This window comes from Mytilus trossulus, chromosome 2 (assembly GCF_036588685.1).
Source record: "Mytilus trossulus isolate FHL-02 chromosome 2, PNRI_Mtr1.1.1.hap1, whole genome shotgun sequence".
NCBI lineage: Eukaryota > Metazoa > Mollusca > Bivalvia > Mytilida > Mytilidae > Mytilus > Mytilus trossulus.
Window position 1 is genome coordinate 65,242,618 of NC_086374.1, and position 255,087 is coordinate 65,497,704.

Consider the following 255,087-nt stretch of genomic DNA (forward strand, 5'->3'; position numbering starts at 1 on the left):
ATGTTATAAATCTGAACATCGGACAGACGCTAAAGTAGTTTTTAGTCAAACAAATGTGTTAATGCTACGTCCATTTCTATTATTACTGAATAACTGAATGCAAACCAACAGAAAAATATATCGAAAACTTCTTCAAATCTTGTATCTTGTATGTAGTATTAACAAATATCAGTATTTCTTCAATCATTCTAAACCACCCACGGAAAAAGATATGTTTAGTGAAGATTTTTTGTGTGGTTTGTGTTGCTAAGTCTTTATGTGCTTTTATGCTGATGTTTGTGTTTGTGATTTGGTTTTTTTCTTTTTTATCCCTGATGTTGTCACTTTATTTTCGACTTCTCAGTTTGTAAGTCCCTTTTATATCGATCGCCTCTCTTAGCTCAACTTCTTGGAGGTTTTAAATAACTGCATCTCCTGTATGTTCCCTTCAAATCGACTGATGGTTGTGACTTCTTGATTTGCGTACTTCATTTCTATTTCATAGGTTAAATGGTTTTTTTTAAAATAGCCAGTTGTTATCAGCAACTAATAGCATGTCCTCTTCGGTCAGGAAAATGATGAATATGGCACATATACTTATAAAGACCCATGATGATATCATATTAGCTATATATTTTCTCCATGAAAACTGTATATTAATGTTTGGCAAATAAAATTAAAAAGCATGACTGTAGGTTTATTTTTAATTTTTCCACATTGTTCTTATATTTGTTCGTGTGTTGTTGTGAACAAAAGTGTATTATCAAAAGATAGTAACGACCGTGTAGATTCCATTCACTACAAAACTTTAAAAATATCTACCGGTACCTTCATGATATTTTTTGCTTTGAATAATTAAGACTTGATTCTCTCAATGCTAATATGAAGAGATAAATTCTGTCGGCTTATGTCTTTCGTGATTTGATATTTCACCTTATAATAAAATTGCCAACTATTATCAAAATCATGAGATAACGTCTTTTGAGTAACAAACAAGTTTCAGCTAATCAACTGTGTCAAGTCTTTAATAGTTTCAGTACATCCAAACAAACAAAATACTCAGAATCACGGCTGATACAAGCTGGTTCCCAGACTCCAGAACAATACCAACTGCCTATACCTCTTACCATATCATAACCATAAACAAAACATATACAGACTGTATATGGGAATCACAGACAATAAAAAAAACCTGTAGATGTATCTTACAACCACCGAAATACAAAGACTGTTTTAGAACCACAGACTATTTACATTCAGATTACTTTTAAGAACCACAGACAATACATTCAGACTGTGAAGGAGAACCACAGACAAAACACACTAACTTACCTAACAATTAGACAATTCATTAAGAACACATGCAATACATATAGTTTTAAGTGGATTAACGACCCACCTTTTATGTAAGTTTGTTTACACATTGTTGTCAATATAATGGAATTTCATACACCTGAGAGGTTAAGCTAGCTATAAAACCAGGTTAAAGCCACCAGTTTCTACATCAGAAAATGTCTGTACCCTTTCAGTAAAAAGACAGGTGGTATACCAAATATGTCTGTGTTTTTTTTCAAACATCGTTATACATAAATGGAATTTGATGTGACAGTCATACAAGCGCTATAAAGCCAGGTTAAATCCACCATTTTTTGCATTTAAGAATGCAGGTACAAAGTCAGGAATATAACAGTTGCTGTTTATTCATTTGAACCATTTTATCATTTGATCAGGAACTTTCAGTTTCTGCTTTTCCTAGGAGCTCTGTAATTTTGTTATTTTACTTCATACAAATGAAGCATATTCTTTTTGCTGTGCATGTTCTTATTTTGTGTCATGGAAGAATACCCATATCATGTGTTATTCTAATACATGAAGAAAATCTAGAAGTAATCTTTCAACTTAACATTGTTTCACACATGCTTAAAAATTATACACTTGAAATGTGGTATGATTATCAAGAAGATAACTATCCGATGGAGACTTTCAAAAATGGCAAAACACATACCATATTGTATAATTTAGTTCAAAGGAGAAAACCAGCCATATCATTAGTGTAGAAAACTTGGGGTCAACACATTCAGAAAGTGAGTAGGTTAAATTCAATCCAGTTTAGTCTGGTGTAAAATCATTCTGTAATTGCCAAAAGTGCATTTGATATAAAACATGTGTAAGGCAATTTCCTATATAATTTACATTTCCAAGGGACATTACTCATGGAGAAATAGTGGATTAACTAACCCCAATTATTGCTAAGATAAACCTTCAATATGAATTTTGTAGCAATCCTATGAATGATGTAAATTTGAAAAAGCTTTCCATGCAATTTTTCATATGATTTATATATCCAAGGGGAATAACTCCATCAATAATAATTTTTTGGCACTGATTATGACTCCCCTATAAAATGAATTCTAAACACTAACTTAACTAGGAGCTACATTCAGTTTAAAGGTAATCAAGTATAAAGGCACATTAAAACTGCTTCTGAAATTTCTAGTTGTTACAGATACACATGTTAGAAAAAAGGTTAAAAAAAGATATGCATTTTTCACTTTACTAGGAGTATCCCATGTTGGCAAAGAACCCCAAGCATGAGAAGGAAAAATGACATAAAGTATCTAAGAACATAATATAACATGATTTATTGTACGTAGCTCTTTAATACTAATTGAATATAACTAAAACACAAATCTAAGTGCAGTAAAAATAGTCTCCTCTGTTCTGTAGACATTCTTGTCTCTCATGCTTTCTTAACTGTGTGGTAGGCACTAAATCTTGTTTAACCTAAAAAAATAACAATATGGTTCAGTTGACCAAATGATTATTCCAAAACAATACAAAATTTAAAAGCTTCAAACAGTTGTTATTTACTTTATATCTAAGGACAACTAGGATGTTTCACCATTGCAATGGCAGAATCCCAAGATAGTATCAAAATGTAAAACTTATAATGCAGAAATTCAATTCACGTGTGAGACCAATCATTTAAATGAAAAGTTCAAATCATTTTTTTCTTGGGTAATTACTTTCCTTTGATTTACAACTGTGATGATTAAAAGAAAAAGTGTTGTGATAGACAAACATAGTGTGGTGATAGATAAACATAGAGTGGTGAGAGACAATAGTGTGGTGATAGACAAACATAGTGTGGTGATAGATATACAGACTGTGAGGACAGATTTATACAGTGTGGTTATTGATTATGTGTGGCAGTAGATATATTATATGTGGTCATAATTATATATTATGTGTGGCAGTAGATACATAATATGTGGTGGTATATACATATGTGTGTGCCAGCAGATGTATAAGGTCGACCATGTACAATAACACCGAAACAATATATTTATTAGGTTTACTCATCATGAATGTTAGAATCATTGACAGACAGTTAGTATACCATATTTGCTGCTTTCATTGAAAAGACACTTAACATGATATTTACATAAAATATTGCATAATATGTTGAAGCAGTTATTCTTTAAAAACATTTCTTTTAAATTATTTCATTTCAACCAGGATTGTTTCATGCTAATCCACTTTCAAATTGGTATAAATAGGGCTTTGAGAGATATACCCAGTGGTGTGATAGACATAATATATAAATTGAGGTGAAAATCTAAAGAGTAAGGTGATAGATATTTTGAGTGAGGTGAAACATATAAAATGAGGTGATTGATTTACAAGGTGAGGTGATTGGTAATTTTAGTAAGGTGATAGGGTATATTGTGTGGAGATGTACATAGAGAATTTTGGGGTAGATATAGGGTTAATTGGCGTAGATATAGAGAGTGTGTGGTCATTGATAATTCATGTGAGGTGAAAGTATGTACAGTAAGGTGATATGTGTTTATAATGTGGACATAAATAAAGGTACTGTGTTGATAGATATGGATAGCATGGGCATAGATATAGAATGTGTGTGGTGATTGATATATAAAGTGAGGTGATTGATAAAAAAAAGTATGGTGATATGTGTTTATGATGTGGTCATAAACATGGAGACTGTGGGGAGAGATGTTGAGAGTATGGGGATAGATATAGAGAGTGTGTGGTGATTGATATATAAAGTGAGGTGATTGATAAATAAAGTAAGGTGATATGTGTTTATTATGTGCAGATATACATAGAGAAGTTTGAGGTAGATATCGAGAGTATGGGGATATATATAGAGAGGGTGTGGTGATTGATATATAAAGTATGGTGATTGAATAAAGTAAGGTGATAGGTGTTTAATATGTGGAGATATACAAAGAGACTTTTGTGGTAGATATAGAGAGTGTGTGGTCATTGATAATTTATGGTAGGTGAAAGTATGTAAAGTAAGGTGATAGGTCTTTATAATGTGGTCATAAACATAAGAAATGTTTGGATAGAAATGGAGAGTATAAGGATAGATATAGATATTGTGTGGTGATTGATATATAAAGTGAGGTGATGGATAAATAAGGTAAGGTGATAGGTGTTTGTAAAGTGGTCATACACATAGAGACTGTGGGGAAAAGATATCTAGAGTATAGGCATAGATAAAGAGTGTGTGGTGAGTGACATAGAGAATGTGGTGATAGACACAGAGATGATGGGGATAATTATAGAGAGTGTGGTGATTGAGATAGAAAGTGAGGTGATTGATAAATTAAGTAAGGTGATAGGTGTTTATTTTGAGAAAATATACAAAGAGACTTTTAGGGCAGATATAGAGAGTGTGTGTGTGGTGATTGATTTATAAAATGAGGTGATTGATAAATAAAGTAAGGTGATAGGTTTTGATTAAGTGGAGATATACAAAAAGACATTCGGGGTGGATATAGAGAGTATGGGGATAATTATAAAGAGTGTGGTGATTGATATATAAAGTGAGGTGATTGATATATAAAGTGAGGTGATTGATAAATAAGGTGAGGTGATAGGTGGTTAATATGTGGAGATATACAGACAGACTTAAGGGGTAGATATAGAGATTATGGGGATAGATTACAGAGTGTGGTGATTGATATATAAAGTGAGGTGATTGAAAAATAAAGTAAGGTGACAGGTGTTTATTTTGTGGAAATATACAGACTTTTGGGGCAGATATAGAGAGTGTGTGAGGTGATTGATTTATAAAATGAGGTGATTGATAAATAAAGTAAGGTGATAGGTGTTTATTAAGTGGAGATATACAGAAAGACATTTGGGGTGTATATAGAGAGTATGAGGATAGATATAGAGAGTGTAATGATTGATATATAAAGTGAGGTGATTGATAAATAAAGTAAATAAAGTATAATGCGGAGATATACATGGAAACTGTTATGATATACATAATGACTGTTGGCATAGTTATGAAGATTGTAGTGATAGATAATCATAGTATGGGGATAGCTATTGAGACTGTTGAGATAGATATGGAGAGTGTGGTGATGAATACAGCGACTGCAGCAATGGAGTAAATTATCAACCACCACACTATTTATCTGTTATTGAGTATCATTTTTTATAAAAAAAAATACTTTACCATCATCACTATTGCTGAGTGCTGCTTGGTTGTAAATCATTTAACTATTTTTGTTATTGCATTTATCTTTTCTTCAATTTTCACCAATGACCTGTAAATCTCTGGAAAATCTTGTTTGGTATTTCTTTCAGAAGAACACAAATATAAATAATCAATTTTATAATTGCTACATGATAAGTGTACAATCTTATACAAACATATCTCAGTGGACATTGCATATCTGCATATAATCTTCCACTGTAAATTATACAATGACCAGTTCATTTCTCTCACTTATGAAGATACAACAATAGCATATCGTCTACTGTGTGGTGACATATATCAATGGTGTTGTGATTGATTTAAACAGTGTAGTGAGTTAATAGATACATATGTGCAGGGGATACATATATAAAAAAAAATATATAAAATGTGATGAAAAAAAATCAACAGTGAGGTCAATAAGATATTTTCAGGGAGGTCATACATATATAAAATGAGGAGATAGATATATAAATTAAGGTGAGAGATATAAAAATTGTGGTGACAGATACACAGTGTGGTGATATATGTATAAAGTTAGGTGATAGAGATATAAAATGTAGTAATATATGTACAGTGTGGTGATAGATATATTAAATAAGGTGATAGATATATGAAATGAGGTCTATCTTACATAAAATGAGGAGATAGATATACAAATTGAGGTGATATATATATAGAGTGAGGTGATAGATACATAAAGTGCAGCAATACATGTTTAAAGTGAGGTGATACATGTTTAAAGTGAGGTGATAGATGAATAAAGTGATGTGATTGATATGTATGTACATATATATAGTGAGGTCATAGCTTATAGTGAAGTGATAAATATATAAAGGGAGATGATAAATGTAAGAAGAAAGGTAATAGATATATAGTAAGATTAGAGAAATAAATAGTTTGGTGATAGATAAATAGTGAGGTAATAGATATAAATAGTTTGGTTATATATAAGTGTCTGGTGGAAAGAACATTAACAATGATGTCATCAAGATATTTTCAGAGAGGTGACAGATTCATATGAGGAGGGACTACATATATAAAGTGAGAAAGACAAAAAATATTGACAGTCAGGCCAATAATATATTAGCAATGAGGTGATACATCAATAAAATGAGGACATTGATATATAAAGTGAGGTAATATATATATAAAAAGGTTGGTTTTAAATTAAAGTTGTGTCTTAGATTTAAAAAGTGAGGTGATACATATGTATAGAGAAGTAAAATATACATAAAGTAAGGTGATCAATGCATAAATTGAAGAGATAAACAAAGCATGGTACCAGATGTTCGGTGTGGTGACAGATATATTAAGTGTGGTGACCTATCATCAGTTAGGTGATAGATGCATAAAGTGAGGTGAAAGATATATGAGGTGTGGTGACATATGACCAGATAGGTGATAGATGTATAGTGAGGTGAAAGATATATAAAGTGTATTGATAGATATATAAAGTGTGATGATAGATATATAAAGTAAGGGGGTAGCTTCTGTATAATGCGGAGATATACATGGAAACTGTTATGATATACATAGTGTTGTGACATATGATCAGATACGTGTTAGATATATAAAGTGTGGTGATAGATACATAAAGTGAGGTGATAGAAACATAAAGTGTGGTGACATATGACCAGTTAGGTAATAGATGTATATAATGAGTTGATAGATATATAAAGTGTGGTGATAGATATATAAAGTGTGGTAATAGATGTATAAAGTGTGGTAATAGATACACAAAGTGTGGTGACATATGATAAATTAGGTGACAGAAGTATAAAGTGTGGTAATAGATATATAAAGTGTGGTAACATATGATTAGTTAGGTGATAGAAGTATAAAGTGAGGTGATAGATATATAAAGTGTGGTGTTAGATATATAAAGTGTTGTAACATATGATGAGTTAGGTGATAGATGTATATAGTGAGGTGATAGATATATAAAGTGTGCTGATAGATGTATAAAGTGTGGTAATAGATATATAAAGTGTGGTTATAGATATATAAAGTGTTGTAAAATATGATGAGTTAGGTGATAGATGTATATAGTGAGGTGACAGATATATAAAGTGTGCTGATAGATGTATAAAGTGTGGTGACATATTATTAGTAGGGTGATAGAAGTATAAAGTGTAGTTATAGATACATAAAGTGTGGTGACACATGATCAGTTAGGTGAAAGATGTATAAAGTGTGGTGATAGATATATAAAGTGTAGTGATATATGATCAGTTAAATGAAAGATGTATAAAGTGTGGTGATAGATATATAAAGTGTGGTTATAGATACATAAAGTGTGGTGACACATGATCAATTAGGTGATATATGTATAGTGATGTGATAGATACATAAAGTGTGGTGATATATGATCAGTTAAATGAAAGATGTATAAAGTGTGGTGATATATGATCAGTTAAATGAAAGATGTATAAAGTGTGGTGATAGATGTATAAAGTCTGGTGATAGATACATAAAGTGTGGTGATAGATATATAAAGTGTGGTGATAGATGTATATAGTGTTGTGCCATATGATCAGATAAGTGATAAATATATAAAGTGTGATATAGATACATAAAGTGTGGTGCACATGACTAGTTAGGTGATAGATGTATATAGTGAGGGGATAGATATATAAAGTCTGGTGATAGATATATAAAGTGTGGTGATAGATGTATATAGTGTTGTGCCATATGATCAGATAAGTGATAAATATATAAAGTGTGATATAGATACATAAAGTGTGGTGCACATGATTAGTTAGGTGATAGATGTATATAGTGAGGGGATAGATATATAAAGTGTGGTGATAGATACATAAAGTGTGCTGATAGATATATAAAGTGTGGTGATAGATACATAAAGTTTTGTGACATATGATTAGTAAGGTAATAGATGTATATAATGAGTTGATAGATATATAAAGTGTGGTGATAGATACATAAAGTGTGGTGATAGATATATAAAGTGTAGTGACATATGATTAGTTAGGTGATATATGTTTATAGTGAGGTGATAGATATATAAAGTGTGGTGAAAAATACATAAAGTGTGGTGATAGATATATAAAGTGTGGTGATAGATGCATAAAGTTTTGTGACATATGATTAGTTAGGTAATAGATGTATATAGTGAGGTGATAGATATATAAAGTGTGGTGACATATGATTAGTAAGGTGATAGATGTGTATAGTAAGGTGATAGATACATAAAGTGTGCTGATAGATATATAAAGTGTGGTGATAGATAAATAAAGTTTTGTGACATATGATTAGTTAGGTAATAGATGTATGTAATGAGTTGATAGATATATAAAGTGTGGTGATAGATACATTAAGTGTGGTGATAGATATATAAAGTGTAGTGACATATGATTAGTTAGGTGATAGATGTATATAGTGAGGTGATAGATATATAAAGTGTGGTGACATATGATTAGTAAGGTGATAGATGTATATAGTAAGGTGATAGATACATAAAGTGTGCTGATAGATATATAAAGTGTGGTGATAAATACATAAAGTGTTGTGACATATGAATAGTAGGGTAATAGATGTATATAGTGAGGTGATAGATGTATAAAGTGTGGTGATAGATATATAAAGTGTGGTGATAGATATGTAAAGTGTGGTGACATATGATTAGTAAGTTGATAAAAGTATAGTGTAGTGATAGATATATTAAGTGTTGTATCATATGTTCAGATAGGTGATAGATATATAAAGTGTGGTAATAGATACATAAAGTGTGGTGACATATGATTAGTTAGGTTATAGATGTATATAGTGAGGTGATAGATATATAAAGTGAGGTGATGGATACATAAAGTGTTGTGACATATGAATAGTAGGGTAATAGATGTATATAGTAAGGTGATAGATGTATAAAGTGTGGTGATAGATATATAAAGTGTGGTGATAGATATATAAAGTAAGGGAGTAGATACAAAAAGTGTTGTGACATATGAATAGTAGGGTTAAGATGTATAAAGTGTGGTGATAGATATATAAAGTGAGGTGTTAGAAACATAAAGTGTGGTGACATATGATTAGTTAGGTAATAGATGTATAAAGTGTGGTAATAGATACATAAAGTGTGGTGACATATGATCAGTTAGGAGATAGAAGTATAAAGTGGGGTGATAGATATACAAAGTGTGGTTATAGATACATAAAGTGTTGTGACATATGATGAGTTAGGTGATAGATACATAAAGTGTGGTAACATATGATTAGTTAGGTGATAGAAGTATATAGTGAGGTGACAGATATACAAAGTGTGGTTATAGATACATAAAGTGTTGTGACATATGAATAGTAGGGTAATAGATGAATAAAGTGTGGTTATAGATACATAAAGTGTGGTGATATATGATCAGTTTTGTGAAAGATGTATAAAGTAAGGTGATAGAAATATAAAAGTGTGGTGATAGATATATAAATTGTGGTGATAGATAAATAAAGTGTGGTGATATATACATAAAGTGTGGTAACATATGATCAGTTAGATGATAAATGTATATATTGAGGTGATAGATATATAAAGTGTGGTGATAGATATATAAAGTGTGGTGATAGATACATAAAGTGTTGTGACATATGATCAGATAGGTGATAGATATATAAAGTGTGGTAATAGATACATAAAGTGTGGTGACATATGATCAGATAGGTGATAGATATATAAAGTGAGGTGATGGATACATAAAGTGTTGTGACATATGAATAGTAGGGTAATAGATGTATATAGTTAGGTGATAGATATATAAAGTGTGGTGATAGATACATAAAGTGTGGTGACATATGATCAGTTAGATGATAAATGTATATATTGAGATGATAGATATATAAAGTGTGGTGATAGATATATAAAGTGTGGTGATAGATACATAAAGTGTGGTGACATATGATCAGATAGGTGATAGATATATAAAGTGTGGTAATAGATACATAAAGTGTGGTGACATATGATCAGATAGGTGATAGATATATAAAGTGAGGTAATAGATACATAAAGTTTGGTGACATATGATGAGTTAGGTGAGAGATATATAAAGTGTGGTGATAGATAAATTAAGTGTGGTGATAGATATATAAAGTGTGGTAATAGATACATAAAGTGTAGTGACATATGATTAGTAAGGTGATAGAAGTATATAGTGAGGTGATAGATATACAAAGTGTGGTGATAGGTACATAAAGTGTGGTGACACATGATCAGTTAGGTGATAGATGTATAGTGAGGTGATAGATACATAAAGTGTGGTGATATATGATCAGTTAAATGAAAGATGTATAAAGTTAGGTGATAGATATATAAAGATAGGTGATAGATATATAAAGTGTGGTGATAGATAAATTAAGTGTTGTGATAGATATATAAAGTGTGGTAATAGATACATAAAGTGTGGTGACATATGATTAGTAAGGTGATAGAAGTATATAGTGAGGTGATAGATATACAAAGTGTTGTGATAGATACATAAAGTGTTGTGAATTATGATTATTTGGGTGATAGATGTATAAAGTGTGGTTATAGATACATAAAGTGTGGTGACACATGCTCAGTTAGGTGATAGATGTATAGTGAGGTGATAGATACATAAAGTGTGGTGATATATGATCAGTTAAATGAAAGATATATAAAGTTAGGTGATAGATATATAAAGATAGGTGATAGATATATAAATTGTGGTTATAGATAAATAAAGTGTGGTGATAGATTTATAAAAGGTGATGATAGATGTATACAGTATAGTGATAGATACATAACATGAAGTGATAGATACATAAATTGTGGTGACATATGATCAGTTAGATGATAGATGTATATAGCTATAGTGAGGTGATAGATATATAAAGTGGGATGATAGATATATAAGGTGTGGTGATACATCTGTAAAGTGTGGTGATAGATATATAAAGTGTTTTGATAGAAATACAAAGTGTGTTGACAGATATACAGTGTGGTGACAGATGTATAAAGTGATAAATGCATAAAGTTAGGCGATAAATACATAAAGTTATTGGATAGATATATAAAATGAGGTGAGATATATATACATATATATATATATAGAGAGAGAGTTAGGACATTAATATATATAGCTATAGTGAAGTGCTAAATATATAAAGTGAGTACTAAATGTATCAAGCAAGGTGATAAATGTATCAAGTAAGGTTATAAATGTATCAAGTTAGGTTACAGATATATAAAGAAATGTGTTAGATGTATTATTTGTTGAGTTACATATATAGTCACGTCAAAGATATATCAATAGAGGTTTACATATAAACAGTGAGATTATAAATATATTGTGTGAGGTGATTGATACATAAGGCAAGATGATTGGTATTTAAAGTAAATAATAGGTGTATATAATGTGGTGGTATATATAGATACTGTGGGGATATATATAGAGAGTATGGTGATTATTATAGAGTGTGGTGATTGATATATAATGTGAGGTTAAAGGTATCTTAAGTAAGTTGATAGGTGAGGCAATAAGGAGATATACATAGAGACTTTTGGGATAGATATAGAGAGTATAGGTATAGATAAGTATATATATAGAGAGTGTGATGATTGATCCATTAATTGAGGTGATAGGTATTTAAACTTAGGTGATAGGTGTATATTATGTGGTGATATACAAAGAGACTGTTGGGATAGCTATAGAGAGTATAGGTATAGATATAGGGAGTGGTGGTTGATATGTGAGGTGATAGGTATATATAATGTAGTGATACACATAGAGACTGTAGGGGTAGATAAAGACAGTATGATGATAATTATAGAGTGTGGTTATTGATATATACCATGAGCTGATAGTAAGGTGATAGGTGTTTATAATGTGGTAATATACAAATACATTCATCATAGATACCAGGACTAAATTTTGTATATATGCCAGACACATGTTTCATCTACAAAAGACTCATCAGTGACGCTCGAATCCAAAAAAGTTTAAAAGGCCGAATAAAGTAACAGACTGAAGCGATAGATATTGAGAGTATGGTGTTAGATATAGAGACTGTAGCAATAGATTTGCAGTGTGTGGTATGATAAAAATGAAATTTCATGTGTTAAAATAATCACTATATAAATTTGTTACTAAATGATATATACATGTATTCAATAAGGATGTTTGACCAACATTTATTATACTATATTCCTATTTTTATTTACATAATACATGTGCATGATTACAAGAATGTAGAAAAGTCATTGATATAAATATTGTGTGATATGCTGTAGCAGTTTTCCTAATAATTATTTTCTAACAAACCCTTCACCATCACTATAAAAAGAATTGCTGTGTGCTTCTTTGTTATAAATCATTAAATTATACTTGTTATTTTATTTGAAATTAAATATACCTTTTTCTTTTCTTCCATTTTCACCCATTACATCTTTGTCCTTTTAAAATCCTGTTTTGTATCTCTGTAAGAAAAATCAAAATATAAATAATAATTCCTACATGAAGTCATTATAGGTTTACAAGCTTATACAAACATATATCAATGGAAAAGCAAAATTTGTTGGAATTTCTCTACCGTTTTAAAATTTAAAATATTAAGAAGCTATATAACCTAAGTTAAATTTTAGTATTGTACAAGTTTTACAACTTAGTTATACGGTATTAACTGTTTTATTGTATAAATTTCAAAATTGTTATAATCTAATCAAAGAAGATTGATGTGATTCATTTTACATCATGATCATACTGATGAAGGTTAACCAAAATATTTATAAATAATTACTTCATTACTGTTTTGTTTACTTTTAAGGGTTTAATTATATATAACAAGATGAGGTGGTGAAAGATATATAGTGTGGTAATTTATAAATATAAATATGATAAAGTGGTGATACATAGATATAGAGTGGTGATAAGTGAGGACATATGTATAGCAAATTTACAGATATAACATTGTGGGGTTGATGTTTAGACGAGTTATATATATATATATATATATATATATATATTGTAATTTTTGAATATAGTGCGGTGAAGAATATACAGAATAGCGATTATATATAACTTATGATATATAAGCAAAGTGGAGGTATACATATATACTGTGTGGTGACAAATATAAACAGTGTGGTGATTGGTTTAACCAGTGTAGTGGTAGACATATTAACAAAGTGGTGATGGATATATACAGAGGGGTGACAAGTATCAATTATGTGTTGAATGATATACATGTTAAGTGTAGTTATATGTACTATTAGTGTTGTTATATATATACAGTGTGGTTGTTGATATATATAGTGTGGGGATATCCAATATAATCAGGATAGTTGGTAGCTAATAAAAAAAACCTGAATCAATCCATTTCTTTCCTCTAGATACACCAACTGTATTTGAAGCAGTTTTTTCATGACATAGCTTCTTCTTCTTCCAAATATGATGAATATTCTGGCAAGTTGTGCATGATTAAAATGAATAATCAAAATGAGAAGCAGTTTTCTTCTTGATTTGTACCTTTGTATTACTTCCTTTCCATCAGAATTTATCAAGGTCCACTGTAGAAGAGCAATCTGGAAAAATTCATATAAAAAATAACATAACAAATTCAGTAAATCAAAAGACATTCTACCATATCAACAAACTGTTATATAAAGCCCATTCTTACTTGTTAACATATATTAAAGCTGTTTTTTTACTTTTTAACATATGGATATATGAATCTTTAATATATAAAAAAAAATATGTAATAAATCTATATAGTAAAAATAGATATACAGTATGTGGTGATAGAAATACATATAGTAATGATAGCTATTGGGAGTGTGGTGATGGATAAAGAAAGTGTGGTGATAGAAACGTAACATGTGGTGATAGATTTGAACAATGTAGATGTATTCAATTTGGTGATAGAATAAAAAGTGTAATGATAGATAAATAGTGTGGTGATAGATAAATTTAGTACAGAGATGATATATAGTAAGGTGATATAGATTTCTATTGAGGTGATTTAAAATTTATCAATATGGTGATATATATTTAGAGAGTTGATAGTCTATATATACAGTGAGGTCATAGATATAAATATACAGTTGTAATAAATAAAAATGTAAACATCTTCTATGGTAAATATGTATAACATTGTATAAAGTCGTGATTTTATACAGAATGGTGATAAATATAAAAAAATGTATTGATAGAAGTATAAAGAAGTAATAGATTATTAGTGTGGCAATATATATATATATTCATGTACTGTACTACGCCGCTAGATTAAAACTGACGTGGAAAGGTAACACACGGCCACCGAAAGGTTCATTTTTGTGAAGCCCAGGTGGTTGTGTGGTCTAGCGGGACGGCTGCAGTACAGGCCATTTGGTGTCACGATATCTCAGTAGCATGGGTTCGAATCCCAGCAAGGGAAGAACAAAAAATTTGCGAAAGCAAATTTACAGATCTAACATTGTTGGGTTGATGTTTAGCAGGTTGTATATATATATAGATAAAGAGAGGTGATAGATATATTCAATATGTTGATATAAATACAAAAAGAGATGATAGGTAAAAGTGTGATGTGATAGATAAATAAGGCGAGGTGGTAGATATATGAGGTGTGGTGACATAAGACCAGTTAGGTGATAAATGTATATAGTGAGGTGAAAGATATAAAAAGTGTGGTGATAGAAATATAAAGTGTGATGATAGATATATCAAGTGTTGTGACATATGATCAGATAGGTGTTAGATACATAAAGTGCGGTGATGGATACATAAAGTGTGGTGATAGATACATAAAGTGTGGTGATAGAAACATAATGTGTTGTGTCATATGATCAGTTAGATAATAGATGTATATAGTGTGGTGATAGATACATAAAGTGTGGTGATAGATACATAAAGTTTTGTGACATATGATGAGTTGGGTGATAGATATATAAAGTGTGGTGATAGATACATAAAGTGTGGTGACATATGATCAGTTAGGTGATAGATGTATATAGTGAGGTGATAGATATATAAAGTGTGGTGATAGATATGTAAAGTGTTGTAACATATGATTAGTAGGTTGATAGATGTATAAAGTGTGGTTATAGATACATAAAGTGTGGTTATAGATACATAAAGTGTGGTGACACATGATCAGTTAGATGATAGATGTATAGTGTAGTGATAGATACATAAAGTGTGGTGATATATGATCAGTTAAGTGAAAGATGCATAAAGTTAGGTGATAGATATTATATAAAGTTTGGTGATAGATGTATATAGTGTTGTGATAGATGTATATAGTGTGGTGATAATGTGGTGATAGATGTATATAGTGTGGTGATAGATATAACATGTGGTGATAGATACATAAAGTGTGGTGATATAGATTTCTATTGAGGTGATTTATATTTATTAATATGGTGATATATAATTAGAGAGTTGATAGTCTATATATACAGTGAGGTCATAGATATATACATAGAGTGGTAATAAATAAAAATATAAACATCTTTTATGGTAAATATGTATAACATTGTATAAAGTCATGATTTTATACAGAATGGTGATAAATATAAAAAATGTATTGATAGAAGTATAGAGAAGTAATTGGCAATATATATATATATATAAAGAGAGGTGATAGATATATTCAATATGTTAATATAAATATAAAGAGAGATGACAGGTAAAACAGTGATGCGATAGATAAATAAGATGAGGTGGTAGATATAAAGTGTGGTGACAGCTTTATAAAGAGTGGTGATGTATATATATATAGTGTGGTGAAAGAGAAAAATGTGAGGTGATTCACTGATTGGTGTATAATGTTAGGTGATGGATATATGAAGTGTGGGGATAGAAATGTGAAGCTACCTAAAAGAAATCTAGTGAGGCGATAAATATAAACAGTGAGGCCATAGACATATAAAGGGAGGCAGTTAATGACTATAGAATGGTGTAAAAGGTATTCAGAGAGATACAAATATAAACATCTTTTGGTGATAATATATACAGTATTGTACAAATTGGTATTTATACAGAACAGTGATAGTTATATATAATGCTTTTAGTTATATACAGTGTGTTGATTGAATTATAAAGCAGTAATAGATTTAAAAAGTGGTAATACATGTATATATATTCAGTGTGGTGATATTAATATAAAGTGGTGATGGATAAATATGTTGATGATACAAAAGTGTAGTGATAGATTAAGTGAGGTGATAGATGTATAGTAAAGACATAGATATATAGTTAGTGGATATCTATATCTGAAGTGGTATATATATAAAGTATGGTGATAGAGAGATAAAGTGATAAAGTGACAGATATTGTAGATTGTGATAGATATATATTGTGATAAATAATGGAAAATATATATAGAAAGATCTGAATTAAACACCTTTGGTGTTAGATATACATACAGTATTGTACAAAGTGGTGATAAATACAGAATGGTGATAAATATATACAGTGGTTTTAGATATATACAGTGTGTTAATAGATTTATAGAGTGGTGATAAACATATAGTGTGGTGATAGATATATACGGGAGTGTTGTACAAAATGGCGATTGATACAGAATGGTGATAAATAGATAGGGTGGTGATAGATATATAGTGTTGTATAAAGTGGTGATTAATGCAGAATGGTGATAAATATATACAATGGATTGATAGATTTATAGAGTGGTGATAAATATATAGTGTGGTGATAGATATATTTAGTGTGGAGATTTTAATATATTGGTGATATATAAAGTAGTGATAAATAAAGTGAGGTGATAGATATATAGATTGGTGAGAGATACAAAAACAGTAGGATGATAGATATATACAGTGGTGATAGATGTTTGCAATGGTGATAGGTATATACAATGGTAATATATATCATGTATGTTTACCTTGGTGATAAAAAATAAATATTTTTTTATCATAAATATTGTTTTTATTATAAATATTTTTTAACTCGACATATCGCATTCCCGACCTGTTGATTATTTTCATTTAATCTAGGTGTGGTTAGTTTGATCTTACATTGTAGTTGTTCATTGGTCAATATTTGATTATGACGTAACATTTTCATGCTTTCATCTGAAATTCCCATTGTGACGACATAAAAAGACAGAGAAATATATTTCACCTCCAAATCTTGTGCAATACTATATTTATCCACTCCTGACTGTGTCAAAAACAATTGATTTTAACACGGCCTAAAGGAATGTGTACTTTTTTATCGTCAAGGATAAAAAATTACTGTTATAAATGTCATAATAAAAATATTGTCTATTGTCTATATTGTCTATTGTCATTTGGCAATTTTTTTTAACGGTTATTAGTGAAGACAGGGGTACCAAGATTCCCAGGGGATTACAATTATCACCCTCATACATGTTCATGACCGGGGGTAGGAGGGGTCATGATCCCAAAATCCTGGGCTTAAAAACATGAAATCCCGAGATCCCTTATTTAAATAAATTTAAATCCCTACATCCAGAAATTCTAAAATAGAATTCCTGGATACCTAAATAGCCAATCCCAAAATCCTGAAGCTAAAAACACCCAATCCTGGTGTCCCGATAAAGGTCCTATCCCCCTCATACATGCACGATCCATAACAATCTTTTTAGACTTTCTGGACTCCCCAAGAAATCATTTCGGCCACCTCCTATGAACACTGACCTGACACATACACATAAAAAGTATTAATTGTCCGGCTCTTTTGAACCAGATCACATTTTGTAGTTGGAAAAGGAAAAAAAGGGGGGGGTGTGAAGCCTCCTTTCCTTTAAAATGTTATTTTGCATTTAAAGATGATGTTTGTTTTCATTGTTACAATGCATTATTTTTCATACCTTTCACATGTTTTTTTTACGTTTTAGAAGTTATGTGTGCTCTTAAGGACGAGAAAGAGAGCCACTTCAGCAACTGAGCAAGTGTATTTTCTTTCGCAGATAAAATGTAAATAGATGCGTACAAATCTATCTCCAAATAGAAGATTTTTCAAAAATGAAAGTAGGAAATTCAGTGGGCGTTTCTTGCGCATGCGCACAGACCACGGTGATAGTTACGGTGACTGTATCAGGAACCTTGCATATTATATACTTCATATGAAATTCGTTTGTTCTGTAATTAATATTTTACCTATTTATTGACAAATTACCATATGTTGTTTTTTTCATTTTAGATAATTATTCATTTTCTATTTGATTATAACTACTTTTATATAATTGCAGTTCTTATCGTGGTTTCTATGATTCTATCTATTTTCGAAATTTTAAATTTGGTTATTTTGTTTTGTCCTCTGATCTTAAAACATAAAATCGAACCGTACTTGTTATTTAAAAACAATGAAATATCGTTCACATATCATATGATAATACGAACTGCTTTCAAATCCGATGGCCTAGGCGGATGATTGGCCTAATGAGGTCATATAAAGTGATAAAAAGCATGGTAATTGAAAGATACGCTCGTGGCGAGATTTGTTAGACTCCGATGCTAATCGGCAGTTATTGCAACTATTTTAACTTAAGGTACCCGCCTGATGTCCGGCTTCTCCTACCTTTGATGACAGGTCAATAAAATACAACAAATGTCGCTTATACATGATGTGGTGTTTAACACCAAAACAAAGAACAAACTTTTAGAAATAATTTGTAAATACATATATGTATAGCGTCCCGAATCGAAAACGTTCAAAACGTCAGAAAATTGCTCAGTGGACAAACTTGCAAGACATTTGATTTGTTAAAAAACGAAGTCATTTTGACTTAACAGCTTATCAAAAAGTATGTGATCGTATTGTGGGGTGAAAGCACAATTACGAAAAAGCACTGTTTGATATGCTACAAATTGAATATTTGATAAAAATGACGTTGAAACTGACAGTGTTTTTGTAAAAAGTGGCGAAATTCGACATTGGACAATCTTGCAAGACATTTTCCCGAGGCCAATGCGTTTTTATTTGTGGTGCGAGTGCTGTAAAATTCCGGATTTGAAATGGTCTATCTAAGCACATTTGTAAGAATAATTTATAAAAACAAAATTTTATATCATCTGATATTTTAAAAAGCGATAAATTTTGATAATTTACCATTTTCAGAAACCTGACCATGGCGAGGATTAATCATTTTTGAAAAAATAATTTTTTACCGTTCGATCAACACAAAAAACAGCAATGGCGTCATAAATTATATTAGACTTTTATCATTCATGCGAATTTTCGCGGATTTTAAACTTTTTATTAAACCACAAAAATTCCCGCAAAAGTTATTTTGCGAATAATTTGTTACGTCTGACACGCATATTTTTGACGTTTTGGTAATATTTGTATCATTATTTGAAATTATTATGAAAAGTTAAAGAATATTTTTAATATTTTTGGAAACAGTAATACCTGCCTAATCTACGGATATAAATTTCATAAAGCTGAACTAGTTAGTTTTCATAGAAGAGCTATTTATCAAATTGCTCTGTCGCATTTCACGGCATTGACGCAATAACGTGCTTAACGTCACAGTAATACGCACAGTAAAACTCAGTTAAGAAGAAGCCCCGATGTCATAAAAATAACTAAGCTAAGACGGTTGATTTTTTTTTAAATACCATATTTCATGTAACATTGTAATACTTTATTGTAGTAAATATTTATTAAAAAATGTATTTAAAAGTACTGACTCTCATTGTAAAAATTATATCCGGGAATGATAGTGAAATTTTAATTTCTTGCTTGAGTGTTATATGTCAGTTAATTTGAACATTATATAGTTATATTATTTATGCCAGAGTAAAGCATAAAACGAAGCTGTCTGAGACTAGGCCAAAAAAAACCAAACAAGTCTGATATGATACCACTTTTATTTTTATTTTCCGGCTTAAAGCGAAGATATTACTAAACCTATCTTTTCATATTAAATTAAAAAAATCTCATAGATTTCTTTTTATTCACAAAAATACTGAGCAAAAATATCATGCTTTTTTCACGAACAATCGGCTATGCAAATTTGGGCAATTTTGCGCCACTTGAAGCTTTGAACTTGTGACCCATACTTTTTATAATATTTTTGAAAGAAAATATAATGAAATCTTTATTTTGGTAAAGTCCAAAAAATATTATCTGAAGAAATAAATATACCGATAATACACCTTATATAAATATACTTAATAAACTTGTATGAATGCTTGATTAACGTTTTGTAGATTTCGTTTCGCTTACTATTCCGCAAATTAAAATACTTCGTGTTCAACCGGAACAAAAGAAAGGACGTAAATGTGTGTTGTTTACAAGTCGATTTTGCCCGAAAATGCGACTTTTCATGTTCATTTTAACACATGACAGGTGAGAGATTATTTATACTGGCTCCCTTAACAAACTAATAACAATGTATCACATTCTTGCGCATGTTATCAAGGCACATGTCTACACGCACCTGTCGTGTTATATACCGGAAAGTAAGTTTTTGTAACCAGGTAAACGACGCCGTTACCTTGGTTATTATTGTACTAACCAACTAATTGATTGTGGAAGACAATTCCCCTATTCAGTAGCAGTTTCAATTGTTTTCAATTTTGCACGTATCATGCAGTACACTTGTACTTTATTAATAGTTTCGGTTCTGTTTTAACTTTTGGTTTTAAATTATCATCCCATTTTTTTAAGAATGCATTCTCATTGTTGTTATACATAATAATAATAACTAAATTTAACAATGTTTCTAAACTATAACCTTAAATATTTGAAAGCATCAGATTTTCATGTCAGAGACATTTATCATAAATTCTGACTTGTAAATCTTTAAATCATTCAATAACCATTCAAGCCTATGCTTGTTTAGAAATCACATGTAAACATGTACATTAATGTACATATATATATGTTGCATGAAATTTACATCATAATATATATATTAATGATTTTCTTCATAATTAGTCAAATAGTTAGAAGATATAAAATGTTTAGCAATTTTATGATAAAACATGAAAGCTACATGCTTTGGACCTGTACATATGAATTAAATATTCATATTGTACTATACAGGTATATACATACATGTTATGTACATGTGGAAGGTATTTGTCTTAGCTTTAAATTATTGTTTTCATTTAAACAATAGCATTAATAATATTTGCCAATTTTTAAACCTATTACCCTCAATCTTACATTAAAAGTTTTATTCAAGCTTTAAATTGTTATACTAAGAGTTTTCTCCTAGATGATTTATGTTTTAAAAAATACCTTTATTATAAAATGTATATATATAGTACAGTACATGGAATTATATGGAAATTAATGCAGATTCTGCAAATATATCAATAAACACATCTTAGATCAAGATTAACGGTGATTTAAAAAAAAAAAAATGGATTATTACAATATTTAATAACTAATGTAAGTAAATTTATATTACAATGTAGTGGGTCTAAGTGTGACGCAGGATTGCCAATTTTTTGTAAGCATGACATGTGAAAGTCAAATTATTGTGTCGCGAAAACGTGAAATGAGGTCTTGCGGGACTCGGGAAATGACAAAAAAATGAGAATTGCTTACTTAGATAGTGAAAGCAGGATACGAGAATCTGACAAAACAGTAAGCGGGATCCAGGATCAGAACCCCCCTTAATGAGACCCCCAATGTAATGAAAATGTTTCTCTGAATTTGAATAAGATTTTACTATTTTTCATATTTAATCAAAAGTATGTGCAGTGATCTAGAATTTAAGGAAAGAGGGCCACATTTACATGTGCTTTGTGTGAAAAGGAACAATTTGAAGATATTAACGCATAGTTAGGAACCTATTGTTTAGTGGCTGTTTTTTGTTGATGTTGTTCAGAAGTTGTTCTTGTTTTTTGTTTTTTACATACATGTAGATTAGACCATTGATTTCCTGTTTCAATGGTTTTACATTGATAATTTTTGGGGCCCTTTATAGTATGCTGTTGGTTGTGAGCCATTTAGGCTACATGTAGAAGACCCAATATGGTTTGCTTTTTACTTGAGACTAGGGTGGAGAGTTCGCTGATTGGCACTCAAACCACATCTGATATATCAGAATGTATCTCTCTTAAAACTGGTTTCACTATACATATTCACTCTCATGGATCTAAATTCTGTCAACTCCTGTCGGTTGGCATTGCACAAAGTCATGTTTTTCTCTGACTGTTTATAATACCATTTTTTCTTCTTTTTTTTCTGTCTGTCCCAAGTCAGGAGCCTGTGATTCAGTGGTTGTCCTTTGTTGTTGAGGCAATTTTTACATTGTCAGATTTGTTTTCTTTCATTTTTTTGTGTACCGCTATTAAATTATCAATTAGTTTTTATACAACTGCAAAAATTTAAAAAAATTTGGTGGTATATTGGTATCACATTGTCGTTGTCTGAAGACAGATGGTTTCCGGATAATAACTTTAGTATAAGTAAATAGAAATCAATAACATTTTAATACAATGTTTATAACCACAAAAAGAAGGTTGCCAATTGGAATGGGATTGATTTTGGGGGTTATATATGGTCCCAAAAGTTAAGGAAATAAGGGCCCAAAACGAGCATTTATCTAGTTTCAGGACAATAAGTTGTGTATAAGTATCTCAATTGCTCTTAAAAATGCACTAAAATGTTTGATAGGGAAAGTAAAAGGTTGGGATTTATTTTGATGGTTATAGGGCAAACAGTCTAGGAATTATGGGTCTAAAAGCTGCCAAAACAAGCATTTTTCTAGTTTCTGGACAATAAATTGTGTGTAACTGTGTGGATCTCTCTGACATTATACCACAAGGTTCCATATAATAAAGGGAAGGCTGGGATTGAGTTTGGGGTTCATATCCCTAAGCATGTAGTTATAAGGGGCCAAATAGAAGCATTTTTCTAGTTTACAGACAATAACTTGTTTTTTAAGTGTATGGATCTCTCTTAATTTATACTACAAGGTTTCTTACTACAAATGAAAGGCTGGAATTGAGTTTTGGGGTTCTTGCTCAAAGGGGATTTCAATAAGTTGGGGACCAAAAAGCGCCCAAATAAGCATTTTTGTATTTCAAGTCAATAATTTGTGTTTTAGTGTAGAAATCTCTCTGAAATTATACCACAAGTTTCCATACTACAAATGGTTGGTAATGGGGGTTATGGCTCAATTCAGTTAGAAAATAGGGGCAAAAAAGTTTTTTTCTGGTTAAAGGACAATTTAGACAATTTAAAAGCAGTGTAAGGGAGGTAATTCAATTCCATTTAAAGAATACTGATATATATATATATGTTTGATTACCTCCCTTACATTGCTTGAAAACTATAAATTAATATTAATTATTACCATGACATTTTATATTTTATGATGTTTTGAAATGAGTAGTTGTTGCAAAATCCATTAGAAATTTGAATTGAGATTATTTTTAGAAATAAAGGAAAGGGGGAGAAGTGAACAAAAATTGGGGGGGGGGGGGGATAAGAATTTGTGGTGAGAGTTCACTTTTCTCATTTCAGATTTCAGAAAATAAAAATAAAATTAGAATTTCTTCAAATATTTTTTTTTGAGGGGATTAGTATTCAACAGCATAGTGAATTTCTTAAAAGCATTTTTTTTTAAGTTTACTAGACCACATTCATTCAGTGTCAGAAACCTTTGCTGTGTCAACTATATATTCCCAATCCAAATTCAGAGTTGTATCCAGTTTGAATATTATGTACATACTTGTCCCAACTGTTCAGGGTTCGACCTCTGGGATTAATAAAGCTAAGCCCTATGGAGCATCTGGTTTTGTTTGAATTGTTTTACATTTGTGATTTCATGGTCTTTAATAGATGACTATGCAGTATGGGCTTAACTCCTTATTGAAGGTCGTACTGTGACCTATTAATGTTTTAAAATTACGTTATCATTCGGTCTCATGTGTAGATTTGTCTCCATTAGCAATCATACATGTACCACATCTTCTTTTTTGCAGATTTTAGTTACTCAATGTCTTAAACAACATTGTGCTATGACACAATTTGGTTGACTTATTTGAATCAAAATATTTTTTTTCCCCTTTTAAAAAATTAGATACAAACCAATATTACTTGGTAAGATTATCATAACTTTTTTTTTCAATTACAGTCCGGAGCCAAGCAAATTTACTATTTTATTACTTCTCCTTGACTCAATGAGAAAAAATATTGACACAAAAACAGAAATTTTATGGTTGTTAAGTAGTTCTTGTTTGAAATCAATGAATACAAATCTCAAGTTTTTATTTCTCAGCTTTCTCAAACATGTCTTATATCATCAATAACTTTAATTATGTTAAAGGTAATTTAAATTCTATTAAACAAAGAATTAATGACCAATGTTTGCAAGTTCAAAATGCAAATATATTTGAATCCAAAAAGTTAGACTTTTTCAAAAGTGTCTACATAATGGGCAGAAGACCAACCTATGTTGATATATTAAAAAACAGAAGTGACAGAGCTGCAATATGTAAGATCCCTATAAGCGCTCATACACTGATGATTGAAAGAGGGAGACATCTAAATATTCCCAGAAATGAGAGATACTGCTCTGTATGTAATTCTGGTCAAATTGAAAATGAAAAACATTTTCTTTTACATTGTGAAAAATACTCACCTAAAAGGGACATATTTTACCATAAAGTTTCAAATATAATCATTGATCCTACAAAATTTCAAAAACATGAAAATAATATAATCTTTTTATTAAATAATAATTCATACTCAATCCTAAAATTAACTTCCTCTTTCATCTCAGACAGTTTGAACCTGCGTAAAGCAGAACAAACTCTATAAAATTGTCAATAATCATTGTTCATAATATTACATATTAATATTGTCATTATTTTCAATACTTATTATGTTTGACCAACTATGTAATTGATATAAATTTTTTTTAACCATTTATTGTTGATGATTTTGATATCGTTCGATGATATTGTTCGAAATATGCCTATTGATATTCTATGCATTATTACTATTTGTATGCCAGTTGTATGGGCCATTGCCAATTATTGTAATTGTGTTTGTGCCAATAAAATATTTGTATTTGTATTTGTATTTGTATGGTTAAAAACAATTCAACAAATTTTCCTTAGTACATGTAAAGAAAAAACTATGAAATAAGGACAAACAATGAAGGAGATGTGGTATAATTGCCAATGAGACAACCGAGTTTAAATTGATTAAACACCTGTATTTAACCATACAGTACATATGTAGGGCATTCATCAAAGAGAACAACCAATATTATAAAGTCAGCTATAAATGGTCCTGGAATGACATATGGAATCAGTTACTATTTTAGTCATTTTGTCATAAAAAAAATTGCTATACATGTTTCAGATTTATCTAGCTTTCAACATTATAGCCAATAATTAAAAGTACCGTCAAGCAGGGGGTTGGACACAGAGAGGACAATTGCATCCTCTTTCAACAAATAATGTATAATTTAACTGACAATTATGGAGGGTACTGCTGGGATTACTAACTATAACTCTAGACTGCTATGATTAAATCTTTTTTATTTTGGTGTGTGACTTTTTGAATTTTCATCCCTACACATGTATCTTCCTGGCACACACTTTCCTGTTTTCAGCTTTTCAGCCATAATTTTTATTACGTCTTCTATGATAATTATACATATCTCATGTCTTTACTCAAAGAGTCAGTTACTATATACATGTACACTTTTAAATGTTATTTACCTTCTTTTTCAAACTTACCAGAAAAATGCTTTTATGAATAACAACCTTGTTCTAAAATATTGCCTACTTTAATTCACAATTAAAGAAATGAAAATTTATTTATTTGCATAAATATTTGCATTGTGGCAAAAAGCTTAAATATTCTGTTCCATTAAATTTAACATTGAGGTAAAGTCATATCTATACCTTATTTAAATCTATCAATCAATAAATACAATAAAATTATAAACATCCATTTAATAAATTTTGCAATGGGGACAAAGACAGTAAATTTAGATTGCTTTAAATGTCGTCATATCTACACCTTAACTAAATGGTGTGCTTTGTAAAGAAAGAAATACCTAGTATACAAAGTTCGGTGGATGAAATATCGGAGGTATGACTATAGGAAGTTGTCACCCTGCCAACTTATCATGTCTGGTATATTTAATGATTAATAGGAGTGGAGAGAGGGTATAAAATGTAAATGACCATCCACATATCTGTAGGACACTTTTGAAAGACTTTGGTTAGGGCTGAAGTGATTATTTTATGGTTAAAACCATAATTCTGATACATCCCCAAAACGTGAAATAGGTTAATGATTATTCCTGTATAATTTTTTTCCCTCGTACAGTTTATGTATATAATATTATAATGGTGAACATCAAACGATCTATCCCCAAAAGTAGGATATAAGTACATGTATTATGTACTTCTGATGTTTTTTGTTTCTATTACTTTATCAATTCCATCAAAAAGGTATAATGTAAGGTACATTTGCTACCGACATAAAACTTCTGTATGAATAAATATATTCATGTACTTCTGCCTTTATATATGAATCTATGTGAACTACCAAAATGTGTCTTCACCAGATACATTTGTTGTTTATATCAAAAGGATAGTTTTAAGTTTTATTTCAATTACAATGTATTTGTTCAATGTACATTTCATGGTTTAGAGATTACAGTAAACTTTTGGTTAAATGTATAAGTTTTATAGTTGCACAATATCAAGTATCTTTATTGTCAACATGATTTTCCTGCACACTGGTTACCAGCTATGCAAATTATATCTGTCAAAAAAAGGGTTTTACCTACATTTGCATGATTTAGCAATCACAGTTTTAGCTGGTACATTATTAAGTTCTATGTACATGTGTATATAAAGGATGTGCTGTCAGAATAAGTATTATAACTGTAGAGTTTCTTTTATCAAAGCCATTTGGTCTCTTCATATGTTCATTGGCAATTCTGCCATATTTTTTATGCCCCACCTCCAATAGTAGGTGGGCATTATGTTTTCTGGTCTGTGTGTCCGTCCGTCTGTTCGTCTGTCCGTCTGTCCTGCTTTAGGTTAAAGTTTTTGGTCAAGGTAGTTTTTGATGAAGTTGAAGTCAAATCGACTTCAAACATGGTACACATGTTCCCTATGATATAATCTTTCTAATTTTTATGCCAAATTAGAGTTTTTACCCCAATGTCACGGTCCACTGAACATGGAAAATGATAGTGCCAGTGGGGCATTCGTGTACTGTGAACACATTCTTGTTAATTTTTATATTGACTATTGAAGCTGAATTTGTTACTTTTACATTTCAATTCCAGTCTGTAGATTTAAAGGAATATATCACATTATTTTGACAATAATTAAATCATTCATATTTAATGACATTATTGTGGTAACTATACAATTGAATAATATGACTGTAAAGACTAATGTAAAAGTAATTAGTTTCTTTGGTAGAAGTTTAAGAAATATCAATGAAATGAAATGAACTATTTTATGACGACAGCATTTTAAAATTTTCTAACAACTTTTACAATCTGGATGATTTAGAGCTTCATATATTATTTGGACACCTATGTATCAGTTGCTGAGAACTTTAAGTCTTTTACTAATTTTTGTGGTTTGGTTGCTGTCTACTAAGTTGATGTTTATATACACACATCTTTTATTCATGTTTATATTAAGCTCTAATTAAATACCATTTGTCTTCCAAAGCAGGAGGAATTATTGAATTATTCAGGTAAGACAAAGTCTTTGGTCTATATTTCAAATATTTTTCATTTTGACTGGTGTTGATTTGTATTCATGTAATAGATTGGATACTGGTATAAATACAAAGGTAGGTCTAAGATTGTTGTTCAGGATATTGTTCTGGTACAAAAATGTATCAACACAATATCAGTCCTATCCATAGGAATGCAATGTTTAGGTGCTTTTGCTGTACTTAGTGTCTTTAAGTAACTAAACTGTCTCTTTGCTTTTATCTATTATTTTTCAATCATTGTCCCGTCATGGAAGTAATATATAGTAAATAAATATTACTTCCAAGGTCCCATAAATTTTTAACTATAAATATTTACCAAATGAAGCCCAAGCATTAAAAAACAACAACATTTACAAAGACCAGACGGACATGCATGTAGATTTCTATTTAAAAAATCTGATCAAAACGATTATTCGTAGATCATTATAATGATCTTAATCCACTGGATTTAACAGATATTTATCTACCACAATAGTCAATACAGTATGTAGTTAGATTGGTTTAGATTGAGTAACATAAGTAAACATTTGTTTACCAAACAGTGTGTATGCTTATGTTTGATAAACAAAATGGTAGTAGGAGTATAAGTGTACATACATGTAAAATATCTTAAATATTCAAGGTGAGCTTATTTACTAACTAGTTGAATTATTTACTGTAAATATAGAAATTATTGCGTGCATTTATTATTGCAATTTTGTCTTTTTTGAGCATTTTAGACTTTAATTTTTGCGATATTGAGAAAAATCCTATTTAATTGATATAAAAAATTTCAAATGCAAGTTTAAATTTTTTCCATTTATCCCCGACACATTTTTCGCAATAATAAAAAAATCTCAATAATTTCTGAAATTACCAAATTAAGTGAAATCTAATATTAGATAGCACTCTGCACTTGCTCCTCAATTTGGTATGTTTGTCTTCCTTGGTCTCATTTGCTTGGACAATTATTGATTAGATTGAAATCAGTGATGTCATTAAATCTATGGATTTTTAATTACAGTTACAATGGTTTAGGAAAACAATGTGCTGGCTGCCTAAAGGAAATATTTATAGTGCAGTTGCAACATGTTCTTATATACAGTGTAAGCATGTTAAGAGAAAGGTCTAAATTTTCTACTGCAAATTACACTAGAAGTAATGACAAGGAATTTGAAGACTGATTGATTTTTATGTGATGGACATATACAATGTATATATTAAATGTGATTGGAACTTCAAACAAAATAAAAATTATTGGATTTTGTTCTTTCAGAAAACTAGAAAAGATCATGGATTAAAGCAGATAACATTTTACATCAGTTCTTAAAATGGCACTGTTAGAATACAGTGAAGATTTTGAGTTGGATGATGATGGAATTTTAAGAGATTCTAACTCACGTAAGTTGATAACAATCTAAATACCAGTAATGTTCTAAATTATTATTATCGGAACCAGTACAGTTTTGTCTTGTGCTCAGTCTTGTTTAGTGGAAATTGAAGCTTTCACCATAAGACAAAAGATTTGATTTTTTAAAACTGGACTTGCATGTTTTTCAGATTTGTTTAGTGTGAGATAATGTGTTACATATAGATTCTTACACTGCAACAAGTGTATTACGATATTTCTCCACTCGAGACAGTTAAATTTTATTATTTAAAGCGTGAGGCTTGCCGAGCCCTTTAAATAATAAAATTTAACTGTCGAGAGTGGAGAAATATCGTAATACACGAGTTATAGTGTCGGAATCTGTTTCTCTAATGCCTTTTATCGTTCTTTTTCAAAGATTTTCAGAAAATTGTGCTCTTTACATGCGACGTCCTCAGGCAAGGTCGCCTTTTTCCATGACGTCACAATCGGAAAATTGAGAAGAAAACAAAACATTTTGACGTCATAATCAAATTTCGACTAATAATTTGCCGAGAACAGATTTTTCACTAGTGAGGAGAAATATTTTTCTCACACCGGTCAGGAAATGTGAAAATAGCACAAAAATTAGAGAAATGTACTTCTGATGCTGACACATACACATAGTAAAGAGTTATAAAGAGCCGAAAATTATTCAGACCAAAAATGTCTAAAACTGTCTCTCCGGTCAGTACTACTTGTGCAGCATTTGTTATCAACTTTGGTTGAATTCAGAACACTCGTCTCAAACAAAAACTGCGCTTAAATCTATTATGAGAATTTAGTCTTTCTCTTAAATTTAGTGTATCAAAAACATTCAATAACTAACTTTGTATTTTAAGATTTATTGCCCTTATACCTTTAATTTATAAAGTAAATACTAGTACAAGTATAAAATGTACTAGATATTTGACAATATGACAATAGAAAACCAGATTTCATAAAATTATGTAGTTTTTACCACAGCTCATTGATAATAGAATTGAGAATGGAAATGGGGAATGGTGTCAAAGAGACAACAACCTGAGCAGAAAACAATGTTTAGTTTATTTGCCTTGTTCTAGGCCCATTGGTGGCTTTGTGCTGTTTTCTGCTTTTGTTGTCAGGTAATCGCTTTGACACATTTGCCATTTCCATTCTCAATTTTGTTAATACATGTACATGTACTTGTAATAAAACAAGATAATATACATATATATATATATTAAAAAAACAGATCAATAAAGCAAAGTGAAACATTCCAGTTCTTGTTTATATACATGTATAGCGATACTTATTTGTACATCTTAAATGATCCATATTGTTTAAACAAATAGAGATTCTGACTGTATCAGATTATAACTGTAAAGAAATTATTATCAGACTTTTAACTTTGACTAAAGTAATTAAAATCATTGTTTGTATAGCATTATACCTTAATAACCAATTGATTGTGACGAATGGATGTAATTGCCTTTTGTAAGGTTTTTTAATATCGTAACATTATAGTTTAATTATACCCCAAATATGTACAGTCAGGGTTTTGAAAATGCATGAGAAAGTTGCAATGAAAAATTAGTTTAAATTTAATTTGTGAAAAGAAAGTCAATATAATAGGACACGGCTCTCAGTCAGGGTAAGGTACATAGTTAAAGCTAAGATTCCACGAAAAAATTTCATGGGATTCTGAGAGATTTTTTCAAACTGCTAGCTAGCTAAGTAATTACATCAAGGTCATTATTACATGATATTTTGTCTAAATTTTTAACATATTAGAAATCAATATTTATTGGTTTAAATTATTTTCGCCATAAAGATCCAGTCTGCGTACTCTACAAAAATGTAAACTACACTCCAGTATAACTCCAGTATATTGTTAGTATGACCTTCATTTAAGTTATTAGAACTTTGTTTCTTTGACTTGGACACACAAATTATAGATCTAGCCTTGGTAATTATGATAAGAGATTTTCGTCAGTAACCAATCAAGTTGCAGTGTGACTATTTCCAAAGTAAGCCCTCATCAAATTAAAATAGCCAAGCCTTGTTTAGCATTTAAATATTTTCTTTAGAGAATAAATGAAGAATAAAAAATCAAAATATTTGATAGTACTTCAACAGGTTCTTAGGACACATCCTTTAGATAAAGTATTTCTAATCCCTGTTGTGGATATATTTTTCCTAAGTGACTTCAGGTGAGTCTAAACAAATTTGCTACTGGAAATCGAATTATTTACCAAAAAACTTTCAGTTTGATTTGATTTTAATAGCTTTTCTGTATTTATACCAAATATCTAATATCTTATATTGGATGAATTCAATAACACTAGTCTAAGAATATATGCTCTCAAAATTGCTGTACAATTGGGCAAGGCACTGTAATGTTCCAAAGAGTTTTTAAATTTCTCTGGCAGTACATAAACCGCATGGGCATGCACAAAAGTATATAAAACCAGATTCCTAACGATATCCTAATTTTGAAATTTTCTTAAAAATTGGCATTGTCGATGGAAAAAGATTGTTTCAGACAAAACACTGCATTTATACATCATATCACAAATATTCATGACTTTGTATGGTTTCAGTGGAGTAGTGGCTCCATGAAATCAGTCTTTTCGTTTAGTAGTATTGATTGTAACCTAACAATTTAGAGGATGCACCTAAAATGTTGAATTACAATGTTTGAACACATTATAATGAAGAGATTAGTGTTACATGTATTGTATGACCTTTGTTTGGTATTTTTCTAGATCTATGTTTACTTTGCACACTTTAGAATTCACTTAACTGATCATAAATATATCTTATAAGCAGTTTTATATTACATTATACAAAAGAAGCACATACAAAGAAGTTAAATCAAATATTTATCACCATTCATCCCTGGATGTATTAGGTATATGTAAGAATTTTTCACCTAACATGGTGAGATTGATTTGAACTTATATGATTTTGGATTGACACAATTATCTGGTGTGTTGTGTTAATGGAACATGAATACATTTAAAGATAATATCCGAAAACTGTTATTGAAATAATTAAAGATTTCTATGTTTAATATTCTCGGTAGTGTATTTGTAAATATTTTCATGTGTGGACAAGTATATAGATCAGGATTTTAATTTAATAGGATATTAAATTTACATTCCTTAAGGTAAATAAGCAAATTGTATGCTTAGATTCTAGAACCACTATATATACAAACTATAATCTACTTGATTTTTCATCTGCTAATTGGTATTTTTAAAGCAGGCTTAGGTTGTCTTCTTAATGTCATCCCTAATGTACCGGGTACATCCCTTTTCTCATAGATAGGGTCCAGATTTTCACAATTACTATGTATACCTTCAAATATAGAAAAGAGTGAAAATGGGCTGAAAAAAATACTTGCTTCATTGGAAAGACAGTTATTTCAAATAAGTTGGGAAACAAGACTCTTATTTCTAATTATCAAAAATATGAAATGAATCAGGTTTCTTTTGGAACATTGTGTTAACCTTGCTCCTTTTTGTCTGTCCCGCATAAGGTACATGTTTTTTTCCACATCATGTACATGGTTTGTTCTGCTTCTCTCTCCTTCAGTTTTCAGGTTAGATCTTTTATTATGATGTATGCATTGTGTACATATTCTAATTTTGTGTTTTTAATTAGGATTTGGATTTTTATCAGACTTTGATTTTTAGATTAAACTTCAGATACTGTGCATGTGGATTCATTATTATTCTTTGGATATCATTTTTTTCGTGGGTTACTTAAGTACAGGTGTACCATAAATTCAAAAGTTCTTTGAATAACATATTTTCAATAGGCTTTGTATACAGAGATTGACAAAAACACGAAATCAAACATCAACAAATATGCAAGTTTTCAGATATCCATGAAAATTGATACCCACAAAAATAAATGAATCCACAGTAAATATAATTTTACAACTGTCAGATGAGATGAATGGGATTCAGAAATCATAACATCGCAGAAGTATTATTTGAGAGTGTGTGTGCTACAAGTTGAAACATTTTAAAAGTGTTTATTTCAGATTGCTTTCATACCTCTTTGTTTCTCTCCATTAAATGAATGTTCTACAGTTAAGCAAATAAGACTTTTGGAAATTTTACTAAAAACCCCTGATTTCTTATGTATAAAAGGTAGCTATGCTACCTAAACTTAAAATGCTGATATGCTTACTTCCCAAGGCTCACAGTTATTGACATAAAACTTGGTCAAGGCATATTTATTGCTGTGATTTAAATATCTATTGACTTTAGATGCCTCCTATATAATATTACAAAATATAATACCAACTTTCTATATAAATTGTTAGATTTAAAAAGTGTGGATTATCCGTAGGATTTATTGAATTTTCTTTTGTATGATCTAAAATTTCTGGTATGTACATCTTGTTATGTTTTATTTAGTGAGTTATGGGTTGAAAGTATGGGATACTTCAGAGTTATTTAATGTCATATTGATGGAAAGTTTTTTTATCAAAGTAAAATGATGAAATATATGAAAAAACAACAAAAAAAATAAGATCATTGTATAGGGGGAAATACTGCAGAATATAAATTTCTAATGGATGTTATTTTGTATTACACTTCTTATTAACCCGTACTTTTTTCATGGTTTCATTTTGTACAAATATGGCAAACTCCTGTGTTTTCTTTGAAGAAATACCTTAAAAAAAAATGATAAAAATAGGAATATGTGACCCTAATTGCTGTTCTAAAGCACTAGTTTTTTTAAGATTCACCAAAATCTACATCTAGATCCAGTCAGTGGTGTTAGAGGAGTTGCAGCAAATACATGTTTTGACAGTTATGTCTAATAGTCCAATTTCTAACATTTTTGCATTTTGGTGCATCTCAATTCAAAAAGGATATTTGCCAGGAATCTGGGGGTTTAAAATAATAATATATGCTTATGTATTTTACAAGGCACAATCTAAACAAATCAATATTTATAAAAAGTGCTTAATTGTTGGGAGACATATTTTAGATCAATAACTTTTGGTAAATAAAAAAATCTTTTAAAGGCATAAATATTTTCAATTTAATATACTGTAGTTTTGAATGAGTATATATGTGCTTAAAAGACATTTAAACTCCTTTGAATGCCTGTTTTGAGGTATTAAGTTTATATAATGAAGAATTTTCAAAGTCAGGTCAACACCATTCATGTGGGAAATCCCCTAATAAATGAGGAAAGTTGGCAGGTCTGCTTGTTATTTCACAAAATTTTGTTTATTTGCAAGGATATGTATTTTAATAGTTTTTGCCTGAACTGACCTCTGTGTGGAAAAGTTACATTTGTATATCTGTATCTCCTTCTACATGTGTCCTAAAGCTATTAGCATAATTCTATGAGACTTTTTTATAATCTTTAACAAGCAATGTTTATTGTTCTCATCATATTTTGTTTCTAAAATTATCAGATTAATGTACCAGTTTTTATCTTACCAAAACATTGACAGCGACAATGGTTTATTAAGGGATAATCATTTTGTATCCTCAACCCCTCTTTTAATCAGAATAATTCTCAGTTTCCTTCAGTAGATCATGAGATCCCTAATCATAACTTTATGAACATTCTGTTTTGTTTTTGATTTCAATTATTTTTGGCCTTTACCTTACCTAAAGGGTTGGGACAGTGATATTTTTGGCTTGCATTAAATCTAGCTTCTTACTACAATAATCTTTTTTACAGGATTGTTACCATGTAAATGATGATTTTTTTTTTAGATATTGGTTATAGCCTTTAACAAATTGTATTGAAAACTTCATTTAAGTCTGGTAACAGGTGTTTATATAAATATGCAAGAGATATGAGGATCATCTTAAAACATCCTTTAATATACACATCCAAATTATGGCATGAATACAAAAATTGAATGCACAGAGACCTCACACACTTTCAGGGGTAAAAATCAATATAATAAACTGGAAGCGACCATCAATTAATTACTTTACATCTCAATATATAGTGCTGTATACTCTGAAATATTTTTAAGTGACTACAGGTCAATAATCTGTTGACATTGACCAGCGTACTTGGATTTCATCATCTATTATTATTTACCATTTTTGTAAGTCCTTTACATTCTTAATATTTGCATACATTTCAAAGATGAGCAGTTGTAATTTCAATATATGTGCATTTGAACATGAACTATTTTTGACACCTATAAGAAAATCTGACATGACAGATAGCTATCACAATTTGTCCCCATTTATAATTTATACAGTTACTTCATCTGAAATGTGATTCTTATTGATATTTTATTGTGGCCTCAAGTTTTTCATTGGTATTTCCGAATTTGTATATAATCTAGTTAGCATGCTTAATCAAGTTTTGTAGCTGTTTGAGTGTTATTCAATGAGAGATTGTGTATAAAATATTGAGTAGGATGAAAATCTTGTTGACAAAAATTGTAAATAAAACTGTTGATAGAGGTTTTGATATTATCAGAAACTCAAGTTTTATTGTATTTTTCTGATACATGAATAAGGACAGTGTTGCATTTTTAAAGATGGTCTTTGTCAAATTTCAGTTGATTGATTGATTGTTGGTTGCTTAATGTTCAAGACTTGAGATGAATTTGGAGTTCATAGTCAGTTGAAAAAAAATAAAGCAATGTTGGGTCCTGTATCTTTTAATCAGCAAAGTTATTTTCAATGTTGTTGTTCTCTTTGAGGCCAACAGTATGTTTATGAGAGAAAAAAATATGCACTTGTTCTAGTTCCAAGTTTTTTCTTCTTATAAACATTATATAAGATACATATATACAACTTAGTTAATAAATAATGACCCAAAATCCATTCTAAATTTTATTCAAAGTCATGTAGACAATTATCAGCTTATTACTGCAGAAATGTTTGCGTTTTTTTAAAGAATGGACAAAAGTCTGCATATATGTATATATAATGTATGGAATTTGGAATGGTAGTTTATATAATTGCAATACATGTACTTATGTACACAATCCCATTATTTGCATTGGTAAAACTTGGCAATTATTTCTGAATTTACAATAATCATATTATTACATATCCAATAACCTATAAAAATGAAGTAAAAGTACAATTGTGTTTTGACATTTTATTTTATTTTTCAGCTGGTAATTACTTGATAGATGATGATGGCATTTTAAGAGACGATTACGATATTCACGATTCAGGAAAATACGCTTCAACTCATTGGACAGACTCTGGATTCGGAGGTAGTAAACAATCTGCTGGAAGTTCTTCCACGTTAAGACAATTTGATTTACAATCCTATCCTAGTTATGATAGTGTTTCTCATCCTTTAGACGATGACCATGAAAATATCAGTGACCTTGAGGCATCAAAAGACGATTTAAGTTTTGATGGTCAGGATGGTTACTCTGGTTACGATGAGAATGGACACGAGAGAGCGCGGACACCGATAATTGATAAATATAACGATAAGTCTGTGAGGAGTAGCCATAGCAGCTACAATAATTCTTTAACCTATGATGACACAGAAAATCTAAGACGATCAACTGACTCTGGAAAAGAACTATTTGATGAGGAATATTACAAACAGTTAAGGGAGTTAGGTGTATTAGTAGATGGTGCAGATTTAGTTGATGACAAGGACTCACTTCAAGAATTTGAACATTTGGAATCACATGTTTCGAAGGATGATATAAATTTTGAAGAAAAAGATGATGGACCTGCATTTGACGATTATTTAAGGGCCACTCCGACGCCACAAGAAGAAGAGGACCATAGTGATTCTGTTGTCCCTGATATAAGTAGGAGTCATATTCATGGCCACGACTACCAAACATCAAATACACGTCCTACAACAGCTACATCTTTGAGAACATTAAGTCGAGGATCATTTCCTGAAATAAGTCCAGAAGAAGCTTTGGAATTATATAAGGAAAATTTAGAATCTCGTGATTTTGGAGATGCAACAAGCATAGATTTTGAAAACAGTTCTCAGAGAACAAATGATGATGATGAAATATTTTTGATAACAAGTAAAATATCTGATACCCCCAAACCAGCGAAATTAAGAGCATTTCAAAATGAAAGAGATGTGCCTTCAATGAGCCCAAGTTATGGAAAAGGAGTAAATCAAAGGAACAGGTCATTTGATCAGTCTTTTGAAAGAACCGAAAGGGAGATAAGAAATCGCGGACCACCAAAACAAGATGGTAGACATATCGAGGATGACTCATTTGATGTATCAGATTATGGTAGTAGGGGTAATACACCCTTTAGTAGAGAAGGATCAGTAACCCCAGATAAAAGGGACTGGAGAAGATCAGGTTCTATAACCCCAACACGACCTGACTCTGTAACAAGTCAAAGATCATCTGCTTCTGACAGAGGACCTAAAACACCTGTCCGTCAACCATCACTGGGAAATTTATCAAAACAAAACACAAAACAGACTCACTCAGGGAAAAGCGGTGAGAAGGAACAAAATTCTGAGAAAATGCCCCCAAAACGACTTTTACCTAAACCTACAGCCCAAGATGAAAGTAATAAAAATTTCAGGGTCAAAAGTAAAAGCACGACAAATATTGCTGCAAAGTTTGGCCCTGTTAAGCCAACGCATATGTCCCTTGTTGATTTATCACATATTAATATTGATCATGGCGATACAGAACATGATGATCTTAGTGGCTCATTGGACAAAGCTAAGGTTGAACTCTCATCAAAACTCAAACAGGAATTTCACAAACGTAAGCAGGCGACAGAACTTGTGCAGCAACTGCAGATGGACTATGATAAGCTTCTTTCTAAATATGCCTTGGCTGAACTTACAATTGACCAGCTTCGACTTGGAGCTAAAATAACTCTTCATTCTGATTCGCCTACTCCTAGTCAAGCTATGTCAGGAACGTTACCAGGGGCTCAACAACAACAGATGTTACAGCTTGGACTTAATCGGGCCGTTAAATCACCTTCGCCATTCCAGGGGTCAATTGCTAGTCCTTTATCTCAAGGTTAGTTATTTATTGTCGTAAAAATAATGTTTTCGCTAACAAATATTTGTATCTAAGATGTAAGACACACTAACTGATCCGAATTCTTATGTAATATTAAGATATGTTACATTTGATATTTATATTGAATAAGATACTCATTTATGAGATCATATGTTATTTTGAATTTCAGCAGGAACATATTTGTTACAGGGGCGGATCCAGCCATTTTAAAAAGGAGGGGTTCCCAACCTAGGATGAAGGGGGGTTGTAACTATATGTCCCCATTCAAATGCATTGATCGGCCAAAAAAAGGGGGGTTCCAACCCCCGGAACCCTGGAACACCCCCCCCCCTTTGGATTCGCCACTGTGTTATACATTATATATTATAAAGATGTTTTTTTTATTATTTAACACAATGTCCTATTTCTGTAGAGATGTTGTATAAATCTTGCTATTTCATACCTTTCAAGTATTATGCTGATTTATTTATAAGCAAATATATATAACTATATAGATATTGAAAAAATAAAAATAAGCAATTAGTCTTAGTTTCACGATGTTGATATTGAACTCAATATAATAAGTATTTTTTTAGATGAGTTTGTAGGATACGTACTCTATTTTTCAAAATTTTTCTTACTAAATAGCATATTCAAGATAACAATTATGTTTACTCCTCTTTCAAAATTGAATTATTTGTTAATATATGTTTGCAGTTGTGTTCTTTAATTAAGGTACACTCTTTTAAAGTGTGGTATATCGTAAACTTTTTAAACAACAAATGTTTAAACCTCTTTTCACAGTTCGAGGGACGTTTTTAATTGAATAAAACATGCAGTCACATGTTACCTGTGCTTCACCTGTTTCGGTAATTAGGTCACCTGCAGTTGTCACGCTGAAATTTAATGAAAGTTTTTAATTATAAATATGTACTATTCAGATGTTTATACAATTTTTGTAAATATAGAATTTTATTCAAAGGTGTGAACTTAATATAGGAAATAGCCGATCCAAGATATATTTATTGACGTACAAATTTAATGTACATTTAAAAATTAATACTGGAATGAAAAGCTTTGAAAGCTTGCCAGATTATACAATTTTATACATTGTCAATAGATCAGTTTAAAATCAATGTAAACTTATTAACGGAACACATTCCAGTAATTTTAGAAGGCAAAGTAGAAAATTCTAAAATCACATCATGAATGTAGATAAATAATTTGTTCATTTAATATTTGGCAAAAACGTGAAATGGAATTTTATAAGAATGTCTAAATATCTTTAAGTGCACACAGTGATTGATTTATAGAAATTTAAATTACATGGACTTTAACATTTGCATAATGCATACTTTGGCTTTTCTTATCTCCAAAAAAATTATAATGTAGATGTTTTTATGTATAGATGAAATTTGAAAACCTTATAAATATACCACCATTGATAGACACAGGAGATTTTTATTTTTGGGCAAAATTAACATTAATAAGGAAAATCAGAGCAGCACTTGATTTTATTTTTTTAATTTTATTATTGAGGAATAATATAATATAGCAAACATCTTTATATATTTTATTACATATAACCATATTAAAATGAACTAAATTGTATATGATAGGTATCAAAAAATTTCATCTTTCTCCTCTCCTAAAGCAATCATGAATGTATGGTGAGAGAATTGGTATGATTGAAACAGGCTGCTGGTTAGCATAATCTGTTGTTGAATTTAATAGACCACTTTCGAGTTCATCCGTCACTGAAAAAAACTCGTCAATTATACGCGCCTTTATCACCGTCATTTGTGCGTTTAGGGGCGTGGTCACTTCCTTCCAATGTTGAGCGAGTGTTTGGAAAACTTTAACTCTATATTGTACGAATTATTCGGCATATTGAATTCTCAAAATTGACAATCAACACTGCTGTCATTAGGGAATTGTCAGTAAGTACCTACAGAGCAACCATTATTTCTAGTTTATCCTGCACAAAGACGATCACTAAGACGCTTGATGAATGTAAATAGTGCAGGGATACAGGCGAGCCCCTCTATCTGGTAAATGACGTCATAAAGGCGTGCATAATTGACGAGTTTTTGCCGGTGATGGATGAACTCGAAAGTGGTCTATTGCAAGACAATTTTTTTAAAAGACCATATTTCGAATTTCCAAAATGCTAACCTTTTCTTTGAAAAGGAATTTACATTGGTTTTATTTTTCACTTGTTGAATTTAATAATGATAAGCTTATTGTTTGCAATGCTTCTAATTTCAGGTACCTTCACCCCTCCCCCTCCCATTTTTTTTTTCATTCTTTAAACACCAATTTCTTTCAATATAATTTTTTTGAAGGAATATAAATGATCAAACTTTGGAATTGTCATCAGCATATATAGGTAATTAATAAATTGTCTATCCATAATATGATTATCCAATTACATTGTATAGTTTCTATTGAATCAAATTGGTCTATTGTAAATTATAATTTCCATTTAAAAAGCAATAAAGAAAGATTGGCTTATTCACATCAAGATATTGTATTGTAACTAGATAAACTTTTAATTAAGACTAAGTTAAACCCCTTCAAAAATTATTGATGAATTAATGAGCTATTAAAAATTCTATAGCCAACTAGATTGTGTAATGCAGCTCTACTACATTATTAAATTAAATAGACTAAAATCTATTAATAAAATTCAAGATATATATGAAAGACCTCAAGTGATGCTATTACGAACTTGCGAAAAATGTGAGAAATGGACATTAGTTCAAATGAAAGTTTAGAAGAGTGTTTGTTCAGTTGCATGCTAAATGTCATAATACTCAATTAAATCATACTAAATAGTGCAAGCAATATAAGTTTTAATTCAATGTGAATATTTTAAGAGATATATAGCAACATTAATGCTGAAAGATCCATTTGTATTAAGTACCAAGTATGTACATTACTACTAAATGCAGGAAATATAAGAAATGATCAAGTCACAATAACATGGCTTAAATGTACTGAGTACCTGTGCCTATTGCTATGAATAAAGAACAAGATAAAAAAAAAATGTAATTTTTAGCAGTAAGAAATTATTGAAGCTGGTTCTAATTTTAATGGAAATATAAATATAACTGTGAGTCGAAAGGCTGAGGATTAAAACACTTTATTGTATATCATCATATTTAACAATTTGGATTTATGACAAAGTTACACCTGAATTTCCAAAACTGCAAAAATTCAAAAACAAATCGAGACATGAGAGGATTTATATAAAGTGAGAATTTTATACTTTAACTTTATGTTCAGAAAATTTAAAATGATAGTATATTTACGTGTAGGAAAAAACAAACTATCCCAGATTTAAGAAGCTTATAGTAACATTATACTATGAGAACTTTGACATAGAATAGTGTATTGAGGCAAGGAATTAAATAATAATACAAAGGTTCTTAGCTTATCCCTAATTATTTATTGTTAGAAAGTATTCTGAATTACGATTTTTTAAAATACGATGACTTTTGATGAGCAGGACTTCCTAAATTTATCCCAACCAGTACATGGTAATTTTCAGAAGTTTCACCCATTGGCTTACAGTGATTCTTGGATATTACATGTACGTCCATTATCTGTTATTTCAGAAGTTTCCAGAGAGGAGGGTAGGTTTGACCATTTTGTTTATTTTGTTGTAGCACTTTGATTTTGCATAAGCAAGTCTGTTTACATTGTAAGCATTAGAGTGGCTTCTTTAGCTTTATCTGTATTTATTTTTAAATGATAAACATTCAAAATATGAAAGAATGCAACAAATTAATGCATGTTCCTGTAATGTTTACAAGCACAAGTTTGATTCTTAAATGGATTAGTTTTACTACAGTTGGGAAAATGTCAGGGGATGAAGGTCCTTGTTATAATTAGTACCGGTACATGTAGCTTAAGTTTTTGTTTGAATAATTGCTTACAAGACAATATAAGATTGATATTGGTGGCATGTTTGAGTGTATGCTTCAGAGAGCAGAATTTAAAAAAGAAAATGTTAAAGGCATTCCTTTTGCTTACTCCCAGCTGACAAAATTAATTTTTCTCTCTCTTAGAAAATATTAGTTTGCATGTTGTTTTGTTTGGCACTTATTTGGAATGCATGGGGGAACAAAGATCTTGGTAAAGGTGAAAGACAAAGAACATTAATTGACACTACAGCTAATTGATAAAATGAGTGATTTGTGCATTGAAAGGAAAAATGACATTTATCTTCATTAAACAATTTTTCAACTAAATAAGTAAAAAGAGATGCTGAGTTTACATCAATTATACAGCATCCCAGCAACACAAAATAACCAAAAGGCATCCTTTGGTAAACATACAGACGTTTACATTATAGTCGGGTGTCTATTCAATATGTTAATACCTGATTGGCCAGAGCCAAAGTGTTAATATTTGATATTCATCAGTATAAACTGCTACATACACATGCACTTGGAATAAACATTTGTGCATGTAATTTATTAATAGAATAATGTATACCAATATAGCATTTTTTTCTTCTTTAATTCACTGATTGACAAGAACAGCTTATAGTATCATCCCTATAACAATAGGAAGAGGCGGTGTGATTGCCAATAAGACAACTCTCCACAAGAGATCAAATGACACAAAAATTAACAACTATAGGTCATGGTAACAGCCTTCAACAATGAGTTAAACCCATACAGCATAGTCAGCTATAAAATGTATTAAAGAAAACTTGTCTGAGTCTAGAAAAGCAACCTCATTATAAACAGATTTTCAAATACACTGTACTAGTGTTTGTAATGGTAATTCTTATAAATTGACTTTATCTTACAGATAGCCTTGCAGCTGAATTACACAATGAACGAATACAGGAACAGAGATATAAAGCACGTAGCCAATCAGATTCTGGCTTACTTAATGGTCATTTGGGTCTGTCAGAAAGTAGAACACAGGAGAGTGGTGCTGAGGGTGTTAAAATGGGATTGTTGTTCCAAGCACGGAGTTTGGATGATAGGGTAATTAATATATTATACAACTATATGGTGTTCTCTGGATGTTAGTTCACAGAAATGAAATTACTCATAGTCCTTTAGATTCTGAAATAATGAATTCCACAATAATATATATAATTATACTTGATCTTAATGTGGATTCATTTTTTTTCGTGGAAATATGATTTCATGGTTTTGGCGATCTCTGCATGCAAAACCTAAAGAAAATGTGTAGTGTTGAACATTGGAATTCGTTGTCCCACTGTACCCACAAAACCAACGAAATTGGTATCCAACAAATAATGATGAATCCACAGTATTTTAACTTTAAAAAAAATACTTGAAAGTTTAAAAAGTTTTTTTAATAGCCGATAGTATTTTATGGTTTCATGTCACTATTTGATCGAATTTTTATTTCAAAATTTAGCTGATAATCATTTTTTTCGCCAACAAAATACCTTAGCAAAAGCAGGGGGAAAAAAATCTTTTATTTATTTGGTTAAATCACAGCTACATTGATCTCTTGTATTAAACATCATATTAGATCCCTTATGTACCTTTATCTCTTGTTCATTCTTGTACAACTTATAAACAAACCCATTTGGAAAATATTCAACAATTTTACTCATTGAAAATCCTTTTACACACAATTGATCAATTCTTATCCCGACAATGTGATAAATGAATTTAATGGTCTGACTTTTAAATATTCATACGTAATTGTAAGGGATTGATTTCAAATATTTTGGAATTTAAAGACCATCAATTTATTTACATAAACTTTTTTGAATAAGGTGTGCTGAAATTCTTTTTGAAATTTGTGAAACAAAACTTTTTGTTATTGTGATTTAACAAAATAAATAAAAGTATCTTTTTTTCAGATTTTGCATGAATATGGTAATAGAAATGCTGACACTCTTAAATTTTATTAAATGATTTTTATGTTTTTGCTCTACATTTATTATATAAAACACAACTGATTATATCTCTGTAGAATATATATAATTTTCCTAATTGGAATGAAAGAAACATAAAAAAAAAAAATGAAGCAAGCATCCACTCCAAATCTACAATCTGTGGTTCAAAAGAAAAAGCCTCATCAACTATATTTATACCCCCGCTTTCAAAAAGGGGGGTATACTGTTTTACCTCTGTCTGTCCTTCCGTCAGTCTATCAGTCAGTCCGTCCGTCCCATGAATATTTTTCGTCGCATTTTTCTCAGGAACTACATTACAAGGATTTCTGAAATTTGGTTTCAGGGTTTATCTAAGTCAGCTATACCATGTGATGCGTTTTCAGATTGATCACTTGACAACTTCCTGTTTACCGAACACTTGTATGATTTTACACATGATAGCCAAGTTGAAAATTTTCGTCACATTTTTCTCAGGAACTACAATACAAGGATTTCTGAAATTTGGTTTTAGGATTTATATAAGTCAGCTATACCGTGTGATGCGTTTTCAGATTCATCACTCGACAACTTCCTGTTTACCGAACACTTGCATATATTTACACTATTAATATTATCCACTTGCAGCGGGGGTATCATCAGTGAGCAGTAGCTCGCAGTTTCACTTGTTTCTCTTTTTTCTAAATCTAATGATATCATATATGCTGGAAAACCTTGGTTTAAAATGGCATTGATCTGGAGGTATTAAACACTCATTTTAAAAGCATACAGTTGTTTTTAAAATATAAGGTTAATAAACTTTGAATAACCTGGAACTACACTAATCAAATACAGAAAAGGCATTGTTCTTGAAAAGTATAAATGTAAATATTTAAGGTGGTATAGAAGACTACAGGGAGATAACTCTGTAAAAATCAGCTGAACCTAAATAATGTTTAATTGTTCAGGAAATATTAAGCTTTCAATGACCAATTTGGTGTTAGTCAAACTGCTATTTGTCCAACAATTTTTTTTCCGATAAAGTGTGTGGTTTAAGTTTTTTGATTTTTTTTTTATATTTTTGTTATAGGGTCGAAATTTTATGAAAATTAAATGTTTGGTCTTATATATATGTTTCAATGTTAAAATATTTCTTTCTTTTCAGATGGAATCATTCAAAACTTTGCTGGAAGAAAAACAATTGACTCATGAAGAGAAGGCTAAAGTTTTTGATCAGGTCAGAACAAACCATGAAAGACTGAGACATGACTATTTACAGTCAAAAGAAGATTATAACGTTCTGAAACGGTCACAGCCTAATTTAACTGATATTAATTTTGATGGAGACAAAGAGCTAGAGGGAGAATTATTCAGACTTGGTATGAAATTTGATGAAATCCATGAAGAAATTGAACAAAGTGAAAAAGAAAAAGCCTCGGAACGACAGCCTTTTCAGAAAAAAATGGTTGATGCAAACACTTCAGACATGTCAGATGTTAATTCTAGCGACCATGAAGGTAGATCTGTTGACCAAATGAAAAAGAAAATAAAAGGAACCATAGCTGGTGATGATTTGATTAAACCAAGAGAGAACTCTGAATTTGAACAGAAAGTGAAACAATTACATGAGGAATATAGTGCTTTAATGGATAGGTATCGTAGATTGAAACAAATGGCTCAGACACCAGAGAGGGAAGAGGAAATAGATAATCTTGTCCGTGTAAGTGTCATTGACTTAATTTATAAAGTAGCTTCTGGTTTTTTTGGGGAGGGGGGATAAGAACTTTCTTATTAACTGTGTATATAGTAAAAAAACAGTACATCAAACACATTGCTTCCTTTTTACCACAAAACTTATGGTGCAAATAATGAACTGTTTTTACTGAACATTTGAGTATACACAAATCTGTAGTACTCTGAACATTTGAGTATACACAAATCTGTAGTACTCTGAACATTTGAGTATACACAAATCTGTAGTACTCTGAACATTTGATCATGAGTATACACAAATCTGTAGTACTCTGAACATTTGATCATGAGTATACACAAATCTGTAGTACTCTGAACATTTGATCATGAGTATACACAAATCTGTAATACTCTAAACATTTGAGTATACACAAATCTGTAGTACTCTGAACATTTGATCATGAGTATACACAAATCTGTAGTACTCTGAACATTTGAGAATACACAAATCTGTAGTACTCTGAATATTTGAGTATACACAAATCTGTAGTACTCTAAACATTTGAGTATACACAAATCTGTAGTACTCTGAACATTTGATCATGAGTATACACAAATCTGTAGTACTCTGAACATTTGAGTATACACAAATCTGTAGTACTCTGAACATTTGAGTATACATAAATCTGTAGTACTCTGAACAATTGAGAATACACAAATCTGTAGTACTCTGAACATTTGAGTATACACAAATTTGTAGTACTCTGAACATTTGAGTATACACAAATCTGTAGTACTGACACATAAATTGTATACAAAGTGAAGATATATTCAAAAGAACAAATATGATAAAATCTTATATGTCAATAGTTATAAATAAGAAATTTGATATTTTCTGCACTTTAATTAAATCATTACAAACAGAATGTCCTGTTATGTCATTTGGTTTTTCTTTTCATATAACTTTGAGAGCTCACTATTTCCATTTTTTCGGAGTAAGAATGGGAAAAGTTGACCGATTTTCTGCCAACAAAGACATAATTGTATAGTTAACTAAATATTTTTATTTCTGAATAGCTTCATGTGTAAATTATATTTTATAGAAACTAAGAAATATTTGTGATGACGAACCAGATATCTTTAGAATGCCAAGGGAATTACAAGAAAGGTAAGATCACTTATTCATCAATTACTTAAGGTTAAAGGTATAGCCAGACATTTGAAATACAAATTTTTGTCTTTGTTTCAGCAGATAGCCAGAAATTTCTTGCATGCTATTTTATATGCTTTTTAATGCTTAACGCTAACAATAACAATATTAAAATTTAACAGATTAAAAACTAACATACATCATAATAATAATTTCTCTGTTTACTATATACATACTTTCCTTTTGATGTAATACACAATAAAAATTAAGCATCAGTTATAAGCAATGTATTACCCTACTCTACAAGGGGTAAACATGTTTCACTGTAGTTTGAGAACAATTTATCCAAATTTCATGAAAATTAAAATAGTTGTTTCTTATGATGGTCAAATGATCTATATACTTTTAGGTGAAAATAAGATTAAAATGTTTTAAGTTTTGGGACTTTGTAACTTAAAAACAGGGATGTGTGGGGGTGGGGGGTGGGGGGTGGGGTGTGTGGGGTGTGAGGGTTTCACATATTGTGCTGTATCTCAAAAATGATTTATGATTATTGCTTAAAACTTCACACACTTGTTAGCTATATAAATTTGAAGATCTGTATACTTTTTAGTGATGACTCTTCATTTTGTTTTTGAGTTATTCAATACCTATTGAGCTTTTGGTAAAAAAACATATAAAACATATTGTTATCAAATTTTTTTCTGTCTCTTACATGTGTATATAAAGTTCCTATTGAGCAGGGATAAGGAATTAATCAGAATATACTTAGCATGACTACCTGTACAACCCCTGTGTTATTCCAAAAACATTTAATTTTGTTAATTTCACAAAACGTAGGGTGAATCATGCGCTCGTGGCGCAGCTGTTTATTGATATTTCAGATACTTACTTCCTGATTGCATATATACTTTAGATATTTCAATAGGGATGTTAAGTTCTCATCACACCTTTCTCCATAATACAACAAAATAACTATATATGGTCAGCGGCCCAAAAGTAATGTTGTAACAAAGTATTATATACATGTTCTTTTCAGATCTATCACACACCCACTTCCGGTTTTCCTTTAATTTGAAATACAAGTGAGAAATAGCCCAATAACACATGCATTCTTGTTAACATCATGCTTTGACTATATTAACTTAAGCTCTCTGATGTTTTAGTTATATTGCTGGTCTACTTTGAATCTGCAGGATTTAATTTATAACACTGCATGTACATTAACACACGGAAAAAAACCTAAAAAATTGTAATTTTCTATTATTCAGAGCATGTACACTTCAAAAATAATGTACTGTGCATTCATTAATTTTTGTTGGATACCAATTTTCGTTGATTTCGTGGTTACTGTTAAACCACGAAATTAAATATTCAACGATTGACAAATTTTCTAAAGGCTTGTATGTCGATTTCATCTAAACTACAAAATTAAATATCCACGAACATGCAAGTTTTCCCTAATCCACGAAAATTGGTAGCCACGAAAATAAATGAATCCACAGTAACTAGTTCTAACAAAATTGCTTTTAACAATGTCATATTCAAAACTTGATTGTATCTAATGTCCTAACTGACATATTGTTCCATTTTATTAACTTTTTTCTTAATTTTGATCTTGCTTTGCTTGGCTTTCTAACACAGCCATCGTCTAACTCCTTCTAACAGTAGTGCAGCAGCTTCTAGCCGCAGCAGTAGTACTAATTGGTTCAATGAAGAAATTGAAAGGTAATTTGCATAATGGGTATAATTATGTATTTTGATGTATTGTAAGTAGTTATCTGTAAGACTCTGAGGTAAACAAAATGTGGCTATGTTACATACATGACATAATGAATATGAAATGCTGGTAGAATATAATAAAGAAACTTATGAAACTGGAACCAAGTTACTGTAACAGGAAATATCACCTGCAATGAATTGCAAATATTAACCCATACTGCTTTGGATGATTTAGAAAACTTTTTTTATAAATGCAATGGACTAGTACTGTTCAAAACTTAATTAAAGAAAGATTTGAATAAATGAATGAAATAAAAAATAACCAAAAAAAATGCAAGTGTGATAGTAAATAAATCCCAATATTGAAAACTTTATCAGCGGATACATTTTTTACAGTTCCTCACCAGAGGAAATAGAAACTGATGATGGGTAAGTTGGTGAAATATGGAATTCTGGGTAAAAACTTTCAACTGTAAAAGGTAATTGTGGTAACTACCAGTAATACAAAAAATGATTAAAATTGGAGTTAGGATATTACAGTGAAAGTATTGGCTTTCATAAACATTATGGTTTTCATGATTGTTTTGAGGCCGTAAGTCTTGAATTGGATACCCAGAACTCCATATATTGCAGATGAAAAGATATGTTTGTGGATTTGGCTAAAATGGCAGATTTGACACTGTATTTAATTTTATAATGTAATGCATATATTTGTTATGAATGTTTTTTATCATGTATTTACTAGTCACATTATCATCACATAACATTTGCTGTAACATGAAATTCTGCTCATTTATTGATACATGCTTTTTTTTTATGTTTATTTATTTATTGCAATTTAGATTTGAAACTAGTTTTTTGTCGAGCCTGCAACTTTTGTTGCAGAAAGCTCGACATAGGGATAGTGATCCGGCGGCGGCGACAGCGGCTACGGCGGCAGCGGCGGTGTTAGCTCACTTCTTAAAAGCTTTATATTTCAGTAGGTAGAAGACCTGGATGCTTCATACTGTGTATATAGATGCCTCATGTTACGAACTTTCCGTCAGTCACATGTCCAATGTCCTTGACCTCATTTTCATGGTTCAGTGACTACTTGAAAAAAAAGTTAAGATTTTTTGTAATGTTAAATTCTCTCTTATTATATGTAATTGGATAACTATATTTGGTATGTGCGTACCTTGCAAGGTCCTTATGCCTGTCAGACAGTTTTCACTTGACCTCGACCTCATTTCATGGATCAGTGAACAAGGTTAAGTTTTCGTGGTCAAGTCCATATTTCAGATACTATAAGCAATAGGTCTAGTATATTCGGTGTATGGAAGGACTGTTAGGTGTACATGTCCAACTGGCAGGTGTCATCTGACCTTGACCTCATTTTCATGGTTCAGTGGTTATAGTTAAGTTTTTGTGTTTTGGTATGTTTTTCTTATACTATATGCAATAGGTCTACTATAATTTGTGTATGGAATGATTGTAAGGTGTACATGTCTAGCTGACAGGTGTCATCTGACCTTGACCTCATTTTCATGGTTCAGTGGTCAAAGTTAAGTTTTTTAGTTTTGGTCTATTTTTCTAATACTTTATGCATAAGGTCAACTATATTTGGTGTATGGAAATATTTTATGATCTTTATGTAGGTTACGCAGGTTTTATTTGACCATGACCTCATTTTCACGGTCCATAGCTAAGTTTTAAGTGTTTGTGTTTTGGTCTGTTTTTCTTTATTTATAAGCAATAAGTCAACTATATTTGTTGTATTGAAGAATTGTTAGCTGTACATGTCTGCCTGGCATGGTTCTTCTGACCTTGACCTCATTTTCATGGTTCATTGATCAATGTTTCATTTTCTTGGTTAATGTTGAGTTTATGTGGCTATATATTTAGGTCTATAAAGATAGTATCAAGAGTAAAGAAGGCGAGACATTTCAGTGTGTGCACTCTTGTGTGAATTTAATATAGTACTGAGAGATCAATAATCAGGAGAGTGACTTTTGCTTTGAGTACCATTGCAAAAAATATTAGAGGGGTCTTTTAATAGGTGGCCTGTTGCAAGGCAAAATTTCTGTCCCCTTTCCAATTTCAAGTTATTTTTTAAAAAGTCATAATTATCCACCTTTCATCTTGGCTCTTGAAAGTCTAAGTTATACAAACCATATTCATATCTTAGACACTACACAGCTACTTTTGCATAGGTACTATTTCTGTACTAAAAATATGAAGTACTAGAAATTTACTTTTGATATTTAGTACTATTTTTTTACTTTAAAATTGTTGTATACAAAGAATGATAATGTAACACAATGTGTGGAAGCATCTTCGGATGGAAAGTCAACTAAAAGTAGGTCACTGTGACCTTCAATTATGCTTCATTGATTAAGGTTAAAAGTTTTTATCCAAGTTTGTATGTCAGCACTTTGCATAAAAGTACTCTACAAAACAGAAACTTGGGTTTAAAGAGTTCATAGATGTAAATGAAAAATACAGAATTATATTGACATAAAGAAATACAATAAAATTCAGTGATAGTTTTAAATACTTTAATTGTTGCACCAGCTGCATAACTCTAGATGTATATCTTTAAAGCAAATGATAATATAGAATTTGTATTATTTTAAACATTACTGTCGTATTTTATCTCTGGTCATTATTATATGTATAATTTAGCATGACAACTTTTATTAAACATAAACTGCATTGTATATTGTTTAATAATTTCATACAAAATAGTGAATACAATTGTTACAACTGGACAGGATGTATTGCAATAGTCATCACAAAAATAATGACACTTTTTGTTATTTTTTTAATCACCTATATATTTAAATTGTTACATACTCACATGGTGTATAATTCACTTTTGGCATCATAATTTCATGCAGTTGAATCTATTTCCACTTAATTTTTTTTAATTTTTAAATTTGATCGATTATTTCCAAAATATTGCTAACATAAGCATTCATCAATAGTCATAGTGGATATTATTTTTCAAAATGTGAAATTTAAATTTAATGAACATGATTTTAATTAAAGAATTTTACATTCAATCACTATCTTGCAGCATTCAAAATTTAGAAAATTGCGATTAGAACAGAGTGTAGAAAGCTATTTGGTCGCAGACATGACAACTTTGTATACTAATGGAAATAGCTGAAAAATATTAAAAGAAGAAAATTTTATTCTTCACAAGAGAAGTCTAGCTGACAAAAATAATTCAGTCTATTTATATAACTTTGTAGGTGGGTCTCTTGTATGAATTAACAATTAAAGCAACTATGTTTATTTTTTTTAATATTTTATTACTGATTATTTAGAGTTTGACTAATAAGTTAGCCTATTACAGGTGGGAACAAATACATGATGGAGACGAAGAAGCTAGACTCCTGGGGCGGCGACGCCCATCAGAGGCAGTATCAGAAAATGGACCTATGCAAAATGGAGTCAGAAGAAAAGAACCTTATGCAAGTGTAGAAAATCAAAGTTTTACAAGGGTTTGTAGTTGTGAACAATTTTTTTTGAACTTTTGACAATGCAGAAGCTTATTAGATAAAATACTGTGTAATTGTCAAGATAACAGAATTTGCATTGCATGATAAAATTATGACCAAAAAAGGCAAATTGAAGTATTTGTTTAAATTTTTCCTTCTCAGATATTTGTGGTGAACAAATGAATAAGATAAGATATATAATTTTTTTACCAAACAATTTCTTTGAAAAGGTTTGAAATATAATTAAAAAAATAAATTTAGAATTTCACTTTACTTTTGGTTGAAATGTTGTAGTAATTTGTCACATGTTTTTACAGGGAAGAGAAAATAATCCAAATGCATCTATGGAAAATGCTCATGACAGGTCAAGGTCACACCAGGATATGAATGGAGGTTAGTATTTGTCTTATTCAGTAGATATGGATGCTAGTTGAGCAAAGAGGTAATTTTCATGTCAGTGTTGTAATAAAAAAAATAAAAGTCAATATGAAATACTAGCTTACTTATCAAACCAATTCAGTTTAAAGAATGCTGCAATAGAAAATGACGAGTAAGCTGACCTATAATGAATTTGATATGACAACTGAGATTTTATTTATCAACTTGCACTTCTATTGCAATTCTGTTATAAGCAAAAATTTCCAAGGGCTGTTGGCTGATGAAGAGCAAGTGGATCAATCAATTTTAACATTCTGTGGTTTGGTGGTTTTAATGAAGTTCCTCTTAGTGTGTTTCTTAATAATTAGAATAAAAGATAAGTTGATTCAAGCAGCTTTTGTACTGGTATTCAGGATTGTGGAAGAAAATGTTAAATGGCATTGTAAAGGAAGTGCGAAAGATTCCAAATGGACATTCAAACTTATTGGTCAAAAATAAACTGACAATCTTAGGCCAAAAAACTAAAAATTATTGAAAGACAAACAACAGTATGTAAACACAACATAGAAAACTACCGACTGAGAAAAAAACAAACCACCAAAAACTGAGTAAAAGTTTTCTTATTTTAAGTACTTAAAAAAGAAAATAACAATCTGTCAGTTATAAGATCATAGATATAAGAAGATGTGGTATAAGTGTAAATGAGACAACTCTCCATTCAAGTCACAATTTGTTAAAGTAAACCAGTATGGTTTAAAATACTGTCTTCAACTTGAAGCCTTGGCTCACATCGAACAGCAAGCTATAAAAGGGCCCCAAAAATAGGAAAAAAAACCATTCTAATTTATGTAAAAGAGCAAGAAATAAGAAACACTTCTGAACTACATCAACTAATGACAATCACTGAACATCAGTTCCTAACTTAGGACAGGTGCAAACAAATGCAGCTAGTTTAAAACATTTTATTAGGTACCAACCTTCATCTTAACCTGTATTGAAGTGTACTATGACATGAATAAATATGTCAGCCATATTTATTCCTTATTTTGAAAAAGCATTTCGGGCAGCAAATCATTTAAGATGAAAATTTTACTTACATTATAGATCTGACAAGAGAAAGTGGTTTACCGGGATCCTACAACTTTTCTGGGAGCCAAGGTAGCTTATCATCCAGAGACAGTAGAGGGAGATCACCCAGGGAGTTTGATCGTTCATTTGATAGAGATTCACCTCATTTACCTCGCCCAAGAAGACATGATCTTAGAGACCCTAGACGCATGGATAGAAAAAAGGTTTGTGAGGATTTGGGGTAATGCAAAAATGTTCTCATTGGTGAAGGCTGTACAGCATGTACAGTGACTTGCAATATTGCTTTTATCTTCATCATAAGAACTCTAGTGTTATAGTTATCTCATTATCAAGCATGCCACATCTCCTTATTGTTATATGTAAATATATAAATGTTTAGAATTGAATAACAACAAAAGCTGCTATAATAAGAATTATTCAAACATTTAAAACATTGGGATTTTGTGACTTACCAAAAATAAGCATAATTTAATTTCGTGGAAGCAATAAGTTATGTAATCATTATTAAGAAATACAAGTTGTTGAAGATGGACTTAGATATGATAACAGTGATACTTTGTAGAAAAACATTCAAAATATTCTTCTATCCTTTCAAAGGTTACTTGCAAAAGAAAAGTTATTTTGATGACATAATCTGGTCATTTTAGTTCAAAAACTAACAGTTTTCAATACACTGTGTGAAAACAAAATCATTTATATAGTAATTATATAGTGCAGTATCATACTTCCATGAACAATGATATAATCCCACGATTATGGCTTATAGGATCTATACTTATAAGATATATATATATACTCTATTGTAGCATAGTATGTCTGGCAGTATGCAGAGTTTACAGGATAGTGGAATATCAGACCAAGAGAATGGGGCCTCAGGAGGGGGACCACTGTCAAATATTCCAGGTCCAGGCAAATTTAAAGAGATGACCAAACAAAGGAATGCTCCTGATGCAGACAGTGGTTTCATTGGTTCAATTGTTGGGTCAGAGGTCAGTCAACTCTCAGCAAGGCAACAGCAACAGCAGCAGCAGCCATCGTTGAGACTTAGAGGTCCACCTGCTTCACCAAGGTAATATTATGATAATAGTAGTTCACAGATTAACTGTTAGAGACAAGGTGTTTAGTCAGTATTTGGATAATATCAGTGAGTAAACTCAACTTTAGGAGAGTGTCAGTTGAAGGCAAATTTTTGAAAATAAAAAAACCTATATAAATAGCTGTGATGCATAGAAAATTGAAGACAACAAAAATGAATAAAATGTGGAAAAAAAAGAAAAAAGATAGGGTGTATTGATCTTTACAAAAAAAATATACATCCGCTTAACAAAAATTCAAAGCACCTTTTTTTAAAAATTAATCTCAAAATCACAGTGAGTTCTTCAAAACCAGGCTGATTTCTGCTGTTTGGTCGAGTTGTTGCCTCTTTGACACATCCCCTCATTCTATTTTCAATTTTATTTAACAGGCAATGCAATATTAAATGTGATATTATAAATTGTCTGACACTCTCTGACATTTGTAGACCCAATTCAAGACAAAGAGATTCTGACAGTTCAATGGCAAGTGCTCGTGTAAGAAATAAGGATCGTCCACCTTCAAGGGATTCTAATCGTTCAAGGAATAGGAAAGATCAATCATCACAGTCGAGGGATTATACAGATGATAGCTACACTCTAACCACAGAAAGTGAGATGAGTTTTGAGATTCCGTCTGAAAGACGTAGCAATAGAGGTGGTAGAAAGAGGGGAGGTAGTTTGGAGAATACAATAGAAGAGGAAGAGGAAGGTATTGTCATAGCAACAATATATTTTTGATTTTTATAGTTTTCGGGTTAGATGTGTACATGGATTTTTTATTTTCATTTTTATTAGACAAAATAATAGAGTTTTTGTTTTGTATTACACTTTTTATTTTCACATGCTTCAAGCTGAATATGAGCACTAATTTCTAGTTTGTTGTTTAAGTTTTGTAACTCATGCTGCTGTATTGGTACTGAAAGTTGCATATTATTATTTTTCTGTCAATTTCAGGATTTCAATATTGCTATTGATCTATTTTTTTTAGTCTTCTTCATATATAATTTTGTAAACAATGATAAATTTCCAGGATCATCTATAAGTTTTACTACGCTGGATGAAAGCAGAGAGTCCCATCAGCCGTTTTTGAATTTAGGTCTCCATTCAGCAAATCGGAAGGGTTAGGATGTTTGTGTGTTAGAACAATCACTGTCTATTTCCATTAGTTTTATCACCGTGCTTTTGTCCGTGTGATATTTCACATTCCTATCATACCATATCACATTTGAAATACATATTAATCATATCAAAGAAGATATTGGTCTTATTCAAATATATCTGCAGAAAAAGTGCATTAAGCATGATCAAGTTCCATGAAAGATAAAATTTTATTAAAAATGATCATGAAGGATTTCTCTTTCAGATTATCTAGATTTATGTTGTTCTTAATTCAACACAAATCATACATATTTACATTTTTCATTGAACTTGGAATAAATGGTACACCATATATTCATACAAACATAGCCATTACATATGTCGTACATGTTTGTTTGTTTTGCTTTGTTATGTTTCATGATTGTTTTGCTAAATTGAAAATCTTAAATTTATTTGAAATAAGCAGCTTTTTAAAAGAAATGAGAGAATTAGTTATGTTTTTAATGAGAAAAAAAGTCTTTTCTTTTCTGATTAAGTGTGATTTGTTTAAAAAAAAAAAAGGGAGATTACTCATCATCTATTTATTTCTTTAGTTTTTACACATTACATGATTGATCCTTCCTAACAATGTAATGCACACACATTTATTTGTGTTTGGGCACCATACATTAATCTACACAACATCAAGTTTTTGGGGCTCTGAAGGAGAGCTGTAGGTTTAAAAAATTCTCTGTTGAATAATCATTATAGAAATTGTCAATTGTTTTAATTCTTTTGAGACATATTCTTGATTCCTTGTTCAAAGCATGTGTCAATCTTGGCTCTAAATAATAATTTGAAATGACAAATAATACTTGTGATTTTTTTTTTTTTATATTAATTTAATACATAATTTCATTCCCTTAATGTGTCATCTGTATTTAACTAAGTATTGCAGGCATGTTTATTATCATGGCTGACTTGGGCACAAAAGTGACAGCATTGAGGATTTAATTATAATCATAATTCATCCTTTTTTCATGACTTGGGAAGAACAGTTCTGATACAATATTTACTGTATAAAGCAACATTTATTAGCATCTGAAGATAGCCTTTTGATGTTTAAGCTAGATTGATACAGCAATGCTACCACAACATAGAATTTAGTTTAAACATATTTCATTGTCCAAAAACATTAACAATAGGATCAGACAACAAATTTTGAACTTAGAAAGTTTTCTCCATTACATACAAATAATAGATAATTGAACAAATTAAAATATATGTAAATAACATCATATCAAATATTAATATCGAAAGATGAAATGAACAAAAATTGAAAGGACATGGCTCATAAATTTCAATATGTTTTCATAGAAATGTAAATGTTAAGGACTAGAGAAGATTCCCTTATATGTAATACATTTCTTTAACAAAATCAAGTAAAACTAAACTTGCTGTATGGTTAGAAAGTTCATTTTATTTTATTAAATTTCAGAGAGACCAAGGTCAAAGCTTAGTCAACATTCTAGAGCCAGTGTTAGATCACAGGACAAAAGATCTCCACAAAAATCAAAACAGAAACCTGCAAAAGCAACTAAGATGTCAGATGATGATTTGACTCCTAGAGCTACACCAAATCAAAGTTTCTCAAATAGTTTTAATCGAACCAGTGAACTTTATTCATCAGAGGAGGAAACTCCTCGACCCTCATCTTTAAACAGATCTGCACAAAAAATGAAACCCATGAAAGCCTTTCCCATAGACCCTAGACCAGATTCAAGGTCAAAGGTTGAAAGACCATCAACTCCAAGATCAAAAGGAGAGAGAACTCCAACTCCTAGATCTGGGAGAGCAGAAACTCCAGTGAAGAAACAAGATGTTCCCAAAACTGAAATTGTACGACAGACTATGAAACCTGAGGTGAAAGACATGGCTGCCGGTTCAGATAGTGAAGACACAGTTGAAGAGTCTATAGCAGAGACAACTGCTACTCGAGGGTCAACAGGAAGGTAAATATCTCATAAATAGAAGAAGATGTGGTATGAGTGACAATGAGACAACTCTCCATCCAAGTCACAATTCGTAAATAAAAACCATTAAAGGTCAAAGTACGGTTATTGACACAGAGCCTTGGTTCACACAGAACAGACATAAAAAAGGGCCACAAAAATTACTAGTATCAAACCATTTAAAATGAGAAACAAGAAACACTTATGACCATACCTGCCAACCTCTGAAACCTTCAAAGAGGGAGATCTCCCTCTCAGCTATAACAGCTGAGGGAGAGATTTTGCACCCAAGTTCTGACCCACATCAACAAACAACAACTACTGAACATGATGCACTGTTTTGTAGCTTGAAAACATATTTTTCCATGAGCAAGGGTGTATGTATCAAACTTTGCAGAACTGTGAATTAATTTATGTGAAATAAACTTATTTCTATTAATGTAAAACTTCTAATCCTATAGCATTACAAAAGCTTTAACTGTCACAAAAATGTGTTGAATGCCACAGATTCCTAAATAGTAATATTTGGTCTAAAGATAATATTTGATGAAGGACACATTATTCTAGTTCAATAAACAGATTCTAATTAAGTATTTGATTTACAAAACTGCACAAACTTTCTCTTAAATTTTATCTACCACAAGACTGAATATTTATGTGTTGAAATTGATGCTTTCATTTTCAAATAAAAATCTCAAAATTCAAACAATTAATTGTTCTTTGAATGACTGTTTAGAATGAATTAAATCTAAATCAGAGATTTAGTGTAATGTGATCTCTGACTAAAACAAAAGCTGCATATACCTTGATGTTTTTTTGTAGTGACAGACTGAAAATATTACAGGATGAAATAGGAAGATTGAGGGAGGAGTTTCAAAAAGCCACAAATCAGCAGCGACAGGCTTTACAACAGCAACTGCAACAACCTCAACCTCTCCCTCAACAAACCATTCAAAATCAAGATCAGTATTTTGACCCTACTGAAGACCCCTATGCCTTCATGAGAGGACCAAGAAGAAGAGCTAACTCATTTTCAGGTGGTCCATCCAGAGATTGGGATGAGTGGTTTCGCTATCCTCTACAACATAATGCAGATGGAGATATTCCACTTGGTTATGCTGCAGCTGATTCATATGCTCAGCGTCCTCCTCCGCCCGAAGTATTACCTGAACCACCAAGATCTCGACAGAGAACTCGTAATAGAAGAAGACATCGACATGGAGGGGTGACGATAGAAACTCAAACCATGAATGGTTACGACTCTGACCAATCACCAACAAGAGCAACTGCATCTACTGTAACTGACGACCACTTATTAGAATATTATGTGCCTAGATATTACACAACAGGGACCCAGCAAACTCAACCGAGGGCCCCTAATATGCAGAGATATTCGTCTCAGCCAAATCTTGCATTTACAACGACCCCTCCCCCACCACCAGCTCCACCTATGTCAACTCATATGCCGACAAGCTCTTATGCCACACCTATATCTGCTGGGTACAGAACAAGGAGACAAGCACAACAAGTTCATACATCACCTCAGCAAAGACTATATTCTTTTGATGACCTTGATGCAAGGGATCAAGGTCAAGCTCAGCCTGCAGGATATGTGATTGTTGAACCTCAGACTGGACAGATACCAAGACCTGCTCCACCCCAGTATTCTATGAGGACTGAGACATGTCCTATGTGTGGGGGATCATCATCCCACACCCATGGTGATTATATATATGAAGTTCCAGTAGAGAGACCACCAATGGCATATATGGTACAAGGTTCTCCAAGGTAAGAAACATAAAAATTAGGACTTAATCTAAAAGAAACATTTCTCCTACATAAGACAACATTTCCAAATCTTCTGTTTGTTGATAGTTTAAATAAAGGGATGTATGGACTTGGATTGAAGAATAGAATAATTAGATTTTCATTTAGTCTGCGACTATGTTGCAGGCTTGACAAAAATCTAAATTTTCCATTCTAAACTAGAGGTAAAGACTAAGGAATGCAGTTAACAGCATAATACATGTTGTTTTAGACTTTTTGTGAATTGTAATGTTTTTAGACAGTAGATAGATTATAAGTTAACAGAAAGTCTGAAGTATACATGATAGACTTATCAGGAGGAGGGCAGGGCCTTTTTTTTGGGATGTTGTGATCGGGTATTTTTAAGCTCAGGATTTTGGGATTGATCCTTTTGGGATTGGGGAATTCTTTTTTCAAATTCCGGGATGTCTGGATTTAAATTTCTTTGAATTCGGGATCTCAAGATTTTATGTTTTTAAGCCCGGATTTCTGGATTAGGACCCCTCCAACCCCCCTCACTCATTTCAAGAAGACTATAACTTTTTTAATATAGAATTTTGTTTATTAGTATTGGCCTAGTACAAACAGTTTATTCATATCCAATCACGATATTACTGTTCCTCATTTGAATGAAATATTTGCAGCAATTACATGTATTGAAAAACATTTGTAACCATGTTTTTTTAGAGGGAAACCACCTCGACCAAGAAGAAGATCTAAATCAGCCTCATCAAGAGTCAGACATTATTCTCCAGATGGCAGAAACAGAGCAAAATATATTGTTAAAGAATACTACACAGAAAGTTCAAGTGCTGAATCTGAAGATGAAGTTCATGTCAGAAGGTATTGGTCTTGTGAGAAAAAATGTAGTTTGTTCTTGTAAAATTGGGAATTTAAAAAAAGAAAGTAATAAAAATAACAAAATAATCCATGCAAACCCTGACCCCTCCCCTAGAATTAGGTGAATTGAAAGGAAAACTATTTTGTCTTCTAATTCCTATTTCTCAAAAGGACTTTGACATTGAGGTATGTATTTAGTTTGTAATGTGGTCTTAATTGTCTTGTAAAGGCTTATTGTTGAACAAAAAAAAAAGGTTAGAAACAAGCACAAACTTGTATTAACATTTTTTCTTGCAACTTGTAACTTGCCAGATCAACCTGAATTTTATAAATGGCCTTCTAAACATTTAAAGATATCACATAAGTAATTTCACTTGTCCAGCTTGAAATTGATTTAACTTATACAACAAAATGTAGATGCTCTTTGTTTTCTGCAGGGGGAGAAACAGAGGAAGAAAAGGTAGAGGAAGAAAATACAGAAAGGTAAAGCTAAGGTCTCGTGCTGGGGGTCAAGGTCAAAGTAATGAACCAAACAGTGTTAGTCATGGCAACACTGTGAATATGTCACCTAATATCGTTGGCACACTTAGTACTATTTCTCATCTGTCGTCTGCCAATCAAAGCACTTGTAGTCACAATACTGCTGCACTTCCATCTGCTAATCAAAGTACTGGTCAACTAGATGTCCATTTTATACCACGTGTCAGCACTCCTGTTACTATAGTGACAGATGTCATTACTAACTATGCTTCAGACTCTGAAGGGGTATGTTGTGCATGTGCATCTGTTGGCTATATAGATGATGTTTACTTTCGTAGATAGCTATGGTCTTTTTCACTGTTTTTGCCTGTACATACCAATAATGAAATTTGAAGTCATGCATGATGTTTGAAGTAAAGTAGAAAGTATAGAATATATTAAGTTATGAATGAATGAATGCTCATAGTATGTAAAAATGTTTGGTTGTGTATTTTACATGGCATGAATTTCTTTGAGTTATTTTTTATGGTACCATAGGTTTATATTGGTTGAACATTATAAGAACTAAACTAGCAAATACTGCCTTTAATTTAATTCAAAATCAAAGCAGTAATATAACTTGGTAATATACTGAATTTATTGACCTGCATATATACATATACATTTCAAAAATTTTAAGCCACCAACTTTTCATCTTTTCTGCATTATTCTGACTGTTCGAGCTAGTTAGTTGCTCTATTTTTGTCCTATGCAATGAAAGTGTCAAAGAAGTGGCATAGAGAACTTAGATTGTTGGGTGTTAACAGTGGCATCAACATTCAGATTCAGTCTGTTGTTAAAGTTTTTTTATGACAACACTAACTTTCTCAAACTTTCAGGGATACTTGAACCTATTAAGCTTCTTCTTGATAAATCTGAAGCAAAATTTTGTAAATATTTTTGTTCAACATTCTGTATTTTTGTGGAGTTTGCATCATTTTATGTCCAAAAGTCTAACAAAGTGATCCATTGTTCTGTAGTGTCCTGCAGCGGAGTCAGCATTGAGTTTCAGTTTGTGATTTCAAACACCAACAACTGTCTAATCTTTACATAATTTAAAACAAAATGTACACAGCACTTTTCTCCTTATCAAGAGATATCTTTCAGACCAAAATTTAGATTATTTTATGCCCTGCCTAAGATTATTCCTTTGTACAATATCCAGCTAGAGGTTTTGTTGAATTAGTTTCCATGATGTTGTGGTTGCAGCAACTTGAAACTTAATTATCATTATAATGTAAACTTTTTGAAATATGTGCCTTTTATGGTTTTGACCCAGATTCCATGGTTCACTGAACATGGAAATGTAATAGTTTGGACACTTCTACACTATAAAAGAACCAATAAGATTTTTCCATTTCCACAGTAATGTTGAGTACTTTTATTGCTAGGCACACTCAGTTTCTGGCTTGCATGTTAGGGTAATGTATAGTGAACTGGACGCCATTCTGATTTAACACACAGGCATGTGAAGTCATCAATTCACAGCTGTTAATATTTAACAATCATAAATTGTAATTCATCATAGGCTGATGTCTTTATAATCATTTAACATGAAGTCTTTTAAAACATAAGACTTGAAATAGTCAAAGTTGATGTTTTGATGTAATTTAATAATCTGATAATTGAGTTTTGTGTCTTTAAAAATAAAAATTGTTGTACATGTACCTAGCTGTTTGATTAAAGGAGTAGATCCGGTAAGGACCGATTTTGGCCTCAAATTTAAGTTTCATCTGACGAAAGATTTTGACCACTTTTTAAACACTTAAGGGGGCTCGGCTCGCGGGTCTAAATCAATTTTTTTATTTAATATAGGATTTCTCTATATTTTTCTATATATTAACTTTATCTTTTACCTAATGGAAAAATGAAATAAAAAAATGGGGTCACCGTGCATTTACGCTCACAATCTGCCTTCGAAAAAAGCATACATTTTTGTAAATGTCCTTTTTTTCTGTTGAACTAACAGGAGAAATATTGGTAATATCGAAATAAAAAAAGAATTAAATAACTGAAATTGGTTAAATTTTACAATTATTCAGTTTATGTACAGTCTATTTGAAAACAACAATAAAAAATATAGGTCACCGATGAGTTAAAAAAGATATTTCATTTTTAGAGCCAAAAAATAGCATTTTTGCATCAAAGGGAGATAATTTGGAGCTTTTTCAATGATATCTAAATTCTAAAAGTCACCTGGGGCCAACATTTTTTTGATTTTTTTGAAAAATTCTTGAACCATAAGATTAAGTAAAAGCTACTTAAGGTAATTAATAAAATTTGTAAAGAAAAATGATTGTTTCATTTTTTTCTGAAAATCTTATACCCGCGAGCCTCCTCAAGTGTCTATTTCATATGATTCAATTAATTTATGTGCAAGATTTTAACTTATTTAGTCAATAAAAATGATCCGATTCAAGCTCAAATACGAAATTTCTACCAAATATTCGAAAAAATGGCACTTTTCAGATGGTTTTTGTCAAAAACGAAAGTGGCTGCATCGTGTTCATCCTCAATCTTTACATATGTTATGTATTATCATCAAATACAACTTCCATTTCAATATTTTGGATGAACACGAATGCAGCCACTTTCATTTTACCCGGAAACTGTCTAAAATGTAACTAAAATACTGGAATTGTGAAGATTTCAGTAATTTAGCACGACTTCATGGTGCTAGTACCCAATATATGTGCATTGTATTGTCAAAAACAGCCCATATTTATGTAGCAGAACCATTCTACTATCCAATAACTAAGAAAAAGTTTAAATTTTAACAATTTTGTAAAACTGCCATATTTTGGGGCCAAAAAGAGGTCTAACTGAACCTACTCCTTTTCAACAGGGTTTTCCAAAGGAAAATATGGTTATCAATTTGGTACGGTTTATGGTCTAGCAGCTGTCAACAGTTTTTTTGCAATTACCTTTGATTCATTCTACCAATGTTTTTACAAATTTGATATGTTGTTACTGAAGACAAAATGGAGGTCAAGTTAAATACAGATTTTCCCTTTTACCATCCAGAGGTTGTTGTTTTTAACAATTGGCTTTTTGTGTATTTTCCAACATAGATGATTCAGTTTTTGCCATTCAAGAGTTGTATTGGTTGATTTTTTGGAAATAATGCATAGAATGTGGCAGGTCAAAAAGCCTGAAATTGTCAATTTGACAGCTCATAATTCCTTGTTCAAATCTCAGTATTAAAGATTGAGAAAAGGAGTAAAGAAAGTTTTGACTACAGAAAAAGTCACTTTTTCAACACAGTGTTGATTTTCAATTATCTTAGATTCAAATAAATATGATCAACTGTGTGATAGTTTAAATCAATGAAATTAATAATGCTGTTTTGTAAAAAGCTAATAAACACATTTAATTTTTTTTGTTATACTAACTTTAATGCCATGTAGAATTATAACCAGTAAACTCTTTTGTGGTAGTGTAACTTTTGATAAAATTAAAATTAATTACCGTATTTGGCCGTGTATAGTACGCATTTATGTATAGTCCGCACCCCCTTTACATTCCCTTAAAATCGAGAAAAAAAGTTTTGTAAAAAAAAAAAAAAAAAAAAAATTATTGTAAAAGTCTAGTTCACTGTAAAAATCCATTGAAAGAGAGCTATTCTCCATGTATTTTATAAAAAAAAATAATTATGTTTTATTTATTTCATAAAAAAATGAAATGGTAGAACTTTTCATCAGGTAGTTAATATCTAATAATTTTATATAAGTAGTTATTAATCAAGAGATTCATTTTAAAATCAACATTTGTCTAAGTATGTCCAAGCTGATATATAATATAACAGAAATAATTTGAATATTATGGAACAAAAGAAAAAAGAGATCAAACATTTATCTAAATTAATTATCAGTAATCAAAATTTTAAAAGTATTTAATCTTATATAATCTTTTCATTGATCATGTTGTTTTATTGCCTGGGATTATAATATTTAACACCTGTCAAAACTTCACATCATTATTTAATTGCTACACACCCATACTTAATCCTTAATTACCTCTCTTGATTACCTATACAGGATGTCACACCTTTACTTTTAATAATCAATTTTGAAAAGGAAAGTTAAAAAGAATAAAAGAATAAGAATTAAATGAAGTAAATACAATAAACGTCTCCAATATACATTGCTGATGCAGAAAAAACGTAATTAAAAAAAAATAAAAAAAAAAAAAATTTTTTTTTTTAATAAATTTCGAAAACCGTCTATAGTTGTGTATATTCCGCACCTCTTGTACAAACTACATATTTAAGGAAAAAAAGTGCGGACTATACATGCCCAAATACGGTATAGAGGGTGCCTTGAAGCCAGGGCATAGTATTACAACTACAATTAACAGGCTATTATTTGAACTTGGAATTATTTTTAAATATGGAATTTGCTTGATTTCTTGTTATTGAATTTTTTTTAAAATTCCATGTTTATTCTGTACTGAAATGTTCTGTGCTGCGCACAAAACTTTCTATTACAAAGAAAATAGTATATTTTCATTGGAATGTACTGTGCTGTGCACAACACTATCTAACCAACATACATTGTATGGAAAGTGTTATTAACCGCTCAAAAGATCATAATACCAAATAAACATGGAATTTATTAAAAAAAATTAACACAAGAAATTATGCAAATTCCATAATTAAAAATAATTCCATGTTCAAATAATAGCCTGTTAATAGTACATTTGTACATACGAAATATTGGTATTAATTTGGTTGAAAACTTGTTCCATAACTTGAACCCTGTTACTTTTCAAATGGCAGTTTCTCATGTTTTTAACTGTCAAGGTTCTTTGTATCAAAGTATGGCTCTCCATACTTTGAATTTATCGTTTCTCATTTAGTATTAGGGAATAAGATCCAGGCTGGAAATACAATCTTGACATACGCTTTAAGACAACTTGATAATTTGACACATTTGAAGACTTTAAAATTGTGTTTTTTGTGAAGTGTATTTTAATGTGTGATTTGACCATACTGTTTTGCTCTTTATGTTTCATTTGTATTGCTAGATAATTTTGTTCACTGTAGATTTATTCTTTACAATATGTTAAAAATGTATTTTTCTACCATGTCAAATGATATTTATTCAATCATTGATAATAGTAACTATAGATTATTAAATAATGGTAGGAAATTAATGACATATTTCAGAAAATATATTTTCCTTTCCTTTTTATTGGTAACCATTGTATATTTTTTTAACATAGAAAAAAACATTTTGGTTTAAACAGTATATGTTTCTTTTCAATTTGGAAATTGTCTTGACTGCCATTTAAATAATATTAATTCCTTTTTTATTTTTTATAGGCTAGATCAGACTATGAGGATGACCTGAACCGATCACTTAATTTGACGGAAGAAATTGATGGTTTGACACGAAGAATGATGGACACTGTAGATGGAGAACTAAGACGTGCAGGAAGGAAAAAAGAATTTCGCTCATCTATTTGGTAGCACAGGAAAATCTCTTGGAATTATAAAAAAAAAATTGAAGCTGTGATATTCTGATAAGGTTCAGAACAAGATAATATAGTTAAGAAATAATTAACCAAGATAATGTAGCTCAACAATTAGACATGAGAAACTTTAGTTGATGCCTTAAATACATTAAATGATTGCCCATGACAGTATAATTAAAAAAAAAGTGCTGGTGCTTTGTATGTATACAAAAAAACTATATCCTTTAGCACCTTAGAATATCATTTGTTTCTACAATACAATATAAAACTTCATTAGAATTGTATTATGATGAAAGAAGTTGCATTTATAGATGTTTTTTAAATGTTTGACCAATCAACTATATACATTGTCTGTGATATTTTTAATTTATTATAACTTATTTATATTGTTTTTTTATGTTTTAAAAAGGATGCTTGTTATTATCTTTTGAATGAAAATTTAATGATATTTCTGAATATTGAAGTTGCAATACTTTGAGGCAATTAAAAAAGAAAAAATCTCTATTCAGCAAAATGTTGCAATTTCTTTTTTGTATTTAAAAGTAGCAGAATAAATCAGAATATCATTTTCATTTTTGATCTAAATAACAGACTTCTAAACTAATCTGTATTTTGATTTTTGTATGTGTCTTTTATATGATAAACATTATATGCATAATTTTTAATTCCATCCAGTTATTATTTATCCTAGTACATGTATATGTTATAAAGTTTTACATTTTTTCTTTATTTTTTTTATGATGAATATTTTCCATTCCAGATAAACGTTTCAGTTTTTTTTTGTATAATGTTTTACTTTCTTGATTTTTTTTATCTGATTCCATCCATTTTTTAATGTCTGTGATTTATGTTTTAATCTGTGTTTTATTTTAAACAGTATATATGTTTGCCTTTACACAATATTTTGTATCTTTTGTTTTCTTTCCGTCCCACACATATCAGTATTTTATTGTTATTAAGCTGATACACATCCATGAGGATTTTATATCAGTATTTTATTGTTATTAAGCTGATACACATCCATGAGGATTTTATGTTAAAACAATCTCAAGATAGAAATGGACATATCATTATCATTGTATCAAATACCATATCGTATTGTCATTTGTTCTAATGATTTTTTTGCTAAAATTTGTCAAAAAAGTATGAGGATAATTATGATATAGATTTTAAAAGTGGACACCCAACATTAATGGTCTCCCAACCAAATAGGGAGTTTTTCCTTTGAAATAAAATACCTAGAGTTGATATAATCAAATGAAATTCCTTTGGTAATGTTTTCCATTACATTTGATCTGTCGTGTAAAAATGTTTCTATATGTAAAAAAAAAAATCTGTGTTAAAAACCTGTTTAATTACATCAATTCTCTTGAAACTTGAAATGAAAATTCTATATTTAAGTTAAACAACAACAAATGGAAGTTTTTAACGACCTTTGCACGTCGGTTAAGACAAACGAGAAAATTAATATTTTTTATTAATAAATCTCTTTAACTAAAATTGATCTAAATACAAGTAAACACTTAAAGTCTTATTTGTGTGCCCAAGTAGTTTATGTATAAAAAGAACCTATTCTGATTTTTAATGCACACCATTTGTTGATTTAGGTAGATGGATTTTGGGGGTTTGGATCACTCATGTCTTTTCTTTTTTTTTGTTACTTTTTGTCTTGACTACATGTATTATTTCTTTTAAGTTTATTTCCCTTGATAATACTATGTCATTTCGCCTGTTATAAAGGGATGTCTCATTGGCACTTGTACCACATCTCTGCATATTTTTAAAATAGTTCCATAAATGAAACAAATTCTGATCATAAACATACGTAGTGCCTAAATAATTATTACAAAAGTATTTAAAATTCACCTTACATTTTGTAATTGCATTTTCATTTCTGATACAAAGCATAGTTGGAAATGTAGTATGAAGTTATTGTAGGAAAATCAAAACTTTATTAAAAATACAATGAAACATATTCATGTAAATAAATCCATATTTTATTTTACATTTTCTGATTATAGTCATTTTATTTTTACAATCATGAACCATGAAAGATGTTATTTTCTTCTTCATGATAAAATAACAAAAATTTGATACATTTTTGTTCTTGTCAAATGACAAAAATGAGGTATTAACAGTAACTATCTTATTTAAGATTTAAGGATGAAATGGTCAGTTTTCATTATTCTTATATACCTCTGTATTTTATGTGCCTCAACGAATTCTGAAGAAGTAATTTTACTTCTTTTTATGAAATAAGCAGAATGTAGTTTTTAAATGTATTTGAAAAGGTGAGAGGGAGAGCTCTGTGATCACATAAGCAAATTATTCAAATAACATTTATTTTGATTTCCATCCTTATTTATCAAAAAATTCAAACAAAAACTGACATTAAAATGTATTGCTTATTAAAACAGTTCTTAAAAATGTAAAAAATAATCTTATGTTTCTTACTCAAAAGAATTTGTATTTTTTTTTATTGTTTGAGTGTCTCATTGTTAATCCAAAAAGAATACATCTTATTTAATGTACCAGTACACATATAATAGTTGCATCATCATTTAAACTTTGACCCAATTACATATGCATTAATCATGATCAGTATTTATTTGACGTTTTTAATTGATGACCATTATATATAAGGAAAAGTATATGTTAGAAGTTGTCATCAACAGAGAGATGTGATAAGGACATTTTCTGGTCCATGGAATCTTAATTTCACTATGTAATAAATATATATCAATTATCATCTTTTACATGTCAGAGCTTATCAGATGTTTGGAATACATTGAATATATTATTCTTATATATTACATTTTGACCCCAAACATCAAATGGTCTAATGTATGAAAAAAGCTGCAAAAAGTTCTTAAATTTCACATTTTGTAATTGAAATTTAGATATAAACATCTTCACCAAATAAGATATATTCTTTAAGATGTCTTTTCCAAAGATAAAAAAAAGCATTGCAAATATTTTTCTTAGGGTCACGTATTAAATATTGCCAAAAAATATGCCAATTTTTAATTATTTATCATATCAATTTTATATCATCATTGAATTAGTGCACTGAAATTAGCATATTTAATTCCATTTAAATTATCTGTAATCAGAGATTCCATATCTTTCATGTTGGTAATGTTAAAAAAAAAAGACTTTATCACATCTCATCTTATTGGAGTTACACAAACAAGATTTATTAATGTATTTTTTAGAGAAAGAAATACAAATAAATTATATTTATCTACAATTGTCTCTTCCTTATTTAATTCCATTATAATACAACAATTGCACATACTTACTATTCAATGACACTGACAAATATTTAAGACTTGCTTGTGACAAAGGTTGCAAAACCTGCTGCTAATAAGCTTTATATTTCAGAAGATAAAAGACCTGGATGCTTCATACCATGATTAAATATGCTTTGTTTTACAAAGAATTCATCAACCTTGACCTCATTTTCGCTGTTCAGCAAGTGTTTATAAAAATATTAATTTATTTTTTTCATTTGAATTTTCACTTATTGCATTGTAAAAGGATAACAATACTTGGGATATAAGTTCCTTTTTTCAATGTTGAACTTGACCTTGAACAAAAAATGATGTAAATATTTATGTCGTTAGTATTACCAATGTTAATTCAACTGATCGGGCGGAGTTTACGTTTTAATTTGCATAAGGACAGTCTATTTCAAGATGTGTGTGATAAGGATGATTACCGTTATAATTATAACTTATTTCTAATCACCTATCAGTGTCATCAAAGGAATTTACAAAACAATGACTAGACACTTCATTGGTGAGTTTATCCTAAAACACCTATATATTGATGGACTGGTTTATTGTGAGCAAATCGGTTAAACTCCGCCCAGTCAAGTGAAATAAATCGAGTAATACTACATTAAAATCTGGAGGCCACAAAATATAATTCTAAGCAAGACACCAGTTAATATAAAAAAAACATCTTTATCACACGAATTGTCATTCACAAATTACAAATATGATAATCTTTATATTTAAAGGTACTGTGGTGCACATATCAGCCTTGAAATAAAGAGTCTGTGTTAATCACCTGTTTCTGTTTTTGAAATCATGTAAAATATGATTAAAATCATAATGAAAGGTATTTGACACCATAATAATGATTAAGACCAAGTCATCCCATTGTAGTCTTAAAATAGTAACTGAAGACCCCTTATCTTTATTTAAATTAGTTTTCAATTTCTGACCAATTGAAATTGTTTTGTGTACATTTTTTCCATAGACTTCTATAGGGAATCCCTATGTTCTATGTTTAGCCATGGTGGCCATGTTTGATAGATGGCATGTTCATCAGATACATTTCTCAACCAAGATATCCCTTTGGAAATTGTGACTAGATTTAATTCTATTTGGGCCAGTAGATTAAGTGGGAAATAATTTTTTAAAAGATTACAAAAAATTAGCCATATTCTTTAAAATTAACTATTTAGGGCAATAACTCCTCAAGTGGTCAATTGAGTAGTTTTGTCATATTGTCCTGACTTTTGACAGACGTAAAAAATGTGACTGGTTAAACCTGTTTTAAGGGGCCAACCCTCCTTTAACCTGGGACAGAAGTGTAACAATCCAACATAACAACAAACTAAAAATAAGGTGAAAATGGCTTTACTCGTCAGTGATACAAAGAAGAAAAAACATCTTACAAAACATATCAGACGTGGTAGGGTATTAATACTTCACAACACAAAAGACACAGAGTACAGATTTGAAAGTACTCACAGTTACTGAAAACTGGTTCAAGTTCTTAAAAAAAAAGAAGTAAACTAACAAAAATACCTTCAAATCGGAAAGTCCCTTATCAAAAAGTCATATCAAAAGCTCAAACACACAAAATGAAACTGAGAATTTTTTTATCAACTGTCATCTTCTAGAATTGGAATATCCTGATGTCAAAAAGGGTAAATACCACTACATGATCACATATTAAAATCAACAGATAAAGCAAAAAAACAACAAGGGTTACCAATATGTTAGATCACAAGGAAATTGTAATGATCCAGATATAAGAAATTAACTCTAAATGCCTATTTTCAATCTCTTGAATTAGTAACTTGTTCATAAATAGTTGTGGGCCATGGGGTTTCCATTTTTCTTTTCTTTATATGGTGATAGTTTTGTCTTAAAAATAAAAAATAAATAAATCAACGAGCATTCCTTGAGACCATAGGTGAATTTGGTGCCTATCTAAACATCAAAGCAGGATTCAGAGTGTGGAACAAAAATACACATAGTCATGTAAGTGTTTGGTATCACTATAATTTTTGACTTCTGTTCTCATACTATGAACAACAAATTTATGTATTTTGTTCAAAATATTTTCGTTCTCCATAAATGTTTACATAACATCAAAATTATTTTTATTTACCTTTGTATATTATTATACGATGCGGTCGTATGTTGGTATTGTGCCGTCGTCTTCGTCAGCACCACAAAATGAAGAGGGGGATAGGAGGAGCCCAATTTCGAAATCCCGAGCTTAAAAACACACGATTCCGGAGTCCCGATAAAGGTCCTATCCCCCCTCAAGGAAGATTGGGAGTTATTTTGGGGGTTATGATTCCAACAGTTTAGGAATAAGGGACCAGCAAGGAAACATTTTTTTACTAGTTTCCAGACAATGAATTGTGGAGCAGTATATGGATCTCTCTGAAATGATGCCACAAGTTTCCATACCACTAAGGGATGGTTAGTATAAGCCAGGGGATATAGCTCAAACCGTTTAGGAATTAGAGTAAAAAAGGGGGAAAACAAGGGTTTAATGTATAAAAATGGACAATCATTTAAGTACAATACATAATTTAAAAGAAGTCTAATGAAGGTTATTCAAACATAATTTATGACCAAATCTTGAACACAAAAGCGCAAATACAATTCTAAATTTTTTGACTACAGTTATTCTTTGTCAAAAACCTATTATGTGTCAAATAGTTAATTACAATCTAAATTAAGTCCTATATCAAGCGTGAATATTGTGTCCATTTTTTCCCCAATTGATCAGAGTTGGACTTCTGCGGTCGTATCCTGCTGCGCTTGGTGAAGCAATTTATTTTGTTCGGCGGCATTTTGTCCAAGGTTATTGATGTCTTTCTGATATTGTTTAAAGTATCACCCAATATCTTATTGATTTTGCATTTAAATTGTTTCATAGATCAAATTTATTAGTGCAGTGTATGTTTACTTGTTTTTGTGTTCTGATTGAGTTAAGCCATTTCCATTGGTATTTTATAGTGTGTCTTTCAATGTTTTGATGTTACACTATTTTATTAGGTAAGGGTGAAGGTTGGTACCTATTAAACCAGCTGCGTTTGTTTGCGCATGTCCTAAGTCAGAAACCTGATGTTCAGTGGTTGTCGTTTGTTGATGTGGTTCATAAGTGGTTTTTTTATATAGATTAGACCGTTGGTTTTTTCCGTTTGAATGGTTTTACACTAGTCTTGTGTTCCGGTATGAGCCAATGCTCCGTGTTGTAGATTGTACTTGACATTACTTGATGGTTTACATTTACAAATTGTGACTTGGATGGAGAGTTGTCTCAATTGCACACATACCACGTCTTCTATAGAGAGCAATATCGGAAATTATGTTATTTATTTTCAGAACCTGTTGCAAACCTTTAAACTAAATCTTGAATAAATGATACTTTAATATAAGTTTTTTGGTGCTTATTTGAAATCAGCTGTCACAACGGAACACAGGTTACCATCAATCATTTCCATGCTTACCAGACAAAACAAAAATCCCTTTGCAGAAACATTTTGACCTAATCACGAACATAATTGATACTATAAAGTGGGTAGACAACGCCATATTGCATATTGAATATTCTTTCCTTTGATGCCAACATTATTTAAGGAAAAGTACCTGATAGTCTTGATATAATTTAAAATTCACAAATAACCCAAATTCCCTTATACAAATGCAACAATGCCGTCTTTCCACACTGATCTATGTCCACACTTGTAATTTATAAAACACATATATGTGTTATGTTATGATAATCCCAATATTTTATTTGATAATATTTATAAGTGATGTTGGTATATGTATGCTAAAACTTTGAAAACACAAATTGTTGAAAATTTACTTATTCAGAATTATATATTTTATAATAAGTCTAAAACAAGTGGACTTATAAGTTAAAATAGTATATATATCGTTTATGTAATTGCATTATTGCTAATCAAACTTTTCAATATTAAAAAAAAACCAACATATGTTCAAAACTAACAAATATATAAATATATTATCAACAAAAAATATATTCGAAACTTGAAAAAATATCTGCAAAATTTTCTTTTGACCCTGGAACGCAGCAAAAATTGTTTAAAAGAAAAGTGCCAATCCAAAGTGTAAAATTTCATGTCTGCCTCATTTGTTGGTTAAAATTTAGAAAATATACCTCTTATTCTGATGTTTGTTTCTAAAAATTTGAATATGACCTCTAAAATGGCCAACCTGTACAATATTAAGCAATTTTTTTGGCATACCAAAGCATTGATTTAGAATCTTGCTTATGAAAAATCCATTTCTAACATCAAAGACAACTTTAGACCTAATTTCGTTAAGAAAAGCCATTCCTTAAAAAAAAAAAAAAATAACAAAAAAAAAACCAACGTCAACAGTTAATAATTGTCTCTGATCTGATCTGTTATGATTATGATTATTGTCCAATGTACAGTCCGGGAATGTTACAAAACTTCTTTGTAGGCTTAACATCTATCCAGATTCATGTGTGTATATATGTCTCTGATCTATCTAAAATGATAAAAGAAAAGAAAAAAGTTATATTTAATTTATGAAATAGAGCAGTCAACATACGTGTGAATACAATTCACAAATGTCGTTGTTCGTAAAAAAAAAATCATTTGTCCAAAATATAAAATAAACTATTTCTGTAAAATGCATTTTTAAATTCTGTTTCTTAATCTCAAACATATTTAGTTTTTCCTAATTAATAATGCACGCAAGTTATTCAACAGTTCAGGAACGGGCTTTCTTGATTCAGATGTGTTCCTTCAAATAAACATTGATATTTGATGGTAAAGGCCATTCTCCATGTGGTCATGTTCTAGTTTTTAGTGCAACCAGAGATGTATATAGTACTATTCTCTGGTGCAACATATTACTCTCCTATTTTCCTTGTTCACTGGACACTTATAATGGAATATTGTTTGTATCACATAGTTAGTTGTCACAAGCAACCCATCGGGTATTACATATCAGGAACATATATGTTGATATTATACTGTTCCCAGTTCAATTGGTGTAGGAACTGCTATTCACTTATCCGCAGCACCTGGGTATTATCGGTAACGTTCATGTTTAATTTTTCATCTTGTAAAAATGTATGCTTCACTATGTGTATCTTCATTGCTTTCTTTTATTTGAATTCATTGTTGACTATCTTTGTGAGACATGCTCTGGGCCATTTATAGCCCAACAAATCAAATGGATATTGTCCTGTTTAGTGTTGAATATAAAAAAAAACTGGGTGTCTTTTAGGTTTTTGTGTTTATGAGTTGCCGTCTACATCTTTTTCTCACTATAAGGTATAGTATTTGCTTTTGAGTGAGAACATATTAGGGTCATATTATACTTGTGAAAGCAACAACATTTTAAAATAACTTTGATTGTTACTTTATTAACCCAATCTCGGAGTTAAAAAGCACTTTAAACCAACCATTATGAAAAGCAGTATAAAATCTTGCAGTGGCATTGACCGTGTGGTTGTAAAAATCCAAGACTTCCTGTATATAACACTAACCAAATCAGTTAAGAGTTCAAAGCAAATACGAAGTTTAAAAGATGTGAAAGACAAACATTCCGAAATGCAGTGCCAAAATTTGCTAAGGTGACTTGTATTTATGGATAAAAAAATCTTATTTTGACAGGTTTTAACGACTTTTTTACTGGCGTAGCATCGCTTTATTTCTCACCAGTTGATCGAATCAAAGGTCTTGTCAGTTACTTCGATTTATACTGTCAAAGTTTAACTCGTAAGAAAAGCTACGATATTCAAAGTATGATGCTAGTAAATACTCAAAAGGAAACAAATAAAATATCAGGAAACGTTTATCTTCAATTACCTTCCTTGCACTCCACTAATATTTCGATTAAGAAGACGGTTACTGGTCGATTCTTCTATCCCAAATTTTTCCTCTGTAAGTAGAGGAAGTCGTAATTGACAGTTTCTCGGATCACAAGGATCAGTTGAACTAAACTTGTACACCATAGTCAACTGACAATTGTTGGTTTCTGTATATCTTGTTCCACTGGCTACTTCTTGAGACGGATATCTTGTTCCACTAGGAACTACTTGAGACGGATATCCAGCAGACTGTTCCTGGACTATAACACAATCATATAAAACATGTTTGAAATTGATAGTGATTCTTTACTGATTACAGCAGATTTCAATGAGTGTGTAGCCAAAGGTAATATCTTTGGTTAGCTTGCTTTTTAGCTGAACCGTGAAGTAATTGTTAGGTTAGGTAAACTACCCTCCTTTCGAAGTAGCATAGTCCAACAGACAGATTGTTTTTTTTTCTGTAGGACTAGTCTATTCTTAAAGTATACACTCCGCTGTAACATCAATTGAAATGATGTACTTCTAATAAACTGTTTGACCAATCGTTTTGTAGTATAAACGGTCAATAGCAGTCTAAATATCAATACGAAACTTTTTGGGTTCACAAAGTCAAACAGATGGTTCACTTCCATCAAGCTTGGTGCTGCTGCGGAGTATAAGTCCAGTGATGAAAATTTAATACCAACTTTTCTATTTTCTACAACTCGATTTCATTATTTCTTTTTAAACACTTTTTTCTATTGTAATCATAATCAAGGTGATTTTAAATTGCATGATAATATTTTCCTTTCTCTCAGAATTGTTTTGGCTTGGTTTACGGTTTAAACGGTTTACGCCTTTACCTTAATTATGGTTATGTTTACCGGCAAATTTTCACTATTATAGAATTAGAGAAAATATATATAAAGGAAATATGACTTGTAAAAGGAAAAACTAAAATGAGAGTTGGAATGATAATATACATTTTTGAATAAATCAAAAGTTATTATTACTTTACTACATATTTAATATTAAATATTCCTACCATTCATTTCAGCTATCAACTTGAATCGTAGACTATCCATATATACTATAGTATACAATCAAATGTATACTCAAAACAAAAATAAAGCTGTACAAAAGTAGCGTTTTCTTTCAATACATGTATTTCAACATCCACCTTGGTAAGAACCTGTTGTGCTATTTATATTGTAATTCAATTATTTATTAGAAAAAGCCGAACATCTTATTTTTGGCGACCGTCAGTAAATAAGACAGTCTTAAATGTATATGTGGCATTCTTTATTTCATGTCCGAAGGACGATTAACACAAACGCTAAAATTTGTAATTATTTAGTGAGAGAACATTATCTGCATTGCGAAGTTAAAAGATGTAAAACTAATTGTTTTACTAGACTGAAATGCTCTTTTGAAGTTGTGCTATAAAAGAAACAATAAATCGTACGATTTCAAAACTTATAAATCATTCTTTGCAGCAAAGTTCAGAAGAAACACTTTTCATTGTTTCGATTCCTGTTAATTAATTTTATTATAACAGATGGTTGAATAATGAGTTAGTGTCCATGTGCAAGCATTTTGTTGATCAGTATATAGGATTCACTAGAGTACATTTAACGTAGATAGATTTCACGTATTTAGGGCAGAGACAAATAAGAGCGCCACTACACTGGGTTCATTTATTTTTTATTATATATTTATAGTTATACGTCACACAACTTTAAATTCATACTATAATCTATTTTTGTACATTAAATAAGGAAGATATATAAGACGAACAATATCGTGGACATATTTTCATGTTTTATGCAGCATGCAAAATTGTAGCTTTATAACTGAAATTAGTGTGTTTAGTAAATATTTCATATTTCACACCAATATTTATTTTAGCATACTTAAGCATATAGTAGATAATAGATAATGCATAACAGGTTGATTATAGATGAAAGAATTGTCTAACGTATATTCCATTGTACTACATTATGCTGTAAAAATATAAATAATGTACTGACAATCACTTATTTATGTTCAAAATTGAATGTATTAATAGTAGTCGTGAATACTAGAGATGACAATCTTTTTGCAGATCAGCGTTTTGAAGGTACAGGAGTACAATGTAACTGGAATATTAATTTGTGTTTATGTGATTATAATGAGAATGGAAATGGGGAATGTGTCAAAGAGACAACAACCCCATCATAGAGCAGACAACAGCAGAAGGTCACCAACAGGTCTTCAATTCTGCGAGAAATTCCAGCACCCGGAGGCGTCATTCAGCTGGCCCCTAAACAAATATATATACTAGTTCAGTTATAATGAACGCCATACTAGACTTCAAATTGTACAAAAGAAACTAAAAATAGCTAGAGGCTCTTAAGAGCTGTGTCTATGTGGATATTAAACAAAGGACACAGATGGAATCATGACAAAATTGTGTTTTGGTGATGTTTTTGAAGTTCTTACTTTACTGAACGTCCTTGCTACTTACAATTATCTCTATCTAAAATGAACTTTGCTCATTAGTAACAGAGGAAATTATTTAGTTAAAAATTACAAAAAAAATAACAAGTTTATGAAAAGTGTTAAAAAATGACTGTTAATGGCAATAACTCCTTAAGGGGTAAAAACTGAACATTTTGATCATGTGGACTTATTTGTACATCTTACTTTGCTCAACATAATTGCTGTTTACAGTTTATATCTATCTATAATAGTTTTCAAGATAATAACCAAAAACAGCAAAATTTCTTCAAAAATTGCCATTTGGGGGACAGCAACCAAACAACCGGTTGTCCAATTCATCTGAAAATTTTGGGACAGATAGACATAAACTTTGGGCCAGGTGAGTTAAAAATAATTCAAGACTAAAAAGGCTAGATGCTCGTGACTTGGAAAAGGCGCAAACATGCGGCGGGGTTAAACATGTTTACGAGATCTCGACCCTCCTTTATACCTCTAGCCAATGCAGAAAAGTAAACCCATAACAATACGCACATTAACATTCAGTTCAAGAGAAGTTCGAGTTGATTTCAGAAGATGTAACCAAAGAAAATAAACAAAATGACAATAGTACATAAATAACAAAAGACTACTAGCAGTTAACTGACATGCCAGCTCCAGACTTCAATTAAGCTGATTGAAAGATTATGTCTTCATCATATGAATATCCGGCACAATCCTTCCCTCGAGGGATTTCGTATCATATATACCATCATAACATATATAAGAAGAACCTAAGCCGTGTCATACTAACAACTGGGTTTTAAATAAATGTGTTTAGTTCCGATGCAAAGACCTTATATAAGTGAATCAATATTAACGCCAACATAAGCAATCTTTAATGATCTACTCATTTTTGAATGAATTACAATGACTTATTGTTTAATGCAGTATAGGCCCTGCTCATTGTTGTAGGCAGAAACGTGACTTAATGTTATTTATGCGGCATGGGCTCTGCTCATTGTTGAAGGCAGTAAAATGACTTGTTGCCTTTAAAATGGCCCACAATACTTATACCATAGACTCGTACGAGTTTGTCAGTAGAGGGTTAAAAGGAGGATATGGTATCCCAGTTTACAACGAATTCGAACTGAACTATTGCGGCTGGCCAAACTGAGAAATTCTCTACATCGACCATTAAACCAGAGGTAGAGGTTGGTTATGCCTCTAAAAAAGCACATATCACTTATGCCCTTGACCCGTAAGAGTTAGTCAGGAAAGGATAAGGAGGGGGGTACTCTGGTATATCACAAATTCGAAAATGAACTATTACCGGCTGGCCAAACGAAGAGATTCCCCACGTGGGAAATGATACCAGAGGAAGAGGTACTTATTGCCTTTAAAATGGCCCATAATACTTATACCCTAGACCCGTACGAGTTTGTCAGTAGAGGGTTAAAAGAGGGAAATGGTATCCTGGTTTACAACGAATTCGAAATGAACGATTGCCAGCTGGCCAAACTAAGAAATTCTCCACATCGACCATTATACCAGAGTTTTTAGACAGTAGATAGATTATTAGATAATAGAAAGTCTGATACATGATAGCTGATCAAGAGGAGGGCAGGTCTTTTTGGGGGATGTTGGGATCGGGTATTTTTAAGCTCAGGATTTCGGAATTGGTCCTTTTAGGATCAGGGAATTCTTTTATCAAATTCCGGGATGTCAGGATTTAAATTTCTTTGAATTCAGACCTCAAGATTTTATGTTTTAAAGCCCGGGATTTCAAGATAAGGACCCCTCCACCCCCCACCCCCCTCTCAACTCATTTCAAGAAGACTATGACTTTGTTAAAATATAATTTTGTTTATTAGTATTGGCCTAGTAAAAACAGTTTATTCATATCCAATCAAGATATTACTGTTCTTAATTCTAATGAAATATTTGCCATTGAATGGCATGCAGCAATTACATGTATTAAAAAACATGTAACCATGTTTTTTTTAGAGGGAAACCACCTCGACCAAGAAGAAGATCTAAATCAGCCTCATCAAGAGTCAGACATTATTCTCCAGATGTTAGAAACAGAGCAAAATATATTGTTAAAGAATACTACACAGAAAGTTCAAGTGCTGAATCTGAAGATGAAATTCATGTCAGAAGGTACTGGTCTTATGAGAAAAAAATGTAGTTTGTTCTTGTAAAATTTGGGAATTTAAAAAAAGAAAGTAATAAAAACAACAAAATAATCCCCTGACCCCTTCCTCTAGAATTAGGTGAATTAAAAGGAAAAGGATAAAAAACAACTCTTTTGTCTTCTAATTAAAAAGGACTTTGACATTGAGGTATGTATTTAGTTTGTAATGTGGTCTTAATTGTCTTGTCAAGGCTCATTGTTGAACAAAAAAAGTTAAAAACAAGCACAAACTTGTATTAACATTTTTTCTTGCAACTTGTAAAAGTAAAAACACAAAAATACTAAACTCCGAGGAAAATTCAAAAAGGAAAATCAAAAATCAAAAGGCAGAATCAAATGTCCAAACACATAAAACGAATGGATAACAACTGTCATATTCCTGACTTGGTACAGGCATTTTCTAATATAGAAAATGGTGGATTGAAAATGGTTTTATAGCTAGCTAAAGAATGTCAGATCAACCTGAATTTTATAAATGGCCTTCTAAACATTTAAAGATATCACATATCACATAAGTAATTTCAGTTGTCCAGCATGAAATTGATTTAACTTGTTCAACAAAATGTATATGCTCTATTTTTTTCTGCAGGGGGAGAAACAGAGGAAGAAAAGGTAGAGGAAGAAAATACAGAAAGGTAAAGCTAAGGTTTCGTGCTGGGGGTCAAGGTCAAAGTAATGAGCCAAACAGTGGTAGTCATGGCAACACTGTGAACATGTCACCTAATATCTCTGGCACACTTAGTACTATTTCTCGTCTGTCGTCTGCCAATCAAAGCACTTGTAGTCCTAATACTGCTGCACTTCCATCTGCTAATCAAAGTACTGGTCAACTAGATGTCCATTTCATACCACGTGTCAGCACTCCTGTTACTATAGTGACAGATGTCAAAACTAACTTTGCTTCAGACTCTGAAGGGGTATGTTGTGCATGTGCATCTGTTGGCTATATAGATGATGTTTCCTTTCGTAGATTGCAATGGTCTGTTTCACTGTTTTTGCTTGTCGATATCATTAGTGAAATTTGAAATTGTGCATGAAGAGTAAAGTAATGTAAAAACTATAGAATACATTAAGTTATGAATGAATGAATGCTCAAAGTATGTAAAAAAAATTGGTTGTGTATTTTACATGGCATGAATTTCTTTGAGTTATTTTTTTATGGTCCCATAGGTTGAAAATTATAAGAACTAAACTAGCAAAACTGCCTTTAATTTAATTCAAAATCAAAGCAGTAATATTACTTGCTAATATACTCAATTTATTGACCTGCATATATACATATACATATACATTCCAGCAATTTTAAGCCACCGACTTTTCATCTTTTCTGCTTTATCCTGACTGTTAGAGCTAGTTAGTTTCTCTTTTTTTGTCCTATGCAATGAATGTGTCAAAGAAGTGGCATAGAGAACTGAGATTCAACGTGACATCAACATTCAGACTTAGTCTGTTGTAAAGTTTTTCATGACAACACTAACTTTCTCAAACTTTCGGGGATACTTGAACCTAAGCTACTTCTTGGTAAATCTGAAGCAAAATTTTGTAAGTATTTTTGTTTAACATTCTGTATTTTTGTGTAGTCTGCATCATTTAATGTCCAAAAGCCTAACAAAGTGATCCATTGTTCTGTATTTTCCTGCAGCGGAGTCAGCATTAAGTTTCAGTTTGTGATTTCAAACACCAACAACTGTCAAATATTTACATAATTTTAGACAAAATTTAGACAGCACTTTTCTCCTTTATCAAGAGATATCTTTCTGACCAAAATTTAGATTATTTTATGCCCTGTCTTAGATTATTCCTATGTACCTTATCCATCTAGAGGTTTTGTTGAATTAGTTTCCATGATGTTGTGGTTGCATCAACTTGAAAATTAATTATCATTATAATGTAAACTTTTTGAAATATGTGCCTTATTATGGTTTTGACCCAGATTCCATGGTTCACTGAACATGGAAATGTAATAGTTTGGACACTTAAACACTATAAAAGAACCAATAAGATTTTCAACAATAATAGTACTTTTATTGCTAGGCACCCTCAGTTTCTGGCTTGCATGTAAGGGTAATGTATAGTGAACTGGACGCCATTCTGATTTAACACACAGGCATGTGAAGATATCAATTCACAGCTGTTAGTATATAACAATCATAAATTGTAATTCATCATGGGTTGATGTCTTAATAATCATTTAACATGAAGTCTTTTAAAACATAATACTTGAAATAGTCAAAGTTGATGTTTTTATGTAATTTAATAATCTGATAATTGAGTTTTGTGTCTTTAAAAATAAAAATTGTTGTACATGTACCTGTTTGATTAAATATTCAACAGAAAAATCTGGCTATCAATTTGGTAGGGTTTGTGGTCTAGCAGCTGTTTACAGTTTTTTTTGCAATTATCAATAATTCATTCAAGCAATGCTTTTACAAATTTAATATGTGGTTACTGAACACAAAATGAAAGTCAACTTGAATACTGATTTTCCCTTTTATCATCTAGAGGTTATGGTTTTTAATAGACTGACAACGGCTCTTTGTGTTTTTTGCAACATAGATGATTTAGTTTTTGCCATTCAGGAGTTATAATATTTGATATGTTGGAAATAATGCATAGAATGTGGCAGGTAAAAAAGCCTGAAATTGTCAATTTGACAGCTCATAATTCCTTTTTCAAATCTCAGTATTAAAGATTGAGAAAGGAGTAAAGAAAGTTTTGACTACAAAAAAAGTCACTTTTTCAACACAGTGTTGATTTTCAATTATCTTAGATTCAAATAAATATGATCAACTGTGTGTGATAGTTTAAATCAATGAAATTAATAATGCTGTTTTGTAAAAAGCTAATAAATACATTTAAGATTTTTTTATACTAACTTTAATGCCATGTAGAATTATAACCAGTAAACTCTTTTGTGGTAGTGTAACTTTTGATAAAGTTGAAATTAATTATAATTGGTGCGTCAATGTCAGAGCATAGTATGTTTATTACAACTTCAATAGTACATTTGTACAAACGAAATATTGGTATTAATTTGGTTGAAAACTTGTTTCATAACTTGCACCCTGTTACTTTTCAAATGGCAGTTTCTCATTTTTTTAACTGTCAAGGTTCTTTGTATCAAAGTATGGCTCTCCATACTTTATCATTTCTCATTTAGTATTTGGCGAACAAGATCCAGGCTGGAATTACAATCTTGACATATGCTTTAAGACAACTGGATAATTTGACACATTTGAAGATTTTAAAATTGTGTTTTTTGTGAAGTGTATTTTAATGTGTGATTTGACCATACTAATTTGCTCTTTATGTTTCATTTGTATTGCTAGATAATTTTGTTCATTGTAGATAGTGAATATTTTGTATTCCTTTTATTCTTTTCAATATTTTAAAAATGTATTTTTCTACCATGTCAAATGATATTTATTCAATCATTGATAATAGTAACTATAGATTATTAAATAATGGTAGGAAATTAATGACATATTTCAGAAAATATATTTTTCTTTCCTTTTTATCGTGTAACTAATGTTTATTTATTTAACATAGAAAAAAACATTTTGATTTAAACAGTATATGTTTCTTTTCAATTTGGAAATTGTCTTGACTGCCATTTAAACAAAATTAATTCCTTTATCATTTTTATAGGCTAGATCAGACTATGAGGATGAACTGAACCGATCACTTAATTTGACGGAAGAAATCGATGGTTTGACACGAAAAATGATGGACACCGTAGATGGAGAATTAAGACGTGCAGGAAGGAAAAAAGAATTTCGCTCATCTATTTGGTAGCACAGGAAAATCTCTTGCTTGGAATTATAAAAAAAAAAAATGGAAGCTGTGATATTCTGATAAGGTTCAGAACAAGATGATATAGTTAAGAAATAATTAACCAAGATAATGTAGCTCAACAATTAGACATGAGAAACTTTAGTTGATGCCTTAAATACATTAAATGATTGCCCATGACAGTATAATTAAAAAAGTGCTGGTGCTTTGTATACTAAAAAAATATATATCCTTTAGCACCGTAGAATATCATTTGTTTCTACAATACAATATAAAACTTCATTAGAATTGTATTATGATGAAAGACGTTGCATTTATAGATGTTTTTTAAATGTTTGACCAATCAACTATATACATTGTCTGTGATATTTTTAATTTATTATAACTTATTTATATTGTTTTTTATGTTTATACCAATATGTCTTAACAAGGATGCTTGTTATTAACTTTTGAATGAAAATTTAATGATATTTCTGAATATTGAAGTTGCAATACTTTGAGGCAATTAAAAAAGAAAAAATCTCTATTCAGCAAAATGTTGCAATTTCTTTTTTGTATTAAAAAGTAACAGAATAAATCAGAATATCTTTTCATTTTCCATCTAAACAGACTTCTAAACTAATCTGAATTTTGATTTTTGTATGTCTTTATAATGTTTTATAGATGATAAACAATATGTGTAATTTTTAATTCCATCCAGTTATTATTTATTCTAGTATATGTTTTAAAGTTTTACATTTTTTCATGAAGGATATTTTCCATTCCAGATATTTGTTTCAAGTTTTTTTTTGTATAATGTTTTATTATGTTTCATTTTTATATCTGATTCCATCCAATTTTATTATGTGGGTGATTTATGTTTTAATTTGTGTTTTATTTTAAACAGTATATATGTTTGTCTTTAGTACTCTTTACACAAAATTTACTATCTTAAGTTTTCTTTCCGTCCCACACATATCAGTATTTTATTGTTATTAAGCTGATACACATCCATGAGGATTTTATGTTAAAACAATCTCAAGATAGAAATGAACATATCATTATCATTGTATCAAATACCATATCGTATTGTCATTTGCTCTATGGATTTTTTTGCTAAAATTTGTCAAAAAAGTATGAGGATAATTATGATATAGATTTTAACAATGGATACACAATCTTAATGGTCTCCCAACCAAATAAGGAGTTTATCCTTTAAAATAAAATACCTAGAGTTGAAATAATCAAATGAAATTTCTTTGGAAATGTTGTTCATTACATTTAATCTGTCGTGTAAAAATGTTTCTATATGTAAAAAAAAAATCTGTTTTAAAAACCTGTTTAATTACATCAATTCTCTTGAAACTTGAAATGAAAATTCTATATTTAAGTTAAACAACAACAAATGGAAGTTTTTAACGACCTTTGCACGTCGGTTAAGACAAACAAGAAAATTAATATTTTTTATTAATAAATCTCTTTAACTAAAATTGATCTAAATACAAGTAAACACTTAAAGTCTTATTTGTGTGCCCAAGTAGTTTATGTATAAAAAGAACCTATTCTGATTTTTAATGCACACCATTTGTTGATTTAGGTAGATGGATTTTGGGGGTTTGGATCACTCATGTCTATATTTTTTTTTGTTACTTTTTGTCTTGACTACATGTATTATTTCTTTTAAGTTTATTTCCCTTGATAATACTATGTCATTTCGCCTGTTATAAAGAGTTGTCTCATTGGCACTTGTACCACATCTCTGCATATTTTTAAAATAGTTCCATAAATGAAACATACGTAGTGCCTAAATAATTATTACAAAAGTATTTAAAATTCACCTTACATTTTGTATTTGCATTTTCATTTCTGATACAAAGCATAGTTGGAAATGTAGTATGAAGTTATTGTAGGAAAATCAAAACTTTATTAAAAATACAATGAAACATATTCATGTAAATAAATCCATATTTTATTTTACATTTTCTGATTATAGTCATTTTATTTTTACTATCATGAACCACGAAAGATGTTATTTTCTTCTTCATGATAAAATAACAAAAATTTGATACATTTTTGTTCTTGTCAAATGACAAAAATGAGGTATTAATAGTAACTATCTTATTTAAGATTTAAGGATGAAATGGTCAGTTTTCATTATTCTTATATACCTCTGTATTTTATGTGCCTCAACGAATTCTGAAGAAGTAATTTTACTTCTTTTTATGAAATAAGCAGAATGTAGTTTTTAAATGTATTTGAAAAGGTGAGAGGGAGAGCTCTGTGATCACATAAGCAAATTATTCAAATAACATTTATTTTGATTTCCATCCTTATTTATCAAAAAATTCAAACAAAAGCTGACATTAAAATGTATTGCTTATTAAAACAGTTCTTAAAAATGTAAAAAATAATCTTATGTTTCTCACTCAAAAGAATTTGTATTTTTTTTTATTGTTTGAGTGTCTCATTGTTAATCCAAATAGAATACATCTTATTTAATGTATCAGTACACATATAATAGTTGCATCATCATTTAAACTTTGACCCAATTACATATGCATTAATCATGATCAGTATTTATTTGACGTTTTTAATTGATGACCATTATATATAAGGAAAAGTATATGTTAGAAGTTGTCATGAACAGAGAGATGTGATAAGGACATTTTCTGGTCCATGGAATCTTAATTTCACTATGTAATAAATATATATCAATTATCATCTTTTACATGTCAGAGCTTATCAGATGTTTGGAATACATTAAATATATTATTCTTATATATTACATTTTGACCCCAAACATCAAATGGTCTAATGTATGAAAAAAGCTGCAAAAAGTTCTTAAATTTCACATTTTGTAATTGAAATTTAGATATAAACATCTTCACCAAACAAGATATATGCTTTAAGATGTCTTTTACAAAGATAAAAAAAAAAGCATTGCAAATATTTTTCTTGGGGTTACTTATGAAATATTGGAAAAAAATATATGGCAATTCTGAATTATTTATGATATCAATGTTATATTATCATTTAATTAGTGTACTGAAATTGACATATTTAATTTCATTAAAATTATCTATATTCAGACATTCCATATCTTTCATGTTGGTAATTTTAGGGTCTAAAAAGACTTTATCACATCTCATTCTGTTGGAGTTACACAAACAAGATTTATCAATGTATTTTTAGAGAATAAAATACAAATAAATTATATTTATCTACAATTGACTCTTCTTATTTATTTCCATTAGAATACACCAATTGCACACATTATTCAATGATACTGACAATTATTTTAGGCTTACTTGTAACAAAGATTGCAAAATGTGAGATATAATTACAATGCAACAGTAAAAACTATTTTATAATAAAATTAGAAGATGTGGTATGAGAGCCTTAATGAGATAACTCAAACTAAGTCATAGTATGTCCCAAAAAAAAATTTAAAAATGAATAAAACATTATTGGTCAAAGTATGGCCTTGGCTGCTACCAAACAGTTAGTTATATAGAGCTCAAAATGACTAGTGTAAAACAATTCAAACAATAAACCCAACTGTATACAAAACAAGAAACACTGATGAACCACACCTACAAACAACAACCACTAAACACCAGGTTCCTGGCTTTAGACAGTTGCAAACAAATGAAGTGTGTTTGAATGTTTTAACCTGTTGACTTGCTAGACAACCTCAAAAGCAATGTTCACTTCTTTTCAAATGACACTTTCGTGTATCTAACATTATCATCACTGACTGCCAGACCCTCTTATCAGACTCACTTATATTGGAACAATTGGGGCACGAATGGTTGATGCCATTTAACTCAGACAAATGTGAAAGCCTCAAAATAAAAATATAGCAACACACCATAAAGTTTAATAACAAAAATACCGAACTCCAAGGAAATTTCAAATGAGAATGTTCCTTATCAAAAGGCAAAATCAAAAGCTCAAACACACCAACGAACGGGAAAGTTTTAACAACTGCCATCTTCTGGACTTGGAATTTCCTAATGTGGAAAATGTTAATACACAATATATGATCACATATCAAAATCAGCAGGTAAAGCAAAAATATAAGGGTTACCAGTATAATAGATCTAACATGGAACTCAAAAATAAATAACATCACAAATAAGGCAAATGCATCACCAAGACTTGTTAGAAGATATGTTTTAAAAACAAACAGATTAAAAACAAAAGAATGTCCTACAAAAATATGTCAGACCAAAATTGAATATTGAAGTGTTGTCTATGGCAACAAAAAAAAAACAAGAACATAAAATGGAAATGATTCAAATTAAGGAAACTAACTCTAAATGTTTATTTTCAACCTCTTGTATTAGTACATCGTTCATATATAGCTGTGTGCTATGGCGTTTTTTTTTCTGTATTGTTATAGTAATGGGTTTGTCTTTAAACATAAATAAAATTAACGAGCCTTCGTTTAGACCATATGTTAATTTGGTGCCTATCTAAACCCCAAAAGCATGATTCAAAGACTGGAACAGAACAAAACTGCTGTTCAAAACTCATAAATCTATGGACAAAAAACAAAATCGGGGTAACAAACTAAAACTGAGGGAAACGCATTAAATATAATAGGAGAACAACGACAAAACATTAAAATGTAACACACAGAAACGGACTAAGCATTAGACAAAATCATATGAGAATAACAAATATAACATCAAAACCAAATACCTGAATTTGGGATAGATAAGTACCGTGACACGTTTTATAGAAATGTGAATTTACACTGAAAAATAAGAGAAAAAACGACACAACGGAAACACAACGTTAAAATGTAACACACACAGAAACGAACTATAATATAACAATGGCCATATTCCTGACTTGGTACAGGACATTTCTATAGGAAAAAATGGTGGGTTGAACCTGGTTTTGTAGCATGCCAAACCTCCCTCTTTTAAATATGAGTTTTTGGTGCTACTTTGAAAACCAAGATGGCTGTCACAACGGAACACAGTTTAATTACCACCAATCCCTTCCATGCTTACCAGACAAAATAAAAACATTTTGACCTCATTACGAACACAATTGATACTATGGTTGGTGTAGAACGCCATATTGAATATTCTTTCCTTTGAAGCCAACATTAAAATTTAAGAAAAAGTACCTGATAGTCTTGATAAAAAGGCACATATTTACGTCCATTATTTTACTTTTCACACATGGCAAATATAATTTGAAATTCCCAAATAACCCAAAACTCCTTATAAAAATCCAACAATGTCTTTCCACACTGATATATGTCCACATTTGTAATATTATAAAACACATTAATGTGTTATGTAATGATAATCTGAATATTTTATTTGATAATATTAATGAGTGATGTTGGTATATGTATGCTAAAACTTTGAAAAAACAAATTGTTGAAAATTTACTTATTCAGAATTATATATTTTATAATAAGTCTAAAACAAGTGGACATACAAGTTAAAGAAGTATATATATAATCGTTTATGTAGTTGCATTATTGCAAATCAAACGTTTCAAAAAAAAAAATGTTAAAAACTAACATTTATATAAATATATTATTAACAAAAAATATGATCGAAACTAAAAAATAAATATATGCAACATTTTCTTTTGACCCTGGAATGCAAAGTGCCAATCAAAAGAGTAAAATTTCATTTCTGCCTCACTTTTTGGTTAAAATTTAGAAAAATACACCTCTTATTCTGATGGTTTTTTTTTCTTAAAATTTGAATATGACCTCTGAAGTGGCAAAACTGTACACTATCAAGCAATTTGTTTTGCATACCAAAGCGTTGATTTAGTACCTTGCTTATACAAAATTAATATTTCTAACACCAAAGACAACTTTAGACCTAATTTCGTTTAGAAAAAGCCATTACTTGACACAAAAAGAAATTAACACAATAAAGAAAACAACGTCAATAGTTAATGATTGTCTCTGATCTGTTATGATTATGATTACTGTCCAATGTCCTGTCCGGGAATGTTACAAAACTTTTTTGTAGGCTATACATCTATCCAGAGACAGGAGTGTATATATGTCTCTGATCTATCTGAAATGATAATAGGAAAAAAGTTATATTACATTTTTGAAATAGAGCAGTCAACACACTTGTGAATACAAATGTCGTTGTTAATAAAACATCATTTGTCTAAAATATAAAATAAAATATCTCTGTAAAATGCATTATTAAAATTCTTCTTCTTAATCTCAAACATATTTAGTTTTATCTAATTAATAACGCACGCAAGTTTTTGAACAGTTCAGGAAAATATTTTCTTTATTCAGACATGTTCTTTCAAATAAACATGGATATTTGATTATAAAGTCACTATTTAATAATAATAATAATAATAATAATAATAATAATAATAATAATAATAATAATAATAATAATAATAATAATTCTTTATTTAAAGAGGGTTGCACAGTTAGCTATAAAGCTAATCTTCCCTGAGGCCCTCATGAAATACAATGAAACATAACAAACAATTACAAAATATCAAACAGACACACATACATGAATAATGAAATAACAAATTGTCATGAAGTATACAATTTTCATAATAAACTCATCATAGATACCAGGACTAAATTTAGTAAATACGCCAGACGCGCGTTTCGTCTACATAAGACTCATCAGTGACGCTCGAATCCAAAACAAAAAAGTTAAAAAGCCAAAGAAATTACGAATTGAAGAGCATTGAGGACCAAAATTCCTAAAAGTTTTGCCAATTACAGCTAAGGACATCATTTTATAGTTTTTGGTGCAACCAGAGACACATAATAGTGTTATATACTAGTCAACAAAAGAAACGATACACGACTTTTTTTTTAAATTAAAGATACAGTTTTCCGTTTATAGGACCAATATTGAAGGTAGTTATACTTAATGACCATGGAAATATAAATCCGTTTACAAAAAAAATGTTTTTGCTTTCATGACGTCATTTTGCGAAATTGATTTGCCATAGACAGTATGTCATGTAAAGTGAATTTAAAATAGCGGTAACAATCTGAAAACTTATCCGAACGGTTCCAAATTTACAGTGTGTTGTTTCCATATCTAAATCATCTATTTTCTTTATTTTTTTGCTTTTTTTGAGATTTCAGAAATCACTTTTTTTTACCAAAAATAAAAAAAAAAACAATATTTCAACCAATTAGTTACAAAATGATCTTAACTTGATTAGCATATTGAATAATTTTAAACAAATTGGAAACTCATTTAGTACTTAAAAAATTGTGTATCGATTTTCTATCTAACTTTCCGCCAAAATAATTTGCACCCTATGATTGTTTTCACAGAATTTAGTTACTTTTCGACATGTTTTGATTTTTATTATCATATGTGCATACTTTTCAAATGAAAGCTTTTTAAAATAGTGTATCTCATTTGTTTATATTTAATATTTTTTGATAAATTTTAGTTCAAAGTCGTGTATCGTTTCTTTTGTTGACTAGTATATGTCTCTGGTGCAACATACACTACTCTGCTGTTTTTCTTGTTCACTAGACACTTATTATAATGGAATATTGTTTGTATCACATAGTACTAAATTGTCATAAGCAACGCATTTGGTATAACAAATCAGGAACATATATTTTGACATTATACTGTTCCCAGTATAAATGGTGAAGGAACTGCTATTTATCTGCAGCACCTGGGTGAAACTGTTATCGGTAACGTTCATGTTCAATTTCCGGCCCAACAAGGTGAATAGACACTGGTCTGTCTAGTTTTTAAGATATATTTTTTCCTTGGATGTCTTTTGGGTTTTTGTCTCATTAACGTTTACCTAATAGTCCCGTCTACATAGTACCGTCTTCATCTTTTCATCACTATAAGGTATAGTATTTGGTTTTCAGCAAGAACATTGGGATATAATACTTTTGATGGTGCTCAGCAGCATTTTAAATTACGAAATTATTTTGATTGTTACTTGATTAACCTAATCTCGAACACTTTTAACCAACGTTATGAAAAGCAGTGTCAAATCTTTATTTATACTGAAATCAGAAGATGTGGTATGCTTGCCAATGAGAACTTTCCACTCGACACCAAATGATGTCGATGTAATTCACTGTATTACGGTTTTCAATAATGAACCAACCACATATTGTATAATATATAGTAAATTATGAAAAGCAAAATATATTCTAAACAGTGAGGAAAAACAACGGTCTTTTTTATGTACATATTAATAAACAGAAACGCAGAATAGAGTGAAGTTTCACACGATTGAGAATACTAGACAATGGTTTAGCAACACTATAAACAAGAACAAACTTTGAGAAACCGGTTGAATAAGGATTGACTTGTCAGGTTGACACACACACATACGTGCACAAACCCACACACACTAAAAGGCTAAGGATATAAAGTATTAATCTAAGAGCTGGCATAGTTATGAAAGCTAGTTAAAAATCAATCACAACTAAAAAAAAATCATGATTTCTAGACTATAATATCAATCAGTATACAACCACTGGATTAAGTGTACAATACGTCATACAGAGCCTGAAGAAAACTTAACTTGTCCATTCATACTTTGGATAAATGACCAGTAAACTACATAGTAATAAGTTCATGCCAGGCCTATCATGCTGACTACTGGGCTTATTATACCAGCAGGGAAATTTACCCAGTTGTTGTTACATATAATTAAAGATACATTGCTTTTAATTTGATATATACATAACACGCAGTTGTTAGAATCAAGACAATTGGCATGTCAACTCAATTACGAAGTTTATTAGTACTAAAAAGTTGAAATAATCACCAATTATTTCGAAATATATTGCCAAATCTCTGTATGGCCAGTTATTCATATAGGGGTAAACTAGAGTGTTCCGAACGATTTCAACACTTTGTCAACAGGTAACCTACAGAATAGTCTGCATCAATAATATTTCATATCTTCACAGGAGGCTAAGCTCTAGCATTGCAATACCTTCGGGTACAAAAAAATCCACTGGCAGTGATATTGACCGTGTGGTTGTTAATAGTTATCAAAGGTACCAGGATTATATCTTAGTACGCCAAACGCGTGTTTCGTCTACATAAGACTCATCAGTGACGTTTCGTCTGCATAAGAATCATCACCAAAGACATCAAAATTTTAATGTAATATATGATCACGTATGCCCTCTATATATAAATCTAATCAAATCAATTGAGAGGTTAAAGGAAATAGGGGTTTAAGAGTTATGAAAACCAAACATTCATATATTCTGACATCAGACTCGGACTTCTCTTGAACTGAGTTTTAATGTGCGTATTGTTATGCGTTTACTTTTCTACATTGGTTAGAGGTATAGGGGGAGGGTTGAGATCTCACAAACATGTTTAACCCCGCCGCATTTTTGCGCCTGTCCCAAGTCAGGAGCCTCTGGCCTTTGTTAGTCTTGTATTATTTTAATTTTAGTTTCTTGTGTACAATTTGGAAATTAGTATGGCGTTCATTATCACTGGACTAGTATATATTTGTTTAGGGGCCAGCTGAAGGACGCCTCCGGGTGCGAGAATTTCTCGCTACATTGAAGACCTGTTGGTGCCCTTCTGCTGTTGTTTTTTATTTGGTCGGGTTGTTGTCTCTTTGACACATTCCCCATTTCCATTCTCAATTTTATATAAGTAGTGCCTAATTTTGATATTTGTGGATAAAACAACCATGTTTGCGGTTTTAACTAGCGGGATATCCCTTTTTTACTCACCAGTCAATGTTGATCGAATTAAAGGTCTCGTTAAATATTTTGATGTATACGGTCAAAGTCAAAATCGTAAAGAAAAACTACGATATCTAAACGATGATTCTAGTAAATACTCAAAATAAAAAAATAAAATATCAGGAAACTTTTTTCTTCTATTACCTTTCTTGCATTCCACTAATATTTCGAGTAATATGACGGTTGCTGGTCGATTCCTCTACACCAAAGTTTGCTTCTGTAAGTAGAGGAAGTCGTATCTGACAGTTTCTCGGATCACATGGATCAGTAGACCTAAACTCATACACCATAGTCAACTGACAAGTGTTGGTTTCTGGATATCTTGTTCCACTAGGAACTAATTGAGACGGATATCCAACAGACTCTTCCTGGACTACAACATAATCATATGTAACATGTATGAAATTGATAGTGATTCTTTTTTTTTTAATAAAATGTAAAGATGACATACTTCTAATAAACCGTTTGTCCCACCGTTTTGACGCACTTTTCAACATCTGTTTTGTACCACTCGATTTTTCGCGATGATTAACATAATAAAAGTGTTTTTAAATTGCATGATAATGGGTGTTTTTCTTTTCTTTCTGGACTCTTCTGGTTTGGTCTGATGTAGAATCATTCGGAGAATAGGGAATAGTAACCTTTAATTATTGTAATGTTTACCGGTAAAATTTCACATAACTCTAGAATGCAGAGAAAATATATGAAGCAAAAAATAACCTGCAAAAAGAAAGAATGAAATAAACATACTAGTAATGATAATATGAAATATCAAAATAAATTAAAAGTTATTATAACTTAACTACATATCATATTTTGAACGTTCTTACCATTCATTTCAACTATCAACTTCAATTATCGACGATATCCATGTGAACCAGAATATACTAAAAACATAACAAAAAATATCTCGCTCTTTGTATTGTAAATCAAGTATCAGTAGTTATTAGAAGAAAATCATTAATTTATTCATCGAACTTCTAATGAAACATTTATATCGTATGATTTAAAAACTTAGAAAAATTGCGCCCCAGTAAAAAGTGGATAACAACGATCTTGTTTCATTTCCTTTGTTATGATTAATAGTAGCACAATTAAATATATGATTTAATGAGTACCCGTAATGCATGTTATACTATTAAACCGTTGAAATGTGAACTTGTTTGATAAGATTTGATCTTTTTCGATTACTATCATTTTATAGATCATTTGGTGCGTATTATAAGAATACATTTGTACTATTAACTACTTTAAGTACGTTAGATAAGGAAGAAGATTTATAATATGAAAAAGATGAAAAAAGTGGCTACTAGAAAAGGACGAAAGGTCTTAAAAAACCCACAAACTGGAATTTATCTTTGTTTGAGACGGCTCCATTAATTCGGAATAACTTTAGTTCTTATCGAAAAAAACTGCCACATTTATGAGAAAATGCAGTACGATTGCCAAATATCAAAATTTAAGTCATAATGTAACATAAAATATTGTCTCCCAACGAATATTGTACGCGGACATTAAAGAATTATAAAAGAAATAATAAAAACCCAATTTGTTCAGAGAATCATTGAAGGTCTTTCCACATCATTTTTTTTAAATTACTGATGAGAAGCTAACTTCGAATTACTCAAAGAAATTATTGGCGTCCAAGCATATCATGTGTCTTCATTCTAATTCTTCTAATGGTCTTCACCTTCACTAAACAAGATATATATGTTTTAAGATGTCTTTTACAAAGATAAAAAAAAAGCATTGCATTGCCAAATACCTTTCTTGGGGCCCAATGATTAATTATTGGAAAAACTATATGGCAATTATGAATTATTTATGATATCAATGTTATATTATCATTGAATAAGTGTACTGAAATTAGCATATTTAATTTAATTTAAATTATCTGTATTCAGAGATTCCATATCTTTCATGTTGGTAATTTTTGGGTCCAAAAAAAGACTTTATCACATCTCATCCTATTGGAGTTACACAAATAAGATTTATCAATGTATTTTTAGAGAAAGAAATACAAATGAATTATATTTATCCTCAATTGACTCTTCCTTATTTAATTTATCTGCAATTGTCTCTCCTTTATTTGATTTAATTATAACACAAGACATTTTTACGGACGTCATCACAAGTTGGTTGACTGTTATCGAATAATCGTTTCACCGATGATATGGCATATGTTTCTTATGTCGTAACTACAATACCCTTCCCTTTTCATGAATATGACCTACAGAATCAGACTATTTTCCGGGTTTGTGATAACATAAGCAACATGACGGGTGCCATATGTAGAGCAGGATCTTTTTACCGTTCTGGAGCACGTGAGATCCCCAGTTTTTGGTGGGTTTCGTGTTGCTCAGTCTTTAGTTTTCTATGTTGTTTCATATATGTAACATAATATGTCTATATGTCGTTTTTATTTTTAGCCAAGGGTTTGTCAGTCGATTTATGCGTTTGACTGTTCCCCTGGTATATTTCGCACCCTTTTAATTGCACATAATTACTCTTCAATGATACTGACAATTATTTCAGCGTTGCTTGCGACATAAATTGCAAAATGTGAGATATAATTACAATGCATCAGCAGAAACTATTTCATAAGAAATTTAAAAAAAATGTGATATGAGAACCTTGATGAGACAACTCTCCATCTAAGACACAATGTATAAAAAAATAAACCATTATAGGTCAAAATACGGCCTTAATCACAGAGCCTTGGCTTCTACTAAACAGTAAACGTTGTCAGTTTATTTTCGATTTATGAGTTTGATTGTCCATTTGGTATCTTTCGTACCTCTTTTACAGTAAGTTATTAAGGCCTAAAAATTACTAGTTTAAAACAATTCAAATAAGAATGCCATCAGTCTAATATGTATACAAAACAAGAAACATATATGAACCATATCAACAAACGAAAACCCCTAAACGTCAGGTTTCTAGCTTTAGACAGTTGCCAAACATTTTTGTTTTGGCATTTGAATTCTCACTTATTACAAGTAAGAGGTAAGTAAGTGGTAATTACCACCCGTGACTACATTTATATATAATCGCGACTACAGTGGGTTTTTTAATATATATTTATAATAGTTATGCGTCACACAACTTTAAATTCTTACTATAATCTATTTTTAAAAGAACATTGATTCAGGAAGATATATAAAATGATAAATTAAAAATAGAGGAATCATAGTCATCATATATACCTGAGACCACTCAACCTTAACACATGTGTTATAAATAGTTTGGTCAGTATATGCTGATCAACTTAATGCTTGCACACGTAAACTGAAACTAACTTATATTTCATTATACAACCATTTATTATAATAAATTAATTTACAGGAATCGAAACAATAGAAAGTGTTTCTTTTGATCTTTGAGTCAACTTTGCTTCAAAGAATGATTTATAAGTTTTGAAATCGTATGACTTGTTTCTTTTCATTGAATAGCACAACTCCAAGAGAGCGTTTTAGAATAAAAAACAATTATTTTTACCTCTGTTAACTTCTCAACGAAGATATTTTTCTCTCATTGAATAATTACAATTTTTACGGTTTTTATTCATCGTCCTTCGAATATGAAATAAAAAATGCCACATATACATTTAAGACTGTCTTATTTACTGACGGTCCTCAAAAATAAGATGTTTGGCTTTTTCTGATAAATAATTGAATTACAGTACAAAAAACAGGTTCCAAGCAAAGTGGATATTGAAATATATGTGTTGAAAGAAAACTTTGAACTTTTGTACAGCTTTGTTTTTGTTTTGAGTATACATTTGATTGTATATATGGATAGTCTACGAATCAAGTTGATAGCTGAAATGAATGGTATGAAATCTTAATATAAAATATGTAGTTAAGTAATAATAACTTTTAATTTATTTTAATAATGATATATATAATCATTACTATGCTTACTTAAGTCTTTCTTTTAACAATGCCTCTGCTGGTGGACTATTAGTCCCCGAGGGTATCACCAGCCCAGTAGCCAGAACATCGACACTGGCATGAAAATACGGATTTTTTGTGTTATTAAAATTTGCTGTTACAAAATGATAGAAATTATTATAAATTAAGGAATATATCTTTCTCGTGCAAAACTCTGATTCTTTTCACGGATTTGGCTATACTTTTTGGACCTTTTGGATTATAGCTCTTCAACTTTGATATAAGCTTTGTATATTAAATATTTTGGCAACGAGCATCACTGAAGAGACATGTATTGTCGAAATGCGCATCTGGTGCAAGAAAATTGGTACCGTTAGTTTTATTAATTAAATAGCTGAAATGAATGGTATGAAACCTTAATATAAAATATGTAGTTAAGTAATAATAGCTTTTAATTTATTTAAATAATGATATATATAATCATTACTATGCTTACTTAAGTCTTTCTTTTTAACAAGTCATATTTACTTTATATTTATTTTCACTGCATTCTAGAATAGTGAAAAATTGCCCGTAAACATAACCATAATTAAGGTAATGGCGTTAACCTATTTTTCCTTCAACTATTCCCAGAATCAGCAAAAAAGCTTCATATTTACCTTATTAATATCAATTTGATTTTTTTTAAACATTTATCATGTATTATGTTTCTTGTCACTTGTGTATACTATGTTTGCATTTTAACCCGTCAGGGTTTCACTTTTTTCAATAAAGTTTATGATATATATATTTAGACTGCTATCGACCGTTTATGCTACAAAACGGTGGGCCAAACAGTTTATTAGAAGTACATCATTTCAATTCTTTTAATCAGAAAAGAATCCCTATCAATTAGACATGATTATATAATTATGTTGTAGTCCAAGAGGAGTCTGTTGGAAATCTGTCTCAAGTAGTTCCTAGTGGAACAAGATATACGTCGCAAGTAGTACTAATTAGTGGAACGAGATATACAGAAACCAACAATTGTCAGTAGACTATGGTGTACGAGTTTGGGGCAACTGATCCTTGTGATCCAAGAAACAGAAAGTTCCATACCACAAAGAAATGGTTAGGATAAGCTTTGGGGTGGGGGCTTTGGCTCAAACCTTTTAGGAATTAGGGGAGAAACAAGGGTTTAACGGTTTAAGGAAAAAAACTTAAGTACAATACATAATTTAAAAGCAGTCTGATGGAGCGTTCAAACATATTTATGACAATATCTTGAGCACTAAAACAAAAATAAAAATTCATATCATATAAACAATTCTAATTTTTTTTACTACAGCTATTCTATGTCAAAAACCTATTATGTGTCAAATAGTTAATTACAATCCAAATTCAGATCTTTATCAATCGTGGATATTGTTTCCACCCCCCCTCCCCCAAATTGAACAGGGTTGGACCTCTACTTACGTATCCAATTACGCTCGACGAAGCAATTTATTTCATTAAGGTTATGGATGTCTCTCTGGTATTGTTTAAAGTCTCACCCAATATATTTTTGATTTTGTATTTACATTTTGTCTTAGATCAAATTTATTCGTTCAAAGTATAATCACTTGTTTTTGTGTTTGTTAATATGTCTTTTGGTTGAGTTAAGCCATTTCCATTGATATTTTATAGTTTAACTTTCAATGTTCTGATGTTACACTATTGTATTAGGTGACGATGAAGGTTGGTACCTATCAAAACGTTTAAACCCGCTGTATTTATTTGCACTTGTGACCTGTCCTAAGTCAGGAACCTGATGTTAAGTGGTTGTTGTTTGTTGATGTGGTTCATAAGTGTTTTTTTCTAAATATTATATTTGATCGTTGGTTTTCCTGTTTTAATGGTTTTACTCAAGTCATTTTTTGGGACCCTTTATAGCTTTCTGTTCGAAGTGAACCACGGCTCTGTGTTGAAGATCGTACTTTGACCTTACTTGATGGTTTACTTTTACAAATCGTGACTTGGACGGAGAGTTGTCTCATTTGCACACTTACCACCTTACTCTATATAGGACATTATTGGAAATCCATACCTGATTTTTTTATTTATCTTACAGAACCAGTTGCAAGCCTTTAAACTAAATGTGTCATAATAATACTTTGTTGATTCTAAATTTAAGATTTTAGTGCTTATTTGGTATCCAAGATGGCCGTCACGACGGAACACAGGTTACAATCAACCTTTCCATGCCTACCAGAGAAAAAAAACTTTTGCATAAACATATTGACCTTATCACGAACATAATTTATACTATGATGGTTGGAGAACGCCATATTGAATATTTATGTTCTTTCTTTTGAAGACAACATTTAAATTTCAGGAAAAGTACCTGACAGTCTTAATAAAACGGAACATAGACACTTTCATTATTTTACTTTTCATACATGGCAAATATAATTTGAAATTCCCAAATAACCCAAAACTCCTTATACAAATCCAACAATGTCTATCCACACTGATATATGTCCACATTTGTAGAATTATAAAACCCATATATGTGTTATGTTATGATAATCTGAATATTTTATTTCATAACATTATTTTGTTATATTGGTATATGTATGCTAAAAATTTGAAAACATTTGTTATCAGTGAACACAAATTGTTGAAAATTCACTAACTCAGAATTATATTTTATAATAAGTAAAACAAGTTATAAGTTAAAGTAGTTTATATATATATATCTTTTATGTAGTTGCATTATTACAAATCAAACGTTTCAATATGAAAAAAAAATATATGTTCAAAACTAACATTTATATATATATTATTAACAAAAAATATGTCCGAAACTTAAAAAAAATATATGCAACATTTTCTTTTGACCCTAGAACGCAACAAAAATTGATCAAAAGAAAAGTGGCAATCCAAAGTGTAAAATTTCATTTCTGCCTCATTTTTTGTTTAAAATTTAGAAAATATACCTCTTATTCTGATGTTTGTTTCTTAAAATTTGAAAATGACCTCTAAAATGGCAAACCCGTACAATATTAAGCAATTTGTTTTGCATACCAAAGTGTTGATTTAGAATCTTGCTTATGAAAAATCAATTTCTAAAATCAAAGACAACTTTAGACCTGATTTCGTTTAGAAAAAAAGCCACAACTTAAACAATAAAGAAAACAACGTCAACAGTTAATGATTGTCTCTGATATGATTTAAATTCATAATGTTATGATTATGATTACTGTCCAATGTCCAGTTCGGGAATGTTACAAAACTTCTTTGTAGGCTATACATCTATCAAAAGACATGTGTGTATATATGTGTCTCTGATCTATCTGTAATGATAAAAGAAAAGATTTTTTTTTCATATTTAATTCATGGATAAGAGCAGTCAACATACTTGTGATTACAAATGTTACATATATATATATAATTCAGACATGTTCCTTCAAATAAACATGGATATTTGATGGTAAAGTCACTACTCAATGACATCATGTTCTAGTTTTGGGTACAACCAGAGAAATACTATAGTATTATATATATATATATATGTCTATGGTGGAACATAAACTACTCTCCTGTTTTCCTTGTTCACTAGACACTTAAAATGGAATATTGCGTGCATCACATTGTCCTAAGGACTGCATCGGGTATTACAAATCAGGAACATATAGATTGATTTTCTGTCCCAAGTACAAATGGTGTAGGAACTGCTATCCACTTATCCGCAGCACTTTGGTGTTATCGGTTACTTTCATGTCCAGTCTTTCATCTTTTATGCTTCACTATGTGTATCTTCGTTGCTTTCTTTTATTTGAATTCATTGATGACAATCTTTGTGTTACTTAATCGTGGCCATTTATAGCAAAACAAATTAAATACACATTGTCCTGTTAAGTGATAAATATAAACAAAAATCCCTGGATGTCTTTTAGGTTTTTGTGTAATAGAGTTGACGTCTCATTAACGTAAACTCCACAGTTATGTTTGTTCAGCTTTTCCTCATTGTGTGTATAAGATATATTATTTTCTTTTGAGTGAGAACATATCATACTAGTGAAAGTAGCAACATTTTAAAATAACTTTGATTGTTACTTTATTAACCCAATCTGGAAGTTAAAAAGCACTATAAACCAACCAAATCAGTTTTTCAAAAGACATACGATGTTGAAGAGTTGTGAAAACCAAATATTCCGAAAAGCAGTGCCACATTTTCTTAACAGTTAGGATTCTACTTCGTCAAAATTATCTCCCCATTACGCCAGTTAGTTTTCACAACCGTAAAAATGAAAGCCATTTTTGGGATGACGCGCTGCCTATTTTGCTCTTGAAAACCGATAAATTTATCTGCATAGCACCATTACGATCCTCATATGTCAGTTGTATTTTAAAAGACAAATGTATCTACTAGCTAATTAGCAACAGTTAAAAAACTTAAATTTATTGTCTAATCGGTTGTCAGGTGGAATTTTGAAAATTCATAAAAAAAATCTAATTGAATATTTTTTAGGAAGGGCAGACTAGATTTGTTTAGTGGTTGAAGACTATTAACCTTTAGTTATCACAAACAAAAAACAATATTTTATTCGAAGATATGCTTTTCCATCATCCGACTTGAAAGACTGTCGTCAAGTACTTTTAATAAAAAATATCTATTAGAACACACCTACTCTATTTTTATGATTCATTAGTTAGGTATTTCACTTGACCCATATATTTCATCTTTTAGTACTGTGATTTTTTTATGTTATAAAGTCAACCTGTAGGTTTGATATATAAAATGATTGAATCTGAAGCGAGATGATGTATCAAATATTCTTGATTTTCAAGTAAAAATATTCAACTCAAACATGCCCAACATAAAAAGGTGCACTCGATTTTCTCTTTTGAATACAATTGTTACCCATTTTTTAGATTTTTTTCTTGAGTCACATAAGGCAAGGGCAGACACGAAAATTACCGAACTAATAGATTGATATGTTTTCCGTCCGTGGTAATTTTTTTTTAAATCAGAGGTTATGCATTTTCTACATCCAACTTGATAGATTGCCATGTCGTCGACTTGATATCTAATTGTTCTGCTTAACGATGTAATAGATAAATTGAAACCTTATGCAAATGGTGTTTTTATAATAGAACACTTCGTAATTGAGAAGAAAATTGTAATTTGATTTGTTTCTATTAACTTTAAATTTTTTGTTACTATAGTAAACATTACAGTAAGCATTTATTGCCTTCTCTAATAAAGAGTTTCGATTCTTTTGTTCTATTTCAACCAGGTTTCCGCCTGTTACGGAAACCTTTAGATTCTATCTATGGATATAAAAACCTAGTTTCGACAGATTTTAACGGGTTTTACTGGTGTGGTATCTTCTTTATTACTTATCATTTAGTGTTTGTTGAATCAAAAGTCTTGGCCAAAGTTAAAATCGTAAAGAAAAACTATGATATTGATAAATATTTAACTAGTAAATACTAGTACTCAAAATAAAAAAAAATCAGGAAATCTTTATCTTCAATTACCTCTCTTGCATTCCACTGATATTTCAATTTAGATGACGGTTACTGGACGATTCCTCTATCCCAAAGTTTTCTTCTGTAAGAAGGGGAAGTCGTATTTGACAGTTTCTCGGATCACTAGGGTCAGTTGACCTAAACTCATACACCATAGTCCATTGACAATTGTTGGTATCTGGATATCTTGTTCCACTAGGAACTACTTGAGACGGATATCCACCAGACTCTTCCTGAACTATAATACAATCATATAAAACATGTATGAAATTGATAGTGATTCTTTTCTGATTAAAAGCAATTGAAGTGATGTACTTCTAATAAACTGTTTGTCCCACCGTTTTGTAGCATAAACGGTCGATAGCAGTCTAAATATAAATATGAAGCATTTTATGTTGACAAAGCCAAACGGATGGATCATTCCCACCAAGCTTTTTTGTACTGCGGAGTATAAGTCCAGTGATAAAAACTCAATACCATCTTTTCTGTATTCTATTCTGTTTTCTACCACTCGATTTCATTTAAACGTCAATTTTTTTTTATAGTAATCATAATCAAAGTGATTTTAAATTGCATGATAATGTTTTTTCTTTCTTTTGGGATTGTTCTGGCTTGATCTGATTTTGGTAATAGTTGAAGGGAAAATTGGTTTACGCCTTTACCTTAATTATGGTTATGTTTACCGGCAATTTTTCACTATTCTAGAATGCAGAGAATATATATAAAAAGTAAATATGACTTGTAAAAAGAAAGACTTAAATAAGCATAGTAATGATAATATCATTATTAAAATAAAGAATTATTATTACTTAACTACATATTTTATATTAAGATTTCCTACCATTCATTTCAGCTATCAATTTGAATCATTGACTTTCCATACAATCACATGTATACTCAAAACAAAAACAAAGCTGTGCAAAAGTTGCATTTTCTTTTTATACATGTATTTCAACATCCACTTTGCTTGTAACCTGCTATTTGTAACTGCAATTCAATTATTTATTAGAAGAAGCCGAACATCTTATTTTTGACGACCGTCAGTAAAAAAATGTGTCTTAAAGTTTTTAAATGTGTCTGTGGCATTTTTTATTTCATGTTCGAATGACGATGAACACCAACCGTAAAAATTGAAGTTATTTAGTGAGAGAACACCATCTTCGTTGAGAAGTTAAAAGATGTAAATATAATTGTTTTATATTCTAAAACGCTCTCTTGGAGTTGTGCTTTTCAATGAAAAGAAACAAGTCATACGATTTCAAAACTTATTAATCATTCTTTGCAGCAAAGTTGACTCAAAGATCAAAAGAAACACTTTCTATTGATTCGATTCCTGTAAATTAATTCATTATAATAAATGGTTGTATAATGAAATATGAGTTAATGTGCAAGCATTTTGTTGATCAGTATATATGAGTATTACACCCGAATAATCGAATATATCCCACGTGACTTAACTATAAGTGAGGTCGGAAAAGTCGCGTAACTATATAAAGTAGTATTTACATAGTAAATCCCTTCGGCCCCGACTTCAGTAAGCCGACAGAACATTACTCGCACCGGCTACTTTTTATTAACCCGAATACTGTCAGTCGTTATATTCCGCTGATCTCCGTCTAATCTCCGATTGCTACATAGGCTATAGGCCGCTAGAGGGCGCAGAATTATTGGAGTTACGTTTATATATATTTATATATATATACAACTCGTCTAAACATCAACCCAACAATGTTAGATATGTAAAATTTGCTTTCGCAAATTTTTGGTTCTTCCCTCACCGGGATTCGAACCCATGCCAGGGCCGTAACTACATTGAGGCAAATGAGGCAAATGCCTCATGTTTGAAATTTCAAAAAAAAAAATAAAACAAAAGATTGTCTCCATATCAAATTGTTTTCACGGAAAGTGTCTTGCAAGAAGCAAGTTCTCTTCACTCTCTGATGTCGCCCCTGCATGTTTTTAGTGATCCATGTTCATTTTACTTTTAGTTTTCAAAGTTGATGGTCTATTGTTTGCACTTCAGTGTCCCCGGGTTTGTCTTTTATTCATTTATTGTCATACTTTATTACTCTAGTCTGAGTGTTGATTTTCATTTGTAAACATGTGATTTTGCAATATTGCATGTCCACCGATGTCCAGACATTGTGCGAGAAAATATAAAAAAATATACGATGCTACTGGACATAGAAAAAAAATTGTCGTTTCTGCATGGAGAATTGAACACGATATCAAAGAATGCAAAACTGGTTCTTTTTATTGTAGATAAAACTAGATATCTGACATGGTTTAAATTTAAAAGTTAGACCACAAATTTTCCAGTATCAAATCATCTATTAAAACATCAATGGTTTGCCATATGACCTTTTGCATTGAAGCATTACATTTGCATCAAGTCGTGTTGAGACCCTCAACAGACAATAAAGGAATATGGAATAAACGTGCACGGTACCTAATTTCACACAAAGTCAATGCATATAGAAAAAATATAAATGACCAATGCATGGTTAAAGTTTTTATTCCTGTTCTTCGTCTTGATAGCTGCTGGAGGGTCAACAATAAAGAAATTATTAATACCGTATAACAAGATCAAGATGATCCTTAATGTCGACTTAAGTAGTACTAGTACTTAAAGAATAATACTGCACTGTCACTATATTTTTAAAATCTAGTCATAAAAAATCACCAAAGTCTAAGCACAATACACAGGCACTTGTTTCTATCCATTGGAAGAACCACTATCAACGTATATTTACTGTGGCACATTACAAGACAAAAACAGACATACAGATCTGACCGTTTTATTGATTATGAGAATTACTATTTTTTCCTTTGTCCTACACATCGGTCTACTTTTAATGTTGTCCCCGTAAAACCTAAAAGTCTTAAATTACAATGCATGCTCCAATCGATGTTTTTGCTTTGAGACAAGAAAATTGTCGAAAACAAAATCTAAAAATTAATTGCGTTTCAATAAAAGAGAGTCCGGGAAATGCTCAGAATGCACGATTTTGCTTTATTTTTCTCAGAGCTTCGCAGACCCATCTCCAAATATTTTGCCTCACAATTAAAACAGGCTAGTTACGGCCCTGCATGCTACTTAGGAGATAACTGTATTGTATTTTAAGCTCCGACGGCATCAATTGGGGATTTGATGGTCGCACATTAAGTTTACTGGCGACGCGTTAGCGGAGACAGTAAACGGGTATTTGCGACCATCAAATCCCCAATTGATGCCGTCGGAGCTTAAAATACAATATTGTTATCTCCATTCTAATGAAACTGACAGAAAACAACGTTAAAACATGTATTTTTAAAAAATCTGTCATATGCCGTCTGCGCTTGCGCGTAGGTCCCATAGCATCAATTGACTGCCATGTAAGAAAGTGACGTTATCCAATCAAAATGAACGTTACAAACGTTGTTGCATTAGAATGTGATATCGTGACACCAAATCGCCTGCATATATATATATATATTTATAGTATACGTCACTTTAAATTCTTACTATATTCTATTTTTAAATTTAGTACATTAAATAAGGAAGATAATAAAATGAAAAGGACAAACAATATCGTAGCTTCAAGAAAAGGTCAAGGACTACCAAAGACTCAGTCGCACACAGAAAAATAAACTGGATTTTTACTTTGCTAGAAACAGCTCTATTATCAAACCGGAATAACTCAGTCAGCCTCAATTGAAATAATAAAAAAAAAAACACGCGACACATAAATAAATAGTATGAGAAAATTTAGTACGATTCCACGTATCCATCTTAGGTAATTGTGTTACATAAAATATTGTCCCATATGAAATATTTTCCGTCCGACAAAATTTCATAAACAAAATTGTCTGCGGACACTTGTATATCTCATAATAGAAATGAAATATTAATGTCCTCACCCGCCTCCCTCTAGACAGTATTACATTATGCAGTTCTGACTGTCTATGATAATATTTCACTGTGAAATACTGTCCATGGAAATACTTCTTATCAAATTATTACAAAATAGTATACAAGCATACATGCAGCATGGAAATATACAGACAAAATTTCACACAATGAAAATTGGTCCTTCTCTGGACATTTTTTCATATCATGATACGTACCAAGGAAAAATGTTTTGGGGGATAATATTTCATATGACAACATTTTGCTTTAAAATAGTGTTTTATATGCGACTTTTAGTGCTTCTGAGTAAGCACTCACTTTTACTTTCACGTTTGTCGTTCTCACTCAATATTAGCCAAAAGTGCATACACAGATATTTGAAGAACGTTACGTTATTGTGGCTGCATTTCTTTCTAACCAAAAATTTTGTAAACGTCGTTGTTGTTTTCTAAACTCTACGAAAGTAGAAACAAATACAACGTTTAATAAGCTTATTCTTAGAAACTGGCAGACATGAACGAATTACCAATGTATGTGGTAAATATGAAATATTACCTCGACATGAGAGGATATGTTTATATTGTAATACAAATTGTAATGCAAATGAAATGCACTTTCTTCTGGAATGCCCTCATGATTTACAATAACCTCAGAATAGAAGAGATATCACTGATTATATCACTGATTATATATAAAAAAAATACCACGGTTTAGATAGTTTAAATAGAAATGATCTTTTTTCATGGATCATGATTAATGAAGATAGCAGATTTTTATATATTTTATGTGCATACCTCGATAAAGGCCTGCAACTAAGAAAATCAGAAAATTAGTTAAATACTCTAAAATATATCAAAATTATCTCTCCTTGACCACTGATCCTTTCTTCATGCATTTGAATTATTATTTCATGTTTCACTCTGTAATGTTTATGTCATATTGTAATTAATGTTATGCTCTTAATGGGCCCTTTAATTTGGAAAATAAAAATATTGTATTGTATTGTATTGTATTGTATAAGTCTTTACTGACTCTGTTTGAACTTTCAATTATCCATGCACATGTTGTTGGTAAACAGGTTTTTGACAAACGTAGAAAAAAAATATATCGTTTAATCAAGTTCAAGTAAAAAACAAATGGAGCGTTTGTACTTACAAACGATGAGCGACAAACTGTAGATGCATCTTTAGTTATTGCATAGTTTGTAAACGTATGTTAGAAACAAATGATCAAAACATGTGGGCGCTTTATAGTCGTTTGCATCGTTTGTGTTAGAAAGAAATGCACCCTGTATGTAAATTATAATGATATACAGTTGGTCTTCATTGTATGACTAGGGGGGGTCCCATAACTTAACGACGGCAGTGGTGGATCCAGAGGGGGCATAGAGGGCGTACGCCCCCCATGTGCTTGGACTTTTTTTTTGTAAAAAATATTAATTAGACTGAGACTTCGTGAAATTTGCCATTTCCCGTGTATTTTGTTTTTAAGCGACATTTCTTACTTATTTTTATGAATTAATAATTGTTTCCTTGATGTATATTATTATATGGTATATACGAACTCTGACTATTAATTTCATAATTTTTGGTCAATAATTAAAAAAGTTTCCCATTAGGTCTCTATGTTAATTTTATTTTTTGAAGTGTTGATTACCTGATGGAGTAAGTATAAGTAGTGTAACGGCCTTCTAAACAAAACAAAAACAACATACTTTGCAAACGTGTAAGACAGGGTGAAAATATGTCTCTTTTTTTATTTTCATTGTATTTGAACGACCTTTAACAGTTTATTGAAGAAAAAATGTATGTGGTTTAAATTGTATTACTGATGAAATAGAGAATGAGTTTGATATCTGCTTCAAACTATGTGTGTTATTATACGCAGATGATACAGTGTTATTTTCGGATAATGCATCCGATCTACAGTTGCAATTAGATATATTCTTTGAGTATTGCAGTACCTGGAAATTAAAAGTTAACACAAGTAAAACTACGATTATAATTTTTTCTGGTGGTAGATTACCCAAAAATATGAACTTTATATATGACGGAAATGCATTGGAGAATGAATTGACATATCTTGGGTTGATTTTTTCAAGAAAAGGTAGCTTTATGAGTGCTAAGAAGATTTTAGTTAGAAAAGCAAACAAAGCAATGTATGAAGTATTGAAAAAGGGGAGGTTGCACAACTTGTCAGTGAAATCACGATATGATCTTTTTGATAAAATTGTGAAGCCAATTCTCCTGTATGGATGTGAGATCTGGGGTTTCAGTAATACTGATATTATAGAAAAAGCGCACTTAAAATTTTGTAAACTATTATTAAACCTTAAGAAGTCGACACCCAATTTTAGGATTTATGGTGAACTTGGTATTTATCCCATGTCTTTATATATACATCTGCGTATGGTAAAATTTTTGGTCAAAAATGGTAAATGGGGATGATAACAGGATAGCTAAAATACTATACAAATACATGTTCTTGAAAAATTATGACAACCAATTTATATGGCAAGCCGTTTTACTATTTATTCGAATTTCAAGGTATCTCCTATAATATATCTTATATAATATATAAGATATCTCCTTTAATATATAAGATATCTTATATAATTTCATTTTTATAAGATATCTCGTATATTATATAAGATATCTCCTAAAGTTTATAAGATATTTCCTAATGTTTATAAGATATCTCCTAAAGTTTATAAGATATCTTATATAGTTTATAAGCTATCTTATAAAGTATATGAGATATCTTATAAACAACTTTTATATAAGATATCTTATATAATTTATAAGATATCTTATGTAGTTTATAGGACATCTCATATAGTTTATAAGATATCTTATATAGTTTATGAGATATCTTATAAAGACAATTATATAAGATATCTGATAAACTATATAAGATATCTTATAAACTATATAAGATATCTTATAAACTAAATAAGATATCTCCTATAATGTATAAGATATCTCCTATAATGTATAAGATATCTCCTATAATGTATAAGATATCTTATATAATTTCATTTTTATGAGATATCTTATATATTATATAAGATATATTATATACTTTATAAGATATCTTCTAAAGTTTATAAAATATCTTATAAAGTATATGAGATATCTTATAATTTTTTTTTATATAAGATATCTTATATAATTTATAAGATATCTTATATAGTTTATAAGATATCTCATATAGTTTATAAGATATCTCATATAGTTTATAAGATATCTTATATAGTTTATGAGATATCTTATAAAGACAATTATATAAGATATCTGATAAATTATATGAGATATCTCATAAACTATATAAGATATCTTATTAACTATATGCGATATCTTATAAACTATATAAGATATCTTATAAACTATATAAGATATCTTATAAAGTTTATGAGATATGTTGAAGTAAGAATAAATAGCAAAACGGCTTGCCATAAATTTAGGTCAGATTGGTTGAAATACATTAAAGATATATTAGATAAATGTGGATACAGCAATATATGGTTGTCACAAGGAAATTTTAATTCTAAGTGGTTGAGTATTAGTTTAAAACAAAAGTTATTTGATGACAGTTTCAACAGAAATGGAGAGCTGATATTGACTGTCCGTCAAAAGGTTTGGCCTACAAATTGTATAAACAAAATTTTGAATTTGAGGAATATCTGAATATTTTAAATGATAAAGATACAATAACATATTGTAGATTTCGTACAGGTAACCATAAGTTACCCATCGAAACTGGTAGATGGAATAAGATTGAGCGAAACCTTAGATATTGTAACTTATGTTATTGTAACGAGATTGGTGATGAATTTCATTACACTTTGCAGTGTAGTTCTTTGGTAAATTTTTGAGCACAATATTTGAATACTTTTTTCTTGCACAGATGTAACATACTAAAATTTGAAAAACTATTTCAGTTCAAAATAAAAAATAAGTTGAAAAAGTTATCAGGGTTATAACTTTTCAAGTGAGTCTTCCTGGTTAATCACCACTCTTCTTTACTATACTGTTTATTTTATTTTATTTGATATTTTCATCTCATCTTGTCATGTGTGTTTGTGTTATGTTATATGACTTTTGATGAACTTCTTTGTACCATTGTATCTGTATGGTGTTTAAAAAAATAAAGAATCTTGAATCTTGAATGGACAATATGTCAACGTCATTCAGTCATTTTGAATTTCAGATACAGTAACACTGGCTTGCTTATGATGAAAGTGACAAGCATGACACCGGCTTCAAATCAACAAAAGATTGAGCAAGAACGTACTGACCTCTATTTAATAATTCCACCAAACAGAAAGTAATACTCTATTACACTCTCGTGAAAGTTCCATAGCACTGAATATTATGTATCTACGAAAACATGTTTAATCCCAAACGCCCCAGCTTATAAATAACACAGTTGAATAATGATCCCCAGTCAGTAAGCTATATATAGATTTTATGTCTTTTAAAGGTATGGACTATTTGATTTGAGAAGTTTGAGAGCAAATATCTTACCCTGATTTTGGTCTTAATAAAAAATTCTGGTCGTATATATCTGGATTGAAAATAAATTTTCTCCACCTATTATTTGCTATTAGAAACAAAAATTTCAGACATAATTATTTAGCATAAAATGAACATAATGAATAATAAACGGGGGTTATTTTTTGTTGCCGGGGTTTGCATGTAAATCCCATATCTGACCGGAATATTTGTTTCGCCGAACTGATATATTGAATACTTTTTTCAAGGCCCGACTGCAACCTTCCTGCTTGGTGTGGCCATTATATCTACAAATTAGTCTACTGGCCAAATTTTGCAGTCGACTTCTTAGTGCATAGTTATTGAAGTTATGCTCTTAAATATCAAATTTACATATATTTTTTTTAGCGTTTTTGCCTATAATCTAACTATGAAAGATAAATAGAAGCTGTAAAAAACAAGTATGAGCAGCAAGTCAAGATCTGCAATCTTGGCAAATTCTGCCTAATAAAGCTACTATGTAAATTGCCCTTGAAAGACGAATGATTCTTTTTGTGTTTCTATTTACATAACATGGAGTCTAAAATGTTGAAGATGCACATGTATACGATCTAGGTGAGCGACACAGTCTCTTTATAGTCCATAGTTTCTTTGTTTTTATTCATATGACAATATACCATGCGTTAATCAAGTGATTGCATGCAGTATATCTATATTGTAGTATGGTCGGGAAGTTCAAATATTTGATTTGGCAAAAAAAAAATGAATCTATAGTTACTTGCATGCATGCATGATTATTATCTTTTTGTTTCAGTTTCAAACTTCTGGCAAGTGGGTAATTTTATTATTTGAACTACATCTTTGCTCATGCATTTTTCATCTATAAAAATCCCTCAGGACCAACCCAGTAGAAGATTCTACAAAGCTGAATATCTTCTTTAATAATTGATAAGTCCAAATGCATCATTGCTAGTTTGATTATTTGTCTAATTACATGGCAACGATTGTATTATGGTTATTATGTTTATCGAAAAAGGTACACTCGGTACATTTAAGATTTAAAAGAATGCAACTTGGGCAATTAATAACCGGTTTTCCAGTGAGAAGGGCACGTAACAAGACAATGGAAACAATAAAGACCATAAGTGAACGTTCGGACAAGAGAGGAACTAAACGAAGCACTATAGATAAGATGTTCAGAGAACAGAATAACAACAAAAAGCCGTCAAGAATCAAGATTATGGAAGTTTATGATTTTCCTAAGCAATTCTTATTAAGGAGTGAAGTTCTTTCGGACCCAGAAGACTATGTGACTATTGACAGTGAAGATAGGACTCAAAGATCAAAATCTAGATTAAAATCAGGAAGATTGAGACCAAAACTACCAGATAAACATTCAGACTATTTAGATTTAGATTTTATGATGCCTACACAAGTTAGGGAAATTTTAATGGAGGAGGGACTTTCTAAAGAAGTTATTGATTCAACTTTGGGAGTTGACGAAAAGCAACATCGGAAAATTATGCAGTTGACTTTATTGGCTGAGAAGTGAGTAGATAATTATAGTCTTTTTTGGTTGATATACATTTATAATATCAATAGAACGATTTATCGAGCCTCTTGACCAGGGGTGATGCTATTATTTTCGTGAATTATTGAAGCCAGTTAAAGACTTCTATTATCGACTCAAATTGCTGTAGAGGAATTAGCCAAGTTGTCCTGTTATCACCAAAGAACCATGTTTGATCGACAAATTATTCTAAATTTTGATTTCTTGATTGGTAAATAAAAATATTGCTGTAATACCATTCTCAAGTATCTGGTAAAATTTATTGTCATATATATATATATATATATATATATATATATATCGTAGTTCATTTTGACTGGACCATGCATGAACAGTATACAGATATATATATACATCTGGATGGCTATGATAAAATTTGAAAAAAGGCAGGACAGCCGGGGGTTTTGAGTTAAGAAAAAAGGGGGGGGGGCAGGATGACAATATATGTAAAGGAAGGTCAGGATAAAGTAATAAAGAAGGGCAGGTCCGAATAAAGTTAAAAAATAAATAAATGATTGCTCCCTATACGCAATTACTGTTCATTATTTTTTGTTGTTTTATCTGTGGGGACAACACCATATTTGTCCTAGAGGTAGGACGAATGTTTTTTAAACATTTGAGTCTTTAAAGATTGATGTAGGATGGGTATAAATAGACCCATTATTTTTTTTTATTTGCATCAACAACCTCACAGCCTTACTCCATTCGGAAAGAGTATCTATACGTCTTCTTTCTCGCATTTAACCCATTGCCTGGCATAATCATCGACTGAATCAATCATTATTTTGAAGTTATGTTCCAATTGATGAATCTAGGGCCACGACATTTCGGGCCTCTGGATAACACATATCGCAGAGAAATGTTATTGACAATGCTGAATGGTTTTACACTAGTAATTTTTGGGCCCTTTATAGCTTGTTGTTCGGTGTGAGCCAAGGCTCCGTGTTGAAGGCCGTACTTTAACCTATAATGGTTTAATTTTTAAATTGTTATTTGGATGGAGAGTTGTCTCATTGGCACTCACACCACATCTTCCTATATCTATTAGGTCACCAGTAATAACGTGGCCAATTCGATATTGACGATTTTCATTATTGTCGTTCATAAGTTAGTATCCCTTATCGATTGAAAAATAAGTCATTTCCGCGCTATACGCTAAGGTCTGTTCTATCAGTGCTTTTTCAATATGAATACTAGTATCTATCTTGTTTTTTATGACAAAATTCAGGCAAAATTCCTTGTAGAATAAATGTCACGATTATAAATGCCCTTTGTTGCTTTAAAAAGGACCGTGACTGCCAGATGTCAAAAAAAAATTTGGCAGCCTCTTGTTTTAAGGTAATTTGGAATATGTATATTACTTTATACTATTTCAAAGACTAAAACTCGAAATCGTCAAATCGTCAGATTGACCGACCACCGAAGTAACTATGGTTTATTGGAACTCATTCTGTCACACTTTCCAGTATTTCTTTCATATTTTCTTTGTAATGTGGTAAACATGGAAAAGTTAAAGTTGTACGTTCATCATGCAAACACAAATATACATATAAGTGGTTACTTCATTTTGAAAACATTATAACCTTACGATATCTTCATTTTTAATGTGTTGATCAATGTTTTGTCACGCTATTTTTTTTTTTTCGTTTTTCTTTGTACATAAAGTTTTCTATATAAGCAGCTGCTATTCTAACCGGGCTGAAGTACGTCCATTATTCATAGTTCATTATTCATTATTCATCATTATTCACTATTCAATATTGAAAAATGAATAATGAATAATGAAATAGTTCATTATTCACTATTCAATATTGAAAAATGAATAATGAATAATGAACTATGAATAATGGACGTACTTCAGCCCGGTGCTATTCTATCTGTGTTTTGTGGAAAATAATATCTAAAACGACCACTCATTACTTGCTTGGAAAATGATATATAACCACAAATTAATGATAAGAATCAGGAAAACAAGAATGTAGATCATCTTCTGAGGGATCATTATTAGTATTGTTCAAATAAGTGTCGGTTTTTACATAAATTTTCTAGTTTATCGATTTGATGAGATTAGATCTTTGTCCATAGTGAGTGATTAATATTGTCAATTGTTTGTTAATATGTCGCGATATTGACAATCACAAACAATCTATACAAATTAATAGCTGTAAAGAATATTAGAAGTTTAAAATTACAAAAACATCAGTTTCAATTCGCATAAAATTTTCAACAGATAGAATGAAAAAAAGTAATAAAAAAGGAAATAAAAGAAAACATGTTGCTTAATAGCGCTCAAATTCAAAATCGTTTATTTTTACTGTTGTATATATGCACTGTTTACTGAACACTGCGAACATAGATCAGTTTTTGAGTGGGCAGATTTAGATGGTAAGGTATAAAACTGAGTGTCTGTGCACCCCTTAATGCATGAGCGAATATGGCTCATGCAAAGACATTTGCTTATTTAGATAAAAAGCCCCCTCCCCTTTTAAAAATCCTTGATTTTATTTTTTTTATTAAAAGACTCGATATGATGGAAATGACAAAACAAACAACAAAATATTCGACATGTTGAAAATGTTTTGTCGTAAGAAGCGAAATTTATAACACAAACAAATTTGCAGCATTATTCCAGGAATTTACACAGGGGACAACAAAAACAAAATCAGCCAACCAAAACACCGCTGTGTTCTCTTTATGTTGTGCTTATCTTAAGTGTACGGGATCTGGTAAGAACATTCGGTATTTACTGCTGCTCGTGGCGTTAAGAGTTAGAACAAAAACTGAAAGGATCGTAGTCATAATGACGTGAACGGGTAGATTGACATGTAATATTTGACACTGGACATTCACCTAACATGGTTCAGTCATCAATCAGAACACACAGATGAAGCGATGAATAATGATATTCTATTAGTGAAACATTATATGATCATAATGAATATATAGTAATTTGAACAATTGTTTATTCATCCAGTTCAAGGCTTTAATATAAATCTATTAACAGTCCGATAATCAATTCTACTATACAAATTGGGACTACTTAAACGAGAGATACTGACATTATTATGTTCATTTCTGTGTTTCTAATTAAGGTATGGTATTGCTTACAGCTATTTTGCTCATTCATAGAGGACATTGTCATATTTTCCATATCTCTTTGGGATAGATTCCGAAAAATATCATAACATAGGATATTAGTCGTCAATGAATTATAGCAAAAAAAATGGTAAGTTCAGTAATTTAATAAATCTTTTTAACAGAAAAACGATTCTGCTGAAGCAATTTAAAAATCCCAGCCTTTAATTAATGATCGTACTTGATACATTGTATTTGGATTTTGCTATATTTTAGTTTTTTATTGTTTATAATCAGCTCTTTAACATTTAAACAAAGTTTTGAATTTCAAATATTTCGGCCTCGCACATCACTGAAGAGACATTTATTGTTGAAATTTGCTACATCGGTACCTTTAACTTTAAATTTACTTAATTCGAGTTCTTTATCAATATATATCTGTTTTTGTTTATATAAATATGCAATATAGATACATTGTCGAAACATATAGTATAGTATATGTTGTCTGCTCTATGGTCGGGTGGTTGTCGTTTTGACATATTCACCATTTCCTTTCTCAATTTTATATAGCATAGAATGTATAGACATACTATTTCAAGGACTGGAGCTTGCATGTCAGTAACTGCTAGTAGTCCTTTGTTAATTGGTGCATCATTGTCATTTTGCTTAGTTTCTTACCTAATCTTATATCGGACTCGGACTTCTTTTAAACTGAGTTTTTCTGTGCGTATTGCTGTGTGTTTGTATTCTACGTACATTGGAGTATACAAGGAAGGATTGAGATATCACAAAACATGTTTTACCCCATTCCAAGTTTTGGAGTTTAGCACATGACGTCCATTTTCACTGAACTAGTATACACATTTGAATTAAGTGTCCACCTAGGCCTCCGGGTGCTGGATTTTCTTGCTGCGTTGAAGACCCATAGGTGGCCTTTGGTTTGTCTCTTAAACATATTCCCAATATCCATTCTCAATTGTATCCAAAGTGAGTTTGCCCATCGTTGCACCACCCTTTTCCTTTTTGTTGTTGTTTTTTTTTTTTAAATTGTTGAACCAACAACTTACTAGCTTATAACTTCAACTTCAACCAGGTTATTAAATGAAAAGTGACCTTAATATAATTATTTGAATTCCTGGACTCGTCAGACTTTTCGTATAATGTTATGAATAAATTATGACTTAATTACTGGACATGAATAGGCTATCTCAGAAGAAAACTGGTGCATGGAAAGTTAATTATGTCGGTATATGTGGTTCAATTCATATGTGTACTGCTCTAGTGTGCCAAAGAACAAAACAAGAAATACAAAGGGGAGATGGAGGGATTATAACATTAACATATCCTTACTTTGGTAAAAGTAACTGGCTCTTGTTTATAACTGTTCTATTCATAATTAAAAGGAAATAATTGTTCTATACATTCCTAAATCGCTAACCACATCTAGTTCAGAACATAACCGTGATAATATTCGTCAAATAACATCTCAATAATCGAGAAAAATTGTAAAATAATTAGAAAATTTGATACACTGTAGTCTGCAGACAGGAATTTATAGCCAATTAAGAAAAACAAGATTTTTTTCAATGGTTGCCTTAATATATGCGTGTTTTAAATGTTTAAAACAATCATTTTAGATCTAAGATCGATCGATCGATTGGTGTTTGCTTTATGTCCAGTGGAGAGTATATCATTTTCATTGTATCAGAAGTGTTTGATAGTTCGTGTTTAAGAGCACTTGAATGAATGAAAATACCGTTGCAAAATGTAAAATGACTGATTTTGTTTACCAAACTGTTAAGCTCGGAACGTCGATATTTTGTTCTACTTCTTCAGGCTTTGAACGTTTAAAACTATGTTTTCAATACATATAATCTAACTCATGTTTCTAGTTTAGTGATTTTGCAACAACCATTAGTTGAGGTAAAACCCATGTAGTAGTATAGAGGAAAGTGCATAGCAGCTTTCAAGTGCCTTTATTTACGTGTAAACTGTTTGATAACGACAAACATAAATATCATATGAAAAAAACAGCAGCGCAAATTCATAAATAAATCTTCATTTCTAGAATTTTGATATTTTTGTACATTTGTCCTTTTCTCTTCCAGCTAATTTGTTCGCTAACTTGTTAACATGATAGTGGTAATCGACAGAAAACATTAAATATTTAAACAACTAAAATGTCAACGGCAATTATGTGCAATTATTGCTAACTTTATACATAAATGTGCAAACAATATGCAGCATAATTTAATTAAGCATAGTTGCATAAGAGACAAATAAAGCCTTATATATTTTTATAGCAATGGCGTGTAACTTTAATCCCCCTTCAATCCTAACCGTAAAGGGATTTACTGCGTTTTTCTTAATTCTTTTGATTAATAAGGGTACTTCTGTTTTTTCCAATTGGATCATTAAAGAATTTACTGCGTTTTCTGAACCTTTCTGATTAGTATTATTAAGTGTGTTATTTCGTTTTTTTATTTCGGTTATTAAAGGTTTTACGTCTTTTTTTCTCTCTCATATGGATTACTAGTACTTCGGTTTTATTGCGTTTTCTGATTTGGATTATTAAGGGAGGCGAAATATATCAGATGGACATTCAAACTTACAAGTCGAAAATAGACTGACAACGCCATGGCTAAAAAGAAAACGACCAACAGTCAAACAATAATACACCAAACACAGCATAGAAAACTAAGGACTGAGCAACACAAACCCCACCAAAAACTGGGGGTGACCTCAGGTGCTTTGTTTTCTGTATGTACCTGTCTCAAGTCCACAGCCGGTAATTCAGTGGTTGTCATTTATGTATCACATTTGTCTTTCTTTAATCAATTTGTACGTAACTCATGCCGTTAGTTTTCTCTTTTGAATTATTTTCTCGTACGTCATTTCTGGGCCTCATATAGGAAGCAATATACGGTGTGAACTCAGTGTTTATATTAGACTGTACGGTGATCTATACTTGTAACCGTAATAAAACTCGAAGATGTCTGATTGGCAACACTGTGACATCTATTTTTTATATTCAATGCGTTTTTCTGGTTTATACAGGGTTTAAATTCATTTTCCTGATTTTTATTTTCAATGGTTTTACTGCATTTTGTTGTTGTTCTTCTTATATATTACCTTTTTGAAAATAATAAGAGCACAGTGTTTATAATCAGTCTATCTAGATTTCTTGATATCGGTTGTTTTTGTAGATGTTTTTATTGCGTTTTCTGATTTGGATTACTAATAGTAGGGGTTTTAATTCGTTTTACTTCGTTTTTCTAATTTGGATTATTTAGGGAGGCGAAAGATATCGAGGGCCATTCATACTTTAAGTAGAAAATAAACTGACAACGCTAAAAAGAAAAAGACAAATAGACAAACACAACATAGAAAACCAAAAACTGGGCAACACGAACCCAAAACCACGTTTAATTATGCTGAAGTTTCAATTTGTGGTGCAACTAAAAAACAAATATTAAGTTGTCATTAAAACCAGACTGGTAATATGGAAATCCTGACAGAAAGAAAGATATGTATATGTGTGGTAAAAATTGATATTTACATCATCTGACAATGTTTAGGCTAAATTTTCTAATTAATTACTGGAAAAAAGTTGCATGTTTAAATATCAATCAAATTATCAGAACAGCAAATATTAACGTTAATTATAGATGAATTTGATTGTTAAACATCACGAAACAACGAATTTATATCTTAGAGAATTGAATATTTACACCCTACGGCACCTAATATACCAGATAAATGTCAACGCATTTCAGATACAAGAGGTTTCCACAAGAATGTAAGACAACGAGCACAACTGATACCAAACCGAAAACTTTTCCTAGTCTTTACCACGAACAAGATCATATTGGATGTAAAAGCTGCAGTGACGTCAGAGCCAGACAGGAACGAAGAAATACACGGACACGTCCTTGGAAGGAAACAAATATACCCGACACAATGTCATCAAACGAAGAAACCAATGATAGCTCAGGTAAGTCGATGTAATCATAGCTCATGTAATTCCATGTAAGTTAATTATTACCCTAGTGAGTTGATGTTGACTTTTGACAACTCAGGTAAGTCGATGTTGACTTTTGACAACTCAGGTAAGTTAACTTATGATAGCTATAAGGTAAGTCGAAGTAAACTTTAGAAGCTCATGTAAGTCAGTGTTTATCAATATAATCTTTAATCTTCATTTGTAAAATAACACCCATAAGGGTCTAGCAGTACAAACAAAAAAATCTACAATGAAATGCAATTGTAGATACATTGTACAATGCAATACAATGCAATGTAATTTAATACAATGCAATACAATGCAATACAATGCAATACAATGCAATACAATGCAATACAATGCAATACAATACAATATTATAGATCATATTTTAAGAGTTCAATTTAAAATTTTATGTAAAAAGCACGATCATAAGCTTGGCTGACATTGGTCTGACCCCCTTTATTTTAAAGACTGCGTAATAAAGACTCCAATATGACAAAAAGTTCAGATGTGGGGATTAGAATGTGTTTTAGTTTATTCAAGCATCAATATGTTGAATTAATGGTACAAAGTCGTATAGATAAGCATATGATAGCTAAGATAAATCAAAGTAAAGTTTTCTATAAGTTTATGGACAGAAAATAAATGCCTTTTTTTTAAATTTTAAAGGTTCTGATTTTATTTCAGTTAAAAGGTTACTGATACTATCAGATACTATACACAGGTCAAATAATACAGCCTTGGAAAATTATCAGTTTAACCAAAATACCTTTGGTAAATAGACAATGCTTCGATCTAGGTGAAGTATCTAGGCTCCGTGATGCCTCGCATTTAAATCGTACATTATAAAACATATTTTTAATAAAGCAATTTATACGGCAATCAATTTCCAGCATGTAATGAACAATTATGCGACTTAAATCAATAACTATACCGTATAGCTTCAAGTGTTCTAAAATAAGATAAATGACATGGAATAAAGCAGTTATAGCGAAAAATACTAGAAATTTGAATTTAGAAGAGATCAGATGAAGTGAATGGGAAGTGTTTTCATATTGTTGTTGTTACAAATCGAATGTTTTTCAGGAACAATTGAATATAATGCATACACTTATACAGTATGATAATACGGAATATTTATAAATATTATCAGACATTGTAATAGAGTTAAACATACAGAACAAACACGACCATATGGAAACTTTCATAGATACTCATGACAATAAATCAGATTTGTTTATTCATTTAACCTTTTACAAACAGTCGGTCAACACTAAATCAATAGAAAGGAATTTAGTTACTTGTATCGCAAGAAATCATTACATAAAAATCCTTCGCTAACATCTGTCATAAAGAAAAATCGTGTAATGTTCCGAACAAACATATTTTCCGTGTCTTTGAACACGAAAAATCTCTTGGGTCTTCATCAATTTGTCATCCTTTGCTTTGTGTAAATATTTCTCTATTGACTTTGTAAAGTAACTAATGTCAGTATTTGTTTTCGTCAAACATTTTTTACAATATCATGATTTGAAAAAAATTATATGCGATTAATTTATATTTATTTTGTTTGTTATGCATCAGTTTCATCAACATGATATTTATTGTCAGTAAAGAATGATACTCCATTCGTTCACATTAAGCTTCACGATCAAACCTGTGAACTTGTTTCCAACAACATTTATTTTTCAGGTTATGTCGATTTCTTGGAATAACTTTTTTTTTGAAAACACATATCTATATTTTATTCAGAATACTTCTTTCTTCAAAGATTTCAATTCTGCTTATTTTGGCTCTAAATTTGAGTGTGGGCTTTTAAATTCATTTTTAAAATGGTAAAACAATTAATGCTGAGAAAGATTAATATAAGCAATTGTTGCTTGTTTCTGAATCCTTATTGTGAATGTGTTTATACATGTAATTATACTTGTATTGTTCATAATAAAAATATTGTTTACACTTATGCTCCCTCTTTTCGCGGACTCTGATTATATCCAAGCTGACTACGAATACCAGCATTTATACTTCTACATTTATTTCCCAGTCAATGGTCTTCAGAAAGCATGTGATTCAGAGTATTCGTATGCATATGGTCGACAAAGATATACATCGGAGTCTAAAAGGTTTACTTATTAGTGTTAACGAGAGTAATGTCCTGCAGCATATAAGCAGTTCAACCAGTAAAGATTAACAGTTTGAATAGGCAACAACAAATGGAAGTTTTTAACGACCTTGACTGGCTATACAGTATGGATAGGCAAAACCTACATGACAAGCTTTAAAGAACTGTTATAACCATGAAATATTAAAAATTAAGCAAAACCCGGACATCAAAGATACGCATGAAGATATTTATGAGATTTCGACACAGATTTATGACTAACAATATAAAAAAAAGAAGATGTTGTATGATTGCCAATGAGACAAGATTATCAATTCGTTGAAGATATCAAATTGAAAACCCACAAAATTATGTAAAAGATTCATTTAACCATCGGTACTGACTTCATCAAATAATTAACCATCACTGTTTCATTTCAAAATGACAGTATGAAGAAGTTGCTTTTTTCGACCATCTAACAGAAAAAGGCTTTCACGTTTGTTCTACTTTTACAGGTGAGAAGGTAGAAGAGACATTTTTCTTGACTGATGCTGAAAAAATAAGATGGTCTGCAGACCAAGAAGAGGAAAGAGTTTTGATGGGAAACCATTTTGATCCTCCAAGAGTTGTGGTTAGTAAGGAATTAATTATGTTTCTGAATTAATGGCGATGTAAACAAATTCAAACTTTTATCAATCAGAATGAAAAAGGGAAACACTCTTACTGTGACTTGACTGTAAGTGTTGCTCTTAATCTATGCAGTTTATTGAAAATCGACCTTCAATTTCGAACAACAGAACTTAGTATTGATATATCTGCGAAGGGATTTTAGATTTTGATAAAACCATGTTTATATTTACAGTTGTAGGTTGTTAGATTTTTTTTTAATTTCAGTGAACAAAAAGATTCCCGAGAGGAATGAAATATGTTCCTTCCTATTGTGAACCAGTATAGATATATAAAAGATAAGAATTTAATATTGAATGTTTGTTTGATAAAAAACATCTAAGTATATATTCATTTTTATTTAACTCAAAATTCTGTTAATATAACATTTTGATCAAACTTCGCCAGAGATATGTCTTTTTTTTGGTTTATTTACACGGTCTAACCGAATACTGTTACAATGCTATAAACTTGATAAAATATCTTTGTTATTTTTTTTCAGCTGATATCTTCCAAAGTCCCAAAGAAACACCTTATTCCAAAGCTCTTTCATGACAATAAGAGAATATTACAAATTGTTTATGTAAGTTATTTTATTGGAGCTACAGAAAAGGATTTTTGAACTATTTTGTTCTGTTTTAGCATTATGATTGCTCGAAAGGACAATAGGAACACAAAAAATAGATAGACATGGCAGGAATAATGTTAAGAGCCCTATCCTAATTAAATGCATAACGTATAAGCTCTTTAAAAATCATCTAGTCTAGTATGTATGCCGTTTATAACAATTGCGTTTGAGTGTTTGTTCGGTTATTTTTTTTTAAAGTATAAAACAGTCATCCGATTGTTACCTATCTAATGATATGATTGGACAGCAATTATCATTCACACTTTCTAAATCGCCAGTTGGCAGTGAACAAAGTGATTCAATGATAAACCTATCAAACATGATAATTTAACTGCATTGTCCTTTTTACACACTGAATTATAGGTGTGTTAACGATGAACTCGTGTAAACACTTCAATGGTGTCACTTGTCGTGCGACATTCAAACCTTTAAAAGATTTTTAGCATTTAGTATTCAGTGCAAAACTTAAAATTTAGTAGAAAGTTTTTCATTTTTCCTTTCATGAATATTTTCCCGTTATTTATAACAAAAGAATGAACACTGATACTTTTGTTTTTATCCTTTTCAGGATTTTGATACTTGGTCTTTCTCTGATATAAATGGTAAGTAATAGTTATGAAAGGGAACATTCATTTGATAAATATAAGGATATACATACAATGCATAGAAATTATAGACCATATTAACGGGGACATTTCCTAAATCATCTTATAAAATATAGAGATACGTGCTACAGTGGGGTTCTTGAAGGGTTAACCAATGTCCTCTGTGTGTTCGTTCACTCGTTTGTGGTTGTCTCTAGTGTTACTAGATGTGCCTGTCCTGGGGGAATACGCTGTTCAAGACGGAATATGGTTTCTATTGAATAAACTGACAACTATTCTAGGTTAGGGATAGATGTGCATAAAACTATATCACTAAAACATTGGATATCGTAATGTGGATACAAATATATCACTAAAACATTGGAAATCGTCATGTGGATAAAAATATATCACTCAAACAAAAGAAATCGTAATGTGGATACAAATATATCACTAAAACATAAGAAATCGTCATGTGGATAAAAATATATCATTAAAACATAAGAAATCGTAATGTGGATAAAATATCACTTAAACATAAGAAATCGTCATTTGGATAAAAATATATCACTAAAACATTAGAAATCGTCATGTTACATATTAGTTTTTCGTTCATTTTTTTACATAAATAAGGCCGTTAGTTTTCTCGTTTGAATTGTTTTACATTGTCTTATCGGGGCCTTTTATAACTGACTATATGCGGTATGGGCTTTGCTCATTGTTGAAGGCCGTACGGTGACCTATAGTTGTTAATGTTTGTGTCATTTTGGTCTTTTGTGGATAGTTGTCTCATTGGCATTCATACCACATCTTCTTTTTTATATGTAGATAAAAATTTAAATATATCACTGAAACAGTAGAAATCGTCATTTGGATAAAAAATATATCACTATAACATTAGAAATCGTCATGTGGATAAAATATATCACTTAAACATTAGAAATCGTCATGTGGATAAAAATATTTCACTAACACATTAGAAATCGTCATGTGGATTAAAAATATATCACTAAGACATTAGAAATCGTCATGTGGATAAAATATATCACTAACACATTATAAATCGTCATTTGGATAAAAATATATCATTAAGACATTAGAAATCGTCATTTGGATAAAAATATATCACTAAGACATTAGAAATCGTCATTTGGATAAAAATATATCACTAAGACATAAAAAATCGTCATGTGTATAAAATATATCACTAAAACATTAGAAATTGTCATGTGGATAAAAATATATCACTAACACATTAGAAATCGTCATGTGGATAAAAGTATATCACTAAAACACTAGAAATCGTCATGTGGATAAAATATATCACTTAAACATTAGAAATCGTCATTTGGATGAAAATATATCATTAAAACATACGTAATTGTTCAGGTTTTCATAGTCATAACTTGGCGGTAATCTCTAAAAAAAACATTATGTTATCTTGTATATATTATTTGGTGTCTTCTTTTGGATACAATTCCTATGTATTACCTACATCATAGTCCTAAAAACTGGTTTACAATAATGGTTTTCAGATGCTATTCAGAAGAGATTGGATAGTGTTAAACCTGCCTGCAAAGCAAAGTCTGTGATATTATTTTGTCAGGTAACGTATGCCAGGAATACAAAAGATAAAAAACGATTCTATTTTATACGACTGTCACACTAGTGAGAGGTTTAGCTAGCTATAAAACCAGATTAATCTACCATTTTCTTCATGAGAAAATGCCTGTACCAAGTCAGGAATATATATGGCAGTTGTTATCCATTCGTTTGATGTGTTTGAGCTTTTGATTTTGCCATTTGATAAGGGACTTTCCATTTTGATTTTTCCTCGGGGTTCAGTATTTTTGTGATTTTCCTAAGTACTAAATTGGATAATTTAAAAATTTGCTTATGTGTTCAGTATTATATGTTATGCTGTTAAGGATATGGATTTATATTGATATGTATCTAATTGACTATTGATTCTAGTTTTGTAACAACCTTCTCTTTAAAAAACTGTTTTTTGTTGTTGAATTTTATGTTATCCATGCTATAAAGTAAATAATAATAATAATGTAATTACGAATTAGTGATAAATAAACTCATCATAGATACCAGGACTAAATTTAGTATAATTGTGTGAGAACTTGGTGTTCCGAAACTCATGATTTTGGGTGGTTTTACTTGCGTTTATAGAAGTTAGAACAGATCCAGTGACCACCCCATTCGGTTGTTCTAGAAGTAATAGAGGAAACCATGTTTGTATCATTCATATCTGCAACAGTTTAGCGTTAAAAAAAATTCCAACTTTGCACCGATGCTGCAAAAAGAATGAATATCTGTACTTCTTATTTGTACATATGAGCATGATTGTGTTCTCAAGATTCACATGTCTGCTCTTTAATCATGCTTGTCTTTGAATGTTATTAATTTACCTACGTTATAATATTTGTACCTCAGATGATTTCTTTCAACATGATTGTAACTTGTACAGTGAATGTACATATATTGAAGACTGATGACTTAATTGAACTTCACTCTCCCTCAGATTTCCCATGCATTATATGTTTGAAATGTAGTCCTTTTGTCATTGAATGAGTTAGCTTGTTAATTAAAGACGACAGAAGTTTTCAAGTCTCATAAATCAATAAAGAAATAAAAATTCAGGAAAAAACGTATATTGTTCGTTTCATGTGTTAGTTCAATGGCGTTTCTTCAAAATAATGATTATATAGAAAATGAAGATACACACCTCATTTTTAGACATATAAAGTATCGAATTATTTCACTATTTCTTGGTATATTCAGTTTTATAATTGTCATAATCAAGTAAAGGATTGGATATCCTGTAGGTAAAATATAGGAAGAAAGCATACTTAATAAAAAGAACACTCAATAACAAGCGAAATTTACTTTTTGTAATCTTTACATGGCTAAAACTCATTTAAAAGAGCAAACATATAATTTAGTGCACACGACGCACATTAAGATTCACTAAGATACTGAAATAAGTTGGACAACCAAATCAATTACGAATCTTGAAAAGCATTAAAAAGCATTTAAAATGAAGAAAAATTTTGTTCTTTCTAAATCTGTCTAGGAACATCTATTCATGTAGGTATAAAACAATAACGGCATTGTTTAGGGGTATTTGTATAAAATCATTGACAGCATATAATATTACTGATTAATTGATTAACTCATCATAGATACCAGGATTAAATTTTAAGACGCGCATGTCGTCTACAAAAGACTCATCAGTGACGCTCGAATCAAAAAAAGTTAAAAAGGCCAAATAAAGTACGAAGTTGAAGAGCATTGAGGATAAAATTCCTAAAAGTGTTGACAAAAACAGCTAAAGTAATGTATTCTTGAGGTAGAAAATCCTTAGTATTTCAAAAATTCGAAAGTTTATTCACAAATAAGACCATATCAATGATAATTCATGTCAGCACAGAAGTGCTGACTACTGGGCTGGTGATAAATGAGTGAAATGTTAGTAGTACAAGATATGATAATTTCATATTTCTGCTTCAGGGTGGATCCGGTTTTTTGTACTTGTTGAGAAAATATGTAGTAACTCCTCAGAAAATGCACAAGGAATCGTACCAGGATGTTAGAGAGTAAGTAAGTATTTAACTATGCGTGGTTATTCAAATAATATGGTAATTGTATTGTCATAAGGTAGACATATTCATATATAATTTAAACAACTTACCATCGTAACAAGGGTAATGATCATAGAACTTCATAGAATATAAGCAGCTATGTATTTGCGTTCTTCATTAATCGACTAAAGAATAATATACTATGTCCAAAACAGACAGATTACAAATAGTATGACAAATAATCAAACATTTTCTACATAAATAAATGTCTGTACCAAGTCAGGAATATGACAGTTGTCATCCATTCGTTTGGTGTGTTTGAGGTTTTGATTTTGCATTTTGAATAGGGTCTTTCCGTTTTTAATTATCCTCTGAGGTCAGTATTTTTGGAATTTTACTTTTTCCATTATATTTTATATTTTGATTTTTGATTTTGATCACTATTTCATCGTTTTGCGTCATCTCATGACCTACCTTTACCAGTACAGACCCGTGACTAAATATCCCTTTTCCGTTTAAATGAAGATGACTGATTGAGTGCTGGTTAATTTATTGTTGCAACGTATAGAAAACTATACAGTGACATTCATTCTAGTAGATTGGGACACTTTTCTGTTTACATATATCTGAAATATCTGAATATACCATAATGCATTTTATTCTAAATTTATCTCAGGTTCTGGAAACGACTTGGGGGTCAAATAAGCAAACTTTGCCAAGGAGAATCAAAAATAAATATTGTTTGCAAGAACGTGAGTGAAGGTCGACAAGGCAAAGAGGTATTTTACTGATATTTAAAACATTACATATCAATGCTTTTACAAAGGAAAAAATTACTGATATAATAGTTTACAATAATAAGTGTAAATGTGAGTTAATCAATAGTGATATAATATTGAACATGCCAGATCTACCTCAGACGGTAGTTAAGTAATGTTCAAATATCATGAATCGATTGAAAAAATACAAATCAAGGTATGAAATAAAACCCGCTAGAATCTTAAAAGAAGACCAGGCGAATTGACAGGTTACGCGTATAGTGATATGAATGCATCACCATTCTTTTGTGAAATTCGTGTCTCTCTCCTTTTCTATCTTCAAAAGTGCTTTGTGTTCTGATTTCTCCTTGTTGTCGTTGTGTTATATGGATTTACTCGAATTATGGTTAATTTCACATATGTCTTATTTGTCAGTATAGTCGAGTTAATTTCCAGTTTTCATGGATAGAATATTTTGTTAGTTCATATAATTATGACGTCGTCACGGGATTTATTTAAAACAGTCTTTCTGTACCATCGTAATCATAAGTGTTTGGGCTGTAATATTGTCACATAGAGTTTTCATTATAGCGATATTTTTAATACTGCCATTTAAGCAGGAGGTTTGGCTAGCATAAAATCACCGTTTTTTTTCTTCTTCTTAAAATGTCTGTAATAATGTCAGGATTGTGGCAGTTGTTATTAACATGTTCGTTTCTATGTATGTTGACGTTTGTTTTGGGTAGCAATACACAGGAGTTTAGTTTCGCATTATGGCCCCTGTAGATTTTTCAAATAGGAAAGTTATTGTGAAATAAAATTCATTTTTAGACAGATGAGTGCTAATTTAGCCTCCAAAGGTGGTTTATAAGACCATCAAGATTATTTTTTACATGTTTTATGGGCTGTTTTCTGTTTGACAGTCCGTATTTTCATAGCTAGACCGGTCATCGGTCCAGAAATTAACGTACTGTTTACAAACACTCTTTTTCTACACGAAGTTTTTGACGCAATTTTACAAAAAAATGAGATGAAAGACATATGATTTTCATTGAATTTGCTGAATGATATATGTACACAGTTTCAGAAAAGGTATCACTTCAAGCAATTGAAATTCTACTTTTAGTAAAATTTTAAGGAAATATGTGACATCTTTCTCCCCCTTTTTGCAATATTTTATAACAAATAAATGCAGATTGTTGCCATGGATACACCAAAAATAAATTATATTTTACCATTTTATATACTGGAAATAAAATCTATGGAATATTCTGATTACATACATATGCCCATATATGACACAAACAGTAAGCTTCATATTGCAAGAAAGCAATGAAAAGGGAATGGTAAAATTCTTAAGGGCAAATTTTAGTATTTTTTCCTAACTGTTTATTGCTACCTTATGGCATACTTACCAAGCTCAGAATTGTATAATTTAAGACTTTTCATGCCACAAATCTATTGATATTTAGATTAAAAATCAACTTCTGAGTAAATTAAGTGTTTAACAATGACAATATGTGTCAATTTTATTGTTTACAGTCCTTAGCAACCAAAATTAGACATTTTGACACTAGGCTTTTATTTGTTCTCTATCGGCTTAACACTTGCTTCTGATGGATTGGGCTGCACGTACTAGCCCAAGTATTGAACGCGTTGGTTTTTTTCTTGCAAATATATCATATTATTGTTTTTATCAAGATTTCATGTAACATTTTGGCATATATTAGATGTATAGTTAAATCAGATGTAAGAAATTGATTCCCTATCACCAAGTTTTTTAATCAAGTCTTTGGTATGCAATAAGCATACAGATTAACATTTTTATGCTTAAAATTGCTCAAATTTGTACAATGGTGCATCATCAGAGATCTTATTATGATATTCAACATGAAAAAACTGACAAAAGAGGTACAATTTTAAGATTTGCCTAAAAATTGAGGTAGAGACAAGATTTTACAATTTGACTTGGCACCTTTCTTAAAATCAGTTTTTGTCGCGTTTCAGTGTCAACTGCTAACCTTCATAAAATATTCATTACTCAACCAATTTTCAAAAATAAAAGGCCAATTTACTCGTTTTAGCTAACAGAACTCAGAAAATAAGTTAAAAGGAAGAATTTGAAAAAAATATTTACTATTAAGGTAGCAATACACAGTTAGGAGTTTAGTTTCGCATTATGGCCCCTGTGGATTTTTCAAATAGGAAAGTTATTGTGAAATAAAATTCATTTTTAGACAGATAAGTGCTAATTTAGCCTCCAAAGGTGGTTTATAAGAGCATCAAGATTATTTTTTACATGTTTTATGGGCTGTTTTCTGTTTTACAGTCCGTATTTTCATAGCTAGACCGGTCATCGGTCCAGAAATTAACGTACTGTTTACAAACACTCTTTTTCTACACGAAGTTTTTGACGCAATTTTACAAAAAAATGAGATGAAAGACATATGATTTTCATTGAATTTGCTGAATGATATATGTACACAGTTTCAGAAAAGGTATCACTTCAAGCAATTGAAATTCTACTTTTAGTAAAATTTTAAGGAAATATGTGACATCTTTCTCCCCCTTTTTGCAATATTTTATAACAAATAAATGCAGATTGTTGCCATGGATACACCAAAAATAAATTATATTTTACCATTTTATATACTGGAAATAAAATCTATGGAATATTCTGATTACATACATATGCCCATATATGACACAAACAGTAAGCTTCATATTGCAAGAAAGCAATGAAAAGGGAATGGTAAAATTCTTAAGGGCAAATTTTAGTATTTTTTTCTAACTGTTTATTGCTACCTTAGTTGTAGTTCCGTGTTTCTGTTCTTACGTTGTTTTCATCTTATAGTTGATGACTCCATTTAAGTTTTATGTGGTAACCCAAATTTGTTTTTTTCTCAATCGATTTATGACTTTCGAAAAGCAGTATACTACTGTTGCCTTTATATTTTGAAATTTCTTCTTTGAAATACATGCATTTCATAAACACAGTTATTATATATAAAAGATAAATATGACTTTTTCATTAACAGTCATCAAAACGTCGCAGACATATGCCGTACACGCCAAGTTATTAGAAATTTGTGAATTGATGAAATTGAAAACAGCAATTGTTTAGTAAGGGAAGACACTTTTACACGAATTTTTCTTGCACCAGGCTTCATAACTGTATTCATTTTGAAAATTTCACTTTTTTGTGTTTTAATAATTACATGTATGTTAAAACTTTCATAAATATCTGTCCTTTTAATTAACTGGAAGTAATCGCGAGGTATTCAAATCAAATTAAATGTCTAAACCTCAACATTATTGACTGCGCATGCTTCCAGTGACAACATCACTACAATGCATCAGAAGACAAACGAAAAACCGTGCTTGAACTCATAATTTCCTAGTTGTAGCATATACTTGTAATTATAAGGATTAAATATTTTTTCTATAGGATTATAAATGATTATTGTGTGTACATGTAAGCATGAAACACTCGTTTGCACTTCATACACAATGTGCTTCGATCAACCCTTTTATTTCCAGATATAATTACATAAAGGAGCTTATAATTATTTGATAAAAAAAGAACGATCGATTACCGTTATAATTTCACCTCGTTTTCCTAGATGTATATCAGAACATATGTAAACATTTATTGTAATAGATACCGGTAAATAATATAAATATTTCATTTTTCCAATAAAGGTAATTAGATCAATCCAACGATTGGTTCACTCAGACATGGTGAGAGTTGAAGTAGTCGACAATACAAATGAACAAGGTAGGTTTTTCCCTGTTGTAGGAACGTTTCCGGGTTATGCGCAACAACTCGAAAAAGGATGGTTAATTTCTCATATTAAAACCAAAGCTTACATGATGTATATGCATACTAGTACATGATTATAAAGCTTTGCACAAACGAGTATACCCCTTCTTTTTTTATATTTTTGTATAAATATAAGTAGAGTCTGTTTTCAAATTACTACAAGAAATACAGGGGTCAACGATGCAAGCAGACGACAGGTGTCTATACACTGTTTCAAGCTTTTAATAGGCAAGAGTCTTAACAAGTTAGAAATTACGTTTGAAAACACAATCAAAGATTTGCCATCTACGCCATATTCTAACCATATCTCTTTTTGAATACACACGAGATCTCATACCTGTTTCATGAAACTGACATGTGTTCTAGAATAACCAGGTGAGACTAAGGAAAGTCAAACTTATAAAATATCAAGTTTTAAATACGTAGCAATTAAGATGATGGTAGATTGATATTTTGTGTTTCGTGCTTTTTGCTTGTACCTGGTCAAGCATATGCCAGTTGTTTTCCATTCCTTTGATGTGTTTGGACGTTTGATTTTGACATATGATAAGAAACTTTTCGTTATGAATTTTTTATGGATTTCGGTATTTTTTTACTTTTTTAATACAGTGGAAAATATCTTAATCATTTCGAGGATTGATTGATTAGTCTTTACTTCATACAGAACATGTTTGCTTTTTAAAATTTAAGCTGCATATTTAGTTGTATATTTTTATTACGAGAAAAACTAAAGCACTAGTTTTGAAACAGTTTGAACATTTTAAAAAAATAGGTTGATAGATTACCAAAGTCATCATACAATCATCAAACAGATTTCTACCAAATTAATGTGTGATTTACAATTTGTCTCTTCAGGGAAACGTGTTAGATTTTGTTAACGTAGTTTAATTAAAACATTAACAGCGATATCATTTTTTTCATAGTTGTGATGTTTCCCGAGAGAAACAAACACTTTGAACCTTGTAAAATGTATAATAACAAAATAGCATGTCATAATAACACAATACCCATTACTTGTTTTTAAACGATGGTGGATGAAATGAAGATGTGAGGACTTGTAAATACTCTATGGATGAAAACTGATAAAATCATTACATTTTAATCTAATATTGTCAGTTTATAAATTATAAGAATATAAAGTAGTATTAAACTAATATAACAACTCCCTCAAGTAAAATTATTCTATGATGGTTTTCTCTGTTTTACGCCCGTTTCATTCAAAAATGCTTTTGAAAGCGTTTTACAAATATAGGCTTGAAAACGATTGGTTTTAATTTGCCTTAATTGTGTGTCTTGTGTTAGAAACAATGAAAACGATAAGTTGTTTGTTTTATTTTAAACTATTTTCAATCACTTTGTACTTTCAGATTTGTTATATACGCTGATAGAAGAAAAGTAAAATACTCTAAGGAAAACCAAAATCGGAAAGTCCTTTATCAAACGAATGAGCTTATTGATTTTATTTATTTGTCAAACGTCTTATGTTAAAATTCAAATGTTTTGCTTTTTTTACGTTCTAGGTTTCATTTATAATATTACACTATTAGGATAACAGGAATTACATTAAATTTTGAACAGAACGAAATACCAAACCACCATCTAATGTAATAACAAACTCACCCTAAAAACAAAGATGTACAACTAACAAGGAACAACACACTGTCCATGACTTGGTACAGACACAAAGTGCGTTTGTGTTAACTGATTATACGTGCACACAAACCCCTTTACTTTGAATAAATCACTATAAAAAGGTTATAGTTTGGAAAGCATAATGCTATAATATTATAATTTTCTTATTTTGATTGTAGGTTTAAAAATACTTGATCTTTATTTTAATATTGATCGATTTAACTTGTGGTCAGAATCTATGGACGATAGTGACAATGAAATAGATTTTAGTATCCTGGATGAGAAAAGCAAGAACTGTAAAATAGACGACGACGAGGACATACCACGAACTATCTCATCATTAGCAGCAGAAGTGGAAAATGAAACTTTATAAAATGGACTGTTTAGGTTCATGATATTTAATCATTTGTGCTTTCACTTGACAATTTAAAAAAAAAATGTTTTCATTATGCAAGTTCGGTTAATAAAATATTTTAATTTCATATGCCTTATCTGATTAAAAAATAAAATCAACATTGATATACCGTTAATCAAAAATCATCAATCGATTGAGAGAAAAAATCCTTGTACCAAAATAAAACCGAGGGAAAAACGTCAACTATAAGAGAACAAACGATCCACAGGGACACGGAAGTGCAATGAAACAAATGCCGTTAACAAAGGAAATAAATATGACTGAAGCAAATCTAGAAAAAGCCGTTTTAGGCGTTTCTTCCCATAGGCATCAACAGCGTTGTAGTTGTGTTGAAATGAAATTGCAAAGCTATTTTAGTTTCCAGTTGATAAAACTTTAAGAATTTGTAAAGCCCCAAGAATTTTCTACATCTAGACATCGTTGGTATAAGTTCGATTTAACACTAATGTGTTTGTTTTGCTTTTAGTGCCCTTCAACTTCTTAAAGATTTTAGCATTCTATTTGTTTTGACTCGAGTGGCACTGTTGATGAGAACCACGTAGGTAGACGAAACGTGCTTATAGGGTATTAAATCAAAGCATTTTAGGTCATTACATTATTTTTTAATTTTCATATAAGTTTTTAATGGTGAATGCACATTTGACCATACCATTTTATAACCCTTGATGCAATAGTCTCATTGTAAGCAGGTTACTATTATTCAAGGAAATCAGCTTATGAATCTAAACCTCTAAGAGTATCTTACTTTGCAATTACATCAATTGCTGGTGTGCTCGACTATAGAAAGCATCATTCAATTCAATTTTTGGATAAAAGTCAAGATATGAAAAGTATATGTAGACTCCTTTATTTAAAGTGCATTGGTGTATATGCTTTCGTGAATTTTACGAATGTCTGTTCAAAAAGTCAATAATCATGAAATCTATCATCTTGAAAATAACTTTAAATAGATAAAGAGTCTCTTATTTTGTCTCCCAAAATTTACATTGATCTTTTATTTTTTGTTTAATTCGGTGTAAATCAAAAAGTTTAATATAGGTAAATGATTAAAATCTCATATCTGTATTCAATTTTAACAAAGAAATGCACATTTAATATCAAATTGAGAATGGAAATGGGGAATGTGTCAAAGAGACAACAATGCATGTTTACCATATCATATGTATAAATGTATCAACTACACATGAAGACCAAAATCACCTAGCAATAGTTATCACGAAATGCGCATCTGGTGCAATAAAATTGGTACCGTTAATTTTATTACTACCACTGGGTCGATGCCTCTGCTGGTGGACTAGTCCCCGAGGGTATCATCAGCCCAGTAGCCAGTACTTCGGTATTGGCATGAAAATACGGATTGTTGTTACAAAATATTATAAATTATTATAAATTAACGAAAGTATCTCCCTCATGCAAAGCTCTGATTCCTTTCAAGGATTTGGCTATACTTTTTGGACCTTTTGGATTATAGCTCTTCATCTTTTATATAAGCTTTGGTATCAAATATTTTGGCAACGGGCATCACTGAAGAGACATGTTTTGTCGAAATGCGCATCTGGTGCAAGAAAATTGGTACAGTCAATTTTATTATCAAAGGTACCAGGCTTATAAATAAATACGCAAGACTCGCGGTTCGTCTACGCAAGACTTACCAGTGACGCTCAAACCACTGACCTATACAGACTACGACCACAAATATATCTTAAATAATGAGGTTAAATTATTGTGTATTAAAGTCATATGAAACGAGTGAGTGGTGAAAAAAAATGTTTGTCCAATTCTTGAACAATGCATGTATACATCATAAACTTAGTCCTCTGTGCACGATTTTATCATTATTTTCGCAAATATGTCATATAATCGTCATTTTTTTTCTCTCTGTTTGTTATGATTTAACAAATATGGCTGCTCATTAAATGCCGTGTTTTGAAGCCGAGTTTTACCGATTGTCACCTTACAGTAAACAAATCACAAAAAGCATGGGTTTTGAGCACGTGTTTAACATGTATAATCAGATATTTGTTTATTTCAATGACAGATCCATGCGAATTGTGGTCACCGGATTTTTACGAGGAGGGTTACGCTCCGGTCACTATGCATACGGAAAATATGTCGGCGAATTGCTTGCTGGAAGCAAGCAATTAAAAATTAGTAAACTTCTTCTAAATGTGGACAAATTAAAGAATTTTCCTCAGAATAAAGTATATGCACATAAGTTGTATAATGAAAACTATCCATTTGGTTATAAAAAAAACATATGCATATTATTTTTTTAATTCGAGGTTTCTTATGACTTTAAGTGGTCTATCATTTTATTCATAAACTCACTTGTTATGTCATTTGCCAATTATAATGGACATTTGAGTGGAGGGTCCATATAAAATTCCAATTATTACTCAACCTTTTGTGTTTATTTGTTGTTTGGTCATGAAAGTTTTCAATCATACTGATATTGTATCAATTGTATAAAAACAATACCAGCTGAAAATTGAAAAAAATAAGACCTTTTTCTCGAAAAATGCGCTAAAATAAGATGCAACCAATGGTTTTACAGTTCATTTATGTATATTTGCACATTACATTAAAACAATTGGGAACTACATGTCGAGTGTATAAAAAAGAAGATGTGGTATGATTGCTAATGAGACAACTATCCACAAAAAACAAAAATGACACAAACATTAACAACTATATGTCACTGTACGGCCTTCAACAATGAGCAAAGCCCATACCACATAGTCAGACAATGTAAAACAATTCAAACGAGAAAACTAACTCATCATACCACATCTTCTTTTTTATATCTATTCCTCTGTTTGATGGGAGTAGCTATCAGTTTCCGAGAGTTTCTTCGGCTCAGAAGTAGAACTTTGGTAGTGTTATGAGTTATAACAAATAGTAGTTTGGCAATAATTTGTTAGTCCTCTTTGGTCATAAAGCACTTCAACTCGTACAGTTAATTGTTTACCATCACGAGTTGGATGACCGTTATGAGCCGTTTCACAGATGATAATGGGTAACTACAATTACCTTTTCACGAATGTGACATACCGAATTATACTATTTACCAGATTTGTTATAACATAAGCATTACGACGGTGCCACATGTGTAAGTAGGATCTGTTACCCTTCCGGAGCACCTGAGATCACCCCAAGTTTTGTGGGGTTTGTGTTGCTTAGTCTTTCGTTTTTTATGTTGTGTCTTCTATACTATTATTTGTCTGTTTGTCTTTATATTTTTAGTCATGGCGTTGTCAGTATTTTCTACCTAAAAGTTTGACTCTCCCTCTGGTATCTTTCATCCCTCGTGTATACATCCATGGCTTTCAGACTTCCTAACGAAGATAAATCCAGAAAAGCGCGTCGGACGAAACGGAATTGATAAAGTGTTGTTTTCATTTCCAAATTTGCATTTGAATTTACTGTATTAGGACTTTTGTGGGTAATTTTTGTTTTTTTGTTTTTTCTTTTACGACTCACTAATATAACATTTTGGTTGAACCCATCGTGTATTTTATTTTATTTTACCACTGACCATATTTTAGTGTTCCTAATGATGAATATTCCCCATGTTCATTAATAAGACATTTAACAATATCCGATCAGAATTACAAATACAAGATCATAAATAAATACATGAATGTTAGATAAACAAATACCGTGACAGGTCTTATAGCAATGTGCAATGACAATCAGCAAAATAGTCATATTCGGTACTTAAAAGTCAAGACGACGTAAATGGTAAACAATTATCTAGGAAGTGGGGAAAATGTCCATATTTAGTGTAGACACAGACACATCGTATGGGTCAACCAATTCCTGATGGTGTTCATAAAAATTACAAATTGTCATTTTTAATCTTTCTTTCTCATAAGTTTGTTGGAGCAGTTTCTGCGTAAGGAGCAGTATATGACGTCCATATAGTGCGCACATGCACGAGCATAACGTATCCATCTAGATATGTAAACACCATACGAACGATTGGGCAAAGCGTATGTTATTGCTGGGAAATTGGAAATTGGGAAGTTGAAATCGTCCATCTGTGTCAATATTGAGGAAAAGATCAAGGTATGAATGAATGAATGAATTTTATTTGCAAAAGCATATTGCAGTCGTATATTGGTATCACGTCGTCTTCGGTGTCATCGTCAGCGTCGTTCGAAGACGGAAAGTTTCCGGATAATTACTTTAGTACAAGTAAATAGAAATCAATAAAAATTTAACACAATGTTTATAACCACAAAAGGAAGGTTGGGATTGATTTTGCGGGTTATGGTCCCATTGGATTAGGAAATAGGGGCCCAAACATACATTTATCTAGTTTCAGGACAATAAGTTGTGTAAAAGTATTTCAATTACTCTGAAATTGTACCACAATGTTCATACTGTTAAATAGAAGGTTAGAATTTATTTTAAGGGTTATGGGACAAATAGTCTAGGAATTAAGGACCAAAAAGGGACCAAAAACAAGCATTTTTGAAGTTTCGTGACAATAACTGTATGGATCTCTCTTACATTGTATCACAAGGTTCTTTATAATGACGGGAACGCTTGGTGTCAGTTTGGGGTTAATAACCATGAACATTTTGGAAAAAGGTGTAAAAAAGGGCCAAAAGGTAGCATTTTTATACTTTACAGGCAATAACTTGTGTTTAAGTGTATGGAATTATACAACAAGATCTCTTACTTCAAAGGAAAGGCTGGAATTGAGTTATGGGGTTCTTGCTCAAAGGGGGATTTCAATAATTGAGGAGCGATTATTTAAAGATCACCCCTAGTTTTTGGTGGGGTTCGTGTTGTTTATTCTTTAGTTTTCTTTGTTGTGTCATGTGTACTATTGTTTTTTCTGTTTGTCCTTTTCATTTTTAGCCATGACGTTGTCAGTTTGTTTTAGATTTATGAGTTTGACTGTCCCTTTGGTATCTTTCGTCCCTCTTTTATTACAAGCGATAAATATTCATGACTACAATGACCATGAATTTATTGGAGTCACATCCACTGTTTCTACATGAACTCATCGGTTAGTGCAACGAAGACACTTTTAAAGATTGAGATTGTTGGTTTATTCTTTACACCTTCGAGGTATTAAAATTATTTCAGTGTTTATTTAAAGTTAAATTTATTTTCAAATCTCTTCTGTTTAAATTTGTCGAAACTTCCGTTTAAGATTTTTGTGGTAAACTATCTATTCTATAGTTAGGACCATTTTATAATAAATACCCTTTTGTACAAGAATACTTTCCTTATAGAAGTATAGATCTGCTGGTTATAGATTTTTTTTATAACTTTCATTATTGTGACGACGCGCTATGAAATTCAGATTAATTTATAAATGAAGTTGTATAGGTGTAATACCACCAAATCAGGGTATGTCACATCACGAAAGTAGGTCGAAAAAAATATTCCCTTGAATTTGACCGTTGTAGGTAATTAATCCTACATTTTATTGCAGTAAAACTATTTCTGTGTCATAAACATATGTCTTGGGCATTTTAAAACACCATTATTTTTTATTTGTGATTTCTATAGAAAATTTTGTAATCTTGAGGTTACATGGTGACTAAACCTTGTGCACAGATAGAATAAGGGTAGAAATATGATTGGTTAACTTCCAATGATGGTTATTTTCTTATATGCAATGAAATGTTATGTGAAAATTTTTCTGTAGAACTGGACAGGTTAAAACTTTACTCATGCCAAGTATTTCTTTATTTGAAACAAAGATAAATTCTGCACATTTTTTTGAAAAGTGCAAATTTAACAAAGACTAATAGGGGAAAATCAATGGTGGTATTACAACTATACAAATTTTTGGTCATAAACACAAATCTTTTAAACAGTTCGACGATTGCGTCGATGTTAAAGTAGTCTGTTTACTGTTAGTTACTAAGCTTGGCCCGATTCATCTGTCATTTATGGAAACTAATTCGATCAACACTTTCTGAGACATTCATTTTTATTTCACCATCAGACATGGAGATACATTTGTAAATAAAGGAAAACTCTCAAATTAAAGAAATTTGACATGATACACTGAACCTTTCTTATAATCAATTTAACGACTGCTTTTCTTACATGTGTGATTTTTCATTGTCAAAATTTTTCATTGTTAACGGACATTTTGAGATTTTTTGTTGTAAAAAAATTGTGTTTTTTAAAGAAATGAACATTCAAAATTTAAGAACTTCATGAACATGTATAGGAAGCGGAATTATTGCGCATCTATGTTTCGGTAAATTAAATTCAAATCCGAAGTGAATAATTATGACACACAAAAAGAGAAACCAGAATCTCTTGATGACCAAACGTATGTACATGTTGGGGCGATTTAGAGCTTCTCAGAAGGAGTGAGATTCCACCCTTGTTGAAAGCCTTGTGGATACCTCTAGATTTTGAAATTCCCTCCGTTTTTATCATGGATGGAATGTGGTCTCTCTATCAATTACCCCATATCTTTTCATTTTCCTAATTACCGAAGGTTCCATGTGAAAATTTCCATTGGATCATATCTGTTAAACTAAATGTACAAAACAGGCTCAAGAAAAGGCGAAATTTCTTTTTCAAACCCGAACTAGAAATCCATTTTTTTCTAATAGAACACCTTACATTATCGTCAATGAGTTCAGACATGTGAAAAATTATATAATCATACACAAGAAAGAAACCCTGAACAGGCTTTCAGCAATATTTTTTACCTTTTTAATATTAAGTAAATATTAACATGTACATGTATTTTATAAAGTACAGATAGACTGCACGCGTAGACGGGTGCGTTCACTACGAGGACACTTGTACCCAACTGCGCGTGAAGTATGAGTATAGAATCGTCACATACAGGACAGTTTCTATGTTATCCTAGTATATTATCCGACAGTTAAGAATACAGTCTGCTCAAATTTTGAAGTTGAACATGAGGGATTTTTTTTATTTTTGCCACGGACCATTTAATTTTCATGGAGGAAGGGGCCTGGTAGGTTTTAGAAAACATTATTCTGACCCTAATTTTGACTTATCAAAACGTCCTTCATAAATCTTTTTTTTTTTCTGTTCTGACTTTGAAGAAATTACTACTTTTCGCCGGATCGAAATGGTGCATGGACATATTTTGTTTCATATTATAAGAATTATTTTCAATATTATCGGTATTAAACTTGATTATCGACACATGAAAGTTTGTCAGCATTGTCAATCTTTTTAACGTTAAAGTACCAATAGTTGGGTCACTACTCAATTAAGTTTGTCAATAACGTAGCTAATTTTGACGGTAAAGAAACATCAATTCGATCACTTCTCTGTTACAGGCTGTAGTTGGTTTGTTTCCATTGGTTTTACTTTGTTATCGGGATTTGTTTCTCTCAATCGATCTATGACTTCGAAAAGTGGTATACCACTGTAACCTTTATTTTGCAAGATTCATATAAAATGCATCTTCCAAAATTGCTGTCAATTCTGCAAATTTCCTTTCATCGCTCTTCAATTGTTTCTGATCTTATAAATCAGTATGTACCATTGACTTTGAGCCTTGTGTGTGAAGGTAAATCAAGAAAGGCGCTTCAGGCACATACACTTGTGTTTTAATTCTTTTTATCACTGATGTTATACCGCTGTTGTTGGACTTCTATAGTCCCTGATATTATCTTTTCAGTTCTGACATGATTAAGAACAAACATTTCTAAAGGGTCCTTTTATAAGTTTATTGGTTTTTAGAAACTAAAGATTCAACTCCCTCATTCAAATTTGACTATAGATTGTTCTGGCTGTTATTGTCAAGTCCTTGTTGGTCATATAGCCCTTCAACTGTTTCCGTTTTTATACATCCTATGTTTTCAAATATTCGCCTTGGAGTATTCCTGATGAAGGTAAATTCAGAAAACGCTTTTTGCAAGAGTAGTCAAATACGTTTTGTTTACAATCCCTGGTAAATTAGAGGATAGTTCTGAACTTTAAAGTCATAAAATGATGCATAAGTTTTTCTAATAACTAAATGGATAGTTTTCATATAAAACCTATGTATGTTTTCTGAAGAATATCCTTCAATTTGTTTACTTTTATGCCTATAGTGAAATTATTAAAAAATACATTGTTTTCTTTCAAACTGAACATGGATATGTTCAACATTACAAAGCACCGAGTATCACTTCCTCTTTTTGTCTTTTTCAAACCTCCTTGAATCCTCGTCTCATTCTCCTTCAAATGCAGTGAGTATAATATATTTTTACATGCAATTGACTAGATTAATGAACATGGGGAATATTCATCATTAGGAACACTAAAATATGGTCAGTGGTAAAAGAAAATAAAATGCAAGATGGGTTCAACCAAAATGTTATATTAGTGAGTCGTAAAAGAAAAAAAAACAAAATTACAGACAAAAGTCCTAATACAGTAAATTCAAATGCAAATTTGGAAATGAAAACAACACTTTATCAATTCCATTTCGTCCGACGCGCTTTTCTGGATTTATCTGCGTTATGAAGTCTGAAAGCCGTGGGTGGATGTATACACGAGGGATGAAAGATACCAGAGGGAGAGTCAAACTTATAGGTAGAAAATACTGACAACGCCATGACTAAAAATATAAAAACAAACAAACAAATAATAGTATAGAAGACACAACATAGAAAACGAAAGACTAAGCAACACGAACCCCACCAAAACTTGGGGTGATCTCAGGTGCTCCGGAAGGGTAACTTATCCTACTCCACATGTGGCACCGTCGTAATCTTTAATTTTTCTTTTAGATATATTGATGATGGTATATAGGTATATAGGTATGAAGTAGTACTTCTAGTATCAGTAGTATACTTAATTTCAAGTTCACTGGGAAATATGAAATGCAAGTAGTGGCTGAAATATGGGTTATTCAGTGAAAGGACATCATAAATTAAAAGAAAAATTAAAGATTTTTTCAATGTGCTTTTTCTTTTTGTCTTTTAGAAGGTTCTGAGTTTATTCTGCCATATACGAGTACAAAAACAAATCGGCCAGTGGGGGTGCAAAATTAGTACCCATAGGAATACCGACTGTTTATTGAAATATCAATCCTCCAAACTCAACAAATATATCATTGATCAAACGTCCAGCATCAAGATATCATGACATCTTCAGTATTTTTTAGGTTACATTCAGGGTGGTTCATTATAAAATAAAAAATATATAGAATCCAAAACCATAAATTTGTATCTACGATTCCCATTTTTATAAAAAAAAAAAAAAAAAAAAAAAAAAAAGCTTTGTTTAATGCGATGGTGAAGTCGATCTTTTAATTGAGCATGGGGCATCTGGTTAACACCACTGGTAGAATATATCTCATCACACTAATTTTGAAGCCCATCGTTAACTGTAGAAAGAATAGTAGTCAGTACTTAAGATGTATGTTTAGTAGAACATGTTGATGATCCAGCTATATATCGTTCTTTTATGGAGTTTTGTGAAGTTTTAGTATCCAGTATAATGACGTTTATTTTTCTTTGCTTACTTTGATGTTGATACCAAAAGAAAGAAGGACAGATTTCTGATTTTGTAAAATTTCATCTTGTGTAAATGATGTTAAGGATATTTAGAATTACCGGTTGTGCTGTTTATTCCAAGCTCTGTTGTGAGACACTGCAAATAATGACTTTTACATATGAAGACATAATGGTGGCTTTTTCTGCTGGAACAACGACATATTTGTCATGCAAAGTGGATAAAGCAACAAATAAATACAATAGCTATTGTTTTCTGTGTAGTTTTTTCACTAGGAGGCAGAACACCATCTTTTTATGTAAATTTATTTACTCATATGTCTGAATAGTCCATGAACAACTGCCCCCAAGGGTTACTGGGTAATAGAAATATGGTCACTTGGTCTTCTCCCGACCGGTAGTAAAACGCTTGCCGAAGTGGGGCGTCCGTTTGGCTGTGCGGGATGTATCAAGTTCGCAGTCACGTCCGGTCAGAATGGGGACGTTAAATCCGATGCCTCATGTAAAGAGAGTGCCATGCTCTTTGCACGTTAACAACCCTTGCAACAACTCTATGAGGGGTCCGTAGGTGGCCTGTTGCAAGGCAAAATTTCTGTCCCTATCCAATATTCCCTCATTTTCCAGTGGCAGTTCGAATTTCCCCGACCATCATCCTAGATGGCCTCTATTGTGACAAGACCTACTTATTGTATTTATTGTTAACTTGTTCTCGTCCTCAATATACATGAAATATTTGCCACTGGACGTAAAGCAACCAACAATCAATCAATTAATCCATGAACATCTTGAATTGCCCTCCAAATAACTGGTCATTGGTTTGGTGATGTGACCAGATTTGCAGTTACACAATTAAGGACATTAAAATTAAACTCCATTTAAACTAAATGAAATGAAATAATTTTGTTGTACATTATCTAACATACAATGTAGATAGGTTGCACTCTATAAATACAGCTGTTTCACAAATCCCACCGCTTTTTGTGGAGATATATAATATTCATATTTTGTTTTGTTCACCTATCATGCCTACTGCTTCCCAGATATGATCTCTATGTTTCATCTGAAAGAGACATGTCTTGGGAATGTTACCAGAATAGAAAATATTTGAAGTGGCCAAAATTAATTTCTTAAGGAGACCCCAAGTGAAGGGAGGGGAAGTATAGAACTTTAGTAGAAAATTAAACTGTCAGAAGATCGGGACATATAAATGTTGAAAATATGCCGCACATCCCTATCTTTTGACCTTTTAACAAAATAGTAGTGCATCTAGTATATAATTAACAAAAACTTAATAGTAAATAAAGGCAACAGTAGTATACAGCTGTTCAAAATTCATAAATCGATTGAGAAAAATCCAAATCCGGTTTCAAACTAAAACTGAGGGAAACACATCAAATGTAATACATAGTAAAAGTGGCACAGTTTTAGCTGTAGAGGAAATTACACTGTCTATATTTACAGAAGTACAACTTATATGCACCATGAACAACTTGGACTGCCTCAAAGATTGATAGGTTTGATGATCATGATGATTTGAACAGTTTTATGAAATTCAGAAAAGAAAAAAACCCACTATTGTTAAAAGACAGTCAACCATTAAGAAATTAAATGTTTCATTATTCCAGAATGTTGTTGCACCTCATTAGACATATCATTTTACATTATAATACAAAACTTTGCAGGTGAATTTTATTTAATAATGAAACACAGTAACGAAGCTTAAACAATATGCAGAAATATTAACATTGATTTGTGTTTAATATCTGTACACATGCACTATTGAAAATAAAGAAAATATGATTAAAACAGTTTTCTTAATTTCATTCAAACTCATCAGATTTCATACATTATAAATTTGATAAAAGCCTTCAAGGTATATTGTGGATTCATTTATTTTCGTTGGTACCAATTTTTGTGGATTCAAGAAAACTTACATGTTCATGGAAATTTAATTTCGTGGTTTTGCTGAAGTCTACATAGAAAATTTAAAATTTGTTGAACATTTGATTTCGTGGTTTACCTGTACCCACGAAATCCACAAAAAATTGGTATCCAACGAATAATAATGAATCCACAGTATTTCATATCACTACTAATCAGCTAGTCATGATTCAATGTTGTATGAACATCTTTACATTTGTTTGTAAACACACTTGTTAAAACAAATGCATGGCATAATCTTAGAATATTAATTAAGAAATATATATTAGATTTCAAGAGTAGACACAGAATTATGTTAGAAAAGAAAAAAAAGTATTTTGGTCATTTTATCTCCTTATGCACAGCAAAATAATAAATAAATTAAAACCAATCTATCATTTTATCTCCTTAGAGCACAGCAAAATAATAAATAAATCAAAACCAATCTATGGAGAAAATGTGCACTTTTATATATAAATGTTTTGCAGCAAAATGATCAGTTATCAATCATTTTTTTTTAATATTAAAATTAAAATTACATGCAAAATATGCTCCTTTGAATGTTTAACTTCAAGAAGGAACTGTTTGATACTTTTTCCAAAAAGGGCAAATTTTTGAAGAGTAATGTAATGTTTCCCTTTTCTGAGAGAGAAAAGAAAGATATAAGAACAGCCCTTCATGCCACTTGTGATCAAGAACTTTCTTTGTCGGATAAGCATCTTGATCTCTGTCAGGTCATGTTCCTGAGTTAGATTCAGACCTCTGATTCTGTTCTGAAGACTATCCTCTTATCCTGGGATAGTTTAGACCCAGGTTATTTAGCTTTTGGATGATAGGTTATTGATTATGCTGCTGACTATGGTCTGTGTTCATTTTGAGCTTTAAGTTCCTTGAATTCTTTTTCCCTCCTTGCGAATGTTTCAGCCATTATTAAAGGAAATATCAATGTTGCCTCTCCATAAACCTACAAAATATTACTTTAAACTTTTAATTTTGATTAATTATAATCAATAATTAGCTTGAAAAAAATCTGCTTTATATGATGGCAAGTTTATACTGACACATTTTAATTAATATCTTTATCTATAGGATATAAATTATCAAACTTAACTAGTTTATTTTTTCATATATTTTATGATCCTTCTTTTTATCAAGTGTTAACCATGCTTTGGTAAATTATGGACTTTTTAGATATTAATCAAGCATGACAAATCAAATATCAGAAATATGCATGGGCATACAAATTGGGGGCCATTATAACTTACTGTTCCGTGTGAGCCAATGTTCCGTGTCAGCAGAGGCTCTGTGTTGAAGACCATACTTTGACCTATAATGGTTCTTCTTTTACAAATTGGGACATATCTTCTTATATCTAATTACTACACTATTACTTTTTCTATAAGAATCCCTAACAATCTTACCTTAGCAGGTGTAGCTGTTTTTTTAATCTTTCCCCAGGATATTGCTTCGTCTGGCCTTGCACCAGAGTCACTCCCATCAAACTCAGAGGCTGTGTTAATAAATACACTAAAATCAGCTCCATTTCTCTGTAAATATAACAACACATACTACATTAACATTTCAAGAGGATAGAAATTGTCAACCTACATATTATATGAGAGTTTGTTCTGAAATATTTTAATGTTAACAGAGCTGTGATTTTTTTCAAAGGCCACATGCTTTCAGAAAAAACTGATCAACTGTATATGTGCAAAATGTTTATCCATTATAGCAATAATACATCATAAACAACAAACTTTTTATAATGGTTAGAAATTATTACCCAATATGATCATAACAATTCAGTTTAACAGGTTATCAAATATTCAGTATTCAATATTCTTAATGTGACTTTGATTGTATATAGACAGGTACACACATGCACAAAACAGGATCAACAAATAGCTGAAGTTGTATAAAAGCTAGACTTTCTTCTTCTATCTTTTTTGGGGGATTATACTTATCTGAATCTGCACTGTTACATACCATTAAATTAGCATTACATATATGATGTTTGATCACTCCACCTCCAATAATTATCATTCCTGTATTCAAGGCATATACTGCTTGGTTGTTTATTCTTTTTATATCTGAAAACACAATACAGGTGTAGCCATGAAATCAAACATTCACAAAATATTAGTTTTCCTCAATCCACGCAAATTGTGACCTTTAAAAACAATTGAAGTTGCAGTAGCAGAAAACAATCAGATCTATTTTAGTTGTGTCTATGTATCATATTTTTACTCATGATCAGCTTCTTAAATACATGTTTAGTTTACCTCTAAAATTGAAATTTTTACAAATTCAGTTGTGATAAGAAAAATTTCAAAGTAGTTCTTTGACATATATTGGATTTTATAAACATACTCTCTACTATAGTGCCTAACAAGATTGTGTGAGGTAGGCGAAATTGACTTTAAAACGATTGTATTGACTTTTGAAGTGCAGAAATAGGCAGATCGGACAACTTTTGACTTTATTTACTTACTTCTTAAGTTTGGATTAATTGTAATGAACATATTCCAATGAGACTGAAATTTTTTTTTTTTTATTATGATAAATAATTATTTTACCTGCCGTAGTCGTGCGTAAAATATATTTCGGCATTTCTCTTACGAAAATGACTTGTTTAATGGAACAAAACGTATTATTTGTAAACTTTCTCTTTAATCTTCACAATAGGCTTTAAAAAAATAACCTTTCAACTGTATATTCCGAACATTTTGTGAAAATAGAATAATTGGTAATTCTTACCTTTCATACCTTAACTTTCATTGATAAAACATAATATTGACTCGTCCAGTGTCCAGTCTGAAGGTCATTTTAGTTACCGTACACAATCATGCATGTTTTAATCAATCAATAGTCATGTATGAAAAGCATAAACAAGTTTGAAGATCTTTGAAGGTAAACTAATAACAATTTAATTTAATCAAATTGACTACGATTCAATAACAATGACCAGTCCACACCATAAAAATGCATAGGGGTAAACTGGGTAGGGAGAAAATGTCAAATATTTCAAGTTCATTTTTTTGCAATAACGAATAAAAATTTGTTAACCAATAGATTTGTTATAATTTCATTAACATGTCATTATGTATTTGTATAGTTTTTGGATCTTTCATTAGCGTATTTAAGGCTGTAGAAAGTTTGGCCTTCAAAAGTCAACATTATCATTGACTTTATACAGAAAATTCACCTTTTTAAAACATTGAATGTTTCTCAACTAATACGCGACAACAAAGCAAAATCATTTCTTAAAACACTGCAGAAAAAAATATTATGATTGATGCAGTGGTATTGTCATAAATTGCACTGGAGTGAACAGTGGTACAGCAAACGTCGAATTCCCTCACACAATGTTATCACACACTATAGTCCAATGACATTTTAGTGCTGGATTTTTATAGATATACCATGTTCATAGATCTATGACATGTCTTTAATGTAATATACATACCTTCAACTAGATCTATAATAAGTCCTGGGTTTTTGTAGGAGTGGAAATAAATCATATCACCTAAAGATCCATCTGTTAAAGCTGGACAGAAAACTGGAATGTTGTTCTAAATATTCAAATAAATAAATGAACAATTCAACTGTATATTTTCATCATACTTATGGCAAGCTACATTCTACTATCTAGCAGATATGACAAAAGCTAAAGACACCCTTATTTCTAAGGACTTATTCATACAGACTCAATATTGGCCCTAAAATTGTATTTAATGTAAGTTAATTTCTTGTAGTTATAAATACAAACCCAGCAAGCTCAGACATATATCATTACAAAAGATGTCATCATTGTGCAATTATATTATGAAAATCTCAATTTAAATAATTTTGACCAAATGATGTTTCATATCCAGCAATACTAACAGAAATATCATCAATATCAACAATTCAGAAAATGGTGTTTCATTTAATTTACACACACAACAAAAATTGTGTAATGTATTCTATCCTATATGATACTGACCTTGTGTGTCCAGTAATAAACAGATTCTGGATCGTCAATCTCTTTCCCTAGTCTATCGATTACCTTAGATGGAGTCCAATGAGTGCCCTGAAAATATATCTCAATTTTAATGCTGCTACCTTAGGTAAAAATATTTAGATAAGCCTGATATGGAGAACATGATCTTATTCATTAGTTGTAATTAGTGTTGAAGTAGCTTTAATTTATAGTTTAGTAGTATCTCAACGGGTGCCAAGGGATGGCATATGACCATATATGCATGCTTCTAGGTCAGATGAGCAAAAAGATCCATGATATATAATATATAATTTATTCTAAAAACAAGAGAGTGTCCATAACACACAGATGCCCCACTAGCACTATCATTTTCTATGGGCTGTGAAATTGGATTCAAAGCTTTTATTTATATAATTTGACAGTAAAACTAGAAAGATCCTATCAAAGGTAAACATGAGTACTCAGTTCCAAAATTAAATCTGAAGCGGGACAGAATAAATGAACAAAAAGATGAACAATTGAATCGACAGACAGAAAAACATAATGGGGCTATGTGGGACATCGAAAATTGGTAAAGAAAAAATATACTGTTTATAAAGAAAACCAGATGCTCCGCAGGGGGTAGCTTTATACGACTGCAGAGGTTGAACCCTGAACGGTTGGGGCAAGTATGGACACAACATTCAAGCTGGATTCAGCTCTAAATTTGGATTGTGATTAAATAGTTGACACAGCATAGGTTTCTGACACAGAATAAATGTGTTCTAATGAACTTAAAATTTTTGTTTTCTCTTAGAGCAATTCACTATGCTGTTGAATATTAATCCTCTCAAAAAAATGTTTGAAGAAATTTTCTTTTTATTTATGAAATTTCAAATGACAAAAATTGAACCCAATTTTTTAATCACATCCCCCTTTCCCTTATTCCAAAACTAATCTCAATTAAAATATTCTAATGGAGTTTGCAACAATAACTACTCATTTAAATACATCATAAAATATTAAGATGTAAAAAAACTGCTTGTTATCACTGAATGGTAAAGATTATTTAAATTCATCAGTTGGTAGTAAAAAGTGAATATACATTGTATATTGTATATAACAAAGATTTAAGTTGATTCTGGACAAAGAAAGATAACTCCAATTAAAAAAATATTCTTTAATAAGATATTTCTTGCTTACTATTCTGGACAAAGAAAGATAACTCTAATTAAAAAAAAAAATTGCTATTTCACAATATTGTGAAATTAGATATTTCTTGCCATTGCACAATACTGTGCAATTGAAAAGACTTGCTATTGCACAATACTTAACCCTTTCCTCCACAATGACGCCTTTTGACGCCACCCCCTTTACTCCATAATGACGCCTTTTGACGCCTGTGTAGTACCTCAGTTGAAACACTTTGACTACAAAGTGTCTGCAGTTGACTTAATAAAGTTTGTATCCAATATGAAAAGGAATATCATAGGAATATCTGACTTAAATTTATTTGATGAAATAGTTGTTTTTCACAATGCCTTAATACTTCAAAGCATAAGTTCAGCATTTTATCAAAAAAGTCCTATGCGAATCAAGTATGCAAAAAAAAAAATTCAATGGAGGAAAGGGTTAATATAATAATTTTAGATCCTGATTTGGACTAACTTGAAAACTGGGCCCATAATCAAAAATCTTAAGTACATGTTTAGATTCAGCATATCAAAGAGGCCCAAGAATTTAATTTTTGTTAAAATCAAACTTAGTTTAATTTTGGACCCTTTGGACCTTAATGTAGGCCAATTTGAAAACGGGACCAAAAATGAAGAATCTACATACACAGTTAGATTTGGCATATCAAAGAACCCAATTTATTCAATTTTTGATGAAATCAAATAAAGTTTAATTTTGGACCCAGATTTGGACCAACTTGAAAACTGGGCCAATAATCAAGAATCTAAGTACATTTTTAGATTCAACATATCAAAGAACCCAACCGATTCATTTTTTGTCAAAATCAAACTAAGTTTAATTTTGGACCCTTTGGACCTTAATGTAGACCAATTAGAAAACGGGACCAAAAGTTAAGAATCTACATACACAGTTAGATTCGGCATATCAAAGAACCCCAATTATTCAATTTTGATGAAATCAAACAAAGTTTACTTTTGGACCCTTTGGGCCCCTAATTCCTAAACTGTTGGGACCAAAACTCCCAAAATCAATACCAACCTTCCTTTTATGGTCATAAACCTTGTGTTTAAATTTCATTGATTTCTATTTACTTAAACTAAAGTTATTGTGCAAAAACCAAGAATAATGCTTATTTGGGCCCTTTTTTGGCCCCTAATTCCTAAACTGTTGAAACCAAAACTCCCAAAATCAATCCTAACCTTTCTTTTGTGGTCATAAACCTTGTGTCAAAATTTCATAGATTTCTATTAACTTAAACTAAAGTTAAAGTGCGAAAACCAAGAAAATGCTTATTTGGGCCCTTTTTGGCCCCTTATTCCTAAAATGATGGGACCAAAACTCCCAAAATCAATACCAACCTTCCTTTTATGGTCATAAACCTTGTGTTAAAATTTCATAGATTTCTATTCACTTTTACTAAAGTTAGAGTGCGAAAACTGAAAGTATTCGGACGACGACGCAGACAACGACGCCAACGTGATAGCAGTATACGACGAAAATTTTTTCAAAATTTGCGGTCGTATAAAAACAGTATATTTGACTGTAAACAGATCATGGGGATGAAGAAAAATTCAATTATTTGCAAAAGTCAAATATTTCACTTTGGTTTTCATTCCAAAATGTCTTTTCAAACTGACCTCTGTTTTCTGTTCCTCCAACATTTTATCTAAAATTGGCATCAACCAGTCTTCAAATTTACAGTAGTTGTCATTAGGTACTAATAAGTTGCCAATTCTATTTATACCCCTGTCTCTAAGATCTCCTCCTTTGTACTTGTTGAAATCACCGAGGTAAGTGGGAGCTAAACATTTGATAAAGTCTTCCTCTATACCGCCTGCTGTTGTTACTATGCAATCAACCTGACAAAAAAAATTAGTCTTTATTGTTATGAAACATACATGACATAAGGAACAAGTATGTTTTTTTTGTGATCCGTTTGAAACTGATAAAAATTCTGTTAAATCATCAAATTTCCTTTCCCTTTTCAGCTTTTTCTGTTACTATAATATAAAAGAAGACAACCAACCCCCCAAGAACTTGAAATAAGAACCTAATCATGCTAATGTTACACCGATAATTAGTAGGTAAAGCAATCCCAAAGAATTCTTAAAAAATTATCTAAAACAACAAATATTATCTATAAATTTGTAAATATTAAAACAAATGTTATTATACAAAAAAAATACATTATTTTCTTACATGATAGAAGCAACAGTATAGTTCTCTCCATAACATACTTACCATATTATGTTCAGCAAGGTACCTAAGCATCTCACGAACACCAGTAGAAATCATATTAGAGGTAAAGCCAAGAAAAATAGTACAGTTACTTCTCTGTCTGTTACATGGATTGTCATAGTAGTCTTCCTTCTTCTCCTCTGGTATTCCTTCCATCTTTTTATCAATCTGAAAGAATATACAGGTAAATGCAATATAACAAACTAATAGATAATTTTTCAGTTAGGGAAATATGCAATTGAACATGATTTGTTTTATGAATGTACATCTAGCTCATTTCATTTATATCAGTCTTGAAACCAATAGTAATCCAACTTACATGTTATAGAATAAAAAGCCTATTCAACTGGGAGTCAGAATAAGACTTTCTGATGATCCAGTGAACACAATAAAGTCTGACGCAGCCTCTCTACAATGTCTATCAATTGTTTTCTTTTCCCTTTTTATACAGTAATGATCGATTGTTTTGTTTTTTCAATATAAAAGTACAAACCATTTTATTTATTTCCTCTACAGCTTTACCAAAATTAGTTGCTTGAAATCCACATCTCTTATAAGACTCCAATAACTCATGGTAATTGACACCATTGTTGAAATCATAACCCTTCACTGTTTCTGAGCCTTCTGGCATAGCTCCACTTTTGACTAAAACAGCATCTGACACTAATTGAGGAAGCTGATTTTCCATTTCTAGTTAGTCTGAAAAATAAATCATTTATACATGTATCTCTTAAACTTGCTTAATAGTCCTACTTTTATTTTTATTTTTTTGGGGAGAGGAGGAGATGTTTACCATGTACATGTTATATTTAATTTTCTGCTCTACTTGCTACTTGACAATAATAGATTAAAGAAAACATATTTTATGTGGGTAGTCTAGACATCACAATATTGTTAAAATGTATACTGGTATGTCTAAATAATAAAAGGTATGCCTTTGATTAGGAAATAAACATATTTGATTTGATTTGATTTGATTTGTCTAAATCCTAAAAAAAAAAGTACCAAATTATTCAAAATGAACTTGAATTTATTTTAAAGAGTTAAAACAAATTGATTAACATGACAAGATCTGATATCAAATTCCTAAATTTTTACACAAATGCTTGCACAACTTTTGTCTTATGGATGGATACCCCATGTCCTATGTTTTCCATGTACATCAGACATGTCGGAACGGGTTTCAAATTCAGATATAACTGGTATTTTTTTCAGATCAAAGCAGCATAGATTTTTCAAAACATTATTAGTCTGACAGATTTCTAGTTGGTCAAAATATCTATTGAACATGTTGAAATTCTGCCAGGCCCATTCCTAAAATGACTAAATGTGTTAAGTGGAAGCAAGAAAACTGGCCCCATTGGCAAATCAACCCACACCAATACCACCCACAAGAAATTTTCACAATGTCAATGGGTTGAGTAAGCAAACCTTAATTTAGCAGAATTTGAATCTTTTAAGAAGTGGGGCAAGTTGTCAGACCTAATTTCAATGGGATTTGACCCTTTTAGTCTGTCTGTAGTGGTATGTGTAGCATCCGCTTGAGGCTTTTATACATGGTTGGGAAGAGATTCGTTGTTATGGGCGGTCTTCTTGTAGAGCGGTCTTAAATGCCTCTACAGAACTTGCATGATCAACTTTATCTGGTAGTTAATCATGTTAATTAATGGTTAAAGTGACTAGTAGTTTTCACAAAAAATTTAGGTTTATACTGTGGTTTGTTGCTATTTGGTACTTTAAGTCCTCAGGTGTTTTGATTACTTGACGTTCAATGATATTGTCAGTTTCACAGTTTGAATATATATGTCAGATTTAACGGTGACGGCAAAGACTCTAAATAATTTTAAGTCCGCACTAAATGGCGAAAACTGGAACCCTTATAAATTCATATGCTCGTGTTAATAAGTGTTCAGCTGCGCACACCCAAATAAGTGTTTTTTAATATAAGTTTAATATATATTATATATATATATATTAATTATGATAAGAGAAATGCATATACCACAATCCATGATGAGGGGTCAGTAGAAGCCTTTGGCTTATTTAACGACCCGAAGATAAAGGTATAAAGGTATAAAGGTATATGTTTGGCTTTGATAGTTTGTTTAGGTTGTGCTGGTATGACAAAATTGCCGGCTGGTAGAGCTGGAACCAGACCCTCAACCACCTTGTAAATCAGGATAAGACGGAGGCTGTGTCTTCTTTCCTCTAGCGTCTCTATCTCAAGCTGGCGTCTCATGTTGATTATGGACCCTGTTTCTGGACTCCTGAAATTTTTATTACTACAAATGAATCTTTTGTCTCTTTTGGATGCGTTCAAACTTTTCAATATCCCCTTTCATATATGGGTTCCAAATTATTGCAGCATATTCCATTGTCAATCTTACTGGGGATATGTATGCTACATTCCTTCATGCCTCTAGTACGTTCCTAAAAAAAATAGTGGACCGATTTGTCATGGATTCGAGTTAAGTTTGATGAAAGTGTATGCGAGTTGTCATTGATTTATCTAGATTCTTACGTGTCTGATATCTTGTAATCTGTGACAAAGTACTTTTTTTAATCAGGGAAAACGACAACGTGCCTCTTTCTTCGATATTGTCGTGGTGCAATTTTATTTATTCAATGTCAATATTGTTGCTGACGATGGATTATAGATTTGCCATACTCCAAGCGTGTTGGCGATAAAGAGTTAATCTCTAACAAAACGATAATTTTATGTTGATGGTTTAGATTGTAGGAACATTTCATGAGAAATAGAAATAATAAACGATGATAACTATTATAGATGTCGTATTTAATACCAAATTTTAAATATAATTTGTAATAAAAATCTGTAACTTCTGATAATGTAACCACACAAACATCAAAATGTCGGCCACTGACTTGGTGCCGACTATGGATGAGAATGAAAAGAAAGTTGTGAATGAGTTTTGTCACCTTCTTGAGAAATCTAAACAGTTATTCAATGGCCTTAGGTATTTTTGTGTTGTGCACATGTTTCCTTAAAAACTATAACTTACTATAGATGTTTGCATGATTACAATATTTCTGACACTAGCATCTGAATTTTCCAAACTCAGAAGCATAACAAGCTGTGTCAGCTGTGCATACAGATGTAAATCAGTTAAATATTTCACAGCAACATATTTTGAATGTTAAATATGAGGCAGGTTTAACTTAACAGGCTAATGAGCTCTCAAAATAAAGTACATGTAATCAGTAGGTTGATGGATTTGTCTTTGAAATTCATGCTCTTTCCCCTACCTATATCAGAATCCATGACAAATCACCCCAATGGCAAAACGCCCCACTTTTTCACAAACTTGCCCCACTTTCTAAAAACATCGCCCCACCTATGAAAAAGGGTAACATCCCATTGCAATGAAAAGGGTAAGAATCCCGCTGAAATAAGGTTTGCCAACTCGTCCCACTTGTGACAAATTGATAACCCACAATGAATTTTTTAGTGCCAACTCGCCCCACTAATAAAAAAGATGCAATCAGTATATCTATTTCCCTGCCCCAATTCAATACATATGAAAACCTTAGTGAAGTACTAGTGCTATAACATCATTTGCTGTTAATGGAAATCCTTCAATTGTAAGATTATGATAAAATTAACATATATTTCTTTTCAAATGTTATACAACTAAGCTTACAATTGAATTAATGAATTAAAAGTTATTCTCCAATGATGATATGAAAATGTATTTTTAATTATTTTTTAAGAATGTTAAATATCATTTAACTTTAAAAATAATGGTTAATAAATTTAGGTTTTTTTTTTGTATTCTGTGTAAGTTAGTGTTCATTTAAGTGGGTCTGGTTGGAAGACCTGAAAAATATATATCATGTATATTGAAGTAGATTTTACCTTTTTTCAATAAGTGGGGCGAGACTTGACTGGGGAAAAATTAACTGGATTTAATCCTTTTCATTTTAAGTGAGGCTTTTTTTTTTTAAAGTGGGGCGAGTTGGTAAACCAGTTTGGGGTGATTATTTTAAAAGTGGGCCTAGTTGGTGAAAAGTGGGTCCATTTGGTGTGGGTCATTTTTGCCAGTGGGGCATTTTGTCCTGCTTCCTCAGGACACAATGCATACCATATTTCATCACAGTAAAAAATATTGTTTAATGATGTGATTTACACCTCTTGAACTTGGGTGTAACTGTTCTAAATGAAATCTTATTAACCGCACGTACAAATTTGTGGAAAAATATATTTTCCTCTAATACCATGAATACTATTTGTCCGCCATTACTGCGCATTACAAAGGTTCCGTAAAATTTAACCTTCACAATGGTAAACGTCACGGAAATGTGATTGTTTTATAAGTCAATAGTTCAAGAGGGGCATATTTTTTGGGCAAGCAGCACAGAATTTCAAATAGCAATAAGGTATTCATGTACGTTTATATGAGACAGGCATTACATGTCCCTGTGACATAGGTTTTGGAACTATTCCAGACCTTCCATACTTCTCTTTAAAAAAACTGGATAATTTCGTAATCTTCTAAGAAGATACATTGTAGGAGAGATTCAGGATATTGATAGTCACCCAATTTAGAAGTTGAAAAGACCTTTTATCATGATTATTGACATTTTCTTAAGCATTTACCTACATGTATTGCTATTTTAACATCTGGGTGAGTCCATGTGAGTTGACCTATTTTTTTTTATCTGAATATATTTCCGCTAAAAAATTTAATAACTTTTCCATTTTAACCTCTCAACGAAGATGAAAACCGTCCATGAAGCATGTAAAATGACATCAGTAACAGGTACATAAGTAATGAAATAATGTTTTCAGGCAGACAAAGCTTTATTGATCATAATTCATGATCAACACTGTCTAGATTTCTGACTTTTTTTGGTAAAATTTAACACAGAAATGCTACTATATATAAATTAAAAGTAGCATGATGTTGCAGCTAAGAATGGATCAGTAGATATATAGAATGGCCTTCAATATGCTTAAAAAATGAAAACAGAATAATATTCAATGAATATATATATAGGTACAGGTGTACTACTTAGAAATAAGAGAATTTTTTAAGACTGAATGATATATTATTTTCATTAGTTTAACAATGATCATAACTGTTTTCATGTATTGATTCTATAAATTAAGATTTGTTTAAGCATTTTGTAATTTATGAAATATTTTTTTAATGGTCATGATGATTTGAGTTAGATATTTGTAGTTATGTAGTTCGATTCTTATGAAAAAGTTGAAATCAGTGATTGATATTTGTAAAATTATCATTCAACAAAGACATTTGAGATTGTCTGCATTATAGCTGTAATTTTACAACAGAGATCAAGAATATCAAGTAGTTACCCTGATTACCTTAGTACAGATAGATTCAAAAGTATCCTCACCAGACTCACAATATTTAAGGCCATCTGTTTTATTTTTTAAAATTTTAAATATGTTTATTTATTTTCAGAGACCTCCCTCAGTATGGACATAAACAGTGGCAGTCATATTTTGGTAGAACGTTTGATGTATATACAAAACTTTGGAAATTTCAGCAGCAGCACAGGTAAGAATTGCCTCCCATGTCAGAAGATGGTTGTGCATGCAAGAGTGTACTTAAATTGTCTCCCTTGATGGATAGGGGTCATGCATGGGATTATAATTAAATTGTCAGCTTTGTCGTATAGTGGTCATGCATGGGAGAGTATGATACAATTGTCTCCCTTGTGAGATGGTGGTCATGCATGTGAGAGTGTACTTAAATTGTCTCCCTAGATGGATAGGGGTCATGCATGGGATTATAATTAAATTGTCTCCTTTGTCGTATAGTGGTCATGCATGGGAGAGTATGATTCAATTGTCTCCCTTGTTAGATGCATATGGTGGTCATGCATGCGAGAGTGTACTTAAATTGTTTCCCTTGTTGGATAGTGTTCATGCATGGGGAGTATAATTAAATTGTCTCCCTTGTGGGATGGTGGTCATGCATGTGAGAGTGTACTAAGATTGTCTCCCTTATCAGAAGATGGTCATGCATGTGAGAGTGTACTTAAATTGTCTCCTTGTCAGAAGGTGGTCATGCATGGCGATGCATGAGTGAACTTAAATTGTCTCCCTTGTCAGAAAGTAGTCATAGATATACATGTAGGAAGATGTGGTAGTGTACTTAAATTGTCTCCTTGTCAAAAGGTGGTCATTCATGTGAGAGTGTACTTAAATTGTCTCCTTGTCAGAAGGTGTTCATTCATGTGTGAGTGTACTTAAATTGTCTCCTTGTGGATTCGTTATTATTCGTTGAATAAGTTTATGTGGGCCCCACCTTTAGGCGGGTCACCCTATTGTGATCAGTCTGTCCGTCCGTCCGTCCGTCCGTAACACTTTCTTATCATTGGTGAAGATAGTGTCCGCTCCATATCTAGATAACCATTATGATTTTTATACTTAATACTTAACATGATTATTAACCAACACCAGAGGGTGTGTCATGTTGTATGTACAACTTCCTAGGTCAAAGGTCAAGTTCAAAAACTTTGGTTTCAGTTGACAACCCCGTGTCCTGTGGTGAAGATCGTGTCCGCTTCATATCTAGATAACCGTTATGATTTCAAAGTTTATACTTGACATCCATTTTAACAACCGCCAGAGGGCGTGTCATGATGTATGTACAACTTTCGAGGTCAAAGGTCAAGGTCAAAAACTTTGGTTTCAGTTGACAACCCCGGTTCCTGTGGTGAAGATCGTGTCCGCTCCATATTTAAATAACCGTTATGATTTCAAAGTTTATACTTTCATCCATTTTAACCACCACCAGAGGGCGTGTCATGATGTATGTACAACTTCCTAGGTCAAAGGTCAACATTAAAAAAACTTTGGTTTCAGTTGACAACCCCGTGTCCTTTGGTGAAGATAGTGTCCGCTCCATATCTAGATAACCATTACGATTTTATACTTAATACTTAACATGATTATTAACAAACACCAGAGGGTGTGTCATGATGTATGTACAACTTCCTAGGTCAAAGGTCAAGGTCAAAAACTTTGGTTTCAGTTGACAACCCCTTGTCCTGTGGTGAAGATCGTGTCCACTCCATATCTAGAGAACCGTTATGATTTCAAAGTTTATACTTGACATCCATTTTAACCACCACCAGAGGGCGTGTCATGATGTATGTACAACTTCCTAGGTCAAAGGTCAACTTCAAAAAAACTTTGGTTTCAGTTGACAACCCTGTGTCCTGTGGTGAAGATTGTGTCCGCTCTATATCTTGAGAACTGTTATGATTTCAAATATTATACTTGACATCCATATTAACCAACACCAGAGGGTGTGTCATGATGTATGTACCACTTCCTAGGTCAAAGGTCTGTCTGTCTGTTGGTCTGTCCATCGCTAATAAATTTGATCCACACTATATTTTGAGAGGACAGCTGTTATTATTTCATACTTTATACGTGACAAACATTTTTAACTTAACATATATATTAACCAACACCAGAGAATGTGTCATAATGTATGCATCCTAGGTCAAAGGTCAGTCTGTCGGTCTGTCCATCCGTTCGTTGTTCTTAACAAATTGTGTCCGCTCTATTGAAGGCATAATTCTAAAAATATGTGACAAATATCAATTGGGTAGCACCTTTAAACATATTGTTCAAACATCAATCCATATATCCAGAAGTCACCTTAGAGTAGTCAACAATGAGTTCACATCATGCAGTCATATCACTATTATACTATGAAAGTAAGTTGAGAATATTTATCAGTTTTAACTTAAAATCTTAGATTAAAATCACACATGATACTATGTAATAACTTCAAATAATGCTTCATATCAGATTATCCATACACTTTCTTTACCCCACGTTATTGACAGTGGGGCCCACAGAGATGGCTCCCATCTCAATGATATCTAGTCATCCCTGGTTTTGTGGGTACTGGTGAATCACAGATTTAAATGTTAAACAAAATTCAAATTTAATAAACATGTAGGCTTAAATGGAGAAATTCATAAAGTCATGAAATCAAAATATCAATGAAAATGCAGTGAGCATTTGCCTTCACTTGGCATCCATATTGTCATTGTCCTACACTTTTTAAAGCTCCTCTCCTCTGAAATTACTGAACCAATTTCAGCCAAACTTCAAGGGAATCATCCTTACTGAAATGTATTGCAGGTGATCAAGATCTGTCTTATTAAATATTATGTTACTGATTACAAAATGATGGTTAAGTTTGACTATTAATTTTCAGTTTCCATCTTAGGAGTTATGGTTCTTGATAGATTTCAGTGGCGGATCCAGAAATTTTCATAAGTGGGGGCCCACTGACTGACCTAAGAGGGGGCCCGCTCCAGTCACGCTTCAGTGATTCCCTATATAAGCAACCAAATTTTTTCCAAAAAAGGGGGGGGGTCTGGGCCCCCCTCTAAATCTGCCTCTGCATTTGGAAACATGCACAGACTTAGCTTAAAATTGCCTTTTTAAAATGCAGAAACGCTGGTTTGCTTCCAATTTGACAGCTTATTCCTTGTTCTAAATTAATCATTGAATATGATATTAATGTTGATGATCAAGAATCGAATGTGCTTAAACTAATTTAGACAATTAGAAAAAGTTACTACCCCAAATCCTCTACACAAATTTGAAGTACCATCCATGAAATAAGTTGATTTTATAACAATCAAGTGAAGACTAGCTTGTGTCCAAAATTTGGACATTTATTGAACAAATATGCACCTAATTACTAGTCATATATATATATCTAATTCTTTGTCAGTTATCCTTTTCTGCACCAATTGTATAAGAAAATTAAATCAACGTGTGGCTTGTTTGATCTTAGTTCTTCATTGGTTAAAATCTGATTATGACGTCAAATTTTCTTGCTCTCATCTGAAATTCCTATTGTGACGGCATGAAAAAAGGCGACCATGCCTGATGACAGAAAGAACATATTTTTTCCAGATCGTACTAAAAGAAGGAATAAGCTTTCCTACATTTTGTTTGAAAATCATTAGAGAAACAGATTCCACCACCAAATCTCATTTTATACATTATTTATCCACTCCAAATCTCCACAATTAAATTTTAGATACTTGAAACGCTTGTCGAGCCTCACATTTTAATTTAAAATTTTAACTGTATTGAGTAGATAAATATCGTATCACACTAAATGCAGCGGTAGAATCTACATGTATCTATTATAAACTTCATGTTAAAATGCAAGATTTTGATTGGTTCTAATTGATACGACAACAATTTACTCCATCCCATGGCTTATACTATATTACTCTTCACAGAGACCCTTATCAATTGTGTGCTTTTTAAAATATATAGTAAACATAATTCCTTAAAAAAAACTCTTTGAGCCGTTTTCATTTAACTGTGGTGACTTGGTTTATATCCATTGAACATGTTTAAATTTCTCATAAGACATAATCGAATTGAGGAGTGTTAGAACTTTATTAGCTGATAAATTGTTGAAACTGTCCATTTTTGTTGAGCCTGCATCTTTTGTCACAGAAAGCTGAACATAGCGGCGTTAGCTAACTTCTTAAAAGCTTTATATTTTAGAAGGTAGAAGACCTGGATGCTTCATACTTTGTATATGATGCCTCATGGTATGAAGTTTCTGTCAGTCACATGTCCAATGACCTTGACCTCATTTTCATGGTTCAGTGACTACATGTACTTGAAAAAAAAGTTAGATTTTTTGTAATGTTAAATTCTCTCTTATTATAAGTAATAGGATAACTATATTTGGTATGTGCGTACCTTGCAAGGTCCTCATGCCCTTCAGACAGTTTTCACATGACCTCAACCTCATTTCATGGATCAGTGAACAAGGTTAAGTTTTGGTGGTCAAGTCCATATCTCAGATACTATCAGCAATCGGTCTAGTGTATTCAGTGTATGGAAGCACTGTAAGGTGTACATGTCAGCTGACAGGTGTCATCTGACATTGACCTCATTTTTATGGTTCAGTGGTTATAGTAAAGTTTTTGTGTTTTGTGTTTTTTGTCGAGCCTGCAACTTTTGTTGCAGAAAGTTCGACATAGGGATAGGGATCCGACGGCTACGGTTGGGGCAGTGGCAGCGGCGGTGTTAGCTCACTTCTTAAAAGCTTTATATTCTAGAAGGTGGAAGACCTGGATGCTTCTTACTTTGTATATAGATGCCTCATGTTTTGAAGTTTCCGTCAGTCACATGTCCAATGTCCTTGACCTCATTTTCATGGTTCAGTGACCACTTGAAAAAAAAGTTAAGATTTTTTGTAATGTTGATTTCTCTCTTATTATTAGTAATAGGATAACTCTATTTGTTATGTGGGTACCTTGCAAGGTCCTTATGCCAGTCAGACAATTTTCACTTGACCTCGACCTTATTTCATGGCTCAGTGAACAAGGTTAAGTTTTGGTGGTCAAGTCCATATCTTAGATACTATAAGCAATAGGGCTAGTATATTCAGTGTATGGAAGGACTGGAAGGTGTACACGTCCAACTGGCAGGTGTCATCTGACCTTGACCATATTTTCATGGTGCAGTTGTTATAGTTAAGTTTTTGTGTTTCGGTCAGTTTTTGGAAATTCTTTAAGCAATAGGTCTACTATATTTGTTGTATGGAACGATTGTAAGGTGAACATGTCTAGCGAACAGATGTCAAATGACCTTGACCTCATTTTCATAGTTCACTGGTCAAAGTAAATTTTTTTCAGTTTTGGTCTTTTTATCAAATACTATACGCCATAGGTCAACTATATTAAGTGTATTGAAATATTTTATGATCTATATATTAGTCGGGCAGGTTTTATTTGACCTTGACCTCATTTTCATAGTTCATTGCTCAGTGTCAAGTTTTTGTGTTTTGGTCTATTTTTATTAAACTGTCTATAAGTATTAGGTCAACTATATTTGTTTTATGGAAGCATTGCTAGCTGTACATGTCAGCCTGGCATGGTTCATCTGATCTTGACCCCATTTTCATGGTTCATTGGTCTGTTTAGTTATCTTGGTTAATGTAACGTTTATGTGACAGTTGTAATAAAGCTTTATACTTAGGACTATCAACATAATATCAATGATAAGTAAAGAAGGCGAGACATTTCAGTTTGTGCACTCTTGTCTTATACTGTATGCAATAGGTTTACTATATTTGGTGTATGGAATGATTGTAAGGTGTACGTGTCTAGCTGGCAGGTGTCATCTGACCTTGACCTCATTTTCATGGTTTAGTGGTCACACAGTTAAGTTTTTGAGTTTTGGTCTTTTTTTCTAATATAATATGCAATAGGTCACCTATATTTAGTGTATGGAAATATTTTATGATCTGTATGTCAGTTGCACAGGTTTATTTGACCTCGACCTCATTTTCATGGTTCATCTCTCAGTGTTAACTTAAGATTTTGTTATTTGGTCTGTTTTTCTTAAACTACAAGCAATAGGTCGTTCATTGGTCAATGTTTAGTTTTCTTGGTTAATGTTAAGTTTATTTGAAAGTTGTAATAAAGCTTTATATTTAGGACTATCAACTTATAATTAATATCAATGATTAGTAAAGAAGGCAAGACATTTCAGTGTGCACACTCTTGTTAATACTTTGGAGAGTTATATTATTTTATTATTTCAAATATTGAGACATGAAACTTAGAAAATTGAATAGTGCCAAATTATTCATGATTTTGGGGTTCTTACTGAAATGACTAAGGCAAGTCAATGATTCTTTTAAATTTTTTTTTTAAAGTAACCTGAATTCCTGAATTTATTGTTACTGCAGTGCTCTTTTAGGTCATGGAGACTAGAATAGTAAATTACATGACAATAAATATCCTCTTCTTACTATTGGACTGGCCATGGCGAAAAAATAATGATGCCCTGGACTAGCCTTCAACAAATCTTAGTGAGAACCCTTGTTTTGTGTCATCTGGTTTCACTTTGTGTGCCAGATGTTTTTATTTTAAAGGTTAGCCTTTATGCCCCATTTATGCCAATTATGGGCATTATGGTTTTTAGTCTGTGCATCTGTTTGTTCGTTCTCTGTTAGTTCGTCTGTCCGTCTGTCCCACTTCAGGTTAATGTTTTTGGTCGAGGTAGTTTTTGATGAAGTTAAAGTCCAATCAACTTGAGACTTAGTACTCATGTTCCCTATAATATGATCTTTCTAATATTAATGGCAAATTAGAAATTTTACCCCATTTTCACGGTCCACTGAACATAAAAAATGTGCAGATGGGGCATCAGTGTACTAGGGACACATTCTTGTTGAGTATATTACTAGTTGATCATATGAATCCGATAAAAGAAACAAGACAAGCTAAAAGGGGAATGGGTGCATCATTTACTCATGGCACAGCTCTTTATTTCAAATAAATACTACTTGGTAGTCCTTAAAAAATGTTCTAAGTCTCGGGCATCTAATTGATTGCTAAAGGTCAGACTGCTGAGCCTAAAAATAACAACTTCTAATTATGTATATGTAACTATTAAAATGATAAAGGAACAGTTGAAATTTTGGACCCCATTCTGTTCTTTATTTTGATAAGCAATATAAAGGCATGAGAAAGTTGATTAATATGAAAAAGGGGGGGGGGGGGGGTTTGAGATCTCTAAAAAACAGTTTTGCATTCCCACCCATTCATATTCCAAGCCAGGAGGAACCTTGTTACACTGCTACTTTTGCATAGGTACTTAAAATCTCTAGGTCAGGAAATTTACTTTTATGCCTCACCTACGATAGTGGAGGGGAAGTATGTTTTCTGGTCTGTGCGTCCGTTCGTTCGTCCGTTTGTCGGCCGTCTGTCCCACTTCAGGTTAAAGTTTTTGTTCAAGGTAATTTTTAATGAAGCTGAAGTCCAATCAACTTGAAACTTAGTACAAATCTTTCTTATATATGATCTTTCTAAATTTAAAGGCAAATTAGAATTTTGACCCAAATTCACAGTCCACTGAACATAGAAAATGAAAGTGCCAGTTTCAGGTTAAAGTTTTTGGTCAAGGTATTTTTTTATGAAGTTGAAGTCCAATCAACTTGAAACTTAATATGCATGATCTTTCGAATTTTAATTCCTATAATTAAAGTTTTGACCCCAATTTCACGGTCCACTGAACATAAAAAGTGATAGTGTGAAGTTCAGGTTAAAGTTTTGGTTAAAGTTTTTAGTCACAGTAGTTTTCGATGAAGTTGAAACTTAGTACACATGTTCCCTATGATGTGATCTTTCTAATTTTAATTCCAAATTAAAGTTTTTACCCCAATTTCACAGTCCACTGAACATGGAAAATGATTGTGCGAGTGTGGCATCCGTGTTCTTTGGACACATTCTTGTTTTAAGTCTGCATACAAGTCTATAGAAAAGTTGTACTTTGTTGAATAACTAGATTCTTGGTTTGCATATATATTATATATATATCAATGAGATCTATGACAAACTTGTATCCAATGAAAAATTATGAATCAACAGTAAAAATGTACAGGTCCTACATTTTTGTAATATTTATTGTTGGACCAACTTATCATGCTATAGTAAATAACTAAGGGTTTTCTACCCCAGGCCCAGGACTAAATTTCATTAACTGTATTTGGTAAAACCTTTCAGAATTTTTGATCCTCAATGCTTTTCAAATTCTTACCCTTTGAACTTTTTTATTCAAGCTTCACTAATAAGTCTTTTTTGTAGACAAAACATGAGTTTGGTGTACAACATTATAAGCCAGGTACATGTATCTTAGATGAATTTATTTTACAGTGATGACAGTATTACATTTGTTTTTCAGACAAATATTAGATACCAAGTATGGTTTGAAGAGATGGCAGATTGGAGAAGTGGCATCAAAGATAGGGCAGCTATATTATCACTATTAGTGAGTATTTGTAAAGAGGGATGCAAATAAGATATTATTTTTGCTGAAAATGTGTACAATTGTAAAGTTCATGTACTTGAAAAGTCAATCAAAAACCCAACAGTGACAGATTCTAAAATGATCCAATGTTGAATCCTGAGTGATGGACACATTTAAAATTGAGAAGTTCCAAATATTTATATGTATCCATATACATAATATATGTTTACAATGATAGATACCAAATGTTTTGTGTAAACATAATATGTATACACAAAACATTTGGTATCATGATAAAATGTTTCTTTAGATTAACCTCCAAATTTGACAATACATGTATATATATACATCTGATTTAAACATGAAAATATAGCAAAAAAACTTCTTTCTCCTTCTTGTCCCTTTACTAAAACATGGACCAATTTACCCACTCCCCCCTATTTAAAGAAGATATGTTTTAAACTGCTAATTAATCACAGTAGGAGAAACATACATGCACTGCAGTGCTGGATGTCTTAAGAAAGTTGCTGCAATAGCTAATACAATTACTAAATGTTATTGAACTGTTTTCTCCAACACCTACTCAACGAATTCTGGAAATTCCTGATTTTGTTTTGTAAATTTTGTTTTTGTCTATTTATGGAAATATCAAGGATTGTCTTTAAATGAAGGATCAACATTTACAGGCTTTCTTAAATAAAATGTTATTTTCAAAATAAATCATTTCAGTTACTAAACGCAATAAGTAAAAAAAAAAATGAGACTTTTGGACATAAGTAGCTTTAAAATCCAACAAATTTCTGTCCATTTTCAATAATTTCTGTAAATACATTTGCTTTATAGTAAAAAAGATAATGAAATTAAAAATTAATATGAGTATGGTTTGTAATTATATTAAAAGCCTTGGTCAGTGGAAGACTTTCTCTTATTCTATACTGTAGTACAGACTATTACAATATATATATTTATGTTAACAAAAAAAGATAAGTTATTATCGGCATGGTATAATGACTAATTCACACGTAATCTACACATATTATTGGATTTTGTATCAATAGAGGCATATATTTGAGAAAATTATGACGAGCTTGTATCCCATATCAAACTATATACTATCTCTGTAGCATTAATTATGGATACTGTGATCAATAAACAACAAGTAGTGTAATTTTGTACGTAATTGATTTTTTAGTCTGTAAAGTTTAGCGACATTAGCTAGTATGAAATTACAAAACAAATAATTTTGCTTCAGGGCAATAATTAGGTCATACAGCTGTAATTGGTGTCTTAGTAGTTCAATATTATTGAGATAATTAGGTCATCATGTAGTTAAGTTAGATTTGACTGTATTGACTTATTGTATCATCAAAGATGCATATATATAACAATTAATTAATTTTAACCCAAATGAATTTTGTCTTTAACTTAATATAGTGACATGTAATGACTATAAGTAAATTAATTCTAGCCTTCAACATGATTATAACACTACATCAATGATATCATGGTTTTTTAATAACATTAAATAAAGTTTAATTAAGAAATAAATGCTTCTTTATACAAATTTACTATAGTGTTAAAGCTTGAATGAAGCACATTTTGAGAAATCTATATATTTCAGAAGGTAAAAGACTAGTAGGATGATCTATTCTTTGTGTACAGGTGTTTTATTATGTTTCAAATTTTTTATAGGAAAAAAAATTTTCTTCGTATATTGCTATCACATCACGTTGGCATCGTCGTCTGCATCATCGTCGTCGTCCGAATACTTTTAGTTTTCGCACTCTAACTTTAGTAAAAGTGAATAGAAATCTATGATATTTTAACACAAGGTTTATGACCACAAAAGGAAGGTTGAGATTGATTTTGGGAGTTTTGGTCCCAACATTTTAGGAATTAGGGGCCAAAAAGGGCCCAAATAAGCATTTTCTTGGTTTTCGCACTATAACTTTAGTTCAAGTTAATAGAAATCTATGAAATGTTGACACAAGGTTTATGACCACAAAAGAAAGGATGGGATTGATTTTGAGAGTTTTGGTTCAAACAGTTTAGGAATTAGGGGCCAAAAAAGGGCCCAAATCAGCATTATTCTTGGTTTTCGCACAATAACTTTAGTTTAAGTAAATAGAAATTAATGAAATTTAAACACAATGTTTATGACCACAAAAGGAAGGTTGGGATTGATTTTGGGAGCTTAGGTCCCAACAGTTTAGGAATTAGGGGCCAAAAAGGGACCCAAATAAGCTTTTTTCTTGGTTTTCGCATCATAACTTTAGTATTTATAAATAGAAATCTATGAAATTTAAACATAAGGTTTATGACCATAAAAGGAAGGTTGGTATTGATTTTGGGAGTTTTGGTCCCAACAGTTTAGGAATAAAGGGCCCAAAGTGTCCAAAATTAAACTTTGTTTGATTTCATCAAAAATTGAATAATTAGGGTTCTTTGATATGCCGAATCTAACTGTGTATGTAGATTCTTAATTTTTGGTCCCGTTTTCAAATTGGTCTACATTAAGGTCCAAAGGGTCCAAAATTAAACTTAGTTTGATTTTAACAAAAATTGAATCCTTGGGGTTCTTTGATATGCTGAATCTTAAAATGTACTTAGACTTTTTATTATTGGCCCAGTTTTCAAAGGGTCCAATAATTAAACTAAGTTTGATTTTAACAATAATTGAATTCTTGGGCCTCTTTGATATGCTGAATCTAAACATGTACTTAGATTTTTGATTATGGGCCCAGTTTTCAAGTTGGTCCAAATCAGGATCCAAAATTATTATTTTAAGTATTGTGCAATAGCAAGAAATTTTCAATTGCACAGTTATAAATTCAGCAATAGCAAGAAATCTTCAATTGCACAGTATTGTGCAATAGCAAGAAATCTTCAATTGCACAGTATTGTGCAATAGCAAATATTTTCAATTGCACAGTATTGCACAATAGCAAGAAATATCTAATTGCACAATATTGTGCAATAGCAAGAAATTCCAATTGGATTTCAATTGAAGTTATCTTTCTTTGTCCAGAATAGTAATTGAATCAACTTAAATCATTGTTTTATACAATATACAATGTATATTCACTTTTACTACCAACTGATAGATTAAAACAATCTTTACCATTCAGTCATTGTCAGTGATAACAAGCACTTTTTTACATTTTAATATTTTATGATGTATTTAAATGAGTAGTTATTGTTGCAAACTTCATTAGAAATTTGAATTGAGATCAGTTTTGAAATAAGGGAAAGGGGGATGTGAAAAAAAAATTGGGGGGTCAATTTTTTTCATTTCAGATTTCATAAATAAAAAGAAAATTTCTTCAAACATTTTTTTGAGAGGATTAATATTCAACAGCATAGTGAATTGCTCGAAGGCAATTTTTTTTTTAAAGTTCATTAGACCTCATTCATTCTGTGTCAGAAACCTATGCTGTGTCAACTATTTAATCACAATCCAAATTTAGAGCTGAATCCAGCTTGAATGTTGTGTCCTTACTTGCCCCAACCGTTCAGGGTTCAACCTCTGTGGTCGTATAAAGCTGCGCCCTGCGGAGCATCTGGTTGTCAATCATGTCCTTGACCTTATTTTCATGGTTCAGTGACTACATTAAAAAAAAAAAAATTGTTGTTTGAAGTACTCAATTATTATGTTTAACTATATTTTGTATATGGGATCCTTGCAAGGGCAACCTGTCCTTTAGATAGGGTTCTACTGACCTCCACCTCATTTCAAGGATCAGCGATTAAGGTCATGTTCTCGAGGTTAAGTCCATATTTCATATACTTAAAGCAAAAGGTCAACTATATTTGTCATATATTGTAGAATGATTATTAGGTGTGCATGTCTGAATTATAGGTTTCATTTTCATAGTTCAATGGTTAATTTCAAGTTTCTGTGGTTTGGTCTATAAATTGATACTTAAAGCAGTAGTTCCACTATCTTTGGTGTATGGAATTTTCAAATGTAGTTCATTTTGTTTGAAATGGCTGATTTGACCTTGACCTCTTTATGTTAATGGTTTATTGGTCACTGTTCAAGTCTTGTAATTATGTCTGTTTCTCAAATATTATAAGCAATAACCTAAGCTTATCAGCGGTATGATATAAAATTAAATCAAGTAAAGGAGACGAGACAATACATACATGTATCATGTGCACTCTCGTTTTAAGATAAAAAGAAATTTCAACGTTAACTCTGTTTTCTGACTAAGTCAGTACAGCAAGTTTTTGAGCAGGAAGATAAAAAACATTTTTTTCTTAAATTAAAAGTATTCAATTTGTTATTTCACTGTTCTATAACCTTTTTTTTTATTTATTTATTTCAGTTTGAGAACGAGTGAAACCAACTATTTAAATGAGGCCTTTAGTTTTTACTCTGCCATTAGGAATAGAGGATACTATTCAAAAGCTAATAAAGAAGAAAGGTTTGTAGTTTATTTTAAGCACACATCAGGGGTAGATACAGGATGTTTGAAAGGGGGTGCAAATCATGAAAATGAAACGTTTACTGAGCAGAGTGGGTGAAATTTTGTAAGTACAATTTGGTGCTTTTATAAGAGGAATATATTTTCCAATTTAAAATATGCCCTCTACACACACCCTCCCCCTTAGTTCTGCCGTTGCAAGTTAGTAAAAAAACAGTATATAACTTTGTTTAACCTCAAAATTGATCATCACTGAAATTGATTTATGTTTTGTTTTTTTTCTCACTAGAAAGGCATATTTAATTTTTCAATTGACTGTATAGAAAATATATATATAATAAATCAAATAGAACTTCCACCGCCTTCAGTAATGATCTATAATTCAACAATGTTTTTTGCATATTGACACTTGATCTCACATTATGGTAGAAGGTATTGTTGAAATTTTATGAAAATTGTAGAAATTATCAAATGCTTTCAAATAAATGAGATGGGATATTATTCCAAATTCCTGTATTCCTATGGGATATCTGTTCATCGGACTAATTTAATTATTTCACCTAGTAATGAGTCCCACTCATGTGTCCCTGAATAACCTTCATCTTTTGTCAGCACTTTTTGTTTTGAATCATTGATTTTAATTCATTATTTTTTTTTCTCATTTCAACAAAATGTTCTGCATACCGGTATTCAGATTTTTGTTGTTGTAGTTTATAATCAAGTTAAAGTTTGATAGAGCGTTCAGTATGTGAAAAAAAAATGAGTTCTGAAAATGATCAAAATAAAGATGACTTCGTGATATTAATGAAAAAATATATATATAAATAAAAGCAGATTTCCAGGTGTATTTACTACTATACTTGTATATTTATTAATCTCTGTTCAAAAGGAACCAGTTTAGGCAGTGAAATAAGAAGCAATCAAGCATGACACAACTTTTTATTGGAAATGTTAATACTTTCTAGATTGAAATAACGAAGGTTTTCTTGTTTTGTATACTGCCTTCTAGATTGCAATAACAATACAAAACAAGAAAACCTCTGTCATTTCAATCTAGTAGGAATTTCCCCCAGAAAACTTATGAACCAATTATGCCTATAGAACTGTACAAAAACTAAATTTATATCAAAATTATTAACTTTTATTAAACTTCTCAAAATGGCTTCTTACAGATCAGACTTGATGGTGAAAAAACTCAGATTTTATGCCAGATTTATAGTTGTATGTTTGTTGCTGAAAAGAATGAAACTGGTTAAAGATTTAGTAAAGGTAAGTGTTAACTTTATCAAGTTTTTATCAATGGTTTTAAACTTTAAATAAAACATGTATAAAGGCTCATGGTCTAAACAAAGTTTACCAGTAAAAGGGGGCAAATACAGATTCTGGGGAGTTAACTGTTGTCAGTAGTCTTTTGTACAATAGGGCAAATAAACAGGAAAATACTTTCAAGTTGCTATACTTTTCTATTATTTGAAATATGTCAGGATTTTAGGTATTAACTTTGAAAAATTAACAAACAATGGCTGAATATTTTATTAAAATTTTATGAGCATTCAATTCAGGAGATCTACATGTTTTGTATCTTATTATTATACAACAGCTTACTTTCACATTTGTTATACATTTTTATGTTTTAACTAAAAAAAGTTAACACTGTTATTCTCCATATATATATGAACTATACTGTTAATGTCCAATAGTTTATTGAATATAAAAAAAAATTAGAAGTTTACTATTTGATTATTTTGAAGGAATTACAAACACAGATAGAAGACTACACATTAACCTATGAACCCGAAGATCAAATGGAATGGTCCTTAGTGGTGGGAGAAATCAATGCATTTTTAGAGGTAATGATTTGGAATGATATACTTTTCAAATACTAACTGCATACAACATTAAATGAATAGGGGTTTTCATGTGTTAAATCTCATACATAAATGAATTGTATATCACTGTATATGTCTTTTGATAGTATAATTAACTGAAATCAAAATGATATTGACCATATTCCAAATATAAGTTTTACCCTTGTCCATCCGTACATTCTTCCCAAAGTTGATTTCCATTCTCTAAATTTAGTTTGCCTCTACCAAATGTATTGAAACTTATACACAATGCTTATTTCCACAAAACACAGAACAAGTTTGAATATTGGTGGCGTCACTTTAACTGGTCAAGAGATATGACTCTTTACAAATGAAAAAATTGCTGATTTTTCATTTCTGTTTTGTAATTTTAGTTTGCCTAAACCAAATCAAATGTTATGAAAATAAACTCACCATAGATACCAGGACTAAATTTTGAAACTTATACACAATGCTTATTACCACAAAATACAGATCAAGCTTGAGTTTTGGTAGTGTCACTTAAATCGCTCTAGGTTTTATGTACACCAAATTTGTCTTCTATTTTATTCATTAATAAATAATTTCTTTTTACAGTCAGATAATTTAATAGACATCCATGATGTGGACCCAAACTACTTCTTGTTGTCACACAGACTGACGCCATTAAACACGCCCCCATTAGACAAAAGTACACCAGTGTATTTAGCATTACAAGAAATTATCATCGTTGGCAATACAGCAGATCAGGTAAGAATATTTTAAGAATTGGGGGGTTGTCTTCCTGACACACTGCAATAATTAATGAATTATTAGAAATAAATTATATACTATCAGATTATTCAATCCATCTTATATGGGATTTTGCCTTTTCTATCCCTTTGTCGAAATGTATGTTTGATATTTAAACAATCAAATGTAGAATATAGACTTTGTAAAAAATAAGCATTAGATATAATAAGTTGAAAAACACAAATAACAGAGAAAAGTTTAAATTTTGAATTACCTGGTATTGAGATTTTCACTTTTGATAAAAAAAACCAAATACTGATATTTTATTCAAATGATTTAGAAGATGAAAATCAAATCAGATTTTTTTATTTACAGAAGAACTTTACCGCAGTCAGAAAACTAATTACTATTGTACAAATAGAAATACTAAATTCAGAAAAAAGATTTGGCTTTCAGGTATTTTTAGGGGAGAATTATTGAGTTTTATGTATTCAATAAAATATTGATTTCCTCTTGACTAATGTGGAAGATTTTGGTTTCAGGTTAAGTTTAGTGAATTAACACTTGATATGTTCCGGGTGCTACAGACTTTAGAAAGAGAACCACAAGAAGATTTTACAGGAACCCAGATATACGATGCTTCTCCTGCTCCTGGTAGACCACCATTTGTAAGTCTTAGTAAATTCATTTTATTATGAAATATATCGTTTATTATTTGAAATTCTAACATGACGTCCTTCAAACGCTTTGAGTACACACCCGTGGTAAAATATGAATATATTCTGTTCCTATTGTACTCCCACGTCATATGTATTTTAATGAATGAGCTACCCGACGTCATAGAACAACGACGTCAGAATACAAGCATTTTACGGGAAAATACACACTTGTGAAACCGAAAAGCATCACAAGGAGAAAACGTAAACAAACGATGCTAAAATGTGATATAGGCCAATTTTTTGGGCCAGGTGAGCTTTTCTCATCACTTTGCGTCCGTCGTCCGTCGTCGTCGTCGTCCTGCGTTAACTTTTACAAAAATCTTCTCCTCTGAAACTACTGGGCCAAATTAAACCAAACTTGGCCACAATCATCATTAATGTATCTAGTTTAAAATTTGTGTTTTTTTACCCGGCCGACCAACCAAGATGGCCGCCATGGCTATAAATAGAACATAGGGGTAAAATGCAGTTTTTGGCTTATAACTCAAAAACCAAAGCATTTAGAGCAAATCTGACATGGGGTAAAATTGTTTATCAGGTGAAGATCTATCTGCCATGAAATTTTCAGATGAATCAGACAACCCGTTGTTGGGTTGCTGCCCCTGAATTGGTAATTTTAAGGAAATTTTACTGTTTTTGGTCATTATCTTGAATAATATTATAGATGGAGATAAACTGTAAACAGCAATAATGTTCAGCAAAGTAAGATTTACAAATATGTCAACATGACCAAATTGGTCATGTGGACCCCTTTAGGAGTTATTGCCCTTTATAGTCAATTTTTAACCTTTTTTCGTAAATTTCCATATCTTTTACAAAAATCTTCTCCTCTGAAACTACTGGGCCAAATTAAACCAAAATTAGCAACAATCAACATTGATGTATCTAATTTAAAATTTGTGTTTTTTTACCCGGCCAACCAACCAAGATGGCCGCCATGGCTAAAAATAGAACATAGGGGTAAAATGCAGTTTTTGGCTTATATCTCAAAAACCAAAGCATTTAGAGCAAATCTGACAAGGGGCAAAATTGTTTATCTGGTCAAAATCTATCTGCCCTGAAATTTTAAGATGAATGGGTCAACTGGTTGTAAGGTTGCTGCCCCTAAATTGGTAATTTTAAGGAAATTTTGCTGTTTTGGGTTATTATCTTGAATATTATTATAGATAGAGATAAACTGTAAACAGCAATAATATACAACAATTTAAGACTAAAAAATAGGTCAAAATGACCAAAATGGTCAATTGACCCCCTATGAAGTTATCGTTTTTACAATCAATTTTTAACAATTTTCATAAAATTTGTGAATTTTTACTAACATTTTCCACTGAAACTACACGGACAAGTTCATTATAGATAGAGATGATTGTAAGCAGCAAGAATGTTTAGTAAAGTAAGATGTACAAACACATCAAAATCACCTAAACACAATTTTGTCATGAACTGTCTGCTTCCTTTGTTTAATTCACATATACCAAGGTGAGCGACACAGGCTCTTTAGAGCCTCTAGTTTTAAAAACATATAAAACATTTGAGTAAATTTTCATTAAATTCATCCGAAAATGTCTAAATACATTATTGTAAACAGCTTAAGCATGTCACTTTTTCAGTTTATTCCATTCTATTACGCGAATTGAATGGTGCGTTTATTTATTGGAACGGCAAACATCAGCCTTCACCTAGAGCGCTTTGATCCTAAAGAATTGCCGTATTTGTCCTATTAGAATCGAAATAATTCATGGGGGCTTGAATATATCTATATTTTACCATGGGTTGTCCCTTTATGCCGATATTTTACCCCTCGCTATCGCTCAGGTTAAAATATTTGCCATAAAGGGCCAACCCGTTGTAAAATCACGATATATTCAAGCCCCCATGAATTATTTCTTAATTGAAGTTGTTTTCAGTCAAAACTCCTGGTTGAATGAGAACAATTTTCTAGTTAAGAGACTAAAGAAGTATATAGATATAAAAAGATGTGGTATGAGTGCCAATGAGACAACTCTCCAGCCTAGTAACAATTTATAAAAGTAAACCATTATATGTCAATAGTATGGCCTTCAACATAGAGCATTGGCTCACACTGAACAGCAACCAAAAAAAAAAACCTTTCAAACAGGAAAACCAACGGTTTAATCTATATAAAGAAACCAGAAACACTTATTAACCACAACAACAAACGACAACTTACTCAACATCAGATTCCTATACCAATTTAAGTTGATGAGAACATTTTTTGTTGTGAAAAGTGGTAAATAGCCTCATGAAAGGACAGTAGCTAGTAATGTTTCGACCTTGACCATTTCAAGCCTTTACCATTTTGTACCTAAGACTCACTTTCACTTGTTTTCTATCTATGACAATATCTACTATCCATGATATATATGGATAGTAGAAATTGTGATGGAAAGAAAACAAATGCCTTAGTATGCTAATATTCACCATTTTGTACCCTTTTGAAGTATATACATGTATTGTATAATTTATTTGTAAATTATTGAAATTCCCAAAAGTGTATACTTAAAAAAAGTAAAGATGCTTAAGGCCTGTTACAAATTTTAAAAAAGTATCTAAGGCCTTTCTAAAAGTGTATAAAAAATGTTAAATAGGTAAAATGTGTTTTGAGATGATTTTTTTGAAGAACTTATTACTTAATCAGAAGTAGCATATGAGAATATTTCATAATTTGCGATATTTCATTTCAGGAAAATGGAGACAAAAATTCCAAGAGAGATAACCCCCACAAATATTTATTGTACAAACCAACATATAGTCAAATGAATACATTTCTAGCCTCTGGTTTTAAAGAACTCCCTCCAAATGGTGCCATGTTATTATATTTGTCTGCAGATGGTAGTTTAGGTAATGCCAAGCACACAGATGATGGTAAGTTTTACTTTAAAGTTTAAGGTGGGGAGGGGCCGGTGCCAACATTTATTGAACTACATTGGTGGTTAATGTAGAGACATTTTATATGACCTACTCCAAATGTTGGCTATGTCTTTGTTGGCTCTGTTTATAAAGAGAAATTCAAATTCAATTTTGAATTAGGCTGTTCGACTTAATTCACCAAGAATAAGAATGCTGCGGTTTCCTAGCAACAATGTTATAATAGTACCACTATTCATGTAAATTTATGATATAGATGGTTGGTATTATATATAAAATTGGCATGAAGGTCTATTGAAAAAAATGTTACAGGTGGATTAACTACCTATCAAGTGCTTTTAAATTGTACATAGAATAACAAATTAGTTAACATGGTTCAACTACAATTTGAAATACACTGGAATCAAGTATAAATTGATCCTTGGAATTTATGTTACGTTACTGTGGATTCATTATATATTATTCATTGGATAGTAGTTTCCACAGAATTTGTGAGTATAGGTATTCGTGAATTCATTTGTTCAATGAAGAACAAATTTTTCTACACATACAGGCTTGCATGCACACTTAGGCAAAATTACCACATCAATTACCCAGGAAAAACAATTTATTCTTAAATCCACAAAAAAGGATAACCGCAGTATATATCTTCTGTAAGATGAAGCATTTGCTATTCTTACCTCAATTACAGCTCCTTATGACATATTAAGTATTACCTGATATTTTGATAAATAGAACCATTTTTTTTTATTTCAGCTGCCTATGATTTAGGAGGAGTTATATGTAACAGTAGAAAAGATGCTGATATTATCAATAAAAACAGAAGACCAGGAATGTTGAAAGAATCCAACTGGTAAATTCAAATATTTGATTTCAAAATATGTCAATTTATATTAAGCAATGCTTCAGTTTTTGAAATTACATCACAATGAGTAAAAAGATATGAATGAATGAACTAATTTTGAGATGATCAGACATACATGCAATGTTTTACATGCTGCATAAAAAACTTTACCAGCAAATTCTTTTGAACAATTCCATGAAGAAATTTAAAACTAAATACTAACTATATATAATAAAAGAAGATGTGGTATGATTGCCAATAAGACAACTTTCCACAAAAGACCAAAATGACACAGACATTAACAACTATAGGTCACCGTACAACCTTTATTAACAATGAGCAAAGCCAATACCTCATAGTTAGCTATAACAGGCCCCGATAAGACAATGTAAAACAATTCAAACCAGAAAACTAACGGCCTTATTTATGTAAAAAAAAAAAAATGAACGAAAAACAAAACAAAACAAAAGACAACCATTGAATTTACAGGCTCCTGATGTCTATAAAATAAGCAATAAACTCATATGATGCATGTCAATATTAAATGAAAGCATCAGTTTAAAAAAAAAAAAAGTTTCCATTCAAGTTTGAAACCTACATAAACACTTTGTTTTATTTAGATTTGAAAATGCATTTCTGAGTTATTGAAAACATCTGTAATTCCTTATGATAAGCTTCCAATAAATAAAAATATGTAATAAATCTAGTTTATTTGGATGTGAGGATAACACATTTTATCATTGCAGTTTACATCCAGGAGACCTATATCCTTACACAAGAAAACCATTATTTTTAATTGTTGATAGTGACAACAGCTCTGCATTCCAGGTATGTGTATTTTTATAAAGGTCTTCTTCTGGTTATGAAAATAATAAGATGTGGTATGATTTCCAATGAGACAACTCACCACTAGATACCAAATGATGCTAAAGTAAACAACTATAGGTCAATGTATTGCCACTAATAAATTGTGAGGTAAACTAGACTTATATTGTTTTTCCCCTTATTTTAAAGCCAGTTTTTAGCCAGGTAATTGGGCTTTATGTCTCCACTCAACATTTTAAGACGGGACATAAATCTGAACATTATACAAATATTCAAACCATGGGCAGTATGTTTAATTTGCCATTAATGAAAAAATAATCCTTGCTGTGAAGTAAATTAATTTAAGTAAAGAAACATTTACGGATAGTTCCTATGTTATCAAACATATTAAAATACATATAGAATAACCATACATTGTCTCGAAATATCAATGTTATTTGTACAAGGCTTAGAAACAGGTAGAAAGTGAGGCTGTGCCGAGCATTTCTACCTGTTTTCGAGCCGAGTACAAATAACATTGATAAACATATAGTATATATACCAATACACATAATTAACAGCGCCTGGTGATGTTTGATAGCCTGACCAGTTTCGGTCCAAAAAGGACCTTCATCAGAGGCAGAATGATGAAGGTCCTTTTTGGACCGAAAACGGTCAGGCTATCAAACATCACCAGGCGCTGTTAATTATGTGTATTGGTATATATGTTCCGGACCATATGAGTATTTGGACCATACGCATATGGTCATGACCATATGCGTATACTTATATGGTCCGCCCATACGCGTATGGTCGGACCATATGAGTATTATACTCATTTTGTTATTAACGGGCCGGACCATATGAGTATTTTGACCATATAGGTATTTTTTCAAATATAAAATAGAAATAATACAATAAACTTTATCTTAAAAACAAATGTGTTTAGAAAAAAATGAATTAATTTTTACATTTTAAAAGCTACATAAACATTAAATAATGATGCCACAGTCAGTTGATCTTAGTTTTCATTGCTAATTGTATTCGTGTGTGCTTTTGTATACGTAGAATGACATTCACACGGTACCATACATGAAGCTTTTCTGCGATTGCTTGTTTTGGCTGCGTGCAGTGATATCGACTCGGAGAATTCCGATGTATCTACGGTGTTTTCGAGAAACTGTTGATCTCTAATATCGTAAAATGAATGTCACAGATCATATTAAACAAAGGCAATAGCTATTTCATGGCTCTTAAATGCTATTTTACCGGTCTTATAATTAAGATTAAAATAGAAGTATAGAAATAAAGAATAGAAGAAAATAAAGAAACATACACTTTAATATTTTACTTAATAAAAATGTCTTTAAAAATATCATGGTCTTTTAAAAAATATCATGATCCTTGCCGGTGATGTCACCTACTTTACACAATAAAATTCCTTTTACAATATGTTCATTTAATTTTGACATCTCCTTATAATTGTACTTACAATAAGTAAATAATATTAACTGTGTGAAACTGTTTTTTTTATTATTTTTTTAATAATATGATAAAATGACATTTTAGTGAAGTAACATCCAGAAGGGTCACACCTAATGAAGATTTTAAAAGTAATCGTGTTGATTACCCCGACCATACGCATACGGTCATGACCATACGCGTATGGTCCAGATACTCATATGGTCCGGAACATATATACTATATTTTTATGCTTTTACATTTTTCTCACTGATACACATAGTTAATATGGCTTCTACTAACGAAAGCTCCATTTGGAGCTAATGTGTTTAGAGACTACTTATGTCAGTACACCTTTCCTATATTGCCTACAAATAACATTGATATTTCGAGACAATGTATGGTTATTCTTTATATATTGCAGCTCTTAAAACTGTTCTAAATGAAGTATTTTGGGTAAAATCATCATTTCTTAAATTTGAAGCGGGCGACGTTAAATTTCCGCGAACCTGTATGTTTTATTGACGTCAAAAATAAAAACACATTGTCAACGTCATAAACAAGGTGATATACAGTCAGGGACTGTATATCACATATGAATATACAGTCAATGCAATTTGACTGCTCAAATAGCACAGCTGCAGTATATATAGCAATAATAGAGGGTTTATTTTGATTTCTTGTGTCTTTTTTATTGTTCAAAATTTATGCTTGAAAGTTGACATGATGATTATAAAATGATGTATTATTTTTTCTCGTTTAAGAATTTTCCAAATTTGTTTGGACAACCAGTTGTATGCTTTCTATCACCAGAACAGGTCCCTCATGCCATGCAAGGTAAACATCTTTAAGATACATTGATAACAAAAAGACTACATTCAAATGAATATTTTAATATTTCACAATGATGTCCCTTTGCAATCAAAATGTACAACAACAAATGATTTTTTTCAAAATTCATCAAGAAGATTATAAAAAATGCATGAATGTTTGCTTCTACATGTATTTCCCTTCATAACTATTGTGTAGTTTTTGTGATTTCTTTTACTGTAAAAAGTATACAAATAGACAATCATTTCTCTTAAACTAACTGCATGAAAAAGAACCTCCTAGTAATAGCTTATTAGTTGACATTGATATATATATTTCAACTTTTGCTTCCGTAAGCATTGTATTACTTATTGAAATTTATAAAAACTATGCAAATTATAAACATGCTTTTGTTATATGTATAGCCATTTCTTTATTATGCATGTTTTTATTTTTTAGCTGTTAATCAACCTATTATAGGTTTGTTAGTTTGCTGAATTCCTTTCATTTTAAATTTCTTTGGGTCTATCCTGTATAGGTTCAAGAAAGGTGCATTTTTGGTATTTTCGCATACATGTATAAAGAAGAAAAAATTTAGAATTTTAATTTTATAGCTTTAAAATTCTATTTTTAAAAGAAGTAGATCCAGTTTTAACATTTGTTGTAATCAGATAGTCAGCATCATGGCACACAAGTTAAAATTGCTGTTGTATTTTCTGTTTATATTACAGCACATGAGCATGAGCAAGGTGTAATATTTAGACAAATATAATGCCTACTCATGTTTAAATGAGCATAGAACATTGAAAGATAAAATTATCTTGATTCCAATCAGAAATTAAAAAAAATAGCATTTTAACTTCGAAATCAACTTATAAGATACGTTTCAAATGAAGCCATTTCAATTTGATGACAGCCATATGATAAGAAAAATTGAACCATTTCACTAACAAAAAAATGAACAGCTACATCTTTAACTTCAACAAACAATATTAAATAATTTTCTACTGTTGAAAACCAACTGAAAGGTCCATTTGATCTCCACAGTTGTTTTATATACAAGTGAAATTGCAGTTTTGATTTTGGCATCAATCACATGCACCCATTGTTCTATTAAAATTACCAATCAACAAGTTGTTACAAGGGAGATAATCTGTGATAGTATTACTGTATGGTACTGTTGCACCTTTCTTGATCCTGTAGATTCTCTATACTTTCTTTGCTCATAGTTGGCATACTATAAATTTTATGTAGGCTATTATATGTAGGATTAGATTTTTGTCTCGCCTTGACGGAGTCAAAAAGCAATCATAGATATGACAATGTATTAGTTTGTGATTAGGTCTAGTTTATGGTGAACCACAAGTGATAGGTCAATCATATTTGGTATGCAGTTGTATAAGCATTGGCACATCTCATTTCCATGGAGATTATTTGGCCCTGCCTCCTCAGTCATGGTCTATTGACTTCGAAACTTTTGCTTATTTTAAATGTATTAGTTTGTGATTAGGTCAGTTTATGGGGAGCCACAAGTGGAAGGTCAATGATATTTGGTATGCAGTTGTATAAGCATTGGTATATCTCATTTGCATGGAGATAATTTGGCTCCACCCCTTGGTCATGGTCTATTGACTTTGATTTTTTTTCTAAGTTATCATGTATTAGTTTGTAATGAGGTCAGTTCAAGGGGAACCATTAGTGGTAGGCCAATAGTAATTATTATTCAGTTGTATAAGCATTGGCACATCTTATTTCCATGGAGAATATTTGGCCTAGCCCCTCAGTCACAGTTTAATAACTTTGAAACTTATCTTAGTTTACATGTATTAGTTTGTGTTATTAGATCAGTTTAAGATGAACTTCTAATGTTTAGTCAATGATATTTGGTATGCAAATTTATTGGCATTTGCAAGTATTGTTTCCAGGGAGATTATATAGCCCCACCTCCTCTTCATGGTTCATTGACTTTGAAACTTTTACATAGTTTACAAGTTAATATTTGTAATAAGGTTTGGGAACGACTTATAATAAATGGTATTTGGTATGCATTTGTATTAGCATTGGAACATCTCATTTACATGGAGATTGTTTAGCCATGTAAATCAGTCATGGTTCATTGACTTTGAATATTTGCATAACTTGTGTAAGATGTTAAAGTATTGCTATTTTGATTTCAACATTTGCATAATCAAAATTACAAAAAAAGGCGAAACATATCTCTGTTTATTTTTTATTTCAATTTTTTTTTTTTAATTTTGAATGAATCAAAGACAGTAAGATATGCCATCAACTTGTGGGAAATGCCTTCAAATGGGATAAGTGTTTGGACAAGCAACTTTAATGTTTAATACAATAATGATAAAAAATTGTGAATAATTTATCATCACTACTAAAATAATTTTATTAAAAGTGATTAAAACTATTGAGATATCCAATTTATAACATATATTCTGCTATTTTTCGTTTTCAGAGAGAAGTATGTAAATTATGTGTTGATTTTTATGGATGTTTGATAACACATGTATTTTATTGGCATTATTTAGATTCTCTTGAAATTTTTTGACAACATGAAAAGAATTTGAATGCATAAAGTTTCAAAGGGACCCTGTTTCCTTTCTTGTCATTGTTTGAGCTTTAATTCATTGTAATAATGATCAATAGATCCCAAATCGAAATTTAAGCTAGAAATAGGGGACTATATGGGCCCCTTATCAATCATATTTTTTTAACACAACTTTTACTAAAATTGTATGGACACTAAAAGTTACCTATTGAAAACAATGTTAAAAGAGTTGGAAAAGGTTGAAATTATATAAAACTTAAGTTGTCAAACCACTTTTCATAATTCTAAAGTTATCAAAAACAGCTGAAGGAATTTCAATTTACGCAGGTGTTAACATGGTTAAGAAAAATGTTGAAATTTTTAATATTATTTCATAATTTTATTTAAATTTTTCCTGTAGAAAGAAACATTGTTAATGTCTTTTGTAGATTTATAGAGAGAATCTAAATATTTTTTTTTTGGTATTGGTGTTGTCTTTTTGCTGCTATAGACAAGACATTTATTTGATAGCTCCACAAAGATTGAGAATCTCACATTGGCTGTTGTGATATTATTTATAGCAAACTAGCACAGTACTGTTATTTTATTTTAGTTTGCTGTAAATATGTTAAGTTTTTTTTTGTTTTGATTTATCCATTCATTTTCAATCTATATACATTTCAAAGATAGTAATCTCAATACTTAGTGTACACTTTACAAAACTAGATTTAATGTGAAAAATTTCCTAGTTCAGCCTTTTTTTTTTTTATAGAAGCTCAAAGTCTTTTCCCATTAATATAAGAAAACTTGCTACGGTCATAACTACTGTGGATTCATTTATGATTTGTGGAAACAAATTTTCATGGATGAAGGAAAAGTTGTATTTTGTTCTTTTGATATCGTCTGCATACATTCCTAAACAAAATTTTTATTCTTTAAACAGTTAAATTCATGATTTCCCTGCAGTACCCAAAAAATCCACTTAAATTGGTATCCACGGAATATTAATGAATCCACAGTATCTATAAACCCCATCCCCTGTTAAAGTATAACCCTTCCAGAGGCAGATTTAGGGAGACACAGGGGGCCCGTGCCCCCCCTTTTTGGGAAAAAAATTGGTTGCTTATATAGGGAATCACTGTAGGTCAGTCAGTGGGCCCCAACTTATGAAAATTTCTTCATCCGCCACTGCCTTCCCACACCCTACCATATATGTATATGTACTGGTAGGTATAATGCTGCTACAGCTATGACCAACTGGTTCAGTGTATGTGTAAATATAAGTACAATTTTAAACAGATTTGTTTGCATTGTAAATATTTTTATTGAATGGTAATTGTGCTTGCTTGTAGAAAGCTTTATAGATTCTTGCTTGTATATTTTTTGCATGTAGATGTTTTGATGATTTACATTCTAGCTCTTTGGTTTAGGTTTTGGTGTGTGGTTTGCCTTTTTTTTGCAGACAATGTTTGAATGCATTAATTTAGATATACAGAAGGATTTTAAATTTTAAAGAACTGATGGATGCCAGAGAAAAAAGATGTAGTTAGTTCAGTTAATAGTCTCAAGTAATTTTCAATCTCTACGTCATCAGAACTATGCACACAAAGTAATTGCAGTTATCTATGGACTAATTAATCTCGGCATGTTCTAAATATCAAACATACAGAAAAAATGGACTTGTTTTTGCCAAAAGTAAACTTTGAATATCTCACAAGAACAATATCACTTTGAAGTAGGGGTTTTGTATGACTTTTAACTTCAAAATTTTCACATTCCAAAGAATTTTACTTCAAATCAGTATGATTAAAATTATCCTAGCTCTGAATTATTAAACTTGGTATAAATGAATATAAAAGGGAAGTAATTGTCACACAATAACCTAGCAACTCAGTACACCTCTAACCAATATGTCAGTATCTAAGTTGTGAATAAGACAATAATTCTAAGAATATAAAGTTTCTGTGGATTCATTTATTTTTGTAGGTACATGTACCAAAATTCATGACTTTAGAAAATATGCATTTTCATGGATATATATTTATTTCTTTGAAAATCAGCATGCAAGCTTATAGAAAGTTCATTGAACATTTAATTTCGTGGTTCACCTGAACCCACAAAATCCATGGAATTTGGTATCCAATGAATAATTATAAATCCATGGAACATATTCTTAATATCTTGTTGGTTATGTACTTTCAAAATCACTGTTTACAGCTGTATAAAATTTAACAATGATCATTTTTTTCTATTTCAGATCAAAACCAGAAAGGCAAATTGTTTACGTTGTTTTTACATTCCCCTTTGATGGCATTCTGTCTAGTATGTAACTACATGTCAATATCCATAGCAACATGGGACAAATGTCAGGCTCAAGTCAACAAGTTTATGGCAGAAGCTTCAAAACTGTTTGTTAAGTCAAGGTCAATAGGTAAGTATCTGGATGGAGTTTACTGATGGCAATTGTTTATATGTTAGGGTTGTGCCAAAATTGATTGAAAGGGGGGGTTTGCAGGGACTCAAACAAATAAATTGTGGGTGGTTGCATTTCCCAAAAAATAATGTAAGAGTAAGTAAAATTTAAATTGTATATTATCGAGGGTTTGGGTCTTAAAAAAGGGAATCCTTAAAGTAACATCCCCATAATATTTCTTAAAACATTTCCACTGCCAATGTCTTCATGACATGTAAAAGTAAAAAAGAAATTTTTGTGTATGGTATTATTGTCAGGCAACTTTTTTTTAATGCTTTAAATAAGATGTCTGTAATATTATATACACTTTTCTCTAATTCTATGGAAATTTATCCCTTTCCGAAACCCATTGTATAAAAAAATTTAATCAACGTGTGGATGATTTTAAGGGTCATGACCTTTTTAGCTAACTGGATGAATCAAAATTTGATAACAGGTGTTAATGAAATTGACAACTTCGTGCAATGTGAAAGGCACTCGAAGGGGATTTTCGGTTAACAAAAAAGGAGAATGTCTTTTTAATCATTAGAGAAACAGATTCTTACATATTTACTCGTGGATTATCGGATTTATCCAATCTCAATAGTTAAATTATAAATTTTAAAGTCCTCGCCGAGGATTTAACTATCTCGATTGGATAAATCCGATAATCCACTGGTATCAATGTAAGAATCTATATATCTTAACCTTTCAGATCATGCCTACATACAGTTTCTTGGAGATGACTTCTTACGGCTCATTATGTTGAGATTTGTGTTTTGTTATATTGTTCTTATCCTACACAGAGGCTTCAAAGTAAGTTATGATATAAAGTGTCTGCTAACACAAATCTAAGATTTTGCTTTATTTATGATAGATGATGATTTCAGAACTGTTTAAAATTGTGTAAACTTGCAATTAAGATGTTTAAAAAACAACTATTGTTTAATCCTTCATATTTAGTCACAATTGATACAAAAAATAAGACTCGCTGTGAAATAGCCTTTTTGTACTGATGCAGCATAGAGGAATCACCAATCAATAAAAAAAATGAGGATTTTTTTTTTATATTAATTTGTTTTAATTAAGCATTTTACAAATATTATTATACTCTTGACTTTTACCTATGTATAATAAATAATATATTAAATATGCCATATTGGTCTGTATTAAGACTATACATGTAGACAGTTACTAGGTAAATAAACTCATCATAGATACCAGGACCAAATTTTGTATTTATGCCAGACGCGCCTTTGGTCTACAAAAGACTCATCAGTGACGCTCGAAATCCAAAAAGTTAAAATGAACAAATAAAGTACGAAGGTGAAGAGCAGTATGGACCAAAATTCCTAAAAATTTCCAATTTTAGGTGGTTCAAACCACTACAGGTTCTGTAAGAATCAGCTGAATCACATTCTATTGTTAAGAAAATATCAAGCTTCTCAATGATCAAAGTGTTTACTATATATCAATGAAATTTTTTAGGATAAAGTGTGGTTCATTTTTTTTTTACTTTCATGTTTTTTGTCGATGGGTCAAAGTCAATATTTTGTTAAAATTTTATGAAAATTAAAGGAGTAGAATTAATTTTAGATAAGGTGTTTGGTACCACCTTAAAATCATGATTAACATTGATCTAATAGTTATAAATCCTTTTCAGGGGCCTAGCTACTACCCAATGTCTCACCCCCCATTGCCTACAGAGGAGATACTGGAACACCCTGTGCTATGTAAGATTGTGCTTGAACTTGCTACATTGTTGGACTGTAGACATGTAATGTCAGAGCCTGGTGAAGTGGACATTCACGCAACAACGTGATCTGATGATGTTTTACACAACGTTTTTGTTACATTCCATGTGTTCTTTAAAACATTTTGTCTCAAATAATACTGTAAGCTACTTTATTTTTGTAGCCAGAATTATAGAAAAGATTTTTATATGTAAATTTATTATATAATTGTCAAAGTTAGATTGAAATTAGTTTTGAGTACTTTCAAATTTAGAAAGTTTAAAAATTTAGAGTAAAGCGTAATTTTTAAATTTGTTGATGAGGCTTGTTTGTATGATGGTTAGCATTTTTATGAAAATAAATTAGCTTGCAGTATGTATTATTAAGCTTTCAAATGAGATTTTTTTTAGGATTTAAGCATGAATGTAGATGAGTTGTAAAAGATATTATTTTTGTGCCATTTTTAGATTATTTATAATTCACAAGCATTTGTTTTTATTAATTTGCCTTAGACCAAAGATGGTAGGTTTTGAATCTCTACTACACCATAAATTTACATTGTCTTGTTTGGAAGGAAGTATTTCTTTAGTAGACCTTGACAAGTTGATGATAGTTTTTCTTGCAGATATATTAATGAGTTTCTTCAGCTCTTATAAATATAATCTAATGTTTCGAGATTTCACCTTCTCAGAGTCTAAAGGAATTTGGCTAATTTTATTATTTTTGTACCAGACTTTGAAAATAAAGTCACATCGGTATTGAATTTCCATTTTTTCAGATGTTAAATTTTCAACCCATCACAACATTTTGGTGTACACTTTTTGAAAAAGAATTACCCACAATGCATTAGATTCTGTAATAGTAAATTAAAAAAAAAGTATTTCTTTGACTTTGATACATTTAAAAGACATCTTTATTTATACACTGTTTTCAGTGATTTTAATTGTCTTTATATTTAAGTTTTTGGTTATCAGCTGATGGTGACTTGCCATTCAATTACCCATACTTGATATTTATACTGAAATCAGTTTTGGTGTAGAAAATTGATATGTGAATGAAATTACTTTTTACATGCCAGTGCTATTGCATAAGAATCTTATCTTTTTTCAATGTGTCTTGTCAGTTGTGAGGCACAACAAAATCATTCAACATGGGCATATGAAATTTAAACATTTGTTTAACAGTTAACAGTCTGACTGAAAATTGAAGGTTGTAGAATACATTGTTTACAGTTTTCAATTATTTTGGGGCTGAAATTATCATGAAAGAATTTTCCAAATGAAATGTTTATTCTGTGACATTTAAGTATAGATTTTAATGTTCAGAAGAAAAAAAAATGGCATTAGGTAATAAATGCTTTTATTGTGTTTTTCTTTTTAGTTTTTGATACTCCATATGAAGAAACCAATTTGTGTTAACCTTTGTATTAGACAATAAGATGCTATTAAACTCATTAGAGTTATATTATTAAATAAATGGAATAAAGCAAAATGACATTTGTAAATATACTTTCCATTGTAAAAGACAGTGCATAAGAATAAAAAATGAGGCCTAAATTTTAATGTTTTAACTCTAAGAGTTGTAGAATAACTCATTAAAGAGTTCAAATGTAGAAAAACATTAATTCACGGATTTGCGTAGCGTTTTTTCTTTCACATAATTTTCTACAGAGATGGGTTATAGTCCATCTTTTTATTAAATATGCAAGGAGCTATAATTTCTGCTTCTGCATATTTAAAATTTATTTTGAATCAATGTCATTGACATTGTCCTTGTAACACATTTGATGATGGAAATTATCGGATTTTATTTTATTGGGAAATCATGGTATTTTCATTGTGACCAATGTTACAATTTACGAATTATGACTTGTTCAATTTAGCACTGATGAATGTTATATCAGAGATATTTTATTTATTTAATAGAATTTGTAGACCTCAATACCATCTCCAATGCCATCTCATGTCTTTTGAAATATAAAACACTGTCAGATCATATCGTTTTCTTGTTTAGAGAGTAAGTTTGGATACATACCATTTTCTTTTACTGTAACTGTCTCAAAATTGTAAAATTTAGTTAGATCATACATCAATTTCTTTAAAATTTCTTAATTCACTTTAACTGTGAAATACATTAGACAAAAAAGAAATTTACCTAATTTCATAATACATGAGTAAAAAATAGTACCATTACTTTTTATAAGTAGATTTTAAAATTGTAAAAACATAGAATTTGATAAAATTTAGAGGAATTTTAACCACTTTAAACAGATCTAATACTCATGATTGAAGAAAGCCACCATTTTATTATTTTGTATATTTAGATTAGATTTTATGATGCATGACTATCAGAAAATGTGCTGTGCTGGATAGAAATAGACCTTATGCAAGCGCAAGTATACATGTACATGTACAAGACTTTGATTAAGTTTGGAATAAAAGTCTTAGATGAGTTCTGTTCTGTTTTGAAGTTCCAAATCAATTTTTAAGGTGGTACCTAACACTACAGGGAGATAACTCTGTAATATCAGTTAAACGTTTTATTCACGTCGTGTTGTTAAGGGAATATTAAGCTTCTTATTGATCAAAACTAGTCTTTGTCAAACTGCTATGTAACCAGTGTAATTTTTCTGATAAAACGGTTGGTTCAAATTTTTTGAAATTTTTATATTTTTGTCAAAGGGTTAAAGTAATACTTAGTCAAAATTTCAAGAAAATTAAACGAGCCAAATGAATTTTAGTTGAAGTGTTGGGTACCACCTTAAACTGTTACCAAATTTCTGTAGAGATTTTTTTCAACCCAAAATAGGTTAACAGATGTAATGATTTTCATTTGAATAAGATCGATTTTTATTTGACCCAGCTCATATATTATTATCAAATTCTAGTGTCTAGATAGAAAGTATACATACTGATACTGACAGAGTTATAGTAAAGTAAGCAAAAAAAGTTGTACATTGACATTAAAGGCTTCACTCTTTTGATATTGTTGGAGGAAAAAGAAAGACCAAATAAGAATAAAAATATTTTATTTCCAATTAAAGGGCCCTATAAAGAGCTTTCATGACATTACATACAAGTACGTAAAATTAATAATAAATTCTCAAATATTTAATAAATTCTCTAGTATTGAAACAACTTCTCAAAAATTAAAATAAATTCTCAAATATTGAAATAAATTCTCAAATATGTGTAAAATAGTTACATATAAGCACTTGTCTCAGTAATATTGTAAATTCAGAAATTTTAGTGCTAATTTGTTAAAACCATTATCGACTAAATTGACAGAAATGTGAGATTTGTTATTTTAATATCAAAGAATGGTGCAACAGATAATAAAACAATGATATTGCTGTCAACTACAACTAGAAATGCATTTTTTGAAAAAATAAAAACAAGGCAAACATTTCTGAATTTTACACTACTTGTTCAAAACTTAGTCGTTACTTTGTTATATTTAAATTTTTTGTTTCAGGAATTCCCTAAAAGAACCTCTTGACCTCATAAAACCTACTTAGAATAATCCATTTAAGTGTTATTATAATGTGATATTTTGTTTAGTTTATTATACATTATTTTTATTTTTATATTTTTACCTTTTTGTGTGTTTGTGTGTAAATGGTTAAAAGGTAGACAGTCTACCTTTTCTAGAAAATCTTCTGTCCATGGTTTTTAGTTTGAACATTGTTTTTTTTCGTTAAAATATATTATTTTCTCCAGTTTGTTTATATTAAGTGCTTCGTGTTATTTTTTTCATTAATCTTAATTCAGTAATTTGATAATTATCTTTTGAAATAAGATTTCATTTATCTCAGATCGCTTTTTTGTGTATTGGAGTGGGGTGCTCATATTCGCCGTGGACACAATTTTGCCGTTTTATGATTTTGAGGTGTAAAAACTTCAAGGGATGGTTGAAAGTGAAGAAATATGCTGTTTAATTATATTTTTATCACAAATATGGTTATTTTTGAAAATGAAACTAAATTTTAGCACTTACGGCAAAGGACCGAAAAATGGACAACAATTTTCAGCCAATTTCCTGAATGACAAAAACGATTTCAAAGAAGCATTTCTAAGTAATTCTTTGACTGATTGCCTTAAATTTCAGTTTTTTACACCTTTCAAATGTCTTCTGTTCGTCTATAATAAAATTTATTAGATAAATATTGTTTAAAGCTGCAGTTATTTGGTTTTAAAAAGAAATGTAAATACGGCGAATTTTTTTCCCCTGTTGACAAAAAATTAGGAAATTTCAAACACCCTTCAATCCAACTTTTCAGATGATTTTACTCAAAACAAAAATGTTTTCAAGCTAAGCATATTTTGCATTTGAAGTTATCTTCATATAGAAATAGCAGTATACTTCAAAAACATAAAGACCTGAACATAAACTGTAGAAAACATGGAAAGATATGGCGAAAATGAGCACCCCTCTCTACCCTTTGTTAGAACCAAACATAAGGTACTGGCATTGAATATGACAACAAGATTTAAATAGACATGTTTTCCAACTTGCTAGGTATACAGAGGTAATGTTATTATTATTAATTGTCACAGCAACATTTGCTTATCAAGAAAACAGGGTAGATTTGAGATTTCCTATTACCCAATTTACTTCTTGTTTATAAGTTTTTGCAACGATTTTACAATTTATTTTATTTTTTTCTTTGATAATTTACTGAGTTTGATATAGTTTGATTATATTTTGTCAGTGTTATAACCTGTATTTATTTTGTGACATATTTATTAGATTTTATTTTGTTTTACTTTGAAAATCAAAACCATTATGGTATGTAGCAAGAAATTGCATTTAAACCCTCTATTGGATAGAGAGGTCTAAGATTTCATGACTAAAGCCTGTGTCTAATGCTGAAAAAGTCCACTGTCAACCTATGTGAACCCAGTTTGCATTGTGAAGAAACATTGTATGATGGAAAGGGCTCTTTCTTTGGGTCAAGCATAGAACTTATATTGATAATAATTCTCTAAAAGTTTTTAAAAAACATTGCTACCATGTATGAATTTTAATTTCTATTCCTGTGTGAGATGTAAATTCTCATGTTTCAAAATACAGTTGTTTTCTGAACCTAATCAGAGAGAAAATAAATTATTGAATCTGTGGATGAAAACTTCAGTGAGAATAGTAACTGATTACTCAGTTTTCAAATAACTGCAGGTAAATGATGTAGTTTAGTGGCCATTGTTGGTCTATTTTTAGCTTGAGGTCTGTTTGAGTATAAGTGTAATAAACTATGATTTGTGAATAATTGCTTGCCGCTGTAGTAGTATTCTAGTCACATGATATAGATGTAATATTTTATTTATATGTAACTTATTTCTTTGTTAAAAACTGACCTTAAATTTATTGAAAGAAGTTGAAAATTGTTTTGGATAAGATACCTAAACCGAACTACCCCTTGGAAACAGAAATGGGTTATTTATTTTATTTTTTTGATTTCTAAACTAAAAGTGAGTAAAAAAAAATCTACATCTCTTGTGAACAGCAAAGGAAATTATTAAAATATATTCCAAATAACATCGTACAAAATATTCTGAAATACTTTAGAACATCTTTTAATTATTATTGTAAACTCACTCTTTTCACTTTATTCATGTCATACATCCCTTGAATTAACCATTTCATTGGCAATATACAGCCTTCAACAATTGACAGATGTGAAAACAATATATGAAGTTTTTAATTTACAACAGATTACAGAAGTAGTGAGTACATGAATATACTTGGAAAGTATACACAGGGATTTTTCATTTATTAATGTACCGTATTCAGCACGTATAGTACACACCCTTTTTCATCACCCAAAAATCATGATTTTTTTTTTAAACAGTTAAAAAATATAAGTCCAGATCACTTTGATAAGGTCCTTTTAATCAATGTATTTCAGTCATTTAAGTCCATTATATATATATTGACTGTCAGCAACTAACTTCTTTAAATGAAATCATGACAGTACTTTCAACTACCAACATAATGTTTAAAGGTAAAGCAATTTAAGAATTTCATTAAATTGAAAAAAAGGTGACAAATTATATTTTTATTTATCTTGTCATACTTGCAAAAAACACAATTTCATGATGGAGATATTAGGATACAAGGCTGAGATTTAATTCAATGTTATCAATTCTTATATTTGCCAGAACATTTAAATTATATAAAACTACAACAAAAATTATACATGTATTTTAAGCATTCCTCAATCATGTTATTCAGTTTAATTTCAGTATGTCATAACAAATTTATCCAGTTCATAGACTGTGGATTCATTATTATTTTTTGGAAACCTATTTTCATGGATTTCGCGTTAACCTGTGAAAACCAATTTTTTTAAAGGGGGGTCGTAGGGATCCTGATCCCAAAATCCTGGGCATAAAAACATGAAAGCTTGAGGTCTTGAATTAAAAAAAATTAAATCCTGATATCCCGAAATTTGAAAACCAAGAATTCCTGGATCCAGAAAGGGTCAATCCAGAAATCCTGAGCTTAAAAAACACCTGATCCCAACGTCCTAAATAAGGTCCTGCCTCCTTCTTTCAAGTATTAATATATTACACATGTTATATACAAATAGATGCAGATTTTTGGAAAAACGACAAAATCAAATGTTTTGAAATTTGAAAATTTTCCTCAATCTAAGGAAATTGGTACCCAGGAAAATAAATAAATTCACAGTACTAGTAATATGTGGTGTGTACTAATTATATACAAGAGATTGTAGGAGCAAAGCATTATTGAAAGATCAGAACAATTTAGAAAATTACCAAATGAATTTTACAATTTGATATGTTAGTTTGATTGTTTGTTTCCATGTTATTGTTTATTGCAAGCAAAAAACCTTGTTATTTATTTTTGTTTTTAGCTATGAATTGTGATTTATTTTACATGTTGAGCATATTGAGCTCATATTGTCATTTATATAATTACATGCACAAAAAACAATCAAAAAAGACAAAAGACTTTCTGTTTTCTTTTTATGAAATTAAATCATTTTGTTAAAAGGATATCAAATTCTTGCCTAAAGAAGAATAGCAGTTGGTTTGCAATTAAAGGACAGATGCACTAAGTTTCATAACTCTGCCCATACTTAGGAGAGATTAAAAATGGATATTCAAACTTATTCTGTATGTGCCTGTCCCAAGTCAGGAGCCTGTTATTCAGTGGTTTTTGTTATGCCCCACCTACAATAGTAGAGGGGCATTATGTTTTCTGGTCTGTGCGTCCGTTCGTCCGTCTGTCTGTCCGTCCGTCTGTTTGTCTGTCTGTCCCGCTTCAGGTTAAAGTTTTTGATCAAGGTAGTTTTTGATAAAGTTGAAGTCCAATCAACTTGAAACTTAGTACACATGTTCCTCATGATATTATCTTTCTAATTTTAATGCCTTATTATATTTTTTATGGAATTTCATGGTCCATTGAACATGGAAAATGATAGTGCGAGTGGGGCATTCGTGTACTTTGGACACATTCTTGTTTGCTGTATTACATATTTGTTTTTCGTTCAATATTTTGTTCATAAATAAGGCCGTTAATTTTCTCATTTGAATTGTTTTACATTTTTCATTTCGGGGGCTTTTATAGCTGACTATGGGGATGGGCTTTGTTCATCGTTGAAGGCCATATGGTGACCTATAGTTGTTCATTTCTGTGTCATTTAGTCTCTTGAGAGGAGTTGTCTTAATGGTAAATATACCACATTGTTTTTATATCATGTTGAAAAACAAACTGACAATACCATAACAAAAAACTAAGAAAAGACAATCAACAGTACACACAAACACACAACTTACAAACTTGAGACTGAGCAACACAAACTAATGGTGTCCACATTGTAAAAAGTGTTTAATGTAATGGTTTCCACTGTAATGCTGTCAACTGTAATGATGTTTGCTGTAAAAGTGTTTACTATAATGGTTTCTACTGTATAGGTTGCATTTCTGTAAGTATTGACGATGCTATTTCCCATAGGAACTCTGTTTATGGCTAAATCTGTACCACTTTTACTATGAAGTTTTGAAAATAAAATATATACTAGAAGGGAATATTCAACTGCATTGCTATGTTTTTCAAAGGTCAAAATATAGGGCTGTGCAGTATATTTTCAATGTTTACGTGCCCCAAACTTTTTAGAGTTTTAAAGAACACTTAAATCATATACTACCCCTTTCTTGGCTTTAGGTTTCCAACAGATTTCAATTTGACAGATATGAATATGTAAATTTACTGGTAACATCCCCAAGTTATGTCTCTACAAGATAAAACATAGAGATCATAACTGGGAACTAGTACATAAAGAAAATTAATGGTCTATGAATAATGAATATCCCCCCAAAAGAGGCCTGGTTTGAAAAACAGCTGTATTTACAACGTGCAACCTGTAATGCTGTCCACTAATGGTTTTCACTTTTATGCTGTTCACTTTAATTGTTTCCACTGTAATGGTTTTGCTGTAAAAGTGTACACTAAAGATAATGTCCACTGTTAAAGTGTCTGCTGTAAGTGATTTCACTATTATAATGGTCTTTGTAGTACTGTCCACTGTCAAAGTGTGTATTGCAATGATTCCTACTGTAATATTTTCCACTGTCATAGTGTGTATTGCAATGATTTATACTGTAATATTGTCCATTGTCATAGTGTGTATTGCAATGATTTCTACTGTAATATTGTCCACTGTAATGCTGTTCACTGTCAAAGTGTCTGTTGTAATAGTGTCCACTTTAATGCTGTCCACTGTCATAGTGTGTATTGCAATGATTCCTACTGCAATATTGTCCACTGTCATAGTGTGTATTGCAATGATTCCTACTGTAATATTGTCCACTGTAATACAGTATACTGTCAAAGTGTCTGCTGTTATAGTGTCCACTTTAATGCTGTCCACTGTCTTAGTGTGTATTGCAATGATTCCTACTGTCAAAGTGTCTGCTGTAATAGTGTTCACTTTAATGTTGTCCACTGTCATAGTGTGTATTGCAATGATTCCTTCTGCAATATTGTCCACTGTCATAATGTGTATTGCAATGATTCCTACTGCAATATTGTCCACTGTCATAGTGTGTATTGCAATGATTTCTACTGTAATATTGTCCACTGTAATGCTGTCCACTGTCAAAGTGTCTGCTGTAATAGTGTCCACTTTAATGCTGTCCACTGTCTTAGTGTGTATTGCAATGATTCCTACTGTATATATATTGTCCACTTTAATGCTGTCCACTGTCACAGTGTCTGCTGTAATAGTATCCACTTTAATGCTGTCCACTGTCTTAGTGTGTATTGCAATGATTCCTACTGCAATATTGTCCACTGTCATAGTGTGTATTGCAATGATTCCTACTGCAATATTGTCCACTGTCATAGTGTGTATTGCAATGATTCCTACTGCAATATTGTCCACTGTAATGCTGTCCACTGTCAAAGTGTCTGCTGTAATAGTGTCCCATTTAATGCTGTCCACTGTCATAGTGTGTATTGCAATGATTCTTACTGTAATATTGTCCACTTTAATGCTGTCTACTGTCAAAGTGTCTGCTATAATAGTGTCCACTTAAATTCTGTCCACTGTCATAGTGTGTATTGCAATGATTTCTACTGTAAACTGTAATATTGTCCACTTTAATGCTGTCCACTGTCATAGTGTCTGCTGTAATAGTGTCCACTGTAATGCTGTCCACTGTCATAATGTCTGCTGTAATAGTAGCCATGATGGTGCTGTCCACTGTCATAATGTCTGCTGTAATAGTGACCATTATATTGCTGTCCACTGTCATAGTGGCCGGTGTAATGCTATCCACTGTCCTAGTGTCTGCTATAATAGTGGCCATTGTATACTGTCCACTGTCATAGTGTCTATTGCAATGGTTTTCAATGTCAAAGTTTCCACTCTTATAGTGACCACTCTAATAATTTATGTTGTTAAAGTGTTTACTAAATGGAATGGTTTCCACTGTCATAGTGTCTTTTGAATGGTTTCCACTGTAATACTGTCCATTGTTATACTGTCCACTGAAATTGTTCCACTGTTATACTGTTCACTGTAATGGTTTCTACTGTAATAGTATCACTGTAATGGTTTCCAATCTTATACTGTTCCCTGTAATGATTTTAGTGTAATACTGTCCACTGAAATTGTGTCCACTGTAATACTGTCCTCTGTTAAGGTTTCTACTGTAATACTATTTCTGTTATGATAATATTGTCCACTGTAATGGTGTTTTCTAAAAAAAAAAAAGGTTCACTAAAGGTTGTGTCTACTATAATGGTTTTACACTGTAATACTATTTACTGCAATACTGTCCAATGTAATGGTTTCTACTGTACTACTATCACTATAATGGTTTCTACTGTAATACTGTCCGCTGTAATGTTTTCCACTGTAATACGGTTCATTGTAATACTGTCCACTGTTTATATTGTAATGATGGTGTTTTCCAAAAAATAAATTGTTCACTTATGGTTATGTGTTTTACTGCCCATTGTAATACTGTCTAATGTAATGGTTTCCACTGCAATTTATAATTCATTGTAATGCTGTCCACTGTACTGGTTTCCACTGTTATGGTTTCCACTGTAATACTGTCCGCTGTAATGGTTTCTACTGTAATACTATCACTGTAGTTGTTTTTACTGTAATACTGCCCACTTTAACGGTTTCTAATGTAATGCTATGACTGTAATGATTTCTACTGTAACACTGTCCACTGGATTGGTGTCCATTGTAATTCTGTCCACCTCCACTGTGTATATTGTAATGCTGTCCACTGTAAGGGTGTTTTCTAAAAAAGTGTTTACTGAAGGTTGTGTTCACTGTTATAGTGTATACTGTAATAGTTTTACACTGTTATATTGTTCATTGTAATATTGTCTACTGTAATGAGGTTTACTGTGGTTTTGTATTTACCTTAACATTGCAAAAATTGGAAACCTGGATGCTTCTTACCTAGATTTTTTCATAGTGAAGCGACTGCTCATAAAAATTGGAATCTCTTACTAAAGAGCAAAAGGATAAACATATTTGGTATATGATATCCTTGCTAGGTCTGCAGGTCCATCTGACAGAGTTCGTCTGACCTCGATCTCGTTTCGTGGAACAGTGGTCAAGATTAAAGTTATGTGATTAGGTCTGTTTTTATAAACAGTAGGTCACTCTTTCTTGGTGTATTGAATGGTAAAAAAAAATAATAGCAGTTTGGTAGACATTAGTTCAAAAGAAGCAATGTAATTTTATACAAAATTTTGATATTAAGTGTGTGTTTTTTTAAATTTCTATAAAATAATAAAAAAAATGAATAAATTTATTTAAGTAAAAGCGAAATTTAAATTCATATCAACCTTTACGAACACGCCCTTATACATTGGCAAATTATCGAACAAGTTCATTCAGAGATTTAAACACCCTGGTGGCTTTTCATAATAGGTAAATTCTATAGAAAATACTATCGTGATAAACGTTAATACATTATGCATGGAGGAAGATAAAAAGGAAAAAGAACACAAAATACATGTCGGGCAGGGTAACGACATGACCGGTGAGAGTAAAAAAGTTCCCACGGACATGCCACATTCAAACAACGCTGTTCTGTTGGTTGTTATTGTAGCTTCTGCTGCAATCACTGCTGGAGTTTGGTTCCAGACTCACAAACTAGGAGTGGAAATAACAAATCTTGTTCAGACATTACAAAATGTGGATTTCAGTAGTAAACATCAACAAACCCAGCAACAATCGCGTCCAGGTATGTCATTTGGTTATTAAAAGTAAAAGTTAATGTATAATGTTATCAATTGAATCAATCACATTCTCAATATTCAAAAGAATGTGTCAAAGTTCAAAATAATGAAATCTGATTAGTAGTTCTTGGTTATTAGACCATATATTATCAAACGTTGATGTTTTGGAATATGTCATTAAGACTATAGCCGAGCAACACAACAAAACCTAAAAGACACAACATTGCAAAAAGAAAATAATGATTTGGCTATACTTTTTGGACCTTTTGGATTATAGCTCTTCATATTTTATATAAGCTTTGGATTTCAAATATTTTGGCCACGAGCATCACTGAAGAGACATGTATTGTCGAAATGCGCATCTGGTGCAAGAAAATTGGTACCGTGATTTTTATTACATCGAGAAATTGCAAAAAAGGGGTTTAACATATTATTTTCGTGATTATAAAGTATTCGTAATATGAAGTCAGCTGTGTAGGATGTAGAATACAAAAAACAAAAGAAATTCAATTACAAAACTCTCTTTGAATAATTGCACCTTCACCTTGTGTAGTAAACATTTTCATTTCCCGCTAATTTATTTTAATGTATTCCGCAACAGTTACATGTACATTAGAGCATTTAGACATCTCTTTAAATTACATAGACCCCTTCCACCATCTACTTTATAGAGATGTTAAAATCAATTATAGAGATCACAAAATCATGTAAGTTGGAAAAATGTTTATCTTGAGAAAAAGAGTGTCCAAGTAGATATAAACTAGCTTAAATGGTTTGATCTGGGATCCACATTATAAGATATAAACCTCTTCTTTTTAAAGCGCAACACTCTTTTTTTATTTTCTGTAGATTTGTTATACTAAGCTAAGCACTCTTTCATTAATTTCAACAGCTGGTGAAGTTTTACCGCGAGACTGTTTTGATATTCAGATGATGGGCGAGGAGACCTCTGGTGTATACAAAATTTATCCGGAAGGAATAAAAGGGGGCATAGATGTGTTTTGTGATATGGAAAATGATGGTGGCGGTTGGTTGGTAAGTATATTGCTATATGATCAAATCAAAAATCACTATGTAAATCTGTGTTTGATGTGAGTAAGAAGTCCGAGGTGAGATGGGATAAAATACTAGGGGACAATCGAAAAGGATTATAAGAAACTTTCAAAAGTACTTTTGCATTTAATTTTGTTTTCGATACTTTAGTTTTATAGTGTTAAAATAATAGTATCTAAACATCATATTCAATGATTATTTCGTCAGGACTTTGAAATCCAGTGGGTGCTTTGGTTGCTGTTTGACATACATGTGTTTTGCGTTTAATGATTTACCACAACTCAGGTCGTAGGCTTAAAGTTCTCTTTTGAATTTGTTTCCCCTATGTTATGCCTTAGCTTCCAATAGTACGGTATGTGTTCTCCCCACGGGTTGGAGGCTTTACGATGACCTCTATATGTTATCATACCTATCATTTGGTCTTAGTTGGGTAGCGGTCTCACTGGCAACTTTGAAAACAACTCATGAAATCTTTTTCTCGATATTTTTTGTAGTTATTTTTGAAAATTTTAAAAGTTGAGAAGCCTGCATGTGCATTTACACCATTTTATGCTATTTGCTGTCCGAATTTAAAAAAAGAAATACACAGATATCATTTTGTTGCAGGTTCTCCAAAGAAGATTAAATGGGAATGTTGACTTTTATCAGAATTGGGAAAATTATACAGTAGGATTTGGTGATATCAAAAATGAATTTTGGTTAGGTATGTGTAATCACTTTTTCTTTTGCATTTATGTACGACACGATGATAACAGAGACATATGTATCTGGTGATAGCAAGTCCAAGAAAATTCGTGTTTTACTTTTATCATATGTATATGCAAATTTACAGACCTAACAATGTTGGGTTGATGTTTAGACGAGTTATATGTTAGCGGCAATAAGTGAAATTAGGCTTATAGCAAAAAGGTAGCTTTATTTTGTCTAACCATAAGATAAATCTGTCGTTTCATGTAAGTTGTATAATCCTAATTTATATATATATATATATTGTGATCCTATCTTATTGGTGATTAAAAATGCTCAAAGTTTCTCTATATTTATCATTGTTCTCAAGATAATATTCAAAACTGCCCCAAAATTGGAAAACAAATTATCCTATAAATGATAAAAGCAAATGGCAAACATGGTAATGGCTGGGAAGACTATTTTTTAGGTTCAACAGATTTTTCTGAAAATTTCAGGGCATATAGTTTTTGACCAACTGATAAATTTTCAGTTTTTGCTCTGGCTGTTTTTATTTCCCCTATATATGCCGAAACAACTGCAGGTTTTATAAATGTTCTCCATGTGTTCCAATTTCGGCCAAGGTCTTCTCCTGACCTTACTCTCCTACTAAGTGTCAAAACATTATGCTTTGTGATTTCCACTGAGAGGAAAATATTTTGAATAAATTCCATCTGATTGCAAACAACAAGCGATGTAATTAGCTGGAATGGTTCGTGCTAAAATATATTAAGTATCTTCAGCTGCTGTCTAGTAGAAATAGCGACTGTTAAAAAATGCCGTTAGTATTAAATCAAATTATCTTATAGTATTTTACCCGCACGTTATCAGTTCTTTCATAAACAATCATTTCAGGAAATATATTGCTCAATATCATAACCAATCAAGGATGGTACCAGCTACGTGTAGATATGTCTGATTTTGAAGGAGAAAGTAAATACGCCAAATACAAAATCTTCCGAGTTGGTGATATGTCTAGTAATTACCCCCTGACTGTTGCTGGGTACTCAGGAGATGCAGGTATGTCAATGAAAGTTGGAATGTGTGAGATGCTACCAAGTGTTAGCTTCCATCTTGTTTGTGTGTGTGTTGGAATTGATGTCAATATCATACTCATGATACAGACACAAGATTTTTTTAATTTTCCCACTTTCCCACTATAAAAACAATTCTTTCAACAAAAATCTAATTGTTTGAAAAATGTGACTCACCCTCCACCATAAATATATGAATTACCGATTCTTTACTGTTTCTCACTTAAAGGATAATCTGGAGCTGCCGCCAAGTCTTTGTCGGTTAGAGTTACATAAACGATCGCAAAGATGGGATGGATTTTTAATGCGGATACGTCTAATGTGGTGGTTATTTGGGTATTTTTGAAATGTTCGTAAAGTTTGCTTTGAGTTTTCTGCAAATGCATTTTGATTCTTTGAGGGAAAGCATTCCGTAAAAGTCTTGAAATGCTAGCAAGTTTATTGTGGTGGTTATTTTCGGAGAATGCTGCTTAGCTTATGGCAGTGATATTCTAGAAATGTTGCATACTCGCAAGCTCTTGCAAAATGATATACAGCTCGTGAAAATGTTGCTCATATATTAGTCCAACAACTGGAAAGCTCGTGCAATATCGTATATTGCTTCGGGCAATTTTCCTCTATTTTATTGCAATAACTATCAGTTATTACATAATTCAAGGAAAATATACATAACAAACGTCTTTGTCATTTTCATTCATTTCGCATTTGTATTGATTGTATTGTAATTGTAGTTTTCATTGTTCAGCAAATCAATTAAGTGCATTTCTTCGTGTCTGCCTTCTATTATATAATAGAAAATTCTATTTAAATAATATGTTAGTTTAGGATGTCTTTTGTAAGCAGTTGCGTAAATGTACCATACGGTAGTTAAAATAGTAGTTTAGTATAATAACTTGTGAGTAATTGCGTGTCATTACAAATTGTGCTAATTCAATTTTGTAAAATTTGTAATCTGATTTTGTAAATATTTGTAAATATTTGTAATCTGATTTTGTAAATATTTGTAAATATTTCTAATCTGATTTTGTAAATATTTGTAATCGTATTTTGTAAATTTTAGGCAATTCTATGCAGGTTGCAAACGGGATGAAATTTTCGACTCATGATGTCGACAATGATGGGGCTCCAGGCTCCTGTGCAAAGTCATTTAAAGGCGGATTTTGGTACAATAACTGTCATTATGCCAATCCGAATGGAGAATACCTGAAAGGTGAACACGAGGCTCTAGCTGTAGGTGTAAACTGGTACCACTGGAAAGGATATAAATACTCATTAAAATCTATAGAAATGAAAATAAAACCTTTATAACACAACGTGTTCGTCATTTATTAGTTCAACCAATGGGTTGTCAGTATTTATTTAGTTCTTATTTAATAATTGATTGTATGCTTGATTTATGTTAGGTTAACGTTTAGTGGCAAATATTTCATGCATATTCAGGTCGAGAAAAAAATTGAAATTATAAAAGAGAGATTGAACCAATTTCAACTCATTTACTAAAAATGCTCGAGAGTGACTTATCAAAAGAGATATCTAAACGCCATAAGATTGGGCAGAGGATGTGCTACTGTTGAGAAATGGAATGTTGACAATTGGAAAGTGGAAACCATCACGTTTGTCATATATTCTGTTTAAGAGTACTCTATCTAGTTCAATATCGACGAAAAGATTTAAGCCATGAAGCAGACATTATAAAAAAGAAGATGTGGTATGGTTGCCAATGAGACAACTATCCACAAAAGACCAAAATAATACAAACATTAACAAGTATAGGTCACCGTACGGCCTTCAACAATGAGCAAAGCCCATACCGCATATAGTCGGCTATAAAAGACCCCGATAAGACAATGTAAAACAATTCTAGCGAGAAAACTGACGGCCTTATTTGTGTAAAAAAAATTAACAAAAAACAAATATGTAACACATAAACAAACGACAACCACTGAATTACAGGCTCCTGACTTGGGACAGGCACATACATACATTGTATGTTTCTGTTGTATTCTTAATTTTAAGTTAACTGAGATACAAGCCCTTGCTGAAATGTGGTGAATGAAGTGAGAGGATATACAGTAGAAAGTAAAATCATGCATGCTAGAGTTCTTTTTATCATGAAAATGTATTGCATGAATTCTGCTGTATGTGATAAACTTATCAAACAGCTATAGACCTAACGTTTTTATGCCCCACCTACGATAGTTAAGGGGCATTATGTTTTCTGGTCTGTGGCTCCGTTAGTTCGTTCGTTCGTCCGTTCGTTCGTTCGTTCGTTCGTTCGTTCGTTCGTCCGTCCGTCCGTCCGTCCGTTCGTCTGTGCGTTCGTTCAAGTTAAAGATTTTGGTCAAGGTAGTTTTTGATTTAGTTGAAGTCCAATCAACTTGTAACTTCGTACACTTGTTGCTTATGATATGATCTTTCTAATTTTAAAGCCAAATTAGACTTTTGACCCGAATTTCACGGTCCACTGAACATAGAAATTGAAAGTGGGAGTTGCAGGTTATAGTTTTTGCTCAAGGTAGTTTTTGATGAAGCTGAACTCCAATCAACTTGAAACTTCGTACACTTGTTGATTATGATATGAACTTTCTAATTTTAAAGTCAAATTAGACTTTGGACCCAAATTTCACAGTCCACTTAACATAGAAAATGAAAGTGAGAGTTGCAGGTTAAAGTTTTTGGTCAAGGTAGTTTTTGATGAAGTTGAAGTCCAATCAACTTGTAACTTAGTACACTTGTTGCTTATGATATGATCTTTCTAATTTTAAAGCCAAATTAGACTGTTGACCCCAATTTCATGGTCCACTAAACATAGACGATGAAAGTGGGAGTTTCAGGTTTAAGTTTTTGGTCAAGGTAGTTTTTGTTGAAATTGAAGTCCAATCAACTTGAAACTTAGTACATATATTCCCTATAGTAAATCTTTCTAATTTTAATGCCAAATTAGATTATTATCTCATTTCAAGGTCCATGGAACATGGAAAAGGATAGTGCGAGTGGGGCATCCGTGTTCTTTGCACACATTCTTTTTATTTTGATTTTTACCAATTTACTTTACTTTAGAAAGTATGACATTATGAGTCGTAAATATATCGATGTTTCAGGTTTTCGCCAAATGATTCTTGTTAATCTTATCAATTTGATTTATGTCCAGTGCCAAATATTTCATGCATTTTCAGAAAAAAAGAACAAATCAACAATAATTCAAAAGACGGTTCTGTAAGATAAGCCGAAATACTAGTATATGACGGGCGGTCTGGTCTACCACATGAAACGAGTGTATTGGATATAGTCTTGTAACTAGCCATCTACGGTTCATAAATATATGTTGCAATGGTTCATTTCCGTTTAGAGAGTTAAAGCAATCTGACTACCGTGCTCAATGCATCGGGTTTAACCTCCAATCTGACAAGACGTGGCTAAGATCGAATTTATAAATCCCACACTTTCAAACGGACGTCCCAATATATATATGACAAGGGTTTTACTTTGCGAAGGAGGATTAAAAGTGACCATATTTCTATACCTCATGCAGTCACCATTGGATGTATATAATTTGATTTTTTTACAGACTCAAAATCCCAATTAAAGTTATAACTTTTTATAAATAGTTATATCTAATTTGCCTAAAGTCGTATGTCTTGCACCTTTATATATTATCGAATGCAAAATTTCCTGATCTATTTCATTTAATTCCTTCAAACAAAGTAACACTGCATACAAGCAGTTAAAATAATAAATATCCTTGATATGAATAATTAATAAAACGTTATCTGGGAATGTTAATTATTCCCAGACATTAACTAAATAATTCCGCACAAGCCTGTCCGTATCTTCGTTTTATTAGGTGCAATATTGATTTTCTGGAGGTATTTATTCAAAGCAATCACTTAAACTGTTAAAACCCTTACTGCCATGGTGCTGATTGATATTCACAATGAATAGAATGAACAGCAAAAAGGAGCACCGAAGTACAAGGTCTTGGGTTAACATATATCACTAAAAAATCAATCAATTACATCGTCAAGAAATGGTGGAATTATCATCAATAGAGTTACAACTATAGTATGACCCATATGTCTTTGCAACCAACAAGAATCGAAAATGTATGCTTTGCACTTGTTTGGCTTTCTAACTATTTTGATACGAGCGTCACTGGTGAGTCTTATGGAGACGAACGCGCAGCTTGCGTATTAAATTATAAGCCTGAAGTAGATTTCACCAAAAAACTCCAACGAAACTTTCTAAAGAGAAAATCCTGAACGATCAGATCTTTCCTCACTCTAATTGATACGCAAATGATGAGTGTCCTTACAAACGGCGGTATATTTGTTGGTTAGTTCATTCGAACATTATCATTTATAAGTTTAGAAGACAATCAAATGGAGTGAATATCATAGACACACATATGGAACGTTGTTAACGGTCTTGAAAGGGATACAATACGTCAACTAAACAAGTGTGCTCTTTTAAATTCAACAAGTTTATAAGGAAGAATTCTCTAAATTTTACATTGTCATTGTGCAATGGTTCGAGATGCATACCATATACAACCAGCAATACAAGGTTCTGACATGTCAAAAAGTAAAACAATGGAAACGAGAAAACATCAGTCTGAGTTTATATGAATAAGCATTGACTACGTACAACAAATATAACTGGCAAAACAATGACCAATGGCAGACACAGAATTACACTAGATTCTAGCTTTGGATTAAACCAACATAGTAAATAGATTTCTGTATTTAAAGAATTATCGTAGATACTGATAGGTTCTTTTGCTATGAGTATAATGATTTAGAACCTAATGCATAAACTTTTGACTTTTTTTATATTCTGGTGAACTATACACTGAGATCATTACCAGTTTCTCGTGCCAAATTCTCACTATTGTCCTTGCATGAGTTTGAGATCAAAATGAATAACCGGTAGTAAATTCATAGTAAGAGATGATAACTCTGCTTATCATAACTGCTGCCACTCCAATATCTAGCTGGTGGTCGTTACATGGACTTGTTAGATTAGAAGTGACTTCGGCAGAATACTACTTATTAAATTGTTTACGTTCCAATCAATTCTTTTTTTTTTCATTTGACCATAAGAGATAGTTTCCTTAATTTAAAAAAAAACTAAACTAACAGCCAGATATCAATACTTTGGAATTAAAAAAACAACAAAGAAACAAACCCTCTGTCATATAGACAGGGTTCTCGGTGAATATGACTCATCTGCAGATATTACTAAGAATTCATCGGATTTTCTAAAATGAAAATGGTTGTAGCATATTTTATTTCCTTTATTTTGATATTTTCTGAACTGTGTTAAATATTTTGTAAAACATTCAATAGTTAAAATAAAATAAAAATCAACATTAAATACTGATAAATTAAAATGATTATGCTTCTGAGACACTTCCGTTTGTATGATATAACATATGACTAGACTCGTTCTGATTTAATATTATATCCTCGGTGTTCTGTTCTTCCATTACGTTTGGTAAACTACTTTGATTAAAAACGGGTGCAAATGTCGTAGTTCCAGCTTTCCGAGTAGTTCTCCGATCGATCGACGAATCAGCGTCCGGACTCGGATAACTATCGATAAGGAGATCGTCCAACGATGATTCTTTAACGAGATTTATTTCTTTTGATTGTTCGCGCTGTTTTTCTTTCCGTCTTTTCTTTGCCCAGTCCGTTTGCGATTGTCTTGATTTTTGATGATTGTATGACGGCATGAACGTTCTTTTTATCATACAAAGTATTAAAAGTATAGATAAACATAAAACAACAATCACTGATATAGCAACAGGAAGTACAAATGATTGCGACCAAAAGGAATACTCAGTGTTCAGAGTTTTTATAACTAAACAGTTTTTATCGTATGTTAAATTAACTTCTCGTGGTACGCACCAACCAGCGGGGTCAGTAACCGCACATAAGGTGAAAGATGTATCCATTTGTAACCCATCTAATCCGTCGATAGGTGAGTAAATATTTGTAGCAATGGAACATGATCGTTCGGATGCGTTTTTCCAATACTGAATAGAATATGATAAACTGTCTTTAAAAGAATCACTTGATATAACTTCTCCACTAGAAACGTTATGAAATGAAACTTTAAATCCTATATAATGCGCTTTTATCACATCTGGAGTAAGAATTAGTTTTGCCTCACATCGAGGCCCAGTAAAATGACCATGACATATACATCTGGCATCCGTCTCCAGTAAATTCCTACCATTTAACACAAAGGTTTCTTCCATGCAATGACTGTCGTTTTCACATTGTATATTGCTACATCGCTTTGTTACATCGTCTGAAATAGATGTAATGAACACTTTATGTCAAAGAATAAGGACATGCGTAAGCCATTGGTTCTTTCAATTTTCAAAAACAATGCAATGCAACAAAACAAGATAAGTAAAAGCCACTGGCCGTTTTTAAGCATTTTTTTTAATTGTATGGGTATATTTTGTTACTTTATTTGTTGTTGTTTTATGTGAACAAGTTTGAAGCAGCAATTGCTTTATATCTATAACTAAGATTTTAGTCATCTTCCATTTTTCTACCATCTCTCAAAATCTCTCGACTAGTGGAACATATACAAATCACTCTTTTTTTTGTACAAGTCGGTAGTTTGTTTATCTTAGAAATCATTGTGAATTAGATTTTTTTTGGAATTATCATATAATTTTCTTATGTAATATGTTAAATTTTGTAATATGCGCCAAACATTCATAAGCCTCTTCAAAATTTCCAGTGACATAATCGACAAAATACACAAAGGATAAGTGTTCAACAAAGATTTAAGGATTAACTTAAAAATCTTAAATTAACATTGTATTAATTTGTTTTTAACAACTTACATTTTAAAACAGGAGCCGTTAATACCATTGTAATACAGGATAGAATTCTCACCAATAGATTCATAGCCACTTCTACATGGTGAATATCTGAAAGAAAATTAAAACATTTATATTAGCAATGGTACCAAATTATGCATTACAATACGACCGTGCGATGGCTGTAGAGCCAGTCAAGGTCGTTAAAAACCGCCAGCCTCATGCATTACACTACGACCGTGCGATGGCTGTACAGCCAGTCAAGGTTGTTAAAACCGACATCATCATGCATTACACTAAAAACAGTTGACTCATGTGCGAAGTGATAAACATACTCTTTTGTTAAATGGTGTGGTTAATAATGGTTGAAATTACAGTTTACAGTTTAAAAATACTTTCAATCTACATAAATTATTAAAGTATTCTGGACAAACGATTTATAAAGATTCGTGAGATTTGTATGGTCTATTGTACAGTACACTATTTTTAGAGATACTAGATAAAGTCGACTGTCACTGAAAAAGAGTAAATATGACTATTCGGAAATACAACAAATTCATATTCAAAATAAGGCCTTTTATACCTATTTAGTGTTTGAGTGATTGGGCGTTTAACAAGGGATATAATCCAACAAAAATAATGTCGGGCTTTAGTTATTATCAGAAAGTTAAGTAAAAAGCGTAAAATACAATTAAATTTATCAAAAAGCATGTTACAAAAACAGATATTTTTATGACAAAATTAAGCCATGTGTAGAAAAAACTATAAGAATCAAAGTAACATAACCTACATGTTTCCTTATCTCTATACAAAGTCCGTATACACGGTAGAGAGGGGTGACTCATGCAGGCTGTCTATAAAAATAGTGACATGTTTGTAGATAAAACAATATTTTACCTATTAAAGTTTCACCTTGTAGTACACATGTAAATCTCTTTAAAGATAGTGTAAGTGAAGTTAGACAAACATAAAAGATACGTTGTTACAGTCAAATCACTCCCAGTAGCGGTTCACCTCCCTTATCATCTGGTCACCTTGAGTAATAGGTAAACCAGAACTCTGTGTTAAATTAAACGTGGTTTGAAGGTGAAATTCTCAACAAGTACGACTCAATGTCAGTTATGATGTAGAACTGCCTTCAGTTCCAAGGTACTTTTAAATAGAACGATTCTGACATGAATAATTTATTTATAAAAGTTTTCACATATTGTACATGTTTTATCATTTATTTTTCAGAAAGTCCAAATCGATACACAGTGTAATGATTGTAATCTGGCATTTTTTTGTCAAACAACACTATAAATAAAAAGAGATATTTCAGTATATGACAATGAAATCGCAATCATAAAGACCCCCCCCCCCCCCCCAAAAAAAAAAACCAAAACAAAACAACAACAAAAAGCAACAAACCACACAATATATTTAAATTTTTACATATCGATAGACTTTAACAATACATAAGTGATTATATAAAAATTCTTAAATCGTTCAAAGTGTTTAATTCGAATTGAAGCAGAACAAAGTATAAGAAGGTATTAGGAAAGCACTGAACCATCGAAGAGGTTGCTGACCGGATAAAGGCACATAACCTTTGACAGGATTTTTTTTTAGTTTTCAACCGTCCTTACTTTAGGTGTACATCAGAAAACAGTGAAACCCCACTTGAATCTATTGAGATAACAACATAAACGACAGAAAATAAAGGTACAGACAATGAGGATATTCACACTCGTATGATTGCGCTGTATCACCGATTTCAAGATCAGAGCAGAAAAACTTGAGCTTGTATGTAATGATTGATTTGTTGTTCGAATTGCTTAACGTCTAGTGGCAAATATTTCATGCATGTTAAGGACTATGATTGTGCAATGCAAAACTTTGTGTAAAATATTCAATACAAGGAGGAAGTTAACTAACATTTTGCAGTACTTAGAGCTGTTATTAAACGAAACAATGTCTATACATCCTTAGTCGCAAACCTAGTCGAAAAAGAAAACGAAGACGCAAAAACTAACACTAATATATAACCTTTGTTATTATTAATGGAAAAAAATAAGGAGATGTTGTATGATTGCCTATGAGACAAATCTCTAGAGTTCAAATGAAGTTGATGTTAGGAATTGTATGCCGTCGTAAGACCTTCAATAATGAGATTAAACCCATACCGTATAAAAAGTAAAAACACAAAAATACTGAACTCCGAGGAAAATTCAAAAAGGAAAGTCCCAAATCAAATGGCAAATTCAAAAGTTCAAACAAATCGAACGAATGGATAACAACTGTCATATTCCTGACTTGGTACAGGCATTTTCTTATGTAGAAAATGGTGGTAGAAAATGATACCGTATAAACGTCTATAATGCCCCATTTAAAAAATTTCAAATGAGAAAACTAATGGCCTAATTTATAACAAAACATGTTTACGAAAAACAAATATGCCGGACTATAACCAACGAAAACAACTGAATAACAGGCTGTTGTCTAGTTGTCTATTGCGGCAAAACATAAAAAGAATTTAAAAGACAATTCTTACATTTGTTTTATCTATTATGATGTTACCATGAACAACTCTGTAAATGATATTTTTGTTAGAATTAAAATGATATGGCGTGAGTATTTTTTTGCGTGGTTTCTTATAACTACATGTGTAATTAAACGAAAAACGAAAATTAACGTCTTTATATAAATTTACCAACATAACAGATTAATTGAAATGCACTCAATGGGTGTTTAATCTATATTATAAAAAAAATGCATAGTAATCTAATGAAATTTATAGTGCAATTAGATATACAATCGAAAGAAATAATTTCAACCAGACTAAAGTATGCTAATATAATATTGTGAAATAAAAACCTCTTAAAATTGTACCTATTGTCCAACACAATGAAAATTAGATTATCAATTGTGAAATCGTGAAATTTTCTAAACAAATAGAAAACTATATATACCCGACTAATATAGATACTAAAAAAGTTTTTCCAGTGTTTAGCTTTCTACTTTGAGTTTAACCTACATTAGGTTTTGTTTTGCTGACAAATAGAAATTTGATGCAACTAGGCGAACAGTTAAGAGTTTCCAGTGCCTGTCTGATAACAAATCCTTCTGTCCTTTTCAATGAGTAGTCCCATTTAATAGACACTTGTTAGTTGTAATTTTAAATAAACAAAACCGAAACAAAATTTGACATCTGAAGATTGTGGATTAAAAGAAGTTGTCTATGTAAACGTTAACGAATTAGCAACCATGCATACATATTCGGTGTAACCAAGGCTCCGTTTTAAGGACCGTACTTTGACCTATAATGGTTTACTTTTACAAATTGTGACTTGGATTGAAAGTTGTCTCATTGGCGCTCAGTTTTACTTGTATACATGTGTGTTTGTTTATAAAACATTGGCTAAAGGTATATAGGGTGGGTAGATATCTCACAAAACATTTTACACAGCCGCATTTTTTTCCAAGTCATGCAGGAACTTCTAGTCATTGTTAGTCTTGTGTTTTATGTTGGTTCATTTGTATGCTTCAAAGTTTAATGTGACATCCATTTCGCTGAATATTATCATTAAGAGTTCAGCTATAGCCTTCATCTTGTTGCGGCATTTATTTTGCTGCGTTGAAGACCAATTGGTGGACTTTGGCTGTTTTCTTCCCTTTGGTTGGATTGTTGTTTCTTTGTCACTTTGCCCGTTTCCATTATCTATTCTATGTTAAGTTTTATATTGAAATTCCTAAAATGCATTATGATAAAAAGTTTCTCAGTACTTTTTGAAGTACTTTGTGATTTAATGTATTCTCACATATCAATAAGAACTTTTCTGAACGAATGATGGATCTAAGATATATATATATTTGTTAGACCTACCTATAAAAAACACAAACAAAGCATACGAATGTGTTCTTGTAAACAACTATATTGTTCTACCATTGTATGGTGGAAGAGAGGGATTGAATGATGAATCTTTAAGAGAACAAAAATTGTGTGCTGACAAGAATTAAAATAAGTAAAACATCCATTAACTCGTCGGTTGAATAATAATAAAAAAAATGTCACGTGCTCCTATTTTTATGCGTATAATAGTCAATGATATAAAAATAAATTTCCAAAAAAACAAATCACTAAAAAAAAACGAAATTAATTTGCAGCACTATAGGGACATTTCAAAAGTCTATTTTCCGTAGTGTTTCAAGAAGTAAAGAAACTAAAATAAATATTGGAAATTAGAAAGTATCCAACAGACGTTGAAGAGCAAAAACAACCATAAAGATATCAAAGAAGCCAAATCTAACAAAGAAGCAATTGCACATCGTGAGGATAAAATAATAAATTATCTAATTTTACATCGTGTATTTTTGATTTGTTATATAATATGAAAGTCACAGTAAGACGTCACAGCTCGTGCGATTCTGTCAAAAGTCACGTACTGAATATGCGACGTACTTCCGTTTGTGCGGTAAAGACTGTTTTTCAAGGTTAACCTTCTCTTAACATTCATGATATACGTTTCAAAAAGCTTCCTACATGTACAATGCTGGTCTTTTTACTTCTTTAGATGCTCCAAAATCTATTGTTAGACTCGTTCTTATCATTTAATCATTTTCAAAACTAAAACTCTGGTGTTGTTAAGCTATTTCCATAAACAAGCTGTATGCTGTCGTTCAAAGCAGAACCTGGCTAGTTTATTATACATTTCTTGTGTTATTACAATAAAACGTCCTTTATATTCAAAAAAGTATTTAAGTAAAACATACCTTATAATACTGAACTTGTGCTCGTTTTATTTCCTTGAATACAACATTTTACACTAAAGAAATCGACCTATTTGCATTGGTCTAATTACCATATATTGACATATTATATAATTGATCAGCTTATATTAATATAATATTTTAACAGCTGGTAGATTTGTTTTAGTGATTTTTTCGGAAGATGTATAGAATAACACTGGAGGGAAGCCGGAAAATCGAATTTTAACAATAAAAATATGCATGTTTTAACTTTATTATTGATTTCTTTGATATGATATAATATGAACACACTTAAAGGTGATTTCAGATAAGGTATGTTTTAGTCATAAAAATATTTCCCTTTGTTTGTGGATTTCTGCTGCTAAGAATTGAACGATTGTAAATCGTTACTTAGAATTCCAGCTTAAAGCTGAATGTTTAAGTTGCAGAGTCATTAGCTGTAAATCAGACTTAAAGAACAGTTTATATGAGACTCTTCGGGGTAGATATATAAATTTATACGAGACTCTTCAGGGAAGAAATATAACATGTAAGACGGACATATGTACACGAAACATGTAAATTATCACTTATCTGTGGGCCAAATTACATTATGATGTAACAAGTGGCATTAATTAAAAGTCGTTAATAACGTGACTGTTTAATTGTTTCGCCATATGCTGCATTTCGTTGTCTGTAAAATAATAAAATCATGCTAGATTCGGATACTGACAGAACTGAAGCCAAACTAAAAAAAATGTTACCACAACAAACACTATTTATTGATAGAACACTATTTATTGATAGGATTGTTTCGCTGTTTTGAAGACTCATTGGTGGTCTTAGGCTGTTTTCTGATCTTTGGTCGGGGTGTTTTCTCTTTGACACATTCCCCATTTCCATTCTCAATTTTACAATGTTAAAATACTTTTTAATTACAATATTCAAAAGTACGCGTGAATACGAATTCAAATAAATTGAATTGTTGACTTGCAATTCAATATCACAATGACCGGTTTTTTTAGCTAATTTAAGCAAATTGAATCAAACTGATTTTCACCAATCTGCTTTAAAAAAAACTTTGAATGAATTCGCAGCTAATGCCCATTTAAAACAAAACTAAAATACATTTCAATTTTACAGGTATTCGTCATATATTTGCTCCATGTGTACATTGATTACAAATACGATTTTTAAAGTGCACGTAAAATGAAAACACGAATTTCGAATTATCTGCCTGTTAATCATAGGATAAAAATGTATTTTGGAAAAAACCGTTTTCCATCCTATATAGACTAACCACAGCTATGACTAAGTATGAGACAACCACGTAGTAAATTTTGAATTAAACATTAGACAAAATTTGTGTCTATTCACACCAAATACTGACAACAGATGACATACAATACACATACCTGATTCACACGGCTTTATTCACACCGATTATTAAAAGGCGAATTAATAGCAATAATCCTCCAAACTTGAACAAGAACCGACAGCAGAATAATCATACATATTGAATTCTTTAAATGCAAATAGATTATTGACTATGAGGTATTTAAAAAGCTCCTTTTACATATTGTACACAACTTAAGACAATAAAAGTGGACCATTCTAGCGCTCTACTCAAATACCACGCCTATACTGTAGATTATAGATATGATAAATAGCATTGTTCAAAAATATTTCAAGTCTTACATTATGCCCTATAGGTATTTTCATGTATGAATATTGGAACGTTCCCGTGACATATATTTTGTCTAGCTGGCGATGGCCGGTCAAGATTAAAACATCCCTGCCAAGTTTTAAGTCGACTATTTAATATTGTTAAGTAAATTATTTGTCTACATTTTAATCTTATAAATGTCAAATTTTGAATAGACAAAGTAACTTTGACAACTGACCAACACTTGGGATATTTATATTTGACACTAAGGTTAATTAACATACTATATAGTAAAAAATCATTTCTGTAGATCACCGAAAGGGGAACTGGTCTAGAACACAGTATTATTTTATTTAGGGGGTTCACTATACACGCAAATTTTTATTAGTCTTCACTTCAAGGTTAATCGAGCAAATTTTATTTAATAAGGCTTTTTACAGTTTTTTTTTACTTTACTACGGGCTCATAAGGATCTTAAATCTGATTTTATTGCTGTGTCCACAATAGACACAGCAATATTATTCTACGTATTTCACCTGTATCGGTTTGGACAATTCCATGGACTATTCCATACACACACCATTATGCTTAAGGGGTTTTCATATGTCATGTCAAGATGATATAGGCTATTTACTGTTGTTTGCCACAAAAAAAATCTGGTAAAGTCACTTTTCTGAAAAACCAATATAAATATAGTTAACATATTTATATATTTAATCTAACTGTGTTCATTGACCCGAATTTTTTAATGACAACACACACCTAAAATTCGTTTTGGTCTATTCCATGACATTTGCGCGGGAAATATTCATCAGAGACTTTAATAATTTTAATGGACGTTCATTTGGAAAAAATTACTATCTATTTTATGTGAACAATTGTCATATGTTTTTGTTTTTCATACATTTAAAGGATCAACGTTATTTAAATTCCGTATATCTTCATTTGACATCAGGTTTGTACGCATTTAGTCTCTTCTCTGGTCTATAATCAAAACTGAAGGCCGCGAAGGGACACATGTCATGATGACACGTGCTGCACAATCCCACACATTTCACATTATGTAATAAAATTCTACTGTTTGCGATAAAAATATAGTTGATGCGTATCCAATCCGTGATTTGTATATATTTCAATGGTGCTCTCGGTAAGGCCAAAAAAATATATGTTTGATTATGGGTACCTGACCGATCCTATTTTGAGCACCCACCCTAAGCCATTTTATTGCCGTCGTAAGAAATAATCCAATCATTATAAATAGGGGAACTCTCGCCCCATGGACAACTCGGACCACACAATTCAAAATCATGGCTCAAAAAATAAAATGGACAAAATAAAAAAAAGAAAATACCGACCTACCTATTTTGATGATGTAACCTTAAACAGACATGTTAGTTTTCTCGTTTGAATTGTTTTACATTGTCTTATCAGGGCCTTTTATAGCTGACTGCGGTATGGGCTTTGCTCATTGTAACATGTACAACAATCAAACATCAACCCACACTAAACTGAATGTAATTGTAACATGTACAACAATCAAACATCAACCCACACTAAACTGAACGTAATTGAAAGACATCTAGAGGTTGATATGAAAGGTGGATTTAGGGGGGGGGGGGGGGGGGGGTGGGCCCCTGCTTTTTGAGAAAAAATTTGGTTGCTTATTTAGGGAATCACTGAATCGTGACTGGAGCGAGCCCCTTCTTAGGTCAGTCAGTGGGCTCCCACTTTAGAAAATTTCTGGATTCGCCACTGGATATACAGTATCGAACAGAAGATAAAAAAGGGAACAATATGGTGAATTTTAGAGATTAATATTATTTCATGTACATGCATTTGAAATATTTAAGATATATTGTTTCCCTTTTTTTTTGTTCTAGGTTCCACAGTGACCTAGCTTCCATTTTCGAAAACTGTGATTTAAATGCTAGTCTATTAGAGGGATATTTCCTTTTCATTGGTTGTAGATATGGAATCTTATTTTACCATGAAGTCAGATTTGAAAATGACTTTGGGAATGAAGATATCGTAAAGACTGAATGTCAGTTTTAGTCTTATATATCTATAATACTAAAATTACGAGGTCCAATTTGTCAGCCGTCATCGCGTAAAAACGACAAAGCTAAGAATTCGACTTTATATATAACTAATGTAGTACAAAGGTGTAGATTAAAAATTACACCACTCCAGGCCCTTTTGTTTTCCATGTACATGATGTAATTAATATTGCCAATAATTAAGAAGTTCCGGATCGAGTCCGATACCGATACCAAAAATTAATAGTATATTCACCTGTTACCGATTACCTTATTTGTACGTTCCGCGTCTGACAGGTGCACCACCAAACGGTGTATTCAGGATTAATATGCTATATACACGGGTCGTATCCACAGGGTTGAAACTACTAAATTGTCAAATTTTAATCAGTTTAGACTTTCTAAGATACATTGTAACAATACAAATACTAAAATCTGGACTAAAAATAAGGCGTATAGGTACAGTTTTCAATTTGTTAGCCGGCATGACGTAAAACAGCGAATCGAAGAATTCAATTTTATTTACAACTAATACATGTATGTATATGACAATGCTGTTGATTAAAAAAAATACTCCATTCCAGGAACTTTTGTTTTTCAAATAATTAATATTACCAATAATTGATAAGTTCCAGTTCGACGGTTTCAACCAGAAAGATTTGAAAGCAGAGAAAACTGTGTATCGTTTAATCGGCATAACTTTATCAGATAAAAATACTAATACTAAAATAAGGCTTGCACATAGTTATATACGTTAACTCAGTCATGGACCTGCGATACCACGTGTCTGTTCTGGTGTACTTTATAATTTTAGTCTTGCATGTACATAATTATGTGTACATATATCACTGATTCAGTGGCAATGGTAAATAGACACTGTCAAGTCTTAGATAATATTTTATAGTTTTGAATGTTTTGTCCGTTGACTAAAATTAGGTGGAGGTTTGTGTGTTCTTATTTCCAACAGAAGGACACTAAACCTATATCAATATGTGCATGAAGCAAATTGATAGTTGCTAGATACGGAATGATTGTACCACAAGAAAATTTAAACCTGTGTGTATATACTTAAAATATGATAAAAAAAATCATGTCTTTTTCAGGACTTCTGAATCCAACCATGTAGTATGGAATGTTTTTGAGATGTGGTTTTGGTCGATGGATGTTAATGAAGAACCTGTAGTACAAAGTATATCACTGAATTTAGCTCTTTGTCTAAGTGTATTATTGAATACTTTGCTTTGAGCTCAGTTCATTGTTATGCAATTCATTCTTTGTGAAATAAAGATTTGACAGAAAACTCTCATGTACAAGGATTTGTCAAAGTAGTATCACCTCTATTTACAATGTAAGTATTAGGGAGATAAAAGCATTCTATATTGATTTGAACCAAATATATTATAAAAAAAAAGAACAAATTTACCCGAGAATGCTACTACCACTACTAGCAATATGATGCTAGGTTGTTTTAATACATCTGTACTAGCTGCCTACTGATGACTCGGTTCTGAGTGTAAATGGTCCTTCAACTATGCAGGGAAAAATTATAAGGCATATCTAGGCTTATCAATTTCTAAAACAATAATTCATCGTACATGTTTGAAATTTTTAAACAACCACAGAAATTTTTTGCAGTTGAAATACATGTATGTATCCTGTCGTCGTCTTCCCAAGATGGATGGTTTCCAGATAATAACTTCAGTATAAGTAAAAAGGGAGCCTTAAAATTATAACATACTGTGGATTCATTTATTTTCGTGGATTAAAGAAAGTTTGCATTTTCGTGGATATTTAATTTCGTGATTTTGCGTGAAGTCTGCATACAAGCCTATAGAAAATTTGTTAATCGTTGAACATTTAATTTCGTGGTAAGACTAGCCACAAAAGCCACGAAAATTGGTATCCAAAGAATAATAATGCATCCACAGTAATGTTTATAATCATAAAAGGAAGCCTGGGATTGTTTTGGGGGGTTATATATATAGTCCCTAAGGTTTAGGAATAAGGGTTCCAAAGGTGACCAAAACAAGCATTAATCTAGTGTCCGTACAAAAAGTTGTGTATAACTATTTCAATTACTCTGAAATTGTACCATAATATTGAATACCATAAGTAGAAGGTTGAGGTCTATTTTGTGGGTTATGGGTCAAACAGTCTAGGAATTAAGGGCCAAAAACAAACATTTTTGTAGATTCCAGACAATAAATTTGAGTTATTTCTTTGTCCAGAATGGTTGTTGAATTACCTAAAACCAATGCTTTATGAAATCTTCTTTAAAAATTGGAGTTTAGATTTCTCTGTCCATAATAGTAGTTGAATCAACTTAAAATAATGCTATACATGTATATATACACTATACAATGCAAAATTCACTTTACTACCAACTGATAAATTTAAGCAGTCTTTAATAGCCATTCAGTGATTACAAGCACTTTGATTATCATTCTAGGGTTATGCCCTTTCACAAATGGAAAAATTTCTCAAGTTTGTCTCAACTAAATTTAGTGAAATGTGTATATAATGCTTATTACCTCTAAACTCAGTTTAAGTTCAATTTTTGGCAGCTTAATTAATTCACTTTATGTACCTTTTTAACGTTATATGCTAGCGGGGGCATCATCACCATGACTGTATGACATTTATATTTTAATACTTAATGTTTTATTAAAATGAGTAGTTGAATAATTATTGTTGCAAACTCCATTAGAAATTTGATTTGAGATCATTTTTATACCACCTCAAAAATTGAAAACTTTTTGGTTGTACATTTGTATCATGTTGGCGTCATCGTCTTCATCCAAAGACATTTGGTTTTAGCACTCTAACTTAAGTAAAAGTCAATAGAAATATATGAAATTTAGACAAGGTTTATGACCATGAAAGGAAGGCTGGGATTGATTTGGGGTATTTTGGTCTCAACAGTTAAGGAAAAACGGCCCAAATTCAGCATTGTTCTTGGTTTTTGCTCTATAACTCAAGTATTAGTTAACAGAAATCTATGATATTTTAAAGTAAGGTCTATGGCCACACAAGGAGGGTTGGAATAGATTTTGGTAGTTTTAGTCCCAACAGGGTAGGATTTAGGAACCAAAAACAGGTCCCAAATAAGCATTTTTCTTGGTTTTTTTAACAATACCTTTAGCATAAGTTAATAGAAATCTATAAAGGTTTATGACCACAAAAGGAAGGTTTGGGTTATTTTTGGGAGTTTTGGTCCCAAGGAATAAGGGGCCAAAATTAAACTTTGTTTGCTTTCATCAAAAAAATGAATTATTGTGCTTCTTTGATATGCCAAATCTAACCGTGTTAAGATTCTTAATTTTTGGTCCTGTTTTTAAATTGATCTTCATTAAGGTCCAAAGGGTCCAAATTTAAAATCAGCTTGATTTTAACAAAAATTGAATTTTTGGGGTTCTTTGATATGGTGAGTCTTAACATGTACTTCGATTTTTGATTATGGGCCCAGTTTTCAAGTTGGTCCGATCAAAAATTGAATTCTTCGGGTTCTATGATATTCTGAATTTAACCATGTATTTAGATTTTGGATATTGGACCAAAATAGGTAAATGTCCAATTTAAAATTTTTAAGTTGAAGTTCTTTATAGACCACATTCAATCTGTGTCAGAAACCTATGCTGTGTCAACTATTTAACCACAATCCAAATTCAGAGCTGTATCTAGCTTGAATGTTGTGTCGATACTAGCCCCAACCGTTCAGGTTTCCACCTCTGCAGTCGTATAAAGCAGCACCCTGCGTCGTATCTGTTCCATTCATTTGTTTTTTCTTAATTTGTGTGAATTAACATTGTTACAGTAAATGCTAATTACTACACTTGCATACCACAACAAATACTGTACATGTATCACTTATATTTGTATCCATATAACAAAACAAAAAATGAAAAGGAATAATTTTGCAATACCTTTTGAGTACTAAATAGCTTTTTAGGTATTTAGACATATTTTAAGACTTATTAAGTAGATGTTGATGACATCTGCTTGACATGCTTCAAATTCGATCAAATTACTTTTGGAGCAGTTATGAGTCTTTGAAGCATGCTCACAAAGGTTCTTTTGGTGAAATCATTTTTATTTTGGTCAAAATTTGTCTTTGCTTCGACCAGCTTTGGAGGAGATATAAAGAATTGATATAAATCAGCACAGAGGTTTACTTCCGATCTTATTTAGCCCCAATAATCATGTCAGACTTAAGCCATTGTCATTACTTAAAACCAATAAATGTATTCTAATCTGAGAAAGAAATTCGACATTTTAATTTTTGGGATACGATTGCTTTCAAGCAATCTGTAGACTTATACCATTGGCACAGTGCAATTCCCTCACGTCAACCGTTTTATTCTAAACATTAAGAAACATCACAGATACTTATGATTGTCGTTCTTTAAAAGGTTTAAACAAAAAAGGGGTTGAACTTAAACAACTTTCCTATAATGTTCTTTTCATAATCTTCATGTTTGATAAAAGTCCCTTGTCTTATATGCGTGTTTTTCACAACACGAAAAAATCAGAATTAAACAGTATTTATATTTAGTGTTTTTATAAATTTAGAAACACGTCAGAGGGAATTCCCTAGTTTTGATAACATGCGAGATTTCTCTAAATACCGATCGATAAATCTACTTCTGTCATGAAGTGGATTTTTCATATATATGTTATCGTTATGAAACTGATATTTGAGATTGTACTTCCATAAAGAAATAGAGAACCATCTAGGTCGTTTAATAAACATTTTATATACGTTCTTGCGTCAGGGTTTGTTTTGGTAATTATGCGCATGCGTATAGTTTTAATGACTTCAAGGGGTATGAGATTGAATGGTTGCTCTGGATTCCCCACTCAATTAATAACGTATAACTCATTAGGTCTTTTCTTTGTATGTCTGCTATTGAGGGTTATTGTTGTTGCATAATTTTAAATCATATGCATCATTTAAATTAAAATAAATGTAAAGTTGTACGTGAACACCCCTATAGGCGAAATGAAGTCTTCCATATTATCGTTTCGAGTTGTCTCCCTTCCGGATATAACTTGCGTGAATTCTGAATTACCACGTCGAATATAAGCCTGTTCTGACGATAAACGTCGTATTATATTAAAAACGATCGCAATTTGAACCGAGGAATGTGTACGGAAAGGAGATATGATCACTGACCCAAAGGAAATTAAATAATTAAAGAGTTAGGAATGGGGTTCCTCCTAGAATTAACGTAGGAAAATAGATGATATGATACAAAGTGAAATACCTTCTCTCACTCTGAGTCTCAGTGACTGCTGTGGAAAGAAAACTTGGAGTTGATGGTACAAAAATAAAACACAATAGGCCTAAGTACATAGTTCATGTACACTTTTATCCAGGATTGGCTATTTTGTAACTATTCAGATTACGTAAATGACATTTTACTTGTGCAGTTGAATCATAGTTTTGAAAATAATATTATCCAGCTACATGTTTACATGTGTCAACGAAACAACGGCAATCGTATCCCTCAGAGCAATTTGCTCTTTGATTTTTTTTTACTAATGATACTGACGATCCACCACAAAGTAATGTAAATAGAACCATACCAATAGTAAGCAAATACATATAAAAAAAGATGAGGTATGATTGCCAATGAGACAATTCTCCACAAGAGACCAAATCGACACAGAAATTAACAATTCCCAGCTACAAAATGTATCCAAAACCAAAGATGTAGAGCATGTTCTATCATAATCATTTGGTAACTAATGTAATTACTCATTTACTGTCTCCCCATGTCTGTATTGAACATAAAAAAATATCAAATAAATAACACTCCTAATGCTCAGATCGGTTGTCACCGTGCAACACAGTTATTAACACCATATAGGAAAAACATAGAACTTTATTGTCATAAGACACTGTCAAACATCCAAACACACTATCCACACTCATCTGTGTCCACACTTGTTTTAGTTTAAACATATTTATTTATAGTGGATTGGGAAACAAGTTTTACAACTTATATTAATCCCTTTCCACTTTGCGGGTGCGAGTGCTGCCTTGTAGCGGCATTAGCCTACTCTTTTTCGAAATCTACAAGGGTGTCTTTAACGTGCAAGAGATATGGCTCTCTCTTAACACGGGTCAGCCATTTATCGTCCCCTTCCGACGGACTATCATCGTTTCCTCAAGACCATACTCGCAAATGGTGTCAAGGGAGAGCCGAAAATTGAGTTCCTGAAATTTTCATCCCAAACGGGAATCGAACCAGGAACCTTTGTGTTATTAGTCCGATGCACTAACCACTACACCACGGCTCTCTTAATGCAACTGTTGACCGAAGAAAGTGACCATTAAAAAGGGCTGTAGACTGTTTTTTTTTTCGACAACACCAATTCATTATCTTTTTTTATTTAGACCGTTACAATGACAATGTTCAAAATTTTACGACTGAACAATTATATTTGCATACTTCATTTATGTTTCATATTTTTTTTTTTAAGACAACCGATATATATATGATAATGATAATTGACAATAACTCTGAAATGTGAGCAATCATTTTTTCGGGGGTTTAGACTTCTTAGACAGACAATTATAATTACCGTTTTATCATTAATATGATCTCTTACATTTCCTTCTATGTATATGAATGATATAAGATGAACACCCGATGTGTTACTCTTAGCGCGCACAAATTTACCAAATTGCTGGTATTTTTTAAAATAATAATGTTGCTGCTGCTAATTTTTAAAATCTTATTCAAAGATAGTCGGTTACAGAAGGGTTCTTCCATCCATAAGATAAGAAAAGTTTAAGAAAAATACCAATAACTTAAATATTTGTCTAGATCATATCTGTAATATGAGTGTCATTTGACAATAAATTATTCATTCTATTCAAATTAGTTTGCCTGAGGACATGTGTATATCAATACATCTTTTTCTTGTACATAACATTGTGTCACAGACGATTATCACCTTGTATTTCCTTATTCCAGTCTTAGTTGACACTTTCCCACTAAAACGAATGATTACCCAACTATGCTTCTGGCTTTCATTGAATGTTTTACGACATCTATAAACACAGGCATTTGTCTCTATATTGAAATATATAATATTGATATTAAGGTATATATGATTTTTTTTCTGAGAAAAGTGCCTGTGATCTAGATCTACTAGTTGCACAATAACTTTTGAAAAACTTATACTAAGATTTGATAAATGAACATATCATAGATATTAGGCTTATATTTCAGAAAAATGATCAGATGCTGCGCCGTTTCGTCTACAATAGACTCATAAGTGACGCTCGAATCAAAATAAAAAGAGGCAACACAGTACAAAAATATTTGACGAAGTTTATTTAAGAACATGTTGTACGAACGGAATCATTTCATAGGAGTTTAATATTTGAGATTGTTTCTGCATTATCTTGCAATACATCGGGTTTCCAATGCAAATCAGCTGAGTAAGATAACAAAATGACACTTTACAATGTTCTAAGTGTTGGTAATTAGTAAATGCTAGTTATAGTTACTCACGAGACTGAGTTGGACCACGTTATATCACTGAATATTGTTAAAACTTAATACCAATATGAATTTTACTGCTTTGCTATAATATTTAAACCATTTGCTATTTTTTTTGGTAATTTAAAAGTTTACGAGCCATAAAAAACTTTCGAAGCTACGGTACATTAAGATCTGATTAAACGGAAGGAAATGAACTCATCGGAAATTCTTTCACGGGTGGTATTTCAGTTGGTAGTTTGTTGATGGACATACAAGTTCTGTCTAGCCTGTTTTGATATATGTGATATCCAAAACAAATGTTTCAACTAATCTTTCTACGAAGAAAACTTAAAAAAAAAAAAGCTCAACAATACAAATTTTCGTCATAACACTTTCATTTTAATTTTGAATAGCCTTCCAGTTATATAACACGATAAGCTTTACCACTGTTTGATAAAATTCAGTGTTCTCTGTAAGATCATATAAGATAGCTGTCGGAACATCGTCTATATGTTTCTTGGTTTTGTTTTATTATAGAAACGGCCTTCTTTCTGGACAAAACGAGCCATTAGTGACCAGTTTCCTTTACGGCATAACATCGGATAGCTAGCTAGGTCACTTTATCCTTTGTGTTTTATAGCAAATAGCAAAACATTGTCGAACAGTTCGTTACAAGGCAAGTTCAATCCGGTTACAGTTTTGGGTTACCCATTTGAATAAAGAGGACCTTAATTTGGTCTTGTTCGTTTCAACAGACACATTGTTGTAACCAAATGGAGTCGTTTTAAAGTACGAAAGGATTGAAATCCAAAAATATGGCTTTGGACCATTGGAGAACGTTTGCAGCTTTAAATTGGATAACAAAAGGGATTCAAGAAATCAGCCATTGTGTGGTCGTTTTTAAGTTGATCTATCTGATAGTATTGTCTAATCATATATATATATATATATAGTGCTTTCTTGCTGGACTAATCGGGATCTAAGAAATATTTGCTTTTGGAAATAGTTTAGAGATAAGCACAATTCTTATTTCCAATTACTTGAAAAGTGTACACTAGATTTTTTAAGGGTTCAAAAAGTTTAATAGAAATTGTCTTTAATTCCAAGATTCAAGACTATCAAACTACCAACGCTACAAGTATTATAACAGTATCATATACAGTTCTGCCATTTATTTACACTGTAAAATTGATCTGATCAACGTGTACACAAAATATAAGATAACCAAATTGCAATAAAATTTCTGAATGCTAGTTTAGTTTTGTTTGTTTTATTTATGTTTTATTTACTTAAGTATACAAATTACTTAACCCTCCTTTTTAAAATTAAACGAAAAGATGAAATAGATAAGTACTTACCAAAATCTTACACAGAAGACACAATTTCTAGACGAAGTTCCCGTCAAAACATTTAATTTCCTCGGGATGGTCTTCAAATGCGTGTTAAATTAGATTTCTATCTTTATTGAACTACCGTTCTGTCGAACAAACTACAAAACCGCAATAATTTATCAAGTAAGTGGTTAATAAAATCTTCTTTTTAAAATTTATGTGTATTTGTACCTGTGTATATACAGGTAAAATGTACAATTTATTGGCCTCGTTGACCTTTGTCGTCATTCCGTAGGTATTTAAACTCTACAGCATTGTACTCTAGCTGTGTCTTATGTCATAGTTATGTAAAAAATATTATTTAAGTAATAGGAATAACGAAATAGGAAATAACTAATGGAGAAATCACAGCATGCTGTCAGAGTACTCGGTACGAAGTGTCATCATTTGACAGATAGTAATAAACAGGACAAAAATCAGGCACGTGTTCGCTCGGGATCTATACGGATATGATACATGTAGTTCAAATCTTAAATATGAATTATGATTAAAGAGACAACTGATATCAGGCACAACAGCCACCAATGACTTAATAATTATCGATTTTTTAATTACCTTTTTTTCTTCTCTGAAACCACTGAACTATAAAAGGCCGAACTTTTCTTGAACCATAGATATAAAAGCCATGATCATCATATGATTATCTATGGTTGAACTAATTTGTAGGACCAAGCCGATTGAAAAATCTCGTAAAACGCGTAAAACGCATAAACAGGAAATATATTGGAAATATTGATAACTTAATTGGTACTCATATCACCACACCAAGTTCAAGTGATATTTCAAAACATTTTTTTTTTCATTTATTTTTACTTGTCAATTCATTGAATTGTATAATTATGCTCAAAATTTCGTCTCTTACGAAGCCATGCACGCGAATAAAAAATGGTGATGAATGAAAACACAATAACACAATGACGGGATGTATATTTGCTTTTTGGTGTTTTAACGCCACTTTTAAGCACGGTAAAGAGGCTATTTCGTGGCGGCCAGTTTTTTATTGGTGGAGGAAGCCGGAGTGCCCGGAGAAAACCACCGACCTTCGATAGGAAAACTGACAACTCTAGTCAATTCAGACGAGATGTATAAGTACAGAGCCACGCCAAATGGATATTACCAAGAATAGACTAAACAGTAAAAGTAATATTCATCACGACAATCAAAAGAATGAAAGGTATGTTACTTGTTGAACATGGTATCTCACAAGTTGAAAGTTGTTATAACCTTTTTCATAGAATCCAGTCTCAGTTCGTCCATCTATGTGGTTATCAAGGGAAAGATAAAGATGCAAGTACTCAATGAAAAGTATGTTATTGAGTGAAAGCACATCATCAATAAATATGGAAGTGCAATTAAAGTTCTTTTCAAGAAGCATTTTCTTTTTGTATTTGAGAAGGTTCTGTATTTAATATGTTTCATAAGAGTACACGAACAATAACATTGAGAAAGGAAATGGGGAATGTGTTAAAGCAACAACAACCCGACCATAGAGCAGACAACAACCGAAGGCCACCAATAAGTCTTCAATGTATAGCGAGAAACTTCCGCACCCGGAGGCGTCCTTCAGCTGGCCCCTTAAAAATACTAGTTCAGTGATAAAATACGTCATACTAAACTCCGAATTATACACAAGAAACTGATTTTAAATCACAAGAATAACAAAGGCCAGAGGCTCCTGACTTGGGACATCATCATATGAATATCAGGTACATTCCCTCCCGTTATGGGCTTAGTATCATACTATCATAAAATATATGAGAAGAACGTAACCTGTGTCATGCCAACAACTGTTATTTTTAAATAAATGTGTTTAGTTCCGATGCAAAGACCCTATAAGTGAATCAATATTCAAGCCAAACTATGCAATCTTTAATGATCTGACAACAGTATCGGAACTATATCCCTTCTTAATAAGTCTGTTTAAGGATGTACACCTCTGAGGAGCCAAAAATTTCTAGAATTAAACTTTTTTTCTTAACCTGATTTTTAGGTTTATAAGACTGTAACAAAACAATTGGTGAAGAAAAAATCATATGGTGGTGTGCTTCTTTTTTTGCTACGGCCCTTTGAAAATGCCCAATTTTGATGATTTTCTCACTTTTCATCGATTTTTACCTATTTTAGGGCTATTATCGTGAAAAAAATCACAGTTCCACAATTAAACTTTTTTTCATACTTTCCATAAAGATGAAGTGGACCAATCTGAATAAATGTAACTAACAAAAACTATAGGTAGGTGTTAATATAAGAAAGTTTTATCATATTTTGATGCTTTTTTGTGTAAAATTTACCATACTGCCAATTTTGTATTTTTATGATTTTTCTCATTTTAAAGAACAAAATGCATATTTATTCAACTTTTTTGTTATAAATGATTGAAAAAATACATATCTAAGGAATTTGAAAAGACCAAAATGAGATGGGATGTATATTATTCTTGTAAAATCATTTTTTGTATCCCTCACCCATTTTCTCAAAATTTTGACTAAAAATACTGACTTGAATGGTCGTAAAATTTGAAAACTGGATTATTCAAAAACCGTTCATGGTAAATACACAATTTTTTCACAGAGTTATGTTTGATTATAATATTTTTAAAATTCATTGATATTTTCCACTTCTATCATATGTTTTGGAAATAATTTAAGAACGAGATTTCAACGAGACTGAACGAGACTGAAAAGTCAGAAGAATACATCCTTAAAGGTTTTGATAAAGTTGAGTAGATGTGCATTATAATTTAACGACTTGTTTAAAACAGTAAGGTCTTACTTTTTCTGATATAAAAAAAGGTTAAAGGACGATTTTATAGATGACTGTATGGGGAGATCGTAATTTAACTAATTTTTATATGTAAAACCAAACACCCTATCCTATACTTATTAGCTTCTTGAAGAAGAAAATTGTTAATGCTGTTAGCCTTCTTCAAGTTATAACAAAGTATACTGTATAGACCGCACAGTACGCTACGGTACATTATTAGCTTGAATTAGAAAGAGAGCTTTCGGCTGTCTTCGGAAATGGTATCGTGTCGTTCCGAATGCCATTCTCAGCATCCCGCTACTAGTACTTTCGAAGCGTTCGTAACCATTGTTTTCATCTCGACATTTTGATCAATAATTAACAGTTTTCGTCCTTTTAATTACATCTTTCTTACACATATTTCGTTAATCTTTATACAAGTACCAGAGAAATGGATTCAGAGGCTGCAAATAATATTGTAAGTAACTTGATATCTTAGTAGCTTTATAAATAATGACCACGCGGTGCTTTCCAACTACAAGACTAAATAGTAGATTCAAAGCGTCTGGTCTTTTTACTTTAATACGTATTTATTAATGGAATGCACATTTATACCCCTAAGGTTTGAAGGCATTAAACAATACAATACACATTATATGTCAAAAGTTATTGGCGGATCCTGCCCCCCCCCTTTTTCGTCGGAAAAATTTGGCTAAATTGACTGCATTTTCACCTCAAAACTTACTCAGATTACAGACACACATGAGCATCTGGAAAAGTCTCAAGTAATAGCATGCCCTAGATAAATACATTTCAAATATGTTTCATGTTTTAGAAAAACAAAATTTTAACAGGATTTGGCAGTGCCCTTTTTTCATTCCACCAGAAGGTGCCAAAACAACCTATGTTGGGTAAAGAAAGAGGTTTAAGAACTTCCCCACCGGTATTATTGAAATTAGCTGTATTGATTGATATGGTCAATAGCTGGACAATAGATACCTGACAATAATTGGTGATTTAACATGTTTAAAACAGGAACATATATATTATAGATATGCTGTCCACAGTTTAAACTGTGGAGTGGACCATATCAAATGAAACTGTTTGTTTATTTTATTGGTATCTGCAGCGTAAAGAAAAAGTGCACTGCAACATCCAGTTAGGTTTTCAATTTTCTGAAACGTACAATTCATTTGAATTTTATTTATCTACGACAGGAAGGCGTCCCAGAAAATAAAAAAAGCCTTGCCAGATGTCATAATTATTTGGACTAGGAAATGCCTGTATTGCTATGCCTTTACAGGGGGGATCCAGCCATTTTTAAATGGGGGGTTCAACTAAATGTCCCCATTCAAATGCATTTTTGTCCAAAAAAAGGGGTGGTTCCAACCTCCTTAAGACTTTTTCCAGATGCACAGGTTTGTCTGTACATAAATGCTGTACTCAGAGTATATTTTGCGTTGAAAAATTTAGCCATAGGGTTGACATGAACCTTGATAGGGTTTTGTTTTTATTTTATATGCGTTTGCTTTTTATATACCTACCTATGTTGTACTGTTACACCACTTTCTCAGGTTAGGTTGGGATTCCGCTAACATGTTAACCCCATCAAATTCTGTATGCATGTGCGTGTCCCAAGTCAGGAGCCTGTAATTCAGTTGTTATCTTTTGTTTCTATGTTCATATTGTTTTTGTTTTTATTTATTTTTTACATAAATTAGGTGGTTATTTTTCCTCTTTTTAAGGCCTTTTTTTATCCAACTATCATAACTATGCGGTATTGGCTTTGCTCACTGTTGAAGGCCACACATTGACCTATACTGTGGATTCATTTATTTTCATGGGTACCGATTTTCGTGGATTAAGAAAAACTTGCATATTTGTGGATATTAAATTCTGTGGTTATGCTGAAGTCTGCATACAACATGTACAAACCTTTAGAAAAATTATCATTCTTTGAATATTTAATTTCGTGGTTTGAATGTGCCCACGAACACCCCGAAAATTGGTATCCAACGAATAATAATGAATCCACAGTATTTGTTTATTCCTTTGTCATTTTGTTCTGTCTCATTGGCAATCATGCCACTCCTCTTTTTATATCCATGGTAGTTTATCGATTCTTAGTTAAACTCAGCTAAGGGCCAGAATTCAATGTTTTTTAACTAGAAAAAAAAGGATATTAATTCTGTAAATTCATTTATACTTTGAATTTAATTTTTTATTATGCCAGAAGAGAAGTAGAGAAATAATCTCTGATGCAACCTTAGCTATCTTGGAAGAAGCCTGGAATGATGGATTGAGGTCTACAAAGGAAAAGAAAAAGATACAGGCATTAGGAGTAAAGACCAAACTTTCAACAGAAAAAATTGAGGTAAAGTGGATCAGTTGGGTCTAGGCCAGGCATTCTGTATTAACAGTGTAACTTGTCTCATCTGACACACTTGGACCAGATTTTTTTAGGATTATGTAGGGTGTCGGATTACTCAGGTTTTTTCTATAAGGATAAGCATACTTTTGGGACAATTAAAATGTGTCTGTTAAAGCAGACTGTTAGAATACTCAAGTGTTGGATTAGGCAAGTTACATTGTATCACCATATGGAGTAATTATATATCATTGCGTGCACTTTTTTCCCAACAACAGCAGCTACTTTTCACAATTAGAATGTAAATTTTAAAGCAAAAGGTTTATACATATTAAAGGTTTCAATGAAAATAAAAATAAAATGAAACTTAACCATGTTAACTGTTTTGAATATTGTATTTATTTTTTATATTTAGGTGTGCAGTGGCGGATCCAGGGGGTGGTCCCACGGCGCACCGGACCACCCCCATGACGAACCTCATTTTTTTTTTATAAAGTGTCTATTTTTTAAATAACTAGTTAATTAACAAATTAACACTGAAGATTAATCCTTTCATCGCACTAATTGGTTATGGATTACCTGGATACCTGGAGGTGTCACAATGATTGAATACGGATCAATGTGTTTCACCTGTATACATGTAATTAAATTGTCAAAACAGCTCGTCAATATGAAGAAGTTGACTTCTTATTTTGAAAGAAGATGAATACAAATTATTTTTGTATTTTAAGTGAAATTTCCAGATATAATTGCATTCTCCAACTAAAGGAGTCTCGGTTTTAAATTTCATTTATGTACATTTTGAAAAAAAACCCAATCATTATGAATGAATTAAATTAAATTTGTTTATCTATCTCTTTGAGCCCCCCCCCCCCCCCCCTTTATCACCCAACATCAACGGCAATTCAAGCACTGAAGCTGGTACCGGTATTTGTACAAAGAGCAACATTTGATGAAATTAAACATTTTGTAGACTTTTATCATACTGATTTGCCGAGTCCATCTACAATGCCTTCCGTACTGCGTTTGTGGCAAAAGACTTGTCAATGATTTCAAAACCAGAAACTGCAGCCGGTGCTCTGAAAGAATGTTGCAAAACCGACTTTCCAATTATTTCTGTTATCTTAAAAATCATAGGGACCATGGGGGTGACGAATTGCGAATGTGAGCGATCCAACAGTGAGTTATCACTTCTAAAAACCTACCTGAGAACAACTATGGGACAATCGCGTTTAAACGGACTTGCGTTGATGCATGTGCACTACATGTACAGTTTGGAACTAAACATAAAACAAATTATAGATGATAACTTTGCAAGGAAACCCCGCGAAGCATGATGTTGAATGACCTGATAAACGACTCTTAAGTTTGTTAAATTAGTAAATTTTGAACAATTTTACGTAAAACTAATATGTTTACCGATTCGGAACATTTTAGCTAAACCTTTTTTACAGCTTGCCTTATTCAGATGACAGTTGTATGTTGTGCTATTTTAGATTGCAAGATATTGTATAGAGTCTTAAATAAAAATCAGTTTTACATGTCTTTAAATTCCTTTACCTAGGAATATGTGCATCGCATGGTGTTGTCCAAATTCATGATCTTTCATAATGTCGAAGGTATTTTTTAACCTTTTTCATACCATTCAATATTCATTTGGGACCACCCCCAAATTTTTTTCTGGATCCGCCACTGGTGTGGATTGGGAATAGAAGGGCAAAGGATAGGAGGGGTGGAGTAGCACCAGCCTACAGCAAGAAGAAGGTGGCTGTAAGGGGACCATCTTCATATACTTTGTTTTCACAGCAGTTTAAGAGAGGTATTTATTCAAGTTATTGTAAATGACAGTTAAGTGTTTGTTTACCTTATTAGCATTGTAAAAACAAATTGAAGGTACAAGTCTAGTGGAATAGCCCTCCAAAGAAAAGGTACATGCTGAAACTAAACTTAATGTAGATATAAGAAGATGTGGTATGAATGCTGATGAGACGACTTTCCATCCAAGTCACAATTTTATAAAAGTAAACCACTGTAGGTGATTATACATGTTATATGACGATTTAAACTTTTTTTTGCATTTTGACTCATGGATAAAAATTAATATCCTATTTGAGGATTCAAGGACATTTGCCGTATATATGACAAAAAAATTCTGAATAAAAAAATTTAAACAGTCCTTAAAGGGACACTAGCTGTCATGGCTGTCAAATTAATGTTCATGGATTATAATTAAATTCTCAAATTTGATTTATAACAATGTAAAACATTTATCCAAACTATTACAAGTCTAAAATGATAAGTTAAAAGGGCACGGGCATTGAAATGCTTAGCTTTGTTTAGTGTGTAGTTTAGTCTAGACACCTAGGAATCTGGTGTACAGAAGTTGTTGTTTGTTTATGTAATTTATACATGTTTCTCGTTTCTCAATTTTGATATAGATTAGATTGTTGGTTTTCCTGCTTGAATGGTTTTACACTAGTAATTTAGGGGCCCGTTATAGCTGAGGTTCACATGAATACTGAATCAGCTAGGTTTAATTATTCACTTGCAAGTGAATAATTCATAATCAATGTTTTTTAGTTTATTTTGACAAAATTGAACCTTATTGGTTTGCTAAAGCCAATTAGTATTTCACTATAAATTCCATTTCATTAATGGTTTATCCAAAAAAAAAATATTAGATTTTTTGTTATATACCTCGTACATGTCGTAGCTAGTGCCCCCTTAAATAATCTAATTAAACTAATAAATACATTGTAATCTCTTTGAATAGAAGGGTCTTCAAAATCAGAGCACTTTCAAGATGTTGCCAAAAAGTGGAGAGAACTTTCACCAACAGAGAGAGAAAGGTTCCAAGAAGATGCTAGGGGAATTAGGGACAGTGAGCTAAAAGGGATGCCAGAAGAGGATGCTATTGCCCATCACTTCAAACAAATTAGATGTTCGGTATGATAGCATTGTTAAATAATTTCCCCCCGTAATATAAAAGTGCTTTCATTGTCTTGAAATATGGAAAATTAGTTTTTGAGAGTGTTAATTTTTCTTACAGGAAGCAGATCTATAAGCCAATTTTGTTTATTAAACTGGACAGTAACACATTACATTTATTTTACAGCTAACCCTTGAAGGTTATTGTCTCAATAAAAATGTAACCTACTGGTACATTGTGCTTGTAAGCAATAGTCTCTAGAGAACACTATGTTTTGACTATCAGTTTCTCAAGGAAACCACTATCATTATGCATTTTATGCAAAATATTAACATAAAATTTATCACTACATAACCTTACACGAAGCCTTACAATATATGTCATTTAATTTGGATACTGTGGATTCATTATTATTCGTTGGATACCAATTTTCTTGGATTTCGTGGGCACAGTCAAACCACGAAATTAAATATTCAACGAATGATAATTTGTCTATAGGTTTATATGCAGACTTAAGAAAAACCATGAAATCAAATATCCACGAATATGCAAGTTTTTCTTAATCCACGAAAATTGGTACCCACGAAAATAAATGAATCCACAGTAGTTAGTGATACAGATATACCTGTAGGATCCTTAAGGAGAAAAAATGCAAAATATACAGATGACTGTGTTTAGAAATGACAAAGTATAACAGTATTTTCTTCTTATAATTTTATTCAGATTAATATCTTAGAATCTATGGGTTTTGAGTCTGTGATGGTTGCCACAAGAGAGCATGAGGATCCCCACTTGTTTGGAACCAAAAAAGGAATAGAGTACATTGTACAACCTCATGTAATGGAGAGTTTCCGGAAATCAGTGTTTGGTATGTTTATGAGTTTACCTTTATCGCTAAACTCCTTAACCATTTGCAACAATACAAGTTACTATATAGGGGGTTCTGATCCAGGATCCTGCTTTCTGTTTTGTCAGATTCCCGTTTCCTGCTTACACTATGTACATAAGCAATTCTCATTTTTTGTCATTTCCTGGGTCCTGCTATACATTATTTTCCGTTTTCACGACACAATAATTTGAATCTCCTGTGTCACGCGTACCAAAAATCTGCAATCCCGTGCCACGCTTAGACCCCAATGAGACCCCCTACATATACAAAGCACAAAATAGCCATAAAATCTATTTTTATACCCCACCTACAATAGCTGATAAATGTGACATTCTTTTTTAATTTTCTGCACATATTTATAGCCTGGACAGTTTCAGTTTTAGACCCACTAAAATGTCAAGATAGGTTAGACAATACTCAGGTATTTTAAAAGTTCAGAAAAATAAACATTCAACAATATGGTTTTCTTTTTATAGAAATGTCTCTGTAAAGGACTTCATGAATTTTGTACATGTTGAAATTAGCAATTCAATGAATATCTTATTTATTTGCAGGAAACACAGTGTACATGAAACAGCCAAGCAAGAAAGGAAAGGGTGACCTGCGGACTGAATTGAGACAGATTTTAAATTCTTGCTGGGGTATGCTACCTTTTAATTTAAAATGACTGAGAATAATGTATATAGAATAACCAGATGTTGATGATGTCGTATCAAAACAACTGTGAATGCAAAAGATATAGTTCCTTTTATTGTCTACTTTAATTTCACTAAAAATTCTACTGTCAGATGACTGTCAGTGTAACAAAAAGAATAGCTAAACAAAGATTTTTTAAAGATATCGAAAAATATTCTATCATAACATAACATTACTGATAAAAAGGTAAAAACAAATTATAGTGAATAGGAAAGAGGACAAAAAAAATAGGTAGTGTACATTAGTTGAAGTTTATTTCAGAAATATGCCTAAAATTAAACTGCCTAATAATTCAGGAATCTAGTCTTTATATTCATATGATCTTGATAATGGTGTTTAGTCCAGAGATTTTATGTTTGGTTCTTCCATTGTCTGTATTTCATATGGTTTTCTATTGGTGACAGGCACACAATTCTTAAAAAAATAGACATGTTTCCCTTTTAAAAATTAAAACTATTTCTGTAGGTGGTTGGAAGGAATGTAAAATGCCACCAGACACTTTTTTCTAGAACAGCCCTATATGAGATTTCATCACTAGTTTTTCCATTTTTAGAAAAGGCCACTGGGGAATCAAAACCAATACCGTATTCCTCACTGCTGAAAGGTAAGATTCCATGGAAGCTAGTGGGACTTCCAGTACCTGTGAAAGAGCCCAGCAACTATGGAATAAGTGATTTAAAGAAGATATTGGACAGGAAGGGAGATATTAGATTCGAGTGAGTTTTATTATTATAATTTATAGTAAAAGCTTTATTAATATAATAATAAAGAGATAAGGTATGATTGCCAATGAGACAACTATCCAAGTTCAAATAAAGTGCATGTAAGTATTGTAAGGAATTATACAGGCAACTATGTTTCATAGTAAACTTGTACAAAAACTATTGAAGTTAAATAAAATTCATCTATTTTAAAGCAAAAAAAGATGCTTTTTATCTTTAATTTCAGAATTCTTGTCCAAAAACATTAAAGTTTGGATATTTACTAGTGTTGTTGACAGTTAAGGACCAATATCAAATAGCAAAATTTCTAACTGGTTAACAGGCCCTTTTTTCAATACTGACTGATGACTTATATATAAATGTGTAATGAAATCTTTTATCAATTCATGAAATGATAGTCATGCTAAGTAATTTCACAGATCAACTGTCCAATATACTATTTCCTTTGTTATTAACCATAAAAACACTCAAATATTACAGATTATTTTTTTACAAAAAACTTGTGATTATGAACCTTCTGTTAAAGCCGACTAAAAATTATAAAATTTAAATTATGTGAATGAAGTTAATGTATACTATTGTGACACTATTAAGAGTTACATGTTTAACCATCTCTTATTGAAACACTGCACAGAATTTTTTGAGACATCAGAAAATGTAAACAATCATTGGTTATAGACTTTGTCAATTTTACTGAGATCAAGGAAATAATCTTTAGTTATTACAAATGCCATTGTATAGTACTAAAGACCTTTTAACCATCAACTTAAGTACCAATTATTGTGAACCCAATTTATACTTTCCATTTCATATTTTGGCAGTTCTATTGTCCCATTGAACATATACAATAGTTATTGTTTTCTATGTAGTTTATTCACCAGGACCTTTAAATTTCATATCCTAGAAATCTATCACTCATTGATTAATTTACCTTGATCTGCTAAGTTGATGGAAATAATATGGAAAGGTATAATTGCATGGCTTTGCAATAGCTGGTGGTAAGATTTCCCAGGTCATTTGTTAGTAAAAACTGTTCAATTTGACAAAACTAAAATTTACAGGCAATTGTATTTTTTGTGGTCCTAAACCCATCTGACAGACCTAAATTTGTTATATATACTGGTGTATAATATTTCTTTCTTTCAATAAAAATTTGCTGTGAAAGAGGCAAATAAATAGAAAAAAAAACAACTATAAAGTTTTTATGAAAGTAACTATTAAAATTTTCTATCCATTTACATTAATTAATATAATGCTCAATTTTAGGAAGACACAAGCAAGCCAGAGTGAGCCAGACAGTGCAGAGGATATTGTGGACTCCATCATTTCAGATCCATCAGCACTTGAACCTGTTCATGACTTAAGTGAAGGTATGCCAACAAGTTATTTTATTACATTTATTTCAATTTATATATTGAAAAAAATATATCATTTCAGATATATTTATGCTTCTTGTAAACGGCCAATTTAGCATTTTCAATCTACTATTCCCGTTATATTTCTGTCTTTGTCATTAACTATTTCTTAAAGCATGCTTATCCAATGAATCCACTGAACTAAGAACTTTAGAGGGATAATGTTTGGCATGTCCTATACTTTTTTCAGTTATTGTTATTTTATTGAAAATTGTCCTAACACAGTGATATTGTTTGCCTTAAATTAGTGGAGAATAAAGGCTTTTTCCCCTGGAAAAGAATCCCAATTTGAAAAAAAAGGCTTAAAATTATTCCCAAAAAGACAACTTTATTCCCAAACAGTGCGGTCTTATGTATAATCACTGATAAGAAGGGGTCTTATTTCAAAGCAGGGGTTGATTCTTGAAAGGGGGTCTGTGAATTGAAGTTTCAGTCAAATTTGTGGTTTACTTTAAATTTCCCAATTTGATGAGAAGGACGCATATTTTCCCAATAAAAAAAAGGGTAGAGGTAGTTTTGAAAAAAGCCAACTGTTAACAATATTGGAAAGAAATAATTACTTTTAAATGATACTTGACCGTTAGGAACCAGAAAAGGGGAGAAAATAGGCCCCCCCCCAAAAAAATAAAAAAATAATAAAAAAATGATAATAAATCTATATTTAATTACAGTGTGTCATTTATTTAGATTCAAGATATATCATAATTCTAATATGCTTCCTATTGGCTAAAAACATATTGGAATTATTTTCATTATATTTAGTGTGGAGAATCACAAAGTATATAAATGCATTACTGTTTTTTAAAAGTTAAAAATATAAAAGTAATCATTTAATATTAACAATTTTACTTTAACATTTTCTTGGTAAATATCTAAGTCTTTTAATGCTTTTTCCTAATTTGAGATTTATCTTTGTTGTTGTTTATTATTTAGGTGAGAACTCTGCTACAGATGAACAAGTGGGTCCTGCAATACCATTAGGTAAAGCTATTTTGTAGGACATATTTGGGTTCTTGTCTCCCAAATTTTCCGTTAAACTAGTTGGAATCAACTGAAGTAGGCACTTGGATGTTTAAAAAGTGAACAAAATATTTCATTAGATGAACCTTAAAAACTTGAGGCCAAAATGGGCCCTTCTCCTTCAAATATGTTTTTAAGGTGGTACCTAACACTACAGGGAGATAACTCTGTAAAATCAGCTAAACATTTTAATTATGTTGTGTTGTTAAGGTAATATTAAGCTTCTCAATGATCAAATTAGTGTTTGTCAAACTGCTATATAACCAGTATAATTTTTCTGATAAAATGGTTGGTTCAAATTTTCTAAAAATTTTATATTTTTGTTAATGGGTCAAAGAAAAGACTTTGTTAAAATTTTAAGAAAATTAAACAAGCCAAATTAATTTTAGTCAAAGTGTTGGGTACCACCTTAAAAGAAAATTATCTTAAAAAGATTTTCATTGACATTTAATGTTTAAGTAAGCAGATTGATGATTTCTCTGAAAATGGAATTTCCTTTGGAAGATGGCCCATGGCAGGTCATTACTCTGATCCAAAACACCACATGACCTCATCTTCTTCTAAAATAAAGTATTAACAATGATAAAATTTATAAAAATAAATAACACTACACTTTTGTATTATAGAATTTTATCACATTGGTTGCAATGAATTACATTTATTTCCCAGTTAAATAAAAACCGATAATTTCACATATGAAATAAACATGGTTTATGTCATACAACAATAGGCATTGTAAAGACTTCGATAACTGGATAAAAATATTTGTGAATGCATAGAAAAAAGATATAGTTCCTTACATGTTTTTATATTAATTTCTTTTAAAAAAAAACATTTGCCAATGTAATAAAAAGAATAACTCATTAAAGAATCAAAATATAAAAAAAAACACTTGGCTGAAACAACACTGATAATTTACTCACGCGCTAGACACATTTGTAAATTAATGTGTTTTTCGGTCACTCATCAAATAATTTTCTTTGTTTTAATTCCTTGATTGGTGATTCTATAAATATCTTATTGAAGACAACTTGAAGATGGCCCAGCTGATTTCATTAACTTGAAGCTTATTCTCCTAATGTATTGTTTTTTTTTTTTTCTTAAACTTTAATTTGTGATATTTTTGATGCCATTGGACTATTTTAGTAAGATTTCAACCATATGTTATTATTTTAATTTATATATTAAACCATACTTTTGTTTCATGTAGCTATTTTTAATATAGAATAACTATGTTAGTTGAAATGATGATGATAATGAGATGTTGACTCTTTTTAATCAATGGGTCGTCAACTTGCAATATAGCAATACTTGTATAATCTTTCCAAAATTGTGTTTGACTTCACTTATTTAACACTTTCAGAGCTAGTTGATGGTCTTAATAACTTGTTGGGGTTGAAAAAAGATGACGAATCTGCAATAATCAGCATAGGTAAGATTGGTAAACAATGTTGTATAAATTACCAAAATGAATTTTTGTTTCAGAATTACAACTTGTAATATATGACATTATTTTTCTATACCTGTCTTGTAGTTTACATGATTCTCATTTTAATTGTATGATGTGGGCTAAAACAAGTCTGCTAAGATATGAAATTAATATATTTTAAAGAGTCTGGCCTCAATTTTGTGTCTTAATTGATAATTTGTTTAAAAAATAACCAATTTATTTTCAACAGGTAGATTTTAGAAAAAAGTCACTGATTAGTAATAGTTGTTGCTTTTATATTTTAGGTAAAGTTGAGAATGATATCACGAAGCGAAAGATAACTGCTACAAGTAAGCTATTATAAGTTATCTACTTTCATATCTGTAGATATGGATATTTTAACACCCTGAAGTATCCAAGTACATCCTGAGGTGCAGCCAAATGGTGTACAGGGTACTGAAGGATATGAACTTAGATAATGAATTTATCCCCAATCTTAGTCTAAATTTGACAATTTTTAGAGCAATTCGACCACTAAGTTTAAAGGAAAAGTAATGGTTTTTTTTCAATTTCAATATCTTTTATTGAAATTTGGAATTTCCACATTTTTTTAACGGGGTGTAGGGTAGAAACCTTCTAAAGACTGAAAGTGAAATGGGTGGAATTTGGCGTTCAAAGTTGTGTGACGTCAGCGTGGGTCATTTGCCTAGCTAGGTCAGTAGTCCCATTCATTGACAATGTGACAAAATAGTGATGCATTTACTTAGATGAGTGCAAATAATCGACATAATAAGATAAAATCAGTAGTTGATTAAGTATCTAATTATACAGACATCATGGATCATCTACAGAATTTAATATTTCAAAATGAATTAGGGACCAGCTGAAGGACGCCTCCGGGTGCAGGAATTTCTCGCTACATTGAAGACCTGTTGGTGACCTTCTGCTGATTTTTTTTATTTGGTTGGGTTGTTGTCTCTTTGACACATTCCCCATTTCCATTCTCAATTTTAGCCATAGAAAATGCACATGACTTTCACCGATGTAATTGGTAGCAAAGTCTGGGGTTATGGGTTTTGTAACGATGTGAGTTACCCAATCAAAATCCTAGAAATATACTAAGCCGAAGATAATATATTATCTTTATTTGAGTATTCATTTCATTATTTATGACTCGTGTTTTCATACTTCCCTAACTTTGATTGTTGATAACCTTTGGTAGAAATAAGATAACACTAAGATTTATTTTCAAAAAGCAAAAGACTAGACAATCAGAAGGATAACAATAGATTAGTCAAAATGTCAAGTAAGGCTTTTGTTTCAATTTTTTAAATGAATGTTGTGATATAATTGTGTGTTATGAACTTTATTTACAGATGACAATAAAGGGAAGGTAGTCGTTCCTCCAAAGAAAAAAAAGTCCAGTATAGGAAAGAAAGGTAGTCAACTTATTTCCTAAGCTCCATTTTGGACTGTTATATTTTCTTGTTTCAGTTTAAATATGATTTTGTCTGAATACATAAGGGTACATGTAGAGCAATAGACTTTTTTCAAATTTCAAGATATTTCATAGGATTAGTTTTACAACAGTACATGTATATGTAAACAAAAAAATGTTCAAAAATTACTTTGTGGAAAACAAAGATTTGACAACATAAGACAACATCATATACCTGGTTCATGGATAGTTTTTCCTTTTTCTCCAAGTCTTTGCTCATTAATCAAACACAACTTGAATATTGTGTACAAATTGTTTCAAATTGCTAATAAGTCAACATTTGGTATTCCTGTGTTCCAAACAGTTGGGTTTTTTTAGCTCACCTGGCCCGAAGGGCCAAGTGAGCTTTTCCCATCACTTTGCGTCCGGCGTCCGTCGTCGTCCGTCGTCCGGCGTCCGTCGTCGTTGTTAACTTTTACAAAAATCTTCTCCTCTGAAACTACTGGGCCAAATTGAACCAAACTTGGCCACAATCATCATTGGGGTATCTAGTTTAAAAAATGTGTGGCGTGACCCGGTCAACCAACCAAGATGGCCGCCACGGCTAAAAATAGAACATGGGGGTAAAATGCAGTTTTTGGCTTATAACTCAAAAACCAAAGGATTTAGAGGAAATCTGACATGGGGTAAAAATGTTTATCAGGTCAAGATCTATCTGCCCTGAAATTTTCAGATGAATCGGTCAATAGGTTGTTGGGTTGCTGCCCCTGAATTGGTAATTTTGTGGAAATTTTGCAGTTTTTGGTTATTATCTTGAATATTATTATAGATAGAGATAAACTGTAAACAGCAATAGTGTTCAGCAAAGTTAGATATACAAATAAGACATCATGACCGAAATGGTCAGTTGTCCGGTTAAGGAGTTATTGTCCTTTATAGTCAATTTTTAACCATTTTCTTAAATTTAAGTAATCTTTTACAAAAATCTTCTCCTCTGAAACTACTGGGCCAAATTCAATCAAACTTGGCCACAATTGTAATTGGGTTATTAGTCCAGTCAAACTATGATTTAACCTCAAACTAATTGCAACAGAAAATAGTTTAGTTCTAATCTAAAGCATTATGCCCTTTATATACTCAGAAAAAAGTCCCATAAAATCTAACTTGAGGAGAACTCAAAAACAGTATTTTTAAATTCCTATGGAAATTTACATTGGAAGGGGAGATAACTCTTGCAAAAATGAGTCTTTTTTGGTCAGTTTTTGATGTTTTTCTTGAAATTTATGTAAGGTATGATACTTTGATGGGGTTATAAGTTTGTATTTGACTAAATGATATTATCTTCAGCCCATGAAATGCACAAAACCGAATTGTTATGGGTAGTTTTATTTTTTTGTGCATTTTTCATTTTAAGAAATTGCAAATTTGAAGCTTTGTGACCATTTTGAAAAAATAATTTGAAAATTTGGTATTGTCTATATCTGTATTATATATTTTTTCAGCAACTTACTTATCTAAAGAACCTTTAAACCATAAAAAGAAGAATACATGCTTAATTATTTTTGTAAAATTTGAGATTCTTTACATTGACATGTTGAAAAATTCAATAAATGGTCAACTGATGAATTACGAAATCTAGATTAAAGCTTGACAACAGATATGAAAACACCTTTAGAGTTGTTTGTTATACTCTAAAGACCGCTAATATATCAAGAATCAATACATTCTGATGAATAGAAGCGTTAAAGTTATAATTTTGTATCAATTTTTCTTGATATTTCTGCCTTTTTTGCAAGAGTTATCTCCCTTTTCAATGCAAATCTCCATAGGGATTTTAAATAGTGATTTGTTTAGTCTTCCTCGAGTTAGATTTTATGGGACTTTTTTCTGAGTGTATTTGGGGTGTAATGCTAAAGATTAAAACTATAAAATCTTCTGTTGCAATTACTTTCGGGTTAGGGTCAAATTTGTGCTAGATTGACTGGACTATATCTAGTTCAAAAAATGTGTGGCGTGACCCGGTCAACCAACCAAGATGGCCGCCACGGCTAAAATAGAACATAGGGGTAAAATGCAGTTTTTGGCTTATAACTCAAAAACCAAAGCATTAAGAGCAAATCTGACATGGGTAAAAATGTTTATCAGGTCAAGATCTATCTGCCCTGAAATTTTCAGATGAATCGGTCAATCGGTTGTTGGGTTGCTGCCCCTGAATTGGTAATTTTGAGGAAATTTTGCTGTTTTTGGTTATCATCTTGAATATTATTATAGATAGAGATAAACTGTAAACAGCAATAATGTTCAGCAAAGTAAGGTCTACAAATAAGTCAACATGACCGAAATGGTCAGTTGACCCCTTTAGGAGTTATTGCCCTTATAGTCAATTTTTAACCATTTTTCGTAAATCTTAGTTATCTTTTACAAAAATCTTCTCCTATGAAACTACTAGGCCAAATTAATCCAGACTTGGCAACAATCATCTTTGGGGTATCTAGTTTTAAAAATGTGTCCGGTGACCCGACTATCAAATCAAGATGGCCGCCACAGCTAAAAATAGAACATAGGGGTAAAATGCAGTTTTTGGCTTATAACTCAAAAACCAAAGCATTTAGAGCAAATCCGACATGGGGTAAAATTGTTTATCAGATGAAGATCTATCTGCCTTACAATTTTCAGATAAATCTGACAACCTATTGTTGGGTTGCTGCCCCTTTTAAGGTAATTTTAAGGAAATTTTGCTGTTTTAGGTTATTATCTTGAATATTATTATAGAAAGAGATAAACTGTAAACAGAAATTATGTTCAGCAAAGTAAGATTTACAATTAAGTCAACATGACCGAAATGGTCAATTGACCCCCTAAAGAGTTATTGTCCTTTATAGTCAATTTTTAACAATTTTCATAAAATTTGTAAATTTTTATTAACATTTTCCACTGAAACTACTGGGCCAAGTTCATTATAGATAGAGATAAATGTTAGCAGCAAGACTGTTTAGTAAAGTAAGATTTACAAACACATCACCATCACCAAAACACAATTTTGTCATGAATCCATCTGCTTCCTTTGTTTAATATTCACATAGACCAAGGTGAGCGACACAGGCTCTTTGGAGCCTCTAGTTTTATTCCCTGTGGTTGACAGTACAATCCAGCATTTTTTGTGTTTTTTTTATTTTATAGATTTTTAATTGGTAGAATTAACAAAAATTCATAACCACTTATGATTTATCTTATGGTGGGATGGTAAGGGACAATATTGTTTGTAAGCTGCATTTATTTTTATGTATTTTTTCCCCTACCTTTTGAATATTTATAAATACAATGAAACCCCATATTCTTATATTTCTTTCAGATTCAACAAAATATGACATTGACTATCTTGTTGAGGATAGAGATGGGAAATTGGGCCAAGAGTTCCTTGTGCATTGGAAAGGCTATTCACCTGATCAAAGAACATGGGAACCTGTTGTATCCTTACCCACAACTGCCTTGAGTTTCTATTGGCAGAAGAAATACAGCAAAAAGGAATAAAAATATGTATAAGTAAAAAAAAGATGTGGTATGATTGCCAATTAGACAACTCTCTACAAGAGACCAAAAATGAGACACAACTAACAACTATAGGTAACCGTTAGATCTTCAACAATGAGCAAAGCCAATACCGCATAGTCAGCTATAAAAGGCCCTGAAATGACCATATAAAACAATTCAATCGAGAAAACTAACAGCCTTATAAAAAATGAATGTAAAACAAATATTTATCACATAAACAAATGACAAGTTCACAACCACTGAATTACAGGCTCCTGGCTTGGGACAGGCCAATACTTACATTAGGTGGCAGGGTTTAACATGTTAGTGGGACCCCAACCCTCCCCTTTACCTGAGACAGTGGTATGTTACAGTACAACATATGAACGAACCATAAAAATAAGTTGCAAAAGGCTTCACTCATCAGATGGACAAAAATACAAGTGGATTATAAAAAAGAAAATGTGATATAATTGCCAATAAGACAACTCTTCACAAGAGACCAAATAACACAGAAATTAACAACTGTTGGTCACTGACAAACCTTCAACAATGAGCAAAACCAATACTGTGCAGTCAGTTATAAAAGGCTAAATAATGACTTGAATAGTACAGATAGCCATAAATAATAGATAAACTTGCAAAATTTGTTTACATTGCATAATGTTTGTTATTGAAAATGTAGAAAACACAGTTAAAAAAAGATTTCACAAAATGTTTAAAGTATATAAATCAGCTTTATGCATTACAATGTACAGACTATAAAATGTAATCGGTTATTCAGGTTGGGTTTGCTGAGGATTGTTCTTAAATTATGTTAATACGGATAAATTTTGAAATCTATGGAGCTACATTAGATGTATTTAAGCAGCTTTTTTTTTTTGGTATGTTTGAGGAACCAATGTGCAATATTTTCTAAAATTGGTTCCTTGTAAACATATTTTGAATGTTCCTCCCTCCCTACCATATACATTTTAAATGGAATAGCCCTTTAATAGCGTTCTATTAAAATGTCAATTTTAATATATTTCAACATGAAGCTTGTTTAATCTTTCACCTATTCCAACTTTCTCCTGTTTGGATTATTTTTTCTGGTGGTTTTTTTTTAATGTTTTTCAGATATATGCTAAGTTGGTGATCCAGAAGACTGTAAACAGACCAAGCCAGAGATAATCGTTTTCTTACTGAATGGAGTATCAATTATTACAGAGATGTTGCAGGGGTTGTGTCCTGTTTAAATTTTAATTGTTATTATGATAACAAGTTTTCTTTCATGCTTTTGAGGATGGAACATTTTATTCAGTATTGTGCTACTGTATTTGAATAATGGATACTTATTAGAAACAGACATCTGCTAGTAATGGTGGACATTAACTTATTTAGAAATGAGAGAACTATAATTTATAGAATTTCATATATATATGTATGCCTTTTTAAAGAAGGATATCTTGTTATTAATGCATTTAGATATCTTTAATTGTTTGTTTGTAATATTTTAAATAAACAGTTGTCGCAGTTCTCATACAGAGGGGATCTGGCAAGATGATGGGGGTCATTACACTTTTCTTCTTTAGTCCATATGCTACAATATTTTACTAGGGTATCTTGTGGAAGATTTGTTTTTATATAAATGGTTCTCTCTAATTTACGACAGCATCCGTTTCATTACTGGTACCAGTTTTGACTTATTTTATCCATCCAATACACAGTAGTCTCATAAAAAAATCCTATATACCTTTATATAACACAAGGTACTTAACTTGCGATAACAGAATTTTGTTACTGCCTTACATTTTCATGCCCCCACCTGCGATAGAGGGGCATTAAGTTTTCTGGTCCCTCTGTCCTTCCGTTCATTCAGGTTAAAGTTTTTTGGTGAAGGTAGTTTTTGATGAAGTTGAAGTCCAATCAACTTCAAACTTAGTACACATGTTCCCTATGATATGATCTTTCTAATTTAATTGCCAAATTAGACTTTTGACCCCAATTTCACGGTCCACTGAACATAGAAAATAATTGTGCAAGTTTTAGGTGAAAGTTTTTGTTTTGGTCAAGTTAGTTTTTGATTTAGTTGAAGGTTATGTCAGAACTTTCTAATTTGAATGCCAAATTATATTTTTTATCCCAATTTCACGGTCCACTAAACATAGATAATGGGAGTGGGGCATCCATGTACTAAGGACACTCTTGTTTTAAATCAGGAGTTAAGTACCTTGTGTTATATAAAGTAATATGGGAAACTTTTTTTCGACAAGTGCCTGTGATCTTATACCTTGGAAGCTTTATTCAAGATATGGCCTAGAGTCAGTGTTGTTACTTCTGAGGAACTTTAGTTACTTCTGTTATTGGAAGAAAACCTTCTTGCTAATAATAAAAATGGGGGCAGTTAGTATCGTCTTGCCAGACCTCATTTACTGTTTATATCCTACGGCACATTTTATTTCTTATAGTATTTCTTCAGTTATTCAAATATTTGATGAGAAATAAAAAGATGTTGAATGCTTATCTATTGAGACAACTCTACTGTGAAAACATGTTGGTATAGCAATGGTACAACCTTAAACAATCGGTAAATCATACCATATGCTGCTGATTTTATTCCACATAATATTTCTTGAATTAATGGAATCATGAGGTTCAATTCTATATATGTTTATTTTTTCGTTTCTCCTGTGAATATGAATTTCAATTTTAGAAAATATTACAACATGTTTATTATTATATTAAAATTAAATAATTTCAGTTGATAGCAAGCAATGTCTCATTCTTACTTGATATGAAAACTTTAAATGAAAAATTAGAACAAATTGCAAAGTTTTAAACTCAATTGGTAAATATTTGACCTGTATTATCCTGAAATTACAAAAATGTTGGTCAAACAGCTACTTTATTCTAGAGAAAATAATTTAATAGTATCGAACAGTGTTATGACTTACTATCATGCATCAGATAAAAACAGTATATAAATAAATTAGATGGTGGTACCAAACACCTAGACTATAATTAATTGGGCTCCTTTGCTTTTCATTTAATTTCGACAAAATATTTCTTCTTATTATTTCAGTTTCTAGTGATCCTTCAATTATTGAAGATTATTCACTTGGTGTCAAAAATAAAATTTCATAATTTAGATTGTAGCTAGAAAATAAAAAGAAACAAAATCAAAATAGTTAGGGATAGAAAATGAAGAGCAGACTCTGTGATCATTATCTTAATCCCTGAACTGTACTGCATGATACTACATTGTATTTGTTGTGGCAGGTGATTTCAATTGACAACTACACTCAGATAAACTGAATATTTGTAACTGTCTCTAGAAGTTTATATTTGGCCCAGATGAGCGTAGACTGCTATGTCTAGTTTTGTTGAATATTTATAACAGTCTTTAAAAGTTTGTATTTTGCCTATCTTATAAAAAGGAGATGTTGTATGACTATATGAGACGAACTATCTGCCAAAGTGAAATGGATGTAAGCAACTAGGCAACCAAATGCCCTCAATAAAAAAAAACATAATGTATATACAATTATAAAAAGCTTCAGTCTCCTAACTTTGGACAGGCAACCATAGAATGTAGCAGTGTTTTACAGCGCAGATAATGAGTAATAGAGATGACCATTTTGTACATATACATGTACCAAGGGGAAACTACGTGCAAAGCATTTTATTAATAGTTGAATTGCATTTGGTAGAAAAAGAGTATTTGGTGAAAATAAACTAAGATTTTAGTATAAATTATTGCTTACGATATTCTGATCTCTTGCTGCTTCTCTTCTCTTTTGTTTTTTGTTTTAGTCGCTGTCCTATAAACTTCGAGACATTTTCGAAATTGCAAGAGTTTTTACACAAGGAGTAGATTACATAATTTTGTTCTTTGATATGTGGCCTTTTTAACTTCTCTTGAAAGTATGTTCAAACATTCATAGAACTTCGAAAATAAGATATTCTTCAAAAACCAAGTTTTCCTTTCCCTGTAAAATATATTTGGATTGCCAGTAAAATAAGAAAATCCTTAAAATGTGAGATGTTTTATGAGATCAAAATAAGTCTCTGCATAAGTAAAAGGTCCAAAATTAAGCTGGTTTGTTACTATTATAAACTCGTTTTGTTTATATAGATTAGACCGTTGGTTTTCCCGTTTGAATGGTTTTACACTAGTAATTTTGAGGCCCTTTATAGCTTGTTGTTCGGTGTGAGCCAAGGCTCCGTGTTGAAGGCCGTACTTTAAACTATAATGGTTTACTTTTTAAATTGTTATTTGGATGGAGTGTTGTCTCATGGGCACTCACACCACATCTTCCTATATCTTGATGTGTCAGAGCGACACAAATGGCCCCGTCCCAAAAAGTTGAAAAATCTGCAATTTCAATATAAACACATGTGGACACAAACATGAGGGTAGTCTCACATATCAAAAATCAGCTCCAAATCTGGAGGGGAATAGAGAAAAAATCTGTATAACTGTGAAAGTCCAGAGCCCGTTAGTTCAGCGAAAATAAGCGGAGGGGAACGAAACTTAAGCCTGACCTATAACTCATCATGGTCAACTCAAATACCAAAAATCAGCCCAATATCTGAAAGCGTTAGAAAAAAGTCCGTATAACTGTGATTTTCAACAATTTCTCAACGCCCGTAATTTCGGCAAAAGATAGTGGAGGAGAACGAAACATAAACTTGGCTTCTACATTGGCTAGAGGTATAGGGGGAGGGTTGAGATCTCATAAACCTGTTTAACCCCGCTGCAATTTTCAAAGTGCGCCTGTCCCAAGTCAGGAGCCTATGGCCTTTGTTTGTCTTGTATGATTTTAAATTTTAGTTTCTTGTGTATAATTCGGAGTTTAGTATGACGTCCATTATCACTATACTATTATGCATATTTTTAGGGGCCAGCTGAAGGACACCTACGGGTGCGGGAATTCTCGCTACATTGAAGACCCATTGGTTGCCTTCGGCTGTTGTTTGCTCTATGGTCGGATTGTTGTCGCTTTGACATATTCACCATTTCCTTTCTCAATATTATTGATCTGCAACTCATCATAGTTACAAATGTAACTCGCATACCAAAAAACAGCCCAATTTCGGAAGGCGTTTAGAAAAAAACTTCGTATAATGGTGTGTTGCGGAATTGGAAAGACGGAATTTCGGACAAGGGTAAAACTATATGGCACCGACAACTTCTTTGCAGGGCCATAAAAAGCTTATGCTTAAATCTATATTACAATTGGTTTGTGCAATTTGCATTTATTGTTTATATATGCGGTTTGCAATAGGATTATATAAAAAAAAAACATGCACAGTCCCAAGTAATAAATGCAAAGCCCAGCTGTAAAATGCTTATTCAAATAGTAGTTATACATTCTTTTACTTACAACTATCCAACATAGCTTTTATCAGACTTGCGCAAGAATGTACACACTATTGCATACTTTTAATTAAAAAACCTAGTTTAACAGCAAACAAAAACTAAGTAACATTCTTTTTTGGTGAAAGGTTCACGTATTGCTTTCAGTCTGTTTTTAAAGAAAGCAACTTGTTTCGTCCTAGTGCAAAAGAGGATTAAATTAACAAACATTTGAATTTCCCTTGATATGGTTCCCTCGAAATCACATATCATTGTCATGTATCTATTGTCCATCTATTGTCCAATGTTAGCTCACTTCTAGTATAACCTGTGAGGATAATATATTGCATTTGTCATCAAAAGTTGCATTCTTTATATAATTTGTAATGTTATAGTCTCTTAAAATTCTGTACAGGATGGCTCTCTTTTTATATTTTTATATTTTTACATTTAATGTAATGATGTATTATATATTATTGAGAGATGAGACTTAAATAAAATACTTTCAAAAAGACATGGGCGTCAAGTTGGTTACCTATTCCCTATTCCCTATTCGTTACCTATTCCCTATTCCCTATTCGTTACCTATTCGTTACCTATTCCCTATTCCCTATTCGTTGCCTATAGGGAATAGGGAATAGGTAACGAATAGGCAACGAATAGGGAATAGGGAATAGGTAACGAATAGGCAACGAATAGGGAATAGGTAACGAATAGGCAACGAATAGGGAATAGGGAATAGGTAACGAATAGGTAACGAATAGGGAATAGGGAATAGGTAACGAATAGGTAACGAATAGGGAATAGGTAACGAATAGGGAATAGGGAATAGGTAACCAACTTGACGCCCATCAAAAATGACTAGATATGCTCGACAGCCTTCCAGTTCACACCAAGCTTGAAACATGTAAATTACAAAATCCTTATCACAGAAGCCAAAAACTTCATTAACTTAGTTACAAGAAAATTCTGGATAATATATTGCATTTGTCATCAAAAGTTGTATACGTTATATATAATAAGTTTTACAGTAGCGGGGAAAGTGGTTTTCATCTAAAGTTTTACAGAAGTTATAGATATGTTATTTCGTCTCGAGGTTTTTATAGATAAAATTAAAAATGGAAATGGGTACTGGGTCAACGAGACAACCCGACCATAGAGCATAACACATCCGAAGGCCACCAATGGGTCTCAAATGTAGCACCTGGAGGCGTCCTTTAGTTGGTCCCATAACAAATATGTGTATACTAGTGAGAATGGACGTCAGATTTTGTAAATGTTTCGACTAGTTGGTATTATTTAAAACACTGGTGAAATAATCATTTCAATGATATTCCGTTGGAATACATTTACTTGGTATGCACTTTGTGTTAGTTATGTACATGCAGTATATGAAATTCTAAATCGTTTTTGTGCTAATAGCTTGCTCCAGGCAATTTTAAAGCATTATACATACGTTTTTAATAACAATATGCATCTGTACATGCTGTCTAGTTTTGAAATGTTTTTTTTAATCCGCTATCGAAGATTCTTTTCAAGGCTAGTGAAAAGCCCAAATATATTGTTCTGAGTGATTCAATAATATTAAAGGTAGATTTTTGTTCTTTTGTACACACATTGATTCATATATGTACCTGCAGTGTATATATGTACCTGCAGTGTATAAAAGTTTCATGGCGCTTGTGCACATATTTAGTTTGCGCCAGACAAGTGTTTTAAAAAAAAAGTTGTTTCAATATCATTTACCACTTCTGTGCTCGAAAATCGCATTAATGCACAAAATACATGTATATTACAGAATAGAAAATTGAGCCATCAAAATTGGTTGAAAGTCTTACATTGGCGACCTTATAAATCAAAGTCCAAGTAGTCTAAGTTGACTGTTGTATGCTTTCACCTCTACAAAATGTAACTTTTCTCACCTACCAAACGGTCCTCCGACTAGCATAAAGTCATTTTCAATGATAATGCTGAATTATTCTACATGCGCATATTGTGCTTGTGACAGAACTTTTCAAAATATGACGCGCGTTTGTTCGTTGGATCATTTACATCTTCTACACTCGAAAATCTCAGAACTGGACTATTTCGTTTTATTAGCCCAACAAAATTTGACCGGGAAGTCGTACCTCAATTGAATCTCAAATCTACTTTTTTAAAAGGGTTGGTAAATTTTAGAAAAACTCGTTTGTCCCTTTTATCGACTACCAATAAGTCCATTTCAAGTATGTTCAGTTGAGTTATTCAAGTGTACTGAAAGTGGAATGGTTTTACTTGGTGCACATATTGTATTTATGAAAAATGTACATGCAGCGACATTACAGGGCGTTCGTGTGCATAATGCGACCGCGCGATATATTTCATTGAAGCGTTTAAGTACGTTTTTTAAAATGATCATTCACAGCTTTAGTCAAGAAAATCATATAACTTGACTTGTAGAGGTACTTGAACCATAAACATTTGCGACATTGTTCGAACATTTAGTCGACTGTACAATAATGCCCATTTCAATGACATTCTTGTGGTTTTACCGGGGTTGAGTTCAATATCGTAGCAGCTAAGTAGCTGCTATCAATATTTATGTAGCAGCTAGTCTATATCTACACGTTCAAGTCAAAATCTACATAGCACTACGTAGCAGCTACGCTATTGAACGCGGACCTGGTACCCAGCTGTTTGATGTATGAGTAAAATAAAATATTGTCCATCGCTCACTGTTTCATTCTAAAATAATACTAGTAATTGTCCTTGTCCATTAATTTTTGTCATCTCCTTGTGGACAATATTGCACCGAGTTGTGATCACTGAAAACACTAATTTTTGCCCGAATGACTATTCTCTTGGAGGACAATATGTTCACTATGGTCCAAAAAAGAATTTCTCAATAGATATATAGTTTATTCTCATAAAACCATGCAAGTATTTCAAACTGTCTTCAAACACTGGCTTCAGTGCCTCTGCAAGTGATGACTTAAGTTATTGACACCTCTTATGGGAGTGAATTCATCACATTGAATATAACAAGCTTACTTGTTTGACTGACGCAGTGACATTGAAAATTATGAAAAATTGGATCATCTTGCAAAAGGCTATCAATTTGTGCCTTTTTGTAACATCATTTGTTTTCTTGTCGGATCCTAAAGAAAATGAATTGACCCATCTGCCTTCTAGTAACTTTTAACCGATTTTCAAACATTTCCTGGTCACGTGTAGAACTTCATGACTGCCATTTTCGAAAGTGTATTGATGAACAAAAATAGTTTTGTTTCCAACGTGTATTCATTAATTAATTTGTGATTGTTATCATCAACCAAATAAAACACTTTACTGCTATCATTATCCAATATGATATATGTTGTAATTCCACCTTATGTAATAATGCTGTATTTTGATTGGATGAGAGA

At 31.3% G+C, this 255,087-nt stretch overlaps 8 protein-coding genes and 1 long non-coding RNA gene across 18 annotated transcripts; 6 read left to right on the forward strand and 3 right to left on the reverse strand.

Annotated features, from left to right (window-relative positions):
- Positions 1-2,602: 2,602 nt before the first annotated feature.
- Positions 2,603-18,522, reverse strand: LOC134707799 (uncharacterized). 2 transcript variants are annotated; one of them, XR_010105769.1, is made up of 5 exons: positions 18,317-18,522; positions 13,990-14,045; positions 12,878-12,941; positions 5,477-5,600; positions 2,603-2,763 (listed from the first exon to the last, which is right to left on the reverse strand). It is a non-coding gene; the product is annotated as an uncharacterized LOC134707799 (long non-coding RNA). The 2 variants fall into 2 exon arrangements; XR_010105768.1 differs by having other exon boundaries at positions 13,827-14,045.
- Positions 18,523-20,683: 2,161 nt separating this feature from the next.
- On the forward strand, positions 20,684-67,102 carry LOC134707801 (titin homolog). 6 transcript variants are annotated; one of them, XM_063567841.1, is made up of 20 exons: positions 20,684-20,802; positions 29,438-29,562; positions 36,660-38,528; positions 42,131-42,148; positions 43,335-43,516; positions 45,551-46,105; positions 47,181-47,245; positions 48,872-48,955; positions 52,290-52,437; positions 52,752-52,827; positions 53,917-54,104; positions 54,708-54,970; positions 55,424-55,686; positions 56,008-56,097; positions 57,553-58,066; positions 58,889-59,854; positions 60,560-60,715; positions 61,150-61,195; positions 62,623-62,652; positions 66,555-67,102. In XM_063567841.1, the coding sequence occupies exons 2-20, from the start codon at positions 29,493-29,495 to the stop codon at positions 66,699-66,701; spliced, it is 5,730 nt and encodes a 1,909-aa protein (XP_063423911.1). In that variant the 5' UTR covers positions 20,684-20,802; positions 29,438-29,492; the 3' UTR covers positions 66,702-67,102. The 6 variants fall into 6 exon arrangements, with proteins under 6 accessions (XP_063423911.1, XP_063423914.1, XP_063423916.1 ...); XM_063567842.1 differs by lacking the exon at positions 20,684-20,802 and adding an exon at positions 20,835-20,915; XM_063567844.1 differs by lacking the exon at positions 62,623-62,652.
- A 12,229-nt stretch (positions 67,103-79,331) lies between these two features.
- LOC134705942 (uncharacterized) lies at positions 79,332-85,005 on the forward strand. Its single transcript, XM_063564654.1, has 4 exons — positions 79,332-79,360; positions 80,282-80,437; positions 81,061-81,106; positions 84,120-85,005. The coding sequence occupies exons 1-4, from the start codon at positions 79,332-79,334 to the stop codon at positions 84,264-84,266; spliced, it is 378 nt and encodes a 125-aa protein (XP_063420724.1). The 3' UTR covers positions 84,267-85,005.
- A 27,712-nt stretch (positions 85,006-112,717) lies between these two features.
- LOC134705328 (NMDA receptor synaptonuclear signaling and neuronal migration factor-like) lies at positions 112,718-134,634 on the forward strand. The gene is made up of 10 exons (XM_063564073.1): positions 112,718-113,300; positions 120,174-120,391; positions 123,020-123,135; positions 123,673-123,753; positions 124,367-124,400; positions 125,918-125,988; positions 127,905-127,990; positions 128,652-128,754; positions 132,436-132,511; positions 134,368-134,634. Exons 1-10 carry the CDS (start codon positions 112,747-112,749, stop codon positions 134,559-134,561), a joined length of 1,533 nt encoding a protein of 510 aa, XP_063420143.1. The 5' UTR covers positions 112,718-112,746; the 3' UTR covers positions 134,562-134,634.
- Positions 134,635-145,785: 11,151 nt separating this feature from the next.
- Positions 145,786-156,061, reverse strand: LOC134707802 (probable deoxyhypusine synthase). The gene is made up of 9 exons (XM_063567847.1): positions 155,905-156,061; positions 153,877-154,082; positions 153,387-153,551; positions 152,783-153,004; positions 149,976-150,062; positions 149,457-149,562; positions 147,977-148,080; positions 147,412-147,537; positions 145,786-146,954 (listed from the first exon to the last, which is right to left on the reverse strand). The coding sequence occupies exons 2-9, from the start codon at positions 154,069-154,071 to the stop codon at positions 146,847-146,849; spliced, it is 1,113 nt and encodes a 370-aa protein (XP_063423917.1). The 5' UTR covers positions 154,072-154,082; positions 155,905-156,061; the 3' UTR covers positions 145,786-146,846.
- A 164-nt stretch (positions 156,062-156,225) lies between these two features.
- LOC134707804 (protein SCAI-like) lies at positions 156,226-195,422 on the forward strand. Its single transcript, XM_063567848.1, has 15 exons — positions 156,226-156,361; positions 158,834-158,929; positions 167,131-167,217; positions 171,525-171,623; positions 172,796-172,892; positions 173,375-173,473; positions 174,068-174,220; positions 174,745-174,870; positions 177,627-177,807; positions 178,567-178,663; positions 179,401-179,482; positions 181,684-181,756; positions 186,529-186,702; positions 187,439-187,539; positions 188,387-195,422. Exons 1-15 carry the CDS (start codon positions 156,255-156,257, stop codon positions 188,543-188,545), a joined length of 1,731 nt encoding a protein of 576 aa, XP_063423918.1. The 5' UTR covers positions 156,226-156,254; the 3' UTR covers positions 188,546-195,422.
- Positions 195,423-199,843: 4,421 nt separating this feature from the next.
- On the forward strand, positions 199,844-204,321 carry LOC134705329 (fibrinogen C domain-containing protein 1-like). Its single transcript, XM_063564074.1, has 5 exons — positions 199,844-200,200; positions 201,088-201,230; positions 201,855-201,951; positions 202,830-202,994; positions 204,069-204,321. Exons 1-5 carry the CDS (start codon positions 199,933-199,935, stop codon positions 204,314-204,316), a joined length of 921 nt encoding a protein of 306 aa, XP_063420144.1. The 5' UTR covers positions 199,844-199,932; the 3' UTR covers positions 204,317-204,321.
- Positions 204,322-208,286: 3,965 nt separating this feature from the next.
- LOC134707805 (uncharacterized) lies at positions 208,287-227,538 on the reverse strand. 4 transcript variants are annotated; one of them, XM_063567850.1, is made up of 3 exons: positions 227,131-227,538; positions 209,871-209,957; positions 208,287-209,320 (listed from the first exon to the last, which is right to left on the reverse strand). In XM_063567850.1, exons 2-3 carry the CDS (start codon positions 209,932-209,934, stop codon positions 208,401-208,403), a joined length of 984 nt encoding a protein of 327 aa, XP_063423920.1. In that variant the 5' UTR covers positions 209,935-209,957; positions 227,131-227,538; the 3' UTR covers positions 208,287-208,400. The 4 variants fall into 4 exon arrangements, with proteins under 4 accessions (XP_063423920.1, XP_063423921.1, XP_063423922.1 ...); XM_063567851.1 differs by lacking the exon at positions 227,131-227,538 and adding an exon at positions 215,990-216,230; XM_063567852.1 differs by lacking the exon at positions 227,131-227,538 and adding an exon at positions 214,599-214,708.
- Positions 227,539-233,973: 6,435 nt separating this feature from the next.
- LOC134707807 (uncharacterized) lies at positions 233,974-248,787 on the forward strand. Its single transcript, XM_063567853.1, has 11 exons — positions 233,974-234,092; positions 235,047-235,219; positions 235,926-236,070; positions 236,646-236,732; positions 237,341-237,503; positions 238,776-238,879; positions 239,858-239,905; positions 241,308-241,376; positions 241,679-241,723; positions 242,750-242,812; positions 246,164-248,787. The coding sequence occupies exons 2-11, from the start codon at positions 235,169-235,171 to the stop codon at positions 246,340-246,342; spliced, it is 954 nt and encodes a 317-aa protein (XP_063423923.1). The 5' UTR covers positions 233,974-234,092; positions 235,047-235,168; the 3' UTR covers positions 246,343-248,787.
- The last annotated feature ends 6,300 nt before the right edge of the window (positions 248,788-255,087 follow it).

Excerpts from the sequence above, each read along its gene's own strand:
- LOC134707801 (XM_063567841.1), top strand. The coding sequence starts at position 29,493 with ATGGCACTGTTAGAATACAGTGAAGATTTTGAGTTGGATGATGATGGA. Across the intron at positions 46,106-47,180 it reads AAATAGATAATCTTGTCCGT|AAACTAAGAAATATTTGTGA; the intron begins GTAAGTGTCATT and ends TATATTTTATAG. Across the intron at positions 48,956-52,289 it reads TTCAATGAAGAAATTGAAAG|GTGGGAACAAATACATGATG; the intron begins GTAATTTGCATA and ends AGCCTATTACAG.
- LOC134705942 (XM_063564654.1), top strand. The coding sequence starts at position 79,332 with ATGGCCCACAATACTTATACCATAGACTC. Across the intron at positions 79,361-80,281 it reads AATACTTATACCATAGACTC|AGGGAAACCACCTCGACCAA; the intron begins GTACGAGTTTGT and ends TGTTTTTTTTAG. Across the intron at positions 80,438-81,060 it reads GATGAAATTCATGTCAGAAG|GGGGAGAAACAGAGGAAGAA; the intron begins GTACTGGTCTTA and ends TTTTTTCTGCAG.
- LOC134705328 (XM_063564073.1), top strand. The coding sequence starts at position 112,747 with ATGGCAACGATTGTATTATGGTTATTATGTTTATCGAAAAAGGTACAC. Across the intron at positions 113,301-120,173 it reads TTGACTTTATTGGCTGAGAA|ATACAAGAGGTTTCCACAAG; the intron begins GTGAGTAGATAA and ends AACGCATTTCAG. Across the intron at positions 124,401-125,917 it reads GTCTTTCTCTGATATAAATG|ATGCTATTCAGAAGAGATTG; the intron begins GTAAGTAATAGT and ends AATGGTTTTCAG.
- LOC134707802 (XM_063567847.1), bottom strand. The coding sequence starts at position 154,071 with ATGGAAAATCAGCTTCCTCAATTAGTGTCAGATGCTGTTTTAGTCAAA. Across the intron at positions 150,063-152,782 it reads TGGAGGAACAGAAAACAGAG|GGCACTCATTGGACTCCATC; the intron begins GTCAGTTTGAAA and ends ATATATTTTCAG. Across the intron at positions 148,081-149,456 it reads TATTATAGATCTAGTTGAAG|ATATAAAAAGAATAAACAAC; the intron begins GTATGTATATTA and ends TTGTGTTTTCAG.
- LOC134707804 (XM_063567848.1), top strand. The coding sequence starts at position 156,255 with ATGTCGGCCACTGACTTGGTGCCGACTATGGATGAGAATGAAAAGAAA. Across the intron at positions 171,624-172,795 it reads AAAGCTAATAAAGAAGAAAG|ATCAGACTTGATGGTGAAAA; the intron begins GTTTGTAGTTTA and ends GGCTTCTTACAG. Across the intron at positions 177,808-178,566 it reads TGCCAAGCACACAGATGATG|CTGCCTATGATTTAGGAGGA; the intron begins GTAAGTTTTACT and ends TTTTTATTTCAG.
- LOC134705329 (XM_063564074.1), top strand. The coding sequence starts at position 199,933 with ATGGAGGAAGATAAAAAGGAAAAAGAACACAAAATACATGTCGGGCAG. Across the intron at positions 200,201-201,087 it reads CCAGCAACAATCGCGTCCAG|CTGGTGAAGTTTTACCGCGA; the intron begins GTATGTCATTTG and ends TAATTTCAACAG. Across the intron at positions 201,231-201,854 it reads ATGATGGTGGCGGTTGGTTG|GTTCTCCAAAGAAGATTAAA; the intron begins GTAAGTATATTG and ends ATTTTGTTGCAG.
- LOC134707805 (XM_063567849.1), bottom strand. The coding sequence starts at position 210,691 with ATGAGTCACCCCTCTCTACCGTGTATACGGACTTTGTATAGAGATAAG. Across the intron at positions 209,958-210,636 it reads GTATAGAGATAAGGAAACAT|ATATTCACCATGTAGAAGTG; the intron begins GTAGGTTATGTT and ends ATTTTCTTTCAG. Across the intron at positions 209,321-209,870 it reads AACGGCTCCTGTTTTAAAAT|ACGATGTAACAAAGCGATGT; the intron begins GTAAGTTGTTAA and ends CATCTATTTCAG.
- LOC134707807 (XM_063567853.1), top strand. The coding sequence starts at position 235,169 with ATGCCAGAAGAGGATGCTATTGCCCATCACTTCAAACAAATTAGATGT. Across the intron at positions 238,880-239,857 it reads TGTTCATGACTTAAGTGAAG|GTGAGAACTCTGCTACAGAT; the intron begins GTATGCCAACAA and ends TTTATTATTTAG. Across the intron at positions 241,377-241,678 it reads ATCTGCAATAATCAGCATAG|GTAAAGTTGAGAATGATATC; the intron begins GTAAGATTGGTA and ends TTTATATTTTAG.